Raw genomic sequence first — 278,767 nt, 5'->3', positions numbered from 1 at the left:
ATCTACACTCTGTGCATCTCCAACTTCTCCTACTTCTACTGCTTCCATTCCTTCAAAGCCATCTGGTTGAACGAAAAGCAGGCAACAACCAGCAACGACTTGCTCGCGGGCTTCGCTGCAGGTAAGCATCATGAAAGCTTGAATTAACTCATGGCACAAGAGTATTTGGGTTGATCCACCTGTTTGATCCGCCAGGTGTAGTAAGTGTACTGCTGACCTCTCCTTTGTGGGTGGTGAACACCAGGCTGAAGGTTCAAGGACTGGGGTGCTACAGTAAAGATGTATTGCCTACCAGATACAGTGGCTTTATGGGTAACTGTATGACCGTGCCTCATCCTGAGGTTTTCTTTTAGCATGTTTCATTGTGACGTTTGCTGGTTTTGCAGATGCAATTGTGCAGATCACCTCTCAGGAGGGCGTGGCAGCGCTGTGGAGCGGCACCTTTACGTCCCTGCTGCTGGTGTCCAACCCCGCCATCCAGTTCATGGTTTACGAGGGACTGAAGAGGCATCTGAGATGGATCGTTCACAGAGAGGTGAGTGGGGAAAATGGGAGAGATTAGCTGGAGATTATAGGTCCTCACATGTTTCAAGATAAAGGAAGCTTAATGTGTGAGGAGGAGGCAACAGTTCGGAACATACCATTTTAGGGATTAGAAAAAATTGCCTTATTTGAGTCTGTGCTTCCAATATTCTGACTTTATGATTCTGCCTATCAGAATTATTATTTATCAGAATATCTATGACTGTTATAACTGTTGACCTATGCTTTTTGCATCCTTTCTAATGTATATTTAGAGTTTTACTGAATCTGATTTCCCTGCTGTTGCTTGTGTTTTCATCTTATGTGTTTTATTTCCTTCTTTTGTCTTGGTGCACTTTTACCTGCTCTGATCAGATCGTTTATGTTGAACCCCCTCATGAGCCTTCAGAGCTAGTGTCTGATGAAAGGTTGTCGACTGTTGTCCCCCTCCCTACACTTTGGGGCTTCAAATCCTGTTTTTTTTTGCTTCTAAAGACATTTTTCCAAATCTACTGATGTGAAATTCATCAGCAAACATTCTGACTCCTGTAATATCTGAATAAATAATATTGTCTTTGATTGCTTCCCAGTTATTAATTTCAAACTCTAGGCTGAAGGGTTTAATATATTAAGTATATTGGGGGGTTGGCAGGTTAAGTTTGAGTTGCAGTTATCGTAAACTAAACAGATTAAAAATGCATATTCAGCATATCCACTTGTTCATAAACACAGATTTTAAGGGCTGAGTAGGAATTATAATGTTCTGTGGAGGAATTGTGGATAAATCTTATTATTTATCCCTAAAAGAAAGTTATAACGGCTGGATTGCACTACTTAGTGTAAAAAGCATGATCAAATTTTCATATCAAAGCTGTTCACATTTACAAGGACTTTTCTTTTATTCCCAAAGCTGTCGTCCGTTGAGTTCTTCATCATCGGGGCTCTTGCCAAAGCTGTCGCTACCGTTGTGACGTACCCGCTGCAGACCATCCAGTCCATTCTTCGGGTAGGTTTATGCATGCATCCTGAAGGGATCGATGCTTGTTAATTGTTTTAATTGCCAGTACAATTGAAGAAAACCCTGTTTTCATTGCTTTCAATCCTTCACTGCGTTTATTTTCATTACAGTTGCCTCAGTATCAAAGGTCCGATGAAAAGCTTAACATACTGTCCAGTGTAAAGGTGTTTAAATGTCAGTTGCTCAGAAGAGTAAGGTGGGTGGACACACACATTTGTTATTCTATCTTTGCGAGGACTCTTATTGATACTTGACCACACCTCACACTGCATATCGTGCTGTTCAGTGTGTTTTCTTTCTTTTAAACACTCTTTCAGGAACGACGGCGTGTTAAGTCTGTTCAGCGGACTGGAGGCCAAGTTATTGCAGACAGTGCTGACGGCTGCCCTCATGTTCCTGATCTATGAGAATATCGTCAGCTGCACCTTTAGGGTCATGGGGCTGAGCAAGAGCTTCTAAAACGAACTAACTGTTGAAACACCCCAGTCTCTGCCCCTCTGTGGTGCTTCAACACATTTATTGTTTTTTTAGGGGGGGGGGGGGTGTTTAAGCTGTGGATGTATGACATTGGATGGATGGATTGTTAAACTTATTCAATGTGACAGCGCATTAAAACGATCTCTGTGTGGCAAACGGTGACTCGGGTTGTTAGTTCATTTGGTTTTGTCATTTGTGTGGTTTTGTCATTTGTGTGGTAGAAAATTATCAAGTGTGATCTTTTGATTCTCATTGATTTATTGTTTTCAGGTGGTGTTTGTGGAAAAGCTCCAGCCATTCTCAAGACTGCCACCGCAGCAGTTTCGCTGTGAGAAGAAGTACGACATCTATTTTAGCGATGAGAACATCTATGCCAAGTACAGGTAATGGACTGTATCTGCAACATCTGTACAATAAGGTTGTGTCATAAACACATGTATAAAACCTCCCATCATTATGAGTTGGTCTGAGTTTTTGCGTATGGAAACTGGGCGTGCATGCGTATTAGCTGTTGGAGTGCAGCCAGATATAAAGGAATGCCACATTGTGTCATCAGGTATCTACTATCACCGGTATGCCGCTATTGTCCAGAGCCTAAAGTCTTTTCCAAGTTTGACGAGCTTGAACACCATATGAGGAAACAGCACGAGGTTTTCTCTTGCAAGCTCTGTGCAAATCACCTGAAGGTTTTGTTTTGTTTATTTTTAGATTGTTCTGGCTGTCTTTGTTTTCTTGTATCTCATACTTGTCCCTCTTTGACCAGGTCTTCTGTCACAAGCGAAAATGGTATAACCGCAAGGAACTGGCACAGCACCGGGCACACGGGGACCCAGATGACACCAGCCATTATTAATTTCAAACTCTAGGCTGAAGGGTTTAATATCCTGAAGGTTGTTGGCATTCATCACACATGTTGCAGTGTTTAACAGGCGACTTGCGGCAAGAAGGTTCTGGGTCTGAGTCCCCTGGGGACAAGTGACTGTTCTGTGCAGCGTGCATGCTCCCCCAGTGTCTACATGGGTTCTGGGTACTCCTGCCCCCCCCACCCCACAGTCCAAAGACATGCCTTGTGTTGATAGGTGAATTGTTGGCTCTTCTAAATATGCTTTAGGTGTGAGTGTAAACTTTTTTGTCTTTGCATGTTAGATGAGCTGGTGAACATTAAGATTAAATTATTGTTGGTGAGATTATTGTAATTCAGGACTAAAATGCTCCAGGTTATCCTTTCAGTAACTTTCAAGCATATAAATGAATATTAAGAGCTAAAATGGAGTCAGATCCCCTGTAGTTTTGCACATTCTTGGAAAAATACTGGATATACTGCATGGCTGCTGTGGAACCATTTATAATCCAGCAACTGTATCACATGCTTTCATTGAAAGGTTTAGGGTTTAATGAAACTGAAAGTTGAGCAGCAAAACCTGAGTTTCTTTATCCCATAACCAAAACTCAAACAACTGAAACACTTCACACTGGAGTGTGAGCATTTCATTCTGGAGGACCAGAACCAAACTCTCCATGGAATTTACCCAAATATTTTAAAGGTCAGTGAATTGTATAGAGATTCTCTAGTGGTACTTTTACAAATTAAAAATGTGAACTATTCTAAAGCATGCATCAGTTACTTTAATCTTAATGATGAGAAACCAAACAATTGTTATATGTTCTAGGGGAAGATAGTACTTTTGTACGGTTTTAGCACTTTATAGGAGGTCCCTTATTGCTCCATCAAGCGTCATCTTCATTGAAAAATGCTACACATCTGTCGGGGTTTTGATAAATGTTGAATTGTAACACGTTATTTGCGTTATTACGGTAAATTTGAGTCAAGTAAATTGGCTCCGATAGATAATAAACAGCCTTTCAAGTGACCAAAGCAAAGCCCCCCGCTACAAAATAAAACAATCCCAGCTGTATAATCAGACACAAGCAGGACCCCGGACAGAAAAGTGTGAGATGATAAAGGACAGCCCCGGAAGGATAAAACCTCTGCACACTATATGATCACTTTCCCGTTGCGTTTCAGAGCAAAGCTGCACTTCAAGCTTTCATTACGTAAGCGCTCCAGTCGCCGTGGCTCGCGCTCGCTACCGATTACATTAAAAAAAAAAAATTTAAGAAACTTTGTCTGTGCCTTTTCACCAGCATGAATTCGTTAACCGCCAAGGAAGCCGAGAAGATCTGTGTTCTGTGTTGTCAGGAAGTCGAAGTCTTCGCTGTGGGAAAATGCGACCATCCCGTTTGCTACCGCTGCTCGACAAAAATGAGAGTTCTCTGCGACCAGAAGTACTGCGCCGTCTGCCGCGAGGAGCTCGACAAGGTGGGCTTCCGCTATCACTGTGGCTCGTGGGCTGCCTCGCGACGCTAGCTAGGCCGCGCCACTCTTGAATTCATCTCTCGTTTGGAGGAGAAACGTGGCGAGTCGGCGAGCTAAAACGGGCCTAATGTGTATATGTGTTAGAAATGAGGACGTTGACTAACTCGTGGTGGACTAGTTACGTTGTGATGTCGCTGTCATTAGCTTAGCTGAGTTAGCACATGCCACAGTCCCTGTATATAAGTACAGAGTACCATCAAAGCAGGTGGTTACCCAACAGGGTTGGCGATTGCGAGTGTTGACAGGAGATTAGGCCACATCGCCTATGTTTCGTTTTCGTCGTCTTTTAAACAGCTGACATAAACATGGCTACCTGTCAGAGCTAACAGTGGCAGAATATGTTGGCTATCCCTTCCCAAACTCGTATGGACACTAATTGTAAAAGCTGTTTACCTTAGCCAGCAGCTGTGTATTACAATATATACTTGAGGCTACATGGTTAAAAGGTCGATGTTATGTTGGGCTTTTTTCTCTCCTGTCTGTCAGCCCTCATATAAACTAACCATTTCACTTACAGTTGTCGTAATTGTTAAACTTATTCAATGTGACAGCGCATTAAAACGATCTCTGTGTGGCAAACGGTGACTCGGGTTGTTAGTTCATTTGGTTTTGCCATTTGTGTGGTTTTGTCATTTGAGTGGTAGAAAATTATCAAGTGTGATCTTTTGATTCTCATTGATTTATTGTTTTTCAGGTGGTGTTTGTGGAAAAGCTCCAGCCATTCTCAAGACTGCCACCGCAACAGTTTCGCTGTGAGAAGAAGTACGACATCTATTTTAGCGATGAGAACATCTATGCCAAGTACAGGTAATGGACTGTATCCGCAACATCTGTACAATAAGGTTGTGTCATAAACACATGTATAAAACCTCCCATCATTATGAGTTGGTCTGAGTTGTTGCGTATGGAAACTGGGCGTGCATGCGTATTAGCTGTTGGAGTGCAGCCAGATATAAAGGAATGCCACATTGTGTCATCAGGTATCTACTATCACCGGTATGCCGCTATTGTCCAGAGCCTAAAGTCTTTTCCAAGTTTGACGAGCTTGAACACCATATGAGGAAACAGCACGAGGTTTTCTCTTGCAAGCTCTGTGCAAATCACCTGAAGGTTTGTTTTGTTTTATTTTTAGATTGTTCTGGCTGTCTTTGTTTTCTTGTAGCTCATACTTGTCCCACTTTGACCAGGTCTTCTGTCACGAGCGAAAATGGTATAACCGCAAGGAACTGGCACAGCACCGGGCACACGGGGACCCAGATGACACCAGCCACAGAGGACACCCCCTCTGCAAATTTTGCGACGACCGCTATCTTGACAATGACGAGCTGCTTAAACACTTGCGCAGGGACCACTACTTCTGCCACTTCTGTGATGCAGATGGCTCTCAGGAATACTACAGGCAAGTAAAACAAACCAGCAGTGACTGTGCGGTTGACTTCATGTTCTGATTCATCACTTTGTATTTGCCCGCTAATGTCATGCACACAAAATTTACAACCTTTTTGTAATAATTGATCTTAAACAGTGATTATCAGTACCTCACTGAGCACTTCAGGGAGCGTCACTATCTGTGCGAGGAAGGCCACTGCGCTACTGAACAATTCACTCACGCATTCCGAACTGAGATCGACTACAAGGCCCACAAGGCTGCATTCCACAGCAAGAACCGGGCTGAGGCTCGACAGAACCGCCACATTGACCTACAGTTTAACTATGCCCCGAGACAGCAGAGGAGAAACGAAGGTCAGTGACTGCGTGATTCTGTCATTGCGCTTTTACGGCACTCACCGTTGAAAATGAGACTGTTATGTCTCTACTGCACCCTGTTTTGTAAAGTTGTGGGTGAGTAGGTTGGTTCAATTTGGCCTTAACAGTTCCAGAGCTGCTTTGTTTAGACATTATAGGTCTTGTCAAGGATGTTCCAATGAGTAACGGTAGTTATAAAAGTATGAAGCACGGTTAAGATGTCATTAGTTCAGTCTTTTCAACCAAAAGAAATGCTGGAATACAAAAATGATTATTTTGCATAAAATGGGCATGTTTACTCAAAAAGGACTGCTGCTATTTAAGGTTGGCAATGATTGTGAAACGCTTACTCTTATCAAGCATTAAGCAGAATAATACTGCATCCCAAAACAAAAGAACAACAAAGGTAAGCAAACTGCAGCTGGAATGATCTTCATAGCAAATTTAAAAAGACCCATCTTGGCTTTGTATGGGAGATGTGATGTGAGAATTCCCCGTCTTCGTGATTAAATATTCAGAGTCCAAAATGAACACGAGCTTAGTCCACAAGTTTATTAGAAAAAGTAAAATGGCGAGGAAAAAATGAGCAATTCCAAATCAAAACCCAGGAAGAACTAAAAACCTTATGCTTGTGTCTGTCTTTTATACTATAAATTCTGGGCATGGAAGACCATTCTTTTACGTCCTATTTTACTAATATAATTCTTCTTTGTTTTTATTGATGGATTACTTTTTACATTTTTGCCCACTAACCCTTTCTTTTGGTGTCTAAAATGGTAGTTTCCTCCCCTTTGTTTCCTCTTACACTTACTATTCATTTCTATTGGTGGCTGGATATACCTTCTTTGGTTTTTTTAAAAACACAAGTTCTCCACTTTAGACCGGATTTACCTATATATCTTTTCCATGTCACTGTGGTCATCCTCCTCTTTTTACTTGCGGTTTCTTGTTCTTAGCTAGGCCTAAATTCTCTAGGGACAAAACCATCCTTCCGGATGCTCACATTCTCAGATTTCCTTAAGTACAGCATTTTATATTCCTCTCATACACAGTAATTTATTGAAATATCACATACCTTTTTTTTAGCTAAGAAAATAACACATGACCAGTACGTAGCCTTATGAGTTAAGGATAAAATACACTACAGATGTCTAAAACGTGTATATAGTAACATAATCACTGCAGTGTGAAGGTTAAGATGCACGTTTGTCCTCAGGTATGGTGTCAGGTGGTGACTATGAAGAGGTACGCCACGGTCAAGGGGGAAGGCCTCATGTGAGACACAAGAGCTGGAGATACTCGCGGTGAGTCTGAATTAGCTGTGCAGCATTTAGTGAATGGCTGGAGGTCGCTAGGATGTAGTTTTTGTAATCTAACAAATCTGACTGTAGCCTGGTGATAAATGTTTCTGGAAATGTTGGTGGAAAGGGGCTAGTTCACATGTGTCAAACTCAGTCCTCGAGGGCCACGATCCTGCCGGGTTTTATGTCCTATCTAGGCTGAAAATGCATTCAGTGGGACAGAAAACCCGGCAGGAGCGTGGCCCTCGAGGACAACAATGCTATTTAGGTGCACTAAACTGTCTCACATCTTTTAAATGTTTTAATGTGCCGTTATGCTTAAAGGCAAGAAGAGGACAGAGCGGTGGCGGCTGCTATGAGGGCATCTATGGCGATGCAGAGACAGGAGGAGAAAGGAGCGGTACAGGAGAGGGCTCCTCCCAAACACCGCCGAGAAGAGAGGATGGAGCCACCCGAACCAGAAGAGTCTCATTCCTCACAGAGGAACAGAAACCCCAAAATACCAAACAAACCTCCAGGTAAAGAAATTAAATATGACTTTGATACAATTTGGGACTGACAGCAGTGAGCAGGTCACTCACTAGACTCCTCCTGCTCTCGTTCACAGTGAGAACAATGAGGAGCCCAGATCCCGAACAAGACGAGTTTCCAGTATTGGGAGCTTCTGGAGCCACAAACATGTAATTGCACATCCTGGATGATGTGAAGTCCTCGTCAGGAATCGGGCTGCGCTGAAAAAGATTGAAATTGATCTTTTTGTATTTGTCCTTGTCTGTCTACAGAGTGAAACCCACTCCCACTGCAGCAACAGTCGCTCCTGCACCTCCAAAAGAAGAGGAATTCCCTCGCCTCTCGAAGACACCCATGACTCTCGCCATGGCCTCGGCTTACTCCACTCAAACAAAAAAGTCCTCTTTCCAAGAGGAGGATTTCCCGGCACTTGTTCCCAAAGCGCATCCCCTCAAACCTGCCGCCTGCAGCAGGTCTGCCTGGTCTAAGAACACTCCCTTAAACAGACCTTCCCCCCATGGCCCTTCGTCCTCCAAACCTGCTCCTCCCTTCTCCTCCGACCCTCTGCTCCTATCCTCCGCAGCTCCATCCTCAAACATAAAGAAAGGGGGGAAGAGCAAGAAAGCCCCACTGTCGCCCCGGTCCTCTGATGATGAGGGTAAAGGCCTCACACAGCACGAGGTGCGCTCAGTTCCAACCATGTTGGATATCTCCTCTCTGCTCACCGTTAAAGGAGAAAACAGGAAGCCTCCTGCTACCTCCAGTCCCCCAAATCAGACCCCAAGCTCAGACCCCCCCTTCACAAGTGTTGGCAAGAAGAAAAGGAGGCATAAGAACAATGCTGCTGCTCCTCCAGGTGCGGGGGTGCCAGGGGTGACTCAAAATGCCATTTCAGGGGAAACGGCCGCTCAGAAGGAGAACGTTCCTGAGAAACCCTGGAACAAGCTCCTTTTTAAGGCTGGAGCCGAAGCGATGACAAATGGATTGGATTCTGCTCACGTGGAGAAATCGTCACCGCCTCCTCTGGAGGCTGTTGAGGAATCCAGTCAGCCCACCTCAGAGCCTGAGTTGGTAGAGCAGCAGCAGCAGCAGGAGGAGGAGGAGGAGTTCCCAGCTCTGATTTCCAAGAATCCACCACCAGGTACACATCTGCCTCTTAACCTGTGAATAGTCCCATCCCATAGTTTAGCCAAACTTTTTTTTTTCCATCAAAAGCAGCAGCTAATGCGTTTTTGTATCTCAGGGTTCAAGAGCTCCTTCCCAACAAAAGCGGCTAATCTGCCCACACCTCCACCTGGACTGGCCGTCAAAGCCACTAAACCACCTCCAGGGTTCACCGGAATCCCTCTCAACAGTAACATCGTGGAACCAGCTCCCACTCCGGTCAACCTGTGAGTCAACCTCTGTTGTTTGTAGGATTTGTTGGTGTCGCTCTTTGCCTGGTGTCCTGTGTGTATCTACAAAACCTTCATTTCTTCAGGCCCCCTAAAGTGTCGTACTACGATTACTTGGTGCCAGATAACTTCCAGGAGCGGAACCTGGCATTAATCCTTTCCATCAGAAAGGTCCTCAGCAACGATGAGTCAAATTTCAACGAGTTCAAGAACTACTCTGCTCAGTTCAGACAGGTAAACATACAAACATTACCTGTATTTTCCTCCCACAAATATTTACATCGCATGAATAATTTTGTTGCCATCCTCTTGCATGATGACAAATCATCTTCCATCCCCCCCCCCCCCCCTCCCCCCCCCCCCCCCAGGGTGTAATGTCAGCGGCCCAGTACCACCACAGCTGCAAGGAGCTGCTCGGAGACAACTTTAACAGCATTTTCAACGAGCTGCTGGTGCTGTTGCCAGACATTAGTAAGCAGCAGGAGCTTCTAACAGCCCACAGAGACTTCAGAGCAGACAAGAAGTCAGACACTGGACGAAGAAACAAGAACAAGAAGAACAAGGCCCATCAGGGGCCGTCCACGGGGGCCAACGCGGCGGCTGAGCTGGACTGTCAGGTGTGCCCCACCTGCGCGCAGGTTTTGGGCCCCAAAGACTTCAACTCCCACAAATCCCTGCACATCAGAGACAATGAGGAGTTCCCTTCCTTGCAGTCCATCAGCCGTATCTGCAGCTGATTGTGGCTGAAGCCCTGCGTCGTCCAGTACTGGGGGGGGGTGAAGAACAGCTTGGTTGCTGTGTGAACACGACCCATCGGGAGGTTGAGTAACAGATCGCATTTAAAGGGAGTTTTCCTTGAAAAGGAACTTTGCTGCAAGGTTTATGTGAGGTGTGTAGCAGTTGGGGCACAGTTGCTCCACGACGGCTCCAGGTCATCTTCAGGTGTTTGGGGCAGAACCGCTTTTTAATTTATCGATTGAAGAGGAGGCACAAGTTGAGCTTTGGCTTGAATACTTTTCTTTATATGTTTTGTATAAGGGAAATGCAGAACACATTAAGTTACAGTTTGTGCGATTCCTCAGTCGGGTTTCTTGTTTCATTGAAGAAATGAAAATGATATTTGGTTCTGTGGGACGGAGCGGTATTTATTTAATCACTGGTAAACTGCTTTAAATCGCCTGACGTAGGAGAGGCCTGCGGAGTGCTTTTGGTTCACAGCATCGTGGGGAGGTTTGTCACAGGGCGAGAACACTAAAGCTGCTTTAAAATGACACCAAAAGGTCATTTATAACAACACTGATCTGTTAAATGATGGGATGTTCAGTGTTACATCATCAAGCTGAATAAAACTAAAAATGACTTTGTGTTTTATTGCCCTTTGCGATGGCCGAGGTGTGTGTGCACGTGGATGTTTCACTAGGAGCTGTAAGTGGAGTCAGTCAGACAGAAACAGGTGGTCCAAAACATCTTTTCTTTATTACTGTGACGATCAGACTGCAGTCCAGAGACATTCAGGTAACAGACAGCGACACAAATCTCTGTACACAGGTTTTTACAGTGAAGCCTTCAGAGACGGCTCGTGTGTCAAAGGGGCAGAACGCTACAAAATCTCTTTATTGGTCAATGGGGTTACATTGATGTCGATGGTGTGTACTGGTTCTTGTTACGACCATGCATGTGTTTAATACTGGATGGCACAACAGGAAATCGCATCATCACCAACGGCCCCCGAAACGTCATTAAAGAGTGCTTCCGACAGAGTGCATTCTTACTCATAAATATTTATATATATTTTAATTTTCAGCAATACAGGACACACCAGACCCTAGACAGCATCACACACAGGTTCCATTTACTTCAATAACGTACTGTAGTTTACAACCAAAAACACGGTGGTGTACAGTGGCCAGAGCACGAAACATATAGAATTATCTGAATTTTTTATTTATTTTTTTTAAATCTACTATACTGAGTGAAGAAGAGACTGAAGCACTGAGAACAATAATACAATCTGACCTGACAGTACTGCAAACTACCTTAAATGACCTAAACCCACCTCGGTTCACATGGGAAGCCAGTAAAACTGGCATTTCAGAGGATTCTACTGGTGGATTTCCTTACTGATTGTGTTTATTATGTACACCACCAAGAATGAAATAAATTTGCAGTCATTAAAGGTCCTGCCAAATTCGATTAGGAAAATAAAACAACATTTTGTGTAATCCTTTAAACTCCCCAAAGTGGCTCAGGCGTAACCAGTTGAACCCATCTGGAATTGCATCTTTTCCCCGACAAGCATTTTGAAAAGAAAATTTAACTAACTTTTCCCCTCATGTTGTTACATACAATACACCCACTTATTTACGCATGGTATCAGGCAACCAATAAAAAGATTACATTTTAATAATAAAAATCCCCAAAACAAAACATGCTCGCATGCTTTCCATTTACCCTAAAACAGATTCAGAGTCAGGATTTATATCAGCAAGTTGTCAAAAAGTACCTTTTCTTGGCACTTTGGTAACTGACATTGTCTGCTCAAGTAGGCGATGGAATACAATTCTGTACTGCATTTGAAGTGAAGGAAATCCCATCACGGCGATCATCGTGATGGGATTTCAATTTTAAGTACAATGACCAAAGCGGTCTCAAGGTTATTTTCAAGTTTTGTTTTCTGAGAATCTACACAGACGTTATTCTCAAGTCTTTTATCCATTAATCTGACAAAATCCAACTAATTCTGGAATCTTTTTTCCACAGATAATCCTGGAGGTAATGTAAGAATTTAAATGGATTTAAAGGATTCTAAAAAGTTGATTTCATGCATTACTATCATTATTATTTTCCCCAGCCCGCTACCCCACCGCTGCAGTACTATCGCTGGTCTGCAGAGGGCGCCATCGTCAGAATGGCAATAAATGAATCCCACAGAACTCATTTGTTCTATATTTGGCTCTGTTTTATGGAAAATATTAACTTCTCAGTGCGTCAGATACCTTCACAGGAACTCGTGGGAGGCAAAAACATGTTCCAGAAAGTAACTCATGGACCACAAAACTCAATTCACTACGAACATTCTTACAGTTTTTGCACAAACATAAACCAACATGTCTGCCGTGGATCTCTGACGACAAGTGCAATAAAGCAAGGCAGGATCGGAATGAGGTCTGTTCTTACATCAGGGACTTAAGAGTCCGCTTCCATTACCGTGGTAATAAATTCACTCTTATCCTTCATCAGTCGTGTTGGTCAAAAGATCCACTCTTTTTTGTTTTTTGCCTGAGATTACACTGAACCCTCTTATGACCTGATCCCCCCTCCCAAAATAAAACTGGACCTGTGACCCTCCTGCACCGCAGCTGATGCCACACCGGACGTGAGCGGCGCTGTACCAATTTGGTAATGAGAAGACGGCAATAAAAAAGACCGGGCAGTTTGGCAGCTTCTAATAGTAAACCTAAACTGACCTGACTTGTGAACGTTTCCCCAAGCCAGCCCAAAGTTCCACACGCGCGACGCTCCACATACAACACGGTCACAAAAACCATTCCCAGGTACTGGGGATGGATTGTAAGACCCCCCGGACGCTGGAACACTGACACATGAAAGGCTGCTTGTGACACCCCAACACTTAAGACGACTAAAGGAAATGAACTATGGCCACTTTTTCTTTTAAGTTCTGCATCTATGTGGAATTTTTTCCTATATTTACCAGGGAAAAAAATCACCATCCGTACATAGAATGAAGCTTAAGATCATGGAATGGAAGTTTATGTTTTTAAACAATGTTAAATAATTGATCGATTACACACACACACACACATAAATAATACAGTGTCCCATCCAACACCTTAACACCTTTTTTTGCAACTAAATTGATCAAAACACCTTTATCGCTGAACTGAAACGACTCCAGCTGAAAAACCTGCCTGAGGTTCGTTAGGTACAATTCAAAGACTAGCGTGTGATTTGAGACGGCTTTTAATCTGAAGGGAACGATCCTACCTACAGCAACAGCTCACACCGCATCTACCTACAAGAGGATGAGAGATATCGCACTTGATCACAAAACATCGTTGTCGTTTTTTTCTCTTCTTTTTTTTGAACAGCATGTGGAAATCTACTAAATCAAGTCACTGTCTGAGACTCACAGTACAGTATGGCACTTGTTGTTCTCTAAATTCAGAAACATGCAGAGTCAATCATGATCATCTTTTAGCTGCAGCAGAGAGGGATGGAGCGAAAAGGCCGTAACCAAAATAGACGGGGATTCCGCGCCGGGTTCGCTGTGAGAGGGGATTCGACTCTTCTGTGAGTCAAAAGGAGATGAAGGAGCGGTGGAAACTGCTGGGAGACCCACTCGCTTCTTCATTCCATCACCTTTTTCTTTAAAACAATACTGTGGAGTGGCCTCGTCTTCTCCGCTTCCCCCTTTGATTCCAGGAGCATGTCTTTCTTTAATCAAAAAAGAGTGAGAGTAAAGCTGGAATGTCAAAAACAAGGGGGAAACGGGATCAAAAGGAGGAAGCGCAGAAGAGGAGACCAGTTTAATCTTCCCTGAAACCCGGTCAACACAAACAAACGCTGCTGTAGCGACACAGGAAGCTGCTTTCTCTCTCTTCTTCTCCTCCTCTGCCATCACCTCTACACTATCTAGTAAATGGGAACCTGGTACGTGGGCGCCGCGTTGCTTTCGGTGAAGGGTGGGCTCTGGTAGGTCTCCGTGGTCTCCGTTGTGCCCCCTACAGGTGAATTGGAAGGGTACGGCTGGGTGGGCGCGGCGCCGTCCAGGTGCTCCGTGGTGAACAGCGACATGTCCGTGCCGAGCAGGTACTTCTGGACTGCACGCACTGTCAGGCCGGCCTGGGGGGTCAAAGCGGAGAAACAATTTTGATGGTAACAGACGCTGTATAAATAAAGACTGATTGAGAAAGATGAGAAAAGCAGTTTTATTATCAGCATCAGCAGAAAAAGTCACAGTTTCAACTGCGTTCATGTGTTTTTGCACCAAAACAAGAACAATTTAAGGAATACAGCTTTGCATTTAATCTGGAACTCATCAAGATTCATCGAACACATCCTGGCTGTAGGTGTTTTGGGGGTTTATTTTGAATTTTCCCTGGTTGATGCAGATTTTCTTATGCATGGAGGCACAGAAAGAACGTGGGACCCTGAAGCCACAGCGCCCAGAACGTTTTGATTCTACTCTCATGAATCTGATGCCAACTTTATAACTTTTGATCATTTTTTGTGTTGCAACATGCTGTCCCAAGTGTAATTTCGCACTGTAAAAAAAGTGGCCTTTTTAAGAGCCACAAGGAGCCTTTTAGCTCCGTTTGCTAAGCTTTTCTGAATAGGGAATAAATACAATGTGGATTTAACCTTAAACTGTAACAAATGCAGGGAGCTGGCCTCTATTGTCTTTAGAATTTACTGTATAGGGATAAAAATGTCCTTTTTTTTCCCTGAAACATTCTTATCATTGTTATACTGTATATTCATATGTTTGTATATTGTACCTCAGGTGAACACGTGCTGAGAGAATAAGAGTGATAACCAGTTTCTCTCTTGCAGGTTTGATACAACTGTGTTTCTGCGTTTTTATGGTGTGGCTGGATAATCAAAGGTTCGTAACAAGGCCCCGGATCAGAGTAGGAAACAATGGTTATCCCTCTAATCCAAGCCTCGCTTTGATTTTTCTCTAACAGTCTCCATTACGCTGCACAAACACTCCCGGTGCGTCCATCATCGTCGCTACATTAGCTATGGATTCAGGGATAATTCATGTTCATCCATCTGCTTTCAATCCAAACTCCAGATTCTTTGCTTTGCTGCTATCGTGGAAACGTGTAGGCTTGTACACTCTTACCCAGGTGATGATGGAGAAGAAAGAGAAGGCGATGGCGGCGCGGGCGGCGTCGGCGCCCTGGTTGAGTGGCACCTCTTCAGGTGTGGTCCGCGACCACTGATTGGCCAAGAAGCAGAAGCTGACGAAGTAAAGAAAAGCCCAGAAACCTGAAACAGATTAGCGAAAGAAAACAGAGCTTTCAAAAAGCAGGTGCAGGTTTTAAGGTTTCCCATTTCCTCCACGAAACTGCCCCCGTCTTTTATGTCACTTCTTTGTTTTTTAGTGTTGAGAATGAGGAATCGAACCTAGTTGCTTTTTTTGCAGTATTTCGGGCATGTAAAGAACCTGTTTTTTAGCCTTAATCTTCTTATTCTACAAGAATTCCATCAGAAGGTTCAACTTCAACGCTTCCCTCCTCACCAGAGAAGCCGATCTCTAACATCACCGCCTTCTTCCTGTCTTTGATGGAGCTGATGGAGGAGAACTTGTAATCCAGCAGGCCAAAGAAGGAGCACGCCAACAGTCCCACCAGGCCCACAAACACGCCGTAGTTGCAGGCGTCCGCGTTCTTATTGAAGACGCAGTAGAGACGCTCGCTGCCCACGTTCACATAACCCTCATTCACGATGGAGGCAAAGACCACCAGGGAGAATATCTGTGGACGTCAGGAGGGGACAAAGTCAACATCTCGGTTTTATTGCTGACAGTCAATCTCATGCTGCAGCCTCAGTGGGGACGGGCTCCACGGCATCTCTTTGAGCACACTCAGACCACGAGCATTAACCTAATTTCATCCCTTTCTCTCTGCCCGGCTGAAAGGACGGACGCTTGGCTTACCCCGGAGAATCACATGATTCCCCAGGCGGCGTCTGAATGAAGTGCTGTAAAGGGCGTTGGTAGCGGCTCTGGTTTCATTTTTACAAACGCCACTTCGCGGACATCTGATCCTCTCTTAATTCCCCATGTTTCTTCCCTCGTGGACTCCCACACCGACACCGATCAGCTGACTAACACATGGTGGCAGACAGACCAGGGCCATGTGACCAACACACATACTTACATACACACTTGGGGGGTTTGGGTCATATGATGGTGGCAGGACGCACAATGGGATAAGGGCAAGCCCACAGTTTAAAGCAGTCACATGAGTGGTTGAAATCTAACCACAGAAAGGTGCTTTTAGTGAGGTGCTGTTTGGTCTTCTTGTTAATATATATATATATATATACAGTATATATGAGAGAATACTGCAGCGACACAGACCATTTCTGCCTCAACGATCACTGAAGTAATCCGACTACTATATGATTTTAGAGGGGAACTGTTAAAAACACGCACTTCTGCAGCTCCACTTCAGGTGTTCCTCGTCAGGACACGGTGGCGCATGAGCTCCGTTTCCATCATCATTGAAATCAGCATTTTTGTCGGCTGATTCGACATCTGGATGACGGCGCGGCCGATCCGCTCCTCTGCCGTCACACTGCGCGTAAATAAAGGCTGGAACTGGGCTTCGTGATTCGGCTGAGACCTTCTCCCAGTCGGCCGGAGGTGATCGTCGAACGTCAGGACACGACGCGCGGCTCTTCGTGCGTAATGGTGATCGCGGACCAATCACAGGTGGGACGATCGTTTAGGGTAAATCTGCGAGGTTATTAGCTGGAAATGAAATCGGTGATGTACACGAGAACGCCCTGTGTGGTAAATGAACGATTCGGTGCGGTACAATGACTGTCAAGAATCCAAGGATGAGGAGGGTTGGTCCGTTTGGGGGGGTTTTCCTGCACAACCCGGCTCTGATCGGCTGTTCGGATTGCATTTCTAGATTGATCCGTTTATTATTTCTAGGATCTGTAGTGAGCTCAGTTTCATGGCCAGGGCCTTCACCGCGGTTCCACGGGCACATTTCCGCGCAAAGACGCCGCAACATGAGCAAATCTGCAACCGCCCACTGATCAATTAACGCAGGATTTCCATATTTGCGGTGAACGCACGTCACGGGCTCACGCAGCAGCGACAACAGTGAGGGACCCCCCCCTCCCCATCTCTCTCACATACACGCATCACATGTAATCAGCGGCGCAGGAATAAACAAACAAACAAACAAAAACCACTCACCCAAGACAGCACTCGGAGGATGGTCTGTGGTTGCTTGGCAAACGCGATTGGGTCCACGGTGGACCCGGTTCGGCCCGCTCCGAACGATCCCACTCCGTCCATCTTCTTCTCGGTGTGCGCTCCACGCTCTCGGCTCCGCGGCTGTGTGGACGCGCTGCTGCTCTCCGCTGTAGGGACGGGTCTTTGCGCGCACCCGCGTCAGGAGGCGTGCACTTCACTTCACGTGACCGCGCTGCAGCCGTGAGAAATGAAGGTTCTCACACCTGTATCGAAATGTTCCTGTACCAGGAACGTTTTGAATGATTAGAACACTTTTATTTCTATTTTAAATGTATCGATATGATGGAAATATTTGTTTTATTACTTTAGAGGCATATACAACTTCCCATGAGCAGTCTTCATGCTAAGCTGGTTGCCAGTGGCTGAACCAGATAGTGACCTTAACCTTTGACCTGACTTTTTAAAAATTCAGATAGGACACTTTAAAAGTAAATCAGTGGTGAAAGTTAGAATGCTGAATTACATTACATACTCACAAAGTGATTTAGATTTTGGTTCTGAGCATTTCTGCTGAAAAAAAACCCCAAAATTGGATAAATTGATGATAAAAAGATCACGCTCTTACTGTTAAGAGTCTGGACAGAGGGAGAAACAGCCTCGCATGGTGCTCAAACTGCCTAGCCATTTTCACACTTTTACTCTATTCCTGTCAAATCTGGAATGACCAATACCAGTGTCACGTTACCGAAGCAGTAATAATCAAAAATAATCATTTTATTGACTGAATCTTAATTACATAGTTACACATTTCTGCGCTTAGTCACACAGACAGGATAACCAACAACATCTAATCAGGCAACAAAGATGGAGCATTACTTCCTATTTAATGTAAGTAAAGCTAAGTACATAGCTAAGTACATACAGCAGATTTTTTTTGTCCAGACAGAAACTTAGATGAAAATATTTGACAGGATATTCATACTACTGTAAATAAAAATGGATCTTAACCTTTTAACTCCCAAAATGACTGAGAACTTCACTTGCCAGATCAGTTAGACTGGGCTGCCATGAAAACAATAAACTCCCTCCTGCTCTACTTTTCACTGCCTCAGTCGCAGGAACCATCCTTCCATCCATCTCTCCACCTCTCGTCCACACGGGAACAGTCGAACTCAGGCTTGCCCAGTCGCACATTGATGTCATTATGGATACCGCAGAGCCACTGAGACAGGGCATGGCGGCTCCTCGTGTCCGGCTGATTGGTTTTTAATCTGCGGAGAGGAAACAGTGCATTTAGATGCTGTCTGCACTTTATCTGAACATAACTACATGAGACAGCTTCAGCTCTGCTGTGCGGTGAGGCTGCAGTGCAGGGCAGCGGTAATTTGAGTGGGGAAATGGGAATCATGGATAAGATTTTCACAAAGCTAGTTCAGTAAGAAATGCAAAACCAGCCATTTCTCGTGCTGCGGTCTAACCTGCCCCTGAGGTCTTGAGCACATTCATCGCAGGGGAAAAACTTAGAGAATAGGTTGATGAACTGGCCCATCTCGTTCTGCTGAGTCGACGATGGATGGTCGGGGTAGTATGCCGCCATGGTATGAAGGAAGGACCAGGTGTTACGCCCCAACTCTTCCCTGTCTAATGGACACTCGGGGTCAAGCTGTGGCTCAGCTTTGGCCTCCTGGACATTCAGACAGACTTAATGAGTTGAAGGGACAAATACGGTAACACATAGGCATAACATCACCTGTCCACAGACTTTCTCAGAAAAAGAACACTTCCTTTTGGAACGAGTGTTATTTATACTTAGAACATCTGTACCTGGTTTGTAACTACAGTTCTATATAAAGTGGGAGGGCATGACGAAATCCGGTGTAACAAGGAAAGAGAACAAACTTTTAAATAAAGCAACATTTTAAATGAAACTGTATTGTTAATAGCAAAACCACAATAGCCGATCTACCATATATATTCCAAAAAAACCCGCTTTATATTCACCTCTACAGCTGTTGTCGATTGTTTCTGCTGCAGTTTCATCCAAGATTTAAAGTCCGTGCAGGCCCGACATGGCTTCTTTCTCACTTCCCCACTCTGCTCCGGTTGTTTACCGTCCTCCGGTGGTTTACCTGCCGTAGGAAATGGAAAACCTTCAAACCCAGGCTGCATGGAGCCTTGCGATCCCTTTGGTGCTGTGGGCGCAGCCATGTTCACAATCCCCTAATAACTTAAGGTCGATGCGGCACTAAAACAGTAAAAACCGACAGTCGAAATCGCATTACACCTCTCCAAACACATTACGATTCACATTTTACCACAGGATGCAAATAACGCCAAGTTTATGCGAAGCACACTTTATTCACTTGACGAGTGATAAAAATATGCGGTGCGTTTTTTCCCCCCACCCGGACTTTTTATGGGTACGGACCGTGTTCCGGTTTGTCATGTCAGGTTTCTGTGCATGCCGCTCAGTGTAGCAACCAACAAAGTGTAAATATCTATCATTTTAACACAATATAAACTGTTGTCATTATGTGTGTTTAGCACGAATACAACTTTAAAGCTGTGCGTGAAAGGAAAGCGTTGTTTTATGCATTTTTAAGTGTTAACTGTTATTTGTAAGCTGGGTGGCTAAAAAGCTAACTGTGCAGTGACACGTTTCTCTTAATATTTTCTCTTTTAAGCTGTGTAGCGGTTGCCTATTCGAATTGTCACAATGGGCATTTTGGAGAAAATCGCGGAAATAGAGAGAGAAATCGCTCGGACTCAGAAAAATAAAGGTAATAAATGGTCATTAATGGTTCATTGTTAGCTCTATATTAAGCCTGTTTTCAGCCACATGTTTCTCTCTGCCTATACTTAACTCGTAACCTCTGGTTGTTAATGGATCGACAATTAGCAGCTGCTAATGCCAAAGTAACAACTACTTTATTATTCTGACGTGTTTGTATGTTTTATTACCATCAGCCACCGAATACCATTTGGGCTTGCTCAAAGCCAAACTAGCCAAATACAGAGCTCAACTCCTGGAACCCTCAAAGTCAGCAGGGGCCAAAGGTGAAGGCTTTGATGTTATGAAATCAGGAGATGCTCGTGTTGCCCTTATTGGTTTTCCCTCTGTGGGTAAGGTACGTCATCACGATTACGCGTATTCTGTGGCTTCATTCTCACATCCCCCAGTCTTGCACTCTTTCAAATACACACATATCCAAAAAAATGTATAAAGCACACCTAAAACTTCAACATAATGCTCTGATGTGTTCTGCAGTCCACGTTCCTCAGCTTGATGACATCGACAGAGAGTGAAGCGGCTTCTTATGAGTTCACCACCTTGACGTGTATACCTGGTGTTATACAGGTACTTATATTAGTAGCATTTTGGCTTCTGAACCCTTCTGGGCCTGAATATTACAACGTTAACATTGTTTTGTTGCTCTACAGTATAAAGGAGCCAACATTCAGTTACTGGATCTTCCAGGAATCATTGAGGGGGCTGCCCAAGGTGAGATGCTTTATATGATATTTATTCAAATAGACATGTAGTATGTATGTTGCCTTTTATTAATATATCAGAAGGGAGCATAAATCATAACAGTAATGATGATTTTGTAGGTAAGGGTCGAGGGCGACAGGTCATTGCTGTAGCCAGGACAGCAGATGTTGTCATTATGATGCTGGATGCCACCAAAGGAGATGTCCAGAGGTGTGTTTTACTCAATCTAAATCTGTTAGGAGTACATGTAAGAACAACCAACTAAATCATCCCTTCATTTTCATAGAGAACTTTTAGAAAAAGAATTGGAGTCGGTGGGCATCAGACTCAACAGGGAAAAGCCAAATATTTATTTCAAGGTATGGTTTTTCTTTGGTATTTGTATTAACTGAATCTATGGACTTAATTGCTCTTACTGCCAATATTCCTCAGGTATTTGTTTAGATGATGTTTTTAATTGTGTCTTTTGTCTCTCTGGAGATCAAAAAAGGTGGCGGTCTCTCGTTTAACTCCACAGTTCCCCTGACCCAATGCTCTGAGAAGCTTGTTCAACTCATCCTTCATGAATACAGTATCCTCCCCTCTTGCGGCATTATAAAACTTCTGAAACATCCCTGACTTTACTCACCACGTCAGCATCTGGCTCCTTTAACTCTGTCCTCAGAAATCTTTAACGCAGAGGTCCTCTTCAGGGAGGACAGTACACCAGATGACTTCATCGACGTCATTGTGGGGAACAGAGTTTACATGCCTTGCCTTTATGTATGTCGCCCGCTGTTGTTGCATTGTCATTTTCACAGTTAAATCCAGGGTTCGTCTCATTGGATCTGTGCTTTTACAGGTCTACAACAAAGTGGATCAAATCTCCATTGAGGAAGTGGACCGCCTGGCCCACAGACCCAACAGTGTTGTCATCAGGTCAGGTTTCTGTGGTGTGGCAGCAGTCTTTTCCTTATCTGTTTATGTTAATTCTGTTGGATATGTTTCAGTTGTGGGATGAAGTTGAACCTGGATTACCTTCTGGAGATGCTGTGGGAATACTTGTCCCTCATTTGCATTTATACCAAGAAAAGAGGAGGTGCACAGATACATTTTTCAGGACTCTTATTTACATCTGTCACTTGCACACAAATGCATTTCTTCTAACTTATTCCAATTAAAGTATTTTCTCTTCCTTTCAGAGCGGCCAGACTTTAACGATCCCATTATAATGAGGAGAGGGTCAAATGTAGAACATGTGGTATGGAAAACTTCTAAAAACCTAGAATGACACAAACTGATTGTTTTTTTTGGTTTCTTTTAAACTAATGTGCTCGGCACTGTATATTCTCTCTGCTTTCAGTGCCATCGAATCCACAGAACTTTAGCTAGCCAGTTCAAATATTCTCTGGTTTGGGTGAGTAAACGATGAAGGAAAGCATAACTTGAGTCACACATGAGGAACACATTCTGTAATGATGGTCTGTGGGAGATGAACTGACACCTAGTAAATGTCCCTGTTGATATTGTTCCCCTAGAGAATGAGCACAAAACAAACTCCAGCCATAAAAGGGAAGCCGTTAAATTTGTCCACATCTGCTGGGTTAGAAGTCAGCGTCAGGCAGGATGAATGTTTGCATAAATGGCTCCTTGCAGCTCGGATGATTTTGACAACCATCGATGGCTTAATTTTAACCACTTCTCAACTCAGTTCAGCTGAGTTGAGAAAGGTGACAAAGGTGTTGCCATCTGAACAGACGATCCACATCTGGATGAGATTGAAGTCAGAACTAAATGAATGTTATTCAAAATATTTGTAAGGGCCTACTTCTACATTTGAGGCATGAGGTCCTAAAACCTGTGCAATGATGTTTTCATGAAAAACATCAAAAGATAATCCTTATGTGGTCCAGAAAAAAACACCCTGACTTCAAAACCTCCGGTCTATTTTTGACTTTAGCCACACATAAAGTGAGATAAAGGTCACCAAAGACATGTAATCTTTGTCATATATGACTAAATAAATTCCCCCTAATCTACGCTTCTGTGTTAATCACAATCTCCACCTGTCACTACTTCACCCTAATCCAGTTCTCTGTGGGTTGGTTTATGCCACACTTAAATTCCTGAATTGCTTTATCCTTTTGGTCCTCCAGGGAACCAGTACCAAGTACAGTCCTCAGAGGGTCGGTCTAACGCACGTCATGGAGCACGAGGACGTCATCCAGATTGTTAAGAAATAATTGGGCCAGCACAGCGAAGGGACTGAAAATGGAGACGGACCGCTTTCCCGGAGTTAAACAAAAGATGTAACTGGACTATAGACATGCAGCAACGACTAATAGCCACTACTCTTATTTTGTATATGAAAATCACCAAACAAGAGTAGAGATTTGAGTTTTTGTGGACAGCTGAACAGCAATCTTTTTTTTTTTATCATACAGATGCAAATACTCTGACAAAATGAGAATATGGGAATAAAGCCTGCGCAATTTTAAGAAATCCTTATTTTGTTTTGTTCTCTTTGGCACCTGTACGAATCAATCCCATAATATATCTCAATCGTAATATTTCCTCCCATACCATGTTTTCTGACTGCTGTTAGTTCATAATGTTAAACAGTCAATTCAGTCTTTAAAGCCCTTTGTAAATAAAATGCTATAATTTCTTTGTTCCATCCTGTCACACACTTTGGTATATGTTTTACTTTGATAAAAGGTAAATCATCTAAAATTAACGTTGCTGGTCTGGTTGTCAGTGTTTATTTAAATTGAACAAGCTATTTTATGCCTGAAGGTAACAATAGGTGTGGACAAAAAGTCCACTTAAACACGTGCAAGGAAAGATCTTTAAAATGGTATTTTGGAGGATGCGAGCTGAGCTATAACCAGTCCAATATTTTAGAGACTTGGTGGGAACAAGCTCGAGTCGGATGTTTCGTCCTAACCTTTGCTTTTGAACAGATAAACCACGGGTGGGCAATTATTTTTTCCATGGGGCCACATGAGAAACAGGAAAATATTGTGGAGGGCCGGACCAAAACACTGAATGTTCTGCATAATATTGTGTTTCTTTATAAAAAGCAGCATTGTTTTGACAAGTTTGTAAGACTGGTAAGAGTATATGTTTTATTAAGTAATGAAAAAGTGAGGTTGCCTTACAAAAAATGTCATTTATTCAGTAACATTTCCCAAAACAATGGTAAACAAAATGTGAACGCTTCTACCATTTGTAACTCATATTAGCCATCAGTTGTTTTTTTCTTATTCAGTGAGAGAAATCTAGTCTCTCTTGGGCTTGAACAAGTGCATCAAAGTCAGGCTGAAAGTCTGAGGTGGAGATGCGAAGCAGAGCTGACAGGTGCTCATCGGTGAGAGAGGATCCGTACCTGGATTTGGTAAACTTCATCAGTGAGAACGTTTGTTCACATTTGTAGGTAGAGCCAAAGAGAACCAACATCTTCTGCGCACGTCTCCTCATGTTTGGAAAGTTCTCCTCCTTGAGAGAAGAGTAAAAATCCAGCAGTGATCTTGACTTAAAGTGGTTTGCCAGTACCGCATCGGACTGCAGGTCAATGAGTTCCAGCTGAACATCACTGGGTGCATTATCCACATTGAAGGTAAAGGGAGAGGAAATCAGGTCCATTTCATCCTCGACTGTTCCGAGATCTTCAAATCGCCTTGAAAACTCACCATGAAGTGCTTCTAACATGGATGAGTACCTGCAGAGGCGATCCGCTGATGGTGCGACTTCTTTCAGAGTTTGCATGTGAATGAGAGTGTTGCTCTCTAGTTGGCTTGAAAGAAACTGCAACTTTCTCATGAAAGCCTTCACCAGGTTGTGCATTTCATGAACAAAAAGGCCCTTGCCTTGCAGTTTGGCGTTCAGTTCATTCATCAGTGCAGTCACATCCACAGCAAATGCAAGATCTGCCATCCAGTCCTCATCTGAGAGCTCTGGGATGTCTTTGCCTTTCTTCTCACAAAACTCTCGAATCTCTGCTTTCAGGTCCCAAACTCTCTTTAACAGGTAGCTGATGTTACCGTGTTCACTCTCGTGCTCCTCCCAAACTGTAACAAACTGTCTGTCATTCAGTGCTCGTGCCCTGATGAAGTCAACTATTGTAGTCACAACATCAATAACATGGCTAATTTTTAGCACTGACTTGCACAACACATGCTGATGGGTAATACCATGCAAAAGTACTAATTTCTGATCTGCATTGATTTCAGTTGCTTTATCTTGCATATGCTTCAACAGTCCGACATTTCCCCCCGTCAGATTTGGACACCCGTCGGTTGTGACACCTGCCAGTCTGTCCCACTTCAGTCCGAGCGCGTCCACGCACGCGTTCACCTCCGTGACCAGATCGATCCCTGTCGCCGTCCCATGCATGGTCCGCACTGCTGCCAGCTCCTCCGTAATCTTGAAGTCCGTTATCCCGCGGACAAACACGAGGAACTGGGCTGTGTCTTGGACATCGCAGCTCTTGTCCACAGCCAAGGAGAAAAAGTCAAAACTTGCCACTTCACGTTGCAGCTGAAGTTTCAGGTTCTCCGCAATGTCCTCGATCCTTCTTGTCACGGTTCGCCTGCACAGCGGGATTTGCTCAAACGCTTCTTTTTTTTCAGGGCATATTAGTGCTGCAGTGTCCACCAAGCACTCTTTGACAAATTCCCCCTCCGTGAATGGCTTACTGTTTTTAGCGATTGTGTGAGATATCACAAAGCTGATCTTGGTTGCTGTGTCCCTGGATCCGTGAGGCTTGCTAAAAAAGCCTTGCTGCTTTTGCATCTTAGCCAGCAAAGCATCCGATGTCCGCGCCCTTTCAGCATCAGTTAAGTGTTTGTATGTCTCCGCATGTTTCGTCCGGTAATGCCGATTCAAATTGTAATGCTTAAACTCAGCGACGCGCTCTCCGCAAACTAAACACACGGGTTTACCCCTGACTTCAGCAAATAAATACTTGGTAGCCCATATTGTATTGAAAACCCTGCATTCAGCATCTATCTTTCTTTTTTTAGCATGAGCAGACATTTTGGAGGCCTAAAGTTTTTCAATCATGCACACACCTTAACTTACGTGTTGCGTCATTATGCACGTGAATATAAAAACGACTTCAAAATAAAAGTGCCAAGGTGGCCAGTTTTACTGCACAGCGTCTATGCGTAGTGGAGAATAAGCAAGAGAATTCCTTCCGTGACTTTAGCCTGGTGGTATATACTTTATCATAGGAACAGGAACTACTCGGCTTCCCGCGCTCTTAACCGGAACATACAAGGAGCTCTCGCTGCGCAACTACGTCACATCCTACAGGTGACATAAACATTGTATGATACCACAAAATACAGTACCGTAACCAATAGGGTAAGGGCGTCATCAAATAATAACACTCAACAAAAAGCAATGCAACTTTCGTCCATGCATGAGGTAAAATTAGAAATGATCTTTATTTTTTCTAATTTCCAATCAACCTTACGCGGGCCGGTCTCAACCAATCAAAGGGCCGTATGTGGCCCGGGTCTGCTAAACTAACCATGCTTAATGGCACTTGTATTCAATTTTTAAAAATTGACATTCACTGCATTATTTGTTCCGGCGTACAGGCTTTAATTGTGTTAAAAAAAAAAACCCCAAAACAAACATATTAATTATATGAAAACGCAAAACCTGAAAATCAATCTGTCGGTAGCGAACTACTTATGAAACGTGACGTCAGTTAAAGCGGAACTAAAGCTATTGTTGCTGTTTGCCAGTCGGAACTATACAATGTGACATCCAGCGGATGTAAACACAAAGGTCCAGCTACGGCTGCTTGTGTATTGAACGATTTCCCAGATGAAAGACGGCTGTGCGTCTGCAGCAACAATGGCTTCAGTGGAGACTTTCAGAGGATTTATTAACGAGAGACTAAGCGCTGCTGCTGAGGAAATATTTAGAGTTTTTAGAAATACTGTCGTCGAGTACGAGGAAGAGATCGAACGTCAGCGAAGATTGCTGTACCTGGTTTCGAAACCCGAGGAAACGGTTTACGTTACGGGTTTGTAAAACAAGACATTTTGCTAAACGATTTTTGGCACTATTACTGCACTAAAACGTAATCTAAGAATATTGGTTTGTCTGAGGAAGCCATCAGGGTTTTCTCTTCAAATACGCGCGCTGTTGAAATATCGCATTTAGGATTTGCAGTGTGGAACCAGGCCAGATTCATTCATTCAAGTTGTCTATTTTATAATGATAGTCTAAAATATGAGCTGGCCCTACCCTCCACAGACTGTTCAGTGAGCTTTTATTGCTCTATTTTCCCTACCTTGCCAAGGTTTTGGTGCACACATATTTCAGCGGTGTCCTCCTTCAATGCAGTTTCTTCACATGTGGAACATCTTGGGAATGTGTGGATCATGATTCGAGTGTTGTGCATGTCTACATCAGCTCAGCAGTTGGTTTACTATCTACAATTCAAGGCTGCGTAATGTTCCAGTAAACATGTCACTGAACTCTGCATATCTAAGGCCTGTATGATGTTTCAAAGTTAAAATCTTTTTTTTTATCCTTTCAGAGATCCTGCAGCAAAATGCCTCTACTGAGGTGGTCGACATTGATCCGCAGTTTCTGAAACACGAAATGTCGAGTCTGGATCGACACGACACAGAACCTCCACAGATTAAAGATGAACAGGAAGAACTCTGCGTTAGTCAGAATGGAGAGCAACTTAAAATGGAGCAGGAGGCTGATGCATTTGTGTTTTTTTCTGCTTATGAAGAAAGTGAGCCTGGAGCAGAACAGTTTGAAATGACAGGAAATCACAGTGGAAGAAAGCAGCAGCGCTCAGGACCAATCACAGATCAAGACCCAAAACCAAGTAAAATGCACTGCCGGTCTAACAAGAAGAACAAATCTGCCGGTTCAAACATCAAATGTGATCCACGGGTGAAATATCTCGGCTTCACATCAAAATTGCAGATGCACCTGAGACAGAACGCGGGTGAGAAGCAGCATGTGTGTGAGATCTGTGGCAAACGGTTCGCTTACAAGTCGATACGAGACAAACATGCTAGAATCCACGCAGAAGAGACTCCATATCTCAGTTTGAAACTGGATTTAAACAGTCAAACGTCTGCTGACGCGGCTGAAAGACCACATAGCTGCCCCACGTGTGGGAAACGATTTCGTTGTGCCCGTGTGTTGAAAGCACACCTGAAGACGCACTCGGGGGAGAAGCCCTTCCTCTGCAAGACCTGCGGGAAGAGATTCACTTACAGATCGGTGCTGAAAAATCACATTACAATCCACACGGGTGAGAAACCGTATCCCTGCAACACGTGCGGCAGAAGATTCAGTCGGCTGCCGTTACTGGAATCTCACCTGCACGTGCACACGGGCGAGAAGCCGTTCTCTTGCAAGACCTGCGGCAAGAGATTCGCATACAGGTCGGTGCTGAAAAGTCACATAAAAATACACACGGGCGAGAGACCGTATTCCTGTGACATGTGCGGGAAAAAGTTCAGCGGTTCATCGGGACTGAAATCTCACCTGAGAATCCACACGGGGGAGAAACCGTACGCCTGCGACACCTGCGGGAGAAGATTCACACGGTCGGCCACGCTGAAATCTCACCTGAGGGTCCACACGGGCGAAAAGCCCTTTTCCTGTCAAGAGTGCGGCAAATGCTTCACAGTGAGGTGCAGCTTGATGAGGCATATGAGCGTCCACACGGGCGAGAAGCCCTACTGCTGTCAGGAATGTAGCAAATGCTTCACAGACAAGAACACCTTGATGAGGCACATGAGAATCCACACAGGCGAGAAGCCGTACAGGTGTGAAACGTGTGGGAAAGCTTTCAGAAACGCAGGCAATCTCAATGTCCACTTAAGAAACCACAAAGCAGAAGACTTTGTCATGTAAGGTTGGAGGAAAGAGGTTTAAATTTGTCTTGTTCGATTAGCCACATGACACCACAGCCACAGAAGAACCGTGACTAATGTTAATATTTGGGGTTCAGTGCTTTGATGGCAACCAAGTCTTACAAGATTATAACGTGATTCTTTCATAGTGAGGTTACTGTGAGGCTGTTTCACTATGATAATACACTCACAAATTCAAGTTTTAGGGTTTTACAGAATGTTTTTTTTGTACATACCGTATTACTTGTGTGAAATTACCTTGTAGTAAAGAGAAAAATAACCTGTGAACCTCTGAAAATAAACATTGTTAAATGCAACATGGTGCTCCTCATTCATATTTGAAATAACGGTCAAGGAATTCAGAGTGAAAACTGGAATATCTTATGTGAACAGTGTATAAAGGAACCCTAGCCGTACACATTTTAAGTCTTTTCTATGAAGTTTAAATATGTTACATTCAAATACACACTTTTTACTTGCTACTTGAACAAAGGATCTATCAAATTAACAGTTTTACATGAATGATATACTGTAGGTCCAATAAACAGAGAATGCAGTAAAATGAAATGAAAAAAAAAATCAGTACAGTGAGTTATTATGGTTGATGCTCAGTCTTGTAATTACCTTCCCTTCTGTGCTGAAGCTTCACTCTGCAGTTCCTGAAATGAAAACCTCATTAAAAAAATTTAAAATTGATCCCCAAATGTGCAGAGAAGTCTGGTAATCATTAAATTCATGCCAAGATCCTTTGGGAATGTACATTTTTAAACATACAGCATCTTTCTCTTTTAAATATGAGTAGCTGAGGGGTTTGGTAACGTTAAATTACATCTACGTTTAAAGCGTTCTTTAAAAGCTTTTCTTCAGAAACGTCCCCTTGATCTCCCATTTTTATCTTTGACAGGAGTCACTGAAGTGACTTTCCTCAATAGTCTTCTGTGCAGCAGGTGAGGCTCAGACACACCTGATCTCCTCCCTGACCCTGCCCTCCAGCTGTTTGTGTTGCCATATCTGAGCCGAGCTGTCTGGAAAGTGTTCCGTCCCGGCCAATCGTCCCTATCCACTCACACACCAGCACAATGGGCTCATTAAACATTCAGGAGCATCTCTCCAGTCCAGGACTGGGAGACCAAGTGGACGGCTTCACCAGACGAAAGAGGCTCCCACGCGTGGACTAGCCTGACCTCCAAGATGCCCTAAAGATGTCTGGTTGGAGGGAGTTGTGCTCTGAGAGATTCTGCTACGATATAACATGAGCAGGGGATTCATGGTGGAGGGATAAAAGAGAAGGAAACACAAAGGTATGGTCACCTGAGTGAGTGTGTGTTGTGTGGAGCGCGACACTTGATGCTGCTGGGCTCCATATGGCACGTGTGTGTGTGTGTGTGTGTGTGTTTGTATTTGTTACATATTGGGTACCAATATCTGCATTCTACCAGCAGACTGGGGACATTTTTCCACAGTAGTCCTCACAACTTCAAAGAACTGTTTGAGCGTTGAGACATAGCTTTACGTTTGAAGTTAGGGTTAGGTCAGGATTAGGGGATAGATTGGGATGGTTAGGGTAAAGAGCAGAGGAAGGCATCATGTCTCTGAAAGTCCTCACAAAGATAGAAATTCAAGGGTATGTGCATGTATGTGTGGGCGGACGTGTAGTTGGGGTAGGACTGAAATGACTCCTTTTATCACACATAAAGTCACATTCTGACTCCAGCTGGACAAAAGGATTTAACTCGCTCTTTTTAAAACAGATTTATAACTGCTTGATATATAAACCAATAAGTGAAATATTTTTTAAAAAAATGCATTGCATACCAAGCACAATTTGTCTCCCCAAATGATTCCTAATATGTTTTAACTCACACTAAACAGATTGGGGAACAGATTGTACAGGGAACTATAGATGGTTGAGACACTGTGAAAAGCTTCTAGTCAAGTCTTTTATGCATTATATGACATTTGTTTGTTCTCTGGTGCACACATCGGTCAGATCTACTGGTCTGAACCCGTATATACCATATCAAACCTTCAGTTCACAAAATGTTGTTTATATTATAGCATATATTCTCCGCTCTGTGCGCTCAGCGTCAATTAAGATGCTTAAAATGCCCTTTCTCTGCTTCCCTCTAGTGTTCAAATCTGATGATTACAGCTCTTCCTCCACAAATAGGAGAAATATTTGCTTCATGCTTCATTCTAATTTAAAAAAAAAAATCCTTATAAAAACTTTAAGATTTTCCAGTAAAATTGAAGGCAGTAAAAGAAATGAACTGAGGAGCAAACTAAGCATCCACCTAACCATGTATCATCTTTATTACGCAATCTTTTTGGTGAAACAGGTGTTGAGTGCTCCTGTAAGAGTGAAAGTTAAGTGTGTGTGTGCAGAGAGCCCATGTTTATTCAGGCTGCACATCAGTGCTTCATAACCACAATAAATGATCCTTTCTGTGGGTTTTATGAGCAAACAACACCCTGTAGGGTTGTGTTACATATGTTTGTCCAGCATTAGTCAGAAGCTAAAGGCAGCGTTGGGTGCAAGGTGCATTTATTTTATGCTAAGTGTTTTGGTCAGGTAAATTCAATCAAGGATGAACCCCAAGAAACAGACTCTGAGGAGGAACACAGTCCTAATCCTCAAGCAACCTATTTTATTTTTTTGCATGAAAACATTCAACTTTTATGATTCAACATGGGGAAAAAATAGAGCCTTTCACAAAATAATTTTATTGTATTCCCATAAATATAAACGCTGTAATTTTCCAGCTCAGAATCCAGAAAAACAGAAGTTGGGAGAAGTGAAAATGAATCTCATTAAAATGTTGGAAATTTATAGTCCACAAATACAGGCACACTTTAATGGACATAATCACAACCAAATGTCTAATTATAACCCAAAGCTAAACCCAATTTCTTAACCCTCAAACAGTTCTTTGAATCTATGAGCTAAAATGTCCTTACATCCCAGAAATGTCCTCACGTTATTGTAGAGTGTATTTTGGTACTCAGTATGTAGCATATAAGAACACACACACACACACACACACACACACACACGCACACACACACACACACGTGCGCTCAGAGAAACAAATCACTTACGGTGTTTGCTGTTCTGGCGGCAGTGTGGGCTGATGATAAAGGCCTATTGTGTTCCCGTTTATGTTGTCTTCCATTAAAGTACAATGAACCAGGATGGCTGATACAACAGAGGGGAACAAAGTACAAGAAATTACACAAACCTGATCACTGGAGAAATGATGCGTATATAGATGCAAACAATATGAGAATATTTGCTCTATATATTGTGGAAGTAATCACTGAAACCTTACTGGTTCTCAGGAAACGTTACAATGATGGACCAATGACCAATGTGTGTGTGTGGCTATCTACATATAAATGTGTGTGTGTGTGAGTGAATGTGTGTATATGGGGGTTGAACAGGACCACAGAAATTAAGCTGCGGGTTTTGATGAGGACAAGGAGCAAAACAGCATCTGCCGACCTTACGGTTGGTCCTTATTGATTATATTGTTTAGCATCCATCTCCTGACAGTGGGACAGAGGTAAGCTGCAGCAAACCTGATTAACAATGCTCTTGGTCAGTGTAAGGGAGTAGATTTACACTTTAAATGGCCCAATTAGGGAACTAATTTACTTGAAATGTGATTTTACTGCAGTGTTAACTAGTTTTATATTGATGCGTATGAGCAGACTTTAGTGTTTCTCAAAGATGAAGGAGCTTTGTGGCAATTTAAAATGTAAAGTTTCACTGGTAAAATTCTGAAAACAGTGGTGATAATTCATGTATGTCGCTGTTGACTTTGATTTTTTTTAAAGCTGTATTGCAGTCGTCTTAGATTAGTCTGTCGGTCTGTCCGTCCATCCATCCATCCATCCATCCACCCATCCATCCATCCATCCATCCATCCATCATCTGTCTCTGCTAGCGAGGGTTGGTCTTCCATAAGGGATGCACATACAATATCTGTTAATTTTGCTGGATGTCAGCCTGACGGTGCTGCTGGCTCAGGTACTGTCACAGTGATTTTAGGGATTTAATTGCAGCGTCTTTTCTATATTTTATTTAGAAACAATCTCTTTAGTAGGATTTTGTATTTAAATGGCAGCTGGCCTGGAAAATAGCAGGGCACTATTGTATTATTTGCATGGTTTTCATCACGCTCACACGCTCAGAAGGTTTTTGCAAAAATCAAGGCTGACGTGGTTTTGACCACGGTGTGAACTCAAATGAAAGTTTTTTTTTACATTGTTATGGAAGTTAATCTTTGTGTTACATTTGAATCTCTTCAAATGTTGGAGGTCTCCTGACCTTAATTGTCTTCCTCTTGGCTAACCCTTCTCAAATCAGCCACAACCTCGAAAATAATGTGGTTGTTCATCATCTGGAAGCAAATCTCCTTCTCTCTTAAAAAAACATGCTTCTCCCTCCCAAAACCACTGTGGTCACTCTCAGAACTGCTCCTGGGAAAGTCAAAACTTAATTATTTGTGCTTTAAATCATATTCGTCTGATTTACAAAGTCCTTCTGATGGATTAGTAAACTCCCGTCCACCGTCAAGACCCACAAAAAGAACAAAAGAACACAAACCACTTTACTCGCTTTACTTGAGTATGAACAAATAAAACCTTTCTTTTCATAACTAAGGGAAACATTTGTATTTGTCCTCGTTGATGTTTCAATATTTACTTTACAACCACCACAGAATTGTTTGTCATTTTTGCTCTTTGCTTTCTGTAATCCCTCCACTCTGTGGCATCTGGCTGTTAACCCCTGACGCTTGTGCGTATGTATAATATATAGTTTGGGACGTGGCCAGAGACCGGTTGACCCTTTGTGATATATTTAGAGCTGTGAGCAATGGAGGTTTCATCTATGCGGTGTAGGCAGAGCACAAAGCAGGCATTAAACATTCATATCTGCCACTGAGATGACCTCCTGGAATATCAGGCCGTCATCAGCGTATCAGACCACCATGAATGAGGTCAGGCCATCATTTAACGTCAGTCGTTACACCGCAATAGTTACACCACATACAAAATTTATTTCTCGGACTATCCTTGGAGTGTTGTGTTGGCATTCAATACGACCGACATGAAATGCCAGCAATTAACGATGGTAATGGTGTGTGTGTGTGTGTATGTGTGTGTGTGTGTGTATTTTGGCTGTGCATGGCTTCACCTCTCAGACACAGTTTAGCAAAAGCTCAGCCTGCTTGCATTATTCATACAAAAGTGAGCCGGTGGATAAGGTTACCCCGAGGCAATATACCTGGTGTATTAAGGTGCTTTCTACAAATATAGCTAGTGATACTCTCACTGTGGCAGATGTACTTGCGCAGACCTTGTTCGTGCACTCGCATATGCACTGCACATGCAATATGACGAGGCCCGCTTCGGTGACGGCTGGCGGATGGACCACTCGGAGTAACCAGAGAGAGACGCAGAGGGTTGCAGGAGGTCACGAAGGCAAGATGACGTGAACGCGGGAGGACAGGACCGCAAATGCAACACACGCGCACGCTCACTGCCACTCGGACAAAAAGACGGACATCCCTGAAGGAACGCGCAGGCTGCACATCAGCTCTCCTCGTTGGACCGACACCCTGCCAACGTTGGTGCAGCGGCCAAGATGAGGATCCACTGGACTCACAGCTCGTGCTAACAATAGAAGACACACAAAGGACTACACAAACTCTGTCACTTGGATAACAGTTTATTTTCTTCACCACTTTCTCTGGAAAGTTACTCTTACTCTTACTTTTATCTGGACGATGGGATAACACTAACATTGGAACTAGTAAGATGTGCTTTACTTTTTCATTTCTATCTCTCTCTCTTGATTAAAGCAGAGTCCTACATGATTTTTCACACACAAATAGATTGAAGACATGCTTATAACCAACAGAGAGATGAAACAAGAGAAAAAGAGACGGGTTAAAAAAAGACCCTATTGAATGAGGATATTTCTTCAGTACAATTTCCTCACGCATTTTGGAACATTGTTCATCATTATTTTGTGTAGAGTTTTTTTTTGGACATCATGCCAACTAAAAAGGGTGAAACAACTGCCAAGAAAGGCAAAGCAGAGGAGGCAAAGAAAAGAGGAAAAGATAATAAGAAGGGAGGAAAGGAAGAGAAAAATATGGGGAAAAACTCAGAAACTCAACCAGCTAAAGGAAAAGGAAAAGATCTTCATGCCAAGAAGGGAAGGAAACCTGCCAGTGAATCAGAAGAGATATCAGAAGAAGAGGAGGAAGTGTTGACAGCAAACGATGATGAAGATGAGGATAATGAGGAAGAGGTTGTTACAAAGAAGGTGGACAAAGTGAGGGGCAAAACAGCTCTTAAAGGTGCATCCAAGGCCATGGCTATGAAAGGTTTTAAGTCTCCAAAAGTAGCACCTCCATCTGAGGACAAAGGGGCTGAACAGGAAGCAAAGACAAAAACTGAGGTTAAAAAAGGAATGAGTTCATTAAATCTGAAAAAGATGAGTGACATTCATATCAAAGGTGCCTCCAAAGCCATGATGGGCTTTGGTTTAGAAGGACAGAAGAAAAATGCAGCACCAAAAGCGCAGAAGACAGCAGACGTCAGGTCTCACATGAAAGGAGCCTCAAAAGTGCTAACAGGTCTCACAGGGAAAGCCTCTCCTTTTGGATTTTCCTCAAAACAGCAACAAGTAGAGAAAGCAAAACCAAAGAGGAATCTTAAAAGTACTTCCCGTCTCTTCCTAGGACTCTCCAAGAAAAAGAAGTCCACTGTTGCTAACAAACCACTTCTAGGCTCAAGCAAACTTTTTGCAGGTTTTGGGGCCAAATTTCCAGCTGCTGACAAAAAGCCAGGACTTTCTGGTTTCAGCTTACCCAATAAAAAAGAAGAAACCCCGAAAGAAAATACGCCACCAAAGAAGTCAATAAATTTAAGCAGTTTAGGGGCCAAAAAGAAAATGGCATCAGATGCAAAGGAACTTGGAGGGAGGTTTAAAGGCATGTTTGGGAAAAATAAAGGATTATCAAAATTCAAGAATAAAAGCTGGATGTTGGGAAGAATAGCTACAGCAACCAACTGGCTGAGTAGAAGGATCTTAAATGGGAAAGGCCAAGGTCGGCTTAGGTCACGGGGAGGAGGGTACCAACAAAAGCGTTTGACATTTGAGAACAGAGATGCCAGAAGGAGACAGACTCACTACTACAATGAGGCCTATGAGAATGACGATGAAGAATATCCTCTGGACGAGGATTACCATGGTAGGATGAGAACAAGATGCTCCCCTATACATCCAGTAACTGATAACTGTTATAACCATTTTGGGGAAGAACTCGATTACTATGACGATGATGATCGGTATGGCTATGATGATGATGATGATGATTATGTTAATGATGATGATGGCAATTTTTATAATGATGAGTTTTACTATGATGATGATGATGTAAATTACAACAATTACCCATATTGCTGCTATGATGATGAGTATGAATGGTACTGTCAAGATGAAGAACCTGAATACTATGGCGACGATGGCATGCTGTATATGGACCAAGGACCTTACAATGGTTTCTATGACCCACATGAGTTCTATGGAGATAATTCAAATTACAACTGGGGATATTACTATAGAATACCAGAAGTTTACAGCAGACCCAGTGCTGTTCCAGATGTTTATGGTCTATGTAACGAAGCAGTGATTGGATATATTGATCCGGCAGCTTTGCATAACCCTTATCAGCAATGTTTTTACATGGAACCTGGACTGAATACAGCTGAAATGGGACAGACATTTGGAGAAATGCCGCAGATGCCTTTTCCTGTTGCTGAACCCTTTAGGTTTCCAAGACCCAAAGTCAGAGTATTTGGAAAAGACATCCTAGAGGTGGAAAATGTGCAATCTCCTCTTCTTCCTCCTCCTCCTGCTCCTCCTCCTGCTCCTCCTCCTCCTCCTTCTCATCCTCCTCCCTCACAACCTCATCCAGTACTCTTTCCTTCCCCTCTATCAGGTCAAATCCTGAGCAATTTTGAAATGCCATCAGATATAGATACAAAATACCAACAGCTCCACCCAACATACCATCCACAGCTTCATCACTCTGCCATCCCTAATCAAATGCACAATTCTTCAAGTCAAATCTCATCACCAACAGCAGTGGCAGGTCAACAAGAGTACTTCTCCCCCCCTAATTCTACTTCCCCGCTTATGTCTCATCATCTCAGTCAAATGCCACCACAGACATCCTTTATTAATGACACACAAATCTTTCAGATGGGACAAGTCTTACCCGGACTCCCACAAATGCCTCCTCCACTACCCTTACCAAGGCCACAGCATCAAAGAAGAGCCCTTCCATTACATATGAGGCCAAGATCAGCCAAAGCACCTGCTTCAAATCATTTCTCACCTCCTAATATTGATCTCCACATGGGCATAAAACAGAATCCTCATCACTTACAGCAGAGACGCTTGATAAAACGGAAATCAGTGGCAAATCAACATCTACCCACATCTACATTTGAAAATCAGAGACAGCCATACTCAACTTCTTTTCCGCCACATTGCAAAAGAGAGGTGTCAATGAGTACTAGGCAACCCCAGTCAAGAGCCCATGGAGGCACTGAAATGCAAAAGTCTTCACCAACAGTCAGTCAACCACAATCTTCACGCAGCCCTCTATCTTCACCAATGGAATTACCAAGGAAAACAGCAAGTCCGCCACCCTCCCCAAGACTAGCTTCCAGACGGCAGCCCCCTACAGAGGTAGCATCATTTTCTTCAAACAGGCCACATTTATTTGAAAGTAGGAAGCAATCACAGAAGATGAGGCAGTCCACCTCTCCTGCCACACCACCCTCACAAAGACAGAGCCCCTCTCTTCCCGAGAGGTCACAGTCACCCCACCCACATTTTTTTCACTCAATCCCATACCAGACCCAATCTACTCCACATACTAGGAGTGAACCACTTAGATCTTCTCAGCGAGTAAGAAGAGGGGCTGGAGATCGAGAACACATTCCACTGGGAGCTGTGAAACCCTCCCCAGCTAGCCCCTACTTAAAGAGACGCAGTAGACACGGACCCCCTGTTACACAACATGTTGCCCCATTCAGGTCCTCCATCCATAGCGGTCTAGCACACTCCTCAGGGCAAGCAGGGAGCAGAGTCGGAACACCTATATTACCAAGGTCCAGCTCTAACACTACAGGGATCAGGGAGTCAAAACAAATTCAACCTCCCCAAGGAGGCTTTCATAGACCTGTTGGTAGGGGTCAGCCACTTGTTCGTATGCCAAGAAAGCAGCAATCTTGTCAATCTCGTCAATCATTAATGGCACCACCTGCAATGCTCCCCCTCTCTCCACAGCCTTCTTTGAAACAGAGTGGTCCCCCCTTTTCCCATCCAACAGTACCATCAATTCAGCACCATTCCTCATCACCTCATTCACTGCAGCATTCATCTCCTCTGCCTCCTCATTCCACCACCCCAGTACATCACATTACGAATCCAGAACTTCCCTTTCCCCAGAGTCCCCACAGTCTTGGACCATCATCTTTTCAGGGTTCAGTGTCTCAGCCCAGTATTCCTCCCACTTATCCCCCACCATATCATACTATGATGCAGTATAACTATAAAATAATTGATCCCGGTCCATCACCTAAGCTTACAAATGCTTTACCACTTTCTCATAATGCAGTTGCAGTTCAGAAGTCATATCTCCCAAATCCTAGCACTACCACTCTTCGCAGACAGGAGGTAAAGCCAGAACCAACCCCTGGTTTATCTTCAATGAATTGTCATTTAAACAATGCCTCATATTCATCTCCTCTACAGCGTAATGCAAACATATATACAAATGTTCTTTCACCACGTGAGACAGCTAATCCTCAGGCCCCAGCAGCACATTCTACCCAACCTCTGCCTTCTGCTTTGCTAACTTCCCAGCTACGCAATGCTTCTTTTTCTACATCTCATCTAAAGCACTATTCACCAATGCTTTCTGCCTCTACTAATCCTTCTCTTCCCACACCTCGGTCAGGGACTGTAAACTACACTGCTTTGCTTCCTCCCAGTGGAGACCTGACCTCAAAGTTTCAAGCATTTAACAACAGGTTTCCTGGCGGAGCTTTGTCAACAATAAGCAAGCAGAAAGTTGAGCAATCTGAGGCCTCAATGGTCAATGGATCTGAACAATCTTCACATCTGCCAGTTCGTACGCTGCCCTCTGCCTTTCCGGATTCAGGTTTGCAACCGACTCATTTACCTGATGGCACATTTGAAAGTAGATCAGAGGCCACAACTGCAACGTCCACATCTGGACCAGTGCTTTCTTCTGCACTTTTAAATGCTAACATACGCAAAGCAACATATAGACTACCGGATGGAACTTTTGTCTCTAGAATTGAGCCAGAACCAGTGATCCCTTCTCCGATGCTCTCATCTGCTCTTCTCAATCATAATGTTCGCAATGCTTCTTACCAGCTGCCAGACAGTTCATTTTTAAAACATCCAGAGAGCAAAACAAACAAACCTGACCATGCAGTATCACCAGAAGGACTATCGGCTGCTCTAAGCAATGCTAATCTGCACAGGGACAGGTTTCAACAGCTGGAAGGATCCTCTTTATTTTCACGGAACCAAACACAAGGTCCAACCTCTCCTCTCATTTCCAGTGCTATGCAAAACCCTAGCCTCCAAGGAGCATCATACACTTTACAGAACACATCACATCTAAGACCTCCAGGATCTGAGCCCTACCAGTCAGGAACAGGTGATCCAATAAACAACTCTCAAGCTTCTACTTCACCTCAAACTCTGGATTTGTCTAGTGCCCTATCAAGAAACCCCATTATTCGCGAGGCAAAATACCAGCTCTCTGATGGGAACATCCTGATGCATCCTGGTATACACAGCCCGCCAATAGTTCGCTCACCTACCCTCTCTGGCGCTCTGCAAAACCGTCGACTACAGGGAACCTCCTTCCATTTACCCTCTTCATATGCTGTAGTGTCACCACAGGTACAGGGATCAGGCCCTGATCAGCACTGGGCACAGGGCCCTGGAGTTGAAGTATTAGAAGTGCAACACGATATGGATGGTTGGGGTGCAGAGAGGGCATTGTCTTCAGTGCAAACTTTCAACAAACGGGCCATTTATAGAGATGGGGAGTTCATGCCCCCTCATTGCGTGATGGGACAGAGACCCATGGGACATGAACCAAAAGAATGGAATCTAAGCAGAGAGGGTGAACCACATGGAAAGTGGTTTGACAAGGTAAATTTTGTCAATGCTGTAATTTACAGTAATTTAAACAGACAAATGCTAAACTGTCTCAGGTATATGTAGGGGTTTATTAAGTCATGTTGCAGATAAATATGATGTCAAAATTGTTGATGCCTGGGGGTTACTGGGGGTCACTGAAAGATGATTTTTGTGAGACCATGACGAGCAAATAAATGTGAACCATTATCATATTAAATGAAGGTTACAATTTGACCTCAAACTTAGGCTTTTTCATCACGGGTGTCTTTATATGCATAAGTTCTAAACATGTATGCTTGTGTTTTAGATGTACTCAATCCGAAGCCTTCCCACCATGTCTCATTGGGAGAGACAAGAAGAAGATGGAGTGGATGATATGACGCAGCTAGAGTGAGACACAACTCTTTCTTGAAACACGCATGACCTTTTGAATAGTACAAAAAAGAAAATGTTTGATAGAAGTGGATGTTGTGTGGATGACCTATGCACCATTTCACTACTCGTCTTATTTGATATATAGACGAGAGAGAGGGAAAAGGAGGTAGCAGGGGTGGGGCATGCATAAAGGTTGCTATAAAGCTGGTCCAAATATTGAACTCATTTTCTCTTTCCAGGGAGCTTCAGGAAGGAGCTGTTTTGCAGAACCTGAAGAAAAGATTTGAGCGAGACATTATCTATGCAAGTATCAGAGCAACAATTTTGAGTTTGTTGATGAAACTAATGTTTTCTCATTTGTTTCTTCATCCCATATCAATTTCAGACAAATATAGGTAGTATTCTTGTTTCTGTGAATCCGTATAAGGTGTACAACATCTATGGGACAGATCAGATGTTGCTCTACAAGGGCCGCGCACTTGGAGAGAGTCGTCCGTAAGTTAAATCTCAAAATTCCATTAATGTCTGTTACGTATAAATACATATCTCAACAGCTCCCCACATGTATTTCTCTTTTAGGCATTTGTTTGCATTAACAAATGCTGCTTATTCCAAAATGATGGATGCCAAACACAACCAGGTCATAATAATCAGGTAATATTCTATTTCTTTTGGCTCCGTTTCCACACCTTCTGAATATTGGGCACATCCCTCCTCAGAGGGCTTATACTGCATCCACACATTACATATGTGTGTGTTAGAAACGAGTACACTCAAGAAAACCGGCAAACACATGCAGATGCACACACGGGCACACCTCTGGAACACTCTAGCCGTGTTTGGAAGGAGACACCTGTAAGGAAAGCCCAAGCGGGTCTGAGCCAAGACCAGATTATCTTTCAGAGGTTTAAATGTCCAAGTGAACGTGTGAGATTCACTGACTCCTGTAAGTGAGGCCGGGTGTACAGTGACCAGTAATGGGCCACTTTTTAGCGAACCAGCCCATGTGGTGAAACCTAATGCTGAAATGTACTCAAGGTACTCACACACAGACACACGGAAATACACACACACACACACACACACACACACACACACACACGCTATGCTCTTGTCATTGAGAGAAAACATTTGTTGTTGATAGTTTAAATGAGTGAGACCCATATCCTGTTTTTCAGTGGGGAGAGCGGCTCTGGGAAAACAGAGGCCACCAAACTTGTCCTTCGCTACCTAGCTGAAATCAATCACGAATCCAGTATTGCGCAACAGGTTACACACACACACACACACACACACACACGTACACACACACACACACTCTGACACTTCTTCTGTTTGTTTTTCACGCATCCTCACCTGTGAAGATTGAGGTAATTGCTTTTCCTTCTGACCTGCTTCATATAAAACCCCTAAATGAGTATGAATCCAAGAAAACAGATTTTGACCAAGGCTGTTGGTTTCCTGATAGATCCTGGAGGCAGCTCCTCTGCTTGAATCTTTTGGTAATGCCAAAACCGTACGGAATGATAATTCCAGTCGCTTCGGAAAATATATAGAGGTTTTTCTAGAAGAGTGAGTATAAATAGTATAGATTCTTCCAGATTCTGTCTTATTTCTGGTTTTCTTCTTTCATTTCATTCACTGTTCTCTCTCTCTCTCTCTCTCTCTCTCTCTCTCTCTCTCTCTCTCTCTCTCTCTCTCTCTCTCTCCAGTGGTGTGATCAGTGGTGCCATAACCTCTCAGTATCTACTGGAAAAGTCCCGTATTGTCTTCCAGGTGTCACATCATTTTAAAATAAATTTATGTGTTTGCTCTTAATGTCAAAGAGTTGAATGTGTTTCTCCATCAGGCCAAAGATGAGAGGAATTATCACATCTTCTACGAGATGTTAGCAGGCCTTCCCTCGCAACAGAAGCAGGCTTTCTACCTGCAAGAGGCTGAGACCTACTATTATCTGAACCAGGTAGAAAGCCTGAGTGTGTCCTGGCCACCACTCTGCTTGGAATACCAAGTCATCATGTTGACTGCGGTGTCGCGGTACTGTCTGCCTTCAAACAGGGAGGGGACTGTGGGATACCAGAAAAGAATGATGCAGAGGACTTCCTGCGTCTGCTTGCTGCCATGGAGAACCTCCGCTTTTCCTCTGAAGACCAGTCAGTCATCTTTAGAGTCCTTTCTTCCATACTGCACCTGGGCAATGTCTACTTCCAGAAGCATGAGGTAGAAAAATGAAATCAAATCTGTGCATTACAAAGGTATTATTACTATTGTTATTATTATTATTACTATGGCTCAAGATTTGATTATGTACTACAGGCTGATGGTCAGGAGGTGGCGTCAGTGGTGAGTGCTCAGGAGATCCGAGTTGTGGCCGAGCTGCTGCAAATCTCTCCTGAAGGTCTGCAGAAAGCCATTACCTTCAAAGTCACAGTAGGTATCAAATGGGAAAGATTATCTATCTATCTGTCTGTCTGTCTGTCTGTCTGTCTGTCTGTCTGTCTGTCTGTCTGTCTGTCTGTCTGTCTGTCTGTCTGTCTGTCTGTCTGATCATCTCCTTCCTCTGCAGGAGACAATGAGGGAGAAGATCTACACGCCACTGACTGTTGAAAGTGCGGTTGATGCCAGGTGAGAGGCGATGGTGTGCCCGACATGCACTGGCAAAAATCTATTATTCATCCTCCAGAGTTTCAAGTTCAATTGCGTGACCTTATTTTAGCACAGAGACCTCATTACATTGACGGTTCAAATGGTTGTGTTATTTCAGGCCCTTTGTCAAAATTATTTTTGTGTCAAATGTGTTTTTCTTTCATTTTTAATCTCTGTCAACATGTCCTGTCCTGCACTTTTTTGTACTCTAGAGATGCAGTTGCCAAGATCCTGTACTCGCTTCTCTTTCATTGGTTAACAGAGAGGATCAATGCTCAGGTGTACCCCCACCAGCACACCACCTCCATCTCCATCCTGGACATTTATGGGTTTGAGGCAAGTTGTGTTTGTCCTCATTCTTGAACACAGGTTTTCTTATTGCCCTGAATGAATTCTTCAGATTAATGTCACATTCAGATTTGGAACTAGGCAGTGCCACAATTATGTGTGTATGCGTGTGTATGCTTTGTGTTAATCATAGGATCTAGCCTTCAACAGCCTGGAACAGCTTTGTATCAATTATGCAAACGAGTACCTGCAGTTCTTCTTCAACAGGATTGTTTTCAAGGAAGAACAGGTGAGTTACTGTCTGGTCTGCTCAAGCTATGCTAGCTCTTTAGCGACACTGGAGAATGGAAATGTTGGGGTCATGTGATCTCCATGCAGGAGGAATACAACAGGGAACAGATCCCTTGGCAAGACATCCCTTTCAGTGACAACCAGCCCTGCATTGACCTCATTGCCGCTAAGCCTCATGGGATACTGAGGATTTTGGATGACCAGAGCTGTTTTCCACAGGTATCTCACTGTAGAGACCCCAGAGATGCTGCATCCCCTTTTCTTTTACATCGAGATAACTGATTTACAGTTTGCGGCCTTGTCATTAGGCAACGGACCACACCTTTCTTCAAAAGTGTCACTATCACCATGGCAACAACCCACTGTATCTGAAGCCAAAGATGCCCCTCCCTGAATTCACCATTAAGCACTTTGCTGGCCGGGTCACCTACCAGGTATCAAGCTCCTCCTGAAATTATCTGTAGATTGTTTACGATGCAAAAATTCAATTCACCCATTTACATTCTTTGACAAAACATTTCTTATTTAAATATGTCTACAGTGGATGGTTCCCAATGTCTTTGAGAATTCATAACAAATAAATTAGCTTTGCACTTCTTTACGGTCTCACGCAGCTGCTCGAGATTATTAGTTACAAAGGTATTAAAACAAAGTCTTCATCCTAGTGATTATAGATTTCAGTCTTGCTGCCATGTGATGTTTTTCCTTTAGTAAAAATAATCTGGGATGTCAACAATGTAGGTTTACAAGTTCCATGACAAGAACTTTGATCAGGTGCGGCAGGATGTCCTGGACCTCTTCATCCAGAGCAAGAACAAGGTGAAAGAACAGGAGCATTAAAGCAACAAAATCCTTTCAAAGAAAAAAAAAACAGTTTTTCATGTGCAAGCACCTTTGTTTGTGTCCAGATGGTTTCAAACCTCTTCGTGGTTCATGCAGACGTCGCGGTTCAGCACAGAGGAGGACAGGTTCGGAAGAGCAACACCGTCACCAGAAAATACCAAGCACCCACCGTCAGCAACAAGTTCCAACAGTCCCTGCTGGAGCTGGTGGAGAAGATGGAGAGGTGAGAGACATGTGTTAAGACAAAAACATGAAACTGTTTAAGGTCAATAACTTACATTTATTGCATTTCTAATGAAAATGAAAAAAGGTCACTGACATGAGCCCTCGAACACATTTCAGATGCAACCCCTTTTTTGTCCGCTGTATAAAGCCCAATAACATAAAGGTACAATTTCGAACTGCCTCCTTGTGTTTGCATGCATGACCCAACTTTGTCCTTAGTTTTTCTGTGTGTCCAACTGCCGTCAGAAACCGGGTGTGTTTGATGACGACCTCGTCAGCAGCCAGCTGAAACACTCGGGGGTCCTGGAGACCATCCGGATTCGCAGAGAGGGGTATCCTGTCAGAATGCCCTTCTGTGTGTTCCTGTTCAGGTACAGGACGTTCTCACGTTATACAAAACGGTCGAACTGGTTTTTATGATCTCCATCATTTCATTTATCGTGTAAACGTTAAGGTTTAATCCACTAGCTCAAATATGAAGTTGTATCCTCTTTACCAGTGTTGTTGCTGCCATTCTCAGGTATAAATCTCTGGTGGGAATGAGTGAGCTTCCAGCAGCAAATGGAGAAAACTGCGTAGCGATGCTCAGTAAGTTGTGCCCTCTTGGCCCAGGAGAGTTCCACGTCGGAGTCACAAAGGTGAAGTTCTAACAGGCTACAACATAAACACAATCATCCAAATTAGTTTAGATTTGGCAATGGTGAAAGCATTTACATGTGGACTTGGCCATCTCTTTTCCCCTGTGCGTGCACAAACGGCAGCTGTTTCTGAAGGAAGACATCTATCAGATGTTGGAGTGCAAACGGGAGCGCATGCGTCATCTCGCCGCCCTCACTCTGCAGCGCTATGCCCGCATGTTCTTTGTGAGAAAGCGATATCTGGCCTTCCGCAAGAAGATCGTCTGGCTGCAGGCACAGTGCCGAGGCTTCCTCACACGGTTGGTTTGCTCAAAGTTCAAAGTTTGACTTCTATCAGTACCAGAAACGAGAGATTTCATGGTTCTCCGCTTATTCTGCCCTCCAGGAAACGTTATGCGGAGATGAGACAGAATGTTCTGCGAGTCCGTTCTGTGGTCCACATGTACATCACTCAAAAGCAGTACATCAAGGTACACAGGTGCTCATTCCTGATGTGTTTGAGCATTTCAGGTGTCGGGCGGTGAGTTATTTTGGTGTTGTGTTCACAGATGAAGCTAGAAGCCCAGAGAAAAGCTGAACAGGAGAAGAGACGGAGAGAAATGGTGAGTATGGAATCTGCCGAATAGTTCCGACTTGGTTGAAGAACTAAAAATGACCTTGACTCCTGCAGGAGCTGTCCAAGAGGGAGGTGGTAAATGTCACACACTTGGCCATCCCTGCAGAGCTGGGGGCATTGCTGCAGACTGCAGGAGGTGTGTGATCAATAACACCAACAGTATAATCACCACAGATGGTGTGAATAGTCCTGATAGAGTGGCGTCCCTTAAGAATTCTGCCTAAAAAACTGGACTAAACACATTCCAGATATTTAGCAGAACCCACACTGCTGCAGCATACAGTATGGTGGGTGGTGGCTGACCTGCAGCTCCCTCTTGTTGCAGTCAGGAGGGTGCTACACTCAGATTGTTTGGCTCTGCTTCAAGCGCCCCACATCCAGGAACAAGCTGAGCTCAAGCTGCCCCTTGACATCAACAACTACCCCTTCTATCGCTATGTACAGATGTACTTCAGGGTGAGACCACTAATGTAAAAAAAAAAAAAAGTTATTTGACAATTATGAGAAACATTTCAACATTTGTAAGTGTGAGAATTTATTGTGCTTCCACAAAGCTCCAAACCCCTTTTTATCACCCAGGAACCAAAGTTTGGGATGTTGACAGAACCCCTGAAGTCACCTCTGACACGCCTGGAGGACGACCTGACCAAGGAGGCCCTGGACATCTTCAACATGGCGGGCTGACTTGCTTTTTTGCTGGTCCATGCAGATGCAAAGAGGCGTAATTAACTGGGTTTTTATTTTGCTTGCAGGTGTTACGATTCATGGGGGACCCTCATCTCAATGGTGCACAAGAAAACATCTTTGGAAACTATATCATCCAGAGGGGTCTGTCGTCCCCGGGGTTACGGGATGAGATCCTCGCTCAGGTCGTCAACCAGGTGTGGAGAAATGTCAATGCTGACAACGCTGAGCGAGGCTGGCTGCTGCTGCTGGCCTGTGTCTGCAGCTTTGCCCCCTCACCCAGGATGGACAAACACCTGCTCAAGTAAGAAACGGTTTCCTCCGTGAGCAGCTGTACAGTACAGTCATGTGTAACTACATATCCTCTCGACACGTTTAAGTTTATTTGAACTGAAAAAAGTTTAAATTCCCCTCCAGGTTCGTATCCGACCACAGTCCGGCTGCTTGCCAGGCATTACTGCAACACAGACTCATCCAAGCCAATCAGAAGACGCAGCTGGGCTCAGGCTCCGCCTCCGAGGCGGCGAGGACTTATCCGCTGTCTCTGCTGGAGTGGACAGCCAATAGGAAAAGGGCAAACCTGGCGCTGCACGTGCACTGCTTTGATGGTGAGTTAGAAGATTTATAATGTGGCCCTTGATTTTAGCTGCTCAAATCTACTTTAAAAAAAAACAAAGAAAATAAAAAAAGACAGAAATTCAGACGCTAGAATCACTTTCGTGGTATCTATTTGGGACCGGTTTCATCCTGCATTTATTGATCTTGACAGCTCAAGATCAGGCGTTGGAAGCAGACTTGTGCTTTTTAATAGAGCAGTTTATTGCAATTTGGTATCTTGCTCAAAGCTCTTTACATTTTTGGTTTGCATCAGGAGCATCATTCCTGTGCCCGGTCCATTCCTGGACCTGTGGAGAAGATCTAGCTGGGGATATACTGCGCCACAGGTGATCTTTTCTTTCAAAGCATAAACTCCCATTGTGGATGGCATTTAGTAAACGTTAGATGTGTTCCAGGGGAGTGTCTGACTGGTGGAGGGGGAGTTCCGTTCTGATGAAGGAACACGGCCAGTGGGTGGAGTTAGCGGGTCATGACTATGTGATGGACCTGATCGCAGACCTGGAGCTACCGTCAGACTTCCCTAAGCACAAGAGCTACTTCATCATCAGCTCTGATGACCCCGCTAAAGTCCGAGCGAACGCCGGCCTGTCCGTCCACAAACACACCCAAACACACTCTCGAATTGTCTCAAATTTCTCGTTGGCATGACAAAAGCTGACAAAGAGCCTCTCTTCTCCTCCTCACAGGGCTCTGTTTGGCAGTGGATTTGACTCGGACGATGAGCTCCCCACTGGTTTTCCTCTCAGTGGCGGCGCCAGTAGCAGACCCGCCTACAGCCTACCTGACTCGGACGGTTATTTTAGCCACGGTATACACACACACACACACACACACACACCACACACACACACACACACACACACACACGCACACACACACACACACACACACACACACACAGCTGAATCAACAGAAAAAAAACCACCACATTAATGCATTTAACTGCTGCCCTTCTGTCTCCAGTTGAATCAGATGCGTTGAGTGACGGTCAGAATCAGAGAGGAATGGACCGATACCTGGACAGTCTCTTTGACCCTGTCCTCTCTGACGGCAACATGGTGAGTTCTGATAAGTACAGCCATCATGCTGCACTTCTGCTGTCTGACTTGGATGCTACTGCGATATCATTCTAAGATTTAAAAATAAAGGGAAATTTTCTGTGATGGTCATCCTATATTAGTGAGCCAAATTCTTTTGATCATAGAGAATGATCACCACATTTTGCTCATATGTTGACCATCGTAAGGTTACAGAATATGCTTTTGGCTGTTGCGCTGAAATTTTAGAAGTGCTTTAACAAATTTAAAACATTCTCTAACTTTTCTGACTTTTAAAAAAAAAAAACACCAATAGAATAAAACAAGAAGTTTCTCTTCCTCATCTATCCATCAATCTGTTTGTCGTGGAAAACGAGTGCTGATGGAGGGGTGCAACATGTGACCCACTGTTTTGTTTTCGTATGAATGAAGGAGATGATTAGGTTACTGAGAACTACCGTATTTAAGTGTAGACGGGCAGTAGGAAAACATGTCTGCCGCAATGCTCTGTAATTCCCCCCTTAGTTGGACAGTCTATCATCATCATTATCATCATCATCATCATTTGAATTCTGTTCTAATCTCTCTGCCATTATTGGCATGAAACCATAGCAGTAACAAAGACTTGTGCCCATCTTCTCCAGAGTTTACGGTACTTCTTGCAGAGTATTTAGTTCCTGCAGCTTTACAGACTCTAATACAAAGTCTCCATCAGCCACCCTCCTTTTCCCACACACACCTCACTCATGTCTGTCAAACTCCATTTTAACATCATCCTCGCCTGTCCTTTCCCTGCTTACTGCTTCTCTCTGGCTGCCATGGAAAAGATGGGGAGTTTGTCAGCAAGGATGAAGGGAGGAGGAGGTATAGGCATCACAGGAGGAGGAAGAGGACAGGAGGACGCTCATCAATCCACCAGTCGACCTTATCCCCCAGGAATACACCCAGGAGGTGATCCAGTGTTATCCATGCGTTTGTCCTGCTAGTTTGACACGTTTTAAACTGTTTCTTTTTTCAGCTTAACTTTTCTAGACACCAAGCATGTAATGAAATAACCTAAAGTTTAAAGTTAATTCTGTTAGCCCGAGCGCCCCCGCTGATTGTAATGATTGTCATGATGTTCAATGATGAGGTTTCCAGTAAGGTGTAAAGTTTTGCGTGCACAGTTTACCGTCCTTAATCTGTTGTTCAGAGGCTGTAATTGGTGGCCTGCCCTCATCGATAATTCATACAGCCATTCACCGGCTTGTTTACCCTCCAAAGGCATCTGACACTCTCATTCTATACAAACTGTTCATTATCTTCCACAGCTCTTTTTCTACAGGCAGCATATCTTTCCCCAACAAAACAAAATAAAATTTGCATCTCGATTTATTATAGCTTAAATTTTACTGGTGTGGATCCTGAAGCTGAAATCGCTTATTTCACTGACAAGAACTTTTTTCTGCATCTATAACATTATTGGAGAGAATCTGTCTTCACCAAGAATTTTCTCTTAGTTTGAAAAAAAAAATTGTTGGCCGAATTGATTTTCCCCTTGAGAATAAGAGTCCTGACCTGCCGCTGCTTTTGCTCGTAACCCTCAAGCTGTGCCGGTCCTCCCGGTAGCCGGAGGGATGATGCCACCCGTCCCTACAATGCCTATCCTCTCCCACCACCATCACCACGAACAACACCGCCAGCAGCAGCAACAACCACAGCAGCGGCACCACCAATACAACCTTCCTCCGCAACCCCCCCACCAGCAGAATCCTCCCACCTGTGCTACTGCCACATGCATTACACCCACATTTTCACCAGCTCACGTGCCAGCTGCTGCCCCCTCAGGTGATACCGTAGTATCCCGTGATGCTGCTCTCCCTGACTCGTCAGGGGTGCCCGCACTCCCTGCCACTGCTGTGGCTCCGGGCTTGCCTGCGATGTCAGGTGCTCCAGGTATAGAAATCAAGCGTGAGCCAGGTTTTCCCTGCATGTTTGGCCTTGAGAGCATGGGCATGATAGAGTTAGCCAAAAACCAAGTCTAGCTTTTGTTTTGAGGTCAGAAAGTGTGCATTTTGCAGTGAAACTAGTGTGCCTATAATGGCTTAGTACACCACAATCGTGTTTCGCTACATGGTTTTTGTTCCTGAATTTACTCTTATAGGACCAGAGCAGGCCATACTGACTCAACAACAACAGACCATCATCAACCAGCAAGCCATCATCATGGTTGGTCATTTGTTTCTTTAAAATAAATTAAATGCCTGTGGAGTTGGCTTTCCAAAAAACAGCTCCAACCTGCTGGTGCTAATTAGCCTCTTAGCCTTGCATAGTAGAATAGTGTGAACAACAAAAAAGACACTAAAATGTGAACGTAGTTAAGTAATAAACAAAATTTTTTTTTAAATGGATGAAAATTAATGAACTGACATTAACTTTAAACTGAGGACACAGCTTCAGTCATGACGTCCTTATGTCACTTGTAAACCCCTCCTGTTAACGCTGGATATAGTATAAAGAAATGTCATGGCCTCTGTGCAGGCTCAGCAGATGACCATGCAGGCTATTGCAATCCAGCAGCAAATGATGTCCTCATTCCCTCCGACGCCAGCCGGCCCCAGCTCGCCACCTTCACTTCGTCGCCAGGTCCATGGCAGTTATTCATCACGATGAAGCACAAATAAGTGCACGTGTACATCTGTTAACATCAGCTCTTCTTTCTGCAGACCACAGAGACTGAACGTTCGCCGTACAGTCCCGCTACAGCTCCACGAAAAATGAGTACGTCGAAATGCTTGGTGTAAAAGGAACCTTTGCAGTTTTGGCAAGAGGGCGGCAAAATCGGATTAGTAATCCTTGTTAAAAGATACATGGTTGAATGAAAGTCGTGATGTCAGTATTTGATTCAACACATCCCAGGTCCCACACGCGGCCCCCCTCCTGAGGATGTGGTCCAGGCCAGTCCAACGAACGCAGAACGCCTGGATCCCAGCCATGACATCAAGGACATTATCAAACAGCATCAACCTGCTGGCACTAGCATGTTCAGTGGACCTGCTGCTCAGAGGTAACATTCGTATAATATCCTCAGATTTGAGCTTAACGTTTACCTTTTTTTGGGCTTGGCTTTTATCCTCTTTGCATTTGTAGGAAAGGTGATGGAAGGATGTTTGTAAAGAAGCCAGACCCACACGATGAAGCCATGGAGATCCTCAAAGATCAGATGGCAAACCCACCAAAGCCGGTACAAACGCTGATTGTATTGAACATTTACACACCTACGGTCACACACAGGCTCAAAGACCACCATTATTTTTATTTCAGAGTGTAAAGAAGCCATCCTCCTTTAAAAAAGGAGAGGCAGGACTCAAAGGTTCCAGGACAATCAAGTCCCACCCTGCCAGCCCACCGGGCTCAAACACAAACCCAGCTCCTCCTCCAGGTACGTTCCACGAGTCTGACGTAAATACGAAGGACAGAAAAAACAGAATCAATCTGTGGTGTGTGTGTGTGTGTGTGTGCGTGTGTGTGCGTGTGTGTGTTTCCAGTGTCCAGAGAGTTGCCAGTTGAGGAGGTGATCATTCAGACTCAGCTCCACAGCAGGACCAGTGAAGAATATTACACCTATTCAAATGTTCCCTGGAAACTCTACATGAGGAAAGAGGTGCATTTTGGGAATGCAATCTGGTTTATTGCTCATTATAAGATCTGATCCACCTGCAAGTTCTGACAAGTACACATGTAAAAAAAAAGAAGCTTTGCGTTGTTAAATATACAACTAGAGCCACTAGACGATGTTTTAATATGGTGATGTTTCATTATCATTTTCCATATATCTTTAACATGTTAACCATGTGTTTTTTCTTTTCTGTTCAGGTTTTCTATCCTAAAGAGAACTTTAATAACCCACTGATCCTGGATCTGATCTTTCGACAGGTTGATTATATTATTTGTTTCCAACTATTTCTCCTTTTGTTCATTTGTCACCAGAAATAAAAAAAACAACCCCCATCTACCATGTTCACTGTTTTATTGATTTAAATTTCAACGTATGTGTATATGTGCTAGTAGCTAAGATGACTCAGCAAAAATAGCTTCTAATAACATTTTTGGCGGACAATTTTGCATTTTTCTCATTAATTGGCGTTTGTCTGGGTATCGACCTGTAATCTGGGACACTCTTGCTGTTGCTGCTGCAGGTTGTGCATGATACCTTCTCAGAGGCCTGCATCCGGATCACCCAGGAGGAGAGACAGAAGATGAAAGATTTATTAGGTCTAAAATTTGCCCCTCAATCTCCCCACTGTCCTTTGTGATTTTTTAACAGCTGGGCACTGTCTTTTTAACAGCTGAGAATAAAGTCGACCCGGTTTCAGGAATCCAAGATGGCAACGTGAAGAAGAAAGTTGTCACCGTGGCCAGAGACTCGTGGGAAATTTACTTTTCCCGCCTGTTCCCCGCTTCTGTGAGTGGTCTCTTGCTGGTGTCTGACTCATGTAGGCTGATAAGTTCTTGCTGAGTAGAGGGTGTCTGCACCTCCAGGGCAGCGTTGGGACTGGCGTGCAGGTACTGTCTGTGTCTCACAAAGGCATTAAACTGCTGAAGATGGTGAGGAGCAGTTCTACTGCCCCAGACTACTTCAGAGTGCTGAGGCCTTACAGGTCAGACTGCATGATGCAAGATCAAAGTTCTAGCCAAAAAGTTCCGCTCTGGGCTAATGATCAGCCCATTGTCACCACCAGTTATTTGCCCCAGGGGCCCTTTACTCATTTTGCATGCTATCTTTTCCCGTGCAGCTACTCGGACATCCTGTTTGTGTCAATTCCCTCGAAGAACATGTTGGAGTTCAACCTGACCAATGAGAAGCTGATCCTGTTCTCAGCCAAGGCTGCACAGGTCAAACACATGATCGACTACTTCCTCACAGAACTAAAGAAGGTCAGAGAACATCTGGGGAGCTCGTCTGCAAGTGTAGCTGTATTACATCTAAGTTGAAATCCTTGCAGATGTGCTATCTGCTTTTTACAATTGGAAGTTGGGGGAAGTAGTTAAAGGCACTATTAGGTTTAATGTCTAAGTTCAAAGTAATTTATATTTAAGGTCAACTGTCCAGAGGAACGAGTTTCTAAGAGATTAAATAATTATTTATCTTCACAACAGCAAAATTAAACCTGAAATCAGTCGTCACTGGCAAACAATGTTCTCATAGTGTTACACTAGAGTTGTGTTGACTTGACTTTGCTTCATCCAGCTACCAAAACAAATGATATCAAACACAACATATCATGAACTTTAGTTGGAGATTCATTTCATGAGAATGCAGCTTTTCAATAGTTTGGTTTTATGTGACAAATCACTTTGCTGTGTTTTACAACAGGCTATAGAGCTTTATTTTGTACCAAGATTCCAATGATAGAGTTCTCACGACTAAGAAAAAACCCCTGAACATAAAATCTAGAGATCTGAGATGCATGGGAGAGCATGTACCTTATTATCTTCAACATATGCTCTCTGCCAGGACTCAGAGTATGTGGTGGCGGTGAGAAACTTCATCAACGAGGACAGGACTCTGCTCAACTTTCACAAAGGGGACATCATCCGGCTGCAGCATGTGGATGGGTTGGAAGCTGGTGAGAATCAAAGAGATTCTTGTGTTTCCTGCATCTGTGAGCCATATTCTGTGTGCTTGTCCCTGCTGCTCCGCTCCTAACATGATGTGCATCTCTCTGGCTCAGGCAAACATTACGGCTGTATAGTGAGAAAGAAAGTCATGCTTCTGGAGGAACTGAAGAGGGACACTTCTGAGTTTGGTGCGTTTGACAAGGCTGCTCAGTCTGCGTGCATTTAAGTGTGCTGTCCAAAATACTTTTGTGGTATATTGCACCTTATTTTCATTTTTTTGTTCTGTTATTCTCAGATGTTTGTTTTGGCAAAAGGTTTTCTCTTCAAATGCTTGTCTTACGTTGACTCACGCTCGTTTTGGTTGAGTCCAGGTTGGCGCTTCGGGGCTGTGTATGGCAAATCAGGAGCCTTCCCCAGTGAGTACGTCCATCCGGTGGCAGCCCCGGACTTCCTGGTTCTCCCGCCTGACCGCGTGGAGCCCCGGGACAGACACGGGCAAGTGGCTGCATCTGCGGCCATCGCTGTGGCCATGGGGTCCTCCATAGCCGCCCATGAGCTTGACCTTTCCACAGAGGTGAAGCTTCAAAAGCACTTTTTTGGCATCCACGTGAGACAGCGAAACTATCAATGACTGAGTGAAATTGTAACCCTGTATACTGGTATAATTGTTGTTTATATGATATTTGCTAAACTATTTCTGCTTACAGAACTGAAAATGTGTTTATGATTGCATCTTTCATGTTATCTTGTTAGCGTCATGTCTGATGTGTGTGCATTAGGTGGTAAATGATATGTACGGGGACAATGTGAGCGTCGTACTGGACGAAGTGGATCTGAACAGTGGCCAATATCACATGGCCGAGTTTGCCAAGAAGTACTTCAGGGAAGCGCAGGGGGAACGAAGGTCAGGCACCAACCATAGAGCCGAAAACATGCTAAGATATCTTCACATTTAAAGCTCATAATACAGGATGCATCCTGCATTTTCCGAATAGGGATCAGAAAACCAAAAAAGGGAAAGAGTGTCGAGACCCTGCTGATATGGTCAAATTCTCCAAGGTAAAACTTGATCTGTGGCATCTCTGTCTGTATTTTCTGTCTGTTTGATGCCATCTTTCTGCCTTCCCAGTCGCTGATCCAGGAGTCTCTGATCGACTTCTCAGACGGTGGGATGAATAGAGTGGCTGCCGACATCTGTTTAGGTGAGGGGAGAGAGAGTAGAGGAGAAATGGAAGGAGATATTGTTGGAGATAGTAAAGGCTGCTTGAGCTGATGTTGAACTCAGATCTGGAGGTTCATATATTCCATGTTGTGTTTATTCCAGCTATAATGAGGTTTATGGGAGATGTCCCACTGAAGGGTCAGACTGAACAAGACCTGGTCAACACTGTACTGAAGGTTCTCACACATTCTTCTCATAAGAAAGACAGATGAAGTGATTATGTTATGAAAGCTGTATTTATCTGTCCTATTGAATGTAGTTAAGTGGTGAACATGGGCTGATTAAGGATGAAACCTACTGCCAGCTGATGAAGCAAGTAACAGCCAACACCAGCTCCAAACCGTAAGACTCCCAAAAGCCACATGCCTGTGTTACCACGGCGAGCCCAGCTCTGATCTGTGTGTGGGTTCTTTGGTACAGGGACAGCTGTCAGAGGGGATGGAGGCTGCTGTACATCCTGACGGCGTTCCACCGCTGCTCGGACGTCCTGAAGCCGTTCCTGTTGAAGTTCCTCCAGGATGTCTGCGTCAGCCCCACAAATCAGTACCAAAGTAAGGTGCTGCGCTCACCAGCCAGACGGCTGTCGTTTCCCAGTGTCGATCAGCTACCACTCTTGATTTAAACAGGCATCGCCAAGGCTTGCGAGCAGAATCTGAGGAGGACTTTTCAGTACGGTGGACGAGTCCAGCATCCCAACAACATTGAACTCAGAGCTATCCTGGTTAGTCTTTAAGACGGGTGTCAAGCTTAATTGTTAGGCCGTTCCATACTGATGTTCACCTTGTGACATTTCCCTCTGATTGGCTGTTTGTGTGCAGGCTGGGCGGAGCTCAAAGAGACAGCTGGTCCTGCTGCCTGGGGGGGTTGAAAGGCCCTTAAAAATCAAGACATGCTCTGTAAGTCACCAATACATCCAAGCATAAAGAAAGGATGCCAAATTCAGATTGTTTGAGAAGGATTTGTTTATTCCAGGTTGCTTTAGATGCCATTGAGGAGCTCTGCTATGAGATGGAATTGCACAGGCCCGAAGCACTGGATGAATACGCTGTCTTTTTGGTGACACACAGAGGTAATGAGGCTCCTAAATGTCAACAACCTCAACATATACTGTATAAAATGCGACAGAAGCGTGCGTGTGTGTGTGTATTTGTGCAGGTCAGAATGTGCGTCCACTGAACAAGCGCGAGTACATCCTGGATATCGCAACAGAGGCAGAGACAGTGGACACCAACTATAGTCTGTGGTTCAGAAGAGTCGTGTGGAGCTTGGCTCTCAAGCTGGACAATGAACTCTATGTCACCATGCACTATAACCAGGTAGCACACATTTAGCTCACAAGAGAATGAAGTCTTCAATGCTTTGCATGGTTACCAGTTGAGAGGGTGATTTTACAGCATAATCTCTCGTTAGTGACAACCTCCGCTGCATAACCGCTGTTTGTGGTCTTCATGTTTCCTGTTCGTTGTCAAAGGTGCTCCCAGACTATCTGAAGGCCCTGCTGAGCATCGTTCCTCAGGGTAAGGCCAGCGAACAGCAGCTGCAGCAGATCGCCAGACTGGCTGCTCTACAGCACCGTGCCAAAGACTCAGTCTACCTGCCCACCGTGTAAGTGAAGGCACCAGAGGCCCGATACAGGGCCAGTCACCCCACAATGACTTCTGACTTTTCTTCTATCAGTAATAGATTTTTGCCCCTGTGTATCTTTTTAGCCGTGAGGTTCAAGATTGTGTTCCAGCACCGTTCTACAGCAAGCAGAGCCCACAGCTGTGGCTGAACACAACAACGCAACACATGCAGCACATCCAGCCCTTAAACCCACACCAGGCCCGTGCACAGTTCCTTGGTATAATGTTACACCATCACTGTGATACATTTACTTCCCATGAATTTTACTGTTTTGCACAATAACTGGCTGTGTTTTTTCCCCACATTTAGGACTAGTCGGTGCTTTTCCAATGTTTGGGTCGTCCTTTTTCTACATCCAAAGCTGCAGCTCTGCCTCCATTCAGTCACCCTGTGTCCTGGCTGTAAATCTGAACGGACTGCACTTCCTTAACAAGGATACACATGTATGCCACTCACACACACACTAACACACACATGCACACAAGCACGCACACGCACGCACGCACACACACACACACACACACACACACACACACACACACAGCATCTTTGATGCTTCAACCACTCTCAGATTGTTTACTGTTGCACATTTGAACTTCAAAACATGGAAGTTAAACAGTAGACATTAAATGGATGTACACAGTAGTTGTGCATATCTATATCAACAATATTGACTGAGGAATATACAGTCTGGCTCCCTCTGCTGGTAATTGCATTTGCTGTTTTTCATTGCCGCAGTACTCCAGCCTCCGGTTTTAAGTGTTAATTGACATTTACCAGCTATCACGTCAAAATGTGTATAACTTTTTTCATCCAGACATTATGTGCATGTATTAATTCCTACATGTCCCTCATAGGAGGCCATGGTGCGTTTTTCACTGAAAGAGATCCAGTCAACTCGCACCCAAAGACCAACATCCGGTTCCAGTTATCCTTATGTGGACATTATGATTGGAGACCTGCTAAACCAGCGCATCACCCAGCTACAGCTCGAGCAGGTGTGTGTGTGTACGTGTGAGTAATAGACATTTGAGAACAGATGGAAAAGAGGGAAAATGATTTAATACAATTTGTCTAACTTATTTCACTTTAAATAGCACTACATTCTGTCTCTCTCTTCATCGCTGTGTGTCTGTGCTCGTGGGTGTTCCAGGGCCTGGAGCTGTGCCGAGTCATTGCCATGCACATGGATAACATGCTGTCAGTCAGAGAAAAGAGATTGACTCTCCCACCAAGTGAAATAACCCTGTTGTAGCACATCCACCCCTATGCCTCATAAATATACTGTATCTACCTCTGTCTATTAAATAGAAAGTTTTTAATGTAACTTTAATGTTGTATTTTGTTTGGTTGCTAATGCATTTGTAAAATCTTACTTTAAAAAAAATAACAACTGCTATAACCTACTGGTCTACTGTTGATTGGTCTATTATTCACCAGCAAAATATTAATAATTTAGCAAGTCTTGTTAGCATATATCCAACAATTTCACTATTGTGATTACTGAGTGACAAATAGGCTAAGGTGTGCATTAGTTTGACTGAGTCTATGTGGAGTTCCTTTCCTGGGGTGATGTTCAGCTACCCCACTTTGACCCCACTGTCCAATAACATGCACATCAGTTAGGATGAAGAGTCTAATTGCTCCTAGATACGAATGCGTGAGTAAATGTGTGTGAGTTGTGACTGACTGGAGCCCTTAACCTTCTTTGCCTCAGCACCTGAGCAGGAATAAGTGGAGGTGGGCACAAAATAACTGGATGGATGGATCATCCATACTGTCAGATCAGTAGGTTGCAAGCTCACCATCTTCCTCTCTTTAATACACAGAATGTAAAAAATGTCCTAGGGAATGTATAGCTCAGATGTTTAGTTTTAGTTTCAGACTTCTTTTCTGCTGTTATTAAATGAATAGTCTAAATATAATAAGTAACATTCATTCTAGTGAATTTCCACACTTATATAATACCTTTTCAGTTAATGCGGAGACTGCAGCAGAGCTGACATGCCCTCATTAGATTTTCAAAAGATTTGTATTTTATTGATCTTTAAATTAGAATGACTAAGCAGCCTTAAGCAGTTGAGTAGTGAAACACAAATGTATCTTAAATATTTTCTTGTCGTGGGCTGATGCGGTGGAGTTTGTGTGGAACTGCATGTTGCAGATTGAACAAAACCAATGCCCACAACGCCACCTTAGGACTTTCACCTAAAGAGCAGTTACCTTCTTGGGGGTTTTCCAAAGACCACCCATGCACTGGTAAATGCACAAATGAGTACAGGCACAATGCACTGTCCTGTCTACATGCAGTTTGATGTAGCTCAGGGCAGCTGCTTAGAAAGAGGCCAGGAACACCACACCAAACTGGAGTTCACCATCACACAGGGACAACACAGCTTTGCCAGATTGTGTCCAACCAAAATGCTGAGGTGTATAAACAGGTCTCATCACTGGTTCCAAATCAGCTGCACCAGGTGTCATCAGGGGCATGCCACTCACCTGCCAGGACACCATGGCAAAACCATGACTGGGGACAAAGGAGAGAAATGCAACAGACACGCACATACCCGTTAACCATCCGGTTACATTGGGATGTGCACGATAAAGTAAACATATTAGAGGAAGTGAATTCTGGCACACAGCTTTTGGCTACATCACTGAATAATTTTCAGTAATGAAAATGTCTAAACGATGCAAATGCGTTGTAGAAATAGCAGCGCATAAATTGACGCATTTAAATAATGCTCAGTATCGTTGATAGCTGTATTTGATTTTAAAAAAAACAAACTTTATTACACATTTAAAGCAGAATTGCAGAGACATAAAAAACAACAGAATTGATTCTCTGTAAATCTTTGTAAAACAACCGAGCTCGAGATTTTGACTTTGGCCTGTGGAAAATTTTGCAATTTTCTTCCTTCATCAAATAAAAAAAGTTGGCAAAACAACAAACTAATTAAAGTATAATTGTAGGAATGTCACTGGCGATTTTTTCACTCGTCAGCAAACAAGATAATTTCGCCTGCCCTCTTTATTATTATTTTTTGGGGGTTAACTATAGGTTGGTTTGATTTACTCCGAAGCATTCGCCGTCTGTCGAGTCATCTTGTGAGTGTGGATTTAACCTGGAGGCTGTGGAGGGCGTGCCGCCGGGGGGTCCTTCGCTACAAATCAAACGACACCCACAAGAGCGCTCGGCTGTGTGGGCGTTTCCGAGCGAGTCCTCGCAGTTTCCTTCGCCCTCATTGGTTACCAACAAATGGGGTTCGTGTGAACCGGGAAGAGGAGGGGGGCTGTGGTCGGCCCCACCACGACCTAAACAGCACCAGAGGGGGAGAGGAGAGCCGAAGCATAACCCACTGAGGCAGCAACAGCGTCGCAGACCCCTCTCCGCCTACATGGGCTCGACGGCTAGCTAGTTTAGCATCGTCCGACTACGCCGCTCCGCCTCTCCTGTTGCCGGGGATCCCGGCTTGTTACCGCCGCGTTTCCCTCTCCGTCCACCGCCAGTGCTGCCTCCCCTTACCGGCTTCAAAATGATGAAGTTTCGATTTCGTCGGCAGGGTACAGACCCGCAGAGAGAGAAGATTAAACAGGAGCTATTTGCCTTCAACAAGGTAAAGTAACGGAACGCAGCGAGCGGACTCTTCTTCTTCTTCTCCAAACTATCTCATTAACGGGGCTGCTTTAATTAGAACACTCTGTGGTAATTAGCGCGGTGATGTTCTGCTTTTCCTCCGCCTGCTTCCAGCTAAACTAACTGCTGCAGCACCCAGTTTCACCGCTTTGCTGATGAGCGATTTCACAGTATATTAATTGGTTCTCACAGAAATGAGCCCCCCCGTTTAAGAGGAACCACGCAGGCACCCCCCCCCCCCCCAAAAAAAAAGAAAGAAGAAAGGTGCTTGTGCAGACCCGTGGGTGCTGGTATTAGGCGCCAGCAACAGATGAAGCCACTGATTGCGACCAATATTTAGTTTAATGTCGATCAATAAATGCCTGCCACGATGGTGATACTTGTCAGGACTCAAATCCTCTTGGACTTCCGTTGATATGAAGCATGTTGGGTGGTAATCCTCAGAATTTGGGATTATTGGATGACCATCTTGTTGACACACTTGACTGATGGTATTTATAGGGATCTAGATTGAGCTCCCCCATGGCCTTGAACCAGTCCAGGGGGGCCACCGGTCATAAAAGAGGACCAAGAGCTGATTTTTGGCTCATTTAAGCCCCGCGTCTGTTTCAAAATGGAGAAACTACCAGGCCGTAGTTGATAACCATACAGGTTAACTGGGGTCTTATAAATACTTGAACCTGGCAAAAGAAACCTTGTTGAAATCTTTATTTATTTTTTTACTGTTGTTTATACATGCATGCATTCTGCGCCGTGTTTTATTATAGGGTCATTTCAGTTTCATGTCATAGCAGAAAGAAATGAGTGACAGCGGTAGCAGCGCTGGTTGGTAGATGCCAACAAAACAAGATGGCGAGGGCTGTTCAGGGAATTGACATGGGAAAAAAAGGCCTGACTTTGGTTTGAATGATCTGTAATCAACCCCCCACACATCCAAACAATAGGTTATCAATCGGTTGTTTAGGTTAACAATCGGAACAGCAGTAAGTTAAGTGTGATTCCCTCTTAGCTGTGCTAGTTTGGTTTTGTATGTATGACTCAAATGAAATGGAATATTTTTGACTCTAAAGGGGGAAAAACCCTCCCTGAGCAAAATGTTTAAGTGTTAATGCAGGTATAGGTTTGGGGATGAAAGGACTCATGGATTCCTTCAAGTCTTGTTCTAGACATTGCCAGAACCCAGACGTAATTTACAAATATCCCATAAAGGTGGGAAATCTTTTAAGCGTTGTATGTGGAAAAGTCTTTGTATTGTAAAAATTGAGTCTTTGACTGAAACCGTGCTACAGAAATGTGACGGGTGTGTATAAGCGCTACTGGCAGTAGCACTTTTGAACGTGTCTTGCGCACGTTGAAGCACTCGTGCACCACGATCAAGGTCAACAAAGCATTTTGTTGCGAAATCGCGAGGCCTTGTTGAAGGTGTGACACCGGCTGCTGCTGAGGTGGTCTCACTGCAAATGTCTTTCAGGACTCCTTGATTAGATAGTTGACAAACCTTTAACCCCCCTCACACACACACACATGCATACAGACGGAGCCTTTAAAGTCGTCGTCTACCGGGTCTTTTTTTCCTCTGTAGATTTAAATATTTTCCCAGCTGTCTCACCGTCTCCTGATACAGACAGAGAGACTTTAATTCCATTTATTAAAGCCTTAAATTCTGCTGCTGCTGATAGTTTTCTAAGAATATTCCTCTAGCGTCATTAAAGAGGTCCTTCTCTTCTGCTCCCTAAAAGCTCTGGATGGATTTACACGCGGAGCAGAGCTTTAAGGAAATGAGCGGACTTATCAGAGCTGGGGTGAATCCTTTTCTGGTGTTGTCTGTTAATCTTTCTGTCTGTCTCGCTCATTGTCCCAGACGGTGGAGCATGGATTCCCTCACCAGCCCAGTGCTTTGGCCTTTGACCCCAAACTGCAACTTATGGCCATCGGGACAAAGTCGGGAGCCATCAAAGTGTATCCTTTTTTCAAAATCATCACCGCGTTCTTGCACGGGTCCCCCAAAACCTCAAAGACAAGTAAGTGTTAAAATCCACCAGTTCAATGTGTGCAGCAGCTGCAAGAGCAGAAAGTCTTCACTTCCTGTTTTGTAAGACCTTTTGGTGTGGTGCTTTTGTTGCTCTGTACATCAGCTCTGCAGCTGCATTGTTGTCTTGCTCTATTGGGAGCTGAGCCTTTTGCACGTCTGTTCTATTCTCTTTGAAAGGTTTTGTTCTTCATTACGAGGGTTCGTTTCTCGGCCAGGTGCTGCCGCTTCTTAAAACGGCCGTCATTTAATAACAAGGCTCCTGCTGATGTATGCGTTTAGAGCAATTTATGCCAGGCGTATAGTTCTTACTGGTGGTTTTCTTTCTCTCGTGATGATGCTGCACTCCACGGACGTCAGGGAAATCGCCATCAGATGTATCCGCAGCAAAACTGTCTGTATAACGTTGCTCGGCGAGCACGGCACGCTGCTGTTTCAGCCGTCTCTTGAAGTTGCAGCATCTGCACCACAGAGCGAAGGAGTGAACAACCTGACAGTAGTGCTTTAGAGAAAGGTGATGCTGCGTGTGCGAGTCAACTTTGCACACATCGGTCTGATTTCTATTCTTTTTTTGGCCTTTGTTAGAAGTTTTAAAGGGAATTATTAAAGCCGCTGTCACATGCATCAATATTCGTTGACTGATTTTTGGATCCTGAGTGAACCAATATCTGCTCGATGCCCCTGATATTTCTGAGCTTTGACCCTCTGTGAGAGTCCCACTGGAAGCGGTTTTAATCTAGACTCTAGATTAAAAGGCCTTCCAGTGGGACTCTACATTCTACAGTGTGCGTCACCGATCACACCGATAAAACAGGTCTTATTCTTTCACTGGACTTACCATATGATCCTTTTAAAGCTTGCAGGTTACAGGCAGCCTGAGACAAAACTATTGCAGAGCGAGATGACTCTGGCTGAACAAAGCTGTGCTGGAAATGAAAGCTGGCCTCTTCACAGCAAAACCATAATTTGGGTTTGAGCATCAGTTGTGTCAAAGCTCCCGGCAGCTCAGCGGCTTTTGCCTTTTTGTGTGACACTGACATGTTAATGCACAGTCCCGTCTCTCCTGTCACGATACGGCGAAGATTCTTCACTGCCCTGATATAACTTGCTGTTGTTGCTGGTCGTTTTTGGAAAATGAGCCTGTTTTTAAGCGTCAGATGCTCGCCTGCCTTTGCAGCAATGCTGCTTTTGCATGATTGGAATTGGCAGCAGAAGCAGAAGTAGGACTCAGAAAAGTAAACAGTCCCGTGTCTGAGTCTGAGCCTGTGTCGGTAATGACTGTTTATGGCTGCTTCGTCTGTACGTGCACATTTATCAGCGCGCGATGGGAGGCCGGCCGCGGCCCCGCGCTGATGCATCAGACTGGAGAATCGAGTCTTTGAGCTGCAGCTCTCGGGGAGAGCGACTGGCGGTGCCAGGCACTTGCACCTCAGAGTGAGCCGGCTGGATGGAAGGAGAAACGGAGGGAGGGGGGGGAATGAAGATAAAGCAAGGCGTCAAGGATAAGGGTGTGTGAAAGAAATGGAAAAGTAGAGGAAAATCACTCTGCTGGGCCATACCTGCTTTTAGCGAGGTGGCCGATAGCAAAAACTCGGGCTAGTTTTTCCTGCTGTTTAACCTGATTCCAGCTGTTGTTGTTGGAATTTCATTGGAAAGCAGGACACGCGTTGATATAACAAGAGTTCAGGCAACGAAGCAGTGTAGTATTTAGACTGATGAATACGTGTGTCAGATTCTGATGGATACATTCCTTGGGCAAACTCCTGGTTTCTGCTGATGAAGTCAGGAGACGTTACTGATTCATGCACGTCACAGCAGCGTCGTCCATCTTGGGGATCAAGGACAACAAACACAGCAGAAAAATAAAAAAAAATCAGGTTTTGTCTGATTCTGATCTTTTCAACTAATGCATTTAATGGAACGTAGCCCAGCGTGGTATTAGCCAATCTTTTGAAAAAGAAAGAGCATTAGGCTAAGTAATCAGAGTTGATTTACTCGGCGTTTGACAGGAAAATTGCCAAATTTGTTGATGGCATTTCCACATTGTTTAAACCTCTGTTTAGATTTCTTTGTCCTTCTGCAAACTATTGCTCGTGTTTCTCACTTGATCTGTCCCATTTCTCCTTCCCCTCTCTTTCTTTCTCGCTCCGTGTTTATAAAGGGAGAGTCGTATTACGCCCTTAGAGTTTCTCAATCAACCGCAGATTGGGGCTCAGAGAGGGAAGGGGACAATGTGCTGTGTGGGATTTTCTTTCTGTGTATGTTGAGAGAGTTCATGTGTGGGGGTGGTGGGGTAATTCTTGAGGAGTCTGTCTCCTGTCCAAGAATGCATGTTGGCCTGCCCTGGGTTAACCCTCCCTGCATGTGTGTGTGTTTGCAGATGGTGTGAGTAAGAGCCTTGTTGCAGAGCCCTGTCTCAATAAAGGAAGCTTTTGAATGGGTTTCCAAGACAACCAGCACAGTTGCTCAGGATGAGATGTGCTCGCAGACAGGAGAGAATTAAAAGTCTGCAGCTCGTTGGTTTAAAAAATGCACCAGAAACGGGCGCAAATGTCAGGAAGCAGCGCGTGTGAGGCACCTGTTGGGGAGTCTCCTGTGGGGATCAAACCAACGTACGTGCTGAATCACACTCAACCTGAAGTTTGGATATCAATGATGCTGCAACCGAGGGACGAGCTAATATTGACACAGGGCAGATCTGGCGTCTTTGTCATGCCAGGCCACATCAGCTCTGACCAGGTGACCCACCTTGTTTGCTGACGTGACATTGCACTTAAGCCTGTCCTGCACTTTGCTTAGTCATTGTGGATGACGTGCAATATTTAAACCCAAAACAACAGATGGTTGTTTTTTCTCTTCTCTGCACTGCCATGACATCTGCACCCTGATTGCAAAATGTGGAGAAATTTCCAATTGTTTATGCATCCATGAAATCCACATTGTTTTGGAGTTTGTGGTTAAAAAGAGTCATTTCTCCCGTTGCCTGTTTGTGGGAGAAGAGTTCCTTTTAGCTGTCTCACCACTACTTTACTGGCTGTTTTATTGCCAGATTCTCTCTTAACAAGTCAGCTTTACTCTCAGCTGCCAGGACTGGGGACAGACACGATATGCTCTTTTTCTTTTTGTGTGGAATGGATCGATCCGTTTGAGGTACATTTCGAATCAACCTTGAACAATCCTCCCACCGTTACCTCTTCATCAAGCACACATTCTGTTCTCTCAGTTGTCTCACGGTCATAAATGGAACATCAAATTGTCTTCAGCTGTAGTTTCATCACACTTTTTGAGTTTTTATCGCTTGTTCCCCAAACTGTAACTTTTGTCTGAAACATGTTTCATCTGTTATCTTTGGCTCATTCAACCCCCGTTAATCTGTCCCGTTCTGTGCACCCCCCCCTCTCACCCCTCAGTTACGTTTGATGAAGAGACTCACTGTGTTGGTACCAAGTGGGAACAATGCGTGAGCAACTACTCAATTGTTAAAGTGCTTTTATTGACTTTAAATGAACTGTAATCTGGATCACAGAAACAGATTTGAACACAGAAGTCAAGCGCCGGGACAAGTGAGCGTGTGGTCAGAGGAAGGGCGACTACACATACAAACCGGTGGAAAGCCCAACTTTGTGGGCGCTGTCGCTGGTTTGATCGCTGTTATGTTAAGTGTGTCTGTGGAGTGTGCGCACCCTGATGGAGCGGGGAAGAGGTGGGAGGTGAATCTCGTTGGTTTAGAGGATGCAAATGAGACGGAATTGTTTTTCTAGCGGGTGGGTGGAGTTGTTTGGCTTGTCTTGCTCTCCACTGCCTTCTGCCAGAGGTCGGAGGCCCAGCAGCCTATGGGTGTGATGCAGCGCATGTTCAGGGAACGAAAAAGCGACGCAGCCAAAACCAATTTGTTTCACTCAGAAAGTTTTCTTTTTAAAAACAAGTCCTTTCTGCATCTGTGGTTAACTGCTACATCTCCCCCCTCGAATCTGGTCACCCCTCCTTCCTGTCTGTGCATATCCTCTGTTGCATTAGTGTGTGTCCGAGGGTGTGCGGGCTGTTGCCTGTGTGTCCGCATGGAGGACAATACCTTCTGTTTGTCTGTATTCAGACCGTGAAATCGCTTTATCCCTGCTAACGCTGTCTCTCTGCATCACCAGGCAATTGTGTGTGTGTGTGTGTGAGTGTGTGTGTGTGTGTGTGGGAGAGGGAGAGAAGAAGATAGCGAGTCAATGATTATAAGTCTGTGCAGGCCTCCATTGTCTGTATTCAAAATTCCCTTTGAGCAATGCATTCTATGTGCTGCTCCATGCACAATAATGGGGCTGATGATTGGTTTCCCTCCCTTGATGAGCACATTTAGACACAGTCAGCATTCAACAGGCTGTTTGAAGTTTCCGAGCCCCGTTAAGCTCTCTGCAACCTGTGTAACGCTCGAAATCACGTTACAGCAGTAGACGGGAACATTTGGAAAATGTGATCTACTTGCTGATTCAACATTCCTTCTTGCAATAGAATCTTACCAGTGTCTTTAACAGTTTTATTTTTAATTGCGACAATCTGTCACATGTATTATTTTATTTTAGCTTTCCTCTAATGCTGGTTAGCACAGCAGCTTTGTTGAAAGCTAAAATGTGACATCTACTGTATTGTAATCCAGTGCCCCTCCACCACACTCCTCTAATGAGGTTACTACAATAGAGACTGGTCTACAGCTGTCTCCCCACTGGTGACGTCAGCTTTGGGAATCCCTCCACCAGCTGTCCTTTGAAGTCAGCACGACCAGGAAGCGTTTGGGTGCGGTGCCCAGCATCAGTTTTCAGTGGGATGCAGTCAAGGCCTCCATCCTGCAACAGTTGTTTTTCAGTTAACTGCATTTGAAGGTATGACGAGGTTTGAAACTGGAGAGGGGAGGGTTAGGGTAGGGGGTCTGCATACCAGTCAAGTGTAAAGCCTCTGACATGGTCGCTAACATGCGTGGTTGTTTTTCTCCCCATGCCCCGGCAGCTTATTCTGCTCAGGCATCTCAGATTTGTGGGTGATGCGGTGTGGAGTCACGGCGATTAAGATGAGGTCATTATTTCTTACCTGGGGCGCACGCAAACCACTTATAAGCATGAAATGAGTTCTTCGCCGTGAAAAGTTGGACGGGTTGTGTCTTAAGATGGAGAGAAACTGGAAAGCAAAGGCGTCGCGGCTGCCAAAATGAGTTTGGCGCATAAACCTGTGCTGCCCTAATTTTTACAGCTTATTTTTGGAAACGATTTCCAAATTTCCTTCTATTCCTTTTGCCGTGTGCAGTTACTTTCCTCTCTTGCCTCTCTGTTTGTCTGAACTGTTGGTTCATGAACCCTGAGCCAATGTTCACCTCACACCTCCAATACTGTGGCGAATTCAGCCCAGAGTCTGGAAGTGACACCCCTGAAAGAAGGCGAGTATAAAACCCAGCGTGGCATGTTTGGGGATTTATAGATGGAAATGAGACAGAAGGGGTTGGAGGAAGAAGAGGGCAGGTATGGTTATCTGAGCTTGGGAATCAAAGAAGAACGCTGAGGAGCTTTGCCAAGAACCACAGGAGGGAACAGAGCCAAGAAACGACTGGGCTGAAGAATGCTTGGTATCGGGTCCATAGGATCTCCTCAACGAAGACGGGCGGGTTCAGCAGATGGGGAAAGGTGGTCAGAGCCAATAAACAAGGCTGTGAAAAACAGTGGAAAGTGGAGAAATTGGTCTCCTGCTGCTTTCTTGGAGGGAAAAAAACAGGAGTTGAGAGTGGTTATATAGAGGAAGTAACAGAGGTAAAGATGCACATTTGAAAGTCGTTTTTCATATGATTTGATGCGCAAATGGGAGGATATTTAATGCGTCTACTTAGAGGATTTATCTCTATTCAGCCCAAATAAACCCATATGATATAAAACAGCTTGTGACAGACATACAGAGAGTCTAACACACACACACACACACACACACACACACCACACACACACACACACACACACACACACACACACACCACACACACACACACACACACACACACTCTCCCGTAAATTTCAGCATTTTTATTCCACATTCCAACTAGCTTACGTAACCAGTCTGCTTAACTGTCTCGTGTGTGCCGGTTTTTGTAGCTGCCAGCTTGTGTTTATGCTAATTTATAGTTTGGACCAGTATAACCTACTGGTGTCTGAGGCGTCGCAGTTCTCGGCGGTGGCTTTTATTTTATCAGCTCAGCCTCATTTACTGGACTAACAAAGGCAGAACTCTGTTAAGATTGCTGGTGATTACACACACACACACACACACACACACACACACACACACACACACACACACACACACACACACAGAGTGGTGGTTTTGGCTATCTGCGTCATCTGGTGTTGGTAATTGCTGTGAGCTCTGAGCTTTGCTGGGATGCACTAATTTCTGCTCTACTTTTACAGCTCATCTGTCTTTTTCTTCAGCTTTTACAGCCCAGAACAACCAGTTTAAGTCATCTTGTGTTCTGTGCGACCCAGGAGTTTCGTGAAAGCAAAACTGCTCTGAGATCATTTCAGTCTGGCTTCTTTTTAGTGTGTCCTGATCTCTGTTCAGTTTGTGTCCCAATAGCGGCCTTTTATGTTGTATTTGAATCTCAACGGACACATCAACACCAGTGTGTGCTCATATGTGAAACATTCATGTGGGAGAGTAAGGGGACCATGGAATCTATGTTTCTTTGATGAACATTGGTGGTTAAATCCCCTGTGTTGTGAGTTTCCTTAACTGGACTCCTGCAGCTATGGGGTGCCTGGAGTGGAGTTTACAGGCCTGCACAAAGACACCACTGCTGTCACACAGATCCACTTCCTGCCTGGACAGGTAAGCTCCACGTTGGCTGATGTTTAAAAAATGGCGGAGAACCAAGCTGATGTGGTCATCCTGTGCGATGCTGGAAAGGGCCGCTTGCTGTCACTACTGGATGACAACACGATTCATCTGTGGGAGCTGGTAGCAGGCGCCCCCCGAGAGGTGGGAGGTGAAAAGCGAGACAGTGGAGTCTGTCTGCAGGAAGTGAGCAGCTACACCCTCCCTGGAAGGCCGGGCATTGAGAGCTGCAGGTAAAGCAGGGCTCTTTGAACATGTCTTCTACTTTACTCAGACTCGCCGACATCAGTAAACCTTCTTATCCTTCTATTCTTTGTTCTGGCAGGTTGGAATTAGTGATGATATTGCTGTAATCACACTTTGTTTGCCCTCTCAGTGCCACGCGGGTGACTGTCCTCCACTTACTGAGATCATGTGACCTGCTCTGCATTGGAACAGAGGGAGGCGGAGTGTATTTTCTAGAATTGCCTCTTCTCTCTCTGAAAGATGGCGACACACTCCTCCAGGATCAGGTCGTGCAGAGGTGAGACCCTCCTGGAAATGACTGCATAAACTGTACTTAACTTGATGCTTACAACTCTGACCATAATTGGGTCTTCAATGTCAGCTCTTGATGGCATTAAACACTTGAGTTTGGTCCACTCCCGGCTCCAATCCCATTAAAGACGATCAAAGGCACAAAGAGACATCATTGACATGAATGAAGATGGTTTATGAATGAGAAAATTGAAAGAGTTTTGTGTGAAAAGTACAGCAAATGCAACTTTTATGAAACAACCTTTTTTACCGCCTTTCTTATTTTATTTAGATTTTAAACAGTTTAGTAGTGCCTGTGTGGATAAATTGTATACAACAACTGGGTGGGGTGTTGCACAGGTATTTTATATTTTTTAATACAGCCTCCCTGCCTGCAGTATTACAGAGCCACCAATGTGCTGCTTCTTTATTCCCTCTTTGATAACCAAAGCCCTTTATTAACTAGGCTTGTTTAAGGAAGTGTGCAGTACTGTGGCCTAGCAAGCACCCTGATAAGGTTTGTGTGTACGGTATGTGTGCAAAGGATGGAAGTTTTTAGACACTGATGCTTTGTATCGGCTGCCAAAACACAGAGTTCCGGTTGGGGAGGCATTTCAGATGAATCTCACGCACACGCACACACACACACACACACACACACCACACACACACACACACACAGGCTCATCATCAGGACTCTGTAGCAGGATGCTGGATTCCCTAAAAATACTCATGACAGACACAATGGAATGCTTTGTTGGGAATGTTTCTGCCCCCTGTGCTTCCGGAGAGGATCTTCCTCAGTAACTGCTACCAACGCAGTCAGAATTGTGTGTGTGTGTGTGTGTATGGCAGACTTTCTGTTTATCACTAATCTTTTGCTGCACCATCAGTAGCAGGGAGCCTTCTCCTCCCACTGTATAAGTCTTTTCTGTATTCTCTCCTTCTAGTCCTCATTTCCCGTCTTCACCCCTTTCCACAATTAGGGAATCCTCTAACATCTCCAGGGTGTGTCCTGCTCTACATTCCTAGAGATTCCTCTGCTCCCTTAGAGGATTGTTGTAGTCAGGGGTGATGCTGATTTCACCGCAGGCCAAATACAGGCTGAAGAATATTATTTTAGTTTGTTCTGGTGTCTAAGTTGCAGTCTGTATTTTAGATATCTTAGCTATATTTTCAGATCTATTTGCACCTTTAGGAAACTTATAGTAAGGGAGATTTGTGAGATCCCCAAGAACTAGTGGTCAAATCTAATGTTGAAGATTATATTCAAGATCATCCTGCTTTTGTGGTCTGTTAAAAGGCAGATTCCTTTGCCTCCTAAATTCACACCTTTTTATATGGAGACATGTAACTTATGGCATGTTAGTTTGAAAATGTGCTGCAGATGTTGGCTAAAAAGACGATGATTTCTGTTCTGCTAGCCTGCCAGATGATTACAGATGTGGGAAATCCCTGGGGCCAGTGGAATCTATTCAGGAACACCCGCAGCAGCCAGGGAAAATTCTGATCGGCTATAGCCGCGGCCTGGTGATCCTGTGGGCTCCGAGCACTCGCCAAGCTGAGCAGCTCTTCCTGGGCAAGCAGGCAAGCCATTTTATATTGTTTGTTGTGCCAAAATATTTTAATATTACAAAAGTTTTTTTTTTAATAAAGCCTGTCTACAAGCTACTCTTCTTTCACTCTTTCTGTCTGTCTCTGTGTAGCAGCTGGAGAGTCTGGTGTGGGAACGCTCTGGAAACCTGTTTGTGAGTTCCCATAATGACGGAGGCTACTGTGTATGGACGGTTACCAGTGGAAACGGCTGTAGTGCCCAGCCATCTACAACCATCCCATATGGTGAGAAATGCAAACACGCACGTCTGTATCAAAGTTTTTCTCTAGCTAATGCTCGCTCAGCGCACCAGGACGACTGATAAAGTCAGATTTATAGATTTATTTGCTTTGTTTTTGCTGATTCGGTCAAAAATGTTTGGTGCCGTTGAGACTATGTCCTCGTCATCTGTGTCCTAAGACCTGCTTTCAAAATCCTGATCTGGTCTGCACCACATGTGACCACATTTCTTTTGTCAAAGGGATCATAAATTATTAGGGTTAAGTAATCATTCCATTTCTTTCAGCCTTTGGCTGTTTCTCTCTGCCTCCACCTGTTATTTGCCCTTTCTGTGTGTCCGCCTGTCTCTGGTGTTTGTTAAATTGGACTATGTTAATGTTAACTTAGCTTAATGTCAACACGTGCTTCACCTTTGCACCCATGTCTGTTGCCGTCATCCCTCATCTTAGTGTACTGGCTTTTGTCCAAAAACCTTTCTCATCATGGTGGCGGACAGCTGCAAGCATGAAGATCCCAGTCCTTCTATTATGAGGACACACGCTTAGAAGTCGAACCAGCTTCTTGTACAATTGCAACATCCAGTTGTCACTTTTGAAACTAAAGTGCAACCTCATTATGCAAACACAAATAGCTTTGAGGCAAGTTGAACAAGTGGCCCAAAAGTGGAAAAGCAGCATAAATTATCCATGAAATCGACCTGTTATTACTGTGAGAATGAGTTAAATGGTGTAGATTACAGCTAATGGAGCCAAAGCTTTAAGTCTCATAATCATGTTTTCTCCTTCTTTTGCCTCCCTTGGCACAAAAGCTTTCTGGAGGCTTTTAATGGCTTTAGTCTGACCACAGCCCCTGATGTTTTGTGGTTATTTATCACAGGTCCATTTCCCTGTAAGGCCATCAATAAGATTCTGTGGCGGACCACACAGACGGGGTGAGTGGGTTAACTTTCCTACGGAATGTTTGAGTCCCAGTGACAATAAAACTTCTGTCTGATTTCATCACATCTCTCATCAGTGTTTGTCTTTTCCAGTTCATTATGTTAATATATTTAAGCTATAGAGCTGCAGAAACACTGGGAACCAACGTGAATAAGAGCTCTGTGTTTTGTTCCAGTTCTCCTGTGTTGTTATATAGCGGAGGGATGCCAAGAGCCAGTTACGGTGACCGCCACTGTCTAACAGTGCAGCAGGACAAGACCCACGTCACTCTCGACTTCACATCTCGGGTCATCGACTTCTTCACTGTTCACAACATAGAGCAGGAGAAAGGTGAGAAGCTTGATGCAAGCTTATGGATTTCTTACTGTGGAATGAATTTCATTCCCTTTTCTCCTGTCTTCTTCAGAGTTTGATGAGGCGTCTGCGTTGGTGGTGTTATTGGAAGAGGAGCTTGTTGTGATCGACCTCCAGACCCCCGGGTGGCCCACTCTGCCCACCCCCTACCTTGCCCCTCTTCACTCCTCGGCCATTACCTGCTCCTTCCACATCTCCAGTGTCCCTCCCAAACTCTGGGAGAGACTGGTGAATGCTGGCAAGGCCCAACAGGGTCACCAGCAAACACACAGGGTGAGGAGCACACATGGAGGATGCTACTGCACAGGCGGGCTGCTCTCTGGATACAAAAACTCTTGAGATTGTGCACAGTTGTGCCAAGGATTCTTCTTTTACTCAGTCACAGGAAATCTAAGATATGTGGTGTGATTAGCTAAATCACAGAACCCTAAATGGATTAGAGCCAACACCCCGACTGCTTAAATGTAGTGTCATAACCAGATTTGTCTCTGACATGATTGACTTCACAATCCTGTGAAATATTTTATTTCCAATGAGTCACGCTGATGCAGTAAACTACCAACAGGATGGCAGCTCAAACAAGTTTCTAGAGCGACCGTCAGTGTGTCCCCCAGATGCAGACTGTTCATTTGATTGATTAATGGATAAAAAAAATGATTAAAATCTCTCCCTTTACTGAATAACATTTCGCCCTCTTGGTTTGTGCAGACTTGGCCCATATGTGGAGGGAAAAACCTGGCGCCTCCCTCCAAACAGCACGAGCTCCTCTTGACAGGGTACGTGCACGCTCACAACACACATCCCTAGTACAGGAACACACAGACTGTGACCTCAGTGCAGGTGGATCTAGTTTTCATTCCACAAATATGGCAAACATCTGCCGCTCTCTAGCAAGAGTCGGATGCCTAAAAGCCAATCGAAGATGTTTTTTTGATTTTCATTTCCGATTAGAACCAGGTGGAAATCATCACCCTGGTTCTGCTGGTGTCCTGAAATTCCTTCATATCTGACAGCAATAAAGGGATCGTGGGAGTTAACAAGTAACAGTTATATGAAGTATTTAAATATGATATGAAACAAAGTGATTATTGGCTATAACAAACAGGGAAGTTATTTGGATATTGTTTTGTATGGGATGGCTTCATGAATTCTTGGGCAGAAATGCTTCGATTATCATGGATTTCTGTGTCGTCTTTATTTTATTTATTTTTTAATTTGCAGACACGAGGACGGCACCGTGCGTTTCTGGGATGCATCGGGTGTTGCCCTTACTCCTATCTACAAACTCAGCACAGCTAATGTATTCCATACCGACTGTGACCCCTGCGACGACCCCCCCGACCCAAGTGACGATCCTGACATGCAGCAGGAAGAGGAGTGGCCTCCGTTCAGAAAGGCGAGTTCTGAGCAAGAGGAAAATATGTGTATAATCACCTTTGGCTACGTTTGAACCAAAATGGGCTGCCTGCAGCTGTTGGCAGAGGACGGCAGCCAAGTCGCTGCGCTGTCAACGTCCTTCTGGACGTGTTTGATCCACAATGCCGATAGGAATAGAATCGGATTGAATGCTGTGCCTCTCTGCCCCCGTGGAGAGGAGGCCCATGATCGTATTTTACCAGCTGTGGGAATAAAAACAATCTAGAGTCAGCCAGTCGGTCCTTTAACGGTACATCTGTGGCCTAATTTTCTCATCTGGTTATTTTCAAGTATCGTGTTTTGAGACGGGCACACCCCTCTGTTCCTGCTTGACCCTGAAGGACCCACAGTATGATTCTGATTTACAGGCCTGTTTTCTGCAAAGAATTACATTTTAAATGAAGTGCTTTAGCATCAAGGGAGTCTGTCAGGCTCTTGTAAATCGCTGACAGGAAGATGAGTCACAAAGCAAAAGCCTTGGAAGGATATTGAACTGGGCTGGATGACAATGAGGAACTTAGTTGAATTATGGATAACACATACTGTAGTTGGGCAAAGACAAATGATATCAAATGTGATTACAGCTGCCTTTTGCTGGTTTTCTTCCCGTCTCTGCCGTTCGCATACTTCCCTCACCTACTCTCACATCTCCGGTGGCAACAGAGCTGCACTTTTAGGAATGTGGCCCTCATGATGAAGTGGGATGAAGAGCCTTTCCCTTTTTTTCCCCTCACTAATGAAAACCAGACCCATCAGCCCACTTTCTCACTGCATGTATGTGAATTTACCATCTTGTTTTGCCAAGACACAAGTCCCACGTGATAAGGCTTTCTAATTAAATACCTACTGTGTGTGTGACAGATTAATGCACATGTTTTACTGAAGGGAGAAAGCGCTACTGTCCTGGTTTCAACCACAAACTAGCGAAAGAGATGCTCACATAAGCACAATTTAACAGTGGTCTCCCCAATTAAATCACAAACCTTTAGAAGAAACACGTACAGTGATGTGTTTTAATGTTTGTTTTCCAGCGTAACACCACTTTGTGTGTGTTTCTGCATAGGTGGGCTGTTTTGATCCATACAGCGATGATCCCAGACTGGGCATCCAGAAGATCAGCCTTTGCAAATACAGCAACAAGCTAGTGGTAGCTGGGACCGCCGGACAGGTAAAGGTGTTCACGCCCTCAAGCCCTTTGTGTCAGGTTTTCCTCATGCCCTGACATGAAAACAAGTTCTTAAATGCGTCCAGGTGATAGTTCTGGGTTTGAATGAGGAGCGCTCCGACCACTCTGTGGAGGTGTCGGTGGTCGACCTGCTGCAGGACCGGGAGGGCTTCACCTGGAAGGGCCATGACAGACTGGAGCCCCGCCTGAAGCCCGCCCCGTTTCCTCCAGGCTTCCAGCCACAGGCGCTGGTGCAGTGCCTGCCCCCGGCATCGGTTACAGCCGTCGCCTTGCACGCCGAGTGGAACCTGATCTCCTTCGGGACGAGTCACGGATTTGGCCTGTTTGACTACCATAAACGAAACGCTGTTTTGGCCAGGTTGTTAACTTGAGCTCATTTTTTGTGCATGTGTACAAATCAAAGTGGAATGTATTGGATTTTATTGAATTTATTAGGTTCAACAAAACAGATACATCATGTTGTTGTGCTCTCATTAGGTGTACGCTGCACCCTAATGACTCCCTGGCAATGGAGGGTCCTCTGTCCAGAGTCAAGTCTTTGAAAAAGTCCTTAAGGCAGAGCTTCAGACGCATCCGTAAAAGCAGGGTTTCGGGGAAGAAGCGCACCATTACGACACCCACCAGCAAGGTGAGTGAGGTATTTTACGCATACGATCTAAATACTCTTGCATGTCTGAATTGTGCTTGTGTCTGTCTTGTGGTTCGGTGCTCAGGTCCAAGAGGCCAATGCTGCCTTAGCGGAACAGGAGGACGTGGCTCCGGTACAGCGAAGGATCGAGCCTCGCTCGGCAGACGATTCCCTGTCCGGCGTCGTCCGATGTCTCTGCTTCGCCGACACCTTTCTGCGTGACGGTGTGCCCCCCCGTCGCGTCTCTTCTGCTTCAGCCGCTTTGTTCCCCTTTGCTAACAATAACGCTCGTCGCACCTCCAGGTACTCACCACGGGCCCACGTTATGGGCAGGCACCAACTCGGGCAGCGTGTACGCCTACGCGCTGGAGGTGCCCGGCGTGGGTTCTGGGCGGGCTTCTGAGCGCGGGGGAGCAGGCGATGGCAGCGCCTGCGTGGAGGCGCTGCTGGGTAAGGAGATCCAGCTGATGCACAGGGCCCCCGTAGTGTCGATCTGCGTGCTGGACGGTCGGGGGAAGCCTTTGCCCGATCCGTACGAAGCGTCTCAGGACCTCGCCATCGCCCCAGATATGACCAACGCTCACTCTGTCCTCATCGCTTCAGAGGAACAATTGAAGGTCAGGAGGACTTCTTGTGATGGCGGTTAAAGTCCCAACCTGGGTAAAGAAAATGCCTTTAACTGGTAAGATCTCCCCGTAGGTGTTCTCTCTTCCCAAAGTGAGCGCCAAGACTAAATTCAAGCTCACAGCGCACGAAGGGTGTCGGGTGAGGAAGGTGGCCGTGGTTTTGTTCTGCTCCACAGCTCAGGAAGACTACAGTGAACACACACTGGTCTGTCTGACCAACCTGGGGGACCTCCACCTCTTTAATGTGCCTGGCCTTCGACCACAGGCGGGTTTTGAATGAATTTCCCAGGGCTTTTAAAATTGTGCTCCCATTAGCCCAGAAGGACGGATTTCCTTGACACCTTCCACCTGTTCCCTCTGCACCCATAGGTGCGCTACAGCTGCATCCGCAAAGAAGATATCAGCGGCATCGCGTCCTGCGTCTTCACTAAAAACGGGCAGGGTGAGGAAACGTGTCCACACTGAATATTTCTAATGTTCCGGCCACGTCCAGATGGAGCATTCAGAGTTTTGCTCTGTGCACACAGGGTTTTACCTGATTTCTCCCTCTGAGTACGAGAGGTTCTCCCTGTCCGCCAAAGTCCTCACGGCGCCGCTGTGCTCCGTTCAGCTGGACCGGCTGTTGGAGGCCAGGTAACACATTGCCTTTATTGCATTTCCCTTCAATTTTCCTCAACAAATATCACCTGTGTGAATACAGTGAAGATATGGAGCAGAAGAAGTTGTTCGATTAAACTAATATTGTGTCAGTTGCATGTTAATTCAAATGTAAAATGTGTCAAATGCGTCCGTTCTTCGGTAACAGTGGAGTAAACGCTCCACTGTGGCTCCTCCTCGTTGCCGTGCAGTATTTTCCAGGCCTGTAGGTGGTCCTGGAAACCACTAAACCCACCGTTCGTAATGCCCTCCCACCAGCTCCAGGCTCTCGGGGGCATTTACAACGTGGAGGCAAAGAAATGCTGTGATAGTTTTACTCTAAATTCCATCCGTGGCCAAAACAAACGCTGTGCTCTCGTGTCTCCTTCAGCGACGGTACGACTCTGCAGGCCAACGGAACCCACAAGAACCAGATGGGCCAGGCTGAGGGTATGTGCACACACACACACACACACACACACACACACACACACACACTCTCCCCCTGCCTTTTGTTCCGCGTCTTCACACTCTTTTCTCTCCGAACCTCTTAAACTGTGAACAGGCCTTGTCAGGGTCCCCCTCTGGTCTCCACGGCAACCATTCAGTACGCCCCAGTTGACTCTCCTCTCCAGCACCTTGTTCCCTGTCACAATGTTTGTTGTGGAGACCAAATTAGCGTTTGGTGAACTTTTTCTCTTCTTTCAAAACCTTTGAAAATGCAGAATGAGAACATTTCCACTCCCAAACACAGATTCAGATTAAACAGCAGCTTGTTTGATGTAACACGAGTTGTTATTTTTGCCTGTTATGGATACGGAAAAATTGGAACCCCAAAACAGTTGCGCTGTGGAACCTAAAGTTAGTAAAATGCTCCATAAAGTTGGCAAGTAGCCCATTTACAGAACCCATATTTAAACAGTGTGGTGGTGGTGGGGGGGAGCAAACATGTGGAAGATGGATTCATTGAATCATCTAAGCGAGTCATCGATGGGTGTGATAAAGTCTTTGCTTGGGTTTCATCCTCCCTTTGATCTTGAGGGGAAAAGACTGGAAGCTAATTAGATTCCACAGGCTGTCAATCCTTCAGAAGTTAAACAGACGTTGGGACTCTGCCTCTGCAGGGCAATCTGAGGAGGCTCCCCACGCCCTGTCCTCTCCAACTGTGGACGCCCCGCTGGACTCCCCCCTCAGTTGTGCTGATCTCACCCTGGACTCCACTGGAGACCTGACGATGGAGGACGTCAGGGATTTCCTAACGTAGGCCTTTATTCCCGCGCAGCCTTTGAACAATAAAGTATAATTAACCTATAATTAACACGTGGTGCGGTCTTCAGGACCGTGGACGAGGTGGAGAACAACCTGAAGAACATTAAAGAGGAGGAAGGACACCCCCCCGGGATCCTCATTAACTGAACAGGTGAGAGACGTAAACACACAAACACGGTTCAGGTGCTGCGCTGCACATTCTTGGCTGAAAGAACACAAACACAGCACACACACACACACACACACACATACACACACCTGTTTCTAATGGAGCGGGTCCAGAGCGTGAAAACATCAAAGACTTCTTCAGCAGTAGCTGCATTCCTGCGACACTGTTCTCCCTCTTCAAACCCTGCTCTTTATGGATTTATTACATTGATCTGTTTCTTTATGCCACAACATTTATGCTCAAGAATAAAGATCATCAAAGCTGCGTGACGGCACCGTCAGTGGGGACATTCCTATACTGGACGGTTAACGGGTTTGACTGGTTGTTACTTTCTAAATCTGTGACACCTTTTAATCTGCTCCCTTTCCTGGTGATTTATGTTGTCCTGTTTTACCGTTCAGATCTAGTTTAAAGCACTTTTTCCACTTCAGTTTTTCTCTGAAGTTGTGACATTTATGTTTTTTTGCCCCCCCCCCTCCTCACGCCTTCCCAACATCCTCACAGTATTACAGTGAGGGGCTCAGGTGGTCTGGATGGATTTGAGTGCTGGACCACGAACATCTCCCATCAGCCCACTGTGCAGCCCCCCCCCCCCCATCATCAGCACCCTGCACTCTCACAGTCAGCCTGGCACAAACTAGGAAGAAAGTCTAAAACGACCCAGCAGCAGAGACTCTGGCTCCGGCTCCTCATCTACACCCGTAACTAACCTGACGTCGTCTCCCACCGTGCACAAGGTGGCGTCCGCAGGGGTCTCACTGTGACCCCCACCCATCTAGAAACTGGATCCAGCAGCCCCATCTCCTCCTCCGGCGATTCCATGGATACCCTCAGGAGAGAGCTGCTGCAGACTTGCCCCTGTTTTTGTATTTCTGTCCACAGTTTTGCGGCGGAATCCTGTCTGTAGCTCATTCGCCATGGAGCTGGATTCTTCTGCACGTTGCTCATCAGAGAGGACGAGAGGAGCGCCCACGGGCACGTGGCCGTGCATGGGTGCACACGAGCGCCCAGACCCGAAGACACTTATGAAGGAAGGTACTGACGGGGGTTTAGGTCACAAAGGTCTTATTTTGGCAGGTGTGAGGGGACCAGAAGGGGTGAAGGTGGAACAGTGTATTTAGATCTAGAGCAAATTCTATTTTTGACACTTTTGAGATGCCTTTATATGTGAATACTGCGACGTGACCTGGAGGTGCAATGGCACGATTCTCTCATTGAGTTCATTTAATCATGATCATACAGATTTATTCCGCTCTTTCTCTTCTAAATAAAATGAGGCTCAATGAACTGAATAAGGGGAGGGATATTAAGGTGATCATGGGTTGATGTTTAAATCATCTGACAATGAAAGAATCCTTCTGATGGGACTCAGGGACGTGTGGTAAGGAAAGCAAAGTCGGCCAGATTGCTCATGTACTGTCACGATGGGAAATAGGGATGAGATGGCTTTGATCGCCGGTGTTTTTAACACTTTTTATTAAAATGTTTTACTGTGTAAAAACAAACAAAACTCTCTAAATATCTATTATTAGGGTTTATAGGGGACAGGTTTATAAGAACAAGCCAAGGTTGGAAGAATAAAAGTATAAAAGGGATGTCAGTCTTATGTCATGTAGCTCAGCCAGTAGAGGTCATGATAATACCATTTTTTTTAAGTGTTTTTTTTTGGTGCTCTGGTTGACACGGAATTAACTCTTTCTTGCTACGCTGGCACGATTTACCTTTTTGTTTTTAACGGCAGATGCGATTTTGTTTTTACCACATCGTTTTGTGTTGTGTGTAGACTCTTAATCAGATCATTTAGTTCTTTGGATGATGAAAATTGTGAATGTTAATAAAATGATTTACTCTTCATCATCTCAACTGTCTGTAGTAAATAACCTTTTGACTCGTCTGCTTACTATAAAATCTAAATCCTGTTAATAAAAACGATTCCTTACGTGGATGACTCCCCAAATATCGATTTTGTTATTGAGCAATAAGCTCTGGAGTTGTAAACACGGCAAATGACACCAGATGACATTTTGAGGTTTTATTTTTTTTGTAAAAAATACATAAATAAAGCATCTGCAGGTGGCACCAGGAGAATGTGCACATTTTCACACGTACATGTGTGTCGGACTCAGACATACCGTCAGGCACACTTCACACACGCCGCAGTTCCAGACTGGAGAATCTACAGATCTGGTTCAGGACCAGTGCTCAACCAGTCACCCGGGCCCTGATCTGGGATCAGTGGACTCACAAGTCATAAGATACCCTTTAAAAACGGCTTCCCTCTATTAACTGTGAGCATTATACCAATGCAAATCTAGAATGCTCAAAACCATCACAGGAACGGCCAGTTCCCTTACAATCAAATCTTTGGGTGCAAAGATCTCCCACTGAAATGTAAAATTAAAAAATATATATCCAATACAGCGATACTGAGAATACAAGAAGGGACAAATGTGTAATTCTCTAAACTAGAATTTTACAGTTTATCCTCTGATCTGGGGGGGGGGGGGACTAAACAAATTCAACGCAGCCTGTAACAGAAACAGTATTGAGCATCCCTCCGTTCTACCGATTGCACGTTAGAAAACATTCGCCCTTAAACATAATGGGCACAGATCTCGCTTCTTTGGCCAAATAAAGGAGCGCGCGGTGCTCTGTTCAACTGAAAGACAACCTCAGTTACAAAGTTTTCCCATCTCAGTGAAGGTGCCTGGGACAAACACAAATACGCCTTAGACAGGTCGCACAACAGGAAAATACATGCTTAAAATGACATTCTTCACACAAAAATAATAGTGCGCTATTCTGATGAAAACTGATGATTAAACTTCCATTTGCTCCAAACCGCTTCAGTCTTGCTGCTCCAGACTCCCCCTGCAGGCCAGACTGGGGAGTGCAGCACAACCCTTAGATATGTCGGCAATTCAGCTTCCCTCTGTTCTCTTTTAAATCTCAAAAGATAGTTTTCTACTTTAACGTAACAACAGTATTCAGGCCAGTTCTGCTTCTGTGGGTTCGGGGGGGGTTGTTGTGGTGGTATAGCAGCTTGGGTTTAGCAGGGCGGGGCGGAGACGCCGTCGTATTTGAAAAGAATAAAATGGCAGCAGATAGGTGAGCATCTATTGGAGTGCGGGTGGGTTTAAGAGGGGGGCGTTTTGAAAGCGCCCCAGGCGTGGAAGCATCGTGTGAAGCAGTGGGGCTCGTTTCCCTTTCGCACCAGCCGCAGTTTCCTGGGGTGTTCTGCATCTTTAGAGCGCATGTGCTGGATGTAAACCTGCAGAGGAGAGGACGTGGCATGAGGACACACCTGGACAGCCCTGCTGGGGGACAAAAACGCACTAACCTGACAGGCTTTGAGACTGAGTTTGATCTCCACCTGGCTGGTCTGGGAGCCCACCCACATATACACCTGAGGGAAGGAACAGTTCCTCCGTTAGCACAGCAAAACAAATATTCGAGAGCGTCCGAACGCATCCGCCTCTTCATTACCTCTTTGCCATTGTCCAGCAACATGATGTCGTCGTCGGCCAAATCGTCCTGACAGAAGTCTGAGCACTTCTCCGAGACGGAGAAATAACCCTTCTCATTGGAACATCTGAGGGACGAAGAAGCCAAGAGACACCGTAGTCGTCATCATCATCATCATCGAGGTGAATGTTGGACTAATTTAAACCAAATGACCCAATATTCACTCACCTGAAGAGACGGGAATGTTTCATATAATCTGCATCTTCATCGTATGGCTTCTGAGAACCAATCCCCACCCAGAAAAAGTTCTCTGGCTCCTCCCCCTCATTAATTACCTGGCGATCAGACCGGATGAATGACTCTTTTGTAATAACGCGCGTACGTAGACGGATGGTAAAAAGGCTGTGGCTCTGTCTGGTGTGTCCACTCGCCTGTTTGCTGTAGGTGTCATCAAACATGCAGTTCATGATGTCCTCGGCCAGTTTGGCTTCGTCCGGGTCGGCGGCTCTGCCCACCCACGTGTAAACGATGCCCTGATTGTCGGTGCTCTCAAACGGTACCTGTGCAGAACACGGTGTTACCCAGAAACTGGTGACAAATGTTGAGTGTTTTAAAAAAGAAAGAAATAAAAATCTCCACCTTGAGAATGAAGCAAAACTCCGAGTTGAGGTTGCTGGAGTCCGTTCCAATCTGGATGGTCCTTTAAGGGTAAAGTCAAAGTGTGAACAGATGTGCCAGATGTGGGACCTGAAGTGTTCGGGGGGGGCAAAGAGGCGCTGCCGTTACCTGGTGCAAAGTGCGCTTCCATTTGTGCGTATGTGGTAGAGGGAGGGCTGAGCAGAGTCGGTGATCTGTTTCCTTTTCCCTTTGTGGATGATGAACTTCCTCTTGAAATGGGACAAGAACTTGAGGTTCTCCTGCTGCTGGGTCATTCGCACCACCTGCACAACAGAGCCCAGCAATGGGAGCGCGTTTTGGACATGAATGAGCTGGGTAGGGCGCACAATCCTGCTACCTTCAGCTTCCCAGGGAAGAGACTCTCAAACTTCTTCTGCAGGGAGAAGGTGAAGGTGAGCCAGCCCATGTTGGAGGCCTGTCTGCCCTGCCAGAAGTACACCACACACTGGAAGTCTTCCTCGGTCTGCTTATCCTCCTCCTCCTCTGCTCCTTCGCCACCTTCCTTCTTCTCCTTGTCCTCATCTTCATACTCCACAGGCACCCAGTACCTACGGAGAGACTGGTCAGACGCCTTCTCAGCACCGAGCCTCCGTGATGGAATGACCTCTCTACCTGCAGAGGAAGACGTAGCAGTCCTGAGTGAAGAAGTGCCCGAATTCCTCCTCCGGGAGGCGAGCGAACTTCTTCCCCTCCAAGACGAATCCTTCCATGCCGTCCAGGTCTTCATTCCACTCCTCCATCAGCTGCTCTGCCTGGACAGATGTGTTAGCATGGTTAGGAGGCAGAGGCTCCGTGGAGCACTGTTCAGGACGAGAAGAGGACTCACTTCTGTCAGAGGCATGGGAGGCTGACGGGGGAGGAAGAGCGCCGTGAGATCAGCCTTCATCTGGTCCTTCTGCTCAGCATCTTTCTTTACCTGAGACCAGACACAAACTCTTGATTCAATTCTGGTTCCCCCTTAGTGAGCGGCTCATTTTAGACATGTCTCACCCACCTTGCCCTGCAGGTTGTCCTTCTGCTGTACCGTCTCAGCGGCTCTCGTGTAATCCACCTTCAGTACGTCATCCCAGTTCTTAAACTTGGATTTAAACACCTGCAGTTGGGAAGTTCAGATTAGACTGTTGCTAAAGTACAGACTTCATCAAGGACCAAAGCAGAACATTTCCTCTTCTTTCTCCAGCCTCATCACCTGACACTCGGTGCCCTCCAGGTTGCGGGTGACGCAGGCATGCTTGGGCCGGTGCAGCATGGAGCAGATTTCCTGTCCCAGTTTTAACGCGGCTGCTCGGACGAGCCGCGGAGACTTCCTCCCGATCCAGATGAAGACGTCAGACCAGCAGTCCAGGATGTAGACGCACTTGGTGTCCAACAGGGACTGCAGCTGAAGAGAGGCACCGAAACGTGTCGATTAACGCAGCTGGAAAGTGGAGTTCCGTAGCTGGACGGTGCTGGGACAGCAGGTGAACTCACCAGCCTCAGCTCTGGGAGGGTGTCCAGTTTGATCTTGTGATCTTTGTGCTCAACAGACAACTTATAGTTGATCTGCGGCAGCTCCAGATAGCCCAGACCTAACCCCACCTGCAGGAAAGCTTCTTCTTTATCACATGTATGTGTAGCAACACGTGCGTGTACAGGACGACCTTCTGCAAGACAATAATCAATGACGATAGATAAAAGTCACCTTGTAGAGTTTAGGTCTGACAGGAGAAAAGTCTTCTGGAACGTGTTTCTTGATCTCCTCTGGCTGTCCTCCTAGCGCCTCCCAGAAACTCGGAGGTTCCTGGTTCTGAATGAGGGTGACGATCTCGGCCTTTCCCTTGCGTTCATTTTTATTTATCTTTTCTGCAAACAATCTGGAAGATAAAAAAAAAAAACCAGATAAGAGCTTGAAACAGCTCCAACTTTACTTTACTGAGGTCGGAGATCTGGGCAGACACGTTTGCTCCAGCAGGTGATGTGTGTCTCACCTGGCCTTCGTGGTGCTGCTCAGTGTAGCGTTGGCTCCTCTCCAGATAAAGATTTCCATGCCTGAGTCCATCAGGAACACATAACTGCCAGAGAAAAGAGGAGGGGAAGCTTTAATTGACTGAAGGTAGTGAGGAAAACAGGCCAGTGGAAGTCAGTTCAGCATTATGGAGATGCACTGGTGCAGGTTATCAACAAAGACAAACACAATGATAGAATAATAATAATAACAATCACTCGGGTCGTCCTGATCCGGTTGTTTTGCTCCCCATACTAAATAAACTGTCTTCCACTCTGCACACAGTCGCCGAGCTCACTTCAAGTAGACCTAGATTAGTTATTAATAGCAAAGCAGCTAAGTTTCCACATCCAAGCTCTTCCTTGATGCAGTAATAATTACTACATGAAAGAAGTAGGGAAAGCAAATCTTAGCTGAAGCCTATCAGCACCGTTCAACAGATCAGAGGCATCAATAAGAAACTGCATCACAGGAGATAAACGTAGTTTCATTAAGTTCTTACACTCACACAGCTAATAAAAAGTGAAACACACCAGCCAGGAATGAAGTACGTGTGTGTGTGTGTGTGTGTATGATCTGAAGGGTGTGATGGCCGTGAAAGCGTGTGTCATATGTTGTAAAGACAGATAGTAGGTGTGACAATTACCGTGGATCAAGAGAGGAGGCCTTGACTGGCACAGACTCCAGTTTGATGTTCTTCTTACCATAAACTCTGTATAACCTGATAAACACAGAAAAGGATTCTGGATTTAATGATGAGAGAAAGACTGTGAGCAAAACACCAAAAACTGACAAATCGGACAAAGAAAGTGCTTTTGTATTCAGAGTTTGTAATTGATTGGGGAAAGGAAGGAGCTTACCTGATGGAGTAGTTTGAGTCCTCCACAGTATAAAATCCACTGGCTGTCCCTCCCTCGATGTACGAGATCTCGTTGTTGAACACCTGCACGGAATCATTTTAAATAAAAATGAATGCTACATGTGTTAATCATACACTGCCTCAGCTTTGGTAACAAGGAGGCTGCGATGATTTGTGGGTATATTTCTCGCTCCTTATTCATCTGCGTGCCGAGTTTGTAACGTACAGCACTGAACTCCTCGCTCTCATCTCCCATCTCCTCCCGTATCGTCCTGCCCTCCGCCCCCAGGCAGTTCCTGAGGTTGACGGCGTGGATGGCTGAGCACGCCTTCTTGTCCAGCGTGGCCTCTTGGCCAATCCAGTAGAAGATCTGCCAGCTCAAGGCCCCGTTGTCATCTAGGGAGGTCTATGAGTGCAAAGGACAAATATAAGACATAAATACAAAATTTACACCCGTTATCCGTTGGCACACATCACGAACAAGTGAGGGCAGATCTGGGACCGCATGTTACCTTGAGGATGATGTAGCAGTCGGCCTCGTAGAACTTTCCATGGAACGTTTCATCCACTTGGAGTGGAACAAAATTCTCCATCTGCCAAACGGTCACACCAGGAACCTGAAGAGAGGAGCAATAAAAAACAACTAAAATTTGCGCTCTACATCAGAAGCTGGGCTGGTTTTTACCGAGAAAGCATGTAAAGATTCATTACCTGTCCCACGTCGTCCATAAAGAACTCAGAGTAGTCCAGCTGAGGTTTCTCTAAACTCTTCTCCCACCGGCGGGTCTTTAAATCACCATATTTCAAATCACCGTTTTCCTAAAAAAATGTAAAAATTTGTGATTTAAAAAACTGGATATAAGCCCTGTCGGCATTCTCCTCCATAACTCTCCTACCTCCAAGTTCTTCTTCTCTTGAGCAACGTCACTCATGCCTTTCAGCACCTGCTTGGCCTGATCATCCTGCGAGCAGTCCTTCCTCCTCCTCAGTCTCATCTTCCTTGCCAAGTGATCTCGAGGGCTGGATCCTGGAACATAAACACACGAGCTTAATCCTGTAGAAACTACCACTTCCAAGCAGAAATAAAAACATACAGCGTAGGCAAACATGCGTTGTTTATTTGACACGCACCTCCTCCGGCGGCTGCTACGGTAGCAGGTGAAGCCCCGGCCAGCCGCAGCTGGTTCTGCAGGGAGAAGTCGATGTTGTACCACTCGGCTGCTCTGTCCACAGGTTTGGGAGGCATCACCAGGTTGGGGTTTTCACGTACATCTAGAACCTACGGAAAAGGGAATCAGCATTTAGGTTTGTTACCACAGTTACACAAGTGTGAAAGAAGAAAACATCTTGACAATTTACTATTATTTAATTTCAATTTTCTTGACTGCACTATCCCATTTGGGGTCACGGGGAAGGGGCTGGAGCCTATACAGCTGCATATGAGCGGAGGCAGGGTACGCTCCTGAAGGAGTTGCCAACTCATTGCAGGGCCCTATGGGAGCATTTTTTGGGGGGGCACCTCAGTACTGCTCTGAAGGTGTCTTGGCACCTCCCCCCTGCTACCAGAACACCTCCCGAGTTTTGTCCCAAATGGAGCTTGAACCTCCAGTTCTCAGCTCATTCCCCTACAGACCAAGCTACTGGAGGCCCCCCATAGGTATTATTTGAAAATGTAAATGTAAATTTAGAAAAGTATTATCATTAGTTACTTCTGTGGCGAGTGCTTTACCTCTAAATCAGTCAAAAAGTGAATGGCTTCAGGCAGGGTCACGAGACGGTTTTTATTCAGCACCAGCTTCTTCAGCTTGCCACACCTTAACAACAACAGACAATAACACATCGTTATCAAACACGAGGCATAAACCACAAACCCATTTCAACATCAGAAAACTACATTAAATCGGTGGCTGATTCATCACCTGCAGAGTCCCTCTGGGATAAGTTCCAGGTTGTTGTTAGCGGCCATGAACTCGGTCAGGCTGGAGAGTTTGCCGATGCCCGGCGGGACCCCGTCAAAGTCCAGTTTGTTAGAGTTCATGTACAGCTTCTTCAGTTTGGACAGCTTACAGATTGCAGACTGGACGGTGACACACATACGGATGTTAGAGATCAGAAAGAATGGAAGGGACAGAGGCTGCACAGCCGGGTGAACGTGGCCGTCCTTACAGGCAGCGAGGTGAGCTGGTTGCGGCTCAGATTGAGCGTCTCCAGCTGAGTCCACTGGTCGATGCAGAGCGACAGCTCGGAGATCTGATTACTGCTCAGGTTGAGCCTCTTCAAGCTGCCCAGAGAGTAGAGGCACTCCGGCACCCGGGTCAGGTCATTACATGACAGGTCAACATCTAGCGGAGATGGATGAATAGAGAGTCTGAAAGGTAACAAGTGATACTTGTGGAAAAACTGCCGTGTCATTAAAAGCGTGTCGGCAACCTGCTAAAAATGTCAGTCCCTCCAGGCTTGTGGGCATGTTGCTCTGAGTCCTCTGAGTGTTCCTCAGATGAAGTGTTTGTAACGCCACCATGGCAGGCAACTGGCTGCTCAGACACAGAAGTGATAATCACAACAAATGAATACTAATGAATGCATCAAGGAGAAGGTTTTGACTAAATATGGCTTCTTACCGCAACTGAGCATGCATCAGTGGGTTGTTATTCAGTATGAGGGTCTGCAGGTGGACCAGTCGTCTCATCTGAGGGGGCAGGCTGTCCAGCTTGTTGTCACTCAGGTCCAGATACAGCAGGTCGGTTAGGTTGATAAACAGCTGGTTGGGGATGGAGTCGATACCATTGTGGCTCAGATTCAGGACCAGCATGTTTCTGCTGTTCTCCAGGTCCCTGGGGATCTCCGTCAGCTGGTTGTAGCTGAGGTCCTTGAAGAGGAAGACGGAACGTTTTGAATGATTTATATGAGCACTAGCCTTTTTTTTGGGAATGTGGTGGAAGGGTGGGGAATAAAAGAAAGGAAGTGTGCTGTTGGATAAACTGCAGCACAGGAAGTGTTTAAATGTGAGCATTTGTATTTTACTGACAGAAAAATGCTTGTTTCACCCCCCTGACCAGTAAAGTTTTCCCTTTCTAGGAGACATAAATGTATGCAACAAGACAAAATTAAAAAGAGTGCATGAGAATGTTTGGTACCAGCACAGAGAGATCATCCAGCTGAAAGATGTCATCTGGGACTCCAGAGTTTTTCAGACTGTTGGCTCTGGCTACCACCGCCTGTACGAGACAGGATCACATGTTAGTACAACAGACTTGGACCCAAATTCTCCAGACCATTAAACCTATTGAAGCTATTTTCATTTGTCAAGGCTTTAACAGAAATAAATGTTCTAATAAACAAATGCTTGCACGATTCAAAAAAGAACAGATTTTCTTGTAGTTAAGTTTATGTAGGTGTCCATTACCCGTAGGTTTGGTAAGCTGGACAGCTCTCCGTGTAAGGTGGTCAGGCTGTTGTGACTCACTGATAGATGCTCCTAAAAAAGGAGGGGAGGAAAAGTTAGCAATAATTTTACTGCACAAGGTTTTCCTGTCTCTTAAAAGCAATATTAAGGCAAAATATGAAAAAAAAACTGAGGAATTTTGAGACAGACAAACCATAGACAGTATGGCTTGTTGCCATGATAACAGACTAATCTTGTTTACCTACACATGGGGAGATCAAGCATGTTACAACAGAACGTCTATTCACAATTGCCAGCTGACTACAGCTTTAAAGGGTTAGATCAGATAATCCCAGCAGAGATACCGAGGAGCTCACAAAGGCCGTGTGTGTCAACAATCAGGTTAAGCTAGTTTAGTGCACCAGTTGTATAATATGTTGTCAATAGTATTCAACAAATGAATACTAATTAATGTATCAAGGAGAAGATTTTGACTAAATATGGCTTACACATCAGGTTTCATAATTGAAGGCTTTGATTCATTCATGGACAGCTGATACAGTGGCTAACACAAGCAAGCTTCCTTATTATCAAACCTGAAAAAGGTGAAATTAAATCACCAAAATCTGCAACTGTTACTTGTACTAAACTGTTGTACTAAATCATCTCTGCTTTGTGATACAAACACAAGACAAAATAAGTGAGTGTTGAATGAGAACGCCGACACACTTCAAATAAAAAGAGATGTTAAACAGGTGTCTCACCAACTTCTGCAGGGATGCCAGTTCCTCTGGGAGGTAACACAGGCCCGTTCTGTTCAGCTTCAGCCATCGCAAACTGCTCATGGACTTAACATGCTCTGGGAAGTACCCACCCTGCAGAGAGAAAAGAGGTTGAGGAAAAACATAGGGGTGGGAAAAAATGAGAACAGAAATTAAGCTATAATAAAAAAAAAAAATAGTATTGCCTCATTTCTGAGCTGTCTTTAAAACATATGATGAAACAAGCCTGTCAACAAGCAAATGTTATAAAAATGCACAAATTCACTGTTCTGTCATTGTGAACCAGTAGAGATCCCAGTTTTAAAAACATTTAAAATCAAACCCAGTGAAGAGAATTAAACGGAAGAACGTGGTTTTGTATGTTGTAGTAGTTAGTGACTGGTTAACAAAGTGAGGAATTTAGTGGCGTACACAAAACCGCAAAAGCACATTTTCAAGCCACATTGTTCATTCATGTCTTTATTTTCAACATCAACTTGAGGAGAAAATAGTCCTGTCATGTCCCCCAGATGTCACATTTGACAGGTTTATTTCCAGCCTCTGACGCATGACTAAAGGAATGGAAGATAGATTGAAAGTTCGTTTTTAAAAATCGATATACGTATCTTGGTGTTTTGTTATTCTGCATCAATACTAATTACCAATACTGGACATACAGGATGAAATAGTTCGTGACTCATACCAAGACGAAGAAGGGAAAAGCTGGCGTATGGGACTGGACCTACGAGCGTCGTTATCTCATAAATATCGGTAATAACGTAATATAATTAGCACCAGCCTAAGAGCGGCATCCTTGAATTTATTTTCTGAATCATATATTTAGTTGCTTTCAAAAGAGACGCTTGTGTTCGACACGAAAAAATAAGTTAACCCAGCTCAAACATTTGACAACTGGCTAACGCCCAATGCTAGTAACATTAAGCTAAGGTACCGAGACGAGCCTTTAAGCGTTCCGCGTTTCGTGTCTCAGACTCAGAAAAACTTCAGATGGATATCTCCGAGCTTCTCACAAAAACAGAGGGGTAAAGACACTGGATTAAAGTTCTTACTTTAAAGTCATTTCCACTGAGGTCCACCCCCCTTATAAAGGGAAGCACTCCGGTGGCAGCCATTTCTGGTTGATGTCAGCTGCTCCGCTCCTAAAACTAGCTATTTTGATCCCGCAGCAAGAGAAGGCTTCGGCGGACCAACTCTTCTTCTTTGGTTTGTAATGGTGACGCTAAACCAACGTTGATACGGAACAGCGCCACCCACAGTTCTGGAATATTATCTAGCGGCCACATACCGCCTTTTTCCGAGTAAAAATAAATTGGGATCTGCAAAGCCGTTCAAAATACAGTTTTAAGTCTGAAAAACAAAATACACCCATCCGTCTAAAAATAGGCTAATGTTGCATAGTTTCACGACTCATTTCACGAAAATGAAACATCTAATCAAATGCTGACGATTTTAAGTTAGAACCATGGATTTTTTTAAAATTACGGTTCCAAGAGCTCATTTTCGGACGCGTAATAGATAATATTCCTGATACAGTGAAATAATGGCGGTCATCAAGATCAAAATATGTCAAGTCATTCAAATTAGTTTTGGATTTCAAAGTATTACTACCGTTAAACAAGCGTGCTGTGTTATTGCGTGTTCGGTTTCGCTGGCGTTTTATTTTGAAAGCAACACAAGCGGAAAAGCGGCACGCGCTTTAAACGCGATGACGTCATTCTTAGCCCCGCCCCCTCAGCTGTGCCATCAAAAGTACTTAGCCTAGCCAACCTACCGGGTCAGAACCGATTCTTTCTCGTGTTTACATAATGGACAAGAGCGGGACCCGTTTCAAGGTACAATTGTACATTTATGATCTATCGAAAGGAATGGCTCGTAACCTCAGTCCCATCATGTTAGGTGAGTACAGATGTAAGTAAATGCCGATGCAGTTTGGCCTGCGGCAAAACTAAATGATAACAAGTGCCGAATGAAACTGCTACATCATGCTTGGAGCGTGTCTGTTCTGTTGTTATATTCTAACATATAATTTTTAAAATGAATTATCAAGGTTTTTCCATTGCGTGTTGCTATGTAGGAGTAATGCTATTGACGTTCCTCCCTTCTGAGGAACACTTATATCACACTTGTACACCTGGAAGTGGCCCATAACAAAAACCGCGACCTGCTTTTCACCAGTTTTCTCTTCTTTTTTTGCAGGAAAGCAACTAGATGGTATCTGGTAAGTTTCAAACACACACATTTAGTAATGCCTTCCTAGTAAAATAGAGCAATTAGATGAGTTGTAACGTTATAGTTATCAATTATATGGCATTGATTGTCAATTCCTAAAAACCTCTAATTAAGTGTAGAATTATCGGCGATACTGATAATTATTCTTTTAATTAAATGTTCCACCAGGCACACGGCTATAGTGGCTTATGGTGATGAGTTCTTCTTCGGAGGGGAGGGCATCTCCAGCTGTCCACCGGTAGGCCACTGAAAATAGGAGCTTTGTGTGGTTCTGCTGATACCAAACGCCATCATGATCTTAATTCATGCAACCAACAGTTAGAACAATGTGTCTGATTCATGTCTCAGCGCCTGGTTTAACTTGATATTACATTGCATGGTTTTGAATCAATCTCTAAAAATATCCAATGGTTGGTCTGTTTATTCATATTAATCCCTGATTAAAGTCATGTGCTAGATATAATATTAGGTTCCTAGCTCACTGATCTGACACTATTTATTAACCTTGAACATCGCCTAATTATGAGGTCCTGTTTTTGTGATAATGTTATGTCTTCTTCAGCTGGCAGTTTTCTTTTCCTGGTTATTTTTGTTTGTTCAGCAATACGAAAATGAAAAATGGGTGTAGATGAATGTACTAACACTAATATTGCTGATGTCATTTGTATTTTTGGTTAATGTGTTCGTCAGGGTGGGACAATGCTCGGACCTCCAGACACAGTGGTGGATCTTGGAGAGACTGAGGTGTCTGAGGAGATCTTCATGGAATACCTCTCTTCTCTGGGAGAAAGTGCATACAGGTTCTCTAACTTTTTTTTCAGGCCCAGCAATACCAACAAAACTTATTTACTTCTTATTATCTTAGCTCATGTAATTGTAATGAATAGGAAGCATTATTTTATGACTTCTCTTTATTCTCTTTACAATCAATTTCATATTGGATAGTGACTGTCAGGGACACCGTGGCCCTGGAATCCATTTAGTTTCTTCATAATAGAGCCATTTGCACAGTAATTCCACAAAATATTCTTTTGTCAAGCATCCTGAGTGTCACAGTACTATATGAACAAATCTGTATGATACCACAAAAATACTCAGCAATAAGGAGAGAAATACACACCACACCACTGCTGTGTCATCTCGCAATGCGTCCATAAACCTACATGCTAGCAAGGTTGTTGTACAGTCAACTGAAAAATGTAAGGTAAAAGGTCAAAAAAATGCTAAGTAGAATCTTTATCTCCCCATTGTAGGTGGGTCTGATACCTGATATAGCGGTGAGCTATCGGTATAACTGATGTTTGTTGTAAATATGTACATTGCCTGTTGCAAAGGGACTGTGAGTTTAAAAGCTGTAGTTATTAACTGTGAAAAAGCCTTTTAACACACCTTTATTTCTCACCTAGACGTTGCTTGTAAATTCACGATAGCAACTGATAAGGCTATGTTACATTACGCTATGATGCTAGCAGTAGGCAATCCATGCACGTCTCTGTTTATTGTTACTGAACAGACGTTAGAGAGGAGTAGCTTCCATTTAGTAGTTAATGAGTTCATTTAACATCCCATATAGACACAGGTTGCCGTCACCCTGTTAGCTGATGTTCTCTTCTGCTGTATCCTCAGAGGTGACAGGTATCGCCTGTTTGAGCACAACTGCAACACCTTCACCAACGAAGTTGCACAGTTCCTGACAGGCAGCTCCATCCCCTCGTACATCACCGATCTTCCTTCTGAAGTCCTTTCCACGTAAGTGTCTTTCAGCTGCAGCTGATCATTAATAAGATTAGATTTTCATTGACAGTTTTAGGCTTTCGCGCTCCCTTTTTTTTCCACTGCCCAGTGTATATTTACATATGCACAATGCAGTAAAAAGATTTTTTCAACCTAACAAAGAGGGGAAAACTGTAGCATTCCACTAACTGTGGTGAAACAGAATAGAGAAATGGTGCAACAATGGTCTTGTACTGTAGTTTTATTTATTCTTTTATCAGTTTATTTACGGGTCAGTGGAATCTTGCTCTGTTTTGGATGCTCCATCTAGAGGCTAAGGGAGGAACTGCTTCGTTTGGATTTGGGACAAATGGATCTTTTGCCAGGATTCTGTCATTGCTGCTCATGTTTTGTTGATAAAATTTACTATGTCTCTCTCCCGCTATACTCTATGAAAATATCGATTTATACTTTATAGTAGCAAAACTGGTCATTTTCTCGGAATCTTTTACATAAAAATTACAGTAATGTATTCGATCTACAGTTAATTAGACTAAAATATCTAATCTATGTCCAGGCCATTCGGCCAGATGCTGCGGCCCATCCTGGACTCAATCCACATCGCCCCTCCAGGCGGGAACGTCATCAACGGGGGACGAAACGCCTAATTTGGCAGATCACCCAACCAAGTGTCCGTCGCAAGGTCGTGAGTTCACTGTAGTCAGTAAGTGAGGAGTCTCACACTCACGATCCCCAGCTGTTTCTCCTGAAGTGGAGGTGGAGGTATTTGTGAGCAATGCTATACAGTATATACAGCTCAGAGGTTTATAAAAGTATTTATAAAGCGCTTTTAATATAAGCTTGAAATCACTTCAATGAATCTGTCCCTTAGGGTGAAGCCGCCCTCCAACGTTTAACATAAGTAGCTGCCCTTTAACATTCAACCACCGTTACCACTGAAACATATCAGATTGTTATGTTTAAATTTGAGGAACTACATCCTCAGTAAGAGTAGCTGGTGGCCTCATAATGCTATTAATACAGAACTACTCTACACTTTATTTATCAAACAGCTGGATTCAAACCATATTAAAATACCTCTTGTACGTTACGTGCGTCCAGCTCATTAAGCACTTAAGAAGTCCCCCTTTCTTTTACATAATTTGAGATTTATTTAATATATTTATTTTACTGTGCCCCTTAGATCTCACTTTTCACCAATTTTCTGTGGGGAGAAGCAAATACTGCTGACTACAATGAATTTAATCACATTGTTGACGTTTGCTATGGTGTGTTCGATGGATGTTTGAAATTTGAGTCAATCATAGTTAGATTTCTTTTGCACTTCTTCATCGTGTTTAGTCGTTTACGATTATATATTTGATTTTTCGTTGTCAATTCTCTGATGCCTGTTTTGGGTTTTTATCCCTTCTGCCCTTTTTCTCTGTGGTGGCCGACGTTCTGGTCCCAACATCACATTCCATTTAATTTCTCCTTTTTTTGTTATTCTACAGCAGGTGAATGATGCCACATTAATGTTGGATATTGAAACATCCTGTTATAGTTTTGGTTGTGTGTTCTGGACCGGCATGAACACGCATCTCATCAGGGCAAAACTGCATATGTGACAACTGTTGCCAACATCTTTTATTGTTTTTAAATCAATATCTGATAATAATGTGAACCATAGTACTACATGTAATATATCCAGATCTGACGCTGCTTCTTTGCCAGGTGATAACTTACATTTGCTGCACAGTTTTCAACGTCCACACCTTTGCGTTCCATGACTTCGTTTCACCAGGTCAACAGGCCGCACGGTAAATCTGTAAGATGCCAACCTTTGTCTTTCAAGGATGCTATTTTCCAGCCGCTTTGATATTCTGCCACCAGCCTGATAGGAACACAGTCTACTTTGATTCCAACCTCAAAACAGAAAATCATGCTTCAGTTCAACCGATTAGGTTGAAGCCTTCAACGTGAAAACCATACGGACAGTTTAAGTCACCTTTAATAAGTCCTTTAACTGGAGAGTGTGCGATACCTCTGTGCCTTCATTTCTCTCCACTTGGCTGTGGCAGCATGTCTGCAGGTGACCTGTATTTCAGTGCAGCCATCTCCTGCACCACTATTCAACTCCAGGAACTGGACCTTCGGGTCCCAGGTAGAGGTGCTTTATATCAACCAATGCAAACCCGGAATGCGTTTCCCCACAGGACTGCAGGGAACACAAGCAGGTGATACAGCAACAATGCTAAGCCAGTGATAGTTGGCAGCATAGGATACACAGCATGAACACACACTGTAGTCTGCCAGCAGAATAAAGTGAAGGATGAAATGAAGCACAAGAGTGTTTAAAACCAGCGTTCGCTTTCATCACGTTAAACACACACACACACGCACGTTTGACCTCTAAATCAATGGCCGTCGCCTGATGAACCTGCAGGAACGTTTGGATTTGCAAATGCGTGTAAGATGCGGATTCTATCGGCTTATTTTCCTGTCAGAAGGCCGGAGCGCTCGGGTGGATCCGGGTTGTGTTTTCCTGCCTTCCACTCAGTCTGACCACTGACTTGCACTGCTCCACCGCTCGCCATCAGACGCCTATTGTTCCTTTTGTTCCTGCCTGCCTGTAATGTGGATATTGTCACGTTATTTCCTTTTTAACTATTCCAACAATGGTTTGTGTTTGTGCCTCTTCTCTGTCTTGTAATTGTTCTTCTTTTGTAAGTCGACCTACATTAAAAAAACAAAAACACTGACCCTGAACGTGGAAGCAGTTATTTAATTGATGGGTTTTTATGGGGGGGGGGGGGGTTCTTAATGGAATTCTGCTACTGTAGTGCGTTTAATTCCAAAAAGTTACAGAAGAATGTTCAACAGCAATTCTTCACACAAATAGAACCAGAAGGTCAATGTTTATGGGGACAAAAGGTCACCTCTCCACACGCTGCATGGGAACAATATCAATGTGCCTTTGTGCAGTTAAGAGGTGAGGCCTCAGTCGATTGATTAAAGGGAATATTAATGTAGTCTTTTGTATCTCATCTGATAGTTGTTGCTATGACAATGATTAGGCAGTAGCTCATCGTGCTAGCCCAGCTATTGCCCTCATTGTTGCCTTCTCCATATTGATACAAAATAATTTACTGAGGCTTTTGTGTTACTGCAGGAAAGTAACCTCTGCATTCAAACCTCTGCAGACAGATGTGACACAGACTTACTCTGCGACCTTTACTTCAGCCCCGCACCCCCCCGGGAAGACTGGATAATGAATGCAGGCCCACCGATCCCGACTTCCCTCCCTGCAGCTGAGGAGCTGAATCAGCTCGGTCACTGGCACAATTACAAGCGCCTGCGTGGCACTTGACACGCTAACCTTCTCTCCGGGTGCGAGGGCGCTGTCAATCGGGCAGGGGCGCTTCACGAAACCCCGGCGAGTCACGCCAACACCCGCCCGCTGGGGGGGACAAATCTGCACGTGTCAAACGGTTGGCTGATCGATGATCGCATGTCTGCAAATGAGACTTTTACCCGACACGTGGTCGAAGGCTGCAGATACCCTCTCCCTCTTCCAGAACTTCCCGCCGGCTTAATATTTCATTTAGCGCCGGTATGCATAATTGAGGCGCCCGTGTTCCGTTTCTGAAGGTTATCCTGCCATCCTGAACGGCTTTTATAATTAATGTTTGCACTGCTCACAGTAAGGCCGTCAGAGGGCTTATTTCCGGAAATCTGAAATTTTGTGCAAGTTTAGGTTCCGCGGGACTTCGCATGTTATTAATCTCCTTCAGAAATCTGCACGTTGAAAGACTCAAACTCAGCGAAAAGGCTCCGAACCGACAAATCCCCGATAGTCTCCGTAAATCTGGAGGCCGACAGTCGCGCGGTTTTAAGCAGGTGAAGGCGATGAGGATGCAGCTGATGCTGGTTTGATGTCTCCTCCCAACCGGGGACGCACCATCACGCGCGGTGATTAATCCCGTCCAGTCATGCTCGTCCAAACGTGCCTTAATCGTCGCTCGCCGTGTCACTTTGAATGACCGTCAGTTTGTCACAGCGGCCCTTTTAACGAATCTGTCCTTCTCTGCACCCGTCCACCCCAACCCCTTTGATTCCTTCGTTCCTCTTCGTCCATCCTTTCTACGGCGCTCATCTCGTTTATCTTCCCTCCTTGTCCTTTCTGTTCTCATTTTAATAAGAATGATATCTCAGACCGCCATCCTTATTTGTTCCCGCTCAAAATCCCGATTTTTGCTGGGCTCCACCTTCAATTTCTGAACCTCATTTATCTCCCTCACCTCCTTTTCTCCCCCTCTCGACCTTGTTCCCTGACCTCCATCATTTTCCATCGCCCTTCTTGCTCTCTCATTGCTCTCATTGTAATTAGCTTAGCTGCCCCTGTAATCATAATGTACCCTATTGATCCCCCCCCCCATAGATCACTTCACACCCTGAATCATATAAAGACAGTTTCTACTACCCCTCACTTCCAAATGTATTGAATTGGATTCATGTTAGCCATGCAAATGAATCCGCTAACATATTAGAAGCATGCAGTTTAACAAAGGAAACTTGAAAAAGTACGTGCTATTCTTCATTGATATTCATTATATTCCCAGCCCTTCTCCTTCCCGTTGTCAGCTGTCTCCACAGGTAAGGCGACCAGCTGAGCGCGGGTCCAACCAGCTGGCCGAGTGACCCTTGAGAAGTCACCTGGGACAATAGTTGCTGCGTCTCCGCGGCCGTGGGGCCAAGGCCAGTGGAACTGGCCCAGCCACGCATAAATACATGGATGCATAAATATAAGAGAAGCCGTCAGGAAGCCCTTCTGCCACATCAGCGTGTCCTTGAGCCGATCCATCTGGGAAGCTCTGCATGTGCATACGTCAGAGAGACAAAGAGTTGTGACCTGCCTAAATGTCCGAGCAGATGGGGAGGTCATTTGTAGGCACCCTCCTGTTTAAAGTCGAGATCTGTTCCCCTGACTTTTAATCCCTGTCAGCAGAGTTGCCTCACTGGAGAAGCTTGTCTGTTCTTGTTCTGTATGACTTTTCACTGGGGACTCTGGTGCCCTCCCACAGCCCAGTAACTTAAACATTGATTGTTTGGAGACTTTAAATAATCCTTTTCTTTATGAGTGTGTGTTTGTGTGTGTTTCATAACCTGTCCAGGGTGTAATATGAACTAATGTCCAGGGTTTAAACTAATATATGAATAGAACAGACCGCCAGAAACTCAAGAGCCTGATCACTCCTGAGGTGAACAGGTTTTAGGATCTTTTCTTTTGCCTCATAGCCACTGTGTCTCTTATCATTACTATTATATTATCATATTCTAATCTTATAATTTCTTGTAAATATCAGCTAATAATACAGCATTCCTAAGGGTCAATGTGGCTCTTGGTTACTGTGTCTCAGAAGCAGGGCAGCCTGGGACAAAAACCTGGGATGTGGAGTGGCTACGAATGGACCAAGACAGCAACCTTGAGGAGCTCTACGACCGGCTTAAGGTTTCTTCGAGGGTCAAATAAGTTTCAAACACATTGAGACGAACCAATGAGCTCTTTAATTCTGATATTGTGGTCATTTTTATCACATGGAGGTCCAGTCTGAAGCAGAAACTGGCGCAACTGAATCTGCCTCAGTTGGATATGAAAGCGACCTGCAGAGTTAGCCTGAGGCTTGCATGAATAATGCTCAACTGATTTCTCTTGTTAACAGGCGCGAAAGACCTGAGAAAGAAGCATTTCTCAGTCATTAAACTAAGTCAATCCTTATCCGAAAAAAGGAGCATGTGGCTAGAAGCAGCTAAAAGTGGTCATGAAATGTCCGAATTATCACAAATGCAGTGTTTTTAACTCAAGGGCTGTGATATTTCATTTTGCCACAAAACACTAACGCCCACCCTCACTCAAAGCTGCACGAAGGCCAATAATCCACAGCCAACAGTAGGTGGTCGCGCCATTAATTCAGGCCAGCAAACCTAATTTCCCCCCGTTTGGCGCAGTGTGTTGTTGTAGAGATATCTGCATCCGCAGAGATGGGATGCCTAAAATCACGGGGGTGTGGGACAGAGGGAGAAATAAAATGATACAGTAGAAAACGATTAAGAGTGCTAAATTGAAACAGTTGTTGCTGTTAAGTAAGATCACACAAAATTCAGCACCTGCAGCATCCGTCTTGCCAAAGATCTCTGTGCATTTGCACAGCTTCTGCATATAAAGGCTGCTGCATGTAGAAGGTGTTGTTTAGATTCTGATTCTGATATTGCATCCTAAAATTAGAATAAGCCCTGAAGCTTTCAGGTCCTCAGAAGCAGCATCAGCAAAGGTGGCTCGTTATTATGCAATGCTCTCTCCTTCCACGTGGGGGCGCCAGTTTAGAGCACATCCAGCTGTTTAACGGGACCATCAGTCAAACACAAACGGAGTCATTTTGCTTTTATTTGTTTTGATCTCTCGGGTTTTGAAAATGATCTATCTTAATCTGTCAGGACAATCTTTTTTTTTTTGTCTAGCGGCGTCTTATTCTTTATTCAACGACTGGCTGCAGCATCATGTTTCATGCTGTTATTAAAGCCATGGGAGCGCTGACAACCTACCCATTCAACCAAACGAAAAGACAACAAGCTTAAATCCCACTATTTTTCTCAAGCTCTACCAGCCACAGCATCACGGGAAAAAAGACAGACAATGACCTCCTTCATGTCATTCAAGCTTGGAAGATTTACTGATCGATCAATGACGGACCTTTAGAATCTGAAAAGTGTAGAAATGTGAGATTATTGACTGACTTATGATCCAGTGCTTACAAAGAGCACTATGGTTCCAACTTGGCACTCCCATTTATCCTTTATATGAAGTCTGTTGAGTTGTCTCTATTCCAATTCTGAATCATGGCCAGAAAAGGAAACAGAAGTCTTTAAATGCAAATTATGAATAAATAATCAACAGGAACTTCTGCATTCCCTTTGGATAGTTCTCACTGTTTTGTGTGTGAATGCTTTATTACATGAGAATGTTTTGGGGTTTCAAAGTCTGCTTGGATTAGTCTTCAATGTTAAGAATCCAAAAATATGTCCCTGCAGAGTAAGTCGCTATTCTTCCTTTTATGAAGTGTGTGTTCGAGTACATGCTACTTAGAGAGGACTGGAATAGCCATTTCATTGGCAAAGTGAGGACATTTCTCCAGGTGGAGGGGCTGTTTGTAGGTTATGGCTTCATTTTAGGGTCAGAGTTAGGGGTCAGGGTTAGGGGTCAGGGTTAGGGTTGGGGTTAAAGGTGGTGAAGGGTTGGGGTCAGGGTAGGGAACCCCATGGCACCCTCTTTTTTTAATAACATGGATCATAAAGTACAAGATTGGCTGTGTCGGAGGAAACAGAACAATTAGAATTAGAGAGCAGGGGTAGACAGGAACGACTGCTCTGCTGCTGCTTTGCTGCTGATTTTAATTGGAGCCAAAGATGGCTTAGCACAGCAGTGGGATCATCCCAGCATCACACCAAAATAGTTACTGACCTACACACACTCACACTTAAGGAGGAATATGCAAATGGGAAGAGATGATGGCAGAAAAGCAGAACAACTGGGAAAATAGATGGATGCGATACCAATATAAGCAGAACTTCAAAGCTGCGATGGCAAGACATGGTATTTATTTGCAGCTGTACAAACTTTCCCTCCCAGTTGCTGAACATCTCTATGTACTCCCGATCTCAAATGTGAAATGAACTCCACCAGGGCTTCGCCGCTGTGCTCACAATAGTCTGCAGACGCGTGGCCCTCCGATCCTCCACTGCACCAGTTGATTGGATTCGTTTAGCCTCTCCAACGGGGTTGATTAGCACGTTATGTGACACGGCATTATCATTCACAAATCACACAAGACAGGCTGAACTGATTTCTGCTCAAGTATACAGATGTGCCAGCAGGAATCAAGCCATACTTGAATATTTAAATCTCTCTGATACCCCATTACTGTTGTGTCTATTTATGTATCTGGAAAAAAATGATGTCTTATTATAAGTAATGAAGGAAAAAGTGATGAAGCAAGATTTTTTTTTCCATCCATCCATCCATCCATCCATCCATCCATCCATCCATCCATCCATCCATCCATATCTATCTATCTATCTATCTATCTATCTATCTATCTATCTATCTATCTATCTATCTATCTATCTATCTATCTATCTATCTATCTATCTATCTATCTATCTATCTATCTATCTATCTATCTATCTATCTATCTATCTATCTATCTATCTATCTATCTATCTATCTATCTATCTATCTATCTATGTCACTGGGTGAGAGGCAGGAATATACCTAATACCTAAATCCAATTCTATCCTCAACCCTCAAACTTTACCCTCAGTTTGTCCTTTGAAGTTGTGAGGACCAGCCAAAAAGTCCTCACTGCCAAAAAGTGACACACACACACACACACACACACACACACACACACACACACACACACACACACACACACACACGCACACACACACACACATTATGGATGTGGGGCCATTCACAATTAATTTCCCAATTACTTTAAGTTTAATTGGTTTGTGCATTTGCGAAGTTGTAGCAGCTCTATCTATTAATTTGTTTTTATGTTGCCTTGCACTCCATCTGCTATCATTCCTCTTTGAATACAATGTATTGTTCTGGAATTTCATTGTTTGTTTATCTGATCCTGGTACTTTGGCCCGAGTTTGAGACTGTTGAGTTTCTAGTTTTGCCTCTGTTTCCTGTTTCCTGTGATCGAAGCGATTGAAGACATCATGCACTGCATTAGTGGTTCCCAATTGATTTAATTATTTTTCTCTTGTTGTGGGACCCCCCTCCCCCCTTTTTGGAGATAAAATATTTTTCAGCTGCTGTTGCCCGCAGCTCTCAAACAAATGCTGTCTCAGCTATGCGCTTTATATACAAACTGACAAAGGTTCGTTATGTTTGAACTACTCTCAGAATAATGCCAGAATACTAATTAGCAAAAAACAAGAACCCTTTCCCTATGTAATAATAATACCACTGCTAGTTATTATATTTATACTAAATGTTTTATCCAATAGCTTATTTTCTCTTCCAAACCTACTAGGTAATTTCTAAGTAAAACTAGGTAAATTCTCACTTTTACAATTGAATAATTATGTGTTTTAATAAACTATGTGCTTCATTATTACTCCCTGCCAACATTCATGGCTTTTAAATAATACATAGTTAATTGATAAAAAAAAAAGAAAAACCTGTATATTTGTTTTTGCTAGTGGTGCTTTTAAGGCCAGTAGTAAAATTAGCATCATCTGCCCATGAGTTGACAGTGTTCACAGTCGTCCCCCTCCTCATGATGCTCGGCTGCCCCTAGGGGATGTGCCCCCCAGTTTAAAAACCTCTGCCCTACGTGAGCACACTTTTACTGATTTAGTTTAGTAAATGGAAAGATTACGACTCGGGGCATTTTTCTTTCACCTCTCTTATCGTATCTCTTCCGTGTCTGCAGTCGGGTCCATTCAGCCGAGGTGGAACAATGCTGAGGGAAGATGGACAGCAGTTTACGTCTTACGGTAATTTACTACATCAGATTGCATCTGACACTAGAGGCCGAGTGCTCTGCCGAAGAGAGAAACAATGGAGAATTAATGGATCAAGGCGGCAGATTTTCTGCCAGATTAGAGGTGGAGGATTGCTGAGGTAGGTTCAGATACAGAGGGAGAGAAAGTGAGTGTTGTGTCTTGGGGAGGGGACCTGCAGGTTAATTGAGTTTATAAAACAGTGGACAGGAGATGATGGAGGACATCCATCTCAGTGCCCTGTGAAGTCAGTGGAATTCCCAGCTGCCTTCTTTCTTTCAATGGATCATTTTCTTGGCTGTATTTTCCCGATTCATCTCAATTTGCTGTTGAGTCTTGTCCTGTCATCTCTCCTCTCACACTCCTAATGCTATACACCAGTGCTTCTTCACAGGCACAACCACGTGACCCTGATCTAATCTTGAAGTCTACATCATGCTCCGGATTGAGGCTTCTCCTCAGAGCTCCTTTTGACACAGTGATTGTGGGAGCTATGGTGTTCTAATGTAAGGGTTTTTGAGAGATTTCCCCCTTTTGGCTAGGGTCAGGTGTGAGACGCAGGGCTTAGATCTTGAGCTTCAAAGAATTTAAATAAGCAGAAGAAGTGGTGAGGGAAGAGCCTGGAAAGGGACTGAGGTGAATCTGGGGTGAGTATGAAGCGTTTGAGAACGTGACAAAGGGAGACAAATGCAGGAGAAAGACAAAACATTACAGTTTTTCCACCGAACTGAAGGTCTAAGCGATCACCACCGGGTTCCAGCAGGCAGTGAGGGTTGTGTCTGAGTCTTTGAACTGTTCCTGATGTGGTGATGGGATGCAGGAGAGGGTTCTCAGTAGAGGTAAGTATGGAGATCAACAGCCTGTAGCTCCGTCCATGCTATCAGCAGTCCTCAGATGCAGGAGTAGTGTTCAAAGTCTCTAAAATTTAGGGCAGTTCTTTGGTGATTCAGCCACTGTACTCAGTCAGTTGGAATTATTTCCAGTTTTCCTGTTCATCTTTCTCGAATTAGATGCTGATAGTTGTCCCAGTTGAAGTTCACACTCATTAAAACATCACAGCTCAATATCGCGGCTTTAGCCCTCTGCGAAGTCATTTTCTTTTATTGCATAGCATCATTCCTTGAGAGGGAAATCATGTAAGATCAGAAGAAACTCAAATGAGGACCAGAATTTAAGGCATATTCAAATTCAGAGCGGGAAAAACGAGATCGCACACTGGTCCGACCTCCGCAGACTTCGTCACAACTTATGTAGTGTGTTTAGCTCGGATGGCCTCCATGTATATACTGTATATATGTCTTATTTTATTTTATTTATCTTATTCTAGTGTTGTTTTCTTTATGTTGAATGTCGCAGCGTCACACCAAGACAAATTCCTAGCTTGTGTAATACTGTGTATTACATGAACAATGGCAATAAATCTGATTCAATTCAATTCAATTCAATTCAATTCAATTCAATTCAATTCAATTCATGTGGCCAAGTCTCCTCACAACGTCTGGACATGCTCATGAGACCATGGACGGCCTCCTGGAAGACCTCCTCCTGGACCTGGATTAGTGCTTCAATCAGCTCCAATGGTGCAACAATGACGGAGGTGGATGTTCTACAGGTACTTGACTGGACGGAAGTCTGGAGAAGAAGTGAACAAGTCCACAGCATCGGCGACGTCAACATCCAGATAATGCTGACTCATCCTTGTTTACCATTAATTTATACAACCAAAACAAGTAATGGAACATCAAATGTTTGAGCTAAAATCAAATGCCTTGGTATATCAGGCCTGAAATCCATCTTTCCTGCCAGGTTACGTAATCATTTCGTAAAATGGAGCCTTTTATCACACATCATATGGTGGGGATGGATTTTGGGAATCATGGCTTAGTTCTCAGGGATGTGCTTTGCCGTTTGTCAGCCATTACTTGCAGTAATCCTAATGCAAAACTAGCTTTTTATTGAAGCTACACATCATCAAAACAAAAGTAAATGACACACCTTTGTGTTCTTTATTAAAGAACATTGTTCAAGTCACGCTGTGATTCATTATGTTAACAAATTTTACCCCAAAATTTCATTATCAATCTGTTTTTGTAACAAACAAATACATTTTCCTCATATCTACTGAAGACATTGATAACTCAGGAGAGCTCTGCCACTCTTTAACACTTGGAATTGGTTTTAAAATATTCTTTTATCCAGTTCTTCACCAACTGCCATGTTTTGATGGCCCTTTTTCAATAATTTTCCAGAATGCTCGATTTCAGCAAGTACAAAATTTCTGCACACCACGATGTAAAGCCATGCCCCGATTGGAGTTCCAGTTGTTGTCCACGTAACTAAGAGCAAAACGATGGAGCTCTTAATAGAACTGTCTAGAACTGTGCTTGCAGTGTTGTTGACCTGAAATGTGGTTGTGCCTGGTTGGGCTGCGTCGGTGCCTTCATTAGAATTTAATGGTCCAAGATTAAAGCATGAGGAAGAAATGGAGCAAAGCCTTTTGAATGTAAAAGCAACGGGAATGTGGGGAAAATGATATGCTGATGAATGCATATTGCGTGAATAAATGAGCTGAGTGAATGTGTGTGAATCTGGAGAAAATCTTGTATTTAACATGCAGCACCGTGCGCCACCTTCCCCCCAACAGCTCTCCTCCTCTCTCCTGATTTCAATAAAGTGTCGCATTATTACATTAATTTACCCACGTTACTTTCATTTACCTGCCCTACACGTGCGCGCTGTTGCTCCTTTAACCTCTGTCACCCTATCGAGCTCCTCCATATGATTAAAGCAGTGGGTATCATGATAATTCCCTTCACGAAAACAAACATAGACACAAAATAATGGGAATGGGGAAAAAAGACAAGTCACAATTGTGGCCATGGGAGGGTTGAATGGAGAGGTCGGCATTTTGATTGTACCGGTGTTTAAGAGGCGTCCATCTATCATGATAATGTGGTCAGCTTCACTGGGAACAAAAGACCCTTCACTCCCCAGGTGGACAAAAGTGTGTAATTTCTTAAGATGCAGGTGATGATCATCCTCTTTTGCATCTATCCCAACGCTGTCTTGGGTTGTCTGCTCTTATCTGTTTCTGTTGGACATTGCTCAACACTTGGAGTTTGCATTTCCAAGTATTAATTATAGAGTTTTCTTAATAAAACTCTGTATAATTGGTCCTTTGCCTGCTTCTCGGTTCAGAAAAATGTGTCTCTCCTCATCGGAATCAGCTTTGTCAGATGGGCTGACAGCGTTTGTCAGTCTTGGAGCCGCTTGGAGGACCGGTTTTAAATGAAAGCCCAAGTCCACATGCTTTTGGCGTTCCCTGTCTGTGCCCTGTCAAATTCCAGAAGGAGCCGTGCTTCCTTCACTCCCACTGGCTTTATCTTGAGCTGCCCTCCCTCCAGTCGGCCGCAGCATTAGATGGATTAATCTCCCTCCCAACTTTGTCTGTCTCCTGCAGCACAAGATTTGGTGATGTCTCCTTCTCCTGTTTTTGTCTCCTCCCATCTTCACAGCTTATGTTGCTCAGTGCCAACTACCTCTCACAAGCTCCGCTCTCTGCAAATGTCACCCCCCCCCCCCCCCCCCCACCCGCTTTTTTTGTGCTTCCTGTCTTGGCTTTTATCTCAAGTATTCTTTGGATCATTTCCTCTTTGACTATATTTCTTTCATTTCCTCTCTCTCTCTCAGTCTCCTCCTCTGGCTTCATTCATGTGGTCCTCTGTCCTATCCTTACCCGCTGCCACATTGTGTGGCAGCTCCTGTCTTATCTGGCTTTGTCAGGTGCACAAAGGTTGGATGGTAAAATGCCAGGAATGCTAAAATTGTGTACACAATAAAGCACTAAAACCGTCTATGTTTATTCTCCTGCTTTTATTGCTGTCAGTTGTAATTCCACCTCTTCCAGTATCTTCACTGTGCATATATATATATATATATATAAAATAATAATTTACATACATACATGCATACATACATACATTCATAGAAAGATAGAATTTATATATATATGTGTGTGTGTGTGTGGGATGGACCAGTGATCCGTCCAGGATATGTTCCTGCTCTTGTCCAATGGCTGCTGGGATACACTCCAGCTCCCCCTGAATCCCTGATTAAGGATAAGCGGTGGTTAATAGAAAAATAGCTGGCTGGATGGATGGTGAATGCATGGATGGATGGATGGGTGGGACGATGGATCAGTTCATTAGGCTGCGTTGACCTTTAAAAGTGGTGGTACATCAGCTGTATTACTATTTAACCTAACATGAGTCAAAATGCACACTTTTGTTTTGCCTTCTCAGAAGATAGAATTTATTAAATCCCTTCTACATAATTAGATTGATAAAAACTTGTTTTGCATTCCAAATTAAATGTTTTGCTTCGTCTCAGAGGGAAGTCATTAATGCTGCTTATAAAAATAAAAGGTCACTGAAAGGTTTGTGTACAACGCCGCGGCGATGCAATTGTGGTCTTTACATTAGCACGGTGGGTGAATATGTAATGGCGATGCAATATTCCATCCTCTGACCTGAATAAGAACATTTATGCTCTGGTAGGGAGCCTCAGGATGATGGAGAGAGAGAGGGGGTTGGAGAATGAAGGAGAGAAGAGGGAGCTGTTGTGTACATGGTTAGTGGCATTTGGCTTTTTGCTCTCCGTGATGGATTTGCTCCAAACCCCTGAGACACACAAATGAACTGTGACATCACTGACAGCTGGAGATGATGCCCGCTGCCCTGGCCGTGCACACGCACGCATACCCGACACCCCACTTTGAGCACCCCACCGCCGCACACAAATGTCCCGTGCCGTATCCCCCGATCACCGTTTCAAACGCTAACATAGCTAAAAGACCACAGAAGCGCTGCTTATGAAGACATTAAGCATATTTTATCTTCCAGTTAAATGCTGTGATTAAAATAGGAACAAACGTGTCTTTCCTGGAGGCTGAACATGCCCTCGCTGACATGTAGTGCTTCCCATTTTCCCTCTCATCCATGTTGAGGGCAGTCTTTTCCTCCTATTATCACCATAGATAGACCCTGTTTACTGCATTGTTCTGCCGCGTCTCCTTTTATTTTGCTGTCCTGACATTTCTCACATACATTATGCTGATTCTGCTCCGTTTTTCTCAGTCCTGAGCTTAAATGACAACATTAGTCACTTTAATATTTATATACCGTATATATATACATGAATACATCAACATACTGCTTCTCTGCCCCTCCCCACAAAGAAAAGCAGCCCTACTCTTCCGCAGGGGAAAAGAAAGTAATTATCTTATCAATAGGGAAAACCACTTAATGATAATGACATTTAATCATCATGTAGGAAGTGAATAGAATGTTAACTTTGCAGACATTCTTAACCAGATTAGCGTATGGATCCTTTCATCAGTAAGGGGTGCTGCTCCAGATAAACAAGCTGGATTTAACCGGATGTCAGTAAAAGATGGTGCGTAATCTGATACTGCGTTATGATTTCCCTGAGTGATGTTTACTGTCTCTTCGCTCGCAAATTAAACAGGCTTTTAAACCATTCTCATTGCATTAAAATGAACTGTGTGTGTGTGTGTGTGAGTGTGTGTGTTTAGAGCAAGGATTAGTCTTTTGACGGGCTGCAGGAAGCAAGGCGGCGCAAAAGACTTTATGTGCCGAAGGATGACATCACACACTTGGGGCTCTCTGCCAACTCCCTCACGACCCACAGGATACAGCAAAATCCCAGATGATGTCAGAACAAATTAACCGGCAGCAAGCCTCTTTGGGCGAGCCAGATTTCAGGCTGTGTATGACCAAGACGGGGGAAACGAATATTAGAGACCAGGAAGAAGAATGGAAATACTTTCCTTCGATGGATGGGAACGGATGGTAAAACTGGATAGAGGGACAGTCTTAATTTGGGGTCTTCAGAGATGTCTGCACCTTTTAACGGACAAAACTATCTGTTATCTCCAGAAAAATGGACAGCGGCTCGGTGTAAATCCTCCAGGTCCTGACCTGCAGTCAGAGAGACGGAAGGAAACATACAGAATAAATATCAATTTATTGAGCTAGCTGGGCTCATCCTTAGTCTTATCTCTTGGAGATGTTTCTTTTTCTTTGGTGTTCTCCATCTGACTTCAGTAAACCCTGGAGAATGATTTCTGAATGTCTCTGTGTCACTGTGTCAAGCAATGTGTTCGACCAGATTGCAGGATAAAAACCTTCAACAGGGAGGGGAGACTAAGAGAAGGACCTTTGATGGTAACAAGATGCATCCCAGTACCCATTGGGATAGAACCTATACCGAAAACTTGACATGGATGGATGGATGGATGGATGGATGGATGGATAGAAACACGCACAACAACAAATGTATCATTACTTAATCATTGGAGTTCATGACCTAATGCTGACCTTTCTAAAAATGAAGCATTTTAAGGCAAGTTTATAGTTTCCTTGGGCTTCCTGTTCATCTCAAAAAGGCCCTCATTTAAAATAAAACAGATGACGAATGTAAAGGACGGGGTGTATATGACATGTCCTTCTACTGTATGACAGTGGTCAGCGGCCTATTCAACGTGGATACGTCACTTTCATCAGTCACAACATTAATAATTCAGTTCACTATTACTTCATTTAAACAGGTTGCCTCCCATGCTTTCCACCTTCCTCAACAGGAAGGTTCACCCATATGAGCCGGGTCATGTTCCAGATTTCTTCCTGTTAAAAGCGACTTCGCTTGCTGTGGGGACTCTTGTTGTGTGCCGACTCCTGGTTCATGTAAAGACCTTGGGCTCATATCTTTGTTAAAGAACACAGGAGCAGCATGTGTATGTGGTGCCAGGAACAGAGGGGCGACATATTTCCACCAGCTCATGCTTGACAGGATGAATGACTCACAAACTGCAGAGACAAAGATGTTGTAATGTTTATATTTATATTTATATCGCCCTATTCCCTTGTTTCCTGTCTGTTTCTCAGTGGGTGGTGGTGGGTGTTTTTTTAAAACTCTTGTTCAATGAGATCGCTCCTGCTGCCTCCCTTCTTTCCTGCTTTAGATTCACTTTTTTTTCTCAACAAATTGTCTCTTTAACTCTTCGCCGGGTCGGGTTTTTGTTCTGCAGACATACAAAACAGGTACGACTGAACCACAAGACCTAAAAACAATTGTGTATCTCTTTTTTAAAGCAATGAAGCGATTTGTTATTTTTTTAACATGAATTTTTAAACCTTCGACAATATTTTATTGCATAATTGCACTGTATGCTCTCTATAATGTTGTGTTTATATGACATCCAACAATATGATCTAGTCAATCTAATCCAAATATTGGATGGAATGACAGCTGCTGGAACTCTGTGTATCTTCCAGTTACTATAGTTTTTTCTTGTGGAACAATACTGGTGCTGCCTGAGAATCTGTTCCATTCCATCCCTGCCGACTGCCAGAGGCGATGTCTTAAGCACTGAATATTCCCCTTTTGCACATGTGCAGTTCAAGTATGTTTCCCAGTGATGTCCCCTGTGAGCCCTGGATGAGTCCTAGGAGAACGCAGGAGCGCCGTCCACTTGTCTCCACTAGGAGAACAGGTGGAAACTGTTTTCGGACCAGTGTGTGAGTCAGCATGCCAACTTTTCTTGACTTCCTCCAGTACCTTTTAGATCAGGGGTCGGCAACCCAAAATGTTGAAAGAGCCATATTGGACCAAAAAAACAAAAAACAAATCTGTCTGGAGCTGCAAAAACTTAAAAGCCTTATACAAGCCTTATAATGAAGGCAACACACGCTGTAAGTGTCTATATCAGCTATATTAGCCTACTATCAAAATGATAAGTAGGCTACAAATACATAATAAGTATTCATGATTAAATATTTATTTTCACTGCGGCGCATCCTGGAGAGAATGACGCACCATGTGACCACTCTGATGCACTCGATGGTGCAAATGTTGAATCCTCTGTTCCCCTTAGCTAGCTTTCTCTTTTCCCCTTTGGTATCCATGGCCCATGACCATGGATAGAAACGAGCTGAAAGAAACATGTGTCGCAAGCTATGTCGTAAATCTTCATTGAGAGAGATGTTGAAATTAAAAATTTATCGCACACATTTTTACAGCATTGGAAAACTTTAAGAATGTTTCTCATGTTTTTCCTCCTACAGAAATTATATTATAACAAAAAAATGTATTCACACCATCTTTCTCCATTTTCATATTTTTGAAAAAGCTCCAGGGAGCCACTAGGGCGTCGCTAAAGAGTCGCATGCAGCTCGAGAGCCGCGGGTTGCTGAGCCCTGTTCTAGATGCAAGGCGGTCTCATTTGACCTTGAGCGTGTATGTATGTAACATCTTGTTGACGTGTGAGGATCAACAATGGCAGAGTGGTGAGCCAAAGTCTGGTGCCCCTCTTCTTAAAGGGGGCTCAGAGACTGTATCCTCCAAGAGCCATCAGAGCCCCAGAATGGGATCTTCCCCTTTTGAGCCATCAGCAAAAGCGGAGCTGAAGTGGGATACATAAGACTGCGTTCCTTCGGGCCATCTCATGTCAGTGACCCACATATCCTGTCGATCGGTAGTCCATGTTTAAGGTGGAATTTGGTTGGCTCAGGGGTCCCTCTGGGGCCGAACGCAGAAGTTATCCCTATGGTGACGTTACTTAACCAGCTTATTTGCCTGGTACAGTTTGATCCCTACCAGGGTAGAGAGGGAATGAGCCTGAGCTGTTCTGTCCAGTACAGGCCCTGAGGGTCTCCACTGCAGCTACTTCATTCATACAGATCAGCTCTTTCTCAGTCATGGTGGCCCTAATAGGTCCAAACAGTGTTTGTCCCTCTGGATTGTCGACGTCAATACCCATATATATTGGACAAGTAACCATCTTGTGCCCTCCAGTGTGAGGTGCCAATCCACCAGAAATGTTGGTACATTATGGGCTGCCCTGAGAGGAATGCCTCTGGAGGACATTTGTCCCAAGGACTCGTGAACATCACCAGGCGCTTTCTCCTTTGGTTCATCCAGGGATCACGGTGACATTGTTGGTATAAATACTTGAACTGTGCATGTGTGAGGGGGAATATTCACTGCTTAAAGCACCACCTCTGGCAGTCATTCAGAATTCATAGAACCATGGTTAAATTCCTAGCTTATGTCATTTATGAAGTGTTTCTTCTTATTTCCCTAAAACGCCATCGAGTGAATGTTCAGCAAATCACGGCCACTCGTGCAGACCTTTCAGTTAGTCAGGCAAAACTTTATTTATATAGCATTTTTGTATGCATGAAAATTCTGTTCACACCCCTTCATCCCTAAAAATTATTTAAAAAAAAAAAATTCTGGAGAAATTTGTCTTGAGTTACAGAGAGTGACATCAGGTTACCCAGTCTGCTTATCTAGAAAAAGCCCTTTATATAAGCTGAGTTTCAACAAAATTCACAGCAGACGAGTGGTACAGCATACATGTCTACACAAGTAGTATATAGCAATCCAAGGCAGCCTATTGCTGCAAAATACAAATGATCATGAAACAACGCATGATTTTTATTTTATTTTCTTTTGTTAATTTTTCTGCGGATGCAAAATCTTTACAGGAAATCACCGGATCTTCTTCAGTCTTTCAAAGCACTTGAGTACAATGCAATATCTTTTTTTTTTTTTTTTTAACAATAATTACATGAGTGTATGTATATTACTTACAGTGTAACTCAAAAGGAATCACATAATGTCATCCATTGTCCGATGGTAACAGGAGGACAGAAAGGTGGGGCGGGAAGATTCGCAGTCATGAGACTAAAATCTGGAAGCACGTTCCATGAGTCAAATTCACTTTTTTGTTGTCGTTGTCGAAAAGTGTTTTAATCTTTGAACGGACACAATACAAAAACTGACAGAAACCAACAGAAACTAGTGATTCACACATCAAAATCTAAATATTGCTACAGGTTGTAGTACCCAATTATGTCAGGTCGCATTCAGATGACCTGCAGAAAGATACTCACATCGTTTCATTAGAATTATAGTGTTACAAACGACAATCGGATGGCGCCAAGATGAGCAAATGGCACCGCAGTCATGAGAAAACATTGAGAAAATCTCCTGTAAACTGATGATCCAAAACTAACTTTGGATGCTCAAACATCAGGTCAGTATTTGCATTGTCCTGATTCAAGAAGTTTGGTCCCGTTTGACATAACGTGGAAGATATACGCTTAAGTTAATCGTGCCTGTTTTATAAGGTATGTTTCTGCCCTGTATTCAAATATGTACATAGTCCACAGCAGGGGGCAAACTTGTGGCTCTTTTCAGGCAGAGAATTGTAGAAGTCCCTCCAGCTCTGGAAGGAAAAATACTGAATTTGACAAAAGTAACACCAAAATACATTTTACAGCACAACGAGCCAGCAAAGTATGATTTGAAGGTCTTCGAGATCTTCGAGAAGTAGGAAACATTGAGTTTGTTGCCCCCATTCCTCCATGTAAGATGCGCTAGCATCAGTAATTCAGTAAAGGTTGAAGAGTCAGTCTGCAAGTTTACTCTTCTTCTAAATGTATACTTTATTTGACTTTCCTGGGCCACTGTTTGACTCCCAGCGCTGTGAAAAATCAACTAGATTTGCCAGAGGACGGGTGGGTCCCGTTCTTCACGTGACCCAAAACAACAACGCTGGAATCGCGGCTCCCCCGCGCTAGCTGCAGTGACAGAGCGCTTTTGAAAACTGGCAATTTCAGTGCATCAGGGAGATAAGAGCCAGAATTAATGCTTTCAGACACAAATCCACAAGAATAACAGCCGTGACTATATCGGCTGTAGCCGTGTGACCCCGTTTCTTTCTCTCCCTCTTATCTGCTCCCAAGTTCTGTGGAGAGCTGATTCTTTTTGCTCAACTGTCCCTTTGGTTCTAACACCCGCACCCTCATTAGCAGCCTCTCTGGACCTCCAAGGAGAAACCATGACATACAGTGAGATATGGATATGGCGCGGTGGTTATTGCTTTACTGATGCATATTGCTTGTTTACACGCTGTCAGAACTCGTCTGTTCTCGACCTCTAATGCTTGCTGAGTGATAAAGGGCAGACTACTCAGATTTTTTTTTTCTTTGTAGGCCAGGAATATTGCCATGACCCATATAAAAGAATGGATACTTGTTGGGATAAAAGTCGAAAAAGACACAGAAATCATGCAGAACGATCCTGCGGGGACGTGACGCATGCTGAGCAGAGTTGGCGCGAGAAGAAACAGAGGTTTTTGATCCATAAGGACGCCGCAGACTTCCCATTCATGCTTTTGCTTTGACTCCATTCTTGAGTGTTCCTCCATTATGAGCTCAACCCGCCAGCCCTGATAACTGCTCCCCTTTCAGGTTCCAAGCATCCTGGAGAGAAATTACAGCAATACGGCCGAATAGCTACCGTTACCTATCCCCAATAATTAAAGGTTTACAATTTCACTACTCACATCTACATAAAACTGAGATGCCGAATGAAATGATAATGTGCCGGAAATATCTGCTCTAAGTGTCATCATGCTAGAACTTAGTCACATATATCACAAGCTTGGTACCAAAGTGCAGACAGGTATTTGGTATCATTCAGTCATTCTCAAAAACACACAGATGGAGGTCGATGGGGCAGCTGACAATTGCCTGAAAACATGCAAACACAGCATAACCTGCAATTTTGAAAAGCTAACTGTTGACCGTGTTTTACTCAATGAAACGTCTAAAACACTGTTTCAGCGCAAGCAATTACTCATGTCTGGATAACAAAGTGCTTCATTTGATGAAGTAAATTAGAATTCACTGGCAAGTGGAATCAGCCTCCCAGCTTACATTTGCGGCGCAGCAGCAAAACGCATGAATCAAGCAGCTGTTTTTAGCGGTCGACACGCCGGAAAATGCTCTTCCTGCAATGCATCAGCGCTTCGTCTGCCACCATCGGGAAACTCTTCATGATTTCCTCATTAGTGATTTATGAAGAAAAAAAGAAAAACAGACAAGATCTCTACAAGATCAGTTGAATGTTAGCGGTAAAATGTGGTAAAAATAATTCCGACGGACGTTCATACACTGTATAGAACCCACAGAATGTAAATGCCATGATGGAGAAAGGGGAAAGACTAATGTGATGACTTTGCAATGACCTTTCTGAATACACAGACTCTGGCTCTTCTTCTAGGGATCGTGATACATCCTAGCATGTCTTTGGCGGCTAAACGTCCACGGCAACACCAAACAGAGTCCCCTCTTCAGAGGATCAGCGCGTGACTGTTCGGCAGTGGGGAGCGGCTGTAGTCTCTGACACTGCTGGGAACTTTCCAAGTGCGTACTGTCCGTGTTTGTGTTCGTCAGATCGCTTTCATCTAATTTGCCCTCAGAATGAGATGAGTAAGAAAGCCCCATCACGTCTGTCCTCCTCTCTGCCAACACAGATGACAACACAATGGGAAGCCGTTGTCTCCAGAGAAACTCTTCCAGCCATTCTGGCCTCCATGTCGGTCTCAAAAAGAAAGCTGGATGGAATGCTCGCGGACTACTTAGGGTGTCCCCGTGTGGTGTTTTCTAGCCGTTCCACGGAGCTACTGCGAGTATCCCTGCCATCCGTTGGGGTTGATGAGAGGAAGAAGAGAGAGCTGCGGCGACACGCTGAGAGCCAGCTCAATTATTTAGAAGAGCCTCACGGAGTTCAAAGACTCCTGGCCCACGGCTGCCGATCCGCCGTCTTCGTGTGTGTCTTTTTTTCTTTCCTTTCTTTGATCCACTGGATGTTAAAGGACACAAATATCACATTATTATTACTGTTGTCGACAATAACAAGGAAAACGCAGTTAAAAATTATTATACACGATATTGACTTGCTCCACAAACCACACTGGCTGTGGATACAAAAGATATCTCAGCGCTTCTCTGGTAGAACTCCACTCATCTTCCACCTTTATTAGATCAGGGCCCCCCATGTTCAGACGGTGACCTCTGTCTTGCTGTTGGTGGGCAGTCCCTTGTGTTTGGGGTGCATGTGTGGCGAGTGACCGTAGCCCAGCGGCTGTGAGAAGAGCTCGGGCAGCGTCTCAATGCTGAACTGCCTCTTGTTGGAGTAGGCCTGGCGTCGGCTGTTCTGCTGATGCAGCGTCTGGTGATGCTGCGGCTGGATGGGGTGGTGCTGCCCCTGCAGGCCCATGTGGGAAGCCACCGGGTGCTGGATGTGGCTCTTGCTGGGGTCCCATGCCTTGAAGGCCGAGCTGGAGGTGAGCGGGTGGGTGTTGGTCTTGGAGATCTTGGGCTTGGGGATCTGCGAGGTGTTGATGGTGATGGCCAGCGGTGCGTGAATGTCAGGAGGCGGGAGGAAGGGCTTGTCCTTGGGGTGGAAGTTGACAGGCTGGAAATTGGGCGGAGACTGGCGGTGGGTGTAATCTACCATAGGGTAGCTCTTGTAGTAATCTCTTGTAGAGGCATCTGGAGAGACATCGGGAAACAAATGGACATGTGGTTAATGCGAAAAGGACAGTAAGGCCAACCAGCACTGTACCATCCACAAATAATTTACAGTTAAATACAATATGAGCACGTTTCGAGCAACATGTGTGATTTGTAGTGAGTAAAAATAGAAATGGTTGCGGCTTGTCGAGTCGGATTAGTGAAAGCTCGGCGAGGGGAAGCCTGCTCTGCTGTTTGGTCATCAACACCACACACACACACACACACACACACACACACACACACACACACACACACACACACACACACACACACACACTGCCCTGAAGACACCAACAACCTTGTTAGCTTAGCCTCATATTATTGGTCCTCATGCTTCCCAGAGGTAAAGAAGAGATGGAGATAAAATGTATTTTGTCAGTTCTTTTTCTTCAGTGAGTAATGAAGTAAATTCACCAACAAAAACAAAAAAAGCCAAATTATTTTGAAACGCCTTAACAGGGCAACACTTATGTTGTTAACCCTGGTCACATGTGTCCATGTCCTGATAGCATTTATCAGTTTGTCCTCATGATGTGGCCAGAGACAACAGCTGGTAATATTCATATATTGTGTGTGTTTGAATCCTGTGCATTTAAACTTATTTTGTTATCACACTCCAAACAGGAACCTCATAATAATCTTATTTCTGTAGTCTGGTTTGAAGATTAGAAACAGTTCAACTAAACTTGCTGAGTTAAACACCAGTGAGCGTCGGTGGGTGTCGGCACAAACACAAACTCTGACCTCAGTCACTATCTTATATGTTATATGTACCTGCATTATTGCAGATTCTGCAGAGAAACACATCATATTGAAACACGCCTGCTCAAAGTAAATAAGTGAAGCTTTTAAACACTATCAAAGGCAGAGTGGGTATTGTGTCACAGTGTACATGTATGCTTGATTTTTCATTTTTATTTCATATAAAGCATCTGTTACTGTCAGAAATGTCCTTAGGTGTTTCACATAATCCCAGGGCCTGACCTACAACAAGCAACAGTGGCAAGGAAAGAGTTTCTTTTAACAGGAAGAAACCTTGTGAAGGACCAGGTTCACACAGGGGGACCGTCCTGCTGATGGTAAAAGATATTGTGCATGAGGTTTGATTCTGTCTTCATTCCTGTTGCAACAGCTGAACATCCAGCAGCACTTCTCCAAACCTCTGGACAGTGAGGCAAAAATGTGGGCTGCAGAGGACCCAAAAAAAAAAGAACGAAACCCACTTCCCGTGCACGCTGTCAGCGGGAGCACCTGTCAGCGAGGTCCTCTGTGGTTGTGTCGTGCACCTTCCTCTCCATTACACACTCTCCATCTGCTCATTCACTCCCTCGCTTGTTCCCTATTCTTTCCATCTGGATTTCATTTGGTTCAAACACTTGAACATCATCAGCATCTGCTGTGTGTCGGGCAGCGGCCCAGAGTGAGGCCGTGGGCCTGGACTGAATCACTGCTCCACAGCTGCCTGAGCTCAACTGGCTCCGTGCATTTTCCAGCTAATCCAGTCCAAATCTATGCAACTGTGTTGCTACAGTTATTCTGAGAACCTGAACTTTGGACTACTTAAGTTAAATAATACATATTTTCATTATCTGCTCCCATAACGCAGGTGAACTCAAGCCAGTATTCAAGTCTCGGTTTGGAAAAACACAAGAAATGATACATTTGCAGCTTAATACAGCACCACATTTTACCATTCCTTTGGTATTGGAATTAATAAAGCCAGGTACAAGGACTTGACTGGAAGACAGTTAAATAAAGAAGAAAGGAAGGCTTCTCCACCGGAGGTCCACCTCCCATAACCCACCTCTGAAGCTGTAGGACTGTTAATGATAATGTAATATCCCAGGAAAGCGACTCATTGCTGGGTGGTCCTCTCTAATATGATTTTATCTCAAACACAACCTGAGTTAATACTAGAAATTCCTTTCTAAAGTCTTGGAATATCAGGCCTCAACAGGATTTTTTCCCCCAGTTTGGTATTAACGAAGCGCACATTCAGAATTAGGAGCTGATCTGCACTGAATCGAAGTGCAGATGAACATTTTCCATGTTCTGCTCTTAACACTGAAAATAAGAAAGGTGGAACATGTGTCTTACAGTCGCTTCCTTATACGCTCTACAACATGTTGGTGTGTGAATTAAATACAATTTCGCAGCACCGGGTGGCCTAAAGTCCAGCTACAGTGTTCTGCCTGGCAAATAGCGAAGCTCGTCCTCTCCGTGGTGCCGCCAAACCATCTTTCAACCTGTAATTCAAGTGACGCAAAGTCAGTCGAACGAGAAGAAGTCCAGCGTTACAGTCAGAAGGCAGAAACTGCAGCCAGCAAAAGTTCGGCTAATATTCAAGGTGAGTCAAACTCGTTTCTGCCAGAGACAGCAGGGACGTCCTCCTCTGCCCCCACCTTCATGCTGGGCACAGCACCTATAATATGGCACCAGGCCCCACACACACACACACACACGCACGCACGCACGCACGCACGCACGCACGCACACACACACACACACACACACACACACACACAGATGCAGCAGAGTCCACCATACCAGGTGAGTAACTGGACCTTCATCATCCCGACAGTAATTATGACTAATTTGTTGTGTGTGAAAGTCCTGCAGACCCTCCTCAGTTCTCTCCTTCTTATCTGAATGAACAGCCAGACTTCTCATCTAATTCACTCTTAAGGTAGCTTTTTAATGGAACTCCAATAACTCCTGAAAAAAAAGAAGTCCCCTCCATCTTTTCCATCTCGTCTCCTCCCCTTCTCACTTTCTAAACTCGGACATCTTCGTCCACCCGTTCCTTGCTGAAGGTCCACATGCCCTCCTTTCATTAGGAGGAATATCTCAGCCTTGCTCGTGCCAGAGTCCCGCTGCTGTGCCTGGCACAGGTCGTCCCTCTTGACCTCTGCACCCTCATACCAGCTTCCTATTTCCAAGCTTCTTTTTTGCCTCCATGTTCCTTCTTTACGTGCTCATTTGGATCTTTCTGCAAGTCTGTCCCAGCACGTTTCTACAGATGAAAAAGCTGCCAAACAGTCGGTCCTTCGCTCCCCACGTCTGCTCGCCACCACTTTGTCCACACAGCCGGCGCCTTTGCGCCCACGTGGCTCGTTTATTGCTCATTCACAGAACTGACAAGCATGTGTGAAAAGATAATTGAAACGTTTGTACATTTAGTGTTCTCTCTTTGGACGCACGCGAAGAAGAAATTAATTTGGAAGTCGTTTTTAAAATCCAACAAAGCCTGTTAATTTATTTCTCCTGATGATTTTTGGTGACAGACGAAGAATTTCTCCATTTAAATTAAATTTCCCTTTCCTGACCAATGTGTCCATTCAGGGTGACGGGGACATGCTTTGATGAAATATGACATGATGGATGTTCAGGAGCAGAATGAATATTTCTCCTCTTGTTAACTTTGTTTTTATTCTTTATCATTGCACCTATTGTCCCAACCGCCTGATCTCATCATTCACTTTTGTGAGTCTTTATGAGTTTTATGTTTCATTTTAGATTTTAATTCTTTCATATGTTCCCAGCTTTACTGTTTGTTCCTGTACATGCTACATGACAAGGACAAGAACATGAATTTAACCTATTTAACCCATTTTTTTAAATGAGGACATTGAGTCCAATGATCTGTTTGAGGGTTGAGGGTCATTTGGTTTCAAGGTTACGGTCAGGTTGGGTGAATCTAAGGGGCTGCTTACTTACCTTCCAACTGTGTGCAGATTTTTTAATCACAGCGCAATTGCAGCATTAAACTTGCACTGATTATTTAATCTAAGGTGAAATACTTGCATTGAATTTATTAGAACCATCAGAATTTTAGAAAGAAATAAGCCATTATGTGGGCCAGGATCACAGTTTTATTGTCCGTGTGCATCAGACAACACCGATGAGTTGATCTCCACTATGTGTCTGACACTGGCCAGACATGCTTCCCCGTGTCAATGAATAGTGCACGTTCACGTGTCCAACTGTCGCTCTTCATCATCATCACCATCACAATGTCCTTGACTGTCTGGAATCATGTGATTCCCGACACCCCCACACCCCTTTTCAGTGTGTTTCACACACCTTACAATCATGCTGATATAAAAGATTGTGTCAGATGGACAAACCTCCACCAGTTTATTGCTTTTTTTATTGTTATTGATTTTTGAAAAATGTGGTGCAATTTATCTCCCTAGACCAGTCCATCCATCCATCCATCCATCCATCCATCCATCCATCCATCCATCCATCCATCCATCCATCCATCCATCCATCCATCCATCCATCCATCCCAGGAGAAAACACTTCAATTCTCCAAGATTCTTGAACCACCCTGGTGGTTGAGTCTACAGAGAAGATCCACCCAGGCCAGGGGAGAACCTGCAAATGCTACATAGAAAAACCTGACCTGGACCTGAACCCAGGACATTCTGGGTGGTGACCAGGGCACCCAGTTTACTATATTTCATCCCTCCCATACGTCAATAATGCATAGCGGCCTCAGTGATTCTCTCTCTCTGTCCTTCTGTGTGTGGTGTGTGTGTGTGTGTGTGTGGTGTGTACTCACCGGTGGCCTTGAGGGAGGTGTACTTGTTGAAGCCAATTCCCAGGTTGTTATGTGGGTGAGACAAGGCCATGGCTGGACCAAGGGGGGGCAAGGCTGCGTTGTTCAGATGGTTATGATCTGTATGCAAAAAACACGGCGAAAAAACAAGACATTCATATTTAACTTTCACGCAACACCTCAAATATTTGATTTCTTTTGCAGTTTTTTCTGTAGATATTGTCCTCCCAGCTTATTTGCTTGTGGATTGGCACAGAATTGAGCAAATGAGTGAAATTTTACACACATACTAACGGGGATATTTTAGTCTTTCCACGGTAAAAATCTATCTGAAGAAAAAAAAAACTTTGAAGAAACTGCTTATTCAAAAAACCTCCAAAAACCCGGAGACAGAAGGTGAAGCCAGCTGTCTTTTAAAATGCTCTTAACACAATCAAGCTAACACCCGCATCCACAAGCCCCACGGTGACTTAGTGAGTGAAACAAAGGGGGAAAAAGAAGCGATAAAAAGGAAGGCAGACGAAACGTTAGTGATGTGACACCAGTTCTGACTGACTGAAGCAGATCTTCGCTTCCCCGTGTAATTGGTATGTAGTGATGACACACTGGGCGCGGCGCGTGCGGTGAGCTTGTGTAGCTCTGCGTGTGTGTGTCTGCCTGTGTTTAAAACCGGGGGTGGTCTTTTCTGAAGTGCTGGCATCATCTGTTCTCTTCATTCATTCACCTAAACTGTATAACCAAAACCTCTGCGGATGTTCCATAAAAAGGTCTTCACGCTTCAAATAATATTTAAGAAACCATAAAATGTACCTGCTTCATTTAGTTTTATTACTACACTATTGCAAGAAGAGACTAGTTTATCCAAGCTTATTTTCTCTATAAAAGTTATACTGCTTGCTCAAGTGTGCCCCCTGCAGGCGGGCGTGAAGACGCCTCAAAAATTGGGCATCATTTTTAAGAATTATAAAGGAAACAAATCCAATAGAAGAAAATATGTGATGTAAATTGGTTTTCCAGTATTTATGGAGGTCAGCCTCTTTAAAATGAGAAACAAAGAAATTGGCACCAAGCACAGCGTTGATTAAAAATGTTCTGTTCTAGGGCTCCACCAACCCTAAAGGTAAATACAGGACAGTTTAGCTGCAACATCCCATTATGCTCAGGCTTCAAACAAAACCAAGTTGCTGACGTTGACTGATGTCTTTCTGACGTAAAGCAGAAAATTCTTAGTTCTGCCTGCTGAGCTCCTACTAAGATGTGAGTTAAAGTCCACAAAATGTAACAGGCAGAACTAACTGAAGCCCTGTGAGACAGCCTGCACAATGTTGTTGAATCAGTTATTTATAGATTATTGACCCTTGATACATAATCATGAAACAGTATCACCACCGTCAGCGTGGTTCCGCTCTCACTGAGGTCATGGAATGTTCTTGGTTGTGTCATTACAAATGAATGTAGCTTAGTAGAACTTATGCATCCTAGAATGTTCCTGTTCTGTTTTTAAAAACACGTGTACGGAACATCATTTCTATCATGTTCAGGTGTTAAAGTGTCGGTCCTGCAGACAGTTTTTATTCCTAATTCAGGCTTTCTGCCTCACTTTGCGACCAATCTTACAATTGGATTGGAATAGTAAAATAGACAGAGCGGTCTGAAAAGGAATTTATTCTTACCTCAGTTCATGAATACATTCTCTCTGAGCGTCCTACATTTTTATTCTCTCTCTCTTGCTCTCTATTTGTATGTGTGTGTGTGTGTGTGTTGTGTGTGTGTGTGTGTGTGTGTGTGTGTGTGTGTGTGTGTGTGTGTGTGTGTGTGTGTCTTCTTTGATGTGCTACAGTACCGGAGCCTCAGAGGAGAAGGCGCTCATAAAAATTTAAAATTTATGTTTATCAAATACAAGTGAAGAAGGAATTATGAACTTATGATACATAACTGCTGTTCACATGAGATGAGTGAGATGGAAACTGTACATCATATGTGCATAATATTTAAGCTTCTGGGGAAATCGCTGCAGATTGACATGTGTGAACTTCCTGAAACTTTATTGTGCCTGTTTCTGCATTTGGTTTTGCCAGTTTTACTGTAATAATCCCGTGTGTGTGTATGTGTGTGCGTGTGTGTGTGCGTGTGTGTGCATGTGTGTGTGTGTGTGTGTGTGGTGGCCTATTTCAGCGGGGCACAACATCAAAGAGGTGGAGTACAGCAAGAGCATCAGAAAATCTCACTCCGACTTGACTCCTGTTAAATGTGTGAACCTACCCGGACACATATTCATGTAATTCTATCTTTATGGGGACTTTCATAGATATAATACATTACCGGCGCCCTAACCTACCCATCCCAGCAACCCCCATAACCTAAACCCAGCTCACACATCAACTATATAACCATGTATTAACCAAAGTTGAATCAGAATAGTTATGGGGGTGTGAGAAGGTGGGAGGAGTGTGGGTAGCAGCGAGATCAAGAGAAGCCCAACAGCCTTAGCATGGCTCATGCTACGTCCTCATCTCATTCATCTGAGGGGGACAGAGAAGCACAAGACTTGTGTGATCGAAGATACGCGTTGCTAAACTCATGAACCAGATGTTTAGGGAACTTGCCAAAGAGCCTATTAAATTATTAGAGCAGAAGCTACAAAGTCATAAGTGCTCACTGCATGCAACCAGGATTATGTCATTAAATTTAAAACTGCCCCACCCCACCCCAAAATCTAAAAGGTTCCATGAAATAAATTATAGAAAAGTCCAAGAATTTCAGAAATAAAATTGGTCTGGACTCGCAAAAACCGTCCTCCCAGACCTCCCAGACATACAGAAAACAACAACATTTAGTTACTTGGATAAAGTTACTCTCATAATAACAGTTAAATATTAGTTTTTTTGTTTTATGCAGATGTAAAGACAGCTAACTACATCTGTTCATTGAACTCATAACCTTTGCACGTTAACGTGCTCCATGGGTGGCGTGTGAGTGGCATATGGCCTCCTTCATTAATGTCTGACACACACTCCAACATTTGTTTGTGGCGGCGCTCTAATGCTGCAGTTCCCCTCAAATCACGCAAACACGTCCACAAAACATGAACAGATGCTGCTTGCGTGTTGAGACGTTTCCTAGCATGAGCTCCACACTGTTCCCCTCCACTTCTCCGTCCTCCTCCCTGTCACACACACCTGTGTTGAAGAGACCGTCTGTCGTTGTGCAGTGTGAGAAACAGCTTCTTTTTATTCCCTCTATTTTTAGCTTCCTGGTGAGCAAACATGAGGTGAAACACAAAAGCATTTTTCTCTGTTCAAATCAATCAATTTTTGATCCAAAGCTGTTCGGGATAAACCGTAATCCACAACCCAGCTGTGAGGTGAAGGTGCTGTGTCTCAAATTTCCACATATTGATCGTGTGGGAATTGGATGGAACCAACCACCTTCTGATCACTGGAACTAGTGCTAGTCTCAGAAACAAGTTGTAAAAGGGGCAGAGCGGACATGAGTGGATCTAGAGTGGATCTAAACTCTTGAACCATATAGAGCCAGATGTTAGGAGCTGTACTGCCATGACACTGAAGAGTGTCACCATTGCTTGAACACATGCGATGTCCCTTTCACCTGTGTGTGCAACTGCACGCCATCGCCACGTCCATCCGTCCATTTTTATTTTACCGGGCTGTTGGGTTTGTCTTGGTTGAAGGAGGAGGTGTGGTTTGGTTACAGTTCACGGGCACCTCATTGCCACCTCCTCCCCCCTGGTTCCTGCTCACACAAGTCTTTTTTTTAAGGTTAAATGGGGGCTTATCCCAGGAAAACGCCATTATTTTACCTCCTTATTTTACAGTGGCTGCACTGAACTTTGGCCACCTCTCAGCTAAGCAGTTTTACTCAACTCAATGCTACTCTCTCTCTCTCTCTCTCTCTCTCTCTCTCTCTCTCTCTCTCTCTCTCAGTCTTTATAGGAAATGAACATAAAGCACCTGAGTGGAAATGAATGTGGATCCTACAGCATCTTACCTTCCTCACTATCTCAGATAGCTGAGGAAGATTTGCTGTAATTTCATGGAAGAAAGGGGGATTTCATTAGCGTGACACGCCTCTCCACACCAGCCAGCCACATCTCCATCCGTCTCCTTTAGACCTTGAAGGGATTTCATAATGTCAGATGCGGGTGTTGTAGTTCTTGGCCTCGATATCAGCCAAACAAAGGATGTTGTGGACGGCTGTTGTCAGAAAGGAAAACAAATGCCCTTGCCTCGACTTTTGGCTCAGTGTTAGCACTTAAGCTCCGGCCTCGGGGGAAATAGCTTATGAAGGAAATTAGCAAAGTGAAAGAGGCCAACCCTCAGTGTGTGTCCCTCATCTTAAGAGAAACCGTTACAAACAAAACCCATAATAGGTGAATTAATCATACATTCACTTAGTTGATTAAAATTAATTAAAGTTTAAATTAAATAGGATAATTCTGGATACAAAAAAGATGCAATTTATATGCACAATCATTTTATTTATATTCTCATAGATGATTTAAAAAAATAATTCTTGAAGATGAAGATTGAATCAACTAATTTTACACTAGTTGGTGCAAACTTCAGCGCTTTGGTTTAATGCCACAGATATTATAGCATATATGGCATATATGCTATAATGTTCCAGCACCATGGACAGAACCATTCAACACTGGGGTCAGGTGTGGTCCAGCACCATGGACAGAACCATTTACCGTTGGGGTCAGGTGTGGTCCGGCACCATGGACAGAACCATTCAACACTGGGGTCAGGTGTGGTCCGGCACCATGGACAGAACCATTCAACACTGGGGTCAGGTGTGGTCCGGCACCATGGACAGAACCATTCAACACTGGGGTCAGGTGTGGTCCAGCACCATGGACAGAACCATTCAACACTGGGGTCAGGTGTGGTCCGGCACCATGGACAGAACCATTCAACACTGGGGTCAGGTGTGGTCCAGCACCATGGACAGAACCATTCAACACTGGGGTCAGGTGTGGTCCAGCACCATGGACAGAACCATTTACCATTGGGGTCAGGTGTGGTCCGGCACCACGGACAGAACCACAATGTCTGATTATATCACACAATTTAACAGGGGAGAGAAACAGCTGATTATTTTCACTTGATTTCCTGTCCCTTCATGTGTGATAGCATGTTCATTGTTCATCTCAGTTCATCTCCTCCCTGTGTTCTTTGTTTACACACACTTACACACTAGGCTTTGAGGTCAATAGTCACCGGTGTGTGTGTGTGTGCGTGTGCGCGTGTATGTTTGTGTGTGCGCTTTTGCTGAGTGTTACGTAATATACAAGCAAAAGGTGAGTGAGTAAATCAAAATTGAAGCATGAGACAGTGTGGATGTCTGTTACTGGCCCAACACAACGTCAACATTTACTGGTTTGCTGGTTTGTTTCAGGCTGTATGTGCGTGCTTGATACTGTGCACGTGCACGTGTGTATGTAAATCAGGGTCAAAGCAAGAGATAGTGTGCGTGAGAGGGCCAGAGCATGTGTGTGTATGTGTGTGCTTATTTGTGTGTGCGTGAGAGAGAGGAAGAGAGAGCGAGTGAGAGACTTATGTAACCCCCCCCCCCCCCAGCTGCAGAAATTTTGGAGGGGGTAAAGAAAGCCTTGTTATGCAACAGGACTCAATTTGGACCTTTATATATATAAACTTATGTGGTAGCGTGGAAAATAATGATCTGTATTAGGATCCGATGAGTGACAGGGGTCAAATGAAGGTCCCCCCCCCCCCCAACAAACAGCATCCTTTGTGTTCTTATGCTTTAGTTCTAAACTCTTGATGTCGCTTATTTAACTCGGCTCATTTACAAACGCAGCATTTTAGTCCAAGATCAGCTTTTATTTCAGTTCTCCTCAGTCGGGTTTATTTTCCCCCACGGGAGTACATTTCAGAGGAACTCAACAATACCGAAGCACTAAAAGGAACCCTGAAACCCCCACAGATGAGCACTGAGCAAAAAGAAATTAAAAAAGGAGGGTAAACTAAAGTTATGCAGTAGATGAGATCATCTTAAAAGGATGTCATTAACTAATTCAGTCTCTCTAGTGTGTTGTTGTGCTTTGAAGCAGGTTCGGTCTTAATGGTTTTCTGTCAGGCAGGCTTTGGGCAGCTTTTCTGCACTAAAACCAAATATCTCTGCATCAGAAAAGCCTTCGGTCACAACCAGTGTCTGCTGGAGTGAACAAAACTGAGCTGGAGTCAGCACGAGTTCATCCTGCTTCGGAAATAAATTGACCTCACCTGAAACTTGACCTCACGCGGACGCGGCGGCTTTAGCAACGAGCATCTGCGCAGCGAGGTTAATAATAGAGGAGCCTGGACATAGCATGAATGTAAACACCCAGGATTCTCTTTCACACAGTGTCACGCTCCTACGTGAGGAACTACTGAATGAATAATGAGCAGCGGTGGAAGTACGCACTTTCACGCTAGCAACAGTCATTGTTTACACTGATCCCTCCTGTAACACCAAATCTGCTGAATTATTGAGTTCTTCTGAATGCCAAGTGGGCCCTTCCGTCAGCACGGCCGAGCAGGCTCTAGAGCTTCGCTTCACACCGACAAATGTCTGGAACTCATCTCAAAGTCCTGCTATAAAAAGCTGAGATATGCTGAGATACACGTGCAGTTTCCTTATAGAGACCCTGCTGAATCCATTATGCATTAAAGCCAGCGTTGATGTATCAAACATCACAACTTCCGTCATAGACGGTGGGTTTTCTGGCTGCTCCTGAGGCCGTAATTGTGTCCTCCACTTGTGAACTCTGATGAACCCACTGTTACTCCATGTAAAACTGAGCATTCCTTCCCCTGAGAAACGCTGCAAAATAAATCAGATCCTCCCCAAAGCAGCTTCCTTTTTTTCTTTTTTGGACAGCTTAATTCTAAATCAGTGCTGTCTCAGCGATCAATAAACCTGCCAAATCGCAGGTCTCATAGCTCCAGAACCAAAACACACTCCTACGCAGATATCAAACAAACTGGGCCAAGGGCTTGTCTCTGAACCCCGTCTGCGCGCTCTGCCGGGTTGTTGTTCGGGGAGCTTTAACTGTGTGATCTCCCTGGCGACTGTTGGCACGTCAGCGGCTGCTTCCTGTTTCGCTCTCCTTCATCGCGGCATACATCCGACCCCGGGCATGACGGCTTAATGGCATGGAAAAAAAGAAGTTAAAAGAGGCGCAACCGTTGGTCCGATTGATCAGCACCAGAGTGGAAATATTCTAGATGAAAAGGAAATCAAATGAGATTAAGCTATTCCAATTTTTCAAGATCAGGCATCAAAGCTAGCGGCCAGTTTAGTACTGTGAGCGTAGGTGCATACTTTAGGAATGGAACTGAGCACGTAAAATGCATAGATGATCAAAACAAGGGATGTTAAATTTAGGATTATGGTTTATTTGCTTCTGCCTTTTTAAACCAAGACGGTGATTTGGGCTGTTTTCAGCTGTCAGACTGGGGGTCTCAGGGGGCACCAGATCAGTCCCACGCAGAGCACGCAAACGTACGCACTCACCACTCATTTTCTGTCACGCCCGGCCAAACTGGTTGCGGTCACATTACCAGTTAATGGCTAATCCTGTCGTGTTTCGCGTCTATGTTTAGCATCAGCCTAAAGGGATCTGTAGCGCTGATCCTTGATACACTTCCAGTGTGGCCAGGGTCTCACAAAAGACATTTAAAAGAATTTTTGGCCAATCAATAAGACATCAGGGAGCCGCATGCTAATGCTGTACCCATACAAAAGGTGAGAAAGGCTTGATGGATGCATCATTTCTATACAGTTTTGCATCTTACGCCCCTTTTTCTTGTTAGAACACTGAAAACTACATTTCCTCAGGTGGGGGTATTAATGCAAAAGAGAGGCTCATGTAAACATTAAAATCTCGACAGGGCATCAAGCAACAAAATAAATAATGATAATTTTAATAATGCTGTAATTTGCATTTGACTTCTGTTCCTGTTGAATATGGGCAACAATGGTGTTACCTCTGAAACTCCACCGGTGCTCAGAAATGTCCTCATCAACATAGTTTCCAGCAGATAATGAGACCGTTTACATTTCATCTCTTTAAATCTGGATGTTTGATGTGACGGCAGCTCGCGGCAGCTCTTTTTAAAAGAGGATTTGGAAAACACGCTCATTCTCAAGGCCACACACACACACACACACACTAGTTTCTCTTTGAAATATTATTGAAGAGACCTTTGATTGAGCCACAGGAAGGCAATGAAGGGGGATTTTTAAAAAGAAGAGATAAAGAAGTGGAGAGAGGCTGAGATTATTTAGAGGGGGTGGAGGAGAGTGGGGAATTGGCTTTGTCGTCAGAGACAATAATTAGGACATGAGTGAGAAAAAGGAAGACTAAAGATTATATGCAAAAATAAAGCAGAGAGAAAACACAGCAGACTCTAAGAGCTCCTAGGAACCATTTCTGGAAAGTTGAGAAAAGTAGTGGAGAGAGAGGAGTGTGTATGTTTACACGGATGAAACACGCTGCAGTCCGACAATGACCCTGGATTCTTGTCACTTTAATAGTTTTGTTTGGCCAAAGTGGCTCCAAGTGGTCTAATTTGATGTCCAATGGTTGGTGACAGCGGCGCAGAGCGATGTTTATGAAGTGCAACGCTCCTCCTATGCGTCGTGCGCGTACTCCAAGGCCATCAAACGGGTTCATATATATCTATAGTGGCTCTGCAGGCGTGTGTGTGTGTGTGTGTGAGGCACCTGGATCTGACAGATATGAGCTTTTGTGTGTGAAACACTGGTTGTAGCACTTAGCGAACAATAATCTTGGATAATGGCTAAAATCAAAACTCCCACTGCGTTTGTTCCCCCGTTTTTCAAGTTTTTCTTTTCATGGCGGCTGGGAAGACAAAGAAACCGAACCACAATAGAGCATCGGCAATGCTGTTCAAGGTTCAAGACGAAGGCGGGGAAATCTCACGGCGTGCATCACTTTCAGCGGGTCCGTGTGTCAGCAGCCGCGGGCGTGTCCTTCTGTCTGCCGTCTCGGTGTCTCCTCTGAGCTGCTGCTGCTGGTTACTCCCTGACTAATTTTGGGCCGGCTGTAATGCGATTGCGGAGGCGATGGCCCCGGACGCTCCCTCTACCCTCTCAGACTTGTACTTTATCATGAAAATTCCCCGTCTGCACCCGCTGCGGGTCCGAAGGCTCATTCCGCGCACATTCTCCTGCAGGTGCTCCCAGCAACAGTGAGATCACTCACTGGGCCTCCCGCAGCAGCGTGGAAATCAGCCCGCGCCGTCCTGCTCTCAACAGCTCCCATTACAACACTTGGGCAGATTTGACTGATCAAGCGTATTAACTTGGACCCTGGAGTGGAGGGGGAGGGGGGAATCTAATAGTGTTAACAATTACAACCATACAGGCAGTAACAGCGACATAAAAGCCTGCCCTTTATCCCATCGCGTGTCTGATTTAGGGCTAAATAGGCGGCCGATGAACCAGCGTTTATGTCATATTTATGCATTCTTCACCAGTCATTGTCTCTGGAACAACTCCAGCTTCCCAAACAATAGTCTAGAGTTAGCAGGATTTAGAAGGAGAGCTGAGGATTAAAGGAAATGTTTCATTTTGAATACTTCGATAAGGGAAAACATTCTAATCGGGAATTATGTTGATCTGAGTACTGAGATCGACCCTTTTATCACTTCTCCCCATTTCTGTGAACTCATTTGAAGCATTAACGTCTCCATCCATCAGTCCTCCCTTCTGCTGCCAGAACACTTGCTTGTGCACATCCACACTCCATTATGTAATTCACTGGCCCAAAATGTCTCCATTAACTCCAGCACATTCAGAGCTCCGCTGCCCGACTCCCCTTCGCACCGGTTACCCATCCGGCTGTCGCTCTGCGGAACTCTCGGGCCCTTTCGTGTCCACAGAGATGTCTCGGAGTGCTCCACAACGTCAGTCACACCATTATTCATTAGCTCATGTAACTCTCTGGAGGGCCTCGCACACTGTCCACCTATATATCAACGTATGCGTGTATAATGCATCCCTACTGCTGTCTCCTGGGATCAGAGGGTGAGGGAAGTGGGGAGGCAAGTTCCCACTGATAAATATACAATAAGGCCCTCTTTTTGATACTATGCTATGGATCACACACACACACACACACACACACACACGCACACACACACACACACACGCTCTCTCTCTTACTCCTTTGTCATTTCGAATCAGCAGCAGCTCCTCTCCATGTTCCCTAAAGCGTGAATCTCTTGCTAGTGTGCCCACCCACCATGTCTAACAGTGATTGATGCTCCATAGACACACTCCCAATCCAGTGTTTGCGTGCGCGTGCGTGTGTTCACGTGCATGCTTGTGGTTGACCTTCAGATCACCTTCTGTTCCAGTCCCCCCCCCCCCCTCATCCGTCGCCCCCATTTGAGCGCCCAACTTGGTACGATTTGACTGATCCCTGATTAACATGGAGGACCGGGTCATTGCTACATGGCCACCTGGGAGGGAGGGAGTTCAATTGTTGAAGTGTGTGTGTGTGTGTGTGTGTGTGTGTGTGTGTGTGTGTGTGTGTGTGTGTGTGTATGTGCGTCTATGAGTGTGTGTGTGTGTGAGGGGCAACTGTTAATTGGCTGTTATAGAACAAAACAAAAGACAGGATGTAGAAGTAAAAGTGTAACACTTCTTCACTTGTGCACGTGCTCATCAACACGTTGGGTTTCTCTCCTTCGAGAACCCGGGCGCGAGACAAAGAGGGCGATCCAGAGGTGTGACGGCGCCGGGGAGGGGCCGTGATGGAGGGAGCGGCAATGGCCCGCTGTGAGGGGAAGGGGAGGGAGCAGATGGCTGCGAGAGAAAAACAGATGATAAAAGGGGATGAGTGACAAACGAGGAGACCTCGCCACGCCCAGCGGTGGGTTAACCGGGAGAATATCCATCCTCCGATTAAATGTCTCACACAGTTTCAAGACCACAAAAGCAGGAAATCGTACCTTTCATTCCCGCTTAACCGTAAATCTTCTTTCTAAAGAATGTTTTATTATTTAGTCGCGTTTTTGATCCCCAGTCCTCCTCCCGACCTGCGTCTTTGCTCGCTGGAGGCGCTCATTTGTGGATTCTGTCACACTTTGGAAGCCAGATCTGTCAGCCCCCACCGAGAGAGGAAAATGAGACAGAGGGGGAAGATGTGAAGATCTGCGGGTCGAGCCACCTCCCGATAATTACCCCTCTCACCATGCGCTGTCATCCTCTAGGTGGTGTGAAATGTAGGCCGCCGTCCTAAAAATAATCCCGCCGTTCGGGATCACGCGCCCTCACTTTCATGAATGACTCCCTCCAAACCAGCTTTGCGTCCTCCCCCACTCTGTTCTGTCCCACCTGTCTGAATGTGGGTCTGACCCCTCCTCATCTAGGAACTAATGTGTTGTGATTGAGGCCTGGATTAAAGCAGCAGGGCGGAGCCTATTTCAAAACTGCTGCCGGGCCCTTTTTGCCTCGGATCCCTGCCGGACATCGTTCATCATTTTTACGTCTGCATAAACTCGTGATTTGCGTCTGACTCTTTTACAGGCCGATTGATTTGTCCGACTGGCTGATTCTGCACTCTGCAACCGTCCTCATTCACCTTCTGTAAACAACTGCTCGATGGTCACCTTTTACTGTCGGACACAATCATTCAGGCGTAGCGCGGCTCCACCGTTTATCAGTGATGCTTTCTCTGTGATTGTCAGGTATTATTTGACGGTTCAGAGTTTATAGGTTTGAATTCAAGGATAAACAAAAAAACCCCGAACAACTCGGAGGTGAAAACGCTTTCTAGTTTACTGCCACGCCACAAACCTGCTGCCTCGCTGAAAAGAAGAACGCGACACCTTACGCGCACATTCCAGAAATGCCACTGCAGATCGTTTAGGAAGAGCTGCGACTCCAAACGCCAAGGTCAGAAGTCCGTCAGCAACGTATGATTCAGCTTGTTATCAGCAGGATGAGGTGTATCACCCCGGGGTAGGTTATAAAACAACCACCCTCGGGCGGGACAAGATGAAGTAATACATATATAATAAAATGTGTCCTTCTGAGTAATTCTGACTGATGTTCAGGGTCCATCTTTTCACTGCAGGTGCAGCAAAACTAGCCTTTGATAGCTGATGCTGGCGCTGCCTACCTCTATAAAAAAAAGCAAATAGGCACATGAGAGAATATTGGGTTTTTTAAATAAATGTGACATTTCCATGTGACTCAGACAAGCAGTTGTTCTCCTCCTCCCTTCATGCTTGCCGCAGAGGTGCAACATGAAGTGACATACACCGTATAAACATAATATATTGAATCGAATCGGGGGAAGGCAGCGGGCTGTAGGGAGGTGAGACTTTGTAGTTTGGATTAAATCTGCATGCATTCGCATCTGTGCGTTTCCTCCTGGGATCGGGAGTCATTTGTAAATCCTTCACCCTTCTTACGCTCCCTTTCATCCCCCCCCAGAGCCCTCTTCCTCTGATCCCTCTTTGTTTCCCACCACATCATTGCCTCCATCTTCCATACACATAATTTCACGTAGCACATTACAGTTGCCCTTTACCTCCTATAGCTCTATTTTTGGCATCTCAACTATCAGGGCTTTGCTTCATCTTTCATGCCAGGGGCCCCTCCCCCCCCTTGTTTTTCACCTGTGCTTTTCTCCACCTCTGATCCTTTGTTCACGTCTGCGATGCTGCAGCAATCGGCAGGCTGAGAATCCCGTTTATTAGACTCTTGCGCTGCTCTTCTCCTCTCACTCCCTCCATCCCTTCGTGCCTCATCCTCTGTTCCCATCCTTGGGCATCGGCTCTTTCATGCTGGCCCCTCTTTGATGTCTCCCCCCATAATAAATCACGATGTCTCTGTCAGCAGTCAGTCCCATCTCAGATCTGGTCCAAACGACGAGCTAATCTAAAGGGCAGAGTGTGACGGGGGAATTTTTGGTGCCTGTTGGTGCTTCTTCCCTCTCTGTCCTTTCATACAACCTGTTCAGCAATGAAAGGAACCTTTACTCAAACTCAGAGGAAGCAAAGAAGTAACAGGAAGTGTATGGAATGGAATAACATTGTTTCCCAACTTGCATTCCTGCAGCAGCAAGAGTAACCAAATAGCCGCTAATATTATTGCATCGCTTGGTGCAATGCAAATAAGTGAAGTAGACATATTCAAGATGGCTCTGCTTCAAAACCAACTGTACATCTTTCTTTAGGAAGCTTTGCCACTTGCTGCAGCTTGTTCTACCTTCTGCTCGCTCCTTATATTTATCTTCATTCTTCCCATTCTCTCCTGCCACACAGGCGCAGGTGTCAGCGCCACAGTGCACATTAAACATGGCTGCACTGCGAAGAGCTATCAGATCATTTGTCAGTGTTCCGAAGGCAACAGCCAGGCTTTATGTAAAATGCACATATGTAATTTAACACCTCTATCTTGTGTACCAAGTGGCTAACTAGCCTACATTAAGTAAAAAATGCATGGGATACAAGAAGGCTGATTTAATATTTCCTGTTCTGTGTACTGATTAGCATTACTGATTACCCACATCCTGACCTGAGATAACCTCAATATCTAAGACTCCACCACCCTCTTGTCAAAACTACAGTTGGTTGAAAAACACTTTTGCAGTCTTTGACCATATAGAGCGACTTTGACCCGTCTGAATGACGTCACCCTGTTGTTTTTGCTACTCAAAAAACAGGTCGGAGAGTTTGGGCTCCATTGGGGACCCATCATCTGGTGACCGAAGAACTGCACGTTCTTAGACGAGCACTTTCAGATTTTTGCTTCTATTTAAAATCTGACAGTGCCTCCGTTTACATTCACAGGATATTTTAGGGCAGAAAACTCTTCCCAACACATTATTTTCCCACCTCAAAAACCACAACTGCTGTAATCATTCAAACAGCGCGGCAGTGCGGGTGTAATGCGAGGTGTGGTGTAAATGGTGCTTTGATTGATGGTCGCATTGCAGGGTGGTAATTGGCAGGCCGAGGACGCAGCGGCGTGCTCCAAATATGGCGAGACTCCTCCGAGTCCAACGGTCTGAGGAAGGCACGAGATTAGCGGCGTTGCGCAATCGGATTAATGCTACAGTTAGGAGATTTTTGTTTTTAATGATGATAAAATGCAGCGTGGGTTTGTGTGTGTGTGTGAGAGAGATATATAGAGAAAGAGAGAGAGACACAGAGAGAGTAATAGAGGGAAGAGAGACTTGCTGCTGTTAGATAAATGACATGTGTCATCGCTGCAGCAGTACACTGGCAGCAGAAAATAGCTTCAATTTGTTACATGACAATCTCAACTTGTCACACACACACATGTACGTGTGAGAGCACACACACACACACCCACACACACACACGCTTGCACAGCATTTTACAAATGGGAACAATGTCTGTGCATGAACTACAGGGGAAAATGACAGTTTTGACCTTGTTAAGGTGCCTGCGCAGTAGAAAGCCAGACACTTCGACCATTTTTCAGACAATGATCCATATTTAATAACTTCCAATGAGCAAAAATCAGGAACAGCTACAACGTCAGATCCCCAAACCTCTTTACATAGTCAGCTCTATATTAATACAAACATAACGCCTTTATTTTATCTTATAAGTTGAATGATTTTAAACATTGGGTTATTTGCTCTCATCTCCATGTGGTTGATTAACGGTTGAAGTCCATAGTGGCGACTCCAGACAGGTGTGTCTCTGAATAACAGCAACCGTCCGGTGTAATTGGATGTAGTCAGGTTTGTGCCGACGGGTTACTAACGTGGAAACGAACCCTGCAATTAGTCACTCCCTTTCTCACAGTCGTCCGGTCGACTCACTTCCTCCTGTACGCTCGACCGCCTCTCCCATCATTCAGCTCAGGTGTGTGCCTGTGTATGTGTGTGTGTGTGTGTGTGTGTGTGTGTGTGTGTGTGTTTTAAAAGCAGGCTTCTGGTCACCATAAAGCCTGTGGCTGTCACACAGAGCTGTCATAACAGACCTGACTCCTCCTCCGAGGACCACACATGGCTGCGTATGATTAGTTTGCGTATCTGAAACGACATGATTTGATGTGACAGCGTGTGAGAGGACGCGTGCATGCGCACATGGCTTGGGTTTCTACATGGACATGGAGGGAAAGCCACTCTGTGTGTGTGTGTGTGTGTGTGTGTGTGGGGAGCGGTGTGTGAGGGTGTCAGTCAGATCACCCTTGTGCTTTCCAAGAACAGTGAATTTCAATATAGAACTGATTTAAATTAGATAACACACACACACACACACACACACATCCTCATATTCCCATCTTTCTGAAGACTTCTGCGGACATAATGCCACTCCCCAGCTCCATACCCCGTGCCTAACCCTCATGACTACAACCTCAACCCTTAAACCATGTCTGAACCCTCAGTCCTTTGAAGTTGTGAGGACCAGCTACTATGTCCTCAAATCACTGGTAGCAAGTTTTTTGTTACTTATTATTTAGCACGTAAAGAACACACACAGATATCATCTAACAAAGGTCTCTCTCTCTCTCTCTCTCTCTCTCACACACACACACACACACGCACACACACACACACACACACACAGAACTGGGCTCAGCCACTGCTTCTTTAGTGATAACTATGTCAATTTAATTTCACAGCAGGAAGGTTATTGAATGTTTCATCCTCTGCTGCTGCTGGTTTTACATTTGAAATTACGGTGGGGTGCTGGATGGGTGGGTGAGTGTGTGGGGGGTGGGGGTGTCTGGTAAAGCCTTTATTCTCCATCTAACAGATAGTTGAATGTTCATTACCAATGATTTACGTGCAGAGGACTGAATATCTGTGTCTGGCCGGAAATGAAAAGGAAGCATTTTGTCCTTTGATTGCTGATCCAAGATCTTGCCTGAACGTGCACATTCAGGCTAGTTTGAAGATATGTGCACATTCTTAGTGTAGTGTAGAGTGAAAAGGGTCCATTTGTGCAAACCTGTCCTACTGAATTGCGGACACGTTGCTTTTCCCTTCCCCAGTAAGAGATAATATGGAAATTGTAAAGCTAACACTGCTAATAAGCTGTTCTGGCTGTAGAAAAATACCGGCAGCCAAAACAGCTTATTAGTTTAAACTGCTTTTGCTGCCCATGCAGTCGCTGGGTGAGCCGCCTCTGCAGGTAACGCCAGAGCCAATGAGATGAAATGAAAAGGCCCCAGCTGCTGGGGGTGGGGATTGATGAGGGACCGAGGGAGTGAACAGGCGATTCAGTCCTACCGATGTGTTCCCTTCGCCGACGGACAGAATGTTCCCCAGTCCATCCAACTGCCATTCCTTCAAAATTGTTCACGAAGACACCTGCAGCGAGGCTGTGCAACACCCCCCCCCCCCCAGCGCCACCGCCACCGCCACGCGGGGGGAACTAATCTGGCTCTTACTTCATCTTATATGTTGGCTTGTTGAGTGTAAGCGCAAAACAGACCCTTTTTAAAAAATAAAATCCACAATTTACATGACAGAGGAGCCAGGCGGCGGAATCGGCTGGACTCCTGAATCCCGAAACACCGGGAGCTCCGGTCTGATGACTGCAGCAGCCGATGAAGGCAAAATATACCTTCATTAGGGATGCATGCTGATCGTGCCTGGGTTTGCAAACAGCACGGCCCAAGTCGTATGAAAATGGACCTCAAAGAAGAGGAATTCGTCCTCTTCCGTTTAAATCATGAGAGTTATTTCAGCTATTCTTGGGCAAAGTTACATCATAACATATGTAATATGATCATTTCGTTAGAGAAAATTATATTCTGGGCATACAAGGTGATCTGTTTTCACCACACTCACACACATCATCTTCCTCTGGAAGTGTGACCCTAAATGCAGGGAAGCATTTAGCTCACTGTAAAAGGGGTAATGCCTCATTATGACAGAATAACGACGCCGGAATGGAGCAGGATCCATCCCAATCTCCTCAGAACAGTAATACTGTACTATCAGACAGCCTGCAGCAGCAGAGGGTAATCCTGGACATTTAATGTATAGCCACGCTCTGCACCTCACTCAGGGGCTCAGCGCCGGTTGGTATCAGTATCCAGCAGACACGCGCGCTAACTTCGACACGCGCGCTGCCTTTGAACCGCGGCTCCGCCGGTTTCGGCCCCACTCATACAAATTCCACCCTCTGCTTACACATTCAGGATTACCGACCGGCTCCAGCAGGCACACACCGTGAAAAGCCTTTTCACTTACTGTCATAATCTCCTTAATGAGGCGTTTCCCCTCCAAAAAATCCTGTCAATGGGTCGTTTATCAACACCCTGCAAGGCGAATAAATGACAGTTCTTGAGACTCACAGGCACTAAAATAATGAAAAATCTCTATAAAAATATATATATAAATGTGTAAAATATTTGGAATAATAAGCAAAAGCCTGCAAATGGACATGCCAACAGTCCTCAGTGCCAGTTGGATGAGGACCAAGTTCCTCATTCTTCAGATATTTATCTTATTCCATGTATCATTTTTGACAAATAACATAAATTCTTTACGAGTCAGGCAGCAACAACTTTTAAGTTGTTTCCAGCAGACTAGACTGCTAGTCCCAGGTGGTCAAATGTAGACCTTCAACTCTTGTACTGGTGCACAAAAGTGATTATCCTTAATAAATATTGATGATTTCTCATGTGGTCCAGGTATTATTCTGATAAAAACCACAAATCTGGATTCATTTCAAGGCGTCGCTGCGATGAAGAGCTCCGCCCCTTTGCCGCTGCCTTCTGACTGCGGCGCTGCCTCGGTCACTGAAGCTGTAATCCACAAGCAACCTCGGCTTATTAAGAGGCTTAGCCTGAACATTCCCCCTCAGTGAGTTGCTTGACTTTCAGCAGCGGGGACGGATCTCAACGCAGCTGAGTTTTATTGTCCACAATCTACTTTGCTTTCATTTCACTTCACTTCTTCCCGTCTTTTTTCTTTCTGTTTTGTCACGCTCTCAGTTCACATTCTTGCCGGGCTCCTCCGGGGTTTTCCCCCCCTTGAACCGTTAAAAGTTTGCCTCGGACTCGTCGCGCCTCAGCCCTCCACCAAAGCGCTCCGACTGCAGACAGTCGGGCTGTGACTTAGCGTAAACAAGGCGCGGGAAAAAGAGCCAGACTGAAATCGCATATTAACAGATTAAGAGATAGCCAGTGGTGCCGATTTACCCTCTCTGAAGGTCTGTCTGACTGCATTCCAGCTCCCCGCCTCAGATAAAGATGCTGAAATATCACTATAAAAGTGTCCTATTTAAAAGTTGGGTTCGACCCTGGGTTTCGTCAGACCACGGCTCTTTTGAGACTACATGTTTGTCTCTGTCACACCTAGCGGTGCCTCCATCTTCCCAAAAAGAAGCATCTTGTTGCCACATGTGTTCTGCAGCTGCTTTAGTGTTGCTGCAGGACTCTTCCTGTCATTTCACCAGCTTTGGGGCAACATCGGGCTCTTGTTAATGCCACTGCTGGGCCACATTTTACCCACTTGATCCTCAGCACCTTGTAGGTTATCTTATATGCTCTTATTTCCCAGTGAAATTTCTCCTAGAACAGCTGAACCTTACTTTGGAATGATCAGAGTCTGACTTCAAGAAAGATGTCAGGTCTGGTTGAAGACGTTCCTGTCGCCCCATCAAATTCCAATCAGCCTGGCTGTACGGGGTCCCAACGAGAGTCACCTGGAGGCCAAAGCAGCTGCCACAAAGACGCTGAGGTCACGCTGAGGTCACAACCTACACGGATGTCACCTCAGTGGCTGCCTAGAACGAAACACTGCACCCTGGGGTCTCAATTACACGTCGAGGTGACTGGATTAGAAGATAAATGTCTACGGACAGCTAAATTCATGTGCGATGAATCCACGTTTGTTCCCGCCACCATTGACAGGCAGAGATAACAAGGTGGCAGCGGCCCGGCGTGCGACTGTATCAACGAGCCGCACAAATCCAGCGAATGCACAACAAATGCGGACGCTAACTCGCCTTCACACACAATTCCTGCCTATAATTGCCATTTTTTACTCACCGCCCGTCTCTCATGAAGCTGCTTTCTTCGCTTTGATTTCAACGTCACACTCACGTTACATCTAATGCACGCGCTCTTCCGCTCACCCCCACTTTGTCCCTTTATTCTTCCTGCTCGTCCTCCTTTGAAAGTTCCACCCTCCCACCTCAGCTCCTTCCCCCTCCCTGCTGTGTTGTTTATATATATATTTTTCCTACACTCTCTGCCTCCCGTTTCCTCTCCAGCCGGCCGTCAACATGTAAATTACGTCCCACAAATGCAAATCTTTCCCGGTGTCAGAGAAGACCTCCGGTGGAGACAGAATATTCCCAGCTTCCAAGCCTTCAAATCATTGTAGTATGAAGGTGACCTTGAAAACTGAATAAAAACATGCAATTGAGTGCCTGCTTTATTGTTTAAATCTTTTTTATGAAGGTTGCTATGACTACGACACAGCGCTATACGGGGTATTTAAGATTTCCATGGTTCCAGGTTGGCAGGCTGCTTTTTTATTAGATTATGTGACTTCGTAGCATTTGTAATGAGCTTCAGAGGAGGAATAACATAAGTGTGTGGGTACTGTGATAATGTTTTACAGCCCTTATTGCCCAGCTTTTAACTACACCATCAATTTAAGTGGGGAGGCGTGATCATTTCAAACTCATCAGGACGGCGGCGAGCGTGTGGATCATCACAGTAGGTCAGTGATGTTCTCAGTGCTTTATGGTATCAGCCCAGTGAGATCGTCACATTCTGAAGGAGGTTGTGTCCAAGCGGTGGCAGCAGCTTGTGCCGGAATGCTGATTTGAACGGTTTACCTGCAGATTTCTCTTCCTTAATCGTAACGTTCTTGGACTTCAATGATTCCGTTGACGGCGCTCAGTCGCCTGACAGCAGCTTTAAGTCATCAGGATGCCTCAGTCCTTGGAGATCTTCTCTTTCGTCTGTTCTTCGCTGCCATCTGCTCTTCTCTCATTCTTTGCCACGCTGCAACGTTCTTATGAGCTGTACACACCCTCTTGTCGTCTCTCGCTTTGTTCTTTGTCCCTTTTTCATGCCGTTTTAAATAATTTATCTGGTGACCTTTGTTCGATGTTTTTACACCCTTTCATGTCTTCGTACATATAAATATATATATGCGATGTTCAGGGACGTGTGCGGAATTGCGCATAGACATTCATCAGCAGGTATGTGTGTGTGTGTGTGTGTGTGTGTGTGTGTGTGTGTTGCCGGGTGACTGTCCTCAGGGCAGCTCTCCACACCAGAAGAGACAAGCAGCTGACCAGCTGTCCCCCTCGCAGCTAGCAGCATGGCGTCTCTTGTGTCTATTCCTTCTATCGTTCTCTCCCTCATCACCCTTCACGCCTCAAACCCCCCATTTTTTACCCCTCCTATTTCCCGCTCTTCCACTCCCACCGCACTTTGTTCTCGGACTTCTATTGTCCCGTTATCAACGGCCCCAATCTCACCTTCCCGTTGAGCCGAATGAGCCACGTTGCCCGTTGCATTATAGGTCTTTTTTGTCCTTTGTTGTTCCTCGGCGCTTCGATTCCCCCGCTCCCCCCGCGGCTTAAAGTTAACATCATGGCACTCTCATCCGACAGTTTGTCTCTGCCGTTGTATTAAATATACATCTGCTTTGGAATTGAGAACAGGAAAGAAGGGGAGAGCAGAAGGCAGATAAGGAGCAGATTCTTTTGTCTGCGCGGGAACACGGGGATTTGGCTGCTGTCTTCATTATGGAAGAAAAGGGATCTGGAACTTCAATAGTTTCATCCTAATGGGCTGATCTCGTGCTTTTCACTGCTCTCTATAATATTTGAATCTGCAGCTTCAGCTCTAGCAACACCCTGAATAGATTTCAGACGCCATTTTGGGCCTGGTTTGATGTCAGCTGTTTAAGCTGGTTCCTGCTCCATATTTGTTTTCTCTCCCAGTTCCTGGGAGATCCGGCTTTTGTTCTGCTGTGGAGGCTTTAGTACCGGTGTGTGTCATTGCACTGTGGCTGAGGCCTCTCAGGTTTTAACGCGTTTAAGACTTGACGAGGATAAGAAGTGTCTCCAGCCTTATTGCAATGTGCCCCATTTTAAATTCAATTTAGGAGAAAGGTTTAACTCTAGTGAACAAACACATCAGCAGTCGGAGCTGATAGATAATGGGAAGAAACCATTTTCCAAAGTCCAGGCGAGCAGAGGGAAAGCAATAAAGACTCAGCCTTTTAGAGACACAGGAGTTTGGATCAAAAGAGAGCATCAAAAAGGGAAAATGTAAAATCGACCACGGAGAAGAGGTGATTGTGTGGAGAGGGCTGACATTGCAGGAGCATTCTGTGTCATCGCCCCATACTCAGACCCTAGAACACACCACACGAGTACCCACACACAACCCCCTCACACCTTCCCTTAGCATTATTTGGCCCTTTTACATTTATAGCAACAGGCTTCATCCTTCCTCTGCATTATTCAGCTTTGCAGTAATCCTAAACTAAACCTAAATGCCGGGATTACAGAACCAGGGAACACCTTTGCTGCTCTTTATAAAACACCATGGAAATGCTGAACGTATTCAGCCATCAAGCGTGTTGCTGAAGGCTACAGGATAATGCCAGGTAGCACGTGAAGCAATGAGGAAATGAACTTGCACAGGAAATCAATGCAGTCTGATGGATGCTAGCATGCACACAACGTGACAAGCAAATGCATCATTAGGTGTGTTTACGTGCGTACTGAAGTCGGACTACAGTTGCCTGCTCGATGCGTAATTTACTTTCTGTTTACAAAGGAGTTTGCAGTACCTGGATTATGGGTGGAGTCACGTGACCCCAGGTGACCTTTGAAGTCACACACAACAATCCATAAGCAAGTTAGCCAGCGAGGGAGCCGCCACAGCTAAAACTTCATATATTCTGCTTTAGAAGCACCTAAGAGGCAGAGTGAGCTCATGTGGTGAACATATAGGGGCTCACAAAGGATGACAGAAACGAGGATACCAAAAAGGACGGCATCTTTTTAAATAAATCTCCATTTTGGATTTTGTGCCTGACCTAAACTTTCAGGTACAGAAACATTGCGGTGCCTCCGCATCTTTCCGATAACACTTAGATATACTGAGTCAGTATGGGTTTGTAAAGGCTGATTCTGGGCTGATTCTAGTCGGCCTACAGGGTCCACGCATGCATTTTATGTACTTGAACCACCACAGGAATTCGGTTTCCTTGTGTTCACATAAATGCACTCATTGTCTTCCTTATTTCCCCTGTATGTGAATAAATACTGCATGTATGAGTGTGCGGATCAAAATATGACTTAGGGAAACTCTGTAATAACTTATATATGAACTGGTGTTCTTTGTAGATTAGCTCACTTCTGCGACTGGTGTTTCTTCATTCTACTGATTTACGCCTCCTTTGGGGAAGAACATTAATAATAAAAGCACCGAGACAACAGAGTCACAATCTGGATGGTGGTAACAATAAAACAGGGCCGCCGATGATGGATGGGCAGGGCTAGCTGAGAGATACCGAAGCACGCTAGTGTGAGTGTGTGTGTTTAAACATGTTTAGAGACAATAGGTGACAGATGGGCCAAGCAGCATTCCCTCTGTGGCTTTGAGACTAGAACATGGCTAATTACATCTTAATTAAATATGACCTGTCTGTCCCCCACTCCTCTGTGTCCACTGATGACACGCGTGCTTGTGTTTGAAGTAGAGTCAAACCTCTCGTGCATGTGTGTATGAGCCTGTATGACCCTCAGTGTTCCACTCCGAACAGTTTTGGTTGCATTTTATGGTTCTTAAAAGATCACAGTGGAAGTCAAGGCTGATCTCACCCCACTCATATCACGTTAAGCAAGACACTATTTTCCATTACACCCTCCATCCAATGCCAGAGCGACTCCTGTAGGAAGTTTGGTAGATTCCAGTCTTGCTGACTCTCTCTGACAGTAACGGTATCTGCTACATTAGTGGTGTGATGTCATAGCGGCGTTCCCGCGCACTAAGAAAACTTTACAGAAGGGGGGAATTGTGATGTTACGTTTAGGAGCAAAACTCTGAATTCTCTTTCTCTGATGAATCCTCTTTGGACTTTAATCCCTAAGAAGTGACAGCCAGTGAGGATTCACCCTGTTGACTCCATCTATGCGTGTGCCACAACAATGGAAAGGTACCAGGAAGTGCTTTTGGTATCATGCCCGGGACTCGCTTGTCGTTGGTTTATTCTGCTTTCGTTCCACCAGGTTAATGAGGGCTTGTTTTGTCCTCATTAACCAGGTCCTTGATGTCATCTTTGCCGGTCATTTTGGGTTTGACTTAGCTTGTTTGGAACACCGGCCCAGTTAGTCACAAAAAACTGAAAACTGGTGCCAGGTACTATGGAAAACCCTAAAAACTGATAGTGGAAAAGCCCCATCTGTACATTAAAGTGCCTTAATGGAAATATAACTGCCTACCACATCAAAATGAAATATACTTCTAAGAAAAACGCACTAGCACAGGTGGAAAAAGAATGTTGACCTCTGAATGTCTGTGAAAATGTATGGTTTGTTCTTAAAAATGATTCCTTCTAAACTATCTCAGCTCTTATGGTGTTGCTCATCGAGAGCACCGTCAGGGTCACACCACTTGCCAATGGAGACATATGGGGGACGCGTAGAGGACTGACCGTTGTTGGAACGCAGGGCCCTCGCAGAGATGCCATTGGTCCCCATCCCTATGGGATGGTGAGCACCGGTTCCATCCACCACTCCTGCCTCCCCAGGCTGCTTCAACAGCTCTGTCAGAGTCCTGGAGGAAGAAAGGAAAACAGAGATTAACGCCCTTCCTGTTTAAAATGAATCACAAACACACCAAATGTAGACAACAACAACAATTTACAAAAGTACACAAAGAGGACTGAAGGAAGTAGGACTGAGGCAGAAACGTTAAGGCACCGTAAAAAAAGGAAGAAAAAAAAAGACTACCCTCGCTTCCAAAAACAAACCCGACTTAAATTCAAAACAGAGGAAGAGGAGATGAAAAGCTCCAGTCTCTGGATGTTGGCCAAATGGGAGCATCAGTCATTTATAAAATATAAAGTACCTTCCCATCTCGCCATCTTTTATTGTTTGATGCCTTTGAACAAGTACTGACGCCTCTTCGAAACTAGAACACAGGCAGGAAAAAGGTCCTCCAGCATGCAGAATTAACTCCAGCTGTAAACAAGAGCTGGCTCGGCGTTCGGTCGGAAATGCGCTCCGTTAAATAAACAGCGGAATCCTAGAAACCTTTAGGTGAAAAAAAAATCACTAATGCAGTAACTAAAACTAAACACGTGATAGAAAAGCAGAATCAAACCAAAGAAGAGGCGAAATCCCGATGCAGCTGACATACAGGCAGGTTCCCTTTTGCCCTTTAACAACTAATTTTCTACGTAAACACGAGTCGTGACCACAGATGCAGCCAGCAATGTTTAACTGAGGCCGTTGATCTGCATGTCGTGGAAATAATTGGGTTCATAGTGACAAATGGCTTATTTTGCTGTCATTTTGCAGCTCAAGTTGGGGCACATTCCAGTTCTGAGCAAGAAAATAGAGGAAATAGATGTTTACAGTTGGGACTCCCCCCCCACCCCCAAATAAACTGACTTGTCAAAGTGAGCCCATGTGTGACTGCAGTTTAATTGCTGTCAAAAGGTTAAAGGAAACAGCGCAGACAATATCGGCACCTGCTGCATGTGGGTCTCCTGAGACCATCTGGAAAAGAATTACAATTAATAAACATCTAAGCAATTTTCCATATGAGTGACTGGACATAACAGAGAGCTCAACGTATCCACACACAAGGAGCTGAAGAAAATATCGATCTCTTGGACGTAAAGGTGTTCCAGTCATTTCTGTCTTGTAAGGGTAAAGGGGCTATCTTGGGGGGAGACAGATTAATCCATTGACATTGTTCCTAATAGGAAAATTGGTCTGTTTATAACAAATCAATACAAGAACAACATTTTGGAACAAACTAAGTGCACAAATTGAGATTCCAGTGTATTCTGAGGATGCAGAGGAACGTGGCATGAGAAAAAACTCCTCCTTTGGTGCCAGACAGATCTCGCAACACCACTGTCAGGTGTTTCAAATGAAGTGTCGAAAAGGTTATTTGGAGCCCTGCGATGCCAGTGTGAGCGCAGCTTCATGAGCGTCATCGAACATCGTCTATTTTAACAGCCTCTGTAGTTTGGGATGAATTTTCCACAGCAAAACTGTGACAAACTCGAGCAGATTCAACCGAACGTGCAGCCACAACAAACGATTTGGATTTAGCTACACTTTTAATTGCTGTCTGGGGGGGGGCTAATATTCTCTGTTCTGTGTTGTACTTGTTGTGTCACAGCTTATCTGCACTCTCTCTCTCTCTCTCTCACACACACACACACACACACACACCCTCTGTCCTGGAGCAGGATTTGGGATGTGATTAGGGTCCTTTCACTTTCCCGATGTGATGGCAACGCACTCAGGGCAACTCCTCTTCATCTTTTCCCAGTTCAGGCTGGGGTCACTCATGATTAACACTTGCGGGTAAATAAAATATAAGACAAGACATTTTGGGAATAACAGCCTCAGATTTAATGTTGATTTCAGGTGCAAGTTTTTTAAGAAAATCTCACACGTAGGCAAATCCATCGGGGGCATTTATGTCACGGTCAACTTGCCTGTCAAACAATTGGAAAACAAATGACCATGGCTACCAGTGTGTGTGTGTGTGTGTGTGTGTGTGTGTGTGTCAGTGGACGACAATGCCTCAGCACCCTGATTGTGCATCAACGTGCGCGCTATTGTTTTCAGTTGACAAAGAGTGCTTTCTGCTAAAAATAAAGTGAGAAAAACACCCCACGGTTGTTCACAAGAGATTCGGTGTTGTTACACACACACACACGCACACAAGAACACACACCTCCGGGTGCAAACACACTGGCTCCCCTGGGTCTATGTTTTCCATCTGAATCACTCTTCACTGTCTCAGCAGGTTAGTTTATCTTACAAGGCTCCCCGCAGATGATTCCAGGGGCCTGGAATGCAGCATCAGACTGAGCATAGAGATGCAGTTTTCAAACACACACACACACACATAAACACACACACACACACACGCATCAGGATGCAAACTACCCACCCACCACAACATCTCTTAATCGCTACCCATGAGAATTACAAAGTGACTCATCTCTCTGCACCATCAATGGAGATATCCTTATTCTTTAGTTTCAAGTGTTTTGTTTTACTATGTATTTTGAATTGTTTAGGTAGTTTATATCTGCCGCGAGCTCTGATATCCTGGTAGTTTACAAAGCTTCAGGACTGAATTCAATTCACTGCATTTCAACGCAATCTTCTGAAAGTCCCGATGCAGATCAATGAGCGTTGGTTCTCGACAAGAAGCACCGTGAGTCTATTCACAAAATTGTATTTCAACTTGATTTCCGACATCTTGCCTTGTCTTTTTCCCCTGAAACCTCACATTTAAAAAATAATAAAATTCTCCTCTGATGTGTTTTTTTTCTCCTCACCTGTGGCCCTTATCCTCCTCTGTAATCTACTTTTCTCTTTTCACTAGAGACATTTCACAGTATCGGAGCTGACAGTTTTGACGTGAAAACGGGGGGGAAAAAAATCACGGCGAGACAGCGTTTCGATTAAAAACAAAACAACATATTGATGTTAAAGTCTTCAGGTGAGCGCTGCTAGCTATATTCCAATAACAGTGTGTGTGTGTGTGTGTGTGTGTGTTTTTGGGCTTTCTGGAGTTTCATTTATGACCTTTCCAGGATTCACAGCGGTCAATTGTTTCATACAGTTTACTGTCTCCTGAAATGAGATTCTTTTTTCTTCCATCTAAAACCATCTGTGTTCTCCACATTTCCTCCATTTCTCCCCAATAGCGTTTGTGTTTCATCTTGTCCCCTTCGCACGTATACATTGAAGGTATCTTTCTGATGTTGTTCATGCTTGAGTTTGGATTCTGCCTTTGGATTTTGTTGTTCGGAAAGTCCTATTTGCTGATCTAATGCGGCGCCCTCTTCAGAACCGGAAAAGAATTTCAGAAATACACTATTAAATCCTCACTGGATTTCAGCTCATCTGTGTTCTGGACATAAAGTAAATGGCTATATTAGCAACAGGTTAACATTTGATGATTTGAGAGTTGAATTCCATGTACCGATGTACACATTTAGGGGGTTGGGGCTACTCAGCACCATCACCTTCAGAGTCAGATACAGCAGACAGTGCAGCTAAGTGGACACTGGCCTCATACGCAAGGTCCTGACACACCAACGCAGCATTTGTGTGCACATATGTGAGCAGAAGCAGGCACGTTGACACGCTTTAGCTGCCAGATAGCGCACCCTTGCAGACTTGGTACAGAGCCTGGGTCGCCCTCCCAACATGTTCTGGTCCTATTAAAGCTGACAGTTGCCAAATAACATCCCTTGGCATGGCCGAGCTACACGCATGCTACTGGCGGTCTGTGTTCTCTTGCGTGAGCGTGTGCTTTGTGTGTGAGCCGACATATGAGGGGTCAAAGCAAACACAAAAGTGACACTCGTTATCAGCTCAACTCATCGCTCCATCAATTAATTAGCAGAAATGTCAAACAATAAGTGTTATCAGGGAGATGGGAGTCGACTTCATTAACACAATAGCAACGATTCATAAATGAAAAGAACACTTACATTCTTTCAGCCATTTCAATGAACATCCTCTAAAAGCACGAGGAACACTATGAGTAGCATTTATGCTAACATGGAACATGTCAGTAAACTATTCATTTAAACTCCTTTTCCCTAATCTGCAACAATGTGTCAATCGTTTCTGCATACCTCAAGTTCGACCTTGGTTTATATTAGCAATGCTGGCCACCCCCCCACCCCCCACCCATATTTGAATGCGGTGCATCACCTCCATCTGTTTTCTAATAAACATTACCCTCCTGCAAAGCAGCCGTTCAATTTGTCTCCTTTAGATTCCCTCCAATCAGCATCCAGTCCACACACGACTTCTAGCACACAGTGTTGCAGAGTGCCTGGAAGGCAAAGAGCAGCTAAATAACAAAATAAACACATTCGTGGCCAGCATGCTGGAAGCAAAGTGAACCAGTCGCTGGCAGAGTCTCAGCGCTGAAACTGTGGCACCACTGTGGATGATGTCACAGAAAAAATACCATATGTCAACCAATGAGTCACCACCGGGGTGCATTATTTTTGGTCCTGCTTTAATTTAGAAATAAGCCAACACACGTACGTGCACACGCGCGCAAACACAAACTCCTCTGGGGATTTGTTTTCAACTGTTCAGCGGAGTGAGTCGCACATATCACACGCCTGCGTACCCCCCCCCCCCACACACACACACACACACACACACACACATACACTCGCAGACACATCCATTATTCATCCTGTGAAGACTTTGTCATTATTGATAACACACAAGTGCTCACTCTATGATGTGCTCATCATCCATCACCGCGCCGACATGGAAAAATATCGATCCGTTTTATCAGATATTGATTGGCGGTGGTTAAATAGCTGCTCCTGTGACCATACAACAATTATCCGTAACTGCTTGGATATTAGGTTTGCTCATTTCCCCCCCAGGGTTTTTGCAGATCTATTAAAGGGAAGGCTGTCCCCTAGGACACAGGGGTCATCATCCCAACCATCCATCTCTTTGACGGCACGCTGAGATCAATCCAGCCCTTGTGCCTTTTATCGAAGCCCAGGTGGAACCAACACAACCTGTAAACATCGTTTACTGTAAATATGTCATGACCAGGGCAGCGATGATGTATTAGCGGCATCACGGCGCTCTATCACAACGCCGTCGGGAGTGGTTGTAGGAATTGGTTGCACACGTGAACGGAGGAGTGAAGCGACCTTGGACTGTCGCCGCAGGCGTGGACACATGGCGCTGGATGCCGGCTGCTATTTGCGAGATGCCCAATTAAAAAAGAACACACATATGGGAGGATGCATGGATGACCTCGGGAGGGGGAGCGTGGCCCAGCGATTGGAAGGTTGGCGGATCGATCCCCAGCTACTGTGTTCTCGATTAAGAAACCACCAATAACTCCTTGTGATGATCAATTCTAATCTATCTTTTCACATCACACGTCATAATGTCAGATTCCGGTCAGCTACCATCACGGTTGATGTCAGGCTGGTCCTCAATGTGAGTATTTGTTGGAATTGCTTGTGAAGAGCAAATCACCCAGAGGTCCAACCCTGGTGGGGTTTCTGTAAATCTCCTCGTTAGGGAGGTGGCACACAAATTAAATGGAAGACGGAGATGTAGGGATACAACCAACTGAGCAGTAAGGTAGTACCTTAAGTAAGCCCGTTGTACCTCCACTCTACTCCTCACATTTCACCCGGAGGAGACGGGCCAGTACCCCGAGTGAGATGGAGTATGCTGTAGGAGGGCAAAAGCCAGGCAGCTGGATCACTAGCTTCTTATTTGTGCAGAGCCAGGAGGAACACTGCCAGAACCCCACAAAATGAACTCCAGCAGGATGCTCCTGTGACTTCTTCTGCCCAAACTGAGGCTACAGGAGCAGCATGAAGGCCTGTGTTCATAGCCCAGCACCACGCAGCCTGAGTGGCATTAGCCAGAGAACGCCACACAGACATGCCTGGAGCCCTCTTTACTTGGCAGATTTACACTAGGAACACATGAGATACAGTATATCCGTAGATGTGGTGCACGGTATTCTATCTCCTGCTAGACTGGTTCAGCAAAGGGTTTAGTGGTGGCCCGAGGATTGGACAGACCAGTATATGCTAGCCTGAGGTACCCTGACTGGTCTGAGTGCATCCACGACTGTCACATTACAACACACTCTCCAGAAGAAGACGGGGGAGATTCCCCAGGTCATCTCATTGGCCCAGATATTGAAGAAGGGTTAGGCAACAATTCACCTGGGGCTCGTTTCCCTGATAAAAAAATAATTGTCCACTGTACCTCCTGGGACAGTGAACCCTGCTGGATTGCAGCCCTCATACGACTGGGTTGCCCACCCCTGTTCAGGCATGTAGAGGCCACAGACACTCCTTTATGAATCTTGAAGAAATTCATTACGATATCACAATAGTACAGGGTCTTTAATATATATTTGATTTGTTATGTTGGCAGCTACTGTTTAGCATGAAAACTAGAGCAGGATAGAATGGTGCATTCTGGGTTTTTAGCCAACCATGAACTGGACTCAATGGGTCAAGTGTCCTCAGCTCCAGGCTCGGGTCTCTCCCCCCAACTACTTTTCATCTTACAGAAAAACATTAATGCTACATGATGAAAATCGGAACAAATGGGTGATATGGGGACAAAAAGTAGCAAAGCTTCAGCCTAAGAACATTTCTTCCTCTTCACTTATAAGGAACAAACTCTGCTCGCCGGATCTCTGCATGGCTCTCATAGTGAAAACCAAACATCTCAAGGATAATCTGCCTGACGCGCTACAGTCTAGTTGATGCAATGGGATGCAACAGGAAGTGCCACTGAAAAAAAAAAGTGTCACACCGCAAGTGGGAGCCAGGAGTCAACCTGCGTTCCCTTCTTAACACACTTTCATCCATGGCGGCACCGCAGTCGTCTCAGGGTTCGGCGTGGAAGACAGACAGCTTTGCTCTCGAGACCAGGGGCACTAATGATGCTTTATAATGCAGAAATGGATAAGCGTGTCTCGCAGCCAGTTCATTTGCCTTATTTGTCATGGGCTCCGGCGCACAAATGCACTTGCACAGAGGCTGTACGTGTCTAATTTGATTCCGCATGAGTGAGTGCATGGCCACAGGGTGGGTCACATTGATGGCTCTAATCTATCAACCTGTTCATCTTGACTGTCCATCTGTGCATTTCTGTTTGTTTTTCTTGCCGTCCGTCTGTATATCTTCATATCTACAGTATTCACTCCAAATTTGCCTTCTTCGTCACCTCTTATGCATCCACTTCCCCGCAGTCGTGCCCATGTTGCCATTTCACCATTTCTCTTTTCATCTTGTCCCCAACAGGAGACCCTCTTCGCAGGCTTCGCTTCCTTCTCTTTCTCTCAGTTTTTTTATTTCCCCCAATTCCCCAACAGCAGTGAGGCCAACAGGATATTCATTCATTCATTAATAAAACAACGCCGTAAGTACTTTATTTATCTTTTCTGCCTCAACACTTGTTTGTAATCCAGGGTCACAGGGGTGCTGGGGTCTATCCCAGCAGGTGGTGGGAAAAATCCCAATCTGGACAGAGAGGCTAGAGAGGCTACGTAGAAGGTTCTAGAAACCTAGACCCTTCTATAAGACTGAATAAGCTAACTGCCCTAAACTCTTGTGGATAAAAGTGAAAAGAATACCAGTAAATTATGTGTTTCTAATGTTATTTTTATAAGGGTTTATGAGAAGGAAACATGTCACATCAATCCACTATGAGCATGTCTTCACTCTGTTGGTAGTCATTCTCAAATGCTACACTTGCTGTATTTTCTCTCAGATTAGGAGCCAATTAATTAAGTCAATATTTAAATTCCAGTCCGTCAACACATCAGCTCAACTTATGAACATAATGTCAGGTGATCACACTAAGTAAACATGTTGATGCTATTAAGTTTGTGATATAAAGATATAAAGCAACATGCTAATCGCATGCTTTGGAAGCAGTTGTCAGACAACCTGGGGGGCCAAAATGTACAATTTTTTGGGGCTGTTTCTCCAACTCACGAACTCTACCAGTTATCCAAGGTAGTTTTCTCTGTCAACTGGACTGGGTTTCTTCTCTTGAAGACGTTTCGCCTTCTATCCAGAAGGCTTCTTCAAGAGAAGAAACCCAGTCCAGTTGACAGAGAAAACTACCTTGGATACAATGACCTGGATGACTGAGAATTTACACAGACTCTACCAGTTAGTTTAGTCATTTCAGCATGCTAACGTTGCTTATCTTCTTCTTTTAGGTCTCACAGAGGAAAATGATGTCAAACCTTTAACTAAGTCCCCTCTGGACATCCACTCCAGGAAGAGAAAGGAGTGTATGGGACAGGAACACTGGGTGGGAGGGAGAGATGGATAGATTAATGGAGTGATGGCATCAAAAATGAACGCACAGTCTTCACCGCTTTGCTAAGACACCAATTAACCAGTCCTTTTCAAAGCTTTATCTTGATTCTCTTCACCAGGATGTGCACTTTCCCTCTTCCCATCAACCCATTGCTTGTTTTTCTTTCCTTCTTCTTTTTAATGGCTCCCCAGCTCTGAAGACAACCTTTAATTCCATTTATTTCTCACACTTATTTCATGTCACTCTCCTCTCATCTCCCACAGTTTCCTATTGTCTGTATTGTTCCCTGATCTCCCCTGCCTCGCTCTCTCTCTCCCCTCTTTCTCCCTCTCTCCCTCTCTCTGTTACGTGTGCTGTTTAGCTGCGCTTAGCTTCACCTGTCAGCTCGGATCAGGGCTGTGAAGCAGCAACATGACAAACTGCCCTCTGATTCACACACACGCACGCAGACACAAGAAGTGTGCACACTTGTAGCATCTTCTCAGCAATCCCAGCCGCACCAGCCCTCTTCCTCTCCCTAGCTTATCGTTCTGTGCTGTTGCTCCAGCCTGTCTTCCTACGCGCAAACCTCTCAGCGACGACTATATCCTGATCATCGTCACACCCCAGAAAGTTGTTGCTCCATCATGTGGCATTGGCCTTCACGTGTCGGCAACTTGGTGAATATACAGCATGTCGCCTTACACAAAGAGCTCCAAAATGCCGGAATTAGGCTACATAGTCAAAAGGGTTTCTATATACACATCCTGAGATGCTTTTTAAGAAATAATATTCTTCACTATTTAGAAGAAATAGGCCATCATAACAGGATTAGGATGTTAAATCCACCCTCTCCACCGACGTGGATCAGCATGAGTGTGCATGTAGAGCAAATAGAAGACCAGAGAGGGACCTATTTTAGAACAGTGTTTATCCCTTATCAATAACAGCTCCCCCTGCAGGCTGATCTCAAGTGTTTTGTCACTCGATTAAGGACTTTAGAATTTGTCCACAGATGGTGAGAGCAGGCTCACGCTCATGGAAGACCATGACCGCTGCTCTGGTTGTAAAGGCCTGACAGCAGCTCTACTTTTTGAGGACCCATCGAAAAGATCAACCTGGCAGCAGACGGCCTTTTAGCAGTGTTGTCCTGAGAGCACATTGACATACTGCATCGCTGCATGTTATGTAATATTTTTTAAAAAGGTTCCTGAGGTTCTATTCTATTGTATTCTATTCTGTTCAATCATATTCTATTCTGCAGATAACCAATCAAGTAGATGTGGTTATTTCTCTGCAATTAAATTGCTGCTATTTTCTGGAGGGTTATACGACGAGATTGTAGTCGACAAAACTTTTGGCTTTCCTCCTCAGGTTACAGTGATTGCACTCAGTGCAGATATCAAGCGTAAGGAGACAGAACAGCGATCGTGAGTCTTAGAGAGGTTCCTGTGGCTCACACAGAGCAGGTCCATAAATCCACTTAATGGCTGAAGATATTACCATGAGCTAAGCTGCTTGGATACTCATCACTCAGAGTGCGGTGGGAGATAGAGATGGAATGAGACAGACCAGAGAGGCAGACCATAGAAACGAGGTTGGAATTGTATTCGCAATTAGGTAAATAACAGTAATGTAGCTTTTCCCTAAATTGCTGGGAGATTTCCTGTGAGCACTGCCTCCTCTTGTAATTGGAGCAGTGTTTTTGCAGATATAAAGCAGCACATGAGTGCTTCAGATGCTTCTCCGGTTTCAAACTCGGAATTATCGTTACCTGTGTAGAACCGCCGTCTGGGCATCTGTTAGCATTCATCAGCTAAGGTAATTATTGCTAACTGAGCCCAGGCTGTTTGCTTCAGGGTGAACTCATTGGTCGTCTTCTCCGACACCACGCCACTTTAGTATACGCTGATGACATATATCTGTTTTCACAGCACACCTCCTCACGTGGGATTCACCTGTCTTTTCTAAGCGTTGGATTTTATCACAACCATCCATCATCCTGCGCGGCAACAAACTACACGTAATTCCCACAGAAGTTTGAGGCTGCCGTTCTGTGGCTGCTGTTCTCCAACCAATCTACAAACCAGACTGTACACACACGCACATGCACACATACACATAAATACCTTCTTCAGACACAATGACTCGATTGTGTCTCGTTTATAATTCTCTCCTAAAACTCAGTCTGATTACCTCCTGCAGCAGGATCTTTGTGTCTGATGTTCACGTGTCCTCATTGTTCTCCAGGTTCCTCGCAGACTCCAGAACCATCAGGTTGATCAGGGACTCTGATGATTCTGGTGATCTGTCTGTCCAGAGTGCTTTCCTGCCTCTCGAGTAGATGCAGGATCCCCCTTTTTCGACAAACGCGGCAGAAAAGCGGCGACGTCTGCTGTGGACTAGCTGTGCGATATGTATGCGGCACATACAGTGATGCCACTCTGGGTGGAGATTTATCACACTCATTTGTAGCAAAGCAGCCGTGGCGTGTGGATGGAATGTTGAGGGGACCGAACGGTTCAATGTGACTTACTGATAAACACACAGAACCAAGGTTGGAAGAACAGACTGCTGTGAGTGAATGAATGTACAGAATGTACAGAATGCCATGTTATGGAAGAACATAAAAACCTCTAATACACACAAACATACTGGAACTCACATTGCACACGTCTGTGCAATACATGCACTCTCAATTTTGTCTCTACATTATTAGATTTAAGGCGAGTCTAGTTTTTAGGTAAATAACAGCAAGATAAGCACTAAACATCTATTTTCATTAGCATTGTTGCTAAGCTATTTCTCTATTTCATATTCTCTCCTACTCTCACTCTTCTCTGCTCCTGTCTTATGTAACTGTGTTGCTCTGCCTTCGTGCTCCACTTTTTGAAGGAGCAGCGACTGAGTATTGAGAAACATCCTTCCCACCCCCACCCCATCCTTTTTAAAAAAAATTAGGACAAAGGACGTGGCCGGGACGCCTCATTACAGACAAGCTTGTATTTGTACAACTCGAGGCCGTCTCCCATCAGCACCGATCATCTGATCTACTGATCAGATAACCAGCTGTATGAGACACAATTCCCACATTTAGCATATTCTTGGCTGCTCAGGCTGTTGGTATTCCTGATGTGCACGTCACCACAAGCACACACACACAATATCATGATCATTTTGTCCCCTCAAACACACCACTGGGCTGTGATTGGCTTGCACTTTTACCGTCTGTTTATTTTCTGCTACTTTCAGGGACTGATTGAAAAGCTCCGTGGTGACGATTGTTTGCAGGGGTCTTCATTAGCGCATCGATTATACAGCCACTTTAGGGGAAACACATTTCCATGAAGATCTATAACAATAGGTCTTCGCCTAGAGCCCCAATTACGTTTTAAATTTCCAGATTCCCTAAACGCATCAGCAGCTGCCCAGACCTGTCTGCTGTGTGTCTCAAGTGCAGCAGCTCAGCCCGGAGCTGAGAGACAACCGCTACTGTTGCCTGAGGCGTCAGGTGTCAATCACCCAGAATGCCGTCTGCCATCGCTCCTCCATTGGAGAGACAGCAGTGGGACGCATGATCCCTGCAAAGGTGGACCTTTGGGTCACACCTCGGCCCGGTGATTCAGGCTGCTTCAGCACGTGAAGACGTGAGGAAACATGGGAAATTAAAAAAATGCCTGTGTTTAGTATTTGCATTAATGTCGCTGTACTTGATTGACCTACTGTGTGCGGTTTATTTGAGCCATATCTGAGGTCGTTACCAGTGTTATATAAAAGCTTAATTAGATCTTTCATGTTAGAGGCTATTTAGCCTCAATTATTGATTATTGCCCATGAGTGAGGCGACATGCACAACCGTCACAAATGCACAGCGCACGAGACGGAGGGAACAGCGAGGTGTGTTCTGGGAGTTTGTGTCACAGCGCGTTGGATTCTTCTCACCCCATCAATCAAAGCCGGCCTGCTGCCAAATATAGAATCCTAAATGTCAACCTGAAGCGAAATGCATGAACAGTAAAAAAAAGGTCCTCTGGTGCTGCCCGTGTGCAGGTTGGCTTCTCTGTCCCTGTTTTCCAGTTTGGTTTTGGACCATCATTCTTATGTGTGTGCAGACTTGCAGTCAGAGAAATCGAAGCGCGAAGTGGGAGGAGCCAGAGGGCGAGGTGACCCTCATGCCTTTCGCTTCCTCGTTGTTTTCCATCCGTCTTTAACCCTTTCCACGCGGCAGCGACAGGATTCCCACGGCCTGCCTCAATGCTGCATCATGCTGATATTTATAACAGTGATAATGTGTCATTAGAATGCAAACATCGACCAGATGTGTGTGTGTGTGTGGGGGGGGGGGGGGGGGGGCACTCATGCATCCCATTTTATATTCAGACTGCTGGCACTTTTTAAATAGAAGATCCTCAATGCCGACGGCTCATTTTAGACATGACAGCATTAGTCAGGTTACATGAAACGTGGCTTGATGCCTTCGCACTGTTGCGTCGTGTTATGACACCTACGTCCCTCCGCACAGTGACGCACTGGTTTTTATCTGGATGCTGTTTGGAGATTTTTTTAAAAAAAAAAGGCCTGGATCCTTAAAAACATGCTGTTTGAATGGAAGGTTTGAATCAAATCAGTAAAAATTGGATCGAAATATTCTGACTGAGGGGCGCAAATTAAACCTCTGAGGTAAAAGTTAGACGTGGAAATAGCAAAACAACTGAAATTTATAAGCTTTCAGGACTGAAGTGACATTCTTCTAAACACGTTACTGTGACATGTTTAACACTGCCTCTTCCCAGACGGTTAAAAGTCCACGTGCCCAATGGTGAGGATGGAATTAGGACTCATAGTGGGTCCTCATCAATTATGCTATGACAAATAATATCAAAAATATTGCTTCAAAGAAGGCAAAAGGCCAAAAAATCTCAGAGCTCCAGATAGCTTTAAGATGAAAGATGAAAGAATAGAAAAAAAGATTAATTCTTGTTTCCTTTAATTTAACATGGCGGCAGAAAAAAGACTTTAAATTATTTAAAAACAACTCCCTCCTTACATTAAAGCTTTGATGTTAAATATTTGGTTGTTTTTGTTTTTTTTCAAATAAAGGCAACTTATATAGTTTAATACGCGATGTACAATATGTATTATTTTGAAACATTTTGAATAACCACCGTCACTAACAACATGGGTGTTAACGTATTTGACCAATTCACAGAGGACGACTGCAGAAGTTTGCTGGGCTGCATGCAAAAAGTATTACTCCTGGAGAACCCAAATGAGAGAGATGTCGCACGCTTCCTCTTTAAATACACGGAGGAATTATATAATTTCTCAAAAGGAAGAAATGGGAAGATAGGAGATTTGTCACAGAGGTTTAAAGATAAGTGGGGTGAGTAAGATAATTCACCAATACGCTAGATCGACAGACAATACCGTTTTAGCTAACTTTCCTTTTACTTTGTAGAGATCAACATGAAAAAAAGGCTGGCAGAGAAAATGGCTCAGCCTTCCAAAGTCAAGAGCAGCCTTACGACGTCTTCCACTGCTCCCCCCACAAAGAAAAGCAATCATTTCAAAGCCACGCTGGACGTTCTCTCAAAGGATTTACAGAAGTTCATTAGAAAAGCGCCACCTGGAGACGCATTAGCCACAAAGGGTCCGACTGAAGATCCAAAGGACGAGAAATCATCCGCCATGGACTCAAGTTCCAAAAGAAAGGAAGAAAAGGACAAAAAGGGAGACGCAGTAAGAATTCTCACGCCATATAGACCCAAAGATGGCTACTTTCACGATCCTGAACTGAGTTCACAAAAGGGCAGCCTGCTGTCTATACCTAGCGACCACAGTGACCGGAGCTATGCTCTGAGTATATTCTCACTCGTGTCGCCTGCAAGAATAGATTCTCAGGAGGGGATTGAATCAGTTCTCCCCAACGCGAGAAAGGCTGAAAGACGACAGAAAAAGACCTACTGCGAATAATTGAGGCTTCCAGTGGGGTCCGTGGAACGGAGGTGTATCATTAAAATCATTTTGCCTGGGGAACCTGTCCTCAGGGTTCCATCCTGTCTAGTTAATGGTGCCCTTCGTTCTTTCTGTAGATGCAGAGGACAGTTACAGTGGAACACGTAAAACATGTAACTGGCAATTTTATGTCATCTCTGATCTCTCTGATGTTTCAAGTCATAAGGGCTTTGATCTTAAACACTTCATCAAAGAAAAAAAATGCTTATTTCTAACATGGTTGTAAAGCAACTTGAGATATTTTGTTGCAGACCTTTAGATCTATGAGGATTTATTCAAATCCTTTGAAGAATCATCTGCACTTACATAATAATGGAATAAAGCATAATGATCGATTTGTTGCTGTCACACTTTATTTTAATTAATTGCATTTAAAGCTACTGTTGGTCTGCTGGTCAGAAGAACCGAGAAAGAAGCTTTAAAATGTTTAACTGTCTTCTGCCATTAACCTTACCTCGGTAACCACCTGAAATGACAATGCCGGAGATGACAAGATGATATCCCTGATCACTGCTATTGTTAGCCTGCAGTGGTTTGAACAAGAGCAGTTACCACTTCTGTTCTCGTCCTTGGAATGTCTTCAATTTGAGAAGCTTTGGAAGTTCATATTGGGTAAAGAGTTCTGAAATACAGAGTTGTGACCTAACTTTCTTTCCACAGAATGTGAAGGTTTGTTAGCACGAGCTAATGGCAGGAGGCAAGACAATAGCTGCCTCACATGGTACATATACATTATAGACTGGAGAATGATATAATGCATATTAGAGGTATATCATTTTTTCCTACAAAAAATATACAAACTAACCACTGGCCTGCCCTGTCTTTAGTTTTAAAGGGATTGCGCAATCCAAGATGAGGGAGGGGAATTTTGAGGGGCTTTGGAACACAGAGATGACCAGCTACAACACAGAGAGAGTGATAATGCTTGTTACCGTGCGCTCCAGCAAACAGCTACATCTAAGTAGTTGATTTTCTGTCAGGACCACTTGCAGCTCGTGTCAATCTACTGGGACAAGACCATTACCGGGATCACTGGAGTGAAAATGGAGTCCACATTACATGGCCTGTACCCAAAAGCCCAGCGAAGAACGACAACAGAGAGACTGACAGCACACGCGGTTCACTGTCTTTGTAGGAAAGAGTTAGAGAGAGGAGTGTATCTTCACACAGTTTAACAATTGAGCCTCCCACAACAACTCCCACGGTGCCTCCAAAAACCAGTGGGAAGTGACGCAGATGCTCGTTAGCCCGAGGCCCTGCTTTAAAATGAACCCTCTATTACGAAACGATCACTTGCCATTTACAGCAGCTTCATTTCATCCCCCTTTCAAAGAGGAAGAAAAAAAATCGTTGGCTATCACCCCATCAGACGCTAAATGTGCAAATAAGAACTTCTAAATAAGGCAGAGACACGGTCCTTAATTTAGCTTTGCATGTAGCTGCTATCAAATGGGGCTACCTTCCGTAACAAGCAACGTGCTACTAATTAATTAAATCCTTAAATCTGTAGCTATTTGGTTTAATATACAGTATTTGTGCTTCACCGGCCTTATTTCACGTAGAAATACTGACACATGGAGCAGGAAGCTGGTAAACTGTGGCTTTTTTTTTAATGAGCAACAGTTGGACTCCGCAGCAATCTGTCTTATTATGTTGTGCTGCACTGAGGTGTGGTGCTGAGTTACAATATCGCTGGCTCACTGTGGCATTTAAAATGACACGGCTCTGCGACGCTACGGAGAAGCACAACCCGACCCCCGTAGACCTTGTTAGGTTGTGGAACATCCTGACAGGTAGCACGGTTGATGTCAGAATGAGTGCCTCGTCCATCACTTCCTAATAGAAAAAGTGCAACATTAATTCCAGCACCGAGCATATTGTCTTCATGCTTTTGCAGCCAGTGAGGCTCTATAAAATTGACTTTATTCATCCCAGAGAGGAAATTATAATTTTGACAGTCTTTTAGTACAAGATAAAGGGACACATGCAATCATGGAAGGACAAGCGTCAGGGAGACGTAGCTGCCATAGCCGGATGATGTCTTGGTCTTTTATTGGTCTACAGTTCCCCAGCCGCCGCCCACAGACGCAACACATGTGGTGGCTTTGCGAGCAACAACAGTCGAAAACCAAAAAAAGGATCTATAGCGATTACGGACAGTAATTTGCATTGTATGGAAATAGTGGTCGGTTTTTCATGTTGCACAAAACAGAAACTGTTAGCACTTAAACAGGTTGGAGTGCTCATGGGTGTTACTCACATGAAACAGTTGGATCCAATTGTTTCACATAGCAATGCAAAGCTATCAATGTCCAAAAGGTCCCTGACTCTGAGGCAACACAAAGTTGTCGAGATCAGTGAAGACAAAGTGGACAACTGCTGAAGTCACTGTGGCATAAAAGTGCTTAGGAAGACACCTCAGGAGAGGAATAGCACCCAGTGTCCAGAGCGATGAACAAACGGACTTCAACACACACATGGAACACCCTATACGCACAATACGACCGTCCAAAGCTGGCAACCAGGGTGGAGCGCACATTCCAGCGCACACAAATACCAACAGTTGATATCACTAAGTAATAATCTGCATCCTGAGGTAAAGTTACGTAATACTTTAACTATAAATACACTGCATCAGAATGTTTATTGTGAAGAGGAGGAGGAGGAGGAAGGTGTTGCTTAACAAGTCTAATTTTACCTTACAGGGAAAACATGCAATTATATACGTATATATATATATATATTTTTTTTAAAAAGCATTCATTACCAGGTTATTCCGGCTCACAGGGGATCAAAAACACCACAGCATGATTTGGACTAGCCCGCCCCCTCCATGCCGAATGCAGAGAGGTTCCCCTGTGTTTATCTCTGGTCTCCAAACATCTGTTACAGGCAGTGATGAAGAGCGCCGCCGCAGCAGAGTAATAAAGGAAATAGGAGCCATTGTTGATGAAAGGCAATACAATAAAGAAGCCAAATGGCGGATGAAAACAGCCGTTTGAATCCCCCGGTGTGCCATTCAATCGCCCGTGCCCTTGAACACATGGTGGGAAAAACTTATGCTAAGTGTGTTAATGTAGCGACAGTGAGCGAGAGATGCGTCACCCTGCGTGTGCTGCTGAATAAATTCTTTCCCGTGAAACAAATCTTGCCAGTTATTACGTATATAGATAGAATTGCTTATTAGACGCATGCTTTCCTTATTGTTGTACTTTTCTGAGGTCTCAGAGGACGGCCCTCATTTGATTCGCCACCAAAGGAGGAGAAGCAAAACTTTTTTGTTGTCATTTCGACGAACATTATTAAAACTCTACAGACCTTCTTTGCTTAATTGCCTCTCCAAATAACCACAAAGAGAGCGAAACAAAGCACCAACAGATGTGCTAGATGAGAAGTTGGGCAGTAAAGGGGGCTTTGGATAGGCTGTTGCAGAGTTGAATACGTTTGTGTGCGTGTGTGTGTGTGTGTTTGCTTTACATGGCTGCACTGCTGCCTGTGGCTGGAGGCATCAGCACCTTCACGGCCCACATGCGCACCTTAGCTCACAGCTGGGGTTCGAGCGTGTTGTTCACGTTGGGCGGTTAGCGACGAATTGCAAACGGCGCGCTCGTGACTTGACATAACAATTTCGCCCGGGCTCATCGCTTCTGCACCACGACACAGCAGCCTGGCAGAATTCCGCAGCCTCCGCCGAGCCGACGAGCCGACCCTCGCGGTTGTGCTTTGGCTCTGCGCTTATTCACTCATTGATTTTCAACTTCTGCAAAGTTATCGCTGAACTTTAGATGATTTGAGGTCATTTGGTCCAGAGAAGAGGACCAGCAACTCTCTTTTCCTCTCAGTTCTGACCCGGAGATTATGCCTGAGGCGGAGAGGAGTCCGCGTCCTTCGTGTGTCTGGTTTTATGAAAAATTGTCAGCACGCCATATAGCATGCATGGCCCACCGGGGCCAGCCTCGCCATTGTGTAAATCTTCTTTGTTGAATTTATTGGCACGCTAGAAAGGTGCATCTTAATATGTCACGCTATAGTAACAGATACACATGCCAGACCAGCCCGGAAGGTAAAAGGGAGATAAAGAGGAGAGGAAATTGAAAATCTGTCCCAACCGAATTGAACCACAATTAAAGCACACAGTGATGTGTTCTAGCGAACCAGGAAGCTCCCCGTAACAATCTAAAAGGATGGTGTCGGTGACAGTCTGATTGAGCCCCGGGACTGTCAAACTCCCAAAGCTAACCTCCCAGAAATGCCTCACATGTGGCCCCCATTGACTGAAAGAATAGCTAAAAGCTAGCAAATATCAAAATATGCCTTCCAGCTCATCCACAATCCCACCCCACGTCTAACTGATGCACAACATTTTTCCTGAAGACACAGTTGATCGTTTATCTGCCAGCTGAGATGTGATTGTATTTCTATTGAATGGAAGGCTTTATTTTTTCTGATTGGATTTAAGATGTTAATGTTGTTACTTAATCATTCTCTGGACTTGTGAATTTTTCTTTACTTCACTATAAAAGTCCTCATTCCTAAAAAAAAATAGTGTGCAATACCTGATTTTTTTAAAGTTTCTTTTTTGCCCCCATGGATTCACTTTAATCACCTGACAGGCTGATAACTCACCCTGGACTTGCACGCTTGCTCTGTCTTCCTGTCTCATACACTCACGCTGCTCTCTGTACTAGAATTAGCCGTTGGCTGCAATCCAGTCACATCCGCTCGATAATCCTCCCTTCCAAAAACCACCTCTATCTCGTCTCGTTGTTTACCGGATGCCTGGCGTTTCCACGGTCACAGTTGTGTCATAGCGATCAATCATCTGTCAATGGGAACCAGCTACTGTACACCAGAGCAGAACACACTACTGCTGCACTGTGCCTGAGTAGAAACTCCTGCATTCTTTTTAATAACCTGTGAGCATCCACCTGCTGCTGAACCAGGCCCCCGTGGTCATATTCCGATATATTCCGCATCTTGTCATCTGTTGCTCATCCGCTCAGCAATCAAGAGCTCAAGATATGAAATATGCTCAGTGGAAAACTCTGCGGCTGCTTCAAACGTCCAGCTGTATGTCTTTATGATTGCACAGCGTGATTGTTTTATTTGAAATCTTCTCTCTAAACTTGTAAACAAACACCTAAAAAAAAAAGCAACATCCCTCCACTTAATAACTACTTATCCCACATCTGTCAGGATTCCCGTCCCCCATCTTCCGCCGTCCTTACCTGGAGTTGGTCATGTCCGTCTGCCCTCCTTGACTTTTCTCCAACCCGAGTTTGGTGAAAATCCCCACCAGTACCATGATGGCCACCACTCCACAGATAATATACACGATCATGTGGGTCTGATCGCGGTCGGGTTCATGCTGGACCTCCGTTACGGGCGCGGCCGGTCGCCCAGTGTTAGCCCACACGGGCGTGTCGTAGTTGGAGCAGGAATTCTGGTCCAAGCTGTGGCCTTTGAACTGGCAGCAGAAGCGGTAGAAACAGGAGCCGCAGCAGAACAGGTAGATGCCGGCGTTGCAGTTGAACGGCGGGTCCCATTGGCCCATGACGTCGTAGTAACCCCAGCAACGATTGCCGGCGGTTGGAAACGCCTTGTCTTCCTCAGGTGTAGGCGTGGCCAGTGCAGCCTCGGGAATGACGGAGGGTTCCGTCTGATTATTGGTAGGAACCTGCGCCACAGCTTGGCCCGGCGGCCGGGAGTTGAGTCCGCCCAGAGAGGTCAACCCCAGGAGAATGGCCAGCAAGAAGTTTACCAAGTGCGGCTGCAAGGAGGTAGCCATCTTGAATTGTTTTGTCCGTGTTTTTGGATGGCTCAGAGTTATTGCGCAGATAACGACGAGGCTAAAGTTGATTTCCTGGGTTGGAAAAAGTCAACAAAGAAACAGAAAATTAATTAGAGTTGCCGTGCAATTCTTTTCAAAGTTTTCATCATCAGATAGATAAGATGTCATTAAGCTTCAGCGTGTTCAATAAAGGGAGTTTAATTAGTGTTGTGGGAGTCATTGTTGCGCGCTGTTACAGAAAACTAAATCGGCGTCCGGAGACAAAAGAGGAAGTGAGTGAAGGAAATCAATCTCCCATCTTAGCATGCTCCCAACTGGGCCGTGCAAATCCCCTCGTGAGCAAGAACTCTCAGTCGCAGACAGACACTGCGTCTTTATCAAAGGAAATAAATATCCCAGCACAGGAAACGTCACCTTTCACAAAGGTGACATTAGAGAGCAGAAGACAAATCCAAATCTGCCTGGAGGTGGGGAGGGGAGGGAGGGGATCCAGTTAGGAGGGTGTGTTATGAACAAAAGGACTTGCCTCTGGCATTTCCAGCCATGTGCTCCCCCGCTGAGTGGATGAATAATCCGTGAAAAGTGGGAACTCTGGACTCTGAGCGGCAAAAGAGACAAACTCACGCGCACTCGGAGGCTCGTGCAACATAAAGGGGTCTTCACTCCTGCCCCCCGAGGGGCAAACGGCTCTGAGGCTCGGCACACGCAGTCGAATTAGTTCAGATGTCCTGGAAAAAACTTTCTCCTCTCCTCTGGAGTTTCACTGGCATCCCCCGCTCTTCAATATCAGAGTTTAACTGGCATCTGCCGTCCCCCGACCGTCACCGTGTGAAAGGCGCCGTTTTATTTTTGCAGTGAGCATCTTCTGTCACACCTGAGTCCACCTCGGAGCAACTTCACCCCCCTTTTCCCTCCTCTCCGGTTTGAAAAGTAGAGCGTTTGTGGTGGTGAGGTTAAGTACTGCAGTTCTGTTGAATATCTCCTTGATGGTTCCACACACAACAGGTAACAGCAGCTGTCCTTTAAAAGATTCCCCCCCCCCCGGCTCTCCTAAAGCGTAAATCCCTTGACAATTCCGGTCCAAAAAAGCAGTCCCTCTTGCGCCTGAGGTGTGCGCTCCGTCACGCACACAATCCCGGACTGTGGAAGTGTTCTCTCAGCATCAGCCGGGTCCTTCCTCGGCGTGACCCCCACCCCCACCCTCCTAGATCCCCGGCAGAGGACAACTGCAGTCGAGTGCTCTTTCAGACCTGCATCATCCAGCCTTTACAAGTGCTTCATCCAGGGAGGGGGGGTGAAGAAGAGAGGGGAGGGCCAACACTGAATCACTGATCTCAATGTCTTGCAAGACTCAAGAGAAGCTTTAGAAGGAGATGCTGGATTTACTTGTTTGCAATGTCCCAGATAATGGATCACCACAGCCTTTTTTAAACCCTTTTGCTTCCTCAGTTTGCTGTTTTTAACACCTCTCTATTGACACCTTTATCCTAATCTCCCTGTATCCCTTTTGATTTTTAAAAATCTGCCGCCCCCCCCACCTTCCTTACAACTTACCTCACCCTGCCCATCTCAGCTATGTGGGCTTTTCTTGATTTAGTTGAGTAAATATCAGCACGGGAGGGTCACGGCGCCCATGGAATGCACTTTCAGCGACACGCTCCAGCAAGCCTCTGTGGAATAACGCTCCCCCAGCCCTCTGGGACGACAGAGACAAGCGGAGATGCAGCGGCCAAACAACCGAGTGGCAACGGAGAGCAGACCAAAAAAATATGTATTTATATGTATATCCTGTTTTCAGAAGAAACCCCCTTGTTAAAAAAAAGGGGCTGTCTGCAGCAGAAGCTCTTTGTTGTTGTTGCTTCAACTCAGTTGCCAGTTTTCCAAATTTCCACATGCATCACTGCATTTTTTTTTTTGGTAAAAACCAACTGAGCAAAAAAAATAATTAAAAAAAATCGGAATCTAGAAAAAAAAACAAGGATAATATTCAAATTCTGCGTCTGAATTTCTCATGCAACAGATTTTGCTCTCAGAAGAGTCCGTCTCCAGCTGCAGCTTCTTTGAAAACAGGCATAATTTGATATATATGTATAGGAATTTTATATATATATCATATGTATGTGTTTTCACTGGTGCTCTGCTTGTGGGATGCTCCAAACAGGAATGGGAAAAGAGAAGCGGCAAAAGGCTTCCTTTTCTTTTTTTAATTCCATCCTCCCAGTCCGTGGGTTCTCCGGCAGTGTGTATTCCTTTATCTCCCGGGTGCGTCTGCGTCCTGTGCGCCGCGATGCCTGCTCTGCCGCTGCTGATGCTGCTGCGCTCTGGCAGGACTGGACCCCAGCGACTCTCTCTTTTTTTCACTCCTCCCTCTCTCACTTGCTCACTCCTCCCCTCACTCCCTCCCCCTTCTCTCTCTCTCACTCTCTCGCACAGGTTTTTGTGGGAAAATAGTCGCAGCCCGCTGCGCTCCCTCCTCCCTTTTACCTCTCTGTGACACTGACACTTTTCTTTGTGCTCCCCATATTTTTTTCCCCAATCTGCCTTTTCCGTCCCTCATCTTTAAAGTCCTTTATTCCATCATTCAAGTCTATTCTTTCTGTTTTCCCCCCATTTACTTGGCCGCCTCTCTTCTTTTCTTCTCGATGCAGCACAGCTCTGCTGACTGAGCAACTTGCAGTGTCTGTGCATGTGCGTGTGTGTGTGTGTGTGCATGTTAATGCATGTAAACATACACACACTGTGTGTGCAAGCATGTCAGGAACATATGAGGCGCTGCAGGACACGGTCGCAAATTTAAGGGAACGGAAATGGAGAGGGTGGAAAAGAGGGATGGAGGAAGGGCGATGCTATAAACAGAGAGGAACAGAGGAGAGGGGAGAAAGGATGGTGGAGCGACTGCCAGCTCAAGAGGAAAGATGAGAGGAATGATTGCAGGGAGAGGACGGGGATTAAAAATGGAATAGAAAGTGACAGATATATTACAAATGTGCAGGAGACAGAGCCAGGTCCGACCCCATTTGTCACTGCTGTCATTTCATCCCTCCCAGGCCAGATATTTGCAAACGATCAAGATGCTCCAAAGCTGTTGATGAGCCATCAGGTGGGAGTGCTAAGACATGCACTCTGTGAGAATTGCTGTCCATGATGTCAATGGTACGTGACAAGAGACAATGCTGTCGGAAATAGAAAGATGTGGCCCTTCCCGACAAATCCTAAACTTCCTAATTTCTACATTTGTGACTGCGTTTGTTGGCATGCATTTTCTTTTTACTAGCACAGCCCCTGATAACAACAGTATCAGCTGCCACCTCGGGCTGTCTTCCTGTTTGTTATCTTAGTGTAGGAATGATGTAGCAGAGACTCCAGCAACAACCTGTGCATGAACGTCTCTCTCTCTTGTAGGTTATTGCAAGCAGCAAATATCCTTTCACATCGGAGGTGACTGAAATACTGCGTATCCGTTACACTTATGATAGCAAAAGAAAACGAAGACACTATAAGTAGTTGCTTCATTGGTTTACAATATAATCTGGCAGTTCAAAGTTTCAAGCATAAACACTTGTGCTTTTATTCTGAAAGGCTACTAATTGAAGGCCACTTTTGTAAGGATGTGACCAAGAGAGGAGGACTGAACATTGGATGAGAGGACAGGAGTACAAAAGTAACAGAAATTATAACTAATAAAAGATCTTTTCACTTAAATTGCTCACATTCATTTCTAGGATAAACACACATCTAGTAAATAACCATGACTGAACACACACTTTTGGCTTTGCAGGACCACTGCGTGGATGCTCGAGCATCCTCCGCTCATTGGCTCCAATGGAACGTGTGTCTTCTTTCATTTGGGAGCAGAAATATAAAAGTGATTGTGACGTGAGGCTGCTCCGCTCACCGGCGCCACCCCCATGGGATGCTGAGGCAGGAAGTGAGGTGGCCGGGCTGAAAAACAAACTGGGAACAAGTGAGGTGGATGGAGAGGCAGAGAGATGGGATAGGAGGAGTCCCGGGGGAGCAATGGGGAGCAGAGAGGACAGAGCGGACAGGAAATCTGTCCCGGGTCGTTTCTCTCCGTCTGTCTCGCTCGGCTCTGGTCTCCTCTTCATCTCCCTGCCTCTGTTTTTCCTTTTTATCTTCCTTATGCACAGCTCAAACATTACTTTTATTAAAATGTTTCCGGCCCTCTAATTTACAGCCACCATCTGTCTGGATCCACATACTAGCAGCAGACAGGCCTGTTTGAGAGGATTTCAAATCCTCCATATGATGTATTTCCTTTGTGCTCATAGGTTTGGCTGCCACAATATAATAAAGCACTTCATTCTCTTGCTTTTAAACAATCTTAAAAAGGAAAATAATGTGGGATTATCTCGATAAAAATACACGGCACCTGCGATCTGCTTAAGAAATTGTTTGCTTTTCGTCCCTGTCAAGAAAAGTAATTCAAAATCAATGATCTTCTCAGTCTGAGAAGTGATTTCATCCCCTTAAACATGAGGGACTCATCACAGAGCAGTTCTGGGGTCAATGAGGAGGAGGGAGGGGGCTTCCCTGGAGGTTCTTTTCCATTCAAATTGTGCCAACAGCTGCAGCCTGGAGTCCACATCTGGACGTATGAGTGATAAATCTCTGTGGGTCGTATCTGCAGTGTTCTGTGCGATGACCATCCATCCGTGGGTATGTTATTACAGTGTTATAAGGCTGCCTCTCACTGCCACCATTGCTCTGGTGATTCTTTATTGTGCTGCAGCAAGTCTCACAGATGAACTTGCTCTTCATCTGCCACATCCAGTTATGTCCTCCCTTGACCTTCACTTTGTTGCCTTTTCTGACCTTTCTACTCTCATGGCGTCCTGCTTTCATCACACTGTCACATCTTTGAGTTTCTATTGTGTGTGTGTGTGCGTGTGTGTGAGTGCGCACACAAACTTAGCGACACCTCCTGCCTGTCCTTCTACATCCACACACAACTCAGAGGTTATGTCAGAAAGTGCTTAATCTAACATTAATTCAACATTTATGCTCGTGATTTCTTTTTTTCAGTCACTAAACAGGAGCATTGCCAAAAAATGACTTTTCTCTGTGCATCCTGGGTATTGCGTGTCTTTGTGGATCTCCAACCAGAATGAGTAAAAACCCGTGTCTAATATCATCGAGGGGTTAAAGATAAAAATAAGAAGTTCTTGAAACAACACTGTCACTGGAGGTTAACAGATGTTCCCGGGCTTTTGTGGCAGCGGCTCTCTCTCGGTAAAAATTTCATTTGCACATGAAACCTCCCCCGTCTGAGCCAGCCAGATCGTATTCCCAGCTGTGTCAAGTTTGTTCTGGGATCCTTTTCTTCATCTCTCTCATCTTTCACTCAGGCTCAGTCAAATGCACAAAGCGCTCTCGGTGTCTTTGTGGGATACGAATAAAGTCATAAGACAATACTGTGCGTCTCGAATTTCTCCCTCTAGATTGTTGCTTATTATTAGAGTAAATAACGCCAGCATATGGTGGACATACGTCCCTGATGTCCAATACTGTCAGTCTTTTTCGCTTTGTTTGCTCAAACGTCCTTCCGTTGGCTGATCGATAGCTAATGTTAATGCATTAAAGTATCGATGACTCGATGTTAGCGATTTGTTTAAGCCTATCCATCTTGTCAGCTGGAGAACCAAACATCAATTCAGTCGGATGTGGCTTTACGGCATCCTTCAGCTATCAGCGAAAAAGCAAATCTACTTCAGCCCTCAGCCAAGTGGGCATCCTGTAGATTCTAGACCAGCAGCCGCGCCTCACGCCTGATGCCACTGTTTTATGTTCCAGAACCAAAACAGGGTCTTTAAACAGGACTTGCACCACAATAACTCCCTGATTGGATCCCATTTCTGATCCAATACAGGCCTGATCAAATCTGATGGTTTATGCTACCAACAGCAGGGTTTTTCAGCTTTGGGGGATGGTATAAAAGAGGGTGCCTCGGTTGCTTCATTTCTTTGATCTACTTTGGTTTTAAGTGATTTGTTCCCCACTCTTAATATAAATATTAAATCCCCAATCTTTGAAGTTTGCTTCACTGCAGTCAGAAAAAGCAAAAGTCACATGAACTCAGATATTTGAATCCACACCCAAGTCAAACAGTGACTGGGATACGACTGGTCTCCATACAGACACACACACTGTCAGAGGTTCGGTGTGAAGACAGAGTCTGAACATATTCCACCCATCCAGCTGCCTTGTGGACCAACACTATGAGCTTATAGGACGGATGGATGAAAGGAAATCAGCGAGCCTCAGCAGAGGGTTACCAATCAGCCGGGGCAGCAGACAGCCAGTGAGCAGCCAAGACAGATAACATTTGTGTACTCATCACTTGCAGTCATCAATAGACGATTAGGGGATTATACAACTCTGCCTCAGTGGGGGGTCTGTCATTATGAGCTGTCCGTCTCTGTTCCATCGCAGCCACCCGCAAAGCTGTGTGTGTGTGTGTGTGTGTGTGTGTATGTGTGTGTGTGTGTGCACCTCAGTAACTTAATCAGCTAGTCTGAGATGAGATCTGTCCTCACTCCTCACTCATTCCTCAGAAAGAGGGCCAGAGTGGGGAGAGATGCAGACAGAGTGTACTCCAGAGGAGGGCAGACATAAAGGTCATCCAGAGGTCGATGGAGAGAGGTGGAGGTGGCGAGAGGAGCAACACCGCCGGACCAAAATAAATTGGGGACATAAAAAATTTAGGAGAGTCGGAGAGAAACAAAGCCTCGTGTATCATGTCGCGGGGTCATTTTTGTTCAGACATTGTGGGTTTCTCCGGTTGACCTGTCCTTTTATTCAACCGCATCAAGATCAGCCACGTTTAGCAGCGTTTGGAGTCATATTTGAGTTTCCGCTGTAAAGTTTGCTCAGTCAGGCTCGGCGTGGCGAATCTGCAAGGGTATGTCTTGATTTTTGCCTTGAACCTTCACTGCTGCTCACTGCATCCACCTTAGAAGGGTTAACACACGCACACAATAGAGCCCAGCAGTGATTTTAGAGAACTCTTTCCCCCCATATAGAATATATAGAGAGTGGGGCTTCCTTGTCAACCAATCAGCAATCAGCAGCTATGATATTTCAATTAAAAGTGCCAAAAAATGTGGATGCAGATTAGTTTTTTGACACTTTTTGACACTCTTTTGCAGTGGTTTGTTTCCTTGGGTTCTACACTGTATTTGTTGCAGGGAATCGCCCCCCCCGCGCCCTTTCAGCATCTCAACCTGCGTAATCTGCAACTGTGGGAAATTTCCCTGGTGCAGATTTTGTGCCCTTAAAGTAGCAAGAAAAAAAAAAACCTTCCCCATTTCCTTTTGACCCAGTTTTTCTCCATTGGGATCGCATTCTCCCACACCTACAGCGCGCCTGAACGCACCTCAGATGAAGAACGCCACGCTCGTGGGTGCGCAGATGGATGCACGCTATTCACTGCAGGGATCATTTGAACACGGAGGGTAACAATGACAACCGTGTTGGTGGAGTCACCCCTTACAATGGGGAAAAGCTGGAACGTGAAAAAAACGGAACGTTATTGAGCAGTCAGACCTATTGGGCCTCTGGGGCTGCCTCCATGTTATGCTGCATGCTAAGAAATGTTGCAGCCGATGTATGAAGGGAGGGGAAAAGGATGTCGGCGAAAAGGGAACGGGTTCTGAGGCAGACGCGCTTCTCTCCTTCAGCTAAAGTTTGACGACACAAAGTGGATTTGGAAAATCCAACCGCTGCTGCAGCTCGGGGATCTGTGTGCGCGCACACCCATGCAGGGATGTGTAAAGCCCTGACATTAACATGTTTGATAAGAAAATCCACTCTTGTATTAGCAGATGTTGTATTCCATAATTATTCCGGCCCTCCTTCCGAACGCTGCACGCGGGCACCATTTTCCTGCCACTTGCCTGCGTCTGTGTCCTGCGCACTTTGAATTTGTGGATTTCGGTGGATTAGCCCAGTTCAGAGCTGATGTTTTCATCACCGAAGCTCCTAAACTTGTGGATGAGTCAGATTTGGTCCGGTGCCGCTATAATGACATCACTGCGCATGTCGTAGCGTCTCTCCCTGGAGCTGTTTATCCAACTGCTCTATATTTATCATCTCATCGCACTTACAGGAGCATATTTCAGCTGGAGATGTCGATTAACTGAATGCCACAAAAAGCCCAGGAGCACCTTTAAGCTTTCGTGAAAGGCTGTAAAGTGGAGAAAGTGCATAAATCTCTGGCATATATTGGAAAGCAAATGGCTTCTGGGAGGATTTTTTTTCCTGATGTAATCTAAAAATGTTCATGCTGAGATAGCATTATCAAAGGCTCGGTTTCCTCTTTAATTTGATTCTTCAGACTTCAAAGGGGAAAAGGGCTTATGGCTGCACCGCCGTTTCCCACTGTTTTTTTTTTTCTCGAGGAAAATAAGAATCGGGAACCAGGGGAAGGTTCGCTGCCCTGAACTAAACGCTCAGATATGTTTTTTAATGTTTAATTAGAGGAATATGACATTTGTTCCATGCCATGCTGGGCTGCATTAATCTGCACTCGGAGGGTGACTGCATGTGTTTTATTAAATTTGTTTAATTGCTGTTGTTAACGCCAAAGGAGAGGCGTTAATCATCCACAAATCACAAAAGTAACACGTGGACACGCTCTTTGCCATCTCAAACATTAAATAAGACAAGTTACCTTTATCCTTAACCATTAGGGTGTTTCCTCAATCAAAAACGTCTCTGTAGCATCAGTAAATGTGAAGGTTTCAGGTCCCGACCCATCATACCACCTCTGCTGACTCCTGCCGAAGGTTCCTTTCTTTTAAAGTTTTTCTCAATCACTTTGGTACATTTTTCCAATCATTCTTGCAATTTGCAGAAGATCAAGTGCATTTCTCAAAACAGTTTGAACAAATAGCAAAACACCGTGGATCACCTGCAAAAGCCAGTCTCTTGCTCAAAATCCTTAGTCCATCCCTCAAAAGCAAGTTTTTGTGTCAATATACTTGTCAGTGCCATCAGAATGTTTAATCATTGTGTCATTGTGTACGGATAAGACAGTCAAATTCATTAGTCATGTTGGCTTGGTAAATCATTTTGCATGTGAAGACTTATATAATGAACTATAGCCTAAATGTTTTGGGGAAAGAGACTATTTGATAGATTCCTATAACAAAGCATTTTGATTAGCATGACAAAAGCCATTGATAATGTACGAAAAAACTGAGAATTGTACACAATCATTTGCATGGATGGACAAAAGCATTTGCAATTTGTTCAATGCAATGAGAAACTGCCTTTTTCATCTGCACAAATGGCATGATGATGTGACAATTGAACAAGAACTTTTGAGAATTTCAATTCTGATGTGAGAAATGTACCAAACCAATTGAGAAAAACTGTAAAAGGGACCTTTTCATTGCAGCTCTTCCCTGAAACTGCTCACTCAGCAGTTTCAGGCCTCTATAAAGCACCTGAGCTAAAGTTAACCGAGCTGTATACAGGCAGGTGTTACACAGCAAATAAGGCCCATGGGGGACACCAGTATCAGCGCTGGCCTTTCTTTGGTCTCCGCACCTATAGGAAAACACTCCTGTCTGACTGTAAAAGCACACTCGTTGATGGGAAAGAGTCAAATTGTTTGCATCTTGTAATGGTCTTTATAAAATTCAGATTTCACTGGTTGGATCATATTAAGAGAAGAAAACATGCTTCATCCATTTCCATCCATCCATCCATCCATCCATCCATCCATCCATCCATCCATCCATCTGTCCATCCGTCCGTCCGTCTGTCCATCCATTCTCTGGAGTGAGGCAAAAACCCTCCCTGGCAGGTCACCGGTCCACCACAGGACACACACACACACACACACACACACACACACACACACACACACACACACACACACACACACACACACACACTCCATTCACTCTATGGGAGCTTGCAATCAACCTAATGTTTTTGGCCCATGGAGTAACTCCGCATAGACCGGACAGAGATGGGATCAAACCCGGAATCTTCAAAGCAGCATAAATGGAAATAAAATGTGAGACGCATTAAAATTAGAAAGAAGAAATACGTGCTTGTAAATAACAAACCTAATTACTGCTTAACATTGGCATACACACACACACACACACACACACACACACACACGCACACATACTGTGTGAAGCTGTGTGTCATGTGCCAATTGGCTGTTTATACTAACGTTAGCGTTTGTGCTGCTCTGCAGCTAGCTGGCCATATCTGCAAAGATCCCTTAATGAAGACTCATGCAATAATTATCTTGTGTAGCCTTTATTTAATCAATTATTCAAAAAATAAAAATCCGTACGAGCTAAAATATGCAAAAGGAACTCCAGCCCTTGCAGCTCACATTTCTCTGCAGTCCACTTTCCCTTACAGGAGTTCATGTCAGGCCGCGGTATGCAGCCCTGCAGAGGGTCTAGGTTACTGCTAAGGCCCAGGGAACATATCCAGGCCTTAAGAAGCCACCTTTAATTTAAATTTAAACTAATTTGTCTGAATTTCAAATCCAGGTGGCTCTGAAAACCCTAAGCAGTATATGTTTGAGCTGGCCTCCATTATGGACACAAGCCAGAATTTCTACATAAAGTTGGCTTGTGTGTCGCCTCCCAGTAAGTTAAAGGTAAAGCAGGCACAGCCCGTGGTTAAAATTGCACGGCAGCGTATTATATATCCATAACTACACTCATTTGTTGCCATAATGAGGTCATTTCAATTATTAGAAACGACACTTACTCATTACAGGTCCCGTAAAAATCCATGTTTCGCTGCAAGACCCATAAATTATCTCCAGCCGTCTACTCGGTCGCAGCGAGCTCATGCGAGTTCATGTGAGATTGAGCTGTCATGCACAGTTAGTGCACATTAGTTCCCATATGTATTTGGTGGCTGCGTAGCCGAATTGACGGGCGACCCGTTTCTGCGGCCTTGCGAGTGCTCCGGATTGATGGAGCCGGGCTGTTGCTCACTGGAGGGCCCGACTGATGCTGCGGTTCAGCCAAAGTGCATTTAAAGGCAGGGAAACTACGCACGACACAATAATTACATGCGTGACAGTAACACACGTTAGCCGTGAGTCATCGGGAGCATTGTCTTTCAGAACAGCTGTGGTTCTGAGGGTAAAGATTAGCAACATCCGTTTTAAAAAAGAGAGAAAAGCGTTGCATAATTGTGGGCATAGTTGCTGTTTACGCCTGTGTGGGGGACGCGAGGTTGACTCAGCGGAGCGTGGTGTTGGGAATTACAGAGTGATTACATTTGACATCCTGCTAACAATCCCCCTGTCGGTGCCAGCATTTAAAGGTACAAATAGCAAGATGTTTCGGAGTTTAGCTCGGGGCGTACGGCACAATAATAACATCAGCTGCCAGCCGTGAAGGCGCTGTGGGGAGAGCGGCGCGCTCGGCTCTCTGGATGAGCTGTGGAATCATGGGAGGCTGCAAAACGCAACGTGGGAGAAAGAGAGTCGCCATGGAGAGAGGAAGGAAGAGCACTGGAAGAAAAGGAGCTGCCTTTCAGTTTAATTAGCGCTAGCAAATTAATTAACAGCAGGACGTGAATTAGTTAGCGTTGCGGAGAAACTTTAAAGGCGCTGCCATAAGCAGCCACTGTAGTGGTCCCATAAGACTTTACAGTTTGTTGCAGCCCAAACATTATCCCATAATTAGCAATTAAATGCTTAATGGGTCCGACTTTTCTCTGCGTACTTTGTATCCAGATGGATATTTGCGTCTGCTTTTGTTTGGGTGTATTTATGCAGAGCTGGGAACTGTAAGCCTGAGGCTGGAGGGAGGGGGGTGCACCGTAAAGAGCGAGCTGTGCTGGAGTTTTTCCTTCTAAAGCTTGTTGCTGGAGGAAGCACACTTTCAAGTCTCCTGCAACTTTTTTGGTGCGCGTAAATGAGTCAGCGGACTGGACACTGAAGGGCTGAGAGCTCGGCGACGCTGGTTTTCATCCTCTGGGGGACAGGAGCGCGTTTCTGGCTGCACAATTCAATAGCTTCACTAAATAAAGAGCGAAGAGGCTGCGCGCAGTATGGAGACGCGTTTGCGTCATCCGCGCTCTTTTCTCCTTTCTTAGTTGGAAAATGATCAACTAAGTTCTCGAATTACATTATAATTAGGGATGTCAGTTAACAATTTAAAATCTTAATTAAGCACCATTATTAATAACAGCCTCTGTGGATTAATTAAGACTTATCAGGATTAGAACTCATTCATTAATAGCCCCAGAAGACTCATGAGAGAACATGAGAATAGAAACTTTGCACGTGTTTTCTTTGAACTATACGATATTCAGATCAAACTAAGAAAAAATAATAATTTCACGCCCAGAGATACAACTTGCAAAACCTTTATGAATATACCGCCTTGACAATATTAATCTGTCTGCAGTTTTTTTTGCGGTCTGCCTGGTGCTCACATCAGTGACGACCAGAGATTAGCAGTTGGTGGTTTGCAACAAAATGAGGTGTGATATGCCAGAAAGGCCAGAAAAAGGTGTGATCAGAGAAAGTAAACTCAAAGACAAGCATCGATTAGGACAATCATAAAACTAACAGAGCACATGAGAATGAAAGCACAACATGATAAACAGAAAAGTCCTCCTGCACAAATGAATCTGGAAAACAGACCAAAACTTTGCAAACTTTAAGCAAAATGCTGTTAAAATAATGTTGAATCCTTCCAGACAAATAAGTGAAGCAAACTTTTTCCATGATTCAGACAGTTCTCCAGTAAAGTGTTGCAGCACAGTCTGAAAACTGTCCTTGCTGCCTCATTAGCTAACGCCGAGTTCTGCTTCGTGAGTAGGTCGACACGGTAAAGTCTGTCCCGGGGGTTGCAGCGAGGACTCGCCCCTTGCTGTCTCTCACCCTCTCCAAAATTATGTAACGTCATGCTGGGCCGGACCATCGATTCTTCCAGCTGACTGTGTGGAGTCATGACTGATGCTCATCCTCATTCAGCTGCTGCCCAGCCAAGCCTCCGTCATCAGCAGCGCCTGATCAATGCTGATGACACTGCTCACCACCACTGTCCGTCGAATATCAATCTATCTATCTATCAATCAATCTATCTATCTATCTATCTATCTATCTATCTATCTATCTATCTATCTATCTATCTATCTATCTATCTATCTATCTATCTATCTATCTAGTAATCTTCGTTTATCCAGCACCTCTAGTGGCCATGTATGGTATTGCTTGTATTGATGGAGTATTGTGATAGCACTGGATGATAATTTTATATCCATACATCCATGGTGGGTTCTCAGTTTAAGACCTGGTATAGACAAAACATGGAAGGTGTTCTAGAGGTGCCAGAACACCTTTAGAGCACTGCCAAGATACCCTTGGGCAAGGTTCCAAAGCCATAAATGCTCATATACATGCAGGGTCATCCAGGGAAGGAATCTTCCCCATGACCCCGAATGGTAAACAGCAGTTAGGACGATGAATTAATTAATTTATCCATCATCCATCCATCCATCCATCCATCACCCATCCATCCATCCATCATCCATCCATCCATCCACCATCATCCATCCATCCATCCATCCATCCATCTACCCATCCATCCATCATCCATCCATCCACCATCATTCATCCATCCATCCATCCATCATCCATCCATCCACCATCATCCATCCATCCATCAATCCATCCACTGCATGTCTTTAGATAATTGCACAAACCTCCTGAATCTTTTAGTTGAACATGATACCTCTTCTGCCAAATACTGATTTCAGTTTCTGTTTCACTTTCCCTTTTCCAGGATCACCCAGTCGGTTTTACTCAGCTTGATTGAACTTTTTTTTTTTTTTTGACTTTATATGGTTCTCAACTAGAGGACAGTTCCATCGAACTGAGTCAAGCTGCGAAAGTGTCATGAACGGTCTGCAGGCTGGATTTGGCTGGACAGAACCCTCCATTATCAAAACCTGGCAACAGTGACTGTGGTTAATGGCTACATGTAAACCAAGGCTGGTCTCTGCTCAGTGGCTGACCTGACTGATGGATCATCCACATCCAGGAGGTCTGCAGATATATTTGAAATGGCCAAAAAGGCGTAAACTTGAGTCGTGTCGAGGTGGGTAGCACTGAAACCAGCTGTGAAATAGAAAAGGAGCATATGTGTTAAATGCCATGGATGTATAATATATTAAAATATAATCCAGTTATACACACATCATCAAATTCCTCATTAAAAGTCACTGAAGAGGGGCCAGGAAACATCATCCGGGAGGGCTAACATATGGTGGAGGAGTTAGCAGTAAATCACAGCCTGATAAGGTCAGCGTTGGCATAAAGATCACAATGTGATGAGTTTAAGAAATGAGCTGGCAGCAATTCAATCTGGAAGACACAAACGCACACGCACGCACACACTGTAAACTATATGCCACATATGTTGCGTGCCTTCCTTTGCCGGCATTATGTAGATTTGTGTGAGTGCAGAACCTTAAACTTGGCGACAGGTTTACTCAGAAAGCTCCGCTTGGCAAGCCATCCTCCTTTCTTTATTTCCCCCCAACCAGGAAACAATAGCTCCTCAGCTAAATATAGCATTTATTTGCATTTGTACCTCACCTTCTCCCCGTTCCTTTCCACCTCTCTAACAAACACACTCGCTTGCTTCTCTGCAAACGCACACAAAGTCTCATCTCCAGTGATATTTTTTACATATTTTGTCCGTGTTCAGTCTTGACAATTGAAGCTACGCAGTTCTCATGGTATCCTACACTGTCCACCACATACACAAGACTCTTTTTTAAAAGCTTATATCAACCTTGAAGTGAAACTAGATGAAAGCTTCCACCATGAAAAGCAAGTTTCCAAAGTAGGTTAAACATTCCATTTCACAAGCTCCAGCGTCGTCTTGGCATCACCATCTTTGCAGGAAACCACTTTAATGTCTGTGACTTAATTGGAGTTCTCGCATCACTGCACAGTCTGGCCTACTGTCCATTAGACAAACACACACATGCTTCTACCATAGTTGTGAGGACTTTCATAGACATAAAAAATGACCCACCTCACCAACCCCTCACCCTAAACTCAAATAGTCCTTTAAAGGTGTGAGAACCGGCTAAAATGCCCTCACGTTGCCAGGAGAGCTAGTATTTTGGTAATATTTAGCAAGAACAAGAACACACAAGCAAACTACGCCAATTTCTAGCTGCTGAAACATTTCAACCCAATTTCAAAATCAGTTCAGTTTTCTCAGAGTGTTCTATCTAGCGGAAATGAGCTTTAGCTGCAGGTAAATGTGAACATTTAGTAGCTTCATCCCAGAGGAGTGCAGAGGGAAGGCAGACCGAGCGTGTGTGAGGCCAGAGCAGCAGCGCAATCATTTCTTCTTTCTGAAGGAGCGGATTTAGCAGAAATCCAGCATCCTCTCTGTCTACGAGCCAATTAACACATCAGCAGACTCCCGCGAAAACCTTGATGTGGAGTTATAATCACTGCTCTGTGATTTGAGAAGCTTTCATATGTTTTAATTAAAACCAAAACCTAATTTTTCTGAAGCAACGGACATGCCGGAATAAAAAGAAACTCGTTCTGTCCTCGGTGTCATGACCGCAGACCTTCAGTGCTGCTGCAGCTCTGCGGCTCTGCCTGCGCACATCCTCCGCTCTGCTGACACACGACTGGAAATCAATTCTGTGCGGGCACGCAGCAGCATGGGGGGAGCTTCCCAGCGTCCCCTGTGTGCTGTGTGTGTTAAAGTAGCATCTGCTCCAGCGTCAGAATCATTTCTGCTGAAGAAACATCTGTCTGAATGAATAAGAAAAGGCCAATAAACTGCGCTATTTAAGGTGCTTGAAGCTGGAGTTGTACCTCAGACATGGGAGAGACGGGTAATTAGCGTCCCCTAGACGAGGTAGGAACCTGATCATTCGTCCCGAGGGCCACAATTTGACATAAAGATGCTGATGTTGATTGTGATGCGACTAGAGTGAGATGGCTGCCTCGGTCCCAACACTTCCAGTTGTTAGGACGCCGGATATCTGCTGACCCAGGGTCAGTGGCTGGGCTGGAGGAAGCCAATGCATTTTTAAATACGAGTTAAGTGAGTTCCATTTGTGCTTCCAAAACCCCAGAGATGATGCAGCGTCCAAATATTTAAAGATTTCTCCAATTTCTAAAGCCAAATCCAAACCTTCGGCTCCTCTGACCCTTGGAGTTCCGCAGTCATGGTGTTTGGGTTTGGGAGATCCAGATGAGGTGAGGACACGCTGCTGCAGCGCTGCACACCCCACTCCAACCACAGCTGCGCCTTCACCGCCTTATAAAGCCTCTTCGCTGCATAAATAGTCATAATGAGCTTCTAACGTGGTAGCCTCTTCAGGGGAGTCCTTACACCTCCTGGCTCTGTCTGTTTGACCGAATAACGCTCGGCATCATCTCATCTGCTCCCTGTCCAGACCAGCAATCGATTGGCTCCCGCAGACACGCCCGCAATGGCCCCTCGTGTTAGGAAATTACACTGATTGTAATCAATGAGCGGAATTTCAGCAGATTACAATAACTGTGCGTAATCTGTTGTGCGTACACAACAGTGATGCAACATCCATTTATCTAATTATTCCGGGGCATACATCATGTTACAAAAGGGCTGAAGAGGCGGAAACACAAAACTTGGCTAATGAGACCATTCTCTCCCAACAGTAAGTCATTTCCTCAGGATTCAAGGCTCCCCCTTAGACACGATCGGAACCCTGGTTTACTGATGACACTGAGAAGGATTTAAATGTGCCGACCGAATGACTGCGGTCCCTATAACAAACGGGATCATTGTGCAGCTGAACACAGAAGAAAGTTGAGAGAGAGAAAAAAGACTAATTACACAGCTCCTGACATCGGAACAATGGCGCGAGGCGTCTAACGCAGCGCCACAAACCCGCCTCTCACCCATGCCAGTGGAAAAGCGCCTATCTGCAGAACAATCCAGGAAAAGCTTCATGTGCACTTTGCAATATGTTTGACAGCAGTATATCAGAGGAACATGTGCACATCAACCAGTAAGTATCAGTTAGCTTAGTAGCAATGACAGATAGTTTTCTTTGGGATTGATGTGCGCCACACACAAGATAGCAACTTTCCTTCTGTGTCAGACCTCGTGGGCAGAACCGGATGGGTTGGCTGAAAATGCAGGTGAATGACAGCAACATTACCAGTGTCGCCGGTGCTGGGTGACAACCGGACCAAAACATCATTACTGTCCTCTTGTGACTCTGCTTTCACACTGTTATCCCCTCCATCGCTGGGGGAGCCCTGGGTCCAAGCAAAGGGAGAGCGTTTCTCTCCCCGAAATCACAGACAACAAAAAGCATCCTGTGGTGTAGATTATTTAGAGGAGAGTCTGCTGCTGGGCAACGTGTGAGAAGAAACCTCTTTGCTCCATCAGTCACTCTGAGTTTGTCAAACAGCAGATGTCAGAAGGAAACAGCGCGTCCTTGCTGCGGTGTCTGACTCGGTGTGTGTGTGTGTGTGTGTGTGTGTGTGTGTCTGGGGTTTCTTCTGATCTTTGAGATCAGCGATCTTGGGCTTATAATTACACCAACAGTTATAATTAGTGCGCTGAGATTCTCTGTTAGCCGATCTTACTTGTTGACCCGGATAGTTTCCGTATCAGCGGAGGCCGTAAGATCTGTGTCCCGACAGTCTCGTGTGGGAGCATGTTGGGATCATGCTATTTGTGCAATCAGATTCCTACTCCCTCTCTACTTGTAAGATTAGGCTGAAACCTTTTCCTCTTTGAGAGGTTATAGGCAGTAATTCTATAGCTACAGTCATTGTTCCAGCTAAGATAACACTCATAGTTACAACAGGGTCAGCTAACCTTTAGCATCATCTCAGTTATGCTGCTTGAGGCTGAGGCTGCCAGAACACAGAAACATGAGACATGACTATTGGATCAACAGTGCACGTCTTCCCCTCCCCTCTCCTCTCCTCCCCTCCCCTCCCCTCTCCTCTCCTCTCCTCTCCTCTCCTCTCCTCTCCTCTCCTCTCCTCTCCTCTCCTCTCCTCCCCTCCTCTCCTTATGAGGGGAGGGTCTCTCCCTTTTTGTGGCTGGTACTCCTCAAGGTTTCTTCCTTTTAAAAGAGTGTTTTTTTCCTTCTGTACATCTGTACAATCATCAGGCTAATGATGCAGCCATGTTCTTTCAATGCTACTGAACTAAAAACAAACTAAAACTCTCGGACTTTCTGTTCAAACTCAACGGGAAGCCTTTAACATTAGACAAAGCATCATGAACATCCCCCTCTCTGGATCTGGGATGAGGCTAAAGAATGCTGAGTGTTTAGCTGACCTTGACCAGGACAAGGTCGCAGCACGTGAATGAACCTTGGCACTAGCCGGCTCAAGGCTAGCTGACAGGACGTTAGTATATAAATCCAGCACTGGAGTCGATGTAGGCCAACTTTAATCGATGTGACACATCAGGTCAACGCGAGCACAAAAACATGCAGGACTTGAACTTGAAACTGGCGGAGTGCAGCCCCAGCGGCGTAGCATCCCGACAAAAATAGAGGCAGTGATCAAACTGCCATATTTGGCATATGATGCTGGAGCTCATTAGCTGCAGACTGAATGCGCAAAATCCAGTCGGGAAGCCGCATCAGGCAGCTTTGTTTTCCCTTCAATGGAGAGCGAGAGCCGAGTTTGAAAGTTAAGAGCCGAGATGAAGAGCTGGCGGTTCAGATGGATCTCAGCCACCACCGCTGCCTCTGAATCTCTCTCCGCTACTTCCTGTAAAGGAATCCTCCAGTGGCTTTGTAGGGAAACAGGTTCAGATGAGGAGTCAGGATGTGCAAAAGCGAGCGAGGCAGAGGAAGAGGAGAGGATGTGCGGAATCTGGCAAAGGAACAGAGTAATGGAGAGGTAAAATTAGAACAGGGGGTCAAAGGTCAGATGTTTGGACCCGGCGCAGTTTTCAGTGCCCGAACCCAAACAGCCCAAGTCCGCCAAACAAACGAAGCCATTGCGCCGCCACCCGTCATGTCGGTGGGACCGAACACCCGGATCTGCTGAGGAAAGATCAGAGACAGAATAATAAGATTCAAATAAGATCTCCCGTCCGTCAAACGTGTGGTTGCTGAACAGGAAGTGGATAAGCTCTCAGCCTTGATCTTCACTCTGTGGGGATATCATTTCTATCAGAAAGAAAGAAAGAAAGAAGAGAAAGAAAGAAAGAAAGAAAGAAGTTTTTTTTTTTTTTACACAAACACTTTATTTACACAAATTCACACTCTGTTAAAAAACCAGTGCTGACAACAAAAGAAATAGAATCAACAAAAACCAGTTACTCCACAAGGGGTTTTTGTCCACTGTCCGATTGGTCCAAAAGTGTCCTTTACAACATTCAAACACACACAAAAACCATTGTCTCTTGCCCGGAACAGAAATGGGCACTGGTCTGACATAGTATGATCCATCCTACAAAGGGAAAAACGACGGTGGCCTGTCACGCAGGCTCCAGTGGGGGGGGGCGGGGGCTCCATCCCTTCCCAGCCAGTCGGCCTACGAGCTGGTGCTCTCGTTGGACAGTTCTCTCAGTTGTTTCCTGGCTTTGCCCATATGCTTCTTTAGCCGGAAGGTCTCAGGGTCAGTCAGGTCCGACACCACTCTGTGTTTGATCCAATGGCCGGCTGACTGGATGAAGAGGAGCTTGTCGGGGAAGTAACTCCCCAAATCAGGGCCCCTCATGCCTTTGGTCTTCATGAGAAAGTTCTTGATCATGCTCGGGGGGTACAAGTCATCCCTCTCGCTGTCCGCCACCGTGTTCGACAGCTCACTGGCATCGGACATGTGCTCTTGGTCGCTGGTATCTGTGGCAGCGGCTGCATCTTCAGCCGTCCAGCTTTTCTGTCACCACCGTCGTTCATTACATTTTTCTGCTTTCTGCGCCGCTTTGCGGGAGCTGGCCGCCATTCAGGCACCCCCCCCCCTGTCCTCACTTGTACCTGCACCTCCCTCACCCTGCTCACCTGTGCTCATTCCTCCCACACCAAGCTCGCCAGCCGTTTTCCCTGCACCCCACGCTCGCCTGTCTCCTGCCCCACGTCACCTACAGCTACACCCTGCTCACCGGTTTGACCCATGTCTCCCATCTCTCCTGCCTCACCCAGTTCACTTATTTCACTCATTCCATCCCCAGTCTCGCCCAGCCCGCCCAACACTTCAAAAGCCACCCCAGTTGGATCCATTTCCTTCCCCACCTCACCACTCTCACCAGTCACCTCCACCACCATCTCCACATTCTCCCTCGCTCCACTCACCTCAGTCACACACACACACTCACTCCGTTTTCCCTCCGCCTTCGACTCCATCTCCGCGCCGTCCGGAGCAGCGGGGCCCCCCTCCACACTGCACCGCCGACGCCTCGCTCTCCAGCCCCGCGGGAGCGGCGGGTTCCGCCGCCACCGCGTCCGGGACGGCGCGGCTCGGACAAGCCCTGGCCAAATGTCCCTCCTCGCCACAGTTAAAACATTTAAGGGCAGAGGAGGTAGCAAATAAAACATAATCAAAGTCGTCCACACGGACAACAAACCGATAATTAAAATCCTCCGCCCCGTTGTTTAAAATCATGTGGACCTGCCTGCGATGAGACGCTACGTGTTTCAACAATGGCGACCGACACCCCGACATCAACTTCCTAATGGGGGACACCAGTTTCCCATGTCGGGACAGTTCTCTCTCCAGGAACTCATCGCTGACGCGGCCGGCGGCACGGATTACTTTGTCCAACGTGCCGCCGGCCACGTCAGCGGAGTCACCTGGACGAACTGCCCCCCCCCCACGGTGATCCCCGTCTCCACCAACCTGTTGGCCTGTTCCACCTGCTCTACAAACAGCACCACCGCCCTGTTCATGCGGGCGGCGGACTTCACGGAGCCGTGACCGATTTCCTGGCCCACAGCCAGGGCCACCTCCTCCACACTGAGCACGGAGCCCGCTCCCACCTTCACCCCGTGTCTCCTGCTCAACTCGTTCAGTTTGGCGTTCGCCGCCATGACGGCCGCACGCGGTCGGCCGCCCCACAAACTCACACACACACACACACTCGCTAAACTAATAAATGAATACAAAGCACACAGAAAATAAAACTATATTCACAACCATTCACACTCACACAGAAAAAGACAGAAATAGGAAACGTGTTTTTGCACAATCTCTCATTCGTTCTCTCTCTCTCCCGCTCGCACTCCTTCCACCACTGAAAGAAAGAAAGAAAGAAAGAAATATCAACGTTATCCACCGTTTCCGCAGGATTTGGTGCCTCCTAATGTTTTTAGGGGCCAAATATCTTTAAAAAACACAAAAAAACAGGTCACGTGGTGACACCTGTGTCGGAGGCATATATCATTTCCCCTTCTCTGTAAGAAATATATGAATTTATTCTGCTTGGTACAAAAAAATGTATAGCAGCATTTATTTGGGGCACCATCAATTTTTAAAAAACTGCGGATTTGGAACTGCTCTATTTTTCATGCAAAACTCCAAACTGGGGATTTTTGTTGCGGGTTTTCAGTGAAATGAAGTCTTTATGGGCAACATTTGGTACAGTTTGAATGCGTTTTTAGCTGTTTTTGCCTGTATTTATATTGAACATGAAGTAGCTCATTGTGCCGTCTCTCCACGTGTTTACACCTTTTTCAAGGATCAAGTTCACATTTACTTCAAAAACAACCACATGGAATGTCTTATTTTCCCATCAGTCAACATTCTAAATGTTTGGCAGATATCTGGGCGACTGGTGCTGTTCGTCACCATGATGGGATGATTCGGGGGTGTTCTCACATGAATCTGCCCAAATGGCCCCATTTGCCACCTGAAAAACATAGTGAGGTCTGACCCTCCCCTAAGTGTAGTTTCTGTACACGGAGCTCTTACAGCAGCTCAGAATGGCCAGTTTGGAACATCTAATGGTTGCTAGGTGACAACACTATAATGACTCTACACAGGGGAAAAAACAAAAATTTCATGTTCATCATTTTGTGAGTGACACGATTGCCGACAGTTTTTATTTATTGTTTTATGTTCACATCAGGGCTACACAAACAGGTCGGCACACACCAGCGATCCAGTTGATCCTCACTGACCCGACAGCTGAAGGACAGACGGACGTGGACGCCTATGAGATCAGACGTATGAAACCGACACGGACTCTGAAAGGCAAAAAACACATCAACATAAACAGATGTCCCTAACTCTCTCTCGCTCTCTCACACACACACACATGTGCACATGCACGCACCTGGACAAAATCGAGGTACCCTATTCCAAAACATAGTCATCCTCATCATTTTCCTTTCAGACAGACAGGAAGATGGAAATGAGAGACAGGAGCAAAGAAAGTAACTTAATATTTGACTGAATTCCCTATTTAAATCCCAGCAAGCTCCCTCAACTTACACACATCCAAGCACGGTCGACACACTCCCGTGCGTGATCATGGAGTGTGTCCTGTGCTGTAACCATGCTACCGTTGCAAAAATTCCTCACTAAAGCAAGGACGAAGCTAGCAAAGCGAAATTTGTCTAAACAGTATCTTGTCAGGAACGTGTAGTCTAGTGAGGGCTTGGTGTGATGGTGTGGTGACCTCTGACCCTCACAGTCAGTCAGTGACAGGTAGAAAGGAAAAAGGACCTTCAGGGAGGTCCCTTTCAGTGGTTTGCTTCTGGCTGTCACTGTCATTAATTACAGGCGTGCTTTTCTTTGTTTTCACAGTGTTGAGTTTCTTTCCCCACTGGTGCCCTCTTGTGTGCAGTTCAGGGTGAGCTCTGATAAAAGTGTATTCCGTATGTAGCATCTTCAAGTTGTTGAATGTAACATTCATCAGCTTAAACCCTCCAAAAGTGTGAGTTAATCGCACTAAATCTACTAGTTTTAGCTCTCTTGCAAGACTCATGGCAACTGCCGATGCAAGGACAATTTTTTTGTCCAATAGCCCCGTTTCTGATGGTGAAAGATGTACGTGAATCTGTGCTCTGATAATCCTAAGAACTAAATTTGCATTGCTGTTTCACTTGGCACGGACTAACAAACCCATAGAAGTGGTAGCTCCATCATTGTCACGTCTATCAAGTTTGAAAATAATGGGTAAATCTGTGGTTAAATCTGATTTAACAAATTCTGGGAGAAAAACCAAAGCATCAGGAGAATAGGCTTTAAGAATATATTTTAATCATATATAGGCTTTAATCATATATCAGCAGCAACATAAACAGAAATATTGGTAAGAAGCAAAGTTTTGTACTGTTACCTCAGAAGGTTTATATATTTTAATATAGATAATGACTTTCTGTGTCATCATCAAGGCTCATCTGCTTTTGACTTCAGGGCAAAAAAAATTAGAAGTACACCAAGAGTTAGGGAAAAGTGATAGATTAGGATAAGCAGTTTCTTAAAAACTAGAAGTACTGTCATTAGTCGTCTTTCAGAGCGACGTTCTAAAAGTTGTACAGATGAATCCTGGACACGCAGCTCCGTCTGCTGTTCCAGTCTAAACTGTGGGAGCCTTTCAATTGTCCGCTCATCATATGTGAGTTGTAAATTTTCTGTGAGCTGCAATCCAAGACAGAATTGCCCCTCTGTCAGTTGCTGGAGGTTAAAGTCTTGAACGTGATCTGTATTTGTACTGCTTAGGAAACGCCTCGCTGTCTTGAAATTACATGATATGTTTGGGAGATGCTCCTCTGTGCGATCATCAATGCTAATATCTTGGAGGTGCTCCTCTTTCTGCATATCATGACAGATGCCTCGGATTTGACTTTTAATCCAATTAAACATCCATCCAAATATAATGACTTGGAAAATCATTCTTATCTTCATGGAAAATGTAATGTCTTGGGGGGACTCCTTAGCCTTTTCCTCCGATGTAGTGGTCGAGACCTGCTCTTCTAGGCTAATGTCTTGGAGATACTCCTTTGTCTGGTCATCAGATGTTTCCCCATCAAATGTAAAGTTTTGAAGGCACTCCTCTGTCTTCTCATAAGATGTAATATTTGGGAGATTGTTTTCTGTTTTCTTATTAAATGTAAGGTCCTCAGGTGATATCTCCTCAGGTGATATCTCCCAAATGCTTTGCTCTGTATCCTGCTTCAAAGTAATGTCACAGAGGGTGACATCAGTGTGTTCTAAAGCTCTTATCTCATTGCATGTTTCTGCTCTTTGTTTCTCAGTTGAGTCCAAAGTTGTAACTCTTATTAAGTCATCGTCCTGACTCATATCAGACTGGTCTTGCTGCACTTTTTCCGGTGGGATCATCAAGCTACTTTCAGCAAAACTGTCAAACATCCTTCGTTGAGATTCCTGGTCTGATTTCCTCTTCTTTTGTCTTTCCTCTTTCAGTTGTTTCTCAAGATCCCTAATCCATCCTGTAGAACCTTCTTGCTGGCCTGACACTCTTGAAATGATTTGAGCAGTAATTCGGAATTTTGGCTTCGTACATTGTCCAGAGACTGCAGCTTGGTCAGCTGATCATTAAGCATTTTGTTCTGTCCAGCCAGTTGTTTTTCAGTCTTGCGGAGATTGCAAACTTCCTGCAACAAACTCTGATTGTCGGCAAGTTTTCCCTCCAGCTCAGACTGTAGCTTGGCATTATTGGTTTTCAGAGAGCCGTTTGCCTCCTCCAGGTCCTGTATCACGGTGGCCAGTTTCATTTTATCCTCCTCAGTGTCTTTCACAAGAGCACTAAGATGATGCACCTTTTCTTCGGCTGTCTGTTTCGCTATGTTAAAGTTGGCTACCCGCTGGGTGAGGTTTACAATCATATGGTTGAGGTATGATACGCTTGTCCGGGAATTCTGCAGGTCTGTTTTCACATTATCAATTTCTGTGTCTTTTGCCTCGAGCAGAGAGGTAAGTTCACCCACCTTGGCACTGAGGGTCTCGGTGAGTCCACTGAGATGTTTCTCTTTGTCCCGAGACTTCATTGATTCTTTCCTTAAATTTTCAGCTTGTTCTTCAAAAGACTGCAGCCGGGTCATATTCGCATTCATGGCCTCATTTTTTTCCATCAAGATCTTCTGATTTTGTTTCATTTCCTGAACTTCCTGCATCAAATGTTCCTTTTCGGCCTTTGTTTGCTCAACCTGAGATAGAAGTGAGGCTATTTCAGCTGCTTTGCGATGGATGTCCTCATGAAGGGATTTCTTCGTTGTCTGCAGTTCCTTCAACATGACCGTTTGTCTCCTAATGTCTGAATGCAATTTTTTGTTCAGGCAATTAGATTCATGCAGCTTGTTGGAGTACCTGGATGCGGCGCACTCAGCTACATGCAGTGAAGAGTTAAGAGCATTGAGATTTTCTTCATTTTTCTTTGTCAGAGAGTCAAAGTGGCATAGTTTCTCATTCAGACCTGCGATTGTCTCATTTAGACGTCCCTCCTTGGTCTTGGACTTTGCAACAGTAATTCTCAGATACTCCAGCTCTTTCTTCCTTGATTCGGATACTGAGGAAATCTCAGCTACCTTGGCAGTGAGTTCTTCAATTTCACGAATAAAAAGTTTCCCTTTGGTCTGAGACGTTTTCTTTTCCACACTCAGCCTTTCGATCTCTTGTTTTTGTCTTTCTGTCAAAGACTGAAAGTTGGAGACTTTAGTGGTCAGACCACAGTACTCATCCCTCACTCTTTTGTCATTGTCCTGCAGAGTGTAAAGTTTCCGCAGCACACTGTCTTTGTCCTCCTGAATTTGCTGCTTCTCTAGCTCCAGCTGGTGTTTCTCATCATTTAGGACAGTATTTCTCTGCATTAGAGCGAGATTGGTTTGCTCTAGGTGCTGCAGGGCTCCTATCACTATATTTGTCTCTTTCCATGTTTCCTTGTACGTGCTGTCAGAATTACAATATTTACTCAATAACTTCAGAGAGTAATTCTCAGCATCATCTATTTTTTGGCGGAGCTGTTGATTCTCCTCTGAAAGGCTGTTCTTCAGACTTGAAGTTGGGAAACCTCATCAGAAAGACTCACCAGCTTCTCTGTCCGTAACAGATCACTGACCTCAGTGTCGCTCATCACTTCCTGCAGAGCTTCAATCTCTTTGTGGTGTTCCTCTTTCAGAGATTCGACTTTGGCCTGCTCAGCGTTGAGAGCACTGCTCAGCACTTTCACTCTGTTGCTATCACGATTAGCCTTAGCCTCGAGTTTGGTATATTTGTCATATAGGCGTTCTGCACGTGATTTCATTTCTGTCACCTGAACAAGGACATTTTTTTTCTCCTCAAGCCAAGTCAAACGGGCCTTTTCAAAATCTTCCTGCTGCTGTGTCATCCTGGCAGTCAGATCTTTTTCTGCCTCTTCCTTAAGAGCCAAAAGGGAAATGAGCTGCTTCACTTTGTCTTGACATTTGTCTATGTCTTCCTTATATAAACGCATTTGCTGAAGTTGCTCCTGATGTAATGTCACGTTTAACAACTCCTGATCTGTGTCACTGTGCAAACGTTCTGGAATGGCATTTGCAGGGCATTCTGTGCTGCATTGACTATCTTCATTCTCTCGAAAACCCAATGCAAAACATCTCTCTTCAGCTGGGCTTGATAAAGTTTTTTGCTCAAATTCTTCTTCCGAACCTTTTAGGGGTTTCCCAGATCTTTTATGCCTGCTAAATAGCCCAGTTCTGAATCGCTGCATTGTGTTGAATAAATTTGTTCACACTGTCTATATTTTTTTAAATAAATTTGAGGCATAATATAAACATTAGGACTTTGATAGTTCAAAGGACGCTGACGACTTTTATTTTTGTGTACTGTTTGCCTTTGCTTGCTTTGTTATCAAAGCTCCAAAATGTTGCCATAAAACCTTTGATTTTAAGCTTTCATTCTATTAAACAATTACAATTGTCATGCATATGTTCTGAGCTTTAAATCATTTTCTTGTTGTTCCTGTAGCTTTATAGTTACACTGTTAGAAAATAAAGGAACAAAATGCTGGTATTATGTCATCTGCATCATTAACTTGATCTTTATCATTATTACAGATTGCACTGTTACGCCATAGTCTGGGCAAAGCTGCTCCTGGGATGTTATACATGAAAAGACTAGAGCATAGGTGTCAAACTCTGGCCCGTGGGCCAAATTTGGACCACAATGTAATTATAGTTGGCCCGCGAAGCCATACCAATTGGCTATTAGTGCTGGCCCGCCGGTATTATCACTTAAAGCGATAGATATGTAAAAGACGGACCTGTCTGTCTTGTATGTGGAGCCAATGTGCATTACAAGGAGAGCAACAACAGATGACACTATAAAACGCAACACCAAGACAAGCACAAGCACCTGGAAATGAATCAAAGGCACCAGAAAGTAGAAGAGACGAAAAGGCATTACATTAACTTACAATAATAAAAGATTGCTGTTGAAATTTAAAAGAGAAGAAATGAACGCCACTGATATGTTGTTGTTTTTTTATTTCCATTTTGCACGTGTGCAATAATAAATTATATATTGCATTGTCTTAAGCTTTACTTGTTCCATGTTAAGTTGTTGAGCAAAACTAGTTTGGGTCCATACCAAAAGGTTCCGTGTTACAGCCGGTGGAAGAGTTTTTTCAATAAATATCAACATAGGCTGGTGACTTTATCCCAGTTTTGAATTTTGGCCCACTGGGTATTTGAGTTTGACACCTCTGGACTAGAAGGAACATTTAAGCGTTAGCAGCGATGGTGGGTTTTGCGTGCCAGTTATGAGGGCGGATATATGTTTTATATTTTTGACACAGTCAACACACTGGTACAGTCATCACATCATCCTCAGACTGGCCTTCTTCCACCGGAGACTGATTTTCATTTTTTACTGATAATGTTAAAATCACACATGGGTCTGGCCCATTATCTAACTGCCTGAGATCCACAGATGTTCGCTTTCTGGTTGTTTAGAAGTTGGTGTTGAGGACTGGTGAGGTAGACGAGTAAAGGTGACCTGGCATTAGGACCCCTAGAGCTTGGAATGACCACCATGAAGAGACAGTTTGTCACTGACAGAATTCTTTTATGTGGCTTTTATGCAAACATTTGCTATTTTTGTTGGTTTTGTTAAGCAACTTGAAATTCTGGCTTTTAAAAATATGAAGATTTGATGAGAAAACCTGAAAGCATCCTCACATCGTGAGCAGTCCAGACTGACGGAAAAGTATAAAGACCAAACCATTTTATGAATAAAAGTATAAAGACCAAGCCATTTTATAAATAAAAGTATAAGAACCAAACCATTTTATAAATAAAAGTATAAAGACCAAGCCATTTTATAAATAAAAGTATAAAGACCAAGCCATTTTATGAATAAAAGTATAAAGACTAAGCCATTTTATAAATAAAAGTATAAAGACCAAGCCATTTTACATGTGGCTAAAAGATGGGAGTGTGAATTTCACTACATCTGTGTGAAATTCCATCATCGGCACAGAAAACTGAAAAATGATTTTCTACGGTAGGAGTAACTACATGGAGTGTTCTGTAAGGCATTTAGCCTTTCCATATAGAAGGAAATGAAGTTTTAATTAAATAATATAAATAAATAAAGTATTCTTAAAAACAAGGTACATAAATTGTCATATTCATCTTGCAAATGATTTGTCCATGACTGCACAGGCTACGGTAGTCTGTCTTTCTGCACTTTTTAAAAACTATTATGTTTTTGATTTGCATGTCCTCATTTCTGATTCAATAATACAAGAAATAGCATAATAAACTCCAAATGCAAACATCTTTATAACCCGGTTTGGGTGAATGTAAACACATCTTTGCAAATATGGTGACAATCTGATTATTTCTATTTATATGCAACAGGCCATACAATGCCCAGCAGGAATTGTGACAAAGACTTCACTTCGTGAGCACTTTTCTCTGAGACTGTCCAACATTTATACCAATTCCATCTTTTCGCACATTTGTCTTGGTCACATTTTAGTAAATGGATGGATCCAATGCTTTCAGCTATAACTACTGAGTGGATAATATATATATATATGAATTTATATATATTTGCATTGTTGTTTCACTTGGCACGAACTAACAAACCCATAGAAGTGGTAGCTCCATCATTGTCACGTCTATCGAGTTTGAAAATAATGGGTAAATCTGTAGTTAAATCTGATTTAACAAATTCTGGGAGAAAAACCAAAGCATCAGGAGAATAGGCTTTAAGAATATATTTTAATCATATATAGGCTTTAATCATATATCAGCAGCAACATAAACAGAAATATTGGTAAGAAGCAAAGTTTTGTACTGTTACCTCAGAAGGTTTATATATTTTAATATAGATAATGACTTTCTGTGTCATCATCAAGGCTCATCTGCTTTTAACTTCAGGGCAAAAAAAAATAGAAGTACACCAAGAGTTAGGGAAAAGTGACAGATTAGGATAAGCAGTTTCTTAAAAACTAGAAGTACTGTCATTAGTCGTCTTTCAGAGTGACGTTCTAAAAGTTGTACAGATGAATCCTGGACACGCAGCTCCGTCTGCTGTTCCAGTCTAAACTGTGGGAGCCTTTCAATTGTCCGCTCATCATATGTGAGTTGTAAATTTTCTGTGAGCTGCAATCCAAGACAGAATTGCCCCTCTGTCAGTTGCTGGAGGTTAAAGTCTTGAACGTGATCTGTATTTGTACTGCTTAGGAAACGCCTCGCTGTTGTGAAATTACATGATATGTTTGGGAGATGCTCCTCTGTGCGATCATCAATGCTAATATCTTGGAGGTGCTCCTCTTTCTGCATATCATGACAGATGCCTCGGATTTGCCTTTTAATCCAATTAAACATCCATCCAAATATAATGACTTGGAAAATCATTCTTATCTTCATGGAAAATGTAATGTCTTGGGGGGACTCCTTAGCCTTTTCCTCCGATGTAGTGGTCGAGACCTGCTCTTCTAGGCTAATGTCTTGGAGATACTCCTTTGTCTGGTCATCAGATGTTTCCCCATCAAATGTAAAGTTTTGAAGGCACTCCTCTGTCTTCTCATAAGATGTAATATTTGGGAGATTGTTTTCTCTTTTCTTATTAAATGTAAGGTCTTTGGAGTGCTTCTGCTCTAATTGCTCATTAAGCATCTCGGTGAGATTCACCAGTGCCTGTTCCTCAGGTGATATCTCCCAAATGCTTTGCTCTGTATCCTGCTTCAAAGTAATGTCACAGAGGGTGACATCAGTGTGTTCTAAAGCTCTTATCTCATTGCATGTTTCCGCTCTTTGTTCCTCAGTTGAGTCCAAAGTTGTAACTCTTATTAAGTCATCATCCTGACTCATATCAGACTGGTCTTGTTGCACTTTTTCCGGCGGGATCATCAAGCTACTTTCAGCAAAACTGTCAAACATCCTTCGTTGAGATTCCTGGTCTGATTTCCTCTTCTTTTGTCTTTCCTCTTTCAGTTGTTTCTCAAGATCCCTAATCCGTTCCTGTAGAACCTTCTTGCTGGCCTGACACTCTTGAAATGATTTGAGCAGTAATTCGGAATTTTGGCTTCGTACATTGTCCAGAGACTGCAGCTTGGTCAGCTGATCATTAAGCATTTTGTTCTGTCCAGCCAGTTGTTTTTCAGTCTTGCGGAGATTGCAAACTTCCTGCAACAAACTCTGATTGTCGGCAAGTTTTCCCTCCAGCTCAGACTGTAGCTTGGCATTATTGGTTTTCAGAGAGCCGTTTGCCTCCTCCAGGTCCTGTATCACGGTGGCCAGTTTCATTTTATCCTCCTCAGTGTCTTTCACAAGAGCACTAAGATGATGCACCTTTTCTTCGGCTGTCTGTTTCGCTATGTTAAAGTTGGCTACCCGCTGGGTGAGGTTTACAATCATATGGTTGAGGTATGATATGCTTGTCCGGGAATTCTGCAGGTCTGTTTTCACATTATCAATTTCTGTGTCTTTTGCCTCGAGCAGAGAGGTAAGTTCACCCACCTTGGCACTGAGGGTCTCGTTGAGTCCACTGAGATGTTTCTCTTTGTCCCGAGACTTCATCGATTCTTTCCTTAAATTTTCAGTTTGTTCTTCAAAAGACTGCAGCCGGGTCATATTCGCATTCATGGCCTCATTTTTTTCCATCAAGATCTTCTGATTTTGTTTCATTTCCTGAACTTCCTGCATCAAATGTTCCTTTTCGGCCTTTGTTTGCTCAACCTGAGATAGAAGTGAGGCTATTTCAGCTGCTTTGCGATGGATGTCCTCATGAAGGGATTTCTTCGTTGTCTGCAGTTCCTTCAACATGACCGTTTGTCTCCTAATGTCTGAATGCAATTTTTTGTTCAGGCAATTAGATTCATGCAGCTTGTTGGAGTACCTGGATGCGGCGCACTCAGCTACATGCAGTGAAGAGTTAAGAGCATTGAGATTTTCTTCATTTTTCTTTGTCAGAGAGTCAAAGTGGCATAGTTTCTCATTCAGACCTGCGATTGTCTCATTTAGACGTCCCTCCTTGGTCTTGGACTTTGCAACAGTAATTCTCAGATACTCCAGCTCTTTCTTCCTTGATTCGGATACTGAGGAAATCTCAGCTACCTTGGCAGTGAGTTCTTCAATTTCACGAATCAAAAGTTTCCCTTTGGTCTGAGACGTTTTCTTTTCCACACTCAGCCTTTCGATCTCTTGTTTTTGTCTTTCTGTCAAAGACTGAAAGTTGGAGACTTTAGTGGTCAGACCACAGTACTCATCCCTCACTCTTTTGTCATTGTCCTGCAGAGTGTAAAGTTTCCGCAGCACACTGTCTTTGTCCTCCTGAATTTGCTGCTTCTCTAGCTCCAGCTGGTGTTTCTCATCATTTAGGACAGTATTTCTCTGCATTAGAGCGTGATTGGTTTGCTCTAGGTGCTGCAGGGCTCCTATCACTATATTTGTCTCTTTCAATGTTTCCTTGTACGTGCTGTCAGAATTACAATATTTACTCAATAACTTCAGAGAGTAATTCTCAGCATCATCTATTTTTTGGCGGAGCTGTTGATTCTCCTCTGAAAGGCTGTTCTTCAGACTTGAAAGTTGGGAAACCTCATCAGAAAGACTCACCAGCTTCTCTGTCCGTAACAGATCACTGACCTCAGTGTCGCTCATCACTTCCTGCAGAGCTTCAATCTCTTTGTGGTGTTCCTCTTTCAGAGATTCGACTTTGGCCTGCTCAGCGTTGAGAGCACTGCTCAGCACTTTCACTCTGTTGCTATCACGATTAGCCTTAGCCTCGAGTTTGGTATATTTGTCATATAGGTGTTCTGCACGTGATTTCATTTCAGTCACCTGAGCAAGGAATTTTTTTTTTCCTCAAGCCAAGTCAAACGGGCCTTTTCAAAATCTTCCTGCTGCTGTGTCATCCTGGCAGTCAGATCTTTTTCTGCCTCTTCCTTAAGAGCCAAAAGGGAAATGAGCTGCTTCACTTTGTCTTGACATTTGTCTATGTCTTCCTTATATAAACGCATTTGCTGAAGTTGCTCCTGATGTAATGTCACGTTTAACAACTCCTGATCTGTGTCACTATGCAAAAGTTCTGGAATGGCATTTGCAGGGCATTCTGTGCTGCATTGACTATCTTCATTCTCCCGAAAACCCAATGCAAAACATCTCGCTTCAGCTGAGCTTGATAAAGTTTCTTGCTCAAATTTTTCTTCCGAACCTTTTAGAGGTTTCCCAGATCTTTTATGCCTGCTAAATAACCCAGTTCTGAATCGCTGCATTGTGTTGAATAAATTTGTTCACACTGTCTATATTTTTTTAAATAAATTTGAGGCATAATATAAACATTAGGACTTTGATAGTTCAAAGGACGTTGACAACTTTTATTTTTGTGTACTGTTTGCCTTTGCTTGATTTGTTATCAAAGCTCCAAAATGTTGCCATAAAACCTTTGATTTTAAGCTTTCATTCTATTAAACAATTACAATTGTCATGCATATGTTCTGAGCTTTAAATCATTTTCTTGTTGTTCCTGTAGCTGTATAGTTACACTGTCAGAAAATAAAGGAACAAAATGCTGGTATTATGTCATCTGCATCATTAACTTGATCTTTATCATTATTAAAGAAGATTGCACTGTTACGCCATAGTCTGGGCAAAGCTGCACCTGGGATGATATACATGAAAAGACTAGAGCATGGGTGTCAAACTCTGGCCCGTGGGCCAAATTTGGCCCGCAATGTAATTATAGTTGGCCCGCGAAGCCATACCAATTGGCTATTAGTGCTGGCCCGCCGGTATTATCGCTTAAAGTGATAGATATGTAAAAGATGGACCTGTCTGTCTTGTATGTGGAGCTAATGTGCATTACAAGGAGAGCAACAAGATGACACTATAAAATGCAACACCAAGACAAGCACAAGCACCTGGAAATGAGTCAAAGGCACCAGAAAGTAGAAGAGTTGAAAAGGCATTACATTAACTTACAATAGTAAAAGATTGCTGTTGAAATTTAAAAGAGAAGAAAGGAACGCCAGCAATATGGGTTTTTTTTATTTCGATTTTGCACGTGTGTAATAATAAATTTATATAAATTTATTGTATTGTCTTAAGCTTTTGTTACCGGCGCCAGAGCTAGGGGTCTCTGGTCCGGCAGCATGAGCCACTCAGGCGGCGGGCACTGAGCGGCTGAGCTACGGTATAACTACCTGTGGATCCAAACACACGACACGAGAGTTGTCAGCTCACGCTACTGCTGCGCAGTGTATTTTATTCTTTGCACATGCGCTTGAATGTTCACATTCATATACACAACATGGCAAGTACCATACCAATTACTCTCAGAATAGTACTAACAAACAATAACTAGTCACCAGTAACTTTTATGGTCGGAACTACGCACACACACACACATATACACTCACTCTTGTTTAACTAACCTTTTGCTGACGGGAATGCCCGATAACAAACCACAACGATAAAGTACATATTTCAACATCTTACAGTGCTTAGCTTCCCTTCATGACTTTGCTTATATGTTGCTACATAGTTTAACTGAAAAGAACTGTACAAATAGTACATTTTACATACCTGTGGATCCAAACACACGACACGAGAGTTGTCAGCTCACGCTACTGCTGCGCAGTGTATTTTATTCTTTGCACATGCGCAGAGCAAAAGCAGAGCATAGACTGTTTGCTTGGACCCACTGGTGTTAAAGCACCCTCTACTGGTGCAAAGTGGCAATGATTTCTGCAAACCGTATAAAGGTTCAAATATTAAAATGAAAAAGAGGGGGTGTCTGTTAACATAATAAACTATATGTGGCTATTTCAGACCCACTACACTTTGCTTGTTCCATGTTAAGTTGTTGAGCAAAACTAGTTTGGGTCCTTGGGGATACCAATGGCAGCACAAGTGAGCTGGAGAAGTGTCCCCCTTGCTGCTTTGACATTGGGTGGAGGCCCTATTTTGATCCTTGGAGGGTAGGCAACAATAACAACAGGCACAATGATCACAGCTTCACCAGCAGCATTACGAGCTCTACATATGTAGTTTCCTCGATCATGCAAAGTAGTATCCTCAACCACCAGAGTACCATTAACTGATTCAAGATTCACTTTATTCATCCCCGTAGGGAAATTGAATTGTCGTAGCAGCCTATTTTAGTGTAGGTTTAAGATTAGAACATTAGAGCATTATAAGCATATATACAGCATATAATATAAGCATATATATATATAAAAAATCTCTTCCTCGCCCTCCTGGGCGGTGCCTCCTTCCTTCAGACTCGGGTCCTCTACCAGAGGCCTGGGAGTCTGAGGGTTCTGCGCAGGATCTTAGCTGTTCCTAGGACTGCGCTCTTCTGGACAGAGATCTCTGGTGTGGTTCCTGGTATCTGTTGGAGCCATCTACTCAGGTTGGCTGTTACCGCCCCTAGTGTCCCGATCACCACTGGGACCACTGTTGCCTTCATCCCCCACATTCTCTCCATCTCCTCCTTCAGCCCTTGGTACTTCTCCAGCTTCTCGTGTTCCTTCTTCCTGATGTTGCTATCACTCGGGATTGCTACATCTATCACCACCACTGTCTTCCGGTGTTTATCCACCACCACTATGTCAGGCTGGTTGGCCACCACCATCATGTCAGTCTGGATCTGGAAGTCCCACAGGATCTTGGCCTGCTCGTTCTCCACCACTTTCGGAGGTGTCTCCCACCTGGTCCCTGGGACCTCCAGCCCATACTCAGTGCAGATGTTCCTGTATACTATGCCAGCCACCTGGTTATGCCGTTCCATGTATGCCTTGCCTGCCAGCATCTTGCACCCTGCTGTGATGTGCTGGACTGTCTCAGGGGCATCTCCACACAGTCTGCACCTGGGGTCTTGTCTGGTATGGTAGACCCTGGCCTCTATTGCTCTGGTGCTCAGGGCCTGTTCTTGTACAGCCATGATTAGTGCCTCTGTGCTGTCTTTCAGTCCGGCCTTTGTCAGCCACTGGTATGTTTTCTCGATATCAGCCACTTCCTCAATTTGTCGGTGGTACATTCCATGCATGGGCTTGTCCTTCAATGATAGCCCCTCAGGTTCCTCCTCTTTGGTGGGCTTTTGTTGCCTGAGGCATTCACTCAGCAGTGGATCAGTGGGGGCCATCTTCTTGATGTATTCTTAGAGGCTTGTTGTTTCCTCCTGGACAGTAGTTCGGACACTTACTAGTCCTCGGCCCCCTTCCTTTCGCTTTGTGTACAGCCTCAGGACACTGGACTTAGGGTGAAACCCTCCGTGCATGGTGAGGAGCTTCCTTGTCTTGATGTCAGTGGCTTGTATCTCTTCCAGTGGCCAGGGTATTATGCCAGCAGGGTATCTGATTACTGGCAGGGCGTAGGTGTTTATGGCCTGGATCTTGTGCTTACCATTCAACTGACTTTTCAGGACCTGTCTTAACCTCTGCACGTATTTGGCTGTGGCTGACCTCCTAGCTGCCTCCTCGTGGTTACCATTTGCCTGTGGGATCCCCAGGTATTTGTAACTGTCCTGCACATCTGTGATGTTCCCTTCAGGTAGTTCAACCCCGTCAGTTGCGATCACCTTTCCCCTTCTTGATATCATCCGCCCACATTTGTCTAGCCCGAATGACATCCCGATGTCTTTGCTGTAGATCCTAGTGAGGTGAATCAGGTAGTCGATGTCACGCTCGTTCTTGGCATACAGCTTGATGTCGTCCATGTACGCTGACTTTGGTGCGGAAAGTTGTCGGTTCGAATCCAGGCGAGCCCGCATATATGCCTACACCTCGGTATGAGCGGAACATTAACTGATAGAGTCATACTGGCTCAGACGTCGCCCGGGTCAACAAGGTCCGCGTCAGGGGTCAGGGAACCAGGGCTGCCTGATGTCAAATTGGCTACTGGAACAAGGCATTCATGGTGCAGGGCAGAGAACATGTTACTGATGGAGTGTTACTACTTGAGTAACCCCAGCGAGAGAGGGTACATGCAGAGGATGTGGGAGAGATGGGTACTTCGAAACCCCACATCCTCACTGACTAAGAAGCGGCTCTTAGCTCAGTGTTCGAACATCCGCAATAGGAAGCTGCTATCACAGCTAGAGATTGACGAGGCACGGCGGTGTGCCTCACCCACGGTACAAATATGCTACGGCAGGGGGAGCCAGGTCAGTGTGGGGGTGATTTCATCATCACCCCCCAATATCGAGATGGGGTACACAGCCCCAATGACAGATGGAATCGGGACAAGGGCGGCTGACCTGAGAGAGAGAATCATGGAGTCCCGGGGGAACCCAACTACCTCCCTGCCAAGGCTAACACACAAAGTACCAGACGAATCTCTACTGGAAGACTTGAACACGGCGCTGTCAACCATCCCCACCACTACCATCACTGAGACCAATCAGCTGATGTATGCAGCGGCAACGGTAATCCTACAGATGCTTGGCTATAAGATGAAGAGCATGAATAGCCATAAGGAGCAAATGGCCCCATGGCGGAGAAGGCTAGAGGCAAAAATCATGGCAACACGGAGAGAAGTCAGCCTCCTAACAGAGCTGAGTAGAGGCGTGAATCTAAGGACAGAGTGGCCCAAGAAGTACAACAAAATGTCCTTCCCTGAGGCACTGGAGACTGCTAAGCAAAGGCTCACAGCCCTGGCTACCCGACTAAAGCGGTACACAAGAGAAGTAGAGGAAAGGAGAATAAACAGGGTGTTCTCCACTAACCCAGCAAAGGTCTACTCTCAATGGCAGGGCAACAAGATGACAACATACCCCCCCAGGGCTGAGACAGAACAATACTGGAAGAGTATCTGGGAGAAAGAGGCAACGCATAACACTACTGCCCGATGGCTGCAAGACCTACAAGCTGAGCACAGCCAACTCCCAGAACAAGACCCAGTAGTCATCACCTTAGCAGACATCCAAACAAGAGTGTCCAAAATGAAGAGCTGGACAGCACCAGGGCCCGATAAGATCCGCGCCTACTGGCTTAAGAAGCTGACTGCACTCCATGAACGCCTGGCAGCACAAATGAACCAGCTGCTAACATCAGGGGACCACCCAGAGTGGCTAACCCAAGGCCGGACAGTCCTCATAATGAAGGACCCCCAGAAGGGCACAATACCGTCCAACTACAGGCCCATAACCTGCCTCAGCACCACATGGAAGCTCCTATCAGGCATCATAGCGGCTAAGATCAGCAGGCACATGGATCAATACATGAGCAGAGCACAGAAAGGCATAGGGAACAACACCAGAGGTGCCAAGCACCAGCTACTGGTCGACAGGGCAATCGCCCAGGACTGTAGGATGCGGCACACCAACCTGTGCACTGCCTGGATTGATTACAAGAAAGCCTATGACTCAATGCCGCACACATAGCTAAACCTAAAGCTGTATAACATCAACAGGACACTAAGAGAGTTAATCCAGAACTCCATGAAGCTGTGGAACACGACTCTGGTCAATTGCGCAGGTGAGCATCAGATGTGGCATATATCAAGGAGATGCTCTGTCCCCCCTGCTGTTCTGCATAGGCCTAAACCCCCTCAGCCAGATCATCACCAAGAGTGGCTATGGGTACCAGTTCCGAAGTGGAACAACCGTCAGCCACCTCCTCTACATGGACGACATCAAGCTGTATGCCAAGAACGAGCGTGACATCAACTCCCTGATTCACCTCACTAGGATCTACAGCAAAGACATCGGGATGTCATTCGGGCTAGACAAATGTGGGCGGATGATATCTAGAAGGGGAAAGGTGATCGCAACTGACGGGGTTGAACTACCTGAAGGGAACATCACAGATGTGCAGGACAGTTACAAATACCTGGGGATCCCACAGGCAAATGGTAACCACGAGGAGGCAGCTAGGAGGTCAGCCACAGCCAAATACCTGCAGAGGTTAATCATTTGATGCACAACATGGGTCAAAAGTGACCCGCATTCATTTTCTATGTGTTTTCAGGCTGGGTGAGTGTTTCTTTGCTGTATTTTTTAAAAATCAATTCATTTTATTATTAAGTGTCTCAATTATAATTTTAATATCTTGTTTTTGATTAGTACAAGGTCAATGCTTCCATTTTCTGTTTATTATTTTAGGAATAAAATAGATTTTGGATTACTACACCACATGGGTAAAAAATGACCCATTTATCCAAGTGTGATTTTGAATTAAATTACTACAAACTATAACAATAATTTGCTTCAAATAATCACGTTAGCAATGCTTTAGGCCAAATAAGCATACATTTTTTCTTTGAAATGTGTTTATTTGTCACACAAACATGATCGTCAAATGTCAACAGCTAGCTAGCTACGGTAGATCGCTAGCTAGCTACGGTAGCTGATTGAAAATTTTTCCCTTTCTGACAAGAAATGGAGCTACTAATTCTTCAAATTCAAATTAATTACATAATCAATAATTATGCAGAGTTATCACATCAAATTTCTTATTAGGTAATATGATAATTATTGTAAAATAAGACTTAGATGGTTCAGGTCTTCAAATACAACCTTCTCCACAGTGGTAAATACTGTAAATACTGTATGTTACAAAATGTGGGTCTGACCCATGTGGACGTGGGAAAACTTCATGAAGACTGACAAAAGCTATGCTTATTCATAAAGGAAGAACAGAACACTTAATGTGAGGATTTGTGCTACATAAAACAATTAAAAGTTAATGAATAGTTTGATTAATAAATGAGTAAATACATAGATTATAAACATTCAGCTTAGAAACACATGAAATAACATGGGAAATGATTATGGGTCATTTTAGACCCATGTTGTGCATTAGAGGGGTAGTGATGTAAAAAGTGTTTTTATTCAAAATGTAAAAAATAAAATTATACAAGAAGGATGAATTATGATCAAAAACAAGTTAATTGAGGAATACCTGGAATGCTGAGTAATAAAATTAATTAATTGCAAAGATAAAGCAAATATAAACTCAGTCGGGTCACTTTAGACCCATGTTGTGCATTAAAGGGTTAAGACAGGTCCTGAAAAGTCAGCTGAATGGTAAGCACAAGATCCAGGCCATAAACACCTACGCCCTGCCAGTAATCAGATACCCTGCTGGCATAATACCCTGGCCACTGGAAGAGATACAAGCCACTGACATCAAGACAAGGAAGCTCCTCACCATGCACGGAGGGTTTCACCCTAAGTCCAGTGTCCTGAGGCTGTACACAAAGCGAAAGGAAGGGGGCCGAGGACTAGTAAGTGTCCGAACTTCTGTCCAGGAGGAAACAACAAGCCTCCAAGAATACATCAAGAAGATGGCCCCCACTGACCCACTGCTGAGTGAATGCCTCAGGCAACAAAAGCCCACCAAGGAGGAGGAACCTGAGGGGCTATCATGGAAGGACAAGCCCATGCATGGAATGTACCACTGACAAATTGAGGAAGTGGCTGATATCGAGAAAACATACCAGTGGCTGACAAAGGCCGGACTGGGAGACAGCACAGAGGCACTAATCATGGCTGCACAAGAACAGGCCCTGAGCACCAGAGCAATAGAGGCCAGGGTCTACCATACCAGACAAGACCCCAGGTGCAGACTGTGTGGAGATGCCCCTGAGACAGTCCAGCACATCACAGCAGGGTGCAAGATGCTGGCAGGCAAGGCATACATGGAACGGCATAACCAGGTGGCTGGCATAGTATACAGGAACATCTGCACTGAGTATGGGCTGGAGGTCCCAGGGACCAGGTGGGAGACACCTCCGAAAGTGGTGGAGAACGAGCAGGCCAAGATCATAAATATACATAAATATAGAATAAAATAGAAATAAAATTACAACATAAACATTAAACAATTATTGCTATTGAATGGGTTAGGATGAATTATACAGTCTGATAGCGGACGGCAGGAATGACTTCCTGTACCGTTTTTTAGAGCAGCGAGGCTGCAGGAGTCTGTTGCTGAAGCTGCTTCTCAGTTTGTCCACTGTGGTGGTGGGAGGGACTGTCCATGATTGTCCGCAATTTTAACACCATCCTGTCCCTCACCACCTCGTCCAAGTCTGCAAGTTCACTGCCAACAACAGACCCTGCCTTTTTAATGAGTTTGTTAAGTCTGTTTGTTGATGACAGCCAACGATCTGAGGATGACTCAGTCTGTGGCCACCAGGAATGGTCCAGTAAATTTTGGGTGTGGGACTTCATCAGACAGACAGTGAAGAAAGAGAGGCTCTCCTTATACAATCCCTATGATACCCCTCAGCCTTGTCAGGATGTAAGGCTTCTGTCCAACTTCTAAAATGGTTAGTTTCTCTAGGTAGCTCATGTAATTCTTAGCACCGCATTGGTAGTTTCCAGCATCCTCTTTGCCAGGCCTGTTAACTAAAGAACCATCCTTTCATATATGGAAATGAGAGCCATGGTTGGCTTTATTAGAAAACCGTGTTCCATTTGAGAACGTCAAAACAATCTCTGGAGATGGATGACAGTCATCTGAACAGTTTACAATAATAGTTTTCCCAATTTGAGACACAATCCGTTCATTGAATGGAGGTGGTCCTGACTGCGGTCCAGCTACTGCGGGAGTTAGGCTGGAAAAATTATCACCTGAAGCTGATCTTGGACTACGGCGGATTTATTATCCCGCCAGATTTTGAAAATGGGTCACGCTCGGCTGATGTTCTTCCTCATGGTCTCAGGCTTTCACACACAGCAGCACATTGTGTGTGTCTGGACCCCCCCTCCACACACACACCTTCTCACCCTCATCCTTTATTTGAAAAAGTGTGGCAGAGGAGAGTACCGAAATGTTTGGTAATTTGATGGGGATATGAGCCGATGAGTTTATTTAGTCAGTAGTTATTAAAATGGTATTTGTGGTCGCAGTCAGCGTGATGTGAGTCAACACTAGGAATTGGATGATTGTGTTGCTGTTCTTTGTAGGGGGCGAGTGCCTGTTAATTCAAAACAATCTCACCGCTTGGAGCTTCTTTTTGGGGTCCGCTCATGTCCAGAGGGTGACTCATCGTGACTTTTGTGTCGTTCAACTCGTGACAGCCCTGAAGACACGGAGGCCGGCCCTCCTGACCTGTCTGGTCGGTCTAACATGTGTCAGCAGCTGTCTGTCATGAGTGGCTACAGGTGGCTACAGGTCCACAAGGACGCCAACCAATTAATACCATTTAGTCCTAATGGGAGTCTCCTACTCCTACTCTTCAGAATTGTAGATCACAGCTTTGAACATTTGTTCATTCTTTCAAACAGACAGTGCTTAAAAGAATTTCAAGTAACACAATGCGTATTTGAGACAACACTTAATTTGTGTATTCCTTATATCGTGTTACACAATTGTGCAAAAACAAAATGAATGTTAAGAAAGATAAAAGATGAGTAAGGACCACCATGCTACTCCCTCATAGGTTATCAGTCTGAAGAGGTGTGGTGGAAACATAAATTAACCAGCTATAAAATCTGCTAATAAAGTAAATATATATAAACTACACAACTGTCTTCCTGTTATTACATGAAATCTGCAGTAGGTGGACAGATGTTCCTGAAGGCAACCTGTTTGTGGGGTCGCAGCATGAAAGTCTGAAGTGGCCCTTTTATTTTTAAGCATTAATGGAAGAATACTCAGCTGCCTGTGCCCCCCCCCCCCCCCCCCCCATGCACGCACGTACACACAGACATTCTCTCTCTCTCTCTGGCACAAGTTCAGCAGTTTTGCTGAGCCCATGGAGAAAGTATGGAAGCTGTCAGGGGCCATATGATGCTGCCTGGCTGGAGACAGAGGAGAACACTGATGACAGGGACACGAAGCCTCCCACAGGACGCCGCCTCTCCGCCACACAGTCAGAGATGAAAGCAAACCTCATATGGATTTGTTTGGCTTTTCCTCGCCTTCGCTTGCCGTTTGCAGCAGGTGAAGCTCTCTCGTGGTCAGCGCCGTCTCCGCTGTCTGGCTGACCTACATCGGAGAAGAGCCTTTTATGTTTCTGCGTGACGCACGAGTCGGTGTGTTGGGGATGGAGGAAGGAGGCCGCTGGCGTGTCACCGTCTCTGTCTAATCCCCCCCGGCTGGGTTTGGTTCCAGGAGTAAGCCAGAGAACAACCAGGGACTCAGTTTGCAGTACGGCTGACCTACATCGGCTACTCGCAGAGCGCTTAAGACGACACGTGGAGTCACACCCTATTTTCCTGCGAAACACTCGTATTTGTGCACGTGGTCTACTTAATGCAGACGCCAGGACCCAACCGTTTAGTAATGGCAGTTTCACAGCGAACGCTTTTTTCCACATTAAGGCGGGGATTAAATTCTCCGTAAGCTTCTCTCAGCAGGTTGCCTCTCTGCAGGTGGTTACAGGAGACCTATAATCTCCACACAAGCACACAACCTGCTGCAAAAGGCACAAAAACGCAGTAATGATATCCAGCAGGCGCCGCGCGTGACTCACCGGGCGCTATTTGGAGCAATGTGGTGGCTGTAATTAGAGGCGCTGCAGCCAGACAGGTAGAGGTGATGATAATGGGCTGCGGCTATTTCTGTAGCTCTCTCTTTCTCACACACACACACACACAGATGTTCCTCCTTTCTCTCTCTCTCTGTGCTTTTACACCTTTCCTCTCCCATGGTTTAATTTTCTTCAGTTAGAGTGTTTCCTTTGTTGCCTGTGTGTGTTCAGCTGATATTAGCCTCACTGTTTCCTCTGCGCTGTGCAGCATTGTTAAAGCATTTGTTCTCCTAACCGTTCCCGACACACTTCATTTTTTTCACCATCCAGGGGAGGAAAAAAAGTGAAATACCTCTAATGCAGGTATTCTAAAGGAATACCTGCAATAAAGGAGTGCTGCACACTGTAAAAATGGCACCATTTGATGTCTAACTGTGTATAAATGAGTGTGCACAAAGATGAGGCATGAATGAGCTCATTCACGATGCTCAAATACTAAAAACACTGTCAGGAAGTCCAATTTCACTTTGTTTATATGTAGTTTTAGCATCCTATTTGGCTCAGTTAGTCAGTATTTACATCTGTAAATTCATCCCCTGGTCTTGTCGCCCTCCTTATCTTGTTTTCCCTGAGCACTCAGCGGTGAGTCAGCTCAAAGATGACGATCCATGTGTGTAAAAGTTGAATCCTCCATCCTGTCACTGGTCATCAGTTCAATCAGAGGTCGCTCTGACTAGTTTCTTTACATGGACTAAATCCTAAATACGTGGTGGAGATGGTTCCGATCAGTTCGCAGCAATTTGCCTGAGTAAATGTTAAATTGGTCCTTTCCCTGTCTGCTTCTGACATGCATCCTAAAGTGTGTGTGTGTGTGTGGGGGGGGGGGGGGGGGTGTCAGGTTCAGGATTTCTGTAAAGCATCTATCTCCAATCTTGATTATAACGTAAAATTAAAATGTCGAATAGAATATTTGCGTCTCCGCCACTGACGTGAACACAGAGCGAGGGAATGTTATTTCCTCTAATTGTGCAATGATGGTGCTGATGAGTGAGGTGATCGGGAACCGGCTTTTATGCCTATTGATCACGCAACAGATGCAAGAATAAATACGAGCCACTTGGGATTTGTGCATAATTTTGTTCTTGAACATGTGGCAGCTGCCGTCAGCAGTTTGGTGTTTAACAGGAGCTGAAATAGCACTTCTCTATGTGTGTGTGTGTGTGTGTGTGTGTGTGTGTGTGTGTGTGTGTGTGTGTGTGTGTGTGTGTGTGAATCCAAATACTGTATCCCAGCAGGATTCTGGTCCAGATTGAACATATTATCTGTCATCTTGACTGAGTCTGCTTGACCTTGAGATCTCACTGAGGCCTTATGTTGTATTCTACCCCCCCCTTCCCCCACCACCACCACCACCCCCCAATCCCCAATTGGCTGCCACTTTCTTCTCCCTCTCTGCAGAGACGCTGCTTCAGGAGGCAGATACGCATCAGTATACCCGAACCATAAAATTCATCTCACTCAGTCAGCAACCGTCTTGGACAAGCTGTCAACAGGTTTTTTTAGTTCTAATAAAGTCCGGCAGAAGACACCGTTTATTAGCAACAGGGGGGAAAAAAGCCTCCCAGCTGGGATGAAACCTTTACCTGTCAGTCCAAGAAACATTTTAGAACATCCCCAACTCAAAATATGAATATCAAAATCAAATCTGCTGCCAGCAAAAGATCAAAGATCACCCGTGATGCTGTATTCAAGGAGTGTGCAGAAAACCACTTTCATAGGGGGTGTCCTCATCTACGCTCTCCATTGGTCTCTAGGCTCCCAGAAGAAGATGAGGAATCATCCTTCTCAATTGTCCCCGTGTGTTTACCAGTGTGAAAGTGTGATCACAGGTGGGTCAGTGTTGATGCTGGTGCTGGGAGTGTGTAAATGTGTGTTTGTTTGCAAGGAACATGCCAGCATAGTTCTGCAAACAGAATCCCACTGTAGGCTACTGAGATGCATCAAAGCGTCTGCATAATAACTTCAGGCAACACTGCATCTAAGCCCTCTACAGCATTACACCCATGTGTGTATCTGTGTGTGTGTGGGGGGGGAATGCATGTGTGTGTGTGTGGTGTGTGTGTGTGTGTCTGATGCTCTAGCCAGAGGTGAAACTCTGCACATTAGTGTAGCCGAGCTGTGGCTTGTATGTTGTTCGCCTGTGGATTTAGAAGAAATTCTCCCAACAGAACATAAACACGTAACAAAGCAGCTCAACGGGCTCATCTCAAGACAACGGAGCGTCACATGCACGGGCTCAAGGAACCCCAGAGCTGTTTTCCCGGGGAATTTGCCTAGTAGTTTAGCTGGTGAGATGCCAGACAAAGAGCAGGTTTGAGAAGACCATTTTGAGAAAACCGAGGAAGAAGAAGGATCATTGTACCTTGCTGGAGCGTTAGGGCCACTGTCAGTCCACGCCACATGACCCTGAGGTCAAAGGGTCATGTGGTCATGTGTCTACACCCCATGACCCTTTGACCTGGATGAGGGGCTGTCCCAGGATCCATCCTCCACTGGGACCAAATGCTGTAGGAGGAATCATAGCACGGTGCTAATTCAGTTTTGGGTGACAAACTAAAGCAACAGTGTGACCATAAAAGTTGGAGGCTAAAATCACCCTAAAGTGAACTAGGTTTAATTTTTGTTTGCAATAACAAGCACCGTTTAATGTAAAAACATCCACTGTACATTTTCAATTTTTAAACTGACACAATGCTTGATTTTCTATCCTCGGTAGCAGAATTAGTAAAATCCATTTCCCATTTAATCACGGACCTGGGCATTCAGATATTTTCCCTGACGGAGCCAAAATGAATTGCATCCAGATAAATTGGGTGTGAGCAAACTTGCTTTAATTTCTTGTCAACAAAAATAACATGTGAATTTATTCTTCAGAGCAACAAGAGCAGGTTTAGAAGCAGTCTTCGTCGTGACAGTTTTCCTAAGACAGCTTTTAAACTGTAATTTATCATCCCGTGTTTATTCTATTAACTTTAAAATGCATCTGCCATAGTTTCCACTGAGCAACACTTTGTTGTTCGCTAACTTGTGTATCGATTCTTTGCAATCTAATAAGATGTACTATGATGTAAGATGTAATAACCGTTCATCTGAAAGAGTTATGACCACTGATTTCTCTTCAGTTCGACATGCTTATGTCAATCAATCATTTCTTTCCAACTCTATAAATACGTTTTTTTTAAAAACAGTCGCGGGATGGAACGGGCTAGTTTAGCATTAGCTATCATGCTAGTATTAATGCCACCACATCTACAACATTCGGAACCTTTCTGTGCACTGTGTAAACCATGTCAAAGACGTTAACTTTGCGTTCATGCTTAAAATGTGGCTATCTTTGACCTTCTGCAGTAATAAAATATACTGATTATGTTTGCAACACAAGGCGTCTGAGGATTTACACCGCAATTAGGACAGGGTCAAACAAGTCGATACTTTTCTCGCCTCTGTCGTGGTTTCCATCGCAAAGATAAGATCAATGTACATATAATGAGCCGATAAAAGTGTTTCGTTGAGCCCGGCCCCCGAAGGACCCTGGTGTTTTCTCATGGAGGTTTTCTGAAGGAGCAGGGGCAGACGTAGGACCCGCCTAGCAGGTTTCCCCACAGAAAATCGATATAATGGCATGTAAATAAAATAAATAAAAGTGCTCAAGGGTTGAATATTTCAGGGTGTGAGAAGACACAGGTGGCGCGCTCTGATCATGCAGCGGAGCAGTCATGGAGGGTTTCAGACCATCAAGGTCTGCAGGTCAAAGTTGTCCAGAAAGTCTGTGGAAAACACACTAGAAGGGGGCGGAGGAACCAGTGGACCCAGTGTAGAGTTCTTGTTACACCTCACTCCCTCCACGGTGAGGTCCAGCTCATGTTCCTCCTCTGATTCCGTGCTGGAGGCATCCCTGGAGGACGGATGGGCACACATCTGACTGTGCAGGTCATCGATCAAGCTCAACAACCCGTCAGGCTCCGCCCCGAGAAGATTCTCCCCAGCGGTGCTTTCGAGGAAGTCCTCCAAGCAGCCACCGGGACACCGTCCCTCTTCTTTGGTCTCAACCCCAGTCTGTCGCTCAGATGTCGTTGGGGTCAGGCACAGGCAGGGGGGGGTCAGAGGTGAAGGGGCGTGCTGGAGCGGCGAGGGGGGAGGGGCAACGCGCGAGGAGGTTGGGTTTAAATAATCTAGGGGGTCTGTTGCGGGCTTGGAGGTAGGCCATTCTGCAAAAATAAGGATGAGAATATGGCTCCATAATCATCCAAGGCACGACGAGCAAACAGGCCGTGAACACGCTCCTTACCTCCGCTCTGCAAAATGACCTCGACAGAATCACCTTCATGCTCCGCAGCCTGAAGACAAAAGCACGTTAAAGATTAAAATGTCAATCTCACAGACACCAGAGCGCTTCTATAACCTCTGATCACATAAAGAGGCCAACAAGGACACAGATGTCCCCACACTTAGCGGAGGGCTAAACACGTATTACTCATCAGATATAATCTGACTGGGATTAAAATTTGTGGGTAGATTTCCCACATTCACGCGCGAGCAATTTCAACTCTCACCACTAGAGGCTGCCAAATCTCACACATTAGGCTCCTTCAACCTGACCTCCTTTTTATTTTATATTACATTTTACTCCCCACTCAGATTAACAAACACCCCCGTGACCTTTACGCTGGATTTTGGGCGAGACAGAGAACGACAACGCCGTGTTCCATTAAACCGCCTCTAACAGGGAACCGGAGTGCACCTGCATTCACGTCGCAAATGAACAAAGGCGAGATGGAATCTTTGTCTCCGGATCATTAACAGCATAAATCACAGTAATGGAGGACGTCGTTAGAGTAATTAGCAAAGCAATAATAATCAGCATTGTAATAGTATCACAACCTCCAATCAAGGACCGTCTCTGTTCCGCCATCCTGCCGACATCATTAATTCCCTCCGTTTTCGGAGGCAGCGGTGCAGTCCTGCCTCTGCCCTCTCTTTATGGTACCGGTGTCATTGAACCAGTGACGGAACAAAAGGGGGGCTCCTGGGGCTCCTTGGCATTATTGATTGATGCTAATGCCGCGGTTAAAAGGAAGGGGAGCTTGATGCTACGGCCAGCTGGAAGGGCTCTATGACGTCATTAGTCATGTAAATACTTTTTCAGAGCCCGCGGACGTATTTCATCTGCAAAGGTTGTGAGAAACATTAAACCACCCTTAAATGCGGTTTTAAAGCTGCTTTATGTGGGTTTTCATTAGCTTCTCACACCCTCGGGTCATTAGTGAGTTGATTTAAACCTCACCTTCTGTCTCGGCTCAGCCAGGTTGTTGCCATGGTGCTCGGCTGAGGACTGTAGCCTCTAGATGAAGAATCGGTCTTAATTAAAGTAAATAAATAGGAGCGTGTTGTATATGCGTACGCACCTGCAGCATGATCTGAGCGGTTGCATCGTCCTCCAGCATGTTGTCGGTGCTATGGCGACCGCTCGGTCCAATCAAGGAGTCGTTGCCGCTGGTAACCAGGGTTGGGGTGGGTTTGTTTTTCAAAACTTCCAGTGGGTAGAGACATATTTGATACACCTGTAAAAGGCAGAGAAGACCGTTTGAGAGGGTCTTGGGCTGATTCTCGTTCTGTAATGGACCTCTTGGAGCCAGTTCTGACCTGTGGTGTCTGCTGGGATGTATCCGGTCTCTGCTGCTGCTGCCCCAGATGTGCCGGCCTCTGCTGTTGTTCAGTCACATCACGATCCAGTCGGGGAACCTCCTGCTCCAGCTCCAGTGTGTCGGAACCTTTCCTTCTCTGCGCGGAATGGCTATGCAGATTTCCCAGCATCGGGCCCCTGGGCTGAGGCCCCCACTCCTCCTTCTGGGCCTCACACCCTTGCGGTCGCAGTCTTTGCTGAATCATTTGCTGCTGAGAGACCTGCCATGTATGCTCCATCTGTGCGCAAGGCAGTAATCCTGGAGATGTCCGGGATACAACTTCCTCTTCCTTGATCGCGTCCTGATTGATGGCAACCGTCTCAGCTGTTGGCGGAAACGCAGGTGAAGGCAGATGGATAAGTGAAGGTGGGCCGCTGCAACTGTCAGGAGGCTCCTGTTTCACTTTTACGTGCACTCTCGCCCCTCCGTGTGTCCTAATCTCCAGTTGCAGCCTGAGCATCTCCACCAGCTGCTCTTTCTGCATCAGCTTTCTGGTCAGCTTCTCGATCTGCTGGTCTTTCTCCTGCAGCATCTTGTCTTTATCCTCAATCACTCCTGGAGCTGTGGAGGAGGAGGAGGAGGAGGAGGAGGAGGAGGAGGAAGAGGGGCACAGCCAGGAGGCCTGGCAATGTTTCCTCTTCCTCAGCGAGAAGTGACAGGGCCTCAGCTCTTCTTTAGTATAAATCCGGGGCTGATTGGCTGCACACAGCTGATGGTCCTGATGGGCGAGAGGGGGTGACAGATGTTAAAAATGCTAGGAAATGACCCACATGTGTGACAGTGATTGAGACCTCATTAAACAACACAATGAAATGATGCTAACAGCATCATTTTAACACCAGAGAGAGCTCTTTTGAAATGAGCCTGTTTTTATCCCGTGTCAAAAATTGTAGCGAAGATGCCTCACAAGTCATAAAAGGGGCGCTGCTTTTATGTGCTTTTAAATTGTGAAACTGTTTATTTCCTGACAGTGTGAAAATTTAGTCTGTATTTAAAATACGTCCTGAATTTCCCGCTACAGTGTGCCTCACATGCAAAGTGAGGAAGGGCCAACACTTAATGTAAGTAACCCAATTGTTTATGCTAATTAACTGAGATAATTTATTATGCAGTCCATATAAACGATCATGTCAATTCTCTAAGATTAAAATTAACAATAGTTATTTATTCATCTCCTGTTATTTGTTTTGTTTCTTCCAATTAGAGGATGTTGGAGTGAACCATGGGTATATATTGGGAACAATTCCACATTTATATGCTAACATTTGGTAAAATGCCATAAATTCTGATGTGCGCAGTGTTTAAATGTTATTATCCTACATGAACCCTGAAAGAGCTGGTGTTAATCGCCTGATGTCAGATGGATGATGTGTGAGGTTCACTGAATGACAATGAGAATCCTGTGACACAGACCACGTCCTCCAGAATGGCAGCGCTGGTGGCTTCAGGGTTTCTAGCGCCCGGCGAGGTGGAGAGGGAGCTGACCTGAGGTGAGACGTCACAGTTGAGGAGTGCGAGCGGCTGAGTGGCTGCTGCAGGGGTAGAGATAAAGAAACGGTCCTATATTTGGATACTCCGCAGGCGAGAAACTGTTTATTTAATTTTACACTTGAAAATGGGATTATTTCCATCACCTGACCGAAGGTTGAGAGATGCCTGATGGTGCAGGGTCTGATGTGGTGCTTCTGGTGGGCTTCTGTCCGTGGTTGAGGCTCCTCGTTCGGCCCCTGACCCTGTGGTACCCCCTGCTGTCAGTGAGGAGGTATTGCCGCAGCCCTTTTTCAGGTCCTGGTAGCTCCTCAGTCTTTCAACCAGTTCATTTTTGGAGCCGGAGACTGTCAGACCGCGTTGCTTCAGCTCAGACTTCAGCTCTACAACCTGACGGATGACGAGCACATGAGGAGTCGAGTTTGAAGGATCAACAAGACGAACGGATTAGATGGAAATGCAATATCAGAGGGAAATTGAGAAGGCTCAAAGAAAGAAAAAAAGAACACCACGCGACAGGGTAATCCATCACGGCGCTGTGCTTCATCAGTTCTAAAATAGCAGGCTGGGTCAGATGACAACATCCTGTTAAATTCCTTACATTTGTCACCTTCTATCCACCTGTTACTCCATCCAGACGCCGCCTGTAGCCAGCAAGAAAAAAATTGATTCTAGACATACAAATAAATAATCCTGTTGGCAATCCTGTTATCAGAATGAGAAATAAGATCTTGATCCACCAGTTCCCCCAGCACTTTTGCAATATAATCTAAAAAAATAGATTTCTATGCATAACACACAGACCTGCTGTTCATGTGTGTGTGTGTGTGTGTGTGTGGTGTGTGTGTGTGTGTGTGTGTGTGTGTGTGTGTGTGTGTGTGTGTGTGTGTCTAACCCTCATATCATCCAGGTTAGGAAGTAGATTTCCTGGTTTTCCCGGCACTAAAGGAGCAGAACTCCGCCAGAGTTGGCTCGATGGAGCCAAAGGAGCCGTGGATGACCGAGGTACCGATGGGGAGGTCACAGAATGAGGGGAGGAAGAGGAATTGCATCCGCTCTGAGGCCTGATGAAGAGGACAGAGGTGCAAGAGAGGGGAATACATGGTAAATATCCAGAGTCCTTGTTCTAATGTTTATAGCGTCAACTTTACTAGAATCCTCTTGCAGCTTTTATAACACCTACTTAGTACGTGTTGGCAGGACGGGGGGGTAGTTGTGGGTGTGCCACTGCTGATGTTTGAGGATCTTCAACTGCAGGAGGAGCTGCTGCTGATGGAGATGGCTGCCAGAGGACTGGTTTAAATGTCCAGCAAGCTCTTTATCTCTCTTCTGGTCAGGATGGACGTACTGATGGTACTTCAGCTTTTTCACCTACGACATAATAAATTGTAACAGACCCAGCAAAACTGTTACTGCTGCATTTAAATAGACTATAGACATCTATAGATTTCATGATTTCACAATATTAACATGGAATAGTTGGTATTCCAGGTTCATTATTGTAGGAACACATGGGAAAAAAATGGCAGTAAAGAAGAAATAAACCTTTGGCTTCTTGTTTTTGGCTTTCAGCTGAAAAAGAGACCACGAGCTCACAGCAGCCCCTGATTATTTTGTGGTTTATCACACATTTATTGTGCCTACTTGTGTCTGTGAAGCACCTGCCATGTGAATAGACTGTGCTTCCGTCCCATTAGTCAATTTTAAAAAGGGGCGGGACCAAAGAGTGGAGGCGCCTGAAGATCGCATTAGCTGCCCGTGTTGTGCTATTCACTATAATTCCTTAAATATTAATCATACGCTCATGACAATCAGTGTTCTGATATCCTAACCCCCTCCCTGACTTTCTGTGTCCTACCATTGCTGGAGTTGTGCCACTGCGTCCAGCCAGGACCTGTGGCAGAGAAGGCAGAGGCAGGAGAGCCGGAGGAGACTCTGCGTTCCCTGAGGGTCCAGGAGACAGGCTGCAGCTGCTATCGTCATCACATGACTCATCCGAAACCTTGGGAAGCTGCATCTCTGTGGTGTGTGCGGGGACGGGGGGGGGTCAAGGCAGCGGTGGGAGGGAAAGGAAAGGGATTGGCAGAAGACAAACATGAGCGCTTTGGTCCAATAAAGGGCATCTACCAGCATGTGTGAACCGACAGCCAAGCACGCATCGCGCCTTCATTTGGGAGATTCTCTGCGCTCCAAACGTCGGTGATCTGACACACACTCCTGAAGGCAGCCAAAGTTGAATTCTCCAACGCCTTCTTCAGATTCATCAAATTTAACATTCAACATGTAAAATGTGACGGCTGAGGAACCAAAGCCCCCGTCCTCGCCGCCTGCTCAAAAATCGTCTTTGAGGCAAAAGCAGCCTTTATGTTTCCTCTCTAGGCTGAGTGGGATGTTGGAGCAGCGTCCAGGCGATAGCTTTTATTCCTCTAGGTTCACTTCCAGTGCAGCCAGTTAAGTCTAAATAAAGAAGGTGTGCCTGGGGGAGTTTGGGCTGCAAAGCTGCTAAATGCACATTACACCAATGACCAAAATCAATTAAAGGAGAAGATTTTAATCATGGATTGTTTTCAACTTAAAAAATTGAAAGAGAAAAGGGGATTTTCTGACTTTTTGGGTGGAAAAGTCAATATCTATGGGAAAAATATGTTTCAAGAAAATCTCTACTCGGAATGCTCTTTCATTTTTGGAATAAATGCTCGCTCTCAGGAGAAATTATTAATGTGGTTTATGGACCCCCTTCATAAGCAGAGCCCCCCCCCCCACAGCCTACTTAATATAAATACAACCTCTGCTCCTCAAACTTTGCTAGCATGCAGACGTCTGAGTCCTTCCTGTCTCCTGCTGGGACTCTGTGGGCGGTGATACACACTCTTCCTCTGCCGCCTGGTGTGTGTTATTTAATCAACTGCCGACAGCTACGCAAAATAAACTGGCAGTCTTTAATCCACTGTCAGCGGGCCATGATGACCAGACAACGTGGGGGCTGATTTAACAACCTTGGATCCAATAATGGGATGATTTCCCGCATCGGCGTGCTCGCCTGTGCTGCTGCATCACAGCTCTGTTTATTGTGCATTTGTGACAGAGACGAGCAGCTGAACGACAGCCGGGGTTGTTTGGGGTTACTCTGTCAGCAGCCGTTACAGAGGTGTTTTTATATGACCTTATGACCTCCACCCAGGAGGTTATGTTCTATGACCAAGAGATTTCACTGCATTAGCATTAGCATTAGCGTCGGCTGACATTACACCAGTTTGTATGGTTTTCAGTCAAACTTGACTACAACCGCTGCACAATGGAAGTGGAAAATCAAAAGAAGAAGTCAAGGAGGAGAAGCAGAAACAAATGTGAAGGATGAGCACTCAAGCTCAGAAAGCCTGAAGACGGAGGGAGAATGATTGAACTTGAAATTGAGACTCCTCCTCACTAAGTGTCTTCTGTTATTGCAGATGTTCTGCGTGGGATAACTGCTTAGACTTGTTGCTTAAATTATTCCCTGATAAAATCAGAATCATTTGTGTCCATTACAGACATGTGGGGCCTTAAAGTGTAGTTGGAAATGTATCTTTGCGATCACCTTTGATGGCCGGTTGGGTTCTGGAGGGAAGTGGCAGGATGTGCCTGAAGATGGGGGCCGGCCGGTGGGAGATAGTTTTGTTCAAATCTCCAGGGAGGCGAGCCCTCTTCCGCTGCAGCTGGGCCTCCTGAAGAGACGGGTCTGCCGAGCGACAGGTGGTCGGCGCCCACAACTTCACAGATTTACAGGAGGGGCCCTCAACCTGCAGGATCCCGGTCAGGTCCGACGGCTGCGCTCCGCTGCTGGTCTTCCTTCGGCGGCAGTCGTCAGTCTGGACACAGAGAGGGTGAGCGTCCGTTGCACGCAGGCCAGCTTTAACTCCAGTCAGGTCATACACACCCTTGAAGATTCCTGGTTACGTTTCTGTTCCTTGAAAGTGGCAGCAGAGGTTTTCAGAGCTTGAGTCAAAAAAGAGGAGCAAAAGGAGAGAACAGGTTGTTTTCATCTTAGTTTCATAGATTCTTGTTAATGTTTTGACATAGGGTGTGAAGATTGCGCTGAATGTCTTGGCAATAACAAAATCTCTCTTAAGGGCCAAAAATTCCCAAGGTAAACTCCTCATAATGGGATTTAATGGGAAGTATTCCAGTCCAGGGGGGCTCTCCACAGCAGAGGCAGAAATGGAGCCTGTTCAAAATTCACAATTGACTCAAGCAAGACCTCCGGGCTGATGATTATGTCTAAAAAAACAAAAACCAGGGATTAGCAGTGCTGGAAACCTAAAGCCCAAAACTCTTAGATGCTGCACATCAGCACCAGAGTTTTGCTTCAGTTCCAACAAGAATAGTGACGTACGTCCTGTTGAACGCTGCCAGATTTCCTGTGAGCAACAACACCCGCAGGACACCACTGTTGGTTTTCTTCCTCCTGTTATCTACAGACATGCAACTTTTGACAGACTTTGGTCAGAAACACCTTCAGAGCTTTAACAGCTCAAACAGCAACAAAACCCTTTGATACTCAATTATGCGACTTAAACCTTCAATTTGTAGCGAGCAACAATAAAACCATCCTTTTCATAAGAATGTTCCCACCCATGGAGATACATTTGCCTTTGAAAGTGCATCATCATGACAGGAAAGTGGTTGTTTTCCCTCCACTTGTCAAATCAACACGCCAGGCTATTTAATTCTGTTATTTTCTCACGACATCATCACACAGGAAGGTCTGTGTCACTATCAACCCATCTGTTCATGTTAAGTGCCACCTTGCCACCTCTCTCCCAGTCAGGAGAGAGGCATTAATACAACCCTGAACACCCTAGAGAGAAAAAACCACGTCGGCACAGGAAGAACCTGCAAACTTCACATAGAAAAGGGAGGAATCAATCCACCAACGAGCTAATCCCTGCATCACTGGTGCTTAAACAGGCTTAAAGTTATTCGCCTTGTGATGTCCATCAGGGCAAAAGTTGCCCTCGTACACTGAACACACTTGATGCACACACGAGCTACACACACAGTAGCACTAGTGGATTAGACACCCTGGGGTAAGACTGCTGGTACCTGCTCGAGCCTGAGTTCACATGGCTGAACACTGTCGCACTGCTGGTGCACAGTCACTCGTGCAAACCCAGGGGGGGCAGGGCCCCTCTCAGACCTCCCGCCCATCTGTGAGGGGAGTGGTGTGTTCTTCCCCAGGCTGTATGAACCCTTCTGTCAGTCACATACATAGGAAAGGAGTCTTGGAAGGGGGGAAGAAGAGGAATGGGTGGATGAGCATAGAATATGTTTTTGGAAGCGGGATCACGGAGTTAAAGGATATATTAAAGAAGATATGTGGAGACAAGCAGCTGGAAGAAAAATGGAGAATAAAAAGGAGGGAATAAAGAGTGTTTGTGTGAGGTCAGATAGAAAAGACTCTTTATGTGCATGAGTGGGTGCATCACGGCTCCTCACCAGCCTGCTAATGCTAACCGCTTGTCTTCACTTCCAGTGGCTGTGGAAGTGCCAACGCGAAACAAATCAACAGAATGAGCAGTGTGATCCATTATCGACCAGATTAAATGGTTTCAGAAGCCACAAATCTGATCAGAGCTTTCCTCCAAATACACTTGTCATTTTGCCAACAGTCTCATTCTTTAGTTAATTCTCTTTTTTGAGAGGTGAGGCTTACATCAGTACAGCTGTCCGCCACTAGAGGGTGCAGAAATCAATTTGATCCATAAACCTTGAGTTTATTCATGCTGCAGACCAACGCCAGGGGGAGCTATCCTTATCTACATCCTTAATATTTCATAGTGTGGGTCATGAGAAACAAATGTGGTGATTTCTTCTTTTTCACTTGCAGGAATGAAATTCAATGAGCACTCCAGTTCAAAGTTTCAGAAGATAGATGAGCAAAGGATCATGGGAAATGATTGAGAGGGTCATTTATACTCTGCGGCTACAGAAAGGGTAAGATGCACGTATCAGTACCTCAGAACAGAGCCAGAATAATGACGTTAATGCTCAATGCTCATCCTACTGGATGAGTTTCTGGAGGCGGTTATGATATAAAGGTCATGGTACAGACGAGTGTAACTGAAATGTCAGTGGTTAATTGCTCCGCCATATCTGCCCTGTGACATTAAACCCACACCTGCATTTACCTAACTGAGCCATGTGACCACAATCACATTAAACCCCTCTTAACATCTCCCCCATGTTTTTTATTATACTTCAGAAGGCTGCAGGTCATCTGTTTGGGCGTTCTATCCGAGCATTCAAGCAAGAAACGGTGTGTTTCACCTCCAGCTCTTTAATAAGGTCTTTCCTTTACAAGTGTTATTTATTGGAAGCGAAAGAAAGGCTCAGATTGTACCGAGAGAGCCAACAAATTGTTTTACAGTCTAGTGGTTCCCAGTGGAACCGGATAAGAGTGGCTGTTTTATGATGGCAGTTTGAGTTCCACCTTCTCTTTCTGAGGTTGCCGTCCGTCTGGCGATGGCGGCGTCTAAAACACGATCCTAAATCACTTCGCAAACCTGCTCTGTCTCCCGTAATGAGACTGAGAGGGGAGCAGCAGTAGGGCTTTGAATGGAATCCTGTCTGATCTGGATCCGTGTATGAACAAAAGCATCGGGTTAAAGCAGCACTCGGTGGTTTAAAACCATGACATTAGGAAAATAAAAAAATACCTGACCTTAGTGCCTAAAATTGCACCTGTACTAGTATTTTGGCGCATTTTGGCAAAAGAATTCTGGACAGACTCTTAATGCAAACCCAACAACCACTGATCGGGCAGAAGACTATATTGTATATTCAATATGAGCAAACCTTAGTGCAATTTAATTAAATTTAAGTTAATTTATTATGCACCTGTTAAGCACAGCAGCATCTGGAAAAACTCACCCCCGGGAGCTAAAGCACACAGAACTGAAGATGCTTGGGTCAAAGGCCAACTTTAGGAACCCTTGGGACTAGAGGTCAACTATTAACGTGACTCTTTCAGGCCGTGTGCAGGAAACAGCAGGTCTGTTCCAGCTGAGCCGTCGGTTTCCCCACAAGCGGTTAAACTAGCAGACACTCTCCTCGTCACTACTACATTTAATGCCAAACTGACATGTTAAGGAATGAGAATTTTCATTGAATTATGGCTTTTTAAAAGAACTTAAAAAAATGAAATAAATACTCTGGCATTGGGTTTTATCCAGTAAAATTGGTCATCTTAGAAACGGTCATTTTCTACTGAATGGGTCATTTTCTTTCAAGGGTCTGACCGACTTGTCTTCAAAATGCTAAATGCTACACGACCCATAATCCGGGTGGTTGTGACTGTTCACTTACGCAGCATGCTCTCCCGCCTGAGCTGCTCCACTCTGGACCTTCTCTCTCGTGGCCTCAGCTGGAGGACGCAACGCCGCCAAACACGGAGAGGGAAACAAAAGCCCAAACAAGTACTCATATTGCCTTCATCATGGTCTCAGGCTTCATTGAAGGCTTTGTGCCTGTTGTAAGCCCATCCAGCTGCTGCAGAACGGCTGTGATCCTGCATTAAGACGTGAGAGCATGATGTGAAATGCCACAGAAGGGAGGGGAGAACGTTAAAACAGACACACTGCAGCTTCCTGTTTTGAGAGTTTTATTAAAAGCAGCTCGCTCACATTGTCGTTTTAGAACACTGGTGCGGCGCGGACATGTGAGTCGGTGGTAGATCAGGGTGTGTGTGTGTGTGTGTGTGTGTGTGTGTGTGAGAGAGAGAGAGAGAGAGAGACGCACACGTGTGTGAAGAGCTCCTCTACCAGCAGGCGTCAAAAGTCACGTTCAAGCACTGAAGGTTCTGCGGATCACGAGGAACCAGGAAACATTTCTCGGTTCTCGGTACTCCGCTGTGCCCTTCGGGTTGAAGTGTCGCCCCCCTCCCAGAATAAGATCTGATGTAACCGAAGCTGCGGCTGCGACGTAAAGGCTGCGCTGAACACACATGCACGTGCTTCCTAACTTCACATGCAGGACGAGAAAGCGTCTTTTGACAAAGCAAAGTTTACAAAACTTTTTCGGGTTCTCAACCCCTCGCGGACTTGGCGCATTGGAGTGATTGGCGGCCGAGTTGAGGGTCCTTGGGGTCACTTGGGTCAAGGCGTGACCGTTATGTGTTATTACCGTCTCATGTGGTTAAGGTTTAAGTTCCGAGGCGTAAACAGGGAAAGTGTTGCTGCCTGTGAAAAGTGATGAAGTCCACCAGTCAGCTGTCTTCAACTCGTAGCCCCGCCCCCCTGAGAAGCAGAAAACGTTTTGGTTTTTGGGTATCTTCAGTGTGGATGTACTGAGATTCCCCGAGACCCTGAGTAAATGCTGGACGTTCCTGCAGGGAAGACGGTGTTTACGATACAACCATATGAAGCAGGCGAGGCACCGTGCCCACGCACGCTCTGACGCACACGCGAGCAAAGATGATGCAAACACATTATTTTGAAGCGTTGGTGATTTGAAGACCGCGTTCACTGCATGAGGATGGAACAGAGGTGGGCTTCCGCAGGTTTAAGGATTCTTCAGGACCAGATCACGTCAGCTCCCAAAGGGATTCACTTCTGTCTTAAAAATTTTAATCGATAGCAAGAAAACAAGATTCATTTGTGACTCTTTTCAGCTGCTTATTAAGCCCAAAAGCTGAAACCTTTCACATATCCAGCATTGCTATAAAACCCATATTCTGCCCAGCAACACGTTACAGTCTGGAGCGCAGCTGCAGTCAGCAGGCCGCTGCGTTGGTGCTCCAGCTGTAATTCAACCGTGTCCAGATCATCTGATCCTCTTAGAGTAACAGCTGGGCGCCACCCAGATGACATGCGAGTGAGGTCCAAGTGCTTCTGCACGTCTTCTCCCATCAACAGTCCACCACAGTAGACCGTGGACGTCGCATTTGTGAGTCTGTCCCACCTGAAGCAGCAGACGGTTTGGGTGGGAACAGAAGGGACATCGGACACAACCGATGCCGGCGTTGTTGTGTGACTAAAGTGTATCCATTGCCGCCTCACACTGTGACATCGTCGGGTGGGTCTTTCCCTTCCTGTCCTCGTCCCTCGAATTCTCACTCTGATCAAGACTTTGTCTGCATTTGCCTACAGTCTGATCAGTGCCTGGAGGTCCCCTGACATCACGTCTCTGGGTCACCTCACCGGCTCGGACCAGCTCAGTCAGCACGCACCAAACACACACCACCACAGCAAACCTCTAACCTGGACGTGGGCAATTTCCTCAACACACCTTGTCGGAGACTCTGAAACACCTGGCGCTTTAGCCCGAGCCTCCCGGTCCCGTCCTCCATGTTCCTGCTGATTGGAGGACACCTGACAGATCCTAAGATGAGGCACGTGGGGGGAAGCTCGTCAACTATCCAGAGATTAAGGGAGGAACTTTGTCAGAAGGAGACTAAAAAACAGCTCAGAACACGTGTCAGGGTACATCCAGCAAAAAGAACCATAAAATCCTCCTGAGAGAGATGAAGAGGGACAATAGAGAGACGCATATTTAAAAGAAAACTTGCTGAATGGAACTCACAGCTCACAGCTTTCAAAACGTGTCTGCACTATTTGCTGCAGGAACTATAATGAATGGCTGTATGAGCGTGTGTGTGTGTGTGGGGGGGGGGGGGGGGGGTATCAAATATCAATGATGAATCAATGATCCACCAGGTGTCACTTAACAGCTGACAGACACAACCAGGTGCAGATGTAGCAATAAAAACTTCTCTCTCTCCCTCTCTCTCTCTCTCTCTCTCTCTCTCTTGCTCTCTTTCTCTCCAACCCACTCACACACATAAACACGAACATTAAACACATCTGATCTGATCTCACGGTGACAGCTGTGTTCATTTAAAACAAAAGAAAAGTTCAAACACTGAATGATAAACCATGAACAACATGGACCAGGAATTGTGTGATTTGCCTCCTTTTTAAACAGCTTTACATGATTTCGTTGTTCTACCTTCACCTTTACAGCAGTTTTGGTGACCTGCAGCATCTGGTCGGAGACCTTCCACCAGGGAGAAAAAGGACTCCAAGGACCTAATTAGCATACATTTAACCACATTGAAAGGGATGAGTGAGCCCATCCAAGGTGGTCAGGAGCCTGTCAGAAATCTGTGGAGGTACAATTTCAGTCAGACATTTCACGTCCTCAGTCATATGATCATCATTCCACATTGGGGTGGCTCTGCATGGGGGTCAAAGGCGCACGAGTACCTGCGGATGGAGGCCACCAGGGCTTAGCCTTGTGGCGTTTGGTGTGATTGAAATTAGCATCACATCAGTACATCAGGCCGCATTAGACCTGTTGCATTGTGGTCTTTGGAGTTCATGCTCTTCACCTGTCCTCAGGTCTGGAGATGAAAAAGAGCATGGAACCTTACTGCTGCGCGCCTCTGGGTTACTTTAATAGCAAAGGCTGGGCCTTGGTTGGGGATATAAAAATATAAAACTCTATTTTTTACAAAGGCCACGGCAGATGATCATGTGTGGCGATGTTTCCTGCCTTTTGTGTCTCCTGACAAGTTATATGTGTGTTTACCAGAGATTGTCAAAAATACCTGGTGATTGAGATCTAATTAGGTCCTTTACCCCTCCCTCTTCCATGAGTTGCTCCACGTGCCACTCCTGCCATCAGTGCACTGTATGACGTCTGGATTTACGAGTGGTGTCTGCATGAGCTCAGGCCAGAAGCTGAGCCCTCCTTTCACCCACACACAGGTGGAAAGGCTGCGTCCCAAAGCCGGGGCAGAGGTTGAAGCAGCCTTCAAATCCACAAAAGCCTTGTGTGTAAAGTCCAAACAGGGGCCATGGCAGCACGATCACAGAGCGTGAAACAGTCATTAGCCATCCTAAGGAAGAGAGCGTGTCCTTCTTAGGGAGGTGACATGTCCCACAACAGCTGCAGTCTCACCGGAGATAAAAGCTGTTGACCTTCCCGCAAAACATGACCAAAATATATGACCTCTGGGCTGAAATACTTCAGTTTAGTCAGCTCAAAGTCCTATTTATGGATGAATATATATCTTGGGAAGATGTGTATGTGTGTGTGTGTGGGGGGGGGGGGGGGGGGGGAGAGAGAGAGAGAGAGACGTTGGTGCATTTCTGTATTTGAGGTTGTTAGTATGTAAATGTGGTGTCCCCCAGGCAAAGAACTCATCAGTCTGACGACAGAAGACAAAGCCGAACGGGACTCTGATCCACTATTACTTCAGATAAGGGCCAAACCAAAGCAGCAGAGGGATTATCCTGCTCTGCCTGGCATGTGTGTGTGCGTGCTTATCTGGAGGTGTGCATTTCTCGTTTTCACCTCTCAGCAACAGTTTATCAGTGTGTGTCATTGTGTTCGACTTTGGGTAGCACGCTGTGATTATATAGATGCGAGCGAGCAGCCATCTATCTCTTTGTGGATCTTTGAGGCTGACTTGGTTCAGACTGGCCTGCGAGATAAAATGTAACAAACCATTAAATCTTCTTTGGCTGCATCCGGGGGAGCTGATGCTAATGTTCTTCAAGGTGGGAGAAGAATGAAAATGGTTCTTCAGGAAGAAAGTTTGCAGAAGTTCCTGCCATTGTTAGGTGGATCTATCTATCTATCTATCTATCTATCTATCTATCTATCTATCTATCTATCTATCTATCTATCTATCTATCTATCTATCTATCTATCTATCTATCTATCTATCTATCTATCTACACTCTAAAAAAAGACCGTGAAATGTACATAAAAACATTGTAAAATCCCTACAAAAAAATCTTGTAAACCCAAATACATATATTTTTTGTTTAAATCACTGTGAAATTTTGTAAACTATTAAACAGAATTTTTTGTTAGATTTACTACAACAATATGTGATTTAAATGGAATTTTTTGTTAAAATTACAAATATTGGTAAAAGAAACCGGGAACTACTGCAATACTCATAACAAAGCAACTTTGATAAATTGACGTGCAAATATTGCAAAAACTATCGTTTTAGTCTTTTTTTTCAAAAAAATACAAAAACTATATGTTATTCCCTTCACAAGTTTGTTCTTTTATCAAAATTATTCCTTTTAACATTAATGAAATTATGTTAATTGAGGTCAACCAAATGTGATTTCACACAAAATTTCATTGTAACGTGAAACCGTTTACTGCCTATCTATTTATATTTTTTAAAAATATAAACGTATAATGACATTGTTTTTAGTAGCCTATTGTACTGTTCAATCTTAACCCTTGCTTTATATATTTTTTGTCTTTAAATTTTAATGCATTACAGCCCATTATTATTATTGTTGTTATTATTATTAATAATACAATGATAATTATTAATATTATTGTATTTATTTATATAATAATTCAAATAGAAAGCCAGTACTGGTAGAATATTCATAATACTCATAATGGGCAGTGCATCGTCATCACTGGCTAATCAACCTAACAGCGCCTCATACCTGTGCAATAAAGCCGCCTCCTTCCGAGACTTATTTTTTTGAGTTTAAAATTGCGCGGGTTAAGCTCGTCTGTGATTGGATAATGATGGAAAGGCGCGAACTCCTCGTTGACGGACACAACGGACACCACTCGCGAACGGGTCGGAACAGAGCAGAAATCGCAGAAATTTTTCATTTCAAAAGATTTTACAAAAAATCGACACACTACATACAAGATTTTGCAGGGTCTGGAGTGACTGCGCAATTGGAAAGTCTAAAGTTTGCACGGTAAGTTTTCTTACTTTCTGCGAGACCTAGCAAAAATGTGTGCTAATAGCAAATGGCTCAAGTTAGCAATTCTCCATATTGCAGTACATCAGTTTGTAATTATTAAGCAGAAAGAGACAGACAAACACTTGAAATTTTAAAAATGATCACCTGTGTCTTTTGTAAAAAGAAATTGGTTACGTTAAGATGCTATGTGCAACATTGCAGAGTGCATAGGAATGAGCCACGCTGTCTTTTCGAATGTGTTTGCGCCAACTGTAATAAAACCTTTACTACTTACTCAGCTTTCAAGGGCCATTTTTACCGTGTACACAATATACTTGAGCCACAAGCTGTTTCTGTTGTTGTGAATTTAAAATGTGCGGTTTCTTTGTGTGTCCGCCATTTTCAAACAGTGAAAGAGCTGGTGTCACACTTAAAGGATCATATTGGCGAAGGCAGGTCTGTGTCATGTCCAGTAAGTGGTTGTAAGCACGTTTTTACAAAAAAATCCACATTTACTTCTCACATGTGTAGGAATCATAAAGAATGGATTTGAAGGGGAAAAGGCTTCTCAACTACTTGACCACAGTTTGTGTCCACAAGAGCAGAGATTCCATCAGACTTATGCAAGGCTTCAGAGGATGCTGGGACAGTAGAGTGGCTGCTCAGAAGACGTGAAGGAGATGCTGCTGCTTCCGCTCAGCTACTTTGATGAGAAGGAGGAGTCCATGTTCTTCCATGTAGATGATACATGTCTGGCAGAAGAGGTTGAGCTAGGGCAGGTGCCTCTGACACCCACTATTATTGTCTGTGGTAAGTCTCTTGCATATGTGTCTGAATTTGTTATGTGAGTGACTGAGCTATGACCACCACACACTTATTAATATAACCTGTTAAATTCTAGGCCAGTCCTGCTATTCCTCAACAAGGTACATGCTGAGTCTGGATCGGAACCTTGTCAACACAAACATCTCTTCCTTCATTTCTGCATTGTGGCTAATGTTTGGGAGCTACTACTGTTTCAACATCCATTATCCATCTGAGCTGGCTTCTACACTGGAGTTTCTTCAAAGGTGAGTAAACATTTCCTGGGACCTGGAGTCCGGACTGCACCCAGAGCCAAGGCCAAGAGTCAGACCCAGACTAAGAGCCGTAATCACACCTGGTCTTGGTGTGGGTCTGATTCTCGGCCTTGGCTCTGGGTGCAGCATTGGTTTTGATATGACTTTGAGTCTTGGCTCGGACCCAGACTCAGACTGTTTGTTTATATATGAATGTGTGTATTCATTCATTCCTGTAGTCTTCTTTTAACTCATTAAAATGCTTAATATGTTTTTATATGCTTTTATTCTACAGGTGTTTTTTCTTGATAAACCCAGAAAAAGGAACCAAAGTAGAGAATAAAAACTCAAAGCGTCGTCTCAACGTGAACCCTCGAGTTCTGACCCTGATACAGGATCTCGCTGATCATGAGTGGCGTGAAGGCTAAACAAGGATTCTGTTGACTCCTAGAGAAGAGGTGCTGTTAATTTTCACTTTGTTAAATGTACAACATGCAAGTTTTGTTTTAAAGGTCCATTTTGTAACTTTCTATGAAGAGGTTCTGCCACCTGCTTGTTGTCCTTGTTATCCAACAATGTTCCACAGTATTGTAAAAATCTTGTCTATCTTCAATTACTCAAATAGAATATGTTTTAGCAAAAAATAACACAGATAAAGTATGACCTGTAACTCTGTCTGTTCAGCAGTTAAAAAGAGCCAATGCTTGAAAGTTCTTTGTGTTGGGGTCCAGGGTTGTGTTGCTGGTTTCTTCCTGCAGTTGCTTGGAGGAGCCACTCATCAGCCACGGCTGGCGCCGCAGGCAGATGCACCTGCGGGCTCTCTTCAATCTACCGTGCTATTTACCATGCTATCTTCCCTGCTTGTTCGAGGTCTCCATGTCGTCTGCTGGACCTGTGAATGTGCAGAATCGGACTCCTGAGATTCCTGCAGTCCAGGAGGACTGCCTTTGTGTCCTTGGTGAACGTTCGCAGGTCCAGCAGACGACATGGAGACCTCGAACAAGCAGGGAAGACGCAAGGGAAACAGGCAGAACAAAGCATCAAAGCCACAACACACAGGAGTTCTGTCCTTAAATAGCACGGTAGATTGAAGAGAGCCCGCAGGTGGGTCTGCCTGCGGTGCCAGCCGTGGCTGATGAGCGGCTCCTCCACGCCACTGCAGGAAGAAACCAGCAACACAACCCTGGACCCCAACGTCTTTGCATGCTCTATATGTTGAAAAAATGAATCTAATTGTTTGCAACTAATCACAATGGCTGTTCAATAAATTTCCTAAAAGTGATATTCTCTTGTCTTTTATCATGATGTATGTTTGCATTTTTTTGGTGTAGTTCTAATCATTTTAAACTGATTATTAAAACATACAACTACTGCATATAATGAGTAGCTTGTATGTATAATATACAGAACAGCTCCATTTAACATGCAAAGTTTTACTGTTGTTCTACCAGTTTAAATCGTTTTTTGCCTGGTAGTTCCACGTTAATTTTACAATTTATTGACGCATAATAAGTAGTTACATGTAAAAAGTACAGGAAATGATCTATTTATATACAACAATGATCCATGAAATTGATAGATTTTTTTTGTAGAATTAACAGTTCAGCCTTGGCATTCACTGTAAAACCATTTACATATTTTCTTTGTAAATTTATCTACTGTCCTGTTGGTTTTTTTACAGGAATTCTCTGGTAACCCCAGCTGCCAGCGTTTTCCTGTAAAAACGACGGTCTTTTTCTAACAGTGTATCTATTGTTGAGAATAGTCTTTATCTTGTTGTTATGTGTTTCACCATATGTTCCTGTCTTCCCTTAGAAGTTAGGCAAGGTAGACTAAATGTAATTAAGAACAGAGACATTTGCAGGATTGTTGTTTGATCTACTGTTATCTCAGGAGCCAGTCAGGCAGGGGGTGTCAAACACTCATTGTAAACAGGATATCAGGGGGGTTGATGATGATCACATTTGCATGAAGATGGGGATCTGGCCACCTGGGAAAACAATGGAAAAGAAGAACTCTACCAACACCAAAGGGACTGGAGGAAGAGGACGAGGACATCTCAGCGGGGGATTGCATGGACATTGTGAATTTGCATGTGTGTGACTATAAAAGACTGGGCCAAGGGATAGTTAGGGTCAGACTTCGTGCCCTGACGATTAACTCTGTTGTTGTTAGGGTTATGAACTGGCCCGGAGCTCTGTAATATTTGTATCTGGAATTGGTTCTATTGTCAAATACATTTTGAAATTGGTACTTTACTTCTCGAAGTCTTCATTCAACGAACACGCGGATCGGCAGCTACATACAGGAGGTATTGCGATCCAACAATATCTATCTATCTATCTCTCTCTCTCTGTCTGTGGGGACCTCCCTGTCATCATGGGGAGGGGGTCTGTGGACCTATTAAAAGGATTTGCAGTCATGTCACTGAGAGGTTGAGTGTCATTCTTGGCTTCAGCAGATGTAAAAACGTGTCAGCACGTGTCCAGTGAAGCTTCTGTTGGGCCCAGGGAGGGAGCCGAGGACGGATTGATGATTCCAGCACGTTCTCGTTAATGTGATAATTGGAATGCTATTTGGAAAAAACATTATACAAAACACTATGGAACACACATCGCCATTTATTAAATTGTTCCCTGGATGTCTAAAATGGAAAAGCTAAAGCTCTGTCAGCCTATTTTAATTTGCAAACTGTGACTTAAGAAAAAAATCTTCAGTTACATGACCTTTGCACTCAGCCTCCTCTAGTGTAGCTACTGTATCTTGCATGCAACTGTTTGTTGTCACATTTATATTTGCTTTGCTGAGAAGCTTTATTTATGATCAATAACAGATGTGATCAGTTCCCTGTTTGTAATACCAGTAATGGCCACCAGGTGAGAGCGAAGTCATACCAATGGGGCTCACTTTTAAAATAAACCCCTTCACTTTGCTGTGGCAGCTATTTGCAAACATTATCAGTCCAAAATGAGAAAGGAGAAACAAAAATGCATTTAATGTGTTCTAACTGTCACAGCAGATTCCATCTTACAAAGTCTGATGACCTATCTCCTTTAAATCTCAGAACTGAAATAACTTGATTTAAAGTACTCAACTGTACATGTGCTCCCAATTTTAAACTGATGTGAGAAAGTTCATGTTTTAGTATGTCTGTAACCCATCACTGCTGGGCAGACCCTACCCTAAATTAACATCGCCTTGTACAGTACAGTTGTACAGTAGCATAAATTCTTGTTCAAATGCAACATTAACAGGCAGGTTGATTAAAATATTGAAGTTTCTCACTTGCATGTGTTTAGCCGAAGTTTTGACCGAATGCACCGACAGTGATGTACATGGACTTAATGAACCTTTCGACCTTATTTCACAGTATGTACCCTGATGTACCCTGACACAGTATAACACATAGTATTTCCAACTTTATTTAACTGTGACAAAAAAGAACCACATAAGCCAGTATTTGGTGCACCGACAAAAAAAAGGTATTGTAGCGTGTTGGGGAGGGTCAGTGTGGGAGTTTCCCAGCATGCTTTGTAGCAGTGTGTCTGTGGGTTCAGGTTTGTGTTAACCCTGTTTTTGTTTGTTGTAAATGTTATCTTTTGCAACTTTCAATGTTAGTGTTATATTTATTGAGTTCTGGTTCTTATTGTATTTAATTACTGTTTTAATTACTGTTTGCACCTGCACACCATAAGCCAGGTTGTGTGTGTGATTGAAGACGTCCCTTCGTTCACGTGTCTAACGTTACTGCTTGAAATATAGTGGCTCTTTCTGTAGTTGAACTGCAGACTAAGCTGGCAAATATCTGCATCTGAGTTCTTCCTCAAACGAGAACCTGAGTTCGTCAAAGTATGTATATTTAATCTCTTACAGGAGTGGGAATTCTAAACGGTTTCCCAATGTGGAAAAATGATAATATTTTCTAGCACTGTCCAAAATCATGCTTAATTTTTTATTTTAAAATTCAGAAACAAACACAGAAAACTCCACTATATACAACGCGCTGTTTACTATTTTGTGATATGACAAAACACCGCTAGAGGGAAGCAAAGCCAAAGCGCACTGTTGGCGGAACCTTTTCCTCATTAGCAGGAAAAGGGGAGCAATATTGAGGACGGACAAACATGGCGTTAGAAACATAACAAATCAATGCGGAAGACAGTCTGACATTTTAATACCTATTAAACGTTTTAATATTGACATTCCAGCCAAAGTAATCTAACCGCGGGATTAAACATTACGTAACAATAATGTGGGGTGAAATTGTGGAACCTGTTAAAACCCAACCAATTTTGACCGAAGAAGAACTCGATGGAGGTAAATTCGAATTACCGGTTAAAGTGGAGATACCGTACCCAAAGTTTGCCATCAACCAGCCGACAGATCCTCGGCAGCAGCGACAGGACACACCGGTGAGTTCAACAGTTACGTTGAAACAGCATGTAACGACGGATGTGTTTCTTTTAACTTTGCTCTCCCAATACTCTGGTTTTCTGCAGCGTGTGAGCCGGGCTGAAACTACCTGTGTTAATAACATGGTGGAGGCCATTGCGCAGAGTGGGAGCCCCGTGAAGAGCCAACAGATCGGAGAGCCTGAACTGACCCTGGAGGAGCGCAAAGAGGAGCTGCTGAGTCAGTACAGGAGCAGACCGTTGGTGTTCCTGGAGAGGTACCATGTACGTGCACACCGTTCATTTTGCATGTCGTAATAGCTTCTAAAAGTACAATTATAGTTGTTTATTTAGACAGATATAAGTAACCATGCTATTAATGTTCTCAAAAGTGTGATTAGCATCTAAGTATATGTGAAGCGTTGCGTATTTCACCTCGCGATAGCCACAAGTCAGCTCTACTCATTATCAATGTTTTCCTTTTTCCCAGGCCTCCCTGAAGCCAGCAGATTTGTCAGCGTTCGCCCACGTGTGCTCAGATCCGCGGGCGCAACACTACAGTCAAGTGATACAGAGACGAGCTGGAGATTACACCGACAGGACCAGGGTTCGAAACCACCGTTACGCCGCCCTCAGAGCCCTGCAGAGAGGTCGGTCCAACTATAGCAGCATGTTAAACCTCTACAGACATGTTGTTTTGGTGTTAACTGTGCCTCCTCTCCAAGAGGGCAAGTATTTCAGTGAGGAACAGATGCGATCGAGGCAGCCTCTACTCTATGAGCAATACATCGGCCAGTACCTGACTGATGAAGAGGTGACATGTCCTCACATTACATTGGTTTATTTTTTTTTAATTTTTTTTACAAATGAAGGTATTTTTGTGCTTTTTTTTTTTAAAGATACTGGAGCGCTCCCAGGAAGCCATGCAAGATAATGCTGAGGAGACAACGGGGAGCAGCACGGCAGGGCTCGCGCACCTCCTCCTCAGCTCCTACCAGGAGCATCTCATCCAGAATCGTCTTCAGGAAGAGCAGGAGCGAGAGGACGGGGCACAGGAGGAGGAAGAGGATGAAGAAGACGAAGATGGTGGGACAAGGTTCTGGGACGCCCCCCTGCTGCCGTCCTTCTACGTCTAACGCCGGCTGTGTGTTCTGCTGCAGGTGATTCTGTGCAGAGGAAGGAAGAGGAGCCCACGGTGGAGGAGAAGGCTCTGCTCAGGGAGGAATTCCTCAGTCAGATGTACCAGCACTTCCTCGACGGCAAGGACAGGGATTTTAATTACAGGTTTGTCCCAACAGCAGCGTTGAGATGTCCGTGTAGGTTCTCACTCATCCAGGTTAAACAAAACTTGATCTCATTTAAATACTGGACTTTGTTAAGCATCTGGAAGACACGTCAACTCTTCTTCAAAAGGCTTCTTTAGTTTTGAAATGGCTGGAGCCACAGCCTGCACATATAGTCCTTGTGGACCATTAGCACTCTAATGGTCGGCTGTGAGTCGTCAGCAGGGTCAGTGACTTAGTTCTGCATGCGAGAGCTGCTCTTTGGTCTGCACGGTGATGAGTCACAAGATCCTTCACAAAGGATCAAAAGGACTGTGTCTTCAAGAACCTTAACCAAGTCCAGACGCTGGTTGAGATCAAGCTTTGGATAACGATGAGATGGTTGATTTAGCCGAGTCATGATGCAACACAGAGCTGCATACCTCATAGACGGAGGCCTTTTCTGTATGCTTGACTGTATCATCATCATCATCTCCTGGGTGCTAAACACATTGACAGAACTGTTTCGTTCAAGATAAATACTAAAACTACAGAATCATATTTTAAAACTTTTATTTGGAAAAGCATGCATTTGAAATTTTAATTAAAAATGCAACAGTAAAGACTAAATGGTCAAACCATACGGCACTGACTGTCTGTGTGTGTCTGCAGTGAGGTGGATGAGAACCCCGACTACGACAACTTGGACATTGTCAGCAGAGATGCAGAAGATAAATACTTTGATGAAGATGATGAAGAGTATTCTGAAGAGGAAGAGACAATGACAGAATAGTGGTTATTTGTGTTGGATGAATTGTAAATAATATAATAAAACTTTGTTGCGTACAGTTTGATTTGATCTTTTTCCTCTGCAGTTCAACTGCTTTGGGTGAAAATGCATCTTTGAGGCAGATTGATGCTTTAAGACAAATAAAATCTCATAAAGATGTTATAAACATGAAGGTCCACACTGAATTGCCAACTGGTGGCTTCTCTCAAAGAAAAAAAACACGGCATTATGGTGAAGCTGTGGCTTCCGTTTCACATGGGAGGTCCGAGTCTGCGAGTGTAGTACTGCTCCTGCAGTCTCAGCACTTTTATCTGCAACTTTAACCTCTCTTTCCTCAGCTGAACAAGTTCCATGGCGTCCAGATCGGAGCCGGTGGGGAGCGATGGGGATGAAGTTTGCAGGGATTCAGGGAAGTTGCAAGCAGTCCTGTGCAGAGAACACACGTTTTAGCCCGTGATGCTAAGCTAATGTTCTTGTTTACCCAATGATGTGATGAGATTTTACGTTTTCTCTGGTGATGTTAGCCTTTCTTCGTTTTCATTCTCCACTTGGGTCGCCTGCGAGTTTGTGGTGGTGATTCCATCTGCAGAGATAGAGGAAAGAATTTTTTTTAAATCACAACACACGCACAACCTTTATATTTATAAAACAATGTTGTTTTAACAACACATTGTTTACCTGGATCTTCTGGAGCTGTGGTGGAAGGTGCCGATGGATCACTACCTGTGGCACCTTGGATTTCTCCCAGTTCCCCATCTTCTTCTTCAGGATTGTGGGTCAGCTCCACTTCTCCAGCAACATCATGAGCAGAGTAGTTCAGGTCCTCAGCCGTCGGGTTTGAGGGTTCCTTGATCGGCTGGGGGTCCCCTTCGATGAGCACGTCGGCGTCCAAAGGCTCACACCAGCTACCTGCTCCCAAATGAAACTGATGTTAAAACACCAAAGAAACCACATTTGACCAAGTAGAAAAACAACAAGCAAAGGCGCATCTGGCATATTTGTACCGATACATTACAAATTTTTGAAAGACTCTTAAAAATGTTCATTTCTTTTCTGAAAGTTTGCATACAAATTCATAAAAAAATTGAGACATTTTTTAGTGGAAAGATATTGAGATGATGACCAGCTCGACTTTGTGTGCTGTGGGCGTCTGTGGTGACGCTATCGGAATGGGAGCGACAGTCGGGCGCTTCAGCCGCTTCTGTGTCCAGAATATCGATTGGTGCTGTGGAGTTATCCTCGGCGAAATCCTCTGAGCTGGAATCTGATGGCAGGTTTGTTGTCTCCTGGAGAGGAGAGGGACATTAACGCACGCGCACCACTTTAAAATCAAAATCACCCTCCTAACTGTTCACATACCTTGAGACAGCCCAGCGAGCTTTTGGTCACCTTGAAGCCCTTGGTGACCAGAACACCTTGCTGGGACAACAAGGACATGCATTAGTGCTTCTGCAACACAAGCTCACTACGTGGAACATCTCCTCACTCTCTCTCACCTTAAACCAATACTCCAGAGGCTTGTTTTCATAAAAAATGCTTCTTTTCCACTTCTTGTAAGACCTCTTGCCGCCAAACTCCTCGAAGGCCATGGGGGCGAACCACTGGTCCTCGCACCTGATGCACTCCATGGCTGCACAGCAGAGCTCTGGCGTAACACGTTCATTCAAAAGGAAAAGTGCGATTCTCTGGGTGTGACTTACCTCTCCTTAACTTTGATAAATGCAGAACCCCCGTTTTGTCCCCACAGGTCACAGTCCAGTGCTCTGCGGGGTTGAAGAGGAAGACAGAGACGTTGTAACAGTGCAAAGACATTTAACAAAGTACCATATAACGTTAAAGTAGTGTTATTTAAAGATAAAATAACCCACTTTCACTTCAAATGAACTTTCTACTTTCCACCCACTGTGAACTGGCCTGTGATCCAGTCTGTTAAATGTGGATCCTCCACTGGCAGAAATGTCTTTGGGTTTCGTGGTGCAACAGAAGTAAGGTAACATAACCTTGTGATGTAATGACTTAAAACTGAGCTCTTGTGTGAATGTGTGTGCACACACACACATGTGGTGGATTTATGATCCTGAGGTAATGTGGCCCTGTTTACCCTTTTCTTCTTTGTTGAGGGACATGGATGGAGTCAGCTGCTTTCCTTCATTCTCCTCCGCCATCTCCTCATCTGCATTTGCGCTCCTCACTTTGGCCTTCCCCAGCAGCTTGTTTAGAACGAACCCAAACAGACAAAAACACAAACAGCTCAATGAAACCATGACCAGCAAGTCCAGCAGCAGGCCCTGCTGTCACTCCACTGTCCCCAGGGGTCCTCAGGACAGAGCTGATGGGAGATCGGAACCCAGTTCTCGCCAGTCAGGCCCTGCTCTGGTTGTCTGACCCAGACTGAACAACTAAATCTCTCCAACACTGAGCATAATAATCCTGCTGTAAAACAGATTTATTCAGCATTTATTTTACTTTTCTTAGATGTTAATTAAATCCTGCGGTGTCTCTTCCTGTTTCCCGTGTTTACAAATGCTTTGTTTCGATTTGTGGATCTGTGTGTCTGTGTGTGGGGGGGGGGGGGGGGATTGTTCTGACCCCAAATAACTTTGAATTGTGTAATGCAAAGTTCATTTGCTTGAAACTTTCTTTATGCCAACAAAGTAATGAAGTGCGTACCTCTTTTTGACGTTCCCTCCGGATCTTGACGCCATGGAAACCTCTCAGGTGATTTAACATCTTCATCGTGTAAAAACTTTTTCGCTTTTTGCCCCATCTCGGGAACGTCGCACCACAAGTGTTGCACGAAGCTATCCTATGATCCTGCTGAGAAACAGTGAAAGACAGCCACATCGGTGATACCATGTTGCCCCCTTTGCGGATTGGGTCTTTTTTTGCGGTATCCGCACGTTTGGAACGCATAATGGCGGAGCGTCGCGGATGCCCAAAGTGTGATCTCTGATAGACGTAGGGAAACCCGAGGTTCCGGAGCCGCACACGGCTCTTCAACTTCCTTGTTGTGGCTCCTCCTGGCCATGCCAAAAAACTTGGAAATAAAGGTTTTTCTTATTTTATTTATATATTATTATTTGTTTATTTTGTTGCACAGTTATCTCAGAGTTTGAGTTGATACCACCTAATTTTATCTAATTTAATTTACACATTATATCAAAGTTAGTAGTCCTCGCCTTTACCTGCTGGTGGCTGGCGGAGGGTGCGAACCATGCCCCCCCCCATCACAAAACAGAAAAGTCTCGGGAGGAACTAGGGATCTTAATTCAGGATAAACATCCTCATTTGCCTTCACCTCCAACACGCTGGTTCACCTGTGTGCCTGATATGTGGCAAGAGACTATCGAACAACAGAAAATGGAACATTGAAAGACATTTTCAAAATAAGCATTGAGCATTCGATGAAAACTAAACTCTACCGGCAGCTTGTTTTCATTAATACAATGTATCTCTATGATCTCTACCTATTCTATCCTCTACCTGTCGTCCCCTCTTCTCCTCTCTCTCTACCCAGTCCCCCATCAGCAGGAAGGTTCCCCTACATGAGCCTGGTCCTGCTCCAGGTTTCCTCCTGTTAAAGGGGAGTTTTTCCTTGCCACTGTTGCTTGTTGGGGGTCAGGCCCTGGGATTCTGGAAAGCGCCTAGAAACAATTTTGATTGTATGAGACGCTGTATAAATAAAGATTGAGCGATTGAGGTTCGAATGAAGATTATAGAAAAAATGGCTTTATCAAAATGCACAGACCAACCCTTTCAAATAAATCACATTTAATGGGCTTTTGTTGTCAATCCTGTAAAGGGAGGGTGTTGATGTTTGAGCTCTTGCTCACTGAACATTTGTCTTAGTCATTTAAAAGCATAAAGTAAAGGTGTCAGGACCATTTTATTGCAACTCTATGAAAAGTAGCAGTAAACCAAATGCCAGATCTAGAATTGAATTGTATATATGTTCATCTTGAAGAATGATTTCACGTTGAACAGAGAATTGTCCCCCCTTTGACATCTACGTCTGCCTATCACTTGCGATCGGCCAGTCTCTGCAGCAGGGCGATGATTGTGTCCTGTTTGGACGAGAGCAGCTCCAGGGCCGTGGCTATCCTGCCGAGGGACTCTGCCATTCGCACTTCCCTCCTTTCGCGCCTCTTCTCTCTGGCTTCTGTCCGACGGCGAGCCACCCGATCAACGTAGGCCTCCTCCTCGTGTCGCTGGATAATCTCCTGTAACAACATGGCGTTGGATTGCCATTCGTTTTGTTTCTGGATCTCTCCAGAGGCAACGGTGGTTGACGGTGAGGTGGAGAAGGTAGTAGAGAGACTCGAGCAAGTTGTTGGAAAAGATGACGAGATGCTCGAAGAATTCAGCGTGTTGCTGAGGTGAAAAGGGATGACTCCGGAGGAGAAGGATGGGATTTTGCGCCCAACGTAGCGTGACGTGTTGAGGTCAGGGTTGCTGGACAAACTGAGCAAAGTGGAAACCGAGTCTGTAAAAGAGGGCTCGGAGATTAAGGACGGCGATTGCACAATGGTGGCAGGATGAATCGTGGTTGTGACGTCACCGCTGAGGACCACCAGGGGCTTTATTTCTGAAGGCTTTGTGGAGTTCACGGAGACAACAGCAGCAGTGGTGCTGACTGCAAGACCGCCGCAGGTCCCCTGACCGCCTGTCTGCAAAACCCCCACTGACGTGAAGTCCCCATTATGACGGACGAAGGAGGGGGACTGCGGAGTCGGTGGTTTCTTGACCAAAGGACCAGACAGAGAAGAAACAGAAGTTCCGCTTTTGTTTTTTTTGACATTGAGGTTCTGGGAGCCGACTGTGTCACTGAGAGTGGCGTCCATCAACTGCAAAAACACGAGAAGAGAACAGGTTTCAGAGCTTACAGGGTTCTACAGAGACAGGTGCCTTAATGGATGTAACAGTGTTATAAGCTACAGGTAAGATTCAGGAACATAAAGACACAAAAAAGAAGAGTCTCCAAAGTCAGGACTGTCAGATTGTTTAGAAGGATGAAGCTAACGCCCTTTCACTGTAAAAGTAGTGTGTGCACACGGCTTTCTTTTTTTACACATGGGCAAAACTGCTAATAGGCAACTGAGTTGTTCGATGGCTGAGTGCTACTCTAACAGAAATGAGACAGAGTTTTTTTGTTGAGATGGCAGATTACGTTGGCCTAAAGGCAGTAATACCACCGGTCGTCACTGGACTCTACACCAGGATTCCAGATGTACAGTTCTCACCACTGCTGATTAGAACCAAAGCCCATATAAATGTGGGTCAAATGCAAGTACATTTGGGTCCAAATGCTGATTATACTCATCCCCTATCAATTAAAAGAGCTTGATATTGCCCACTCCAGGTTGGTGGAGAAGTTCTGTCTCAGGTGGAGTTTAGGTATCTCAAGGTCTTGTTCACGAGTGAGGGAAGGAGGAAGCGTGAGATTGACAGGCGGATCAGCGCAGCTTCTGCAGTTATACAGCCGGTGTTCCAAACATGGCGAAGCTCTCGATTTACCGGTCAGTCTACAGTCCTACTCTCACCTAGTCAAGAACTTTGGGTAATGACTGAAAAAACAAGATCATGGATACGAGCGGCCAAAATGAGTTTCCTCGGAAGAGACTATGTGACTATGTCTCTCGGCTGGTCTGGAAGCACCTCAGAATGCTCCCCAATGAACTGGAGGAAGCATCTGCGGGGGAAGGGGCTCTACTTAGGCTGTTGCCACCACGACCAGGTTCCGGACAGAGCGGGAGAAGACGAGACGGGATGAGCAGGTGTTAACAGGTTTTTTGGGCCGACGGGAAAAGGGTTAGAGGATAAACTTATATCAGAACAAGTCAAAAGAAGCATCCTGAGGAGGAAGTGGCCACTAAGAACACGTAAAACCATTTCACTTAACGGTGAAAACATGTCACCTTACATCAAAGAACTCCCAGGACGTTTTGGTATGGCCTGTCTCACGGCTGCGATCTTTAACTCTCTTGTACGTGACAATGAGGTTGTTCCACTTGCGACGGATCTTCTCCACAGGAAGCATGTACCCTTTGGAGGCCAGCTCTTCCTGGACGCTCTGGAAGAGCTGCGAGCGCTCCCGTGTCTTGTACAGACCCCAGCGGCGCCCGACAGCCTCGATGAGACACAGAACAACCTTGGAGGAGAAGTCTGGGCCAGAGGGAAGCACCATCTCTGCGTGAGCTGAGGTCACCGCTGAAGCTGAAACAGAAGTCAGAGCCATGAAACGTTTAAATTAATGAGGCTTTCACAGTCGCTAAAGTAGTCCCCCGCTGTTGCAAACAGAACTTCTCTGTACCAGGTGGAACTTAATCTTTGACATCAAAGTTTGACATCAAATAAGACGGTTCCTGTTAAGACACCTGCAGATATTTCAACGCCTGTCACCTGTCTGCTGATGTTACCAAGATGATACAACTATCATAAGTCATAATGGGTGATCTATGTGGTCACTGGTTGGCTGTTTATAGGGTCTTATGTCCCCTGATAGTGGTTATCTTGCTATTTTATGCTAAGTATTTCAAATCTTGAGGATGCAGTTGTAGAAAAATCTTCTATGTTTCTTGATAGCCACCGTATTATGTCCAACATCCAGGATTACTGCCTTTGATATCGGCAAATACTAAATAACAGACGGACTCTTTGGACTTCTCCAGAAACAGCAAAATTTGCAATTTTCTTGTGCTTTGGAATCTTGTGAGAAGATAATGGAGAATTTTTAATGATTCATTTAATTTGCAATGCAATGAAATTGGGTGAAAAGTGACAACTGCATTCTGGGATATAAAGGCTTGCATTGCGCCCACATGTGCTTTTGCATTTTGCCCCGGACGAGGAGGAGAACACTCAACCGAATCCTCTTCTGATGAAGGACTCACCTGGAGCTATCTTCAGGTAAGTCTTCTCGTCTCCAGATGTTGTAAAGTAGCGTTCGGTACTCACGGGGTCTAACAGGAAAACACATTTGTATCATTCTGAGCTCAGTTCATTTTGATTCAGGAAGCACTAATTCACAATAAAACCACAGATTTGCACCCAAACAGTGACTCTTATCTCCAGAGATTAAGAAAAGCAAACCCAAAACACTCACACAGCAGCACAGGAGTGCTTGTTGTGACTGTTTGCAGCTCCTCTGCAGTCTGATCCCCTCCTCCTCCTCCTCCTCCTCCTCCTCCTCCGCATGCGGTATCTCCACAGGGCGCAGGCGAGTCCTGACTGCCCAGAACCAGCGCAGATGAGCTCTCATCCGCAGCTTCGCTCTTCACATGCTTAATTGCGACTTGCAGGTTTTCCTCCATGGCTCGCCACACACGCACGCACGCACAGTCGACGAGAGCGAGCGTGCGCCGTGTGCGCAGCGCAGACGTCGACAACTGCGGGCAAAGTTTGGAGATCGCAGAGCACTTCAACCTGGGTTTCCAGCCAGCGCGGACGCCAGTAAAAACATGGCGCCCCCACCCGCACTTTTCACGACCCCGCCGCTGCCCCCACAGTCTGCTTTTATTGTGGCGCTGCTGCAAAAGGACAGAGAAATGGCTGCGCTGTCCACCTCAGACCGCGGATGCGCAGAGCGGCTGCGCAGCTCTCAGCACAGATCTGCTGCTGGCGACTGTGACGTCAGCCGAACCGTGTTATAAAATCTTTCATTTGTTGCTTCGCTATTTTAACCAATTAGACAGCTAAAAACACCGTGAAATTGACGTTTCTAATGTGGTTATATATGTATGGTTTGCTGTTTCTTTAGTTGCTGTCACCTCTGACCCCACTAAACAGTTTTAGATCTAATTCTTCAGGGTAACAAAGCATCAGAAATGGGTTTGCATGTATGATGCACATGTCTGTTCCTCTCTTCTTCTCTTTACCATCAGCAGGAGGGTATATCTATGAGCCTGGGCCTGTGAGAACTATTGGAGATGGCCTGATTGGTGACTAGAAATTACATTTAAATGTAAAAATCAGATTAAAGAAGTTAATCAAAGGAATGAAAAAAGAGTCAGATAATATATACATATATATATTAAACTGCAGATACCATCTTTTACATTGGTTCAGAATGCGTACAAATTCATTAAAAACCAAACAAGGATGGTCACGGACATGACAACAACACTGAAAAGCCGGTTCAGGATCAAGATATTACATGAAATTATCCCTGACATCATCATAGATAACATTATCGGTGATTAAAATATGCAGAGGAGGCCCTGAAAGACAGAAACTTGGAAGCAACATACTCAAATCTACCCAAATCTATTAAAAAAATTGACTTGAGAACACTATTTTAATTTACATGAAATTTTCAGACATTGTTGAACATATATTTGTATTCTTGTTAAATACCCAGTGAGAACTGTAAAATGCTGTCTAGCCACTTTGTACCTCTCCTCCCGACCAATCCCATGACACCTTTTTAACACCTCATCTCTGCACGCTTGGGCGTGATTCCGTTAAAGTGGAACGGTTTGTCACTTTTTACACACACACTGGTAAAAATGTGTTGGAAAACTGAGGTTATAGTTCATCCGACGATGTGGAACACGTTCTTAAAATCTTCATCGAACACTTTCTTGAGTCTGTTGCCCATGGCGATGAGTTCGTCAGCCTGTAACACAAGAGCACAGCTCTGAGACCCGAACAGCCCTGAACGGTAACAGCTTTCCTACCTGGTGTGGCGAGGCGCTGTTGGCGAAAATGAGCTCGACCTCAGACACGAACTGGCCGACGGTCTCGTAAAACCGAAACTGGAGCTTCTCTGCGATGATGCCCAGCATCCTTCTTAGCTCCGTGAAGACGGCGGACTCGTCTGGCTGCGGGCGAGAAAAGCGAGGAAATACTCAAACAGGCCTGAAGGTGGGGCTAATGCTCCGATGGACACAACCAAGGACACTCACGGAGGCGCTGGAGCTGGGAGCCTCCGGGAGTTCTTCGGCGGCGCTCAGACGCAGGAGGAGATAATGACATTCCTGTGGATGACAGAGGAGACAGTGAGGCCGCAAGAGGACTGTGACAAAAGCGAGCGTGGCGGCGGCCTCACCAGCAGGTGCTGAGATAGTTGGAGCGACATGGCTTCTTCTCTGCTCTGCTCCTCCTGGTAAAAGCACTCCTCGTTGCTTTTATATACGCAGAAGGTGCACAGCCACTGACCTCTGTCCCTTCCCACAAACACAACACAAATCTGTTAAAGCTCCGCCGTGTAGACGCGCACATTTACTCAGAGGCGACAAGTCAACGTGGGTCGTTTATCGGTCCGTCCACAGGACGAACCGGGCCAGAGCTCACCCGCAATCTGCATCCTCCACGTACGGTAGGTGACACGTCTTGTGGAAGGAGCGGGGGCATTTGTCGCACAACACCAAGCGGTCCTCATCGCTCTTACACACCCAGCACTCGTCGTCGTTCCTCTCATTCTCCTGAGGGAGCAGGCACAGGTTCTGAATGCTGGCTGTCCAGGCGGGGCAGGAAGGAACGCGCAAAAACACTTACCAGGTCATCATCATTCGGATTGCATAGAGGGCAGTTACACTTGAGAAAATGGATCCTCAGGGTTTTGTCCTGAAAGAGACAGATTTGCAGGTTCACGCCTCTTTTTTGTGACTTGCACACTTAAAGGGGACATATGCAAAACTCAGTGCTTTAAAAACATTTGTGTAGCCCCCGGTCTTTTCAGACAAAGTGCATCACTAACATTTCATTTAGATATCAGGGATGCTAAGTTGCATGAAAACGGCATATTTCCCGTTAATTTATCCTTGCTATTAGAGATTGCATGTCTCTTCTCACAGCGCAGTAAATGCTGGGGCAGACAAACAAAAGTGTACACAAATGTGGAGGCCAGGTCATAGGAGGTCCCTATAAAGTGTATAAAATAAATGCCTGCTTAATGTGGTCGATAATAGTAGCAGCACCATTGGCTGTGACAGCTGTGATTAGGGACTGAACAAACTTACATTTGGACATTTTTAATAAAGCAAAAGACATGACACAAAAGTAGAAATACTTGTTTTGCTGAAGTTAGCTACGGACACTAAACTCAAATACTGCCTCAATAATGTAGTCTTCAAACCTAAAACGCACATTACATAAACCATTATTCTAAATTGACGTGGATGCCGTGGTAGCATACACCGTTACCTTTATGAGGTAAGCGAGCGGTTTCCCCTCCCACCGAATGTCTCTCCTCCAGGATGTGTTTGTCTGGCCCAGTGACGCCTCCACAAACTCTATCGGCGTCATCCATCTTGTCGCAGTGCGAATACATTTCCCACAAGTCCCTGGTGGTGAAAGAAAAACATTATGGCTGACGCCATATTGGAGGCCCGACGGTCAACCAGACCGCTCATCTCTCCCTGAGTGGTCTGAGTGGTAAGCAAATGGGTGGCTAAATGAGCCCGCTAGTGTTAGCATTAGCTATTGGGAAAAACTGCCAAACAAGAGCGGCTTTTATGGATCAACAGCCTGTGCAGCAATGTACAACTTTTCTTTTTTTACCTGAGGCAAATCGTTTCTTATGCAAGGCCCCAAAGGAAATTCCGCAGGCAACTTTGAACACGGTGTTGCAAACATCAGGGGAACCTTCTGGTTCCTGCTCCGCCTGTTCATTTAGCTCGCCCTCTGTAAGGGAGGCACGGTGAGTTACCAGGACAGGAAACCATTATCAGGTTGTAGAGTCATAAAGTCAAAATAAAGATGCACAATGTGACGGTTCCAACGCTTCATGATCGATATGGAGGTCGGAGCAAGTAAAGAAGCAAATCAAAGGCAAATTTCAAAGTACTACTTATTAAAAAAAGAGAAATATTTATTTTGATTATCCCAAGGCTGTTTTTTGGCATAAAACAAGACTCTAGAAGTCAATTGTACCACCACCACATCTCAGGTAGCGTGCAACCCGTCAGGGCAGCCAGAAGCACCTGTGGACGAGGATTCCGGGTCTCCGCTTGTTGACGGCTGTTTGTCCGCGTTGGACTTTTCACCTCCGCTTTCATCTTCATCATCTTCACTCCCAAAACAAAACAGAGAGATCTCAGTCATCGCAGTTGTGCTGCATCCGCAGGCACCCGATGCTATTTCACCTCATATTTAAACAGGATTCACATCAGTTCAACAAACCTGAGAGTATTCTGAACAGAGACTTCCTGGCCTACAGGAGAGGACAAATAAAACAGAGTCAGAGGGGACAAAAAAAGCCAAATTCCAGTTGACACGTCCACCATTCTCACCTTTACGGTCCGGCCTCGGAACCTGGTGGACTTCAGGTGACCCTCCTGTGATTTAGTCCAAGAAAGGACAAGTAGATTTACTAGGGCGGCAAAGAGAGCATGAGCAGGCACACACACGTGCACACACACTCGTGGAAATTCCCATCCCACAAACTCAAAAAGGAAAAGCTGTAAACCTGGATGAGTTTTCCCAGCGGGGTGCCCCTGCACTGAATCGTCAGCTTCCAGTTCCTGCATCTCTGCTTTCCGGCAAACCTCTCAAATTCCGTGGGAGAGAACCACTGTCCGCTGACCATGATGCACTTCAGCCCTGATGGCCGGGACCAGAGGAAACATGCTTAGTTCTCACTATCACTGTTTTCCATAAGAGATTTCCGTAATCAGGAGTTCCGGTGACCTTGAGCCATTCGTTTTCTGTCCAGAAGACCATTCTTCTCTCCACACCTCACAGGCAGCTGCACCTCGCAGATGGGCCACCTCCAGATTTCAGTTTTCTCTCCTTTTTTTAGGGGAGAATCTAAACAGAACAACAAAATGAACAGCAAGGATCGTGTTTTAGCCACCTGTTTTATATTAAGGTAAGTTTGTTGACAGTGGACTCACAATAAGTCTAAACAGAACAACAAAATGAACAGCAAGGATCAAGTTTTAGCCACCTGTTTTATATTAGGTAAGTTTGTTGACAGTGGACTCACAATAAGTCAGTTTCCTGGACTTCCTCCTCTGACCTGGCGTCTCCCCACACGAAGCTTTGGTCTGTTTGTCTTCATCCTCCTCACACTTGCTTCCTTTCAGCTTTCTCCTCTTCCTTTTTGCTGGGGTGGCGTTAGTCTCCTCCTTTTCCTCACTTCCTGAAAGCGCCTTCAATCTTCCATCTCTCGCTTCTGATTCCACTTCGTTTTCAATATGAAAAGATGTTAATGACTGGTTACTTCCTGGCCCTGTCAGATCGATTACAGCCGTTTTGATTATTGCCACTGCTTGATTATTGACATTAGGACACCTGATTCTGTTTTCATTGACATTTAATGTAATTATTCTCATAATTAGCTTGTGTCCGTAACTGTAAGATGATATTTCTCTTCATGGTTTGTTCTAAATAGACAGTTTTCCGCCTTTAGACCAAACCCAACATGTTTGATCGGTGCTTTAGTCACTTCAGAGGCTAATGCAAACTTTAATGACCTAGCAAACGAAATCATTTTAGCGGTTTTTGGGATAAATCGAAAATTTAAAGTCAAATCTGGTCAAATCAATCAAATCTAGCGGCTCCCGTCTCCAGACTCATCTTGCGTGAGACCAGCCAGGGTCACGATTCAACAATGAAACACAAGTTTGGGTCCAACTCCGGGTCGGGAACCCACAATTCCATCCTGTAAAATGTGTGTTCCATCATGTGCAGAGTGTAAACACTGACCGTCCATGAGGCTGTAGTGCAGCTTTCTCAGGGTGTGGTATTGGTTCATGAGGAGCTCCACGAAGGCCGCCCTCCAGAATGTGCTGATCAGCTGAGGCTGATTCACCTCCAGCCAGTCCAGGAACTCATAAACAGCTTTCTTCAATTTATCTTTACTCTTCATGCGACTCATCTTCTACAGGGACAGAGAATCAATAAATCCCAAGCTTAAGTGTTTCTTATTGAAAGCCATGGCTGCCAATGATTAAGCAACGAGTGTTCCCTTCCTGACCCTGGAGCATAAATGCGTTATAACCAACGTATTAAACGTAATAAGAAAAGTCGACCCTTCTTTACCTGGTATCTGTCCTCCGGGAGCAGGTCGTGGTCCCTCAGCTGGGTCAGGAAAGTGAGCGGTTTCTCCATGCACGCCATCGCAGTTTTGTGACTGTGGAAAAACTGCAGCAGATCGGCATTTCCCAAGGCTTCTATCGGGTCCATCCTCAAATTATTGTGGAGAAAAACAAACAACAGAAGCGCAACAGAAATCACCAGATGACTTCAAAGTCCGTCTCTATTTCTCTTCCATACCGGAAGCTTCTAGCGAATCCACAGAAGCGCCAAAAATGTTCCATCCTGTCGTTTAGTGACGAAATCGAAAGTGAAATAGTTGTCGCGGTAGTTCGCATCAGTGCCGACAGGGGGAGACATTCGTCTGTGAATGTCTTTTTAATGTCCCCCACAAATACTTATCTTGGAGACTACAGACGAACTAAAATTGTTGTTGAATATTTTGAGAGGTTCAGTATTTACATGTTTAATAGATAGCGTCACCTATAATTGATCATTTTTTCAGTATGAGAACTAAATGCTCAAGTCTCAGTGATTCTTTCTAAAGCTTCCACAGTCGTAACCTCTGGATTTGAACTACTTGTGGGCAGGAAGTGGAAAAATTGCTCTTGTTGCCTCGCAGCTGCCGTTAATCACCAAGATTTGAGGTCAGCTATTGAAGTCTTGGAACCTGCATTCTCACCACAAAATCTTACTCACTTCCTCCTTTCCTGTTGATTGAGAATGAAAATACAAACAGTCCTGATGCATAAAACAAACATAATTTATTGTCATTTGTTTTTCCCGTCAGGCTGTTGATTTTGGTCTTCTTCATACTTTCCCAGGTCATCATAAATGACATCCTGGTGCTGATGCTGACACGTCCGCACCACCTGCAGGACGGTTGCCAGGCGCCGGTCCAGAGCAGACAGGTGTGGCTCAGAGAGGAGGGGGGCCACGGCCGCTAGAGGATCCCGAGCAAGGGACGCCCGCATCATATCGCTCAGCCTGGAGTCAGGGAGGGACAGGAGACGCAGGCGGAGGAGGGTGGAGCGGCGGATCCTGTACGGCACATGGAGGGCACATGAAGGCGTGAAGTGGTTTAAAGTTTAACGGGTTTGCCTTTAAAACACCGGGAAACACCGGTTCTTGCTTTATGTACCTGCAGCATTGCTGCAAAGGAGCAAGTATGGACGGCTCATCCTGAGAGTGACGGCCAAACCTGAAAAGAAGGACACCGTAAGTGTAAACCTTGTTAAAACGGAGTCTGAGCTGTCAGAATCAACACTTCTTCACGGTACTCACGCGCGGCCGTGATCAAGATGCACCAGAAAGGTGTCGTTCCCAAATTTTTCAAATGTCTCATAGTGATGTCTGTCCATGTTGCCTTTAAAAGGAAACCATTGTTATTCTGCCATCATCACGACAAGCAAGCACACGTGTTGGTGCGCGCTACTGACTCATGAGGAAGTCCAGCACGGCCATGTCTATGAGATCCACCAGCCTGGTGCCGCGGTTGTACGGTGGTGTCTGCTTCACTGTGTCACAATAGGCTGGCACCTTCTCCCACCTGAGACAACAGGTGTGTGTGTGTGTTTATTGTCTCTGTGTGTAGTCATTGCTTCAGCCCCATGGCTTCAGATGGAGGGATGGATGCCTGAAATGGGCCCACTATTGTATTAGTTCTCTTCCACTTGTTCGGTTTTACCAGCAGAGGGCAGTAAAGGCCCATAACCGGACACATCCCGGATGTCTGCTACTAAACCAAGGTAGAAACTTCAATAGCAACAGAAGTATTTCCTTGTTTACATTTAAATCAAATGCATTCTTATCCTTCAGATTCCCTGCCGGTTCATCCAGAGGACGGCATTTTTGCCATTATTATTAAGTTCATGAATTCATAGTGCGGGCAGCTTGGACAATGAAATAATCCCTGCGGGTTGACACAACGTTCAGTTCTGGTGTTGGCATTTTTAATCAGATCACTGAAGACAATCGGTGTACCTACTGAGCCAGCTTGGTTCGGCTGTAGGAGCGTTTCCACGGTGACCTCCAGGACCTGCGCGGAGCCAGGGTGAGGTCAGGTAGCATGGCAGCCAGGGAGACCTCCAGCAGGTGCGGCCGGCCACAGACCGGGTGCTCCGTGGAGCAGTAGTATTCGCACTGGCCGTAGAAACACACGTTCCCCGCTACAGGCGAAACAGCAGGTGTGAGGCAGGGTTGGTGTATTTGGTCACTGTGCACATGCAGGCGAGCGCAGGAGCAGCCACACACTGACCCGGGGAGGTGAAGAAGGTCTTCATCAGCTTGTGGTCTGTGGTGATCTCCCTGATCTCTGTGGTGACATTGATAAGTCGACCCACCACCGGAGGGACCCTGTGGAAGCCCAACAACCTGACGCAGAAAGAAGGGAAGGTGCAGGATCAGGCCGCAGGGAGTTTTTTTATTTAATTCAAGCTCTATAAATCCATTAACCCCCCCAGCCTCCGTTCTACCTGTCCAGGTGAAAGGCTGCGATCTCCGCATTGTGCCTTTCAAAGTCGGAGAAGTAGAAGAGGTTTACATCCGTCTCTGCCTGTCTGGACTGTCTACTCCGGAAAAAACACACAGGCATGAGCACAGACACAGATGGATGCCTGGGGATAAAAGCAAACGCTGCTGTTGTAAAGCGCTCCTACTTCATGGGTTTGAGCAGAGCTTGTCCGTGGTTCGGGAAGGACATGAGCAGTTTCAGCTGGGTACCTCCTGTCTTTTGGACTGGAAAATATGTGGTATCCACACACACTTACACTCATTTCAAGGCATTCAAGGTGTCTGATGAAGGAGAAATCATCCGTATGTGTCGCGACATTTATGTGTGTTAACTGGGATTAGAGCTTCATCTGCGCCACACACCACAAATCCAGAGCCGAGCTGTCTGAGACAGTAGGGACGTGTCGAACGTGCACGAGCCGTCTACCTCTGTTTAATTTAGATTTTGCATACTGTTGCTGTTGGTTATTTACTTCCAGATACACCAGGATCCACCATCTGCTCTGCATTTCTATGAATCTACCCCTGGAGTTGTAAATATGAACCCTGGCACAGTGGAGTGAGCCTGGCCTCTGGCTCTCTTTCACATGTGCTTGTTTGTTTTAAAGCGACGAGGGTTGGCATCGGCGTTTGTGTCTGATCTACATGATCTAACCTGAACAAACACCGGTGCTGTAGCGGTGATCCAGAGTACAGATCACTGGCGGTGCCATTTCACCTGTGGGAGACTGTTAACCCGCCCGGATGGAGCGTAAAATAAGCAAAAGAGGGATTTGAGGATTGTGTGGGAGAGTGAGAACTCGCTCACCCGCGTTGAGGATCCGCTGCGTCGCCAGGTAGTGAGTCAGCTGATCCAGGTTGGGATCCCTCCTGTCGTACAGCTCCCAGCGAGTGATCCCCAGGTGGAAGCGCAGCCAGGGAGGGTGCGTGTCCACGTCGTTCGTCCAGTCCATCTTGTCGTAGCCTTCCTCCTCACTGGCGCTCCACCTGCAGGGTAAAGACAAGAGGAGACAAATCCAGGTTTACGGTCTCTTTTCATCGAAACATCAACCCTCACGAGGCAACATTTTAGCAGCCGATTTCACAGTTCCTGGCCGGGATGTTTCAGAATGACAAAATCAACTGCAGAACTCCTGGGAAGCTCTGAGAGGGACAAAAAAATGTCTCAAGGAGGCCATCTTTGCTGAGGGCACAACCTTAGAGCTACTTCCTTCCATGATATATAAATATTTGTCGTCCAGGAGGGGCTCAGAGAAGGGGGATGTCCCCTTCATGGAGAGGAGCCAGTTGAGGTGCTTGAGCATCAAGGACGCCTCCCTGGTGAGGTTTTCCAGGCACGTCCCAACAGAACAAGGGCCCATGGAAGACTCAGAACACGCTGGAGGGACTATGTCTCCCAGCTGACTTGGAAGAGCCTCAGGATCCTCCCCAGGATAAGCGGTAGAAGATGGATGGGTTGGATTTGAGAGCTTTTATATCTTACACTGCCATGTCAAGAACAATCTATGAAAAACCCAAACCGGGGCTGCTGGAAGAAACATCTCCATTCCTGTGGAGCATGGTTAGAGCATGTAATAGCCTTGATAAGATTTCCCTAGTGGTGACATGGCGACGGTCCACTGCTGTGTGAAACTCCTTTTATATTGTCAAAAACATTCCACTCACCACTCACTGTCAGCACTGATGGCCTCCTCTTCCTCATATTCTTCATGTTCTCCGTCCTCTGTTTGTTCGCTGGTCCTCACCCGAAGGAGCCAATCATCTTCCTGCAGTGGGGGGCGTGGCAGGTTGTACAGCGGGTGTCTGAACAGCGCCTCGAGCCTTGCGCGACCCTTCACCTCCTGCGCTGCTCTTCCACCTCCAGTTAATTTCTTTTCACTCCCGCTGAAGGAGTCTTCGCCAGCCGGACGTGAGCTCTGGACCTTCCTTTGGGGACGCCCTGCATCCAGGGGACTTGGGTGGGAACCATGCTGCACAGGATCTGTGTCCTGGGTGGAGGAAGATGGAGGGAGGACGCATGCAGTTTGGAGGATGGAGAGGCAGAAAAAGGCCAGGAGGAGGTGGAGGGCGAGGGACAGGCAGGCCAGACTCAGGTAGATGGAGCGAGTGGATTTAGCCAGGTTCAGCCTTCTCATTCTGGAGGGAAACAGGCTGCAAATGGAGACCGGCGACAATGAGAGGAGGAGCTTCACACTGTTAGCTTCTACGTGACAATCCTACAGTTGAGTCGCTCAACATTTTCATGCTGAAGCTTCTTTAGCAGACTTGGGCCATCATAGAAGTGTTTGGATATACTGTCAGTGAAATGCTACACAGGTATGTAACCTACCATAAAGTCAGTTCAGAGCAGTGCTGCATTCATGAGCCACACTGCAGCAAACTTAATCAGAGTCCTGTCACATAATCATTCTCCTCTGAGCCGCAAAGAACAGGATACCAAGAAAATCAATCCATTATTGAGTAGCTCCCATATTCCCTGTGAGGACGGGCAGGAATTACTTACATCTCTTCCCCTTCAAGTCCTTTTAATTACCAGTCTCCACGGTGCTCCGCAGCTAACGAGGCAGATCTTCAGTGTGGTTGGATGTTTGTCCTGTTTGTGTGTTATCTGATGTGTTGCGGTGACCCGTGTCTGCGTGACCCACAGCGAGGAGGAAGGCAGCGAGGATATGAACTTTTAGTTTGCCCGGATCAATACGGGCGGCTGATATTTATGACAGTACTGGTGCAGCGCAGCCAGGGAGCAGACATTTTGGGGGGTTTTTTGTCTTGAAAGATTTTTCTTCTGTTGTGTTTATGCTCTTTGGGCTTTAAAAGCTGATTTTGTCTTCATTTCCTTTTAATGAGCCCCAGGAAGCATCACCTGCCTACTGTTCTGCTAGCACCTGGCAGCAAAGCACATCACTCCTGACGGATCGATCCGCGTTTAATCAACGCTTCCTGTTAACAACGCTTTGTCTTTAAATATGTCCCTGCTTTTCTCCCAGCCCCTTCTCTAACGCACCATTGTAACTTCAAATCTAGTGTTTTTCTTTCTCTTCCTAACAGGGTTTTTTTTTTTTACATTTACAATTAGTAATGTAAAATCGGTAAATGTAAAAAACCAACTACAGACGCGGTAGGAGTAGAAAGCACCAGTGTTTGTTAGCTGTGGTCTGATCTCAAACTCACGAGAACATTCCCCAACAAATGTGATTAAAACGCAAACGCTTGGACAGATGGTATGGGGTAAGGTGGTGGTTCTGAACAGGGGGGCTATTCTATTCGTAGTCATAGAGGGCACAGCCTGACTACAGGCGATCATTACTGGGAATAAAGAGCTTTTCTCGTGCAGGTGCAGGGATGTGACCACCAGCAGTTTCACAGGTGACATCATGAAACCAGAGGTTCCTGCTCATGCAGCATCACGACCCTGCCTGATAAAAGAGGAGTAAATTGGCTTTTAATCTTCAAATTTCTTCCTATTTTTATTTAAAGAGGGAGGGTTTAATGACATTTCCTGCAGCCTACCACTAGGGGATGGGTGAGTTCCTTTAACGTTGCTTTTTGATTACTATTACGCTGTCACAACAAGCAACAGAGCGCTCACTCTGCTGCATATTTCAAGTACCAACCATTTGGCATCAGTGACTTTGTTATTTCATCCTTTGTTCTACACCTGTATTTTTCTTCCTCCCGGTTATTCAGGTTTTCAGGTTTATTGGTTGAAAAGGCTGCTCAGTCCATCCAGACTTTGTTATACTTTTGCTCTGTATTTATAATTTATTGCATTGGTAAACATAACAAGACACGTTCTACGTTGCAACCAATTCCCCTCCTCTTTATTGCCTTCTTTGTGATTCGCATGCACATAAAACATCACAGCAGAGCAACAAGAGCAAAGCTTTGAAGCTCCATTTCCTCTCAGCTTTTAATGCGGGTTGCTTGGAAACAACCTAGAATTTGGCGGCTAATTGGAGTGTGTGTTTGTGTGTGAGCCTTCGTTCAGCCCGCAGGTGGACGGACACTCAGCACATTCAGGATAATGAGGGAACGTGACTACCGGATCACTTCAGTCGCATTAGTGCCGGGATGGGATCATGTGACTGGACCAGCTCATGTGATTTGTGTGTTTGTTTTTAATGAGCTCATTAATAACTGATTTCTAAGTAATTAGGGTGAGTATGAGTACTGTTCACAGGGGATATCTACAACTATAATACTGGTGTGTGTGTGTGTGTGTGTGTGTGTGTGTGTGTGTGTGTGTGTGTGTGTGTGTGTGTGTGTGTGTGTGTGTGTGAAGGGTTTCATCATGTGTTGCCTGGCGTTTGATGTGTTGTGAAAGCTCCCTGGTCTTTCACTGATCCTCCATCCTCTCTTCGTCTCAGGCTCTGTCACGGCTCGTCTCTCCCTCTCTTTCCTCACACCTGCTCACTTCCTTCTTTATTCCTCCCCTCACTTTCCACCCACTCCCTCTCCACCTCCCCCACGACCCTTTTTCCAGAGACCTGGAATCTTTGAAAGCATCCACTCCTGTGGCTCCGACTGCTGCTCCCACACTCCTGGTATGGATGGCCATGAATATTTCATCCGGGGTGGAGAAGGAGAGAGGATTTGTTTTCTAAAAAAAACATTCTAAAAAAAAATAATAAAAAAGGTGGGTGAGATGAGCAACAATGTGCAGGGTGAGAAGGTAACGGAACAGTGAGAGCGAGAGATATAAAAACAGAAGAAGCAGGTTTACTAGTTTGATCACAGAGGTGGAATATCAGAGTTAAACCCGCAATAATTCTGATCATTAACTTATTTCCATTTGTCCTCCAGGCGCCTCTGTCCTCTCTCTCTTATCAATAATCTCTCTAGCTGCTTATTCAAAACTATAATTGCATTAGTTAGCTGGGAAAATGTATGTTGATTGGCCAGATGCCTCATAAAAGCCTGACGCCTGCAATTTTTTATAGGCTTCAATGCCAGAGATTTGCCAGATGGACTGAGGCCGACGCCCCCGGCCCTTTTAGTCCTACGCACTCCAGAGAAAATCCGAGGCGCAGGGCAAAATGCAAAATTTACATTTCTGTTTCTGCACATCTGTGGCGCTCAGAACGATGTTTTGAAATTGAGGAAGTCACAGATTCCAGACGTTGTTTAATGCATGGCCCCGGCGCCAAAGGCTCCGCAGTTCCTCCCAGGCTAACACACAGTGTTAGCATCCGGCGTTAACTGGCATCATTGGGAAACGTCAGGTGTGTTTTACACTCTGGGTGAAGTCAGGTGGACAGTCAGACTCATGTAATGCGGAAATGCGAAGGAAAGAGCGGTTTCATGCAGTCCTAAAGTTGTGCAAACATCGTAACCAGTCATGCTCCTGTGGTGGAGCTCCCAGTACCAACACTGGTGCTCTCAACTATACAGCTGTGAAACATGCTGTGGATCTTTGCCGAAGCGTGCTGAATTCCGGAGGCTTCCCGGGTCACCACACCAACCACCTCCTTCCTGGAAGATGTTCCATCACCACCAGAGATGTGCTCCATCACCAAGGCATCAGCTGAGAACTTCAGGGTTGATGGGAGGTGAGCCAGAGTTCTGTTTTAGGGATAAGTCCCAAGTTTTCTGCAGGTCTCTTACCCGATTTAGTGAGAGGTTGATGTGGATGGCTGTGGAGATGGTGTAATATTTGGATCTGACGCAGAGGTAGGTGCCCTGCTGAGGGTCCATGGTGAATGTGGGACAGAACCACCCTCTCAAAATGGTAATGCTGGAGTGGCCTGTAGTCATTCCCTGGGGTCTTTGTGGGTCCAGGTCGAGGGAGAAGGTCGGGAAGAGAGAGGAGAGCACATCAGCCAGCAGTGAGGACCTGCTCTGAGAGTGACCCAGCAGTGACCTTTTTTGTTACACAAGGTCTTTATATTACCGAGTCTACCTGACATCAGGAGTTCAGTCACCTGTGCAAAGATAGGGGAAGATGGAATAAATCAGTACGCCAGGCAGCAGCACATAGCCTGACATTCCCAGGCTGAGCTGGTGCACACGGAGATTTTATCTGTCCGTCATTATTGTGATTCTGTTGCTCGACGTTCCTCTTCCTACACACACGGAGTAGAATTTGAGTTTTTGCTTCATCTCTTTAAATGAAAGAGACACTATCTGACCAAACATGGTAAAGTTAATTATGTGTCCGCGTTACTCTACCACCTGGTGTAGGTTTAGATTGCAGGGTCAGGAAATATAAATATAATTAATTAAATATAATGTGATTAACTGACACTTAAACAAACAACCCCCCCCCCCCCCCCCCCCCCCCCCCCAAAAACTAATTCGAATTACAGTTATTTGCCTTTCTTAAAGTGACAGTCAAATAGGGACTTATCCTGTGGGCTCAGATTATTACACGCGACCAAAGAGGAGGGGTCTGAGGTCATCACATCGCACAGACAGAGCCTTCGGTGTGGGAAAGTAAAAATGCGGCAAGTCTTTGAAATGAAAAGCTTTTGGTATGGAGACATGGACGAGACGGTTAAGATGCATCTTTGTTCTGGAGCAGGCATATAGACTTTAATCCCATCACTCACAATGGAGACGCTAGAATGTGCATAGAATGCAGGAGAGGAGTGAGTTATACAGAAACAATGGTTACAAAATGTTCAAAAGCACAATTGCAGTAAGAAATCCACCTGGCGGGCCTCGCCAGCTTTGCATCATCCTAAAATGGAATTATTGTTCCCTATATTCCCAAGTTACCCATGATCAGCAGGTGCCGTGTGTCCTGAATAAATATGCTACACATGCTGCATATGTAGGACGTCTGAAGTGAAGTGCTGCATCTGAAGCAGCTCCCACCAACACTTCTTACTGTTTTTTTATAATCTTTACAGTAGAGCCATTCTATATTTGATCATTTAACACCCACAGGACACAGGAGAGGCTTTGTGTGTGTGTGTGTGTGTGTGTGTGTGTGTGTGTGTGTGTGTGTGTGTGTGTGTGTGTGTGTGTGTGTCCCTCTCCCAATGGCACTGGAAGCTCTCTGAGAACACTGTTGTGTCATTTGTAAAATATTTGGCGTAACATACATAGAAATTGAATGAATTTTTAAACAGGTCTAAGCCCCCCACCACCACCACCACCACCACCACCACCACCACCACCACACACACACACACACACACACACACACACACTCTTAAATCTAATCTAGGACTAGAGGGTGACTGGGTGCACCATACATTCATATTTCAGTTGCAGAAAGCTAGCTGCAGGGCATTTACTTTTAGCCTGAACTCTCTCTCTCTCTCTCTCTCTCTCTTGCTCTCTCTCTCTCTCTCTCTCACACACACACACACACACACACACACACTCACTCTGTTTGTGTGTTATGCCAAAAGAACTTCTACTCACATGTGTGTGTGACCAAGTTTTTCCACACATTTTGGTCCCACACTCCCTCATGTTCCGGCTTATTTTTGCATCACACGTGGCTTTTGCTGAGAGTTCCTGCAGTTTGAAGACAGACGCTGCGTAAATGTGCCAAATAATGACAAAAATCAGAAAGTTTCAGTCTAAGAGTGACTAATCTAATCTCGTCCAATTTCAAGGGTATGTTAGGAATCGTGCAGGTGTACAAAGAGAATGGACAAACAGTTTCAATTGAATTAAATGTTACCAGGAGCTTATGGAGTCATGCTGCTGGGGAAATTAGCCACAATATCTAACAGATATATATAAAAGAGGGTGTTTGCTGCAACAAAAATGGCCGTAATGAGAAAGAAAAGGATATAAATGGAGACAGAAAGAGGAACGCAATTCAAAAGAAGATGTTTTGAAAGGAAATAATTGCCCAGCGAAGGTTTTAAACATTGGTATCAAGTCTAATCTGCGGTGGATTCCACGATAGAATTGGACACGAGTGTTAGAAGTTCCCCTCACGTTTATTCAACACGAGTGCAGCATTTAATTATTCCTTAGGTTCTGATCGTCCCATGCTGTCAGACATCCAGCACACCGGCGGACTCATTAATATTATCCTTTATTTCATTACCACATATTTAACTCGGACAGTTCCGCTCTGATTAGAGCAGCAGAGCACTAAAGCTGAGCCAGCTAGAACTGGCCAACGGGGTCAACAGCGCAATGATTACCGATGAAAATGATTCAACTTTAATGGGATTTCCTGATCCTAGCAACAGCATTTAGGAGGAGACATTATTGACAACACATTGGAATGTGTGTGTTGTATAATCCATATTTTAATGTGATGAGAACACAAAATAAGCAGCCGTCCGGCTCAGACCTCCGCCAAGCAGCTCATTCCCCCACATAATGTAACTCACACCCGTAGTAGAGTCTGTACAGTATATAGGCAGTAGTAATAAAAGGTTACATATCAGTCAATTTACGATCAAACCCTTCTACTTTAATGTTTGGATGAACAAAGGTGAAAATCCCTCTGGAATCTGATACGTCACCAAGATTTAATCCTCTTTTCCTTGGCCCATGATTGACTTTTCCAGAAAATTTGACTCAAATCTTTAACCTTTCGAGTTATTTTGCAAGCACAGAGGCCGGTCGTCACAAGCTTCCTCGGCTGAGGTGATAAAGCGGACTGGGATTATCCCATTGCCTGGTTGATTATCCCTGGTTCTGCTTCCCATTTCTCTATTTTCCCAGTTGCTTGTTAGAGAACTGAGGGAGATGGAGACTGAGAAAGAGGAGGGTGTGTTCCGGTCCAGATGGTGTCTCTGTAGGGATTCTGTGTGTGTGTGTGTGTGTGTGTGTGTGTGTGTGTGTGTGTGTGTGTGTGTGTGTGTGTGCCATGTGGAGGATGAGTAGGTGGATTATCTGTGTCCCTGAAAAGGGAAACTGCTGAGTGGGGATATTTAAATGAAAAAATGAATTAAAAACAAAGGGAGTGACCAGTGAGACGGCTATAAAGGGAATCAGACCACGATAATCTGATCTTTTTCCATCGGCCTCGGCAGTTTCAGCCGTGCGCAGACTCCTCACTGACCTTTTCCACGATGACGTGTGCGCAGCCTATAGGTGGCAGCGGCCGTTTGTTATCCTCACATCACCGCTTCTGCGTTGAATTTCTCCCGATGAACGCTGCGGCCAGCTGCGGGCTTTGGTAAAGCTTTGCTCGAGAGTGTTGCCACGGCTCAGACTGTTGCCTCTGATCACTGCCTCCCTCGGTCCATCGTTGTTTATTGCCCCGCGTGGAGCAGAGGCGTGTAATTACAGCGGAGCGGCGGGATCAGTCTGAGGTCACTGCTGATGCCGTCGGTACAGCCTGGGGCTGACGGGGAAGCACAGGGTGGGGGCACAGGAGGAAAACGATGGCTGGTACAGCCATTGATGCTTTGGTTTATTCATCAAAGTGCCAACGATCTTGCTAGCAGCCAAGGAACTGAAGGAAATAGGAGGCAGCCTAATTACCCAGAGGTCACAGCTCAGGCAGAGGGGGATTTCTGTCCCGCTGCCTTCCAAGTACCCAGCATGGGGGTAAATGTGATCATTGTTGCCCAAGTGGGGCTAATTTACAGACCATCAGCAGGTGCTTTTGCTTCCTGGGTTCTCCGAAGACGTTCTGAGCCAACTTGAGTCCCGGAGAAGAGTGACCACATGGGCAGCACGCTGCTTTCCCGCACAGATGGAGCAACGTTGGCACAGCGGACGCTTCAGATGATGCGGAGGAGGGGGGATTTGGGGGGAGTAAGACCAACTTTGGACGGTGCCGTTATCACCATTGTGGGAAAAGGAACAACCTCCGATTCTTGGAACTCATCGCACAGTTGGATCACGTTTAGGAGTTTGGTCAAAGGCATGTCATCTCCCCGGGTGGGAGGTGCTCATTAGCCTAATAGGCGGGGAAGGGAAGGACGGCAGCGGCGTGCCGAGTCTGCTTCGTTATTGTGGGTGCAGCTCTGTTGTCAGGATTTTGTGTTCTGAAGGATATGAAAGTGGTGCCGTCATGCACAGCCACACAGGAGCACGCACGGCTGCACAGTATCAATGATCTAGAGAGTCCTTCTCTGTAACCGGGCTGGTAAATATCACTGGCTTCCGATGCTCGACGTTCCTTTAAAGGCGCTGCTGACTTTAGGAATAAGCAGCCCAAAGATTTCAAAAGGACTTCAGTTTAGCTACACTGTTAAAAAACGGTACAGCAGGAACAGGCTAAATAATCCCAAGGATGATAAATAAACAGTTTTCTCCTAAGATTTATTCAAGCTGAGTAGCAGATCATCGAAAGACGCTCCCTGGTGAAGCATTAAAGCTAGAAATCATCAATCATCGTCCCTCCGTCCGTCGTTCATCTATAGAAGAAGCCTGGAAAAACAACGGACTGGAGCCTGAACGGCAGATCTTAAACAGTGGGGACGCTTTACATCCTGGAGATCAATCTAGTCCCATCCTGGATTACACATGATTGCAATTCTTCTCCCGGTGGATCACAATGGATTAGACTAGTAATCCAACAGCACAGATCATCTCCTGCCCCCGGTGGTCGCTCGCAGGGACCCAGAGGTCATAGGTTAAATCTGTGCTGCAGCCACGGGTTCTGCTCCACATAAACAAACCAGTTTTATATGGAACCGGTTCCAACTGACAGGTAAAATCACCTGTGTCAGAGGGAAAGAGTTATTTTCTGTCTGTCTTCCTTTATGTCCAATATTACATTTAAACAACAGAGGAGGAGGAGCAGGAGGAGGAGGAGGAGGAGGAGGAGGAGGAAGAGGAGGAGGGGACCCGAGTCATGCTGGAGGGCTTCCATCTCCCATCTTGGAGTTCCCCCAGAGGCGCTGGAGAGAAGATGGCTGCGATGATTCAATGGAAGGGAGGAGAAGGGCCTTTAGTTGCATCCATCACCGCTGCTGTGCCGCGGGCTTTAAATCTTCATCCTTATTTGCATTAATGGAATGTGAATCCCATCTCAGAGCAATACGACAGCAAAGCAAGAAGAGAATCAATAAATGCAACACTGTCGGGTGCAGGCATCAGCGCAGGCACTGCTCATATGAGGACCATCCATCCACCTGTCCACCCTCTCCTGGGCCTCCTGCTCTGTGTAATATCCATCTAAAACGCTCACTCACAACTGTTCCACGTGCCACAGAAATAGAAGCTTCCTCCATGGCAGCTGGAGTATCTAACACAGAGCTGAGGCTTCAAAAAATACCCCGGCTTCCTTTTTGCCATGTAGCCAAGGATGATGTGTTCACGCTCGTGTCCTTGAAAATAAGCCGTGAAATAGACAATGACACTTTATACTTTACTGTTGTTTAGGACCGTGTTAGGGGCGCTGAATCTCCCGGATCTTCATCTATCTTCATTTAAGTGAGCGGTGGACCTGATCGTGTTTGAGGAAAGACACACAGTCGTCACATCTGAAAATGTGAGCTTTTAATAAAGGGTTTGTTATATGGAGAAGATTACAACACAATACAAGACAGAGATATACAGTATTTATACGGACAGGGACCTTAAAGTAGATACCAAAGCATCGAGTGAAACCAAATAAAAGGGCATTTACGAAAAGACAGACGTCACCAAGAGAGTTAAAGAAAAGCTTTCAGCCCCACTAAGTGTAAAAAAGAACAATGCAACATCACAACCAGGAAGCTGAAAAACAACCGACCCTGGCAAGAGCCGAACAGACGCCAGGCATAAAAGAACCGAGAGGCGTCCTCAGAGACGCGGTTTGGCAGAGGGATGATTTCCACCCCGATTTAGCATCAGTCTGGTGGCAGCTCGCACAAGCCGCGCGTCAGTGGTTTCCAATAACCCACCCAGCCGTTTAAATCTTAATAATGCACCAGGGGAACCGATAAAACGCTGCTGCTGCAGCAGTTCAGACCCTCTCCCAGCGCCGGCTCTCCACCAGGACGACTAAAGCCACCGGTTCTTTAAAAGGGCACATTCACCCCGACAGGCACTTTCCACTACAGGACAGTAAGTCGGACGCAGCCTACAGCTCATGCACGGACGGCAGGACACGCAGAAGAGTTGCAAGACGTTAACTGACATCGTGGAATTACAGAGGCCACAATCATGCTCGTCGCAGCTACAAGACAGAAACCAATTAAAAGCTAACGTAAGGTGATGAGATCCGATGGCCCCAAACACCTCCTCGCAGGTGAGGAGACGTTTGATGATTTAGATCTTTTCGGTAGAGCAGAAACTGTGCAGTAGCAGACATTACAGGTCTATAAATATAACGTGCAGCGGTGTAAACATTCACTCGTCTCCTCCTGTCCTCCTCTTTCATCACCGACTCCTTGGCGCCATCTACTCTTTGCTATTTCCACCCTGTTCTCAATGTTTGTCGTCAACCTTTCACTGCCATCGCGGAGGTCGAGACACTCTCTGTTAGCGCGGCAGCATCAGAGCAAATAGTTCTGCCTTCTTTTGGGAAAGGTTCTCTAATTTCACTCGGAATCACAGTTTCTTTTCTGCTCGGTGTGCGGGAGGTCGGAGTTCTGCAGGGCGAGGGCGGCGCTGCTGTGCACTGATTAGCGCCGTCTCCTTGGAGCAAGATTCGTGAGGCCACGCAAAAGAGCGCTCAGCGTGCACTTGCTTAGTGCTTTTAAAACACTGTGGTGAAGTGGAGGACAGAAATCCACTGGTTTATGTTGGACAGGCTAAAATGTTAGTACATTAGCACAAACAAGCTGGTGACAGTACAGAAGTGAAGGACAGAACCAATGTAATAATTTCATGTGTTGTAAGGTGTCCTTAGAGTTATGAAGGAAATTGATGTTTTCTTTGAATACATAGTACATGACACACACACGTGCTGCCAGCATGTAGCTAAATGCTACTTACATCAAAAAACTAAATTCAAATGTAACCAGGATTTCTGTTGTCTTGTATAAAGACTCAAGAGACGCTATAACGATAATCAGTCACTTCCAAAATTGGATAATTAGGTTATTTGTTCGCTAGATGATCATGGTCATTTAGCCAACCAGTCTATGTTATTGCTGATCAGTTGATTAACTTCTCATTAGCTACTAGTTTGTAACCGTTTGCTAATTAGCTAAAAGTGGTCAGAAAGTAAAATTGAATTTTCAAAAATTGAACTTTACATGGTGAAACTCTTGTCAAGTGTTATCCCCCTGCAGACCTCCGCGATGGCAGCTACAGATGGCTCCACAGGCTTGATCATCCCATAGATGTACAGTTTGTTATTGAACATTATATTTATGTCAGTGAGGCATGAAATGAATCAGAAAACTGAGGCAGTGTTAGGAACAGTATCCCTCCTCCTTCACCCCACCTTCCTTCCCTTTATTCTGAATCAGTCACTGAGAGCTCCTGCTGTGTTTGGTACACGGTTCCCCGGCTTCTTTAGCTGCTCCACCGTGAACCTCGACCACGTTCTCGGCCCACGAGGCCACGCTGCCCTGGTGCACTCTGCTGCAGCGGGCCAGGCTGGCCACCTGGCTGGGCGGGAGGACTCTATCCCACAGGCCCACCTGAGACAGCTCTCCCACCAGGGCCTGGGACGAGTCGAAGCCTCCACCCAGAGAATCCTGGGGAGCAAGGAAAAGAAAGTCAGCCTAAAGAAACACACCCATGGCCCGGAAAGAATTCTGTTCTCCATAACACCCTCTGGGGCTCATTTACCTGCTCCTGCCCCAGTACCAGCACTCCTCCGGGTCTGATGTGGTGCCCGGCTGCCAGCGAGTGACCTTCGCCCCTCGGCTTCCCGCCCTGGTAGGCCTGCCAGGTTCCTCCCTTCTGGTTCCAGCTCACGCAGATGTGCTGCCAGCTGCCTCTGGAAAGGTTTAAGGGCAACTGCGCCACCTACGCAGGCAACAAGTCACCCAAAGAGACGAAATAGAAGGTTATCGTCTAGTGTTTTAGACTAAACGAGCGTGTTGAAACACATACAGATGGGTTCCTTTATCAAAACCCAAAACTCGAGAAAATCTCACCTCGTCTCTGTTTCAGCCTCGCCAGCCGTTTCTCTCCTTTTAATTACCCTCTCAAACATTCAGAGCAGAAAAATTTGTTTCCCTAATTCACCAAATCCGTTCTCTACCCTCAAGGACAGAGAAATTTACCCTCCAGGAATCAGTTTCCTTTACGACTCCACTGAATGACGGCGACACGCCGCCCTCCAGAGCTGTGGAGATGCAAATTTCTCTGCTAAACTGTCCTTTTTATTTCACATGGTCACATTATTTGTATGCTAATCAGGAGCGCTTCCTCATCTGAATTACACATTATAAATTCTGCTCACCTCACTAATGGGTTTCATACGGAGGACTGAGTCTCAGGAGGAGGCTGAGCTCTGCACAGAGCAGAGTAGAAGCTCCAGGTATTGGATTGGGTTTCAGATACTTTGTAAAATGTCACACTGTTTTCCATATATGTGCACAGAATTCTATTACGGGTTAGCATCTGTGCTAAAGCTACTAAATAAACCACCTGGATGAAGTCACATTCGCTCTGTTGCTTTGGGTGAGACGATCAAAAACGGAATTTATAGTTCATTCATGCCACTAGTATGTTTTACAAATATTCTAAATGGCCGACCTTGTCGTTGATGAGCAGCTCGGTGGGGGTGTGCAGGCCCTGCAGGAGCACCAGCTCGTTGGGCTGCGTGGGAACGGCGTACGAGAGCGGCGTCCCGATGCCCCCCTCGGCGGGCCGCAGCCACATGCAGACGGTGAAGGCCCGCAGCGCCGGAACAGAGCGCTTGACAACGGCGTACATGTAGTTGGTCCGAGCTGGGAAGGAGAGCCTGAAGCCCTCTGGGAAGGAGGATCCCAGCATACCTGCAGGGAGGCAGCGTGAATGTGGAACTCCGGGATCAGGAAACAGCTCCGAAGATGTTTGGCTTTGTTTCGTTTCAGCTCGGCCCGGATTTCATTCAGCCTTTCTAATCTTTTTTTTTTTACACTATAATTTATTCATCTTAAAAACCAGCAATGGTTTAATTGGACCAGCGAGGCTTCTGTTTCCTTCTCTCCCCCTCTCTTTAAACCCACCTTCTTCCAGTCCCACGACGCGATGGTGGAGATCATTGACGCCGCGGTCGATTTCCTGTCTGTGCCGCTCCGCCTCCAGCCTCAGGGCTTTTCGATTTTTGTCCAGCAGCTCCAGCTTCCTCTCCAGCTCCTCTTCCACGTCCTCCACGTTCCAGGTCCTATCCAGGCCGGCTCCGGCCGCCAAACCCTCGGGGTCGCCAGACGTCCCGCCTGCTTCTGTCTGATTGTGAGCAAACGGGCCGATGTCGGACTGCAGAGGAGGGACAGGACGCACAATCTGGTTCTGTTTCAAATGCCCTCCCACACCGGTTCCGTCGTCAGTGTTGGTCGACGACACATCTTATTCTGGTCAGCCGACGTATTTCTGTTCTAATTTAATTTAATCTAATCTGGCTGTTAATTACTCCGTAAATAAAGCACAATCAGACAAGATCTGCCCCCCAAGCTCCTATATAGTGCACTAAATAGGGCAAATGCCATTTTAGGGGCTCTGGAATATAGTGAGGACCGCTGTACCCTATTTAGGACACTTCATGTATCCCCTAATGCACAGTTAAAAGTAGTGTACAACCGAAGCTCCCCAGACAAGTAATGTATCCCATCATCCTCTGCAGCCGCGCACGAGAAGCTAGATTAGCGCCATATTCATTATTTAATGATCAAGTGTTAAGGGCACGGTTGTACCTCAACTGAAAAGCGTTTTGTATTTATTAATACGAGGACCATTTTAAATGACTCGGGCGGAGCAAATGTCGATCTGGTGCGTGTTGATCACAGGAAGCCGTGACGGCGTTCCAAGCTCAGTGGGAAAGTGGACTTTCAGCCTCTCGGTAAGTGAACGAAGTAGTGCACTTAATCCAAGGATGGTGGCATTTCTGACACAGCCGAGGATATCTGGAAGAAGGAATAATTGCCTCCTTATTTTGCAGCTTAATGTATTCCTTTTTTTTAATTTAAGCTGTTTATTTCTAATTGGGATCACTGGGACTGCTGGAGCATCTCCCAGCAGCGAATACATGAACAGGCCACCAGGACACTCACTCCTTCCTGGAATAAAAAGATTTAAAATCAGGGAAGCCAGCACGTTCCTGTCACTGGTTAGAGTGGAAATGGAGGCCTGTGCTAAAAGGGTTTGAGAGAGGAAATTCAGTAGCCGTGTCTGCGCGGTCAAAGAAGCGGCAAAAACGTGTTTCTCCATCGTGATTTTCACTTCTAAACAGAGTAAAACCAGGAGATGTTAATCTAAAAGTATACAGGGGGGATGCACTGTTTCAGGGTGAGGTGTGGGGGTCTGAAGCGGGCCGGGCACCTGCTGTACACCCAAACGTGACTGGGGTAGTAAAAGCAGCCGTGGCTCAGGGGGGAGATGATGGCTGGACCCACGTGTGCTGTGACTACATGTAGCACAGAGGCCAGAATCCATATTCGGACATCCTGATCTCTGATATCAAGTATCACAAACAGCCAACTCATCAATTATGCATCCCTGCCCCTTTACTCCCCCCCCCCCCCCCCCCCCCCCCCAATCTGGGTTAAATGAGGTGGGTATTGGATTCTGGTATGTTTCATTTCTACCCTGCTGTACTCTCACCTCCCCCTCCTCCATCTTTTTCGCATCTCTCCTCTCCCTCCTCTTTACTCCTCCTGTCTTTTGCTGCTTCGCTTTCATGTTTTCGCCCCCCCTCCCCCCAGCATAGTAACACATTTATGAAACATGTCATTGGATTAGAATGATTTCAACTGAACTCTGATTATTTCAACATGTCCTCGCACATAAACCTGAAGCCCTTGTTTTCCTGTTTCAAAAACACCCCCACATTGGTGCACAAGGCTGCATATCTGTGTCGGCAGGTATGTGCTGATCTATAGGTTCTCCATACCCACCTCCAGCCTCTCTATGCGGTCTTTAAGTTGAGTGATCGCCTGCTCCAGTTCATCCACAGCCCTGATGGTGAGCAGGTGGACGCTGTCGGAGGACAGATCGGGACTGTCCCGCACCATAATCCGCTCCGTTTGCGCCCCATCCTCGTTCCTACCCCGCAGCAGCCCCCCGGCGCCCCCGCGTCTGTCCGCGCTGCTCCAGCCGTCCTGCCCCTTCTCACACTCGAACAGTTTCCCCGTCAGCTCCCGGATGGTCCGCTGGTCCGTCAGGATCTGGTCCTTCTGTTGCAGGACCGTCTGCCGGAGCTCTTCCGCCGTGTTGCGGAGGTGACCCCAATCTTCCCCCGCGTAAAGCGACGGGTCTTCAGCTTGTTGCTGAAAGTTTTTCGGGTTGCACTCCCCGGCGGGGATTGGGGTACAGATAAGCCGGCTCACGGTTGGGTCATGTCCTGTAAGTCCAGTCACCCCATCCAGCCCTCCAAGCCCGATGTTGTAGGTCGGCGCTTCAGAGCCATGGAGAGCGCCCATGGAGCCCACCCGGGCCACGGAGCCCGGTGCAGCGGGGGTCTGCGCCGCTGTCTCCGGATACAGCGAGTGGTTGTCGGCGGCAGGTTGGCGCTGCGCCGCGGCAGCCCTGGACGATCCGGTGTGAACTGCTGCGATGATGCAGATAACGGCTCCGATGAAGGCCACCATCCCGGCGGCCAAAATCACAACGATGAACTTCAGGGTGGCGGCGGGCGCGATCGATTATTAGAAAAACCTAATAATTAGGCGCCAACTCCGCGGGAAAGGAAAAGTATCAGACCGAGCTCACGCATGGGAGAAACGCAAACGGTCCGGCCACTTTCCAACCTTTCCCCCCAGAGCAGGCGAGTAGAAAAGAGTTCCGCAACATAATTGAGTGATCATGGAGTCAAAACATCAGAAGCAGGCGAGCTGTCCAACGCGCATGTCCTCCGAAAGAGAGAGAGAGAGGAGGAGAGAGAGGAGAGAGAGGAGAGAGAGAGCTCCTCTTCCTCCATTAACATGCTTTCTGTCTAAAACCTTAAATATTGCCCGTCATTGCCTTACCTCCACCTCTGTCTGCTAATTCTTCCCCGAGTCTCTCATTAAATATGCAGAACTTAACTGGGGGTCCCTGCAAGCAAAACAATCTGTAAATTGTTTACTGCCTCCCTCAGCTCATTATTTCCTTGCTCTGCAACAAATTAGTCTCTGTGTGATATATAATGTGGACGGCAGTAACTCAGCTTCAGGGCTCCCGGTGGAGCTGGAGCGGCAGCAGCCTGGTGGCCTTGAGTGGGATGCTGCAGAGCCCATTAGAGTTTTTCATTAAAATGGCAGCAGAACAATGCGCACACGCAGGCGTAAAAACAGTCGCCAGGCTGCAGCGCCGGAAGAGTGGTGGGCTAGGCTAAGGCAAGCTCAAAGTGGCAGGCAAGAGAAGCTGCGATATGGGCTGGGTGGTGGTGGTGGTGTGTGTTGGGGGGGTGGTGAGACATCCACCAGTTAGAAAATAGCTCAGTGTTCAGCGGACTGTGAGAATACTAAAGCAGATCAAGTCTCTGGAGATGGGCGAGAGTCTGGGAAACGCTGAAGCTTAAACTAAATCCGCATTGGAAGTCCGCAGGCACGATAAACACCGAGCGTTCCGTTTGTAGATGATTAGAAAGTCTATATTTCAGAGGGATGGGAGCGCAATCACCTCAGCTGCGGATCCGGTGGGCAGTTAAAGCTGTTAGTTCTGCTCGTGTTGGTTCGTTTAATGGCTCTAAACGACTCTTCTGTCAAGTCGAGTCCACTGGGCCGTGAGATCTGATAAAAGGGTTTGTACTGAAAAAGCCATTTTTCTGTGGTAGAAGAGAGTGTTCTGGATGCTGCTGTCTGAAAGATGCTCGTCATATAGCTCGGAAAGCTGGATTCATCACAGGAGTGACCTTCGACCTTTACGCCGTGGGCAGCAACTCTTCCTCCTTGAAAGCAGACTGTTGGTGGAGCGTTCACCACTGAGCACAGATGACTTTTCTTTACTTCAAACATGCAAATGCACTCCTGAAGGAAATCAACAGTTTAACCTTCAGAGGACAGGAGTCAGGAACTCCAAAATGTGCAGTTCTGCTACTGACCACTAGGGGGACGAGCCCATCATTGTGAGGAACTGCTCCTCTTTGACCAGTAGGTTTCTTTTCTCTTTGCTACAGATCACATCCTCCACCACTGACCAACAGGACAATTCTTTTCAAACCCCCAAACTTCGCGAGCTGACGTCAAACGCAAACACAAGATGGCCGCGGCCTGAAGCGACACTGACAGAGTGATGGCGCTGATGCTAATTTAGTTCTGCTGACTTTTCCTGGGAGGTTAAGGACCTCAAAAGGACTCCACACAACTCTGATTTAATATCTTTTATTATTTCACATCTCGCCTCATTATTGAGCAGATAGCAGAGATAAATAATCTGCTCGCAAACCGGGCAAATAAAACCGGGATCAGAGAGGAACCGTGACCAATCACGACTGGAAGGAGCTGCAGATAACATCGCGTGCGTTAATGCGCGACTCCCTCCACCAGGTTTCATCTGGGCTTGACTGATTCACTGGTGTGTTGTTTTCAATTCTATTTTTAAAGTTTAAAGGGTTTAGTTTAAAAGTGTTATTATGGGATGTGTTTGATGGAGGGAATGTAGCTTTGATAGAAAAGGCGTAACTTTACGGAACAGAAGAAAAGGGAACAATGACAGCACGTGTTAGTAGGACGATTAATATTCCAGTCAGGCCTTCAGTTAGTTGATGGTGCCATCTAGTGTACTGGTCTCTCTCTCCCCCCTCCCTCTCTCTCTCTCTCTCTCTCTCTCCTCTCTCTCCCTCTGCTTCCTGTCCTCACACACTATAGATTATCCATACCACACACATCATAAATAATGACATTCACACACCATATAAATCACCTGCCTATTTTCCTCCGTGATGAGTTCAATGACTCTGTCACGGTGGGGGAAAAAATCCAGAACGCCAGCGTGCAATAGTGCAGCGTCCGTCCAGTGAAGTGCGCAGCGGTCGTGCACTTCAGGTGGAGTCGTGCACCAGGTGTGAATATAATAACAGAACTGGCAACAAACCAATAACGTTGTCGCTGTGGAACTTTGGGTCCAAACATGAGGAGAACTCCCCGCCAGAGTCGCCATTGCTGTCGTTTGTGCTCGTGCAAATCAAATATCAGATGTGAGGTGATTACAGTGGGATTATGGGATATTGTTTTTCTTTTTAATGTATCTCTGCGTGCACCAATGAAAAGGGAGCATTAAAAAGAAGGTAAGCCGCTCTCTTAAAATATGGCTGCGTGACCTTTTTCAGATCAACTTTATTTATGCGTAAAAACACACATGGGCCATCATTTCATTATTTATAGCTTCTACAGATCCTACAGGGTGATGTCATCATCTTCATCGCCACTCCTGGTGTGTTAAAAATTCATCAAGACACCAAATTATACATAGCTGTGTAAACATTTGCTCCGGTTCGAGCGGTGCGGCCTGTAAACGACAACAGCCGAGCAAACTACTCTGTAATGAAATTCATATCAATGATCAGTGTTTGTTTGTGTGCAGTTACTGTGCAACCACATCAGTCTGAGAGGAAGAACCATGGAAAACACACACACACGCACACACACACGCACACACGCACACAGTCATGGTTTACATCCCATGTCAGTGGTTTTATGGTCAGCTCCTGTTTAATTATTTACCCCGCTCTTTCTCAGCTGCGCTGGTGTCCGTTTCTAACGCCCTGAGCTCCACCGCCCCGTGTCCAGCCCAGCACGTTCCCTTTCAGCCTGGGCGCGTTCTCCAGCTGGTATAAGACATCCAGGAGCCCAGACGTTTGCTACCAACATGTCGGCGTTTCACGGTGACCAGCTGCATCGCTCCACCCTGAGGGTTTACTCGGTAGGTGCTACAGCTCCGATCAGCAGCAGGTGGTGGAATAAAGATCCCAGCAGCTCCGGTGGGATTTCTTGAACGCCTCTTCATAAACTGGAGACAGTTTTTGGGGAAGCATAACCACTTTTCCGCTCCCTGACTTGGTTTCTGTCGGGCAAACATGAAGCAAATTCATATTCAGTCAGTATTTTCCGTCGGCTCGGTGACTCCAGGGACTCTCCGGTCGCCTGCGCGCTCCACTGGCTCCTGCTCATAAATACAGATTGAATTAAAGATGGATTATATTGATTCTGCTTCTTAAAGTTTGTGTGACTTTCACAACAGAAATGACAGTGAGCTTTTGTGTGTCTGGAACAGAACTTAGTGGAGGATTTCAACCCAAGCCTGCAGAAACTGGTCTCCCTGGGCAACAGCTACATCCAGGCCTTCAGAGGTAAGTCCAGCAGCGGGAAAAGACAACAGAGCGGAGAGTTTTAGTAGCATTTACGGGGGTTTTGTAGCATAAAAGCTGCTGCGGCAGAGCGAGCGGCACACGGGCGGCGGCCCGTCACTGCACCTTAATCCAAAGTCCACAAGCTTTGGGAATATAGTGACGCTGTTACAATATGACCTCCGTTCTTGGCCCGTTGCCAAGGCCTTTCCAGCTTTATCTGAAACAAGGAAGTGTGATTTGCTGTATCTCTCGATCAAAGTTGGGAAGGTTGGTTTATTCCGCTTCTTTCTCTCCGTTCTGGGCTGCAAAGATGAGGCGCAGAATCGGTTTTGTAGACACGTTTTCACAGATTATGATGGAGAGGCAATAAAATACCAGGCCAGCTACAGCGAGAGGCCCTGAGATCCCCACCTGTGCTGGGAGACGCCTGAGTCAGCACAGTCTCTTGCACAGGGCGGCGAGCTTTACGACCTCCCTCCTCTCCCATGTTTTAGGCCTTAACAACATCTTGCAGTGCTGAAGTTAATAAAAGTAAATTAAAGTCTTTTTTGCCCCCCCAAGTTTTCCAAATTAGCAGTCGCAGTGGTGCAGTGGGCAGCAATGTTGCTCCATAGTAACAAGCTCACGAGCTTGACTCCACGTTTGGTCTTTCTACATGGAGTTTGCAGGGTTCACCAGCAGCAGGCTGGGACTTCTCCAGTCCAAAAACTTACATGTTAGCTTGGTTGGAGACACTTAATTTCCTCTAAGTGTGTGCGCACGTGTGTGCGTGCGTGCGCGTGTCCTGTCATGTAATCCTACCTCTCTCCCAGTGACTGCTGGAATAGACTGAAATAGATAAGAAGAGGAGGATGGATGGATGGATGGATGGATGGATGGATGGATGGATGGATGGATGGATGGACGGACGGAGGGAGGGAGGGAGGGAGGGGGGATGATGGATGGATGGATGGATGGATGGATGGATGGATGGATGGATGGATGGATGGATGGAGGGAGGGAGGGAGGAGGGAGGGAGGGAGGGGGGATGATGGATGGATGGATGGATGGATGGATGGATGGATGGATGGATGGATGGATGGAGGATGGATGGATGGAGGAGGGAGGGAGGATATAATCCATCCATAGAGGAACATTTAATGGTAAACATCCCATTTGTGACAAACACTGCTTAGAAAAACACAAGTTCAATTGTAATTAAAGAGAGAAATAACCCGTCAGGATTTCATTTCTCTCTTTTGCCACTGGGAGTTAAAATACCGGCGCTGTTAATAATAATATGAGCTGCAGGAAATGAGAAATGCCCCAGAGAGACGCACATTTGCTCCAACGCTCTCACCATGGAGGGGGCAGTCTGGGGGTGTTGCCCACGGTGACCGAGCATCCACCCAGACGTTGTAGTGAGCAGCTGCTGCTTTTTGATATGCTGCTGGTGTCATTTCCATGAACAGACCCGCTCTTTGTTTTTGGACTCTGCACCTTTGGATGCACGTGTGTGTTAGCTGTTAGCCGCTTCGCCGGCCGCTAACAGTTAGCCAAATCACCCAGGTGTGCCGGGTATTTACACGCAATTATTTTCCTGTTATGCTGTGTGTGGCTGAATGCTGTGCTTTGTTGCCCACTAACACCGTGCACACTGTTTGAGAGTTGTGTAACTGGAGCTCCTTTTAGCCATAATGCTATAAACTACCAGCGCTAAAATACTCATGTGTGAAGGAGATGAAATAATCCAGGTAGTGAGCAGCAGCGATAACACTGGTGCTGACGCTGTCCGACACCACAACATAGCAGAGTTTGCTGTTATAACTGCTATTTTGGTGTGTTTTAGCCTTCGCCTCTACTAGCGATGCGTACTTTGGAGCTCTTTCAAAGATTGGAGAGAAGGCGCTGCACACCGTGTCCTCGCGCTCTCTCGGTAAGTGTCATCACACCTCGCTGAGCAGATGTGCGAGCATTTACAATCACGCCTGTGTTTATGTTGTGTTTTTACTGTTGTCCCGTTATTGTATCCCAGTTGTTTTTACAAAAAAAACACTCTTTTTTTTTTTTTTTTACTGCTCAATCTTTTATTTGCCACATGATAGTTGGGCCGGCGAAGAAGCCCCTTGTGCCCTCGTGCCCTCGAGCAGGCGGCGCAGGGCCGGGCGACATTCACCATCATCATAGAAGCTCAGGCTGAGCTCATATTTGCGTTTGGCTCAGGGCGAAAAGGAAATGAAGGCGGAACAGCCTTATGAGATTTATTAGATCAGGCTCCATGAATAATAGACGAGGGTGGGCGGCGGTTTAGAGACCGCCATCGCTGCCTGAAAATGACATTTAGCCAGTGATTAGTCGCTGATCAACATGAGATCTAACACAGCTTTACTGAAATACAAAATAGGCAGACTGCATTCGCCTGTTCCAGTCATAATGTGTCTATTTGAACGTAATTAGTCGCCATGGTAACACATTTGATGGCAACAGTTATCACTGTCTGGGTTCGGGAAACACAAAAATCCATTCCGTGACATCATCCCCCTTCATTTCAGGCCAAGTCTTGATGCAGATCTCCGAGAGCCAAAGAAGATTCACGGTGGAGCTGGACGGAGTCGTACGTTACCACTTTTCCCTTCCGGATGATTCGTGACTTCGGCTCTCTGACGATTCCCCGCGTCTTTCTTCCAGTTGCAGTGGTTCAGTGTCGAGGTCATTCGGCAGATGGACAGCAACACCAGACAGGACAGAAGTTTCATATCGGTGAGTTTCAGACGTTAGCAGGATCTGCGGATCATCCCATACAGGGATGGAGGCGATAGAGAAGCAGGAGTGCCTGATACGAGATCTCTGCCGAGCAGGACAGCAGGAAGTTCTACGAGATGGAGGTCCACAACAAGGCGACGGCCCTGGAGAGGCAGCTGTGGCGAGGGAACAACTCGGTCGGTCCCCCCGTCTCTCTGCAGTCTGTCTGTCGGCCCTGAGTAACATAAATCCCCCTCTGTGGGCAGGATCAGGGCGAGTACCTGCAGTTCCTCAAGAGGAGCAACGAGGAGGCTCTGAAGGAGGAGGAGAGGCGCCATCGGTTCCTGGCAGAGAAGCACTGTGGCCTCGTCCAGTCCATCACACACCTCATGAACAAGGTGCCCTGGAGCTACACCGTTGGCTGTATCTGCCTGTTCTTTCTTCCTGTCCTCCTCCTCCTCCTTTACCACCAGCCGGAGCTTGGTCCTGCTCAAGGTTTCATCATTGCGTGAGAAATCGATCAATAAATGAAGTCGCATTGAATCACTGGAGACGATCGCTGCTAAGGCACACCTGCGTGGCGAGTTTAGCTTGAGATGCGGCCCTGGATAATCTGGTCACTGTCCCCAGACGGTCAGCGATGGTCCTTTATGATCAGCAATAACAACAGGAGAAAGTTCCTGAAGGAAAATCTTCACACCTGAACTGCGACGGCTGAAGGAGGCAGCGGCTCCCTGGTTGGCTGGACTCTGGACTCGCCGCTCACTTTTCCCTTCATTACTGACACACTTTGTGGCAGCAATAAATCCAATCAACTGGAACATAAAGGGCATTTGACGCTCCTGCAGGTTAAACTTAACCCCCCCCCACAAAAGCTGTAAACAGTTGGTGATACGAAAAAAGAAAGAAAAACTCTAGAAAACTTAAAGAAATCAGCACTTTGAACAAAACGGGCGGCTGTGAAGTGCCATTTACACACAGATGTGCGTTTAATTGCTCCCTTTGTAGCCTCTTTTAGCTTCCTTGTTCCTTTTCTGCTGCCAGAACGTCTCCTGGTGGTTTTTTTAGCTACAGTCTCTGTTTCTGTTTTTTATTGTCCAGTTCTGCTGCTTATTTGATGCCCTTATTTTAGGTCAGTTCATAGGAACTAAAGGTGAGCAGGTCTCCCTGAACCTGCTCTCCACTGCTGTTGTCCAGCTGTTCTTAAAGAACCGCTAGTCGCTATGGCGACCAAACCCAAACCAGTAGAGTGTTCTCAACCTCCCGAAGCTCTGAACATTAGCCCCAACCAGTAGGCTCCCACACCATGAATGCTAGCTGTTTTTAGCTTCTCCAACAACCCTGAAGGAGAAGAATTGAATTCCCCAGCTCACTTTAATTAAGTGGTAACTTTGCCCTTGATGAGTTTAACCGTGCTCGCGTGTGTGTCGCAGACAGGAAGTTCTCTCCAGCAGAAGGTCGATGCCTGGACCAAAGACGTATCGGCCACCAGAGAACTTGAGGCCAGTCGACGTCCTTCAGTGTCCAACTCTGTGAGTTCTGAACAGAAATTCTGAGTTTTCAGAAATCCATTAATGAGTGAATCCTGCAGGGAGGGAGCAGATGGCCTGGAAATCTTTGGGAACATTAGGAATCTGCTGCTGCTGTCAGATGTAATCCTGTTTCAGGGGAGAGGATTAGACGATCCGCTGGAACAAAGATCTTCTGAAATGGGTTAACAGAAGTGACTTTTACGTGATTTAGACCTTATTTATAATTATTTATATATCAGATATTCCACCAGAACACATTATGATCAATTTAAACTTCGAGCACTGCACAATTCAGTAAATTAAAATGATATTTCTACAGCTCGGCTGCCCTCTAGTGGTCGAGGACTGAACTGAATAACACAATGCAGATGTTTTTCTAGACGGCTGTGATTATCCATCACATTTTTCTCTCTTAGCACCCAACTTGAAATAATCTAAAGTGCATTTGTTTTCTACACAAGCACCCCAGGAGTGCAGCACAAGCTTCCCTGTGCGTGAAAGCTGCAGTTTACCTATAAAAACACACCAAGGGTAAAAGCTATTAACGCGCAGTTCCAGGATGTTCTCTGCCGAAAGCTACACCCATCCCAATCCAGACTTGGGGGATTAATGTGTCTGCAGATAGGGTTTCAGGCCCGAGCCTCCTTTCTACACACACGATAAAAACCAACACACCCTTCACAACAGGACACAAGCGATTCGTGTTTTACAAGATTTGTATTATTACTCTGATCCACACTGGCAGGATTTTGCATGATGTGTGTTTATTTGTGCTTTGTGTGTTTTATTTTTTTACATTTTGCAGGTTGGGATGAGGGAGGACATGAGAAGGGCCAGAGAGGAGCAGAGAGGGGGCAGAGAGGAGCAGAGAGGGGGCAGAGAGGAGCAGAGAGGGGGCAGAGAGCCGGCCCTGGGCAACGTGCCATCAAGGGGTCAGTTCTTACTGTAGTTCAAAGAGGAAAAAAAATCAAACGGGCTCATAAAAAAGAGCGCGTTGTTTTAACTCCAGGCTCTCCTTTTTCATGATGGAGTGAGAAGGAAAGAAAAGATATATTGTGAATCCTTCCTCCGCCTGCATGGCAGCGGTTCTCCCTGCATTCCAACAACCACTTTAAAAGTTCCTTTCGCTGCCTCGCACATGTTTTCTCCTCCGACTTTGCTTGAGATTCTTTCCCATTTCTGCCGGACAAAGCTGCGTTTTTTTTCCCCTCTCCAGCTCCGTCCCCCCAGGAAAGTCTTTACCGTGAGCCGATCCGAGACGGCGGCGTAGGAAGAACCATGAGGGCGCGGACGTCCCACCAGCCGGCTGCCTCCAACCGCACTCTGCTGCCTTTCAGCAAGGGGGAGATGATCACCGTGCTGGTGCCCCAGCCCAGGAAAGGCTGGCTCTACGGCCAGGCTGAGAGCAGCACGCAGTAAGTGAGGCGGCGTCTGTGCGTCTGAGGCTCTTCATCCCTCCTCGTTGTTCTCCGTGCTCAGCGTCTCGATGTGTGTCCGGCTGTTTGCAGGCAGGGATGGTTCCCGGCCTCGTTCGCTGAAGCGGTGGCTGATCCTCCACCACAAGCGGCCCTCCCTCGGTGAGCAAAAGCAACTGTTCCTGCCCTCCGCTAGTGGCCTGCTCCCTCAGAGTTTATCACACCTCTACTGCACCAAACCGGACAGGTGGAACCTCCCGAAAAGGGCGAAAAATGCTAAAAATTGAACAGCCGGAGGCAAAATAACACTCCAGAACTGATGAGCAGCGACTCTCAGTAGATGAAACCATGAAATTCTCCTCACTCTGTTTTGGCGTGTCAGCAAAACTACAGCTGCATGAAAACGAGCCTCTTACTCATGAGTTTTAAAGCAGCTCCAGAACCCCCCCGCCCCCATTTTAGTGCACACCAAATTGGGGAAAATAGTGTTTGCAGCGCCATTTAAAAGAAAATCTAAAACTTCGGCAGAATCTTCCCCGTCATTCTTTGACCGTTGACAGTTTGAAGCGGGGCGGGATGGAACTCGGGCCTGCAATAATAACTCGCTCTAGTTGAGAGATTTGGGTGACCCACAGCTGTGAGGAGAACCAGCCTGTTTTAAAATGAAACTTGGCTCAGTTTTTGGCGGACTCCCGCCTCTGGAACCCCTGAAGCTCTCTTGCTCATGTAGATCAAACATGTGTGCTTGGTTGTTATCAGGTTA

General features: G+C 45.2%; 20 protein-coding genes and 1 long non-coding RNA gene across 35 annotated transcripts in view; 10 read left to right on the top strand and 11 right to left on the bottom strand.

Annotated features, from left to right (window-relative positions):
* The window catches only part of rpusd1 (RNA pseudouridine synthase domain containing 1), an 8,163-nt gene extending 5,990 nt beyond the window's left edge, over window positions 1-2,173 (top strand). Inside the window, exons 9-14 of one of the 2 annotated variants that reach the window (XM_057013976.1) lie at window positions 1-121; window positions 196-312; window positions 387-535; window positions 1,433-1,528; window positions 1,651-1,736; window positions 1,858-2,173. The exon at window positions 1-121 is cut by the window's left edge and continues 31 nt beyond it. In XM_057013976.1, coding sequence (XP_056869956.1) covers window positions 1-121; window positions 196-312; window positions 387-535; window positions 1,433-1,528; window positions 1,651-1,736; window positions 1,858-1,999 — 711 coding nt within the window. In that variant the 3' untranslated portion in view covers window positions 2,000-2,173. Of the gene's footprint in view, window positions 122-195; window positions 313-386; window positions 536-897; window positions 1,102-1,432; window positions 1,529-1,650; window positions 1,737-1,857 lie in introns of those variants that run through there. The other variant, XM_057013977.1, reaches the window with a different exon arrangement.
* znf598 (zinc finger protein 598) lies at window positions 2,119-10,704 on the top strand. Of its 3 annotated transcripts, XM_057013974.1 has the most exons (15): window positions 2,119-2,400; window positions 2,574-2,703; window positions 2,781-3,561; window positions 4,163-4,337; window positions 5,089-5,201; window positions 5,375-5,504; window positions 5,582-5,793; window positions 5,920-6,137; window positions 7,357-7,444; window positions 7,766-7,959; window positions 8,049-8,121; window positions 8,224-9,092; window positions 9,195-9,342; window positions 9,432-9,579; window positions 9,714-10,704. In XM_057013974.1, the coding sequence occupies exons 4-15, from the start codon at window positions 4,164-4,166 to the stop codon at window positions 10,080-10,082; spliced, it is 2,736 nt and encodes a 911-aa protein (XP_056869954.1). In that variant the 5' UTR covers window positions 2,119-2,400; window positions 2,574-2,703; window positions 2,781-3,561; window position 4,163; the 3' UTR covers window positions 10,083-10,704. The 3 variants fall into 3 exon arrangements, with proteins under 3 accessions (XP_056869954.1, XP_056869953.1, XP_056869955.1); XM_057013973.1 differs by lacking the exons at window positions 2,119-2,400; window positions 2,574-2,703; window positions 2,781-3,561 and adding an exon at window positions 3,941-4,072; XM_057013975.1 differs by lacking the exons at window positions 2,119-2,400; window positions 2,574-2,703; window positions 2,781-3,561 and having other exon boundaries at window positions 4,068-4,337.
* Window positions 10,705-10,802: 98 nt separating this feature from the next.
* On the bottom strand, window positions 10,803-17,474 carry syngr3a (synaptogyrin 3a). Its single transcript, XM_057013981.1, has 4 exons — window positions 17,309-17,474; window positions 15,614-15,848; window positions 15,215-15,360; window positions 10,803-14,208 (listed from the first exon to the last, which is right to left on the bottom strand). Exons 1-4 carry the CDS (start codon window positions 17,408-17,410, stop codon window positions 13,999-14,001), a joined length of 693 nt encoding a protein of 230 aa, XP_056869961.1. The 5' UTR covers window positions 17,411-17,474; the 3' UTR covers window positions 10,803-13,998.
* Window positions 16,605-23,282, top strand: drg2 (developmentally regulated GTP binding protein 2). 2 transcript variants are annotated; one of them, XM_057013980.1, is made up of 14 exons: window positions 16,605-16,810; window positions 19,993-20,088; window positions 20,276-20,436; window positions 20,577-20,666; window positions 20,750-20,810; window positions 20,921-21,011; window positions 21,088-21,160; window positions 21,282-21,372; window positions 21,466-21,563; window positions 21,643-21,719; window positions 21,791-21,879; window positions 21,983-22,041; window positions 22,144-22,197; window positions 22,937-23,282. In XM_057013980.1, the coding sequence occupies exons 2-14, from the start codon at window positions 20,025-20,027 to the stop codon at window positions 23,021-23,023; spliced, it is 1,095 nt and encodes a 364-aa protein (XP_056869960.1). In that variant the 5' UTR covers window positions 16,605-16,810; window positions 19,993-20,024; the 3' UTR covers window positions 23,024-23,282. The 2 variants fall into 2 exon arrangements, with proteins under 2 accessions (XP_056869960.1, XP_056869959.1); XM_057013979.1 differs by lacking the exon at window positions 16,605-16,810 and adding an exon at window positions 19,699-19,798.
* gfer (growth factor, augmenter of liver regeneration (ERV1 homolog, S. cerevisiae)) lies at window positions 18,065-19,516 on the bottom strand. Its single transcript, XM_057013982.1, has 3 exons — window positions 19,310-19,516; window positions 18,787-18,992; window positions 18,065-18,579 (listed from the first exon to the last, which is right to left on the bottom strand). Exons 1-3 carry the CDS (start codon window positions 19,514-19,516, stop codon window positions 18,417-18,419), a joined length of 576 nt encoding a protein of 191 aa, XP_056869962.1. The 3' UTR covers window positions 18,065-18,416.
* A 3,256-nt stretch (window positions 23,283-26,538) lies between the features above and the next one.
* LOC130515073 (gastrula zinc finger protein XlCGF52.1-like) lies at window positions 26,539-29,001 on the top strand. 2 transcript variants are annotated; one of them, XM_057015077.1, is made up of 3 exons: window positions 26,539-26,820; window positions 27,144-27,260; window positions 27,340-29,001. In XM_057015077.1, the coding sequence occupies exon 3, from the start codon at window positions 27,405-27,407 to the stop codon at window positions 28,683-28,685; it is 1,281 nt and encodes a 426-aa protein (XP_056871057.1). In that variant the 5' UTR covers window positions 26,539-26,820; window positions 27,144-27,260; window positions 27,340-27,404; the 3' UTR covers window positions 28,686-29,001. The 2 variants fall into 2 exon arrangements, with proteins under 2 accessions (XP_056871057.1, XP_056871056.1); XM_057015076.1 differs by lacking the exon at window positions 27,144-27,260 and having other exon boundaries at window positions 26,540-26,820.
* A 10,883-nt stretch (window positions 29,002-39,884) lies between these two features.
* On the top strand, window positions 39,885-58,072 carry myo15aa (myosin XVAa). Its single transcript, XM_057015438.1, has 65 exons — window positions 39,885-39,968; window positions 40,264-40,346; window positions 40,571-40,634; window positions 40,717-40,826; window positions 40,911-40,985; window positions 41,510-41,600; window positions 41,696-41,701; window positions 41,800-41,903; window positions 42,044-42,107; window positions 42,181-42,294; window positions 42,390-42,551; window positions 42,648-42,761; window positions 42,898-42,956; window positions 43,190-43,313; window positions 43,459-43,554; window positions 43,644-43,775; window positions 43,865-43,990; window positions 44,298-44,375; window positions 44,465-44,622; window positions 44,742-44,787; window positions 44,871-44,995; window positions 45,145-45,262; window positions 45,386-45,561; window positions 45,648-45,732; window positions 45,811-45,864; window positions 45,933-46,014; window positions 46,204-46,334; window positions 46,458-46,553; window positions 46,631-46,866; window positions 46,980-47,170; window positions 47,434-47,506; window positions 47,576-47,767; window positions 47,867-47,988; window positions 48,144-48,238; window positions 49,045-49,168; window positions 50,361-50,425; window positions 50,738-50,842; window positions 50,923-50,977; window positions 51,116-51,263; window positions 51,347-51,440; window positions 51,521-51,638; window positions 51,745-51,860; window positions 52,073-52,132; window positions 52,396-52,471; window positions 52,546-52,661; window positions 52,739-52,857; window positions 52,993-53,134; window positions 53,715-53,826; window positions 53,932-54,006; window positions 54,190-54,392; window positions 54,598-54,722; window positions 54,814-54,877; window positions 54,948-55,020; window positions 55,143-55,216; window positions 55,300-55,382; window positions 55,461-55,591; window positions 55,667-55,761; window positions 55,859-55,936; window positions 56,013-56,109; window positions 56,196-56,356; window positions 56,512-56,645; window positions 56,750-56,883; window positions 56,976-57,109; window positions 57,524-57,664; window positions 57,820-58,072. The coding sequence occupies exons 1-65, from the start codon at window positions 39,885-39,887 to the stop codon at window positions 57,919-57,921; spliced, it is 7,020 nt and encodes a 2,339-aa protein (XP_056871418.1). The 3' UTR covers window positions 57,922-58,072.
* Window positions 58,073-59,924: 1,852 nt separating this feature from the next.
* On the top strand, window positions 59,925-80,704 carry llgl1 (LLGL scribble cell polarity complex component 1). The gene is made up of 24 exons (XM_057014020.1): window positions 59,925-60,283; window positions 62,165-62,262; window positions 69,100-69,181; window positions 69,260-69,420; window positions 69,564-69,710; window positions 71,128-71,290; window positions 71,410-71,542; window positions 72,414-72,468; window positions 72,651-72,805; window positions 72,882-73,102; window positions 73,538-73,605; window positions 74,051-74,225; window positions 75,309-75,413; window positions 75,497-75,789; window positions 75,909-76,059; window positions 76,145-76,283; window positions 76,363-76,676; window positions 76,759-76,950; window positions 77,055-77,127; window positions 77,213-77,318; window positions 77,713-77,771; window positions 78,446-78,581; window positions 78,659-78,741; window positions 79,264-80,704. Exons 1-23 carry the CDS (start codon window positions 60,203-60,205, stop codon window positions 78,735-78,737), a joined length of 3,186 nt encoding a protein of 1,061 aa, XP_056870000.1. The 5' UTR covers window positions 59,925-60,202; the 3' UTR covers window positions 78,738-78,741; window positions 79,264-80,704.
* Window positions 80,705-80,776: 72 nt separating this feature from the next.
* Window positions 80,777-91,373, bottom strand: flii (FLII actin remodeling protein). Its single transcript, XM_057014019.1, has 31 exons — window positions 90,962-91,373; window positions 89,895-90,005; window positions 89,152-89,223; window positions 88,883-88,963; window positions 88,367-88,614; window positions 88,176-88,279; window positions 87,912-88,087; window positions 87,665-87,822; window positions 87,475-87,559; window positions 86,877-87,024; window positions 86,642-86,772; window positions 86,457-86,564; window positions 86,258-86,362; window positions 85,972-86,151; window positions 85,747-85,829; window positions 85,533-85,607; window positions 84,870-84,953; window positions 84,584-84,755; window positions 84,373-84,480; window positions 84,092-84,283; window positions 83,897-83,995; window positions 83,729-83,818; window positions 83,515-83,654; window positions 83,240-83,450; window positions 83,011-83,165; window positions 82,864-82,924; window positions 82,656-82,784; window positions 82,453-82,559; window positions 82,246-82,351; window positions 82,100-82,165; window positions 80,777-82,030 (listed from the first exon to the last, which is right to left on the bottom strand). Exons 1-31 carry the CDS (start codon window positions 91,022-91,024, stop codon window positions 81,896-81,898), a joined length of 3,783 nt encoding a protein of 1,260 aa, XP_056869999.1. The 5' UTR covers window positions 91,025-91,373; the 3' UTR covers window positions 80,777-81,895.
* Window positions 91,374-91,623: 250 nt separating this feature from the next.
* On the top strand, window positions 91,624-96,616 carry desi1a (desumoylating isopeptidase 1a). Its single transcript, XM_057014021.1, has 6 exons — window positions 91,624-91,808; window positions 92,109-92,130; window positions 92,310-92,379; window positions 92,832-92,941; window positions 93,768-93,890; window positions 94,432-96,616. The coding sequence occupies exons 1-6, from the start codon at window positions 91,718-91,720 to the stop codon at window positions 94,520-94,522; spliced, it is 507 nt and encodes a 168-aa protein (XP_056870001.1). The 5' UTR covers window positions 91,624-91,717; the 3' UTR covers window positions 94,523-96,616.
* A 16,025-nt stretch (window positions 96,617-112,641) lies between these two features.
* On the bottom strand, window positions 112,642-167,768 carry LOC130515021 (protein shisa-8). Of its 3 annotated transcripts, none has more exons than XM_057015000.1 (5): window positions 165,862-167,768; window positions 164,773-165,407; window positions 145,141-145,262; window positions 121,449-121,565; window positions 112,642-116,857 (listed from the first exon to the last, which is right to left on the bottom strand). In XM_057015000.1, the coding sequence occupies exons 1-5, from the start codon at window positions 165,982-165,984 to the stop codon at window positions 116,364-116,366; spliced, it is 1,491 nt and encodes a 496-aa protein (XP_056870980.1). In that variant the 5' UTR covers window positions 165,985-167,768; the 3' UTR covers window positions 112,642-116,363. The 3 variants fall into 3 exon arrangements, with proteins under 3 accessions (XP_056870980.1, XP_056870982.1, XP_056870981.1); XM_057015002.1 differs by having other exon boundaries at window positions 165,960-167,768; XM_057015001.1 differs by having other exon boundaries at window positions 166,890-167,766.
* LOC130515023 (uncharacterized) lies at window positions 166,945-173,314 on the top strand. 2 transcript variants are annotated; one of them, XR_008947113.1, is made up of 4 exons: window positions 166,945-167,106; window positions 168,383-168,488; window positions 168,738-168,773; window positions 169,114-173,314. It is a non-coding gene; the product is annotated as an uncharacterized LOC130515023 (long non-coding RNA). The 2 variants fall into 2 exon arrangements; XR_008947114.1 differs by having other exon boundaries at window positions 168,738-168,945; window positions 168,980-169,117.
* Window positions 173,315-189,722: 16,408 nt separating this feature from the next.
* Window positions 189,723-197,582, bottom strand: LOC130515275 (golgin subfamily A member 6-like protein 22). The gene is made up of 3 exons (XM_057015437.1): window positions 195,668-197,582; window positions 191,348-191,547; window positions 189,723-191,123 (listed from the first exon to the last, which is right to left on the bottom strand). The coding sequence occupies exons 1-3, from the start codon at window positions 197,580-197,582 to the stop codon at window positions 189,723-189,725; spliced, it is 3,516 nt and encodes a 1,171-aa protein (XP_056871417.1).
* Window positions 197,583-211,041: 13,459 nt separating this feature from the next.
* On the bottom strand, window positions 211,042-223,150 carry LOC130515331 (myocardin-related transcription factor A-like). Its single transcript, XM_057015495.1, has 13 exons — window positions 222,749-223,150; window positions 219,321-219,379; window positions 218,982-219,252; window positions 217,263-217,423; window positions 216,588-216,775; window positions 216,300-216,468; window positions 215,551-215,794; window positions 215,330-215,448; window positions 213,876-214,634; window positions 213,638-213,793; window positions 213,517-213,573; window positions 212,521-212,569; window positions 211,042-212,440 (listed from the first exon to the last, which is right to left on the bottom strand). The coding sequence occupies exons 1-13, from the start codon at window positions 222,864-222,866 to the stop codon at window positions 211,959-211,961; spliced, it is 2,832 nt and encodes a 943-aa protein (XP_056871475.1). The 5' UTR covers window positions 222,867-223,150; the 3' UTR covers window positions 211,042-211,958.
* Window positions 223,151-233,275: 10,125 nt separating this feature from the next.
* On the top strand, window positions 233,276-235,679 carry ccdc97 (coiled-coil domain containing 97). Its single transcript, XM_057014515.1, has 7 exons — window positions 233,276-233,590; window positions 233,678-233,854; window positions 234,060-234,219; window positions 234,295-234,383; window positions 234,469-234,655; window positions 234,730-234,853; window positions 235,504-235,679. Exons 1-7 carry the CDS (start codon window positions 233,429-233,431, stop codon window positions 235,622-235,624), a joined length of 1,020 nt encoding a protein of 339 aa, XP_056870495.1. The 5' UTR covers window positions 233,276-233,428; the 3' UTR covers window positions 235,625-235,679.
* Window positions 235,388-238,606, bottom strand: LOC130514741 (uncharacterized). The gene is made up of 9 exons (XM_057014513.1): window positions 238,292-238,606; window positions 237,723-237,831; window positions 237,322-237,384; window positions 237,118-237,251; window positions 236,981-237,040; window positions 236,754-236,907; window positions 236,300-236,530; window positions 236,126-236,204; window positions 235,388-236,047 (listed from the first exon to the last, which is right to left on the bottom strand). The coding sequence occupies exons 1-9, from the start codon at window positions 238,532-238,534 to the stop codon at window positions 235,873-235,875; spliced, it is 1,248 nt and encodes a 415-aa protein (XP_056870493.1). The 5' UTR covers window positions 238,535-238,606; the 3' UTR covers window positions 235,388-235,872.
* Window positions 238,607-239,375: 769 nt separating this feature from the next.
* Window positions 239,376-243,491, bottom strand: LOC130514740 (uncharacterized). The gene is made up of 4 exons (XM_057014512.1): window positions 242,724-243,491; window positions 242,512-242,580; window positions 241,542-241,834; window positions 239,376-240,465 (listed from the first exon to the last, which is right to left on the bottom strand). The coding sequence occupies exons 1-4, from the start codon at window positions 242,929-242,931 to the stop codon at window positions 239,641-239,643; spliced, it is 1,395 nt and encodes a 464-aa protein (XP_056870492.1). The 5' UTR covers window positions 242,932-243,491; the 3' UTR covers window positions 239,376-239,640.
* A 140-nt stretch (window positions 243,492-243,631) lies between these two features.
* Window positions 243,632-248,894, bottom strand: LOC130514739 (nuclear body protein SP140-like protein). Of its 3 annotated transcripts, none has more exons than XM_057014509.1 (16): window positions 248,606-248,894; window positions 248,270-248,444; window positions 247,548-247,793; window positions 247,250-247,369; window positions 247,029-247,162; window positions 246,853-246,897; window positions 246,743-246,773; window positions 246,544-246,627; window positions 246,122-246,244; window positions 245,765-245,904; window positions 245,117-245,185; window positions 244,913-245,043; window positions 244,668-244,785; window positions 244,525-244,596; window positions 244,297-244,440; window positions 243,632-244,235 (listed from the first exon to the last, which is right to left on the bottom strand). In XM_057014509.1, exons 1-16 carry the CDS (start codon window positions 248,747-248,749, stop codon window positions 244,152-244,154), a joined length of 1,860 nt encoding a protein of 619 aa, XP_056870489.1. In that variant the 5' UTR covers window positions 248,750-248,894; the 3' UTR covers window positions 243,632-244,151. The 3 variants fall into 3 exon arrangements, with proteins under 3 accessions (XP_056870489.1, XP_056870490.1, XP_056870491.1); XM_057014510.1 differs by having other exon boundaries at window positions 244,668-244,779; XM_057014511.1 differs by having other exon boundaries at window positions 247,548-247,745.
* A 450-nt stretch (window positions 248,895-249,344) lies between these two features.
* On the bottom strand, window positions 249,345-254,099 carry LOC130514871 (extracellular serine/threonine protein kinase FAM20C-like). Its single transcript, XM_057014709.1, has 11 exons — window positions 253,614-254,099; window positions 252,776-253,261; window positions 251,919-252,097; window positions 251,257-251,335; window positions 251,074-251,166; window positions 250,857-250,972; window positions 250,587-250,767; window positions 250,039-250,148; window positions 249,884-249,965; window positions 249,741-249,800; window positions 249,345-249,640 (listed from the first exon to the last, which is right to left on the bottom strand). The coding sequence occupies exons 2-11, from the start codon at window positions 253,243-253,245 to the stop codon at window positions 249,370-249,372; spliced, it is 1,641 nt and encodes a 546-aa protein (XP_056870689.1). The 5' UTR covers window positions 253,246-253,261; window positions 253,614-254,099; the 3' UTR covers window positions 249,345-249,369.
* An 8,367-nt stretch (window positions 254,100-262,466) lies between these two features.
* Window positions 262,467-269,318, bottom strand: cbx6b (chromobox homolog 6b). The gene is made up of 5 exons (XM_057014710.1): window positions 267,964-269,318; window positions 266,080-266,329; window positions 265,625-265,866; window positions 264,710-264,889; window positions 262,467-264,615 (listed from the first exon to the last, which is right to left on the bottom strand). Exons 1-5 carry the CDS (start codon window positions 268,654-268,656, stop codon window positions 264,385-264,387), a joined length of 1,596 nt encoding a protein of 531 aa, XP_056870690.1. The 5' UTR covers window positions 268,657-269,318; the 3' UTR covers window positions 262,467-264,384.
* Window positions 269,319-270,267: 949 nt separating this feature from the next.
* Window positions 270,268-278,767, top strand: part of baiap2l2a (BAR/IMD domain containing adaptor protein 2 like 2a) — an 11,051-nt gene continuing 2,551 nt past the window's right edge. The window contains exons 1-13 of one of the 5 annotated variants that reach the window (XM_057014714.1): window positions 270,268-270,562; window positions 271,726-271,909; window positions 272,261-272,336; window positions 274,165-274,251; window positions 274,868-274,929; window positions 275,004-275,075; window positions 275,174-275,254; window positions 275,324-275,455; window positions 276,491-276,589; window positions 277,395-277,455; window positions 277,495-277,521; window positions 277,806-278,004; window positions 278,098-278,166. In XM_057014714.1, the coding sequence (XP_056870694.1) occupies window positions 271,856-271,909; window positions 272,261-272,336; window positions 274,165-274,251; window positions 274,868-274,929; window positions 275,004-275,075; window positions 275,174-275,254; window positions 275,324-275,455; window positions 276,491-276,589; window positions 277,395-277,455; window positions 277,495-277,521; window positions 277,806-278,004; window positions 278,098-278,166 (1,019 nt within the window). In that variant the 5' untranslated portion in view covers window positions 270,268-270,562; window positions 271,726-271,855. Of the gene's footprint in view, window positions 270,563-271,627; window positions 271,968-272,260; window positions 272,337-274,164; window positions 274,252-274,867; window positions 274,930-275,003; window positions 275,076-275,173; window positions 275,255-275,323; window positions 275,456-276,490; window positions 276,590-277,394; window positions 277,522-277,805; window positions 278,005-278,097; window positions 278,167-278,767 lie in introns of those variants that run through there. The other 4 variants (XM_057014713.1, XM_057014711.1, XM_057014715.1 and 1 more) reach the window with 4 other exon arrangements.

This window comes from Takifugu flavidus, chromosome 18 (genome assembly GCF_003711565.1).
Source record: "Takifugu flavidus isolate HTHZ2018 chromosome 18, ASM371156v2, whole genome shotgun sequence".
NCBI classification, from domain to species: domain Eukaryota; kingdom Metazoa; phylum Chordata; class Actinopteri; order Tetraodontiformes; family Tetraodontidae; genus Takifugu; species Takifugu flavidus.
The sequence above is the reverse complement of the archived record's forward strand: the minus strand, read 5'-3'. Positions and strand labels throughout refer to the sequence as shown.

Excerpts from the sequence above, each read along its gene's own strand:
- znf598 (XM_057013974.1), top strand. The coding sequence starts at position 4,164 with ATGAATTCGTTAACCGCCAAGGAAGCCGAGAAGATCTGTGTTCTGTGT. Across the intron at positions 7,445-7,765 it reads AAGAGCTGGAGATACTCGCG|GCAAGAAGAGGACAGAGCGG; the intron begins GTGAGTCTGAAT and ends TTATGCTTAAAG. Across the intron at positions 9,343-9,431 it reads GCTCCCACTCCGGTCAACCT|GCCCCCTAAAGTGTCGTACT; the intron begins GTGAGTCAACCT and ends TCATTTCTTCAG.
- syngr3a (XM_057013981.1), bottom strand. The coding sequence starts at position 17,410 with ATGGACGGAGTGGGATCGTTCGGAGCGGGCCGAACCGGGTCCACCGTG. Across the intron at positions 15,849-17,308 it reads TCCTCCGAGTGCTGTCTTGG|ATATTCTCCCTGGTGGTCTT; the intron begins GTGAGTGGTTTT and ends TGACGTCCACAG. Across the intron at positions 14,209-15,214 it reads TCTTCTCCATCATCACCTGG|GCCGGCCTGACAGTGCGTGC; the intron begins GTAAGAGTGTAC and ends TTGACCCCCCAG.
- ccdc97 (XM_057014515.1), top strand. The coding sequence starts at position 233,429 with ATGTGGGGTGAAATTGTGGAACCTGTTAAAACCCAACCAATTTTGACC. Across the intron at positions 233,855-234,059 it reads TGTTCCTGGAGAGGTACCAT|GCCTCCCTGAAGCCAGCAGA; the intron begins GTACGTGCACAC and ends CCTTTTTCCCAG. Across the intron at positions 234,854-235,503 it reads GACAGGGATTTTAATTACAG|TGAGGTGGATGAGAACCCCG; the intron begins GTTTGTCCCAAC and ends GTGTGTCTGCAG.
- LOC130514871 (XM_057014709.1), bottom strand. The coding sequence starts at position 253,245 with ATGAGAAGGCTGAACCTGGCTAAATCCACTCGCTCCATCTACCTGAGT. Across the intron at positions 250,149-250,586 it reads AGCCGAACCAAGCTGGCTCA|GTGGGAGAAGGTGCCAGCCT; the intron begins GTAGGTACACCG and ends CTGTTGTCTCAG. Across the intron at positions 249,801-249,883 it reads CATCTTGATCACGGCCGCGC|GTTTGGCCGTCACTCTCAGG; the intron begins GTGAGTACCGTG and ends CCTTCTTTTCAG.
- LOC130514739 (XM_057014509.1), bottom strand. The coding sequence starts at position 248,749 with ATGGACCCGATAGAAGCCTTGGGAAATGCCGATCTGCTGCAGTTTTTC. Across the intron at positions 246,898-247,028 it reads CGCTGGGAAAACTCATCCAG|GAGGGTCACCTGAAGTCCAC; the intron begins GTTTACAGCTTT and ends ACTAAATCACAG. Across the intron at positions 245,186-245,764 it reads CGCTCGCTTACCTCATAAAG|GACAAAACCCTGAGGATCCA; the intron begins GTAACGGTGTAT and ends TGTCTCTTTCAG.
- LOC130514740 (XM_057014512.1), bottom strand. The coding sequence starts at position 242,931 with ATGGAGGAAAACCTGCAAGTCGCAATTAAGCATGTGAAGAGCGAAGCT. Across the intron at positions 241,835-242,511 it reads TTACCTGAAGATAGCTCCAG|CTTCAGCGGTGACCTCAGCT; the intron begins GTGAGTCCTTCA and ends CTTCTGTTTCAG. Across the intron at positions 240,466-241,541 it reads CGTCCTGGGAGTTCTTTGAT|TTGATGGACGCCACTCTCAG; the intron begins GTAAGGTGACAT and ends GTGTTTTTGCAG.
- LOC130515021 (XM_057015000.1), bottom strand. The coding sequence starts at position 165,984 with ATGTTGCACGAGCCTCCGAGTGCGCGTGAGTTTGTCTCTTTTGCCGCT. Across the intron at positions 145,263-164,772 it reads ACGGACATGACCAACTCCAG|GACTCTGACAGAGCTGTTGA; the intron begins GTAAGGACGGCG and ends TTCTTCCTCCAG. Across the intron at positions 121,566-145,140 it reads GGCCCTGCGTTCCAACAACG|ATCATAACCATCTGAACAAC; the intron begins GTCAGTCCTCTA and ends TTTTGCATACAG.
- drg2 (XM_057013980.1), top strand. The coding sequence starts at position 20,025 with ATGGGCATTTTGGAGAAAATCGCGGAAATAGAGAGAGAAATCGCTCGG. Across the intron at positions 21,564-21,642 it reads TTTACATGCCTTGCCTTTAT|GTCTACAACAAAGTGGATCA; the intron begins GTATGTCGCCCG and ends GTGCTTTTACAG. Across the intron at positions 21,720-21,790 it reads CCCAACAGTGTTGTCATCAG|TTGTGGGATGAAGTTGAACC; the intron begins GTCAGGTTTCTG and ends GATATGTTTCAG.
- LOC130515275 (XM_057015437.1), bottom strand. The coding sequence starts at position 197,582 with ATGAAATCACGTGCAGAACACCTATATGACAAATATACCAAACTCGAG. Across the intron at positions 191,548-195,667 it reads GTTTGACAGTTTTGCTGAAA|AACGCCTATATGACAAATAT; the intron begins GTAGCTTGATGA and ends AATCACGTGCAG. Across the intron at positions 191,124-191,347 it reads TGTTACGGACAGAGAAGCTG|AGAAATACTGTCCTAAATGA; the intron begins GTGAGTCTTTCT and ends GCTCTAATGCAG.
- myo15aa (XM_057015438.1), top strand. The coding sequence starts at position 39,885 with ATGGGACAGAGACCCATGGGACATGAACCAAAAGAATGGAATCTAAGC. Across the intron at positions 41,904-42,043 it reads ATAGAGGTTTTTCTAGAAGA|TGGTGTGATCAGTGGTGCCA; the intron begins GTGAGTATAAAT and ends CTCTCTCTCCAG. Across the intron at positions 51,861-52,072 it reads AACTCTACATGAGGAAAGAG|GTTTTCTATCCTAAAGAGAA; the intron begins GTGCATTTTGGG and ends TTTTCTGTTCAG.
- gfer (XM_057013982.1), bottom strand. The coding sequence starts at position 19,516 with ATGGCTGCGCCCACAGCACCAAAGGGATCGCAAGGCTCCATGCAGCCT. Across the intron at positions 18,993-19,309 it reads AATCGACAACAGCTGTAGAG|GAGGCCAAAGCTGAGCCACA; the intron begins GTGAATATAAAG and ends CTGAATGTCCAG. Across the intron at positions 18,580-18,786 it reads GCTCAAGACCTCAGGGGCAG|ATTAAAAACCAATCAGCCGG; the intron begins GTTAGACCGCAG and ends TCCTCTCCGCAG.
- LOC130515073 (XM_057015076.1), top strand. The coding sequence starts at position 26,619 with ATGAAAGACGGCTGTGCGTCTGCAGCAACAATGGCTTCAGTGGAGACT. Across the intron at positions 26,821-27,339 it reads GGAAACGGTTTACGTTACGG|AGATCCTGCAGCAAAATGCC; the intron begins GTTTGTAAAACA and ends TTATCCTTTCAG.
- cbx6b (XM_057014710.1), bottom strand. The coding sequence starts at position 268,656 with ATGGTGGCCTTCATCGGAGCCGTTATCTGCATCATCGCAGCAGTTCAC. Across the intron at positions 266,330-267,963 it reads ACCGCATAGAGAGGCTGGAG|TCCGACATCGGCCCGTTTGC; the intron begins GTGGGTATGGAG and ends CCTCCTCTGCAG. Across the intron at positions 264,616-264,709 it reads TGGTACTGGGGCAGGAGCAG|GATTCTCTGGGTGGAGGCTT; the intron begins GTAAATGAGCCC and ends CTTGCTCCCCAG.
- LOC130514741 (XM_057014513.1), bottom strand. The coding sequence starts at position 238,534 with ATGCGTTCCAAACGTGCGGATACCGCAAAAAAAGACCCAATCCGCAAA. Across the intron at positions 236,908-236,980 it reads GCTCGCTGGGCTGTCTCAAG|GAGACAACAAACCTGCCATC; the intron begins GTATGTGAACAG and ends TCTCCTCTCCAG. Across the intron at positions 236,048-236,125 it reads CTAACATCACCAGAGAAAAC|GACTGCTTGCAACTTCCCTG; the intron begins GTAAAATCTCAT and ends TTCTCTGCACAG.
- desi1a (XM_057014021.1), top strand. The coding sequence starts at position 91,718 with ATGGACAAGAGCGGGACCCGTTTCAAGGTACAATTGTACATTTATGAT. Across the intron at positions 92,131-92,309 it reads AAGCAACTAGATGGTATCTG|GCACACGGCTATAGTGGCTT; the intron begins GTAAGTTTCAAA and ends ATGTTCCACCAG. Across the intron at positions 92,380-92,831 it reads GCATCTCCAGCTGTCCACCG|GGTGGGACAATGCTCGGACC; the intron begins GTAGGCCACTGA and ends TGTGTTCGTCAG.
- LOC130515331 (XM_057015495.1), bottom strand. The coding sequence starts at position 222,866 with ATGAGTACTTGTTTGGGCTTTTGTTTCCCTCTCCGTGTTTGGCGGCGT. Across the intron at positions 216,776-217,262 it reads GTGGCACAACTCCAGCAATG|GTGAAAAAGCTGAAGTACCA; the intron begins GTAGGACACAGA and ends ATTATGTCGTAG. Across the intron at positions 213,574-213,637 it reads CCGCTCAGATCATGCTGCAG|AGGCTACAGTCCTCAGCCGA; the intron begins GTGCGTACGCAT and ends TTCTTCATCTAG.
- flii (XM_057014019.1), bottom strand. The coding sequence starts at position 91,024 with ATGGCTGCCACCGGAGTGCTTCCCTTTATAAGGGGGGTGGACCTCAGT. Across the intron at positions 83,655-83,728 it reads CTCCCATGCCTCTGACAGAA|GCAGAGCAGCTGATGGAGGA; the intron begins GTGAGTCCTCTT and ends ACATCTGTCCAG. Across the intron at positions 82,925-83,010 it reads GGAAGCGCACTTTGCACCAG|GACCATCCAGATTGGAACGG; the intron begins GTAACGGCAGCG and ends TTACCCTTAAAG.
- llgl1 (XM_057014020.1), top strand. The coding sequence starts at position 60,203 with ATGATGAAGTTTCGATTTCGTCGGCAGGGTACAGACCCGCAGAGAGAG. Across the intron at positions 60,284-62,164 it reads AGCTATTTGCCTTCAACAAG|ACGGTGGAGCATGGATTCCC; the intron begins GTAAAGTAACGG and ends TCATTGTCCCAG. Across the intron at positions 69,421-69,563 it reads CCGGGCATTGAGAGCTGCAG|TGCCACGCGGGTGACTGTCC; the intron begins GTAAAGCAGGGC and ends TTGCCCTCTCAG.